The 216108-nt window shown below is 41.2% G+C and overlaps 3 protein-coding genes across 13 annotated transcripts; 2 read left to right on the forward strand and 1 right to left on the reverse strand.

The window, feature by feature from the left end:
- Nucleotides 1–255: 255 nt before the first annotated feature.
- On the forward strand, nt 256–126428 carry KIAA2012. 4 transcript variants are annotated; one of them, XM_082466983.1, is made up of 23 exons: nt 256–7830; nt 9020–9304; nt 22807–22966; nt 25035–25190; nt 29281–29423; nt 30633–30816; nt 31423–31565; nt 34060–34228; nt 37468–37614; nt 41058–41228; nt 43616–43726; nt 55096–55164; nt 68017–68093; nt 81240–81377; nt 90003–90075; nt 107606–107696; nt 110360–110525; nt 115674–115788; nt 117290–117627; nt 119512–119693; nt 120328–120500; nt 121327–121546; nt 123423–126428. In XM_082466983.1, exons 1-23 carry the CDS (start codon nt 7747–7749, stop codon nt 123559–123561), a joined length of 3534 nt encoding a protein of 1177 aa, XP_082323109.1. In that variant the 5' UTR covers nt 256–7746; the 3' UTR covers nt 123562–126428. The 4 variants fall into 4 exon arrangements, with proteins under 4 accessions (XP_082323109.1, XP_082323110.1, XP_082323111.1 ...); XM_082466984.1 differs by having other exon boundaries at nt 31423–31550; XM_082466985.1 differs by lacking the exon at nt 43616–43726.
- On the reverse strand, nt 126270–153854 carry SUMO1 (small ubiquitin like modifier 1). 3 transcript variants are annotated; one of them, XM_082467369.1, is made up of 6 exons: nt 146356–146400; nt 144880–144927; nt 139193–139267; nt 134648–134725; nt 132288–132359; nt 126270–127105 (listed from the first exon to the last, which is right to left on the reverse strand). In XM_082467369.1, the coding sequence occupies exons 1-6, from the start codon at nt 146383–146385 to the stop codon at nt 127037–127039; spliced, it is 372 nt and encodes a 123-aa protein (XP_082323495.1). In that variant the 5' UTR covers nt 146386–146400; the 3' UTR covers nt 126270–127036. The 3 variants fall into 3 exon arrangements, with proteins under 3 accessions (XP_082323495.1, XP_082323497.1, XP_082323496.1); XM_082467371.1 differs by lacking the exons at nt 144880–144927; nt 146356–146400 and adding an exon at nt 153695–153854; XM_082467370.1 differs by lacking the exon at nt 132288–132359.
- A 27799-nt stretch (nt 153855–181653) lies between these two features.
- NOP58 (NOP58 ribonucleoprotein) lies at nt 181654–207205 on the forward strand. Of its 6 annotated transcripts, none has more exons than XM_082467162.1 (15): nt 181654–181924; nt 187031–187107; nt 188903–188955; nt 192108–192229; nt 194105–194241; nt 195829–195893; nt 196862–196996; nt 198163–198308; nt 198938–199064; nt 200675–200838; nt 201713–201847; nt 202098–202159; nt 203860–203993; nt 206361–206521; nt 206912–207205. In XM_082467162.1, exons 1-15 carry the CDS (start codon nt 181880–181882, stop codon nt 206960–206962), a joined length of 1614 nt encoding a protein of 537 aa, XP_082323288.1. In that variant the 5' UTR covers nt 181654–181879; the 3' UTR covers nt 206963–207205. The 6 variants fall into 6 exon arrangements, with proteins under 6 accessions (XP_082323288.1, XP_082323289.1, XP_082323291.1 ...); XM_082467165.1 differs by lacking the exon at nt 181654–181924 and adding an exon at nt 189097–189279 and having other exon boundaries at nt 187025–187107; XM_082467164.1 differs by lacking the exon at nt 181654–181924 and adding an exon at nt 189159–189279 and having other exon boundaries at nt 187025–187107.
- The last annotated feature ends 8903 nt before the right edge of the window (nt 207206–216108 follow it).

Genomic DNA, 216108 nt, shown 5'->3' on the forward strand with positions numbered 1-216108 from the left:
CAGGGAACCAGATGCCATGAACAGGCCACTCCAGCAGCGTAAGAATACAAGCCGGGAGTGCTGGACTGAGCATTAAGTGTACTTGGCAGCCGAGTCCTACGAGACCTGTTAACCCTTTGTGCACCTAACTACGTCTAGACAGCGAACCAAGAGGAGGATTATGGTAAAATCTGAAAAGCTACCCCTGCTATCAGCCTATCTCATTGGAATGTACCCTTTCAAAGATGGGTACACTGAAACAGGCTTTGACCTGCTTGACTAATAACTGGCCCCGGACACCTGCTGTAGAGCAGGTTGGCATCAGAGGTGGGCATGAACAAGGGCTGGCTAGGAGCATGAGGTTCTGCAAAGGGCACTGCCCATATCTGATCACACTTGTTATAACAATAGGAGTAGAGTTATATCTGGTCTTTGGCCTCTGAGAAGGGGCTCTGCTGCCCCAGGTGGGTCTGCTCTGCGAGATTAGAAGGAAATGCTCCCCTCCTTCCTTAAACATATACTTACAGAACTTCCTGGGGCCAGCCCGAGGTTAGCAACCTCTGCCCCATTTTGAGATTGTTGCCTGGAGGAGCATGGGCACAGGCTGGCTGTCTGGGAAAATGGGGAAATGGGCAAAGCCGCTGTGGACGGGCCTTCTGACCTACATGCCAAGGGAAACCATCCTCCGTCTTGCCCCACCTCTTCCTCTCCCTCATTTCTCCCCCATCAATCCCAAACCCAGGGATCGATCCACTCTGGGTCCCCTTCCTGCACAGCATGGTTAATTCAATCTCTGCAGAGGGACTTGCATCTTAACTCAGTTCTCGGGAAGATGTGAACACTTTCCCAGAGGAAACTATAAAGGCTGAGTAACAGGCAATCAGTTTACCTGTGGGCTAGGGGCTCCTGGGTTCACAAAGTGACCTCTAGCAATGGGGGCCTTGAGGGGGAGTTCTCCCAGAACCCAGGCTTCCTGATGCCCCTTCCTCTTCCTCAGATTGTCAACTCCAGCTCCCTGGCTGCTCCCCTCCTAGGCTGAGAGTGAGGACTTTGATTTGTTCATCAAAACCTCACTAATGTGGGCAAATAGTGGGGAGGTATTTGTGTACCTTGCGTTATGCAATACAATGTCCCTGAAAAGACACATGTTATCAAATTAACATCTCTAAAATGATTAGCAGACAGCTCACAATTTTTACTCTGTAGTAGTAAGTGTAAAAACCATTCTCATCATAGAGTTTAGAGTGAACTGGAAGCCAGATGGCAAAGAAGTATCTAGTTGTACAACCCAGCGACTTACTGTCTACTACACATGAGATTCCCTAGTGTGAGAAAATGGCTTTCAGAGCATCATTTTGCACAACAAAACTTCACTACTGTGTGCTAATAGCAGGGAGAGAATCCATGTGTATTTTCAATTGTGTGATGCAATTATGTCTGTCATACAGAGTTACGTAAGTCAGAAAGAAAAAAACAAATATATATTAATGCATATATGTGGAATCTAGAAAAATGGTACAGATGAACCTATTTGCAGGGCAAGAATAGAGACGCAGACGTAGAGAACAGACATGTGGACACAGCGGGGAAGGGGAGGGTGGGACGAATTGGGAGGTCCAAGAGGGAGGGGACATATGTATACATAGAGCTGATTCACTTCACGGTACAGCAGAAACTAGCACTACATTGTAAAGCAGTTATACGCCAATAAAAAAACATATATATATATATATATATTTTTTATTTATTGAGTACATACTATGGGCCAGGCACTACACTCAGTGCCTTACATAAATCATCTTATTTGTTAATTAAATAAGCATCACTGTACCAATATTTAACAAAAATCAAAAGAAAACATTTACCCACCACCATACTAACCTCATAAGTAAAGCATTTTACCTTCTTACGCTAATAGTCAATGGTTCTAAGTTATCAGAATCCGTGTACTTTTGATGAATGGCATCTGCTCTGAGATTCTCCACTTAGAACTGAAATTGCCACTGCTTTCATCACCCTTCACAAGTTGGTTCCTATGAAGGTCTGTTACATTTGCCCCTAGTGACTGAGCCGCTAGCCAAAATAATGATTGATTTCCCCCATGTTACGAAAGAACGAAGAATGTGTGATTTTTATTTCTTCTCTAAACTTACTATCTCTCCACCATAAATTTAAAAGCTTGGAATTACTGTGAGCACTCCTACTAATAAAATGAAGTCCTGAGCAAAAGCATAACTAAATACTTTAGACTCCCAAAGCAAACTCTTCAGAAAGATCTAAAGTAAATAGATCCCCAGCCCTCTCACTACTCAACTAGGCGGACCACGTGGTCATAATTTTTCCATAAGGAGAGGAAGGGAGCAGAGCCACCGCTGACACTTTCTCCCCTGCTATGATTCTAGAGTATTCCTGATTGCCTTTTGCATTTTATTCTTTCAAACCTGACCTGGGCTACATGAGAAATTAACCCTAGCCTCTGAACAAGCCAAGGAACTTATCCTCAGCAAGTCTGTGCTCCTTCCAACAAGTTGAGAGCTCTGTGTCTTCCACACTGATTCTCTTGGTGCCCTTCAGTCTCTAAATACCAAGTTTTCGTTGGTCAGTGTCTCTGACCTACGACTCTGAGCTTTGTACTACAGGCAAACTACTAATCACTGAAACAGGCTTTGACCTAATTCTCTTCTTTTCATATATCTCTCATACTGGCTCAAGATCATTGCACATCTCGCTGCACATGTTAAAAGCAAGCAACAAATATTTATTCAGTTGTTACTATATGTAAGGGGTGCTATGGGAAGTATTAAGAATTATAAGATGTGGCCCCTTCTTTGCAAGGACTTACAGTCTAGTTGGGAGTATAAAACACAAGCAAATGGAAAGAGCTTTAATAATGCAAGGCCATGCTGACTGTCATATACACAGCCCATATTTTTAAAAATCCTTTGTTTGGACTTTTTCATACAACTCGCCTTTGGTGCTTATGGCAGATAACCGCAGACGGCTCTACCAACCTTCATTAGACCTTCCCTCCAGTGTAGGAGGCTGGAAAGCTTAAAATGTGATTTCCTAGATTCCCCTGCAACTAGATTTGCAAACTAAAGTGAGGAGAAACAAGGTTAGGGAGATATGAGTGTTTTGAGGTGGTCACAGTAGCTGGACACAGATCCAGGGTCCAGTCACCAGCTTCATGGCGGAAGAGGGCGCTGTGATGGCCTCAGTCAGCAGCTTCCTGAGGGGTGGATATTAGCCATGATGTAATGTAGCTACTTATGAATAGCTGCTGCTCTGTTGCAGAAGTGGGATGAACAATAGGCTGGGATTAGGACCAAATTTGGACAAGGTCTCATTTCGCCTCTGGTTCATCCGTGGCTTTGTGCAAATCATTTAATTTCTCTGTGCCCTGGTCCTTCCTCCTGGAGTAACAAGGACCACAGCAACAATTCCTCTTGTAGGCTGCCCGTGCAGGTGACTACAATTCCTAGACCACACTCTCACACTGCCCTTTAAAGGGAGATGAGGACCCTGGCACCATCCCACAGGCTACTTCCCCAGCGTGGCATGCATTTACCCCAAAGCACTTTGGAGCAAGGGACAAATTCCTGGATGCTCTGGGGACATGGCCATTGAATAACATCTCTTTTCTTTGTTTCATGTGGTTTCTATTTATTTACAGAGCACCATGGTTATTCGTGATGCTTTACAAACCGTAAAAACAAGGTCTCCACCCTACAGAATTTACAGAGTAATTTAAACAGACATGCTGCATGGGCTGACAGGTCAGGCATGCCAGGAGATGGTGTTGGTGTTATATAACATGGGTGTGGAGGGTTTCTTCTTGAGTTATAAATACTTTCCAGTTACAAGGGCCTTTCATCTGGGATCCCCTACCACTTTAGAATAGCAATAACTTCGATTGCTTTCTAAATGCACTTTCCATAAACTGCTGTGGGGATGGAGTAAATGCTTTTAAATGTCTATTAATTGATCTGTACATCTGTTCATTGTCCATATTAAACAGCATGGATGTAAACACGACAGTTTAGGAGAGGCCCACTTCGGGCTCTGGTCTGGCTGCTCCCAGACTGCAACCCCAGAGGGGCCTAGCAGCCTTGCTATACAGCATTGGGAGGGCCAGATGGGCACCTGGCTATGTTCCCAGGTGAGATGCTCCTTCAACCTAGACTCAGAAAGATCACTTCCTGGGGACCTACTTCACCATTTATAGGTGAGTTAACATTTCCAAGCCAGGTGAGCTCAGAGGAAGAATTTCCGATGGAAAAACTTGGAGTTATTCCTTGGATGACAACAATGGCTCTCATTCCGGTCCCAGGCACTCCGTCACTTTTCTCTTATGCTACCTTACTTCTCTTCCCTGAGCAATGGCATTTTCAAAATGGCAACGTTTATATTTCATTGCAGTTGGTATGGAGTTTCCTCTTCTATGTCTCTCTCAAAGGCCATTTAGCAAGTGACTATTCCTGGCCTATTTGACAAATTCATTCCCACCCAAGGGAAGGTTGGCCTGGGATGCAAGGTCCTAAAAGTTCACCTTTATGAAATAAGCTAACATCCCTCATTCTATCCATCCTTTATACTGTTCTCAGAGTTATCTTTCTAAAATCCAGGTAGAAACACATCACCCCCCATTTTAAAAACCATGCCTGAAGAATAAAGTCCAAGGTGCCTTCGCAAGGACATGTGGCCTTCATGGCCTTGGCCAGCTGGCCTGTCTCTCCAGCTTCATCTCTGTCCATGGGACCCGAGGCTGTGGCTACACCAAAGAAGTTGTCCCTTCCCCAGAGATCTTAGACTTCCCTTTCCATGCCTCCTGCAATATGCTCTCTCATCTTCCCTCCTCACCATCCACTACTGTCCATTAAAGCCCACCTCTAATATCCCTCATCTTCGTGACCTTCTACAAGGCCCACCACCATGCATCATCCCACCACCACCCCCTCTTCTTTCCTAGGGCACCTACTCATTTCCACCTCCATATCACCTTGTCACATCATCTTTCAGATACGGGCTCACACGCACCTGTCTTCTCACCCTGCTGGGAGCTTCTTGAGGGCAGAGACCACATCTCACATATAGTAATCTCCCAGTAGAGCTCTGTTGAAGGGTCCTTTTGGCACTTTGAAGGGATGGAGAAGGGGATGGGAGAGAGCAGCTGTAGCTTAAGACCTGGGAAACTATTTGGAACCCGCATTTTGTAGAATTTTGTCTCATCTGCTGTGAGGAGTTCACTCTACAATTATGCTGATCAATTGGCTTTCACATTATAAAGTACTAAATTCAGTTTTTGTTTTCTTTGCTCTACATTTTTTTTAGATTTTAACTCAAAATCTAAAATATGCATAACATAAAATTTATCATTTTAATAATTTTAAAATGTACCATTCATTGGCATTAAGTACTTTTACATTGTTGTACAATTATCACCACCACCGATCTCCAGAAATTTTTCATCTTCCAAAACTGAAACTCTGTACCCATTCAACACTAACTTTCCATTCCCTTTTACCACATCCCCTGGGAAACACCATTCTGCTTTCTGTCTCTATGAATTCGACTACTCAAAAGTACCTCATATAATTGGAATCATACAATATCAATATTTGTCCCTTTGTGACTGGCTTATTTCATTCAGCATAATGTCTTCAAGGTTCATCCATATTGCAGCATGTATCCAAATTCTTTCCATTTCAAGGCTGAATAATATTCCATTGTATATGTTTGTTACATTTTGTTTTTCCATTCATCTATCATCTGTCAGGTGGACACCTGGGCACTTCCCCTGAAGGTCCAGTGGTTAAGACTCCGTGCTTCCACTGTGGGGGGCTCGGGTTGGATCCCTGGTTGGGGAACTAAGAGCCCACGTGCCATGCGGCATGGCAAAAAAAAAAAAAAAAATGTGGACACCTGAACTTTTTCCACATTTTGGCCATTGTGAATAACGGAGCTATAAACGTGGGTGCTCAAATATCTGTTTGAGTCCTTGCTTTCACTTCTTTGGGGTCATATACCCAAAAGCGGAATCGCTGGATCATATGGTAATTCTATGTTTAATTTTTTGCGGATCTGCCATACTGGTTCTTGTTGTCCTTGTTGTTGTTGTTCTAGGCTGGGCCACGCAGCTTATGGGATGTTAGTTCCCCTACCAGGGATTGAACCCGGGCCCTTGGCAATGAAAGCTCAGAGTCCTAACCACTGGACTGCCAGGGAGTTCCTGCCATACACTATTTTCCATAGCTGTTGCACCATTTGATATTCCCACTAACAGTGCACAAGGATCCCAATTTCTCCACGTCTTCAGCAACAGTTGTTATTTTCTGGGCTTTTTGTGCTTGTTTTTATTATTATTATTTTTTTTAACAGGCAATTCTAATGGGTGTTGAAGTGGTATCCATTTGGATTTTGACTAAATTCTGTTTTGAACCTCTGCATTCACTGACTTGATTCCCCATGATAAGCCCGATCTAATTATACACGATGACCTCTATTTCTTCCTCATGAGACTTGAGCCTGCCTCCGAGAAAAGTGACAGCCACAGAGGGAGATCTAAAGGTAAGTGGGCCTGGGGCCAGCTGCACTTCCTCATCCAGGTCAGCAGGCGGCGCTCCCACGGGACTGCCCTGAAGGCTCTGATGACAGATGACAAGGCAGGTCGCTTTTCCAGACCAAAGCAGAGTCCTAGATAAGCAAAAAGGTCTCTTTGTTCCCTGACCCTCTTCCCTCAGTTTTGTCCTCCTCACAGTGTCAGTATCAAGGAGAACCAAGCAGCCTAGGCCACAGCAGTGGTTCTCAAAGAGGATGCCATTGACATTCGGAGTGAGACTATTCTTCATTATGCAGGACAGTGGACAGTCATTGTGACAACAAAAATGTCCCCACCCGCATCTCCCAAGTACCCCCTCCCTCTAGAGATGGGAGGTGCCCAAGTGAGATCCAGGTATGCAAAGGAATCTGGAGATTCCCAGTGTCCACTCACTGGGCAGCTTCTCCCACTCACTCCTGCAAAGCAGCGACCACCAGCAAGAGGACTGTTGTCCAGTTGAGGAGACCCTGGAACTCAGCCAAGGAAAACGTCACAGGTCGCTTTAGGTGACCTAGACGACTCCTCTGAGTCTGTTAATAATCACTTGACAGTGAAAGGCTCGCATATCAGGAGAAGGGGGAGACGCTCTCTAAAAGCAAGATGAATACTATAACAGAAGAAATATCCCAACATACCCACCGCCCCCCCAATCCCGAAATCAGGACTTGAAATCTGAACCTGGTCCCTTCGATGTCCATTTGACCCTCCCTCCCCGCAGTCCCTGCCTTGCCTAGTCCGGCTTAAGGGACTTCACTTCCCTGTGCTGCCATAGCAACCAGGAAACAACCTCCGCTCACAGTGAGAAGGATGGTTCTATGGCCCAGATCTGCCGAGGCGCAAGGCCGGTAACAGAGCAACAGGACCAGGGGACAACAAGGGCACAGGCGAAGGGGAGAGAGAGGTTGCCCAGAGAGTAGACAATCCAGGGCTTGAGGAGTCTGGGTTTGCGGTTTATTTTTTCTCCCGACAAAGACACACACTGTCTAAACTGTGTGACTGGTTGTTATTAAGAAGCTGCTGTATGAGGGGAAAATGTATTTAATAAAAGGCCCAGTGTTTGTGGTCTTCTTGGGCTCACTGCTGAGGTCAGGAAATCTTGAGGTGTGACCAGTTTTCAGCCTTCAAAACCAAGATGAACTGCCCTTGAGAAGGGTGGTCAGAGGGAAAATATGTTCACCCTCTCTCTCCTGAGCCGGGGACACGGGAAGTTGGTCCAGAACAAACAGAAGTTAGAAGTCTATTTTGAACCAGAGGTGAGTCTTACAGCTGAATAAAAGCATATTTTGGGGGTGGAGGAGGAATGTTCTATTTTTTCATTTGGGGCTGAGCCCTGTGTGTTTTGGTTTGTTTTGTTGGTCCAGTGGTGGGGGTCACTGGGAGATTGTCCCTCCTCCTTTCCTTAAATTCAAGAAAATAAGATAGCTTGCTTGACACACAGAGATTGCCACTGGGGCCCTCTTCCTCCCCCCTCACACACTGACTTACAGCCTCATTTGCTTTAGACTGGAGGAGATTCCAAATTGTCTAGAATTTGGGCGGTTTGGTACGAGACCAGAATTTCCACCTGTGTTCTAGGCAAGCTGATGGCTGTTTGGTTTTTAGACATCATGCTCTGTGGTTGAAATGCTGAAATGTTCGTGCCAATTCAATGGCTTCCTTGAACCTTCTGGAATTCAACCCCCAGGACTCACATTTAATATAGGCAAACTTTTTTTTCATTTTAGAAGATTTTAAAGAGGTAGCAAAATTCCCTTGTTGTACTGGAATTTTATTTCATTGAATCCTGCCAGGAATAAGAAATCCACTGGGGGTACTTTGAAAATTTTTGGATCACACAGAGATTTCCATTGTTGTTGTAGTTTGTCATGATATTTGACTTTCACTGTATTAAAAGACATATAAATTTTCAAAGGACCTCTGTGGCCAATGGCATTTACTTACTTACAAGATATGTAACTACTTTATAGGCTCTTAAACAGCCAAATTAGGTAATGTTACATAGCATCTAGAATGTATAGAAATTCTCCCTGTGTACAGCTGAAGTGATGGGCTGGAATGGTTTTCTCCTATTTAAACTGCCAGCTGGTCCAGGTCTAATTTCAAAGGTATCTGCTGCCCTTGGTAATCCTGACTACTTATTTGCATACCAGGAAATTTTAACTGGCCTGGAAGCTACACTCTACCCTATTTAAGCCTCCAGGCATAAATGGCTCTCCTGAAAGTTATATAGGGTAAAATAGAATCGTGACCTAGGTTCTACTAACTCGGAGAGGCAGAGAACAAAAACAGTTGCCAAGAAGCGTGAATGTATTCTGTGACACCATGTGAGCAATTCAGAGAAAACCAGTCACTAAAAACACGTCAAAACACCTGCCCAAGCAGTATTTGCTATAAAAGAGCCTTCCACTGTGGACCAATCAAGGAGGTTTCTTTCCATTGCAGGATTACTTGAACTGGAAGTCCCCAGAAGATTATATCCTGGTCAGCAAACCGCAGGATGAGGGCAATGCCGACCAGCACATGTGGAGCCTCCTTCTTCCTAAAACATTCAGCACTAGAAAGGGTGCCCTGATCCTCTACTCGGAAGGCTTAGCCATATCAGCATGGACCCCCAAAGAGAGGAGAAAAGGCTCCTACTGCCCCAAAGGCCACAGGAAGAGGCTGGATCTTGAACTGTGCACACTTCAGGACCTCAAAGAAGCCATCCTGGCATACGGAAGGAGACAGGTAGGCAGAGCACTGTCCAGGGTTCAGGGAAGGCCCCGGTCTGTGTCTCTAGAAATCCAGTTGCAGCTTTGGATATAACCTCTTCGCAGACCCTAGGAAGGTATGAAACCCTCAGACGTCCATTTCTTCATCTCTAAAATGGGATTGTACTCACGGTACACAATTGTCATGAGGCTTAAATGAAATAATCTATGTGAAAGGGCTCTGAAAAGCATAAAGGGCTATATTATTATCATTTTGTGTTTTCCTTTCCATTAGAATGACACAAAGTCCTTTCCAGCATTCAGACAGATCTGGGCTGGCACACATTTTATCAGAATCCTTGAAGTTCTGTCTCATAGCCACAAGCATCACGATCACACCTCTGATGCTCTTGGCTTTGTGGAAATGAGGAGAACATTTTAAATATTTACCTTGAGCCCTTCAGCATCTGCAGGATAAGTTAATGACTTTCTCCACTCTGAATTTAATATTAAGGGGAAACCCCTGTGCTCATTTTTCTGATTGATACTCTCTAATGTCTTATGAGATGTATACGTGGCCCCTGCTTTATATAATGACACGCATCAGCCCTATGGTTGAGGCCATGAGAGAGGCTGGGACAATGTGTCACTTCGTGAAATTCTAGCTTATAGATGGTGGGTGACTCCCTAGTTTAAAAGTCTCTGCTGGCTTCTCATTCCCCACAGGATAAAGTCGTTAACTTCTTGTACCAAGCGCTTCAAGCACTGGCTTTCTCTTCCATTCCTAGCCGTATCTGCAACTTGTTCTAACCACCGCCATGACTATGGACCCCTCAAGGCCCCACCCATGTGAAGAGCTCACCATTCCACTAACATCCCATGCCCTTTTGTGACTCTACACTTTTGCACATGCTTCTACAGCTGGAAAACTCCTATTCATCCTTCAAAACACAACTCCAATGTCATCGCCCACTGAAGCTTCTCCCACTTCCCTAGACAGAGCTATCCCATCGCTCCCTCCTCTGTGAGCATTCCCATACCATCATACATTGCAGTTCATCTCTTTGTCCAACGGTTACCATCTCCTTGAGGGCAGGAACCACATCTAAATCTTAGTTTCCAGAAAAAAGTGAGTACCCATAAATGTTTGTGAAATGAATGAATCGATCATGCACGATACCGTCAATGTTTTTTAGATCATCCCCCGGTATCATTATTGAGCAATTTATCACCTACCCCACCAAGGCAGAGTTTCCAAAAGGAAAGTTCCTCTGCTCCTTTTCCTCTTTCAAAACACAAAGAAGCTTAATGACCTTGACCAAATGCCCAATTGCCCTTTGTATTAAAAATCATAAATTCTTGGATGAAAGGAAACCAATTGTTGTTGAATGCTTAGTATTATATTACAGCTATTATTTCATTAAATCTTCACAATGACTTGTGAGATATGGTTTTTCTTGCCCCCTTTTGTAGATGAGGAAAATGAGGCTCGGAGGAGTTAAGTGACTTGGCCAAGATCTCAGAGCTAGTTAATGACAGAGCCAGGATTCAAACCCAAGGCTGCCTACTCTCCAGGGCCAGCATGCTTTGCACTTCACCCTATTGTCCGTGGACTTGGAAGGCCTCCAGGAGTCTCTGTGCCAGGCCTTGGCGTGTTTGCCCTCACATCCACTCCTCACCCTTACCTTACTCTACTCTGCATCACAGTGGGGTTGACCACAGGCTGCGTATAATTCCACAAACATCTGTGTCAACCAGCTTCTAATTGAATTTGCCATTGGAAGACACTGGAAGGAGATTGGAGAGGGAGAAGAAAAAAGCCCGGGTATTTCTCCCCTCCCATTCTACCTGTAGTGGTGAGAAGCACCCGCATCACCTCTGTGGCCCAGCTCCCAACAGACAAGCAGGGCCGCTGTAGCTCCAGGTTCCTCCAGGTGACCCTGCCAGCTCCTTCCTCTGCCCTTTCGCCTAGGGGTCAGACTGGCTTCCTGATGTTACTAATCTCAGTGTTGCCTCAACATCTTTTTGGCTTCTGAGCTCTCTATTCACTTGTGTAACCGATTACCTGAATTAAATTCCTTCTATGCTTAAATATTTAGAGTAGTTTCTGTTTTCCTGGCTGGACACTGATATGTAGGCTGACTTACTGCCCAGAGCAAGAATACCCTCCACAGCTTTCAGATGCTTGTCTATAGGGCTTAAATATTCCAGGCAACAGTGATCTTATTACTTTATAAAGTAGATGAGTCTGTTTGGGGATGGCTTCAATTTTAGTCAGACTTGGGCTCCATGAAAAAAAAGTGTCTGTCTTCCTGAGGTATCCATCTACCGGACTTACAACATGTAACTGTACAAACAGGACACTGTAGTCTCACTCCAAATGAATAGAAGGGAAATGGTGTGAGGACATGAGAAAGGAAAGAAAAAGTTTGGAATAGTAATAAGGCAGGAATTTAAGATTAGAGGACATGGTACATTAAAATAGGAGGAAAAAAACCCAAGAGGGATTTGGAATTAAATACAATGAACACGGGCTTCCCTGGTGGCACAGTGGTTAAGAATCCGCCTGCCAATGCAGGGGACATGGGTTCAAGCCCTGGTCTGGGAAGATCCCACATGCCGCAGAGCAGCTAAGCCCATGCGCCACAACTACTGAGCCTGCGCTCTAGAGCCCGCAAGCCACAACTACTGAGCCTGCGTGCCACAACTACTGAAGTCCACGAGCCTAGAGCCCGTGCTCCACAACAAGAGAAGCCACTGCAATGAGAAGCCGGTGCACCGCAACAGAGTAGCCCCCGCTCGCCGCAACTAGAAAAAGCCCGCGCGCAGCAACGAAAACCCAACACAGCCAAAAATAATAAATAAATTAAATAAATAAATTTATTAAAAAAAAAGACAATGAACACCTCAGAAGAGGAGAGCTTTGGAAGCTACAGAGCACCATCTGATTATGAAAACTATAGCCTGGCAAGAAACTTTTAAACATAATATCCAGTGCTGGGAAGGCTATGGGGAAATGAGATGTCTCATACATTAGGAGTACAAATTCACATGACATTTCTGGAGGGCATTTTGGCAAAAACCTAAAAAGGGCTAATACTCTTTGATTTAGCATTCTACTTTTAGGAAGTTGCCTTAGGAAATAATCAGAGATGTGGCCAAAGATTTACACACAAGAATGTTTACTACAGGGTTATTTATTACCATACAAAACATTGAAAATAATAAATGTCCAACAATGGGATAGTGATTAAATAAAGTACAGTCATACAATGGATTTGGGGTCAGGCAATAAAATCATGTATTATTCATGAATAACATGAGAAAATACAGTGTATTTTTTGCAAGCAGGTTATAAAATAGTATTCATATTAAAAATAGCAAAGTTCATTAACGTTTTTTGAGTATTTACTATGTTCCTGCCACTGTTATAAGTGCTTTCCATTGCATAACTCAATATGCTTTCTATCAATTGTAGGGGTAGGTACTATTATTATTCCATTTTAAAGGTAAGGAAATTAAAGCACAGAGAGTTCAAGTAATTCACTCAAGATTTATACAGCCACATAGATAATTACACCAGCATTCGAAACTAGACAGTGTACAAAACATCACCTCTCGAATATAATCCCAATTTTTAAAAATTAGTTATACAAGAAGGAGGATACACATCAAAATTTAACCATGGGTGGTGGGACTATACGTCATATTTTTATTCATACATATCCTTTCACCAAACATTATTTTCTTTAAGTCATGGAATTTTTAAAGTAAAAAATTTGTCTAAGTGACATACCCACCAGCGCCATGACAGTTCTGAGGCTGACCATCAAAGATCAAAAAGTGGGTGGTGGCCCCAATCCTGGAAATCTCCGCCCCTTCCCCAAAATATTGATAGTTGGAGTAATCCTTCCCCTCATTAGCCTATGAAATTACCCAGCCCATAAAAACTAACCATGCCATATTTCCGTGCCTCTCGCCTTCTGAGATGGCCCACACTCTGTCTATGGAGTGTTTCTCTCTAAGTAAATCCACTTCTTACCTATCCAGAAAAAAACAAAAAACAAAACAAAACTATGACTTTGAAGGAGGTAGACAATGAAAGGGAAGGCCAGGTTAACCCTAGAGAGCCAGGTGGGAAACAGAATAGAAACAGTGCTGTAAACTGAGCCCCGCAATAACCACACCATCTGTTCCTCGGGATCAGTATTTCTTCATCCAAATAGTATACTCCAAGAGTTAAAAACACCACACTCAAAGTAAAAGAGCCAAAGTGGGGAGGGAAATAAAAGGGAGGATGGGTAACCAATAGAGTAGCGCTGCTCACAGAAGGATCTCTCCTGGCTAAACTGTGAATCAGGAAACCTACACAACGCAGGATCCACTCAGACCTGTGAGAATCAAGGCTGTCGCAGGAAGGTGAATTAAATTTTTAAAGCATCTCACACCATCTCCAGTTCTACATATGGATCTAATGACATGCATGTGGCAATCCATCTGGGTTTCATTTTATAGCTCAACACACACCTACTCTTTAACTTTCTTGATGGCCCAACTTCCTAATGAGCAAAGATAAATGCGCTAAATCGAGAGATTAGGTGTCAGAGTTCTTACACTTCTAGATACACACAGATGTGTTGCTTGTTTGGTTTTTTTTAAAACAGAAGGAAATACGGTTCAAACATTCCCAAAACTAAAACCATTCTTCCTGAGGCCTCTAATTCGTCCAGCTTCCCATCACATATTTAAAAATCAAATAGCTATGAAATCTAAATAACCATAATTTGGGGTAGTATCTAAATGATACTCATAATGATGCTTTTGAAGCATAGCAGAAACCTCAAGTACCTCTCAAATCATTGGAAATTTTAAACAATTCTCACATTGTTTTCATATTTCTTATTCTTATATTTTTAAAATTTTGCAAATCCGGTGATATTTTTTACATGTCCACCATGGTACATTGATTAAATAATGTATTAGAAATAATCTGTTTTAAAAATTCAGTTCACAGAGCATCCCATTTCTTTTTTTTTTTTTTTTAATATATATGCTAGGTATTATTTTTTTTAATTTTATTTATTCATGGTTGTGTTGGGTCTTCGTTTCTGTGTGAGGGCTTTCTCTAGTTGTGGCAAGCGGGGGCCACTCCTCATCGCGGTGCGCGGGCCTCTCACTATCGCAGCCTCTCTTGTTGCGGAGCACAGGCTCAGTAATTGTGGCTCACGGGCCCAGCCGCTCCGCGGCATGTGGGATCCTCCCAGACCAGGGCTCGAACCCGTGTCCCCTGCATTGGCAGGCTGATTCTCAACCACTGCGCCACCAGGGAAGCCCCCCCATTTCTTTATCCCATTGAAGCATGAACAGGATTCAGTTTACTGTAGCTGGTTTCAACCGAGATTGTATTGCGTCTGCCATCTCCCTTATAAGTGTGATTACATTTAAGAGTATTGTCAACCTTGTTCCGCTGGTTGCATACGGCCTAATCTCTCCCCACATCTCAGTACTCAAGGTGCTTAACTCTTTAGTTGGTGTTTTCAGTCAATATACAACCCATGAAGGCACTTTCAGACTACTATTTTATCAAGTACTATTGTGATAAGTTATACTTTTTGAATAAAGTTTATTTTTCCACTCTAATCATAACATCAGCTCATTATACAAAATAGAAAGATACAGAAAAATAGGAAGAATAATAAATTATCCTTTCAGCCAAAGATCAGGAAGACAAAGTTCCCTTTGCAAGTCCTAATCAATTACCTGCTACTGGTTTGATGGTGTCCCTAAGAAGTGCTCTGATGGCTGTCAGCAAGGTTCTAGGAGGTACCAAAGCAGCAAGCGGAGAAAGAGTGGCTTGACTGCACTCATTCTGCCAAGTGCACTCCATTTGAGCAGCTCCTGAGCAGTTGTACTTACAGCCTTTGATAAACCTAGAAGTAGGAAAGACCAGGAGAGAATCATGGGTCATCCGTAATGATGAGGTCAAAGGTATTGTCAGTAATAGCTAACACTTGTCGAGTGCTTGGTGTAGGCCAGGCATTTAATCTCTATAACCACACCCAATCTGCACAAGCTAATGAGCTGGGTGCCGCCATTAGTTCCATTTTGTAGTAGGAAAAATGGGGGTTTGAAATTAATTAACTTCCCCCAAATTATACATCTAAGTGGTGGAGCTAGAATTGGAGCCTGGACAATTGAGTCCAAAGCCCCACTTTTAGTCCCTAGAGGGCCTAATTTTGAAGATTCCACATGCTCCAGGGAAAAGAAACATCTCTCCTGCTTTAACAGTATTTTTTTTTAATGTTTTTTTTTTTAAACGCATTGTTTACTTTGTTTATTTACTTATTTATTTTTGGCTGTGTTGGGTCTTCGTCTCTGTGCGAGGGCTTTCTCTAGCTGTGGCAAGCGGGGGCCACTCTTCATCGCAGTGCGCGGGCCTCTCACTATCGCGGCCTCTCCTGCCGCGGAGCACAGGCTCCAGACGCGCAGGCTCAGCAATTGTGGCTCACGGGCCCAGCTGCTCCGCGGCATGTGGGATCTTCCCAGACCAGGGCTCGAACCCGTGTCCCCTGCATTGGCAGGCAGACTCTCAACCACTGCGCCACCAAGGAAGCCCAACAGTATTTTTTTTTTTAAAGGGATCTTGGTCTTCCAACACATCCCTTAAAATCCTTTATTACACAAATCAGAACATAAATCAGATTTTCATTAAAACCAATCTGGGTCGTCAGGTAACATGTTCAAGTAAGCCATATATATGATCCAGTAGGCTTGGCTTTATGTATTTCATCCATTGGTTCCCTTGTATAACCACTAGATAGAGAATATTTATAATAACGGCTAACACTTAAGTAATAGGCTAACACTTAAGTAATACTATTGTACCCATCACCATTCTAAGCACTTTATACTTATTATCTCATTTAATCCTCACAACAACATTGTGTGTACTTTTTATTGTTGTAAAATATACATAAAATTTACCATTTTAATCCATTTTAAGTATACAGTTGAGTGGCAGTAAGTACATTCACATTGTTATACAACCATTACCACCATCCATCTCCCAAACTTTTTTATCTAGCAAAACTAAAACTCTCTACACATTAAACAGTAATTCCCTATTTTCCATCATTCTACTTTTTGTGTCCATGAATTTGACCACTGTAAGTACCTCATATGAGTGAAATAATATATAGTTATCCTTTCAGTATTTTGTGATTGGTTTATTTCATTTAGCATAATGTCTTCAAGGTTCGTTCATATTGCAGCATGTATCAGAATTTCCTTTCTTTTCAAAGCTGAAAAATGATTCACTACGTGTATATACCACATTTTGTTTATTCATTCATCAGTCTATGGACACAAATTGCTTCCACGTTTTGGCTATTGTGAATAATGCTGCTATAAACCTGGATGTACAAATACCTGTCGATGTCCTTGCTTTTAATTCTTTTGAGTATATACCCGGAAGTAGAATTGCTGTATCATATGTAATTCTATTTTTTGTTTTTTGAGGAACCGCCATACTGTTTTCCATAGTCGCTGCATCGTTTTACATTCCCATTAGCAATGCCCAAGGGTTTCAATTTCTCCAAGTCTTCAACAACACTTGTTATTTTCTGTGGTTTTTTTAAATAATAGCTATCTCAATGGGTGTGAAGCGGTATCTCATTGTGGTTTTGATTTGCATACCTTAGTAACAAGTAATATTTAGCATCTTTTCATGTGCTTATTGGCCATTTGTGTCTCTTCTTTGGAAAATTGTCTACCCAAGTCCTTTGCCCATTTTTTTTTTTCTTTTTTTTTTAAATTTATTTATTTATTATTTATGGCTGTGTTGGGTCTTCGTTTCTGTGCAAGGGCTTTCTCTAGTTGTGGCAAGCGGGGGCCACCCTTCATCGCGGTGCGCGGGCCTCTCACTATCGCGGCCTCTCCTGCCGCGGAACACAGGCTCCAGACACGCAGGCTCAGCAATTGTGGCTCACGGGCCCAGCTGCTCCGCGGCATATGGGATCCTCCCAGACGAGGGCTCGAACCCGTGTCCCCTGCATTGGCAGGCAGATTCTCAACCACTGCGCCACCAGGGAGCCCTGCCCATTTTAAAATCAGGTTGTTTGTTTTTTTGTTTTTGAGTTGTAAGGGTTCTTTACACATTCTGCATATTAATCCCTTATCAGATATATATGATTTGCAAATAATTTCTCCCATTCTGTGGGTTACCTTTTCACTCCTGCTAGTGTAAAACTTTTGATGCACAAAAGTTTTACATTTTCTTTCTTTCTTTTTTTTTTTTTTTTTTTTGGCCACGTGGTATGCAGGATCTTACTTCCCCCACCAGGGATTGAATCCGTGCCCCCTGCAGTGGAAGCACGGAGTCTTAACCACTGACTGCCAGGGAAGTCCCAAGCTTTATATTTTCATGAAGTCCAACTTATCTATTTTTTCTTCTGTTGCCTGTTCTTTTGGTGTCATATCCAAGAAATCATCACCAAATCCAATGTTGTGAAGCTTTTCCCCTACATTTTCTTCTAAGAGTTTTATAGTTTTAGCTCTTAAGTTTATTCTACTTTGAGTTAATTTTTGTATATGATGCAAGGTAAGGATCCAACTTCATTTATTTTTGCATGCAGGGTATGTACTTTTATCATCCTTATTTGACAGATAAAGAAACTGAGGCACAGATGGGTTAAGTAATTTCCCCAAAGCCACACAGCTAGTAAATAATGGAGCCAGGATTCAGACTGAAGCAAACTGAGCTCTTAAAGAAACTGAAGCTTAATTTTTTCTGTTTTCATTTCTAGTTGTTGTATCTTCTTTGCTTTTGTGACATATGGCTGGTCAAATCTTTGATGCTAAACGGTCTGGTTGAGAATCAAACCCTGTTACAACATTGTAACTATGGGAAAATTCAGACCACTTTATGATTCTCTTCTTAATGGCTTGATACTCAGGAACATATGGCCACCAAAGATATGTGGGAGAGACAGTATCATTTGTACAGACCCTCAGAAATTAAACCTGCAGAGCAAAGAGCTAGCTGAAAGTGGCAGTGTTTACACGAGGCTGATTAAAGTCAGGCTGGGGCTGAGAAGACTTTTCAGGCACAGCTGCAAGTGGACACACATCTCTCCCCTCCCACCTCACCCTCACCTCAACTCTGGTTGCACTCACCTGGCAGCCCCAAGTCTGGCTCCAGGCACACCTGCACAGGTGCAACAACAATGGTGGTTACCCTCTGTTCTAATAAGGCTTGGCCTTTGCCAGGGCACACTAACTCCGGCAAGCCTGACCAAGGGGCAGGAGACACCAGCTGTGCTCCTCCGGAGAGGAGGACTTCTGACTGGAGTGGGCAGCTCGAGGTACAGGTGGTCAGCAGGAAAGTACAGACATTTGGGGGATTTCTATTCCATTGAGCTAACATCTTGAATAGTTATTAAATAGTGCCTTGAACATTGCCTGACACATGGCAAATTCTCAACAGATAGTTGTTAGATGAACATATTAGTTGCCAGGATGTGGCAGTGGGAGGTCATAACCTCTACCCAGCAGGGCTGGGTGTACAATGTGGTCAGGTAGGCAGATTTGTGCTCCTGTGATACCTGATACAAGGCAGCCCATGAGAGGAACTAGGCTATAATTTATTAATATGCTGTCAAAGTATAAAGATGGTAGAGACTGAGATTGCTTCCTACTAGGAAAATCGAGAGTGGCATCTTGGAGGAGGTAGAATCTGAGCTGAGTCTTGTGGTAAAAAATAAATGGACAGCGACCCTCTAGGCATAGATCAATGAAAGCCCAGAGGAGAGAGTGGGCAAAGTCAGAGTAATTAGACAGGTGTGGCTCTTACCTGGAGAAGTGGGTGGGGTCAAACTACAGAGGGCTTTGCCTGCCAGCCCTGGGAGAGCTGGATTTCTCTCTTTACCTCTCTGTTGACTCCTGCACACAAAGGCTGCCCACCCTCTGTGGTACAATGACAGCTGGCGATCTGGGCATTTCTTGTCTTCCTGGGGACACTGGCACCCTGCCACCGCATATCTGCTGGGCAAGAGCACTGCACACATGGGCTCCTTCCATCTTCTGAAAACCCTTGCCTGCCAGGACCGAGGTGGGGTGGCCATGACAGCCAGCGTGGGGCTGCGGACAGATGCAAGGGCGCCCCTTTGCCCCTCTGCACATGGAGGCCGGGGGAGCACCAGGAAGTTGGCGGGCCAGAGCAAGTCCCTCGTTAGAGGAAGCACTCCCAGTGGAGTGTGGATAAGAGACCCCTCTCTGCTCACTAATTACTCATTTCAGAAGAACCAAAAGCTGGGGTTGATTAGCAAAGCCAAGGCAGGCCTGAGAAGTCTGGAAACATCGGCAGCCAGCCTCCTGCTATCGTTTATTTCCCTGTTCCAGAAACTCCCTTCCTGGCTCCCTTCTGCCTCCTTTTATGTTTTAGAGTAATTTTGGTGGTTAGAGGTTCAGGATAATGTTGGAGAAGGAATAGAAAAATATGGAGAATGTATGCAAGGGCGGAGGGTGCAATAAAATACATTAATTTTTAACGTGTTTTCCATTTATAATATAATCTATTTTACTGAAATTTTGATTCCATAAAAAAAGAGAGAAGAAAAAACTATCTGTAATCTTATGCCCAACACCCTAATACTGTTATTAGAATTTTAATGTATTTTCTTCCAGTCTTACCATCATGATTATACATTTATAAAATAAACTTTTATGGGATTGTAGTTGTACTATACATGCTCTCTAATACCTTGCTTTTTTCCGCTTAACTTATTATTCTACATGTTGGAAATGAGTGAATAGATTTAACCCTGAGTGAGCTTTTTGGTAACCTAAGCAGGCCTGCGGCCTCCCGCAGTACTTCAGTTAATCCAATGAGATGTGAAATTTATGAACCAACTTCACAGGCATAATTTGAGAAATTACGAACAGGAACCAGAAAACTAGAAAAAAAAACTTAAAGAAGCTGTGGTAGGCAGAATAATGGCCCCCCAAAGATGTCTACAACCTAATTGCTGGAACTTATGAATATATTAGGTTATATGGCAAAGGGAAATTACGGTTGCAGATGGAATTAAGATTACTAACCAGATGGCCTTAAAACAAGGCGGTTATCCTGGATTATCAGGGCAGGCCCAGTATAATCACAGGGATCCTTAAAAGCGGAAGAAGGAATCAAAAGAGAGAACCAGAGAGATGGCAGCATGAGAAGGACTCAGCCCAATGTTGCTGGCTTTGAAGATGGAGGAAGGGGTCACAGGCCGAGGAATGCAGGCAGCCTCTAGAAACCGGAAAAAACAAAGGAACAGATTCTTCCCTAGAGTCTCCAGAAAGCCCTGTAATACCTTGATTTTAGCCCCGTGAGACCCATTTCAAACTTCTGACCTCCAGCACTGTAAAATAACAAATTTGTATCATTTAAAGCCACTAAGGGCACTTCCCTGGTGGCGCAGTGGTTAAGAATCCGCCTGCCAATGCAGGGGACATGGGTTCGAGCCCCAGTCTGGGAAGATCCCACACGCCGCGGAGCAACAAAACCCGTGCACCACAACTACTGAGCCTGCACTCTAGAGCCCACAAGCCACAACTACTGAAGCCCGCGTGCCTGGAGCCTGTGCTTTGCAAAAAGAGAAGCCACCGCAATGCGAAGCCCGCACACCGCAACGAAGAGCAGCCCCCCCTTGCTGCAACAAGAGAAAGCCAGTGCACGGCAACGAAGACCCAATGCAGCCAAAAATAAATAAGTAAATAAATAAATTTATTAAAAAAAAAAATCCACTAAGCGGGGAATTCCCTGGTGGTCCAGTGGTTAGGACTCAGCGCTTTCACTCCAGGGGCCCAGGTTCAATCCCTGGTCAGGGAACTAAGATCCCGCAAGCTACACAGCGCGGCCGAAAAATAATAATAATAATAAAAAGCCACTAAGTGTATGGTAATCTGTTAAACAGCAGTAAGAAACTAATACAGAGGCCAAGATCAGCTTTCAAACTCAAGGCAAAAATGTACCTAGATGTGCCAAATTCCAGGATAAGGGACTCCCTAATTCTTCTCGGCAACTCCCTGCCACATCGAGCAAGTGGCCGAGTAAAGCTACAGAACCAAGCAGGTGCTTCAGAAATGCCCCCTACTGAAAAACAAGGGACTCTTATCCAGATCAGACAGGGCGTCATGCCATCTGCACCAGGGCTACAGCATCTCAGAGGAGGCTTGGTTTTATCACATTTAGAGGGAAGTCATTGGAAGCAAAGATTTACAGGAGGAAATGAAGTTCCAATTCATCCAGAAAAAGCCTTGGATCTAATGGCTCCATAGACCAGGGCTTAACACAGTGCCTGGCACGTAGAAGGTGCTCAGCAAATTTTTACTGCATGACCAAATGAAAAAATGGAGTGAGTGAAAGAACTTAAGTCATTTTGTGTCCACTGCCCTCCCTACGACTCCCTCTCTCATGTCCTCTGGAAAAAGCCTCAAGATTTATGTGGGGCTGAGTTTTTCAGGCTCTTTTTGTACTTGAAGTACTTGCCACATAAACTGTCCAGACATCAAGGGCCAGGTGATGCTCCGTGCTTGGATTCCAAGCATTCATTTAATTAACAAATTCTGAGAGAGTAGAGCCAATTGAATAATAAGCCATGCTTTTTTTTTTTTTTCACCTTTAGTCAATTTATATATTAGTTATCAATCTGCCTTATTTGTCGCTTTTTCTCCAGAGAAAAAGCAGACTCAGATCACAATCGGTTCTTCAGTCAAGAGTGCTGTGATTGATTGGTGATGTCTGCCATGGACAACAGGGATGAGGAGAGATGTCAACACAAGGACCACGTGTTTGCTATTCTTGTGCTTAACTGATTACCCTTAGAGAGTTTCTGCCTCATTTAGGTGGTTATGATATTAACTTGTCCACCTTAAAGGATTATAATGAGGTGAAAATTATTTGTATAAGATAAAGCCCTAGCCAAGTGTAAGATGTTATTATTCACATTTATTTCCCATGATGTCTTGCATAGTGACTTTGGCAGGTAGGTTCCCAGAAACTTCTCCCTGGCTGAAACGAAATGCAGCAGAGCCAGATATTTTCAAAATGCCATGCTCCTCGTGGACACAGACAGAGTTTGTCTGTCCCATTATTCATATTGCAAACATTGAATGTTGATGCTGATTTGTCGACCTGGCTTTCTCATTGCCATACGGGGCCACTTTTTAAGATACTAAAACGATTTCCACAGGCTGAACTAAATGATGTGTTTTCTTTTGAGGCTCTTTATCCTTTTCTGGTGTTCTATCTCAAGATGGGATCTGGTATTTCTCATTTCTCCTTCTCCTTCCAACTGCAAATCCACAGGGGCCTTTCAGAGTTTTGCTTGGTGGGCTCTTGGTTTATGTCTGTTGGCCGAGGCATCTGTTTCTGGTGCCTTCCAGCACCTTCCGGGAGTCTCCCGGATTACTGATGAGGATTGTGCTAGCCCGCCTGTATCACTGCGAGGCTCCCAGCTCAGCAGCCATGCTGTTTCCTGACTGGTGTCCCCACAGAGAGAGCAGGACAGAGCCTGGCAGCCGAACCTCCACTTACAGAGCCAACCAGAGAGCCAGGGCCTACGGCGGATCCAGCCTGGGTATTCAGCCAAGAGATACCTCCGCGGCCTCCTGCGGACGTGGCCTCCTGACACCATGTACAGGCTCCAATGTGCAGGTCAGTGGGGACATGGGAGGAGGTGCACCTTGAGCCGCCCCGCCTCGTATTCTGGTGTGAGAGTGTGTTTTCCATCAAGGTCTGAAACAGCAGAATTTCAGGCCCAATTCTGTGTTAGTTGTGCCATCGCACCTTTCGCCCGTCAGCTTCCCCCACGTGTGCGGAGGGAGTGCAGCCTGAAGTCTTGCCTTCCCTCTACTGCCTCTCAACAGTCTCACGCTCTGCATCCCAAGCAGAACGTGCTTCCCAAGCTTCCCCATGCAGAGACTCCAGATGCTCCAGTGCCATCCAATCTTTTACAAGAGAAGGAAAAAGAGGCCCAGAGGGGCAAAGTAATTTGTCCAAGGTCATTCAGCCAAAAGCAAAGCTGAGACCGGAAGCCAGATCCTCCCCACACCCCAGGGGCCACCCTCTTCCCAACATCCCCTACTTCCCCTTCAGAGGGACCTCAGATCCCCCAGGACGTAGAAATGTTAGGCCTTCTCCTCAAAGAAGGTGGCTCTCCAGCACAACCCACCCAGGAGTGAGACGGACACCCCGCTGCTGAACAGAGACCCCAAACACACTCTGTAATGGCTTAAAAATAAAAACAGGCAATGGTTGGGAATTAGAGTTGCCAGATTTAGCACCTACACACGTACACATACACACAGAGGCACGCACAAAGAAGTTACACTTGTAATATTTGGTACATATTCCTACTAAAAAAGTGTTGTTTATCTGAAATTCAATTTTAACTGGGCATCCCGTATTTTATTTGGCAAACCTATTGGGGAAGAGAGGCGTGGGCAGTAGGATTTGCCAATGCCTACTCAGCTAGTTGCCATCTCTTCAGCACCAACAAACAGACGGGACCAGAGGAAAACTGACTTTCTTCTTGCTTTATAGGTTTACTTCGGGAAAGGAGAGAAAACAACTCTCTCCCCAATAAGTGATGACTTGAAGGAAAATGAGAGATGTGGGTTTGTCCAGTAATTGGTTTACCCTTCACGGCCGACCCACGGTTCCAGGCAGTTCCATTTATCTAACACTTGTGAGAAAGAGCCCCTTAACCAGAGATATGTTTATTGTTGGGTGGGGCGGAGGGCAGAGCAGGCCACCGCCCCATGGCCCAAGCCCAACGTCTTCAAGGAGGAGAGCCCCTCTTAACATCAAAAAATGTCTCAGACCCTTCTATGAAAGTCATGTAGCTACAATGTGTGGTTTAAGGAAAGGTCCATGTGTACGTGCATTCTTGGGCCTCTTGCCATAATTCCTCACCAAAGGCCTTCTTGAGGGTGCGACTCTCAAGCTGGAGGAGCAAAGACAATACTGGGATATGAGATCATTGGCCCAGTGGACTCTGCCACCCCCTTCCTTCCAATCTCAGAGCTCACCACCTTTGTGATGCTGGTATGTTCTCTGGTCCCATCTTTCCACTCCTATGATAAATCCTCACCACCCTTCAGGCACACGTCTTCTACAAAGGCTTCTCTGACAAATCCAGCCAATGTTGAGCTCCTCATTTTCTGGCCTTATATAACACTGACACTTGGGACCACACACGTAGAGCACAGGAGAGCTTTGTCTCTCCAACAGACTATTAGTGCCTTTAAAAAGGACCCATGTCTGGTTTTTCTGTATCCACCCTACTGCCCAGCAGAGAGGTGGGACCATTGATAAGGCCTCAATAAATACTTATAGAATGGACTGAAAATCATGGGGGTTGCAGAAGCAAGCAGGGTATATCCAGGAGAAACCTTTAGATTTCCTCCCGAGGCAGGAGGTGCCTTTTACCCAACCCCAAAGAAGCAGCCATGTTTCTTCCATGAGGGGGACCCAATTCCTGGGAATGGTGGAGCGGAAGAAGTATATATGTGGCACAGGACCAGAGGCACCCAAGACACTAGACAGAGAACCCTCTACGGCTTCTATCTGATTTTTTAATCTCTCGCATCTTCTAGTTGTCTTCCTTAATGGGCAATGTCCAAAGCTAAGACTAATCCAAGTGGGGAACCTTGTAGTTATCAGCAAGACCTCTAGGCTGGCAACCATTATTTCTACCAATAACTCCTGACCTACTCTTCAGGATACATCAAGGATTCTGTGCTGCTCCAGGAAAGTCAACTTAATGTACCAAGGAATCTCAGGCCACAACAGGATCTTTCAGGTGTACCCCCCAAATACCATCTCCTGCCTGTCTTCCCTCCATTTTGGATTCAACCAGGAAAATCTTTGGAACAAGGTACATGTTGATTTTATCAAACCAGACCTCAAATACTTGGATTTTTAACAGCTTAAAATGAAGTTTTCCAAAATAAGGTCTAGGAATTCTGGGTTTCATTGTCCTCATCTGTAAAATGAGGGAGTTAGTCTAGACCAGCACCATCCAATAGTACTTTCTGCAATGATGGAATGTTTTATACATATATATATATTTTTATACATATATATGTATATATATACATGTATGTATATATATGTATATATATATATTTTATATATATATATATATATATATATATATGCTGTCCAATTCCAATATAGTAGCCATCAGCCACATGTGGCTATTGAGCACTTGAAATGTAGGTAGTGTGACTGTGAAAATGAGTTTTAAAATTTTATTTACTTTTTTTTTTTTAATTTTTATTTATTATTTATTTATTATGTTTATTTTTGGCTGTGTGGGGTCTTCGTTTCTGTGTGAGGGCTTTCTCCAGTTGTGGCAAGTGGGGGCCACTCTTCATCGCGGTGCGCAGGCCTCTCACTATCGCGGCCTCTCTTGTTGCGGAGCACAGGCTCCAGACGCGCAGGCTCAGTAGTTGTGGCTCACGGGCCCAGTTGCTCCGCGGCATGTGGGATCTTCCCAGACCAGGGCTCGAACTCGTGTCCCCTGCATTGGCAGGCAGACTCTCAACCACTGCGCCACCAGGGAAGCCCTAAAATTTTATTTACTTTTAATTAATTTACATCTAAATAGCCACATGTGGCTAGTGGCTGCTGTATTGGACAATGCATATCTAGAGTCTAGATTTTAGATGATTTCTTACACCTTTTTCACTCTAACACTCTTTAACCTGTGGTTTTGTGGCAATATCATAAGAAAAAAGACAGGCTTTGGAGCGAGAAATCTGGCTGTTCTGCAATGGCTGTTCTTTCTCTTACTAGATGTAAGATCTTGAGCAAATCACTCAACCTCTTTGAGCTTGTTTGCTTATCTCTGTAATGGACATAATAAGGCCTACCTCGTTACTGCACAGAAAATTATTGTGAGCTGTCTGTAAGCTGTTCAGTACTATGGAGGTTCTACCTGTCAATATTATTCTTGGGAACTTGAAGCATTAAAAGAGCCAGATTTGCTTTGCTAAGGGAGATGGGGAAAGATGACTGGATAAAGATGACTGGGCAAAGAATAGGGTCTTGATTAGTACCAGAGTTTTTGAGAAACGAGAAGGAAAGGACAAGAGCCTAACATAATATAAAGTTAATTTTTCTGAAATGAAAAAGGAATTTTCCAGAAACAATAGTTGTGCCTAACCAAGCCCTGTACTTGCAAAAGGATCTAGTCAGGATAAGTAGAGAATCTGATCTATCAAATGGAGTGGAGAAGAACATGGCAGGTTCTCAGAGCCTGGTGCCATAAACATGCCCACCATATACCTCCCTTGAGTCTAGACTCCATTATCAAGGAATTTTGGTCATAACCTTGTCCAATAGTTCATCTATGGGAAACATGCTGGTCAGGCAATTGTATTTCTCTTTGTAATTATACCCCGGTCTATACATCAGTCTCTATGCACTTTGCTAATGTGGGTCAGCATCCCGGAGACCATTTGATTCTGAGGCACTGATGAGATCAAGTTTCTGGGCCATCCATGTCCTAAGAGCAGTGAACTCACCCAGTAATCCTCCTGTGCTGGAACCTTCTGCCCTTCCCCAGGTGGCACCCCACCTCGCCATTGTCTAATGCCTTCTTGCTTCAAAAATTCTACTGTCTCCAGTTAATATCCTTAGACTTTGATGCCCTAAGATCTAAAAATACTGGACTGTGGACTACAGTACTTCCATTTGAGGGTGGAGCAACACTGCATACCTAAGGAATCAAGTGACTTCCCTAATTGATGCCATATATGGAGGAGTTGTCACAATCAGGCAGAAACAGAGAGGCAATATTAAATAGTGATTAAACACGTGGCCATTAGCACCAGATTCTAAGCCATGTGACCTCTCTGGGCCTCAGTTTCCTCATTTATAAAATGAAGATGACCATACCCACCTATACCTCACAGGATTGGATGTGGGACTTAAACGGGATAATGCAGTATCTGGCTCATAGCAAGTGCTCAATAAATGTTAGTTATAGACCTCCCTACTTTGTGTTTTTTAAGCATAATTGTAATGCCCAATTGCCCATGATCACAGGGACCAAAAATCAACTTGTAAAGAAGGAAAAATAGCTCAGAGACTATAGCTTGAACCCTGACTGATGGTTTATTTGTTTTAACTTTATCTCCCCTTGGCCTCCCTCTCCTTGCCAGACACTGTATTGGAGAAAGTAGCAAAAGTCCTGGCTGCAAATCTCAGATCCCCCAACAATGTGATGTTGGCTAAGTCACTTATGCTTTGTGCATCCTTAGTTTGCTCATCTGTAAAATGGGAGTAGTGGTGTCTGCGTTCCACTCTCTCTGGGTTGTTGTAAAAAACCATAGGAGAAGACACCGGTAAAAAAGCTCTCTAAGAGCTCTAAATTACTACCCCCATGCACACTATTTGGGTAATCTGAACCCATATTTGAGATAGAAAGAGACCAAGTTGCATGGTCTCCTTTCAACAACTGAAACTTCCAATACCTTGCTTGCAAACCTGTTTCTGTTAAGCATAGATAAATGAGCCAGAGATGATGTTTACTGAGAAGAATCTTGGTTTCCCTCACATAGATTGAGTCATATATTCAATATCACCTGGGATACAGCTAAAGGGAAGAATGCCTCTCTATATCCTCCCACCCCAGAGCACCCTGCCCCAACTTAGCTAGTCTGCCATATAATACCATTCAGCAGGTGAGTGGCCATTTGGCCAGAGTTTCACTTCCTCTACCCTCAGAAATGCATTTGGCTCCCTGGTGAATCTGACCAGGAAGGATGGCTCTGAAGTCCAGCTTGACCCCAAAGGATCATTCTAGAACACACAGAAAGGTCTTTAGTGCTACATCCTATATGAAGTTGAGGCTTTCTTGGGAGCAGGCCTAACGTGGCCCTGGACCACCCCAGATTCAAGGGTTCCCTGGGTCACTAAAACCTGAGCAGTCCCCCTGAACCTACGCCTGAGTCTGTACCTGCCCCACCAACACTCTCAGCATCAGCTCAGACCCAAAGTAGCCTTCAGGAGCCAATGGGCAGAGGAAAGGGAGCTGCAGGGAGGGAGTAGTCCCACAGATAAGCTCTTGGCTCTTGACCCAATGACACCAAGGATGAGAATGATGTAAGGAATGACAAGGGTTGGGGAGTATGGGGGACAGTGGGGCTGGCTGGGAGCCTCCAGAAGCCCAGTGCTCCAACATACACAGAGTCCCTGAGGGCTTCCAGTGCCTCTGGTTGAAAGACAGCCCCGCATTGTTCCACGGAGCTGCAAGCAGAGAGTGGAGGTGTTGCTAAAGCGGCTCCAAACAAGGAAAGTTTGCCAGACTGTTTCAGCAATAAATCTACCTTGAGTAAGTGATGAAAATAGCTGCAGGACCCTTTAACCATCGATGAAAGATTTGTTAACTATGCTGGAGTCATCTGTTGACTCAGATCCTTCCTGAGGGTTACACAGACAGGGTAAGTGCAGATTGCTAAGCAGTGCATTTGTCTGAGTTTTTCTACAAGTAAATGAACAGCAGACATCCCAGGAAATCAAGTGCTTCAGACTGAGCATCTCAGTGGCAACAGAGCAGGGCTGCAGGTCACCCCACCATCATCACACCTCTGTTATCCCCTAGTCCCTCACAGTTTACAAAGGGGTGTCATATTCATGATCTTATTTGAGCCCCAGACGACTCTGCAAGGAAGCGAGAGCAAGAAATCAGTATCCCCATTTTACAGATGAGGAAACTGAGTCTGTGAAACAGACTCAACCTTGAGCCTCGTGACTCTTAAAGCAGTTCTGTTCCACTGACCTGGCTGCCACTTCCATGGAGGCACTAGCAGAAATACAGTAATAAGGAGGGAGGAAGAACAAGGGCCTTGATCGACACTTTTGCTCAGTAAAGCAAGAAGGAAGGCAGTTTGGAAGCAGCTAACAGCATCATACCCATCTCTGGGCTTGTGAAGTTGACCCACTGTTCACCTTTGCAGGTCACCAGGGCCTGGATGAAGGGGAAGCTGGGGCTGGTGGACACGTGGACCAGGGCTCTGTAGCCAAGAACCACGGCAGCCAGGGGACTCGCTTGCCACCACTCAGGAAGCAGCCCTGGCAGGAAGATGAAACCCAGGCAGAGGTACCATTTCTAATGGGGTCCCCTCTGTCACTGTTCTTCTTGACTTTAGAGGTAATGCTCCCTCCCTTCACCATTTCTTGGGGTCCTCCAGAGAAGAGAAGAGTACTTTGAGCCTACTGACCCCTGTTTCCCAAAGTGTCACCTGTGGAACCCTAGCATCGCCAGATGCTCCATGCAAAAAAAGGGTTTCTTGGCCAAATACATTTGGGAAATGCAGCACACCATGTCCTCCTCCCAGAGGGTCACAGTGCACATTTGACCATGGACCATAGGTAGTTCTATAGGTAAAGTGGCTGGTTTAGCTTTAACTCATGGTTTTCCAATCTTACTTAACCACAGATCCTCCCTACACTCTTCACCCCATCTAGGCAGCTCTAGTCTTCTCTAGAAAAAAGAGCTTTTTTGGCCTTAGAGCTGGAAAAGCCTTGTTTTGAGTCCTGCATCTTGCTAGCTGTGGTGACTAACTTACTAACTTTGAACCTGAATTACCTCTTCTGTAAAATGGAGCTGTTATCATACACACCTCCCAAGGTTGCTATGAGGATTAAATAAGTTAAAAAGTAAAAATGCTTTCTAAACTCTAAGGCCCGTGTGTGTGTGTGTGTGTGTGTGTGTGTGTGTGTGTGTGTGTACAAGGTGACAGTGGTTCAGAGAAATGTAGACAACACGTGCTCCTATCTTGAATAAACATGTATGACTTACAAGCAGGTCATACGCCAATGAAACAGGAAAGGGGGAGAAGAGAAGTACCACCTAGTGGGAGAGAAGAGACATTTTATGATGGATAAAGACAATGATACTAGCGTGAATATACTTAATGCAGAACTATACACTTAAAAATGGTTAAAATGATAAATTTTATGTTATGTATATTTTACTACAATAAAAAAAAGTTTGCCAAAAAGAAAAGACAGTGGTACTAATGCTCGATTTTTAATTTTTTGATTTTGATTCTTAATTTTTTTGCAGGAAAGCACTATATGTCAGGCATGGTTAAATGTCATTCTCTCTATCACCAATAATAAAATGTTTTATTATAATAAACATCATGAAATATCTTGCCATTATAACCATGTTTTTCTTCCCAGGCTGCTAAGGAGATTTCATCCTTGGAACCACCAGTCTAGCCACAAGGTCTGACTGTTATAGGAACCTGCTCTGTTCCTTTACAAAACCTGTTTTCAGGAATGCGTATCTGTCGTTCCCTAGGACACGTCAAAAGGGAATCACCATTGTATCCACGCTTCAAAGGAAAGCCACCATGAAAAAACACAGCAAACTTCCAGGAGGGCCCTTGGGCATGCCCGCATCGATCATTCTTGGCTCCTGCGTGACAAATCCCACACGACATTCTATGGAGTCGCCTTCCCCAACAGGAAGGCAGATCTCAGCGGTAAGAAGCCAAATGTCTTGCTTGTTGATCTCGGTAAACCTGATCCTGCAGAGAGCACTAAGGCAGGCTGAGTGTCACTTCCTCATGCCACTCACCTTAGAAAATAACTGCCAAAGTCCAGCTGGAGGTAGGAATGAGACCAGTCCTCGACCGCACACATTCCGCAGTCAGACTGCCTGCGCTCAAATTACCCCCACTTACTAACTGTGACCTTGGGCAAGTTATTTAATCTGACCGAGGCTCCGTTTCCTCATCTGTAGAATGGGAATAATAATAATACCTCCATAAGGCTATTATGGGGATTCAGTTAATGCATATAAAATACTTTGCATGATTCTTGTCCCATAGTTAACACTTAACACATAGTAACTATTATTATGATCGTTATTATTCTCCCCATCACTTGACTCAACCAGCAAGAACCCAACCCAAATAATGAGATTAGGGCTCCCTGAAGCTGCCTCAGCCAAAGCCATGGCTGTCTGAGTGCCTCGGCACTCTCTTTGCCTCTCTTCCCATTAACCCAAAAGTGATAAAAGTTGAAAGTCAACTGTCCATCCCCACACCAGCAACTAATAAGTTCTTGTTCCCGTCCCGTTTCTGCAGACAAACAAGGGCATATGAAACTCTACCAGGGCAGAAGCAGCCACTTGTTCCAGGAGCCTCCTGCTGAAAGATGTCTTTTCCCTCCTGTAGCATCTGCCACTGGCTCAGAAAAAAACACATCTGGAGAAGTGAGGAGGAAAAAGGTTGTGTGTGTGTGCTTTTAAGCATGCGCGTGCTTGAAAGATTAATCTCAATCTAGGAATGAGGTGACTCAAAGGGATGTCTCAGAGAACAGGCCTTACTTGCTTCTGAGCTCACCGGGTGGAGCTGGACTAAAGCTGTAGTAATTTACTAAATGTTGAAAATAGTGAAGTACAGGAAATTTCAGCTGCCCCTGATTAAAGCAATATGGTGTTAACCAAACTTTCTGGTGCCAGCAGAATCCTTTTTTCTGTTAAGGGGCTGAGGTTTATCTGTAAGCATGTAAGGACAGAATTTGAGTTTGTAAGCAGCTGACCCACTTCAAACTCAAAATGCTGGAACCCAGAAATGGTTTTGCTTAATTGAGGGTCTGTCACCTTTGAAAATGTAGGATAAATTTTGCAGGTTTATCAACCCCCTTCAGAAGTCAGGTATACCTTCCTTAAAGATGTCCTTTGCTGTCTCTGGCCTGGTCCTGCCTTGAAATTCTGTGTGGCTCTTCAGTTTGGTTGGGAGGCACCTGTGCTGAGTGGGAATGAGCAGGGACTCTGGAATGTTCTGCCCGTGGCAGCTGTGTTACTTGAGCCAGTGGCTCACCACTTTGAGCTACAGTGACCTCCTCTGTGCACACAGATAATAATGCCAGCCTCACAGGGCTGATGGAAGGATGAAAGGAGATGAAGCATTTATGTGAAAGTATCTTGTGTCCATCTGGAAACAACAGCAATGTTAGTTCATGGTGGGGATTCGTGCCATCTGAAGTGGCCCTGAGGAGCCATGGGCATACCAGGTGGTCCTGGTGCCAGTGAGGGAGGTCGTTTTCAGTCTGTTCAGGATTTTCTCAGATTTCCCATGTCTAAGCTGATCTAAACCTTTCCATTCATACCAGAAGGGCATCTGTCTTCCCAGGTTCCTTGGAACCAGGAGTAAACAGCAGGCCTGACCTGCCAGGGTCACTCAGGCCTAAGGAAAGCCCTCAATCTCACACCCAGTTCAGCCCAGAACCGAGCCAGGCTCAGAGGACAGGAATCCCTTCCCTCAACCCATGTATATGATTTAGTAAGGAAAGCAATATTTTCCACTATATTAAAACTCTGTAAATTTTTAATTACAATAGAGAAATTAAGGCTTGGCTTATCAGCCATACCTCACACAAACCATTTGAGTTTCCACATAGATTTCCCAATGCAAACCTTGTCAAACAAAATACACAAGGTCAGTATTCAGAAGAGGGCAGTCGGTGGGCAGCTGGGCACCTGGACAGTGGAGGTCTCCAGGGACAAAAAGACGCTATGTGCATGTGTTGGGTTAATCATTTTCTTAACGTCTCATAATTATACATATTACCCTGAATATAGTTGGGTGAATTTCCTTCCTCATTCAACTCTAAACACGTTAGGATACTTGTGTGTGTTTCTGATCTTTTTTTCTTTTTGAACACTAAAAAGGTGAGAGACGTTTTTATTTTTCCTCCTGTGAAATTGAAGTCCGTGAAACCCCGCACACATATACATTTCATAGAGCCAAGTTCGTATGTTAAAAGCTGCAAACTAAAAGGAGAAATTTTCAGCAACTTCTGAATAATTGGAAACAGGAGACTCTAAGTACTACCCGTAGCTCCTTTCTCTCTCTCTCTCTCTCTCTCTCTCTCTCTCCATATACATATACACATACACCACACACACACATATGTTTTGGGGTTTTTTGGACATAAAAAAACTGGGTTACAGTTGTGGCTGATTCTGACACACAGTGATTTTTTTTCTATCTATGTTCATATTACAGATGTGTGGAGACACCTAGGTATTCTGCTAGTGGCAAGATTAGGTATTAAACCCTAATGAAAGAAGAGTCTTCTCTCAAAGAAATATCATAGAAAAAAGCCTAGTTCCAAACACTGTTGTAACTACATATAATTAGCTCATTTAATCCTAATGGCAACTTATGAGGTGGGCAGTATGATTACCCCCATTTTACAGAGGAAGAAATTGAGGCTTAGAGAGATGACATGAGGAAAGCAAACACAAATGTGTATTCCTATTTTCTGCCCTTTCTTACCTACAAGTTTGCACAGTCCACAATCTGAGCCATACTTTTTTCTGTTAACGACACAAGCCAAGATTTCTCCTTCTCCGGACATGGAAATCTCAGCTCTATCATTTTAATCTGGCTCAGTTTCCCGACTGCAAGAGAAAGACTGTATTTCCTCACAAAGGCTCTTGAGTTTACCACATTTATACTTCTCAGAGCAATCAGAGGCTGGGTTAACGGTTGCATAACCAAATTCCCATGAAGCAAAGCAGCCCTACTCTAGTGAGTTGACCGGTTTCCAGGTCTGTCAGCTTTATCTCCCAGCCCTGGGTACAGAAGCGACATTACACTCAGCAGCTTCTGATGCTGGAGATTCAATAAGATACAATGTCATTTATCCCTTGCAGGCAGCAGGATTTAGATACCTGCCATATGGGGGTGTGTTTGTTTTTACATTTTCTCCAGGCACCAATGGCTTTGAAATCACCTCCTATCTCAGAGGAATCACCCAGAGTCCTGGACCCCCTGAGGAGTCAACTTAAAGCCAATAAGCCCCCAGCAGAGCTCTTCATCTTCCCCGTGGAGAGTCATTTCCATACCCAACACCTCCCAAAAGGAAAGGCACGAAGAAGAGGTAGGTCCCTGTGACTGGGTCTCCTGAGGGAACCAGGCCGGCCAGGAAGGATTGGGGTGTGGGTCCCACTAACGCAGCCCTCTCCTAAATCATGGCTGACACTCTTCAGGGTCACCCCCTTGAGAGAACATTTTTTTAAAGAAAGAAAAACGATAAGTCTACAAGTAGTTCTCTTCTGGTCATATTTAACTCAATTTTTAAAATATTTATTGAGTCCTCATCAAGCAGAGCATTTTGCTAAACTGTGGAAGAAAATGGAAGTCAGACACACACATAAATTAAGTCCAATGCACCATAGATGTTATAAAGGTGCAAGAATTTTCAGGCAGCTTACAACAAATAAATGCAATATATTAAAAAGGACAACTAAAATTGAAATTGAAAAAATAAAACACCTGGTTAAGAAGAGTAGAGAAATAGATGTTATCAGACATCTGGGATGAATTCATTGCTTTTGGTAAGCACTGGATTTAGATGAGTTACCTGGCAGCCAAGATAAAAAGGATATTTGGATCTTTGGACCTTTGCTTTATAAAAGAAAGATAAAAGTTTGTCTTAAGAGCCATTTTCCTGATTTTTTGTAATTTATTTTATTGAGGTATAGTTGATTTACATTGTTGTGTTAATTTCTACTGTACAGCAAAGTGATTCAGTTATACATATATATACATTCTTTTTCATATTCTTTTCCATTATGGTTTATCACAGGATATTGACTATAGTTCCCTGTGCTGTACAGTAGGATCTTGTTGTTTATCCATCCTATATATCATAGTTTACACCTGCTAGTTCCAAACTCCCAGTTCTTCCTTTCCCCACTGCCCTCCCCCTTGGCAACCACAAGTCTGTTCTCTATGTCTGTGAGTCTGTTCCATTTTCCTGATTTTGAATTAGGTACCATTATTATGTAACGTTAGATGATTTCTACAATCCTTGTCAGGGAAGAGATTTTGAGCTTCTAAGCAAAGTGCTAAGAGAGTACAGGTAAGGGAGAGAGCAATTCCAACTGGGACTTAGAAAGGCTTTTTGAAAGAGGCTTCTGAGTGACCGCTCAGCTCACCCTGCACCACAAGGAGAAATTCTTTCTGACCTTCCCAAGCCATTCCACATTCTTGCCCCTGGGACTTTTCTGGGCAAGCTGAGGCAAAAGGCAACTCTCTAAACAGCTGACTCCGATTTTGAAGAAGTCCTAGTTCTGAGCTTTCTAGAAACTTCAGCAAAAACGGCCACTGATTTCTCAGTTTTTGCTCTACGGCTGTTTGGAATTCTCACTATGAAGAAGCATGTCTGTTAATCTTAAAAGACCAGTCAATGGAAGGGGTCATAAGGGAACTTTCTGAAGTGATGAAAATGTTCTAAATCTTGGTTGGTTGCATGGATATATACATTTGTCAAAACTCACTGAACTGTACACTTAAGATCTGTACATTTCACTCCGTAGATTTTAACTTTCAAAAAAAATTACTTAGCTCCTTAAAAAAAACACATAGTATTACAGTATTTTTAAATGTAGGTTTTTCTTATTATTCAGGTATGATGAGGCCAATAGAGATCAGGAGACAACTGCCAGTGAAAAGATAGTCTGTTACTCACAGTTTGCAAGAGGAGAGGGCATGCCATACCCCTTGAGGCCACATGGAGAAGAACCAGGGTCAGCTAGGAAGCAGAAGGGCTGGCGGGGCGGGGGGAGCATGTGGGATGGGCAAGAGTCTTTACTGCATTTTTGGCAGGAAGGAATGGGCGAGGCAGGGCAAGCAGGCTAAGCCGGTTTGGGATTGGCTAGTTTGAAAAGTTTGGGCAGGCTCTGTGCATCAGGGCTGTCCCTGGTTGTCTGGTACCTGGCTCTGGGGTCATTAAGGCAGGGGGATAGTGGCCTGGAAGTGTTAAGGAGGTCATGGCTGGGGAGAGAGGGGAGGGGCTCTAGAATGGTTGGTTTCCATATGAAATGTGCACTTGCAGGTGGTCCTTTACTGTCTCTAGGAACTGGCTAGCCCTGGGAGGGACAGCCTCCCCAGGGTGAGTAAGGTCCCAGATGTCAAAACACTAGAATAAAAAGATATGCTTACTGATTCACTTTGCTGTACACCTGAAACTAACACAACGTTGTAAATCAACTATACTCCAATTTAAAAAAAAAAGACATGCTTAATATATGCAAAGATAGGACTATTTGCAAGATTTGGTTAAATCCTGATTATCTCCCATGATGACCCTGGAAGGAAGGTCACCAGGCCATCATGGACCAGATTCTTAAACCTATTAGATCCACTGAGCTTGCCAACGCACTGACAAATGAAAAATAGGAATAAAATATACAGAAAGTGAATCCATTGAGTTCTTCCTTCTTTTGTAGGTCAGTGAGGACTCCTTCAGTAACAAAAGAAATGTATTCACTCATGTAATTGGATAGTGCAAGGACCAGCCAACCCCAGGCTCAGCTGGATCCAGGCCTCAGAAAATGTCCTCTGGGCACTATTTGTCTGGGTCTCTCAGCTCTGTTAGCCTTTCCTCTCAAGCACGTTGTCCCCATGTGGTGGTAAAGGTGGCCTCCTGCAATTCCATGACAACTTGTTAACCCCGGTAGAAAGGATATGCCTCTTGGACTTCCCTGTTGGCTCAGTGGTTAAGAATCCACCTGCCAATGCAGAGGACACGGGTTCGATCCCTGGTCTGGGAAGATCCCACATGCCGCGGAGCAACCAAGCCCGTGTGCCACAACTACTGAGCCTGCGCTCTAGAGCCCGCGAGACACAACTACTGAGCCCACGCACCACAACTACTGAAGCCCCCGCACCTAGAGCCCATGCTCCGCAACAAGAGAAGCCACGGCAATAAGAAGCCCACGCACCGCAAGGAAAGTAGCCCCCACTTGCTGCAACTAGAGAAAGCCTGTACTCAGCAACAAAGACCCAGCGCAGCCAAAAATAAATAAATGAATAAATAAATTTATTTAAAAAAAGAAAGGATATGCCTCTTAAAAGCTCTGGCAAAAAGTACCAAAACTGCCTGTGATTGGCCAGGCTTGGGCTATGTGCCCACCCCGGACCCAGTCACCGTGGCTAAAGCAATGAGGTGCTCTCGTTAGCCAGGCTTCAGTCACTTGCCCATCCCTGGAGTCAGGGAACGGACCACCGAAACCACATGGTCTGAGTGAGAGAAAGATGGGTCCCCAAAAAGAAGAGACAGCTGGCAAAAACGACAGATGTCTACTACAACTCGGCTTTCTCTTTGTCTCCTAGGTGCTCCACACCTTGAGTCAGCACCAGAAACAGAAGAGTCCAGGCCTTTATGGAGGCCTCCCCTGAAGCAGGTGCCCCTGAAAAGGCCAAGGGAATTAAGAGTACATCTCCCAGTGGACACAGGGAGGAACACACTCTCGCCTCAAGGTAGCTATTCCTTCCCTCCAGCATCCCACAGGGATCTCACTCCAAAGGAGAGCAAGGCAAGACACATCAGGGTCCTCAGCCATAAAAAGGAGGCTAGAGGGACTTCCCTGGTGAAGCAGTGGTTAAGAATCCGCCTGCCAATGCAGGGGACACGAGTTCGAGCCCTGATCTAGGAAGATCCCACAAGCCGCGGAGCAACTAGGCCCGTGCACCACAACTACTGAGCCTGTGCTGTACAGCCCATGAGCCACAACTGTGGAGCCCGCGCTCCTAGAGCCCGTGCTCCGCAACAAGAGAAGCCACTGCAATGAGAAGCCCATGCACCACAACTCACCGCAACTAGAGGAAGCCCGCGCTCAGCAACGAAGACCCAACGCAGCCAAAGATTAATTAATTAATTAATTAATTTTTTTTAAAAAAGAGGCTAGAAGGGAGGCCACTCCTCCCCGGCCACTTGAAGATGGCTTCTGCTCAGGCAGCAGCTGCCTTAACCAAAGTGCTGCAGTGAAACCAACTTCCTGTCTAGCTCACAAGTTACTCACTCACTAAATCAAACCCCCTACGAATATTTCCTGGTTGCAGATGTAAAACAGCACCAAACTTACTATGTATTTGCTGCACGCTCTATAGTTTCTCCCATGTTTTTAACCAATGGAATTTCATTTCTAATCTATTTGGGACCATTCATGAGAAGTTCATAATATCAACAAAAGGCATCACTCCAATTTTTCAAAACATCACGTAGACATCTGAAATTATACATATGAGTGCATCAAAGTGTATATTTTTATGTGTTGATAGGTTGGAAACAATGGGCCATATTTAGAAAGCTCTACGTTTTCACAAAACTGAAGCTCCTTCCCCAAGGGCAAGATGACAGTATGACAAATGCTAGGTGATCTCTGAGTGGTGGTAATCAGAAGAAGTAGAAGGATGAACGTTCACATTTAAGGAGTTCTTCCTCAGTGCCAGGCACTGGCCTCAGGTTTTAACACATCTTATCTCATTTACTTCTCACAACAGTCCTACCCTCAGTTCACAGATCAGAAATCTGAAGCCCTGGGAGATGAGTGACTTGTTTGAGGTCACACAATTATAAGTGGCCTCGCTGGGCTTGGAGCTGAGGCCTTCCAGTGCCAGAATCTGTGCTCTTATTCATTATACTGCACTGCCTCTGAGAATAAAAAAAAATGAACCCAGGTCAGGATGTTCTTGAGACATTTCCGTTTTGAGAACGTCCTTTGATTATTGAGGCAGGGGCTTGTTTACCATATCTCTTAAGTGAGAGTTAATCATCCTAAAGACTTCGAAGTTTTTTTTAAAAATCCACATATGGGGACTTCCCTGGTGGTCCATTGGTTAAGAATCCGCCTTCCAACGCAGGTGACGCGGGTTAGATCCCTGGTCAGGGGACTAAGATCCCACATGCTGCGGGGCAACTAAGCCTGCGCGCTCTAAAGCCCGCGTGCCACGACTAGAGAGAAGCCCGTGCCGCAGTGAAGATCCCGTGTGCTGCAACTAAGACCCAATGCAACCAAATAAATAATAAATAAATAATTTTTTTTTTTAAATCCTCATATGGCAAGGGTCACTCTGTGTGCAGACAGGTGAGAAAGCAGCTTTGCCCCTGTGCACCATAATGTCAGGGGCACAGCCTGAGCCACCAGGAGGGATGGGCAACACCAGGGAATTTCATCTTTGGTGCTGCACACCTCACACTGCCCTCCACTTGTTTTGAGCTGCCATGTCCACTGGGGACCCAGTATCTAGAGCTTGTCCATCCTCTGCTACCCTGCCAGGAGGAAGCTGGGCTAAGAAGTCCCTGGTACCTTGGTTAGTTCAGTATGTTAGTTCAGTGTGTGACTCAACTGGATAGTAGATGCATTAAAAAAAAAAAAAAAAAAAAAGTCTAAACAGGCAAGATTTTCATGGCAATCTTTCTCACACAGGGGTCCCTGGAGCAAGGGTGTTTAGAACTAGTAAGTGGGACTCTCATTGCCCCAGAGGTTGCACAGACCCATTTACGTGCTTAGCCCTGGATTGTTTCACTTCTCATATCATAAAAATGAAGCCAGATTTTTTTATACGCACACACACACATACATATTTTATTTTATTGCTGAACCATCCGAGACTAAACTGCAGACTTTGTACATTTCATCCCTTATCAGCACGTATCTCCCAAGAGCAAGGATATTCTCCTTGTAACCACAGTACAATTATCACATTCAAGAAAATTAACATTGATGTAATACTATTTTCTAATATATAGTCCACATTCAAATTTCTCTAATTACACCAGTAATATTCCTTACAGTTGTTTTTTTTCCCCCAATCAATCCAGGATTCCACTCAGAATCATACACTGTATTTAATGGTCACATCTCTTTAGAATCTTTTCATCTAGAACACTTCCCCAGTCTCATTTTTCATGACACTGATATTTTTGAAGAGTTTAGGCTAGTTGCTTTACAGAATTATCCTCAATTTAGGTTTGTTTCCTCATGATTAGATTCAGATCAAACATTTTTGGCAAGAATGGCATGTTGGTGATGTGTGCTTCTCGGTACATTACATCAAGGGACACAAAATATCCCTGTATATTAATTCCATTTGTTATAAGTTGTTCCATTATAAGTGATGTTAAATTTCATTATTTGGTTAAAGAGATGTCTTTGTCCATCGTAAAGACACCTCTTCCCTTTGTAAATAAGTAGCTTGTGATACTTGGAGACTGTGTGTGAAGCCAGCCTTTAAACACAAACGCCAAGAGTGTGTTGAACATGAAATAGAGACCACTCTCTCTGAGATTAAGACAAGGTCCCAATCACTTTTAGATTACTGGGTTTTGCCCTCCCTAGAGCAGCCCCTACAGCAGAGCCAGTTCTGGGAAAGAGTGAGAGAAAGAACAGAGATGGAGGCCAAGACATGTTTTGTGGAGTTTATCATCCATTCCGTTACCCTCTAACTACCATCTAGAAGGGGCTACTTTGTACTTTATGACCTGGAGGAGCCATGAGATCACTGGTTCTGCTTAGAAAAATTGCTTTGTGGTTGGAACTCTGTAGCCAACAGTCCCATGCGCTTTAACGCTGGGGTCTCCCCAGTTAGGGAAGGACCTTGCAGCCTCCCTAGTCTTTCTCCTATCTCAGGAGCCCACCAATAGGATGAGAATAACAACAATCACTGTTCAGTTCCTCCCAGTTCTTGGAGGTTCCCCAACAGAAGGGCCGCTATTCTAGCCAAGAGTAATCCCACCTTGGCTGTGGGAGATACCTGGCCTCTGCTCCCTAGCAGGGCTGGAAAAGAGAGACAAACTTGAGAATGAGGGGAATAAGTGATCCTAGACACTAGGAGCCATCAACAGAATTAGAAAAGAGGTTCCTTCTCCTTCTTGCTGATCCAAATTCTCACTCATGCTTTTTCTCCTTTTGCTTTTGAAGAGGACGCTGCTCCATCCCAGGATGGCACGCCACCACTGTCCCTGACGGAAGGAAGAAAAGGTCCAGAGAGCCAGAGGGGCCTGGACAGCCCCAGGACGTCAGGCCACAGCAGCGCCATGGGCCCCCCACGTGTGAGACGCGCCGGCGGGGCACTCCCAGCAGAAGGACAAGGTAATCACTCCCGGGGTGCACAGATGCACCCTCTTGGCTTGTCTGTGGCTCTGGGCTCATTTTAATCATCTTCCGGGGCCACACATAAGCTGTCTGAAAGCCACCCCATTGAAAAAGGGAAAGCAGCAGTGTTTCCAATGCTGTCAGTGGGATTAACGGTCACTATGCATATTCCTCAAGAGTCAGTACATGTTTTAAGGGTTTTCTGCACCAACATGCACTGCCAAGCTGTTCTGTGCTTTCCTTGCTCCTGGCAGCAGCGTGTGATGACACAGCTCCCTGCGCTCATCAGGGAGACTCGCTACTGTGTTTACCAGGCATTCTCAACACCGAGCCATAACCCTGCACAGGGCAAGGGAGCCTGGGGACCCTGCCAACAGGAAGAGTCCCCGGGGAGGAGTCACCCTCCGGCCCAGGGCAGAGCCTGAGGCCTGGGCACAGAGAGAAAAGGACTCTGGATTTCTACTGAAGGATGAGGCAGGCAGGGCCACACCCTCTATGACTTAGCCCCACTCAGAGTTCTTATCCTTAAGAGCCAACCGTCCAGGAGGAAACTAAGACAGTGCAATAACAGCTTCCATGGGGGCTTTATTCTAAATGCAGCACATAAAGCAAAAGTTGCTTAGGGTCCAAATTACCCCTGAAAATCCCTTAGGGAGGGGCCATGCTGGAGACCAAAAAACCATTTTCTAGGAAGTGCAGCCCAATCAGCTGTTCCTCCCTCATCGGAGGATGGGCGGCTTTCTCTGATTGAGCCCCAGATGAAGGAGATGGTGTGTGTTTGGGTGCCAGACAATGTGAACAAAGTATCTCTGTTAACAGCAGAATCACACTCAGGGCCTAGAGAAGCTCACATTCGAGAGGAACGTGGCAACTGAGAGCCACCAAGAAGACAACAGGTACCACAGCTTTCGCCCCATCCCAGGCTCGCTCAGACACAGACGCCTCACTATGTAAATCCTGCTCGCTCGCGCTCCCCCTGCCTCGACCCAAGCACTTATTTATATTTGAAGCCTTGTAAGCATAAATTCAATACATGGATCAATAATTCCATGATGGGCTTGCAGCTCCTCTGTTTAAGGCTGGAATGGTCGAAGTCAAATTCTCTCTCTCTCTCTCTCACCAAAGAAACTTACAAACTATTTCCAAATGGAACCTTTCTCTTACAACCTCCTCCCTTTTCTATTTGCATGGCAATGATGCTCTCTTAATTTTGAGCTAATGAGCTGAACTTTAGGTACAGTAGCGTCACCACCAAGGGTATTCCTAGGAGGCTGCATTGCCTGGAACAAATCACACCAAACACACACACACACACACACACACACCCTGAATTAGACACCGTTACAAAAGGAGAACCTGATTAGAACGAATGCCAGGGCTGTGACTATGACGAGTGCAGTCTGAAGCCTCAAGTGTGTAGGCTGAGTGTGTATAAATGAATGTGTGTGTGGGGGGGCACATGTGTGTCTTAGGGTATGTGTGTGCTTATATAGCTATGGGAGTACATGTGTATACTTGTGTGCTCATGTATGTACGTGTGATTATGCAGGCCTGCCTGAGAACAAGTACGCATGTGTTGCTGTGTGTCCTTGTACGATACATGTGTGTCCTTGCAGGCACACCTGCATATGTGTGCGTGCCTTGTGAGTGTGTATATATGTACGTGTGAGTGCACACCTTGGTGTAAGTATGTGTGAGTGTGTTTCCGTGTGTGTGTGTGATGCCTCTGTGTACGTGTGCGTTTACACACTTATAAGCGTCCACTGTGGCTGATGGCCAGCTCTACTCCTGACCCTTTTGCCTCGGAAATGGGGAAGGTAAAGTTATAGGAACACCCTCAATCTTTCTAAGCAACTGAGAGAAATAGAGCTTCCTTCTTCTCCTTGGCCTGAGCCCCGTGGAGTCACTAAGCAGTCCCAGCATTTGATCCACAGGACGCAGCTGTGCCGCTGAGTACTGCACAAAGGCATGTGACAGAGCAGGAAGCAGAGGCTGGAACCACCGAGCCCTGTGCCCAGGAGCTGGGCTGCACACACTTGGAGGATGGGGCTCCCTTTCCTTCACACAAGGTGGCCCCTCCAGGCTCACCTTGTCCCTGGAGGGCCGCCTGAAACCAGAGGATTCCCCCTTTTCTAGACCTTCACAGAAGGCACGACGTAGGCTATGGCAGCCCCGCCCTGTTCATCCCACACTGACTCCAGATGATGGGGCGTGAACGCTGGCCCTGTTCTGCCGAATCCCGGGAGTGGGGCTGGCCCTGCACCCTGGCAAGCACCTGAGCACACCGGCATCTGCCCGCTGGGGATTCAGGGAGCACGGTCCAGGTTCAGCCTCCCTCCCCTGCACTGGTGCTAACACTGCCCATGCTTGTGCTTATTCTCAAGAAAAATCCAGAGACCCCACACTGGGACACTTCTTGCTGGGTCCAGATGGAGAAAACATCTGCCTGTCCCTCCCAAGGCCTACCCAAACCGAGGAGCTTCTGTCAGGTGAAGGTAAGATGAGACATCCCAGGTCATCCTCGCTTTCCTGGGGGAAGATTTTACCTGCAGCTTCCAAAACTCCCCAGCAGCAGAGACATCATTAGAAACAGACACAAGTCAGCCAGTTTCTCCCCTCTCGCTGAACACAGGGATGCTTCTGTAGCTCAGACACAATAACCCAATGTCTGCATAACAAGTTTGCTCTTGCTGGAGCATCTGGAGAGAGACGTTCCCATGGAATGGCTTGGAGGAGGCCTAATGTGCCGTGCTGATGCCTTGATGAGGATGACAAAGCCCTCTTGGTATTTGCCCAAACTAAACACTGCCTTTTCTCTTCTTTCCAACCACCCTCCAGAGGTGGAGGTGGCTAATTGGTAATCCAATCAGGGGTATCCTTGTTATGTGCATTGGTTCATTGCTGCGAATCATCTGGCTCCTGACAGATATCAAGGCAGTTTCCAAAAACCCTTCTGGCATGTTCACTTTTTGGAAAAGGGATGCTGGCTCTGGGCAATAACCATCTTGCAAAGGAAAAAAAAAAAAATGAAGTCAGAGGGTGATGAGTGTCAGCCACCCAGGAACCATCATGATGTGCATGCGTGAGCCGTACCGCCAGCAGGGCTCTTAACGCGGGAGATTAAAATCTTCACTCGTTCGGTGGGTGATGTCATGACTGCCTCAACAAAAAGAGCATGGGATCAGAGCCAGGAGATTTGAGTAGCCCTGGCTTGTCCTCTCCGTTGTCAGATGACTTTGGGTCAACCCTTCCTTGTGTCCAAGGTTCCTCCTCTCATTCGAAATAAGGGGATCGACTCCACCAGCAGCAGCTGCTGACTATTGCTGCGTTTTACGTGTTGTGTCTGTTGCTGTGGAAGTAGCCACTTAGTATATGGATTTCCAGAAAACAGAATGCATTCGGTTCCAAATCCAGCATTAAAGAACTTCCATCACCACTTGGGCTGTCCCATGATATGAGTATAAAAATAACTTGGTTCTCAACTGGCGGAAGCAGGAGTGAGACAGGTGGAGGCCACTGTCACTGTGACACAGCTGGTACAACAGCTGGAACGCAGACACGATTCTGTTCACCTGCTGCACATTTGTCCACTCTCTTCCAAGAGAAATAGCTCCCCTTCGGGCAAAGCAAAAGCCAGAAGCAGAAAAGGAAATATTTAAGTTACATGTTTAAGTTTGTTGTCATCTCATCAGTATCATGTTTCGGTCATTTTGGCATCCTCAGCACTTAGCACAGTCCCTGACGCAAACATAGCAGGATCACAGTAAATGTTCATTGAAAGTCTTTCAATAATTTCCACACAAAAGAAAGAAAGAGAGAAATGAAATTTATGCTGAATAAATCGAGACTTGCCTGCCATCTTGTCTTAGTCCCATGAACAATGTATTTAAACCTACTTGCCTCTCAAACCTAAAGGCATTCACTGTGAGCTTGTTGAATAAATGAACAAATGATTCATCTGTCAATCAGTCAGTCAGTCAATGCCCTCTCTCTAGCCTGTCCTCCATATACAGCTGGTGGACCTCCAGCCTCGACGGTGACTGCATAGGGCCCTGGGAGGCAGGCAGAACCTTAACCCACATCTCCCTACAAGCGCCCATAGAACAGGCCCAGCTTTCTAAGAGTCTCTGTTAATGGGAAAGCCCTGTTTTGTTTTGCTTTGGGAAGCAGGATACTGAAAAACATTTTCAACTCCTGCAAAGGATTTGCTCCACCCACACCAAATTCTTTGCAGCTGCTTGTTCAAATTCATCTTGATCACCATCCCCACCCTACTCTTCCAGTCTCACCTCCCACTATATTCATGCCCACCCTTTTCTCATCTGTCTGATGGCCCACACATCCAGTCTTCCTTCTCTTATCTCCCAGCCTTTGCCCAAGTTGCCCTCAAATATTTAGAATCATTTTAAGTTCCAAGGGAAGGTTCATCTTTTCTGGGATATTTTCCTCAATAAATCCACTTCATCTCACTGAACTGCTACAATGTAGCTTTCACCCATTTCTCTCTCTCAATCCCACTTCTGTGATTACTGTATTTATATGCATCCGTTTGTTGTTTAGCTCCCAAATATATTAGAAGAGTCCTAGAGAACCTCTTATCTTTATCATATGTCCAAGAAATGTGTGGATAGAATACCCCAGGTGCCATAAAGGAAAGTTTGGGGGGGATCATAGTTGTTGTTCTTTAATTTTAAAAAATCTTGGGTTAAAGCGGAAATATGATCTGTCTGATCATTCTGAGACTTTCAGACTCTGCCAACATCTACTTGGAAATGAATTCTTAAGCAATTAGATCATGATATCTTGCTTTCAGATAGCATAGAAGAATGAGTATAAACCTTCAGAAGAAAAATAAAGATGTGAAGACTTGAGCTGGAATTCGACTCTCTTGGTCATGTTGGGATATTGCAACACTTAGAAAATTCAAAGGCTTAAGAAAGGAAACTTTAACTTGGAAGGATACAAGTCAAAACATTGGAACATTGGAGTTGCTTATCCTTGATTCAAATCCTTCATCTATTCTCCTAGTCACAGTGGCAGCAATAGAAGTTTTCTTTCAGAAGTTCTTTTATTCAGAAGTTCTTTATTGCAAGAAGCTCAAGAATGTCTGTGCCAGTGGTTCAGTCTGGGACTCCAGGTCCCATGCAAATTTAAATTCTTCATCTCTTTCAGAGTTTCCAGTTGACACCTGCTCTTGTCCTAAAAGGATTTTTACCCCCAAAACTTGCCTTGTTTTTTGGTCATTTAATTAGCATCCTTCTCTCTTGCAACTCTTTCTTGGTATGGTGGTTTTAAAATATGTCTACAAATTCTTTGACACTTGTTCTTTCAAAAGGGGGAGCCCAATTCCCCTCCCCTTGAGTGTGCGCTGGACATAGTGGCTCACTTCTGATAAATATAGAATATGACAGAAGTGACAGTGTGTGACCTCTGAGATGGTCCAGCCCCAGGGAAATCTCCAGATGACTGCATCCCTGATTGGCATCGTGACTGCAGCCTCACAAGAGACTGCACCAGAATCACCGGCCTAAGCCCCTCCCAGATTCCCATAGAAACTATGTGAGATATAGTAAAGGTTTATTGTTTTAAGTCACTAGATTTGGGAGTAATTTGTTTTCATAATAGATAATATACTGGTGTCATTTCCTGATGGTCTGCGATTTGGTAAACAGAAAAATGAAGGGTCCAAGAATATCCCAGCTAGTCTCAAAACACTGATTATTTGGGGGCAAACATATGCTAAGTAGTTGACTTTCTCTGTGTTCTCCCCATTTGTCATTTGTGATAATGTTGGTTGTGGGGACTCATGGGTAAAAGGATCCTTCCATGTTGGTGGGATATTTGACAAAGTATGATTTTCCTTGAGTAGCCTTTCTCTTAGCAGCTGTTGCTTTAGTGAAGATGCCTGGAGATTTAAAAGTGAAGAAGTCCAGGGCTTCCCTCGTGGTGCAGTGATTAAGAATCCGCCTGCCAATGCAGGGGACAGGGGTTCGAGGCCTGGTCCGGGAAGATCCCACATGCCGTGGAGCAACTAAGCCCATGAGCCACAACTACTGAGCCCATGTGCCACAACTACTGAAGCCCACGCGCCTAGAGGCCATACTCTGCAACAAGAGAAGCCACCGCAATGAGAAGCATGTGCACCGCAACGAAGAGTAGCCCCCGCTCACCGCAACTAGAGAAAGCCCGCGTGCAGCAACGAAGACCCAACGCAGCCAAAAATAAAATAAATTAAATAAAATAAATTAATTAAAAAAGAAAGTGAAGAAGTCCATTAGATGAGACAGTGTGAGGAAGAAGAAAGAACTTTGGACTAAATATCCAAAGTCTTGGGTTTTATTCTCAGCTCTATCACCCTGATTTCTGTGATCATTGGCAAATAAATCTACTGCTTTGGAGCTCAGCTTCTCCATATGGAGAAAGAGGAACTGGGATTAGATCCAATCCTCCCAGTGTATATCCCGTAGAACTCCAAGTCCTCAGAAGGTTACCAGGCATTCTGTTAAAAAAAAAAAAAAAAAAAAAAAGTTCTGAAGCCAAATAAGTTGGAAACCAGTAGGCTAAAGCGAAGCAGATTCCTTACTGCAGGAGCCTCTACTGTGTTAATGCGGATTGTGGTTCCTCAAGATGAGGATATGCGATGTTTCCCAAACTTATTTGACCACTGAATTCTTTCTTGTTTTTTAGTAAAGCATCATGTGCATCTAACTAGTTTTTGGAACACACTTTGGAAAATACTAAACATTATTTCTAAGGTTCTTTCCAGCTGTAATGCTGTATGTTACTAAATAACCCCCTTTCCCAAGGAGACTCTCTCCGTAGAGCAGTTCTGTTGTCTAAGTCCTGAGGCAGGATCTCAGTCATTCAATAATTCATGACTGTTCTTGTTTTCATTTTCCAAACATCAGTTCTGAATCACTGAGTCCACAATCCCTCCATCTCCAGGTAAAAAGAAGTAGAGGAAGGTAGGAGGAAGCCTGGGTGGTAATAAGGCCCTTTTGCCCAATCAGTGTTTGTTAATAATCCATAAGCAATCATGTTGGTGGATTTACCAGTTCTCAGATGTTGAAATAAAGAAAAACATGGCTGGATATGGTCGCTTGGTACCCAGCATTTCCTTCCACTGCCCTCCTGTACTGCAAAGGCTGGAAGGCTAAAAACCACATTTCCCAGGTAACCTTTGCAGTTAGGAGGCGGGATGCAGACACGGTTCTGCCAAATAGATGCACTTGCATGAGATTTGAAGGGCAGAGTGAGGCAGAGGCACTTTGGCTACTTACAAAGGCAAGCGAGCTCGTGAACACTGTCAAGAGGCAGTTGCTGCAGCAACTTTGTAAGCACTAAGTTCTCTATAGTAGCTCCATTTCTTCTTAAAATACCTTGGTGGTTTCTGTTCTCCACTGAGTCCTGACCCAAATACTCTCCTCCCCTTGCAGAAGTTATGGGGGATTCCCACGAGGCTCGGCATGGGGCTAATTTGGGTCTGTCACATGGACCACAGGGCAGTGATAGCTGTGTTTGTCAGGACTTCAGAGGGAAGCGGGGTTCTTTGCCTCACCTCAGTGAACCCAGCACCGCATCAGCAGCCCACACTGGAAGGTGTTCTGATGGCCACCTGCAGAGAGCCACTAAAAACCACTGGGGAGTCTTCTTTCCTTTGACAGAAACCTCTCATGATTCCTATAAGTACAAAGACTCCCCTCCCTTGTATTTGGCTGAAAATGTCATATTATCACCACTTTATGCCTTCCAAAGAAGAAAAACGTCAAAAATAATAGTTCTCTTTGAATCTGCTGAAAATTCTTTTTTTTAAGAAAAAAGTCAATATGAAGTGTTGAAGAATATTTAATTCCTCTTTATTTTTTGCATATGTACTTATATTGTTTCTTACAGAGCCTGTAAAGCTGTAAATTCTACCTCCCTCGCATTTTTTCTGTTTCAGAGAACCTTAGAGTTGAGATGGAATGTAGGCATCACCTTCATCAGCATTTAAGCAGGGGAAGCATTTTATCAAACAGACTTTCTGAGGACACCTATGGATAAAATGGATAAAAGCAGAGCTGCCTGGTTAAAGTAGGGATGGTCTGACTGTGTCCCCCAACAACTTCTTCAGAGCCCAGCTAATTCTTTCCTTCCTGAAATGATTCCTGGCTGTGGGGTCTATGCAGAGTCACTAGAACTATGAGACCACAGTTTGAAAACTCTCATTTTATGGATAAGGAAACTGAGGCCCAGAGAGGTACGGTGACTTGCTCAAAGTCACACAGCTTCTATGCGGCAAATCTAAGGCTCAAACCGAGATCTTCCTGCACCTACTTAGGCCAAAGCTCTTCTCACTAGAACTTACTGCCTCTAGGCCCTCTTGTTCAGGTTTCTAGGCTTCAAGGACTAGCTGAAGTCCCACCTTCATTGTACCACCTCACCTGACCACCTCAGCCCACATTGATTGTTGCTATCTTAGGTCAGCAGTAGTTCTTACTACCTGGGTCTCTCACCAGGCACTCCCTTACTTCCTCTATCTTTTTTTACTCTTTTTCTTCATCCTCTTCCAAGATCTCCTAAGGATAGATCCCCCTCTTCTACTTCTGAATATCCCAGAGAACATCATAGGTACTCCCAGAACGTTGCCCATAAATATTGATTGAAACTGTCAGTAGCAAAGACTTACTTGTTCCCCAATATCCATTTTTCCATTACTCCTGTTATTAACAGAATCCCCTACCCTGAAGTTTAGTTGAACACATGGTTACTTGGCTAGAAATTATATTTCCCAGCCTTCCTTGCAGCCAGGTATGGTCATATAACTGATGTGGCTGATGAAATGTGAACAGAAGTAACTTGTACGACTTCCAGGTCATTTCCTTAAAAGGAAATCACTGGGGACTTCCTTGGTGGCGCAGTGGATAAGAATCTGCCTGCCAATGCAGGGGACACAGGTTCGATCCCTGGTCCGGGAAGATCGCACATGCCGTGGAGCAACTAAGCCCGGGAAGATCCCACATGCCACAACTACTGAGCCTGCATGCCAGGCTCCGCAACAAGAGAAGCCACTGCAAGGAGAAGCCCACGCACCACACCGAAGAGTAGCCCCCGCTCGCCACAACTGCAAGGAGAAAGCCCGCACGCAGCAATGAAGACCCAACGCAGCCAAAAAAAAAAAAAATTTTTTTTTAATTTTAAAAAAAGGAAACCATTGCCTTCCTCCTCCCTTTTCCCATTGGACTTGGTTGTAGTGGTGAAGTAGCTTCAACCACGTGGAAGAGGGCAATACTCTAGGGGATGATGAAACCATAAGATATAAGGAAGCACAGTGCCCAGATAACTTCAGGGAGCAGAGCTACCCTGGGCTACACCCCTCCCTCTAGACTCTTACCTGAAACAGAAATACATGTTTATCTTTCTGAGTCTCTTTGTTACAGCATATAATGCAACTATATATTCTTTCTTAATCTGGACAAAGCAAACCTAACAGATTTTTCTGGTGAGCATTTTTATGAATCCTCCATTGTGCTCCGTTCTATCACACGTGCATTTTTCATGTTAAACTGCAATTACTTAAACTCTTCCCCTAACATTCTAAATTAATTTTCCAAAGTTGGAGTGTAGTCTTTTCTCCCTTAGGCTATGCATTAATTGAGGCTTTCTTTTCACCATACTTTGTAATGTCTAGTGTACAGTATTTCTACTTCCCACATCTTTGCTCTGCACAGTCACCTTGCCCTTCCTCCTACCACCTAAGAAGAAAAGATGGTCAGACTAACAGGTGAAGTCTACAAGGTGTCTGTGTGTTCCGTGTAGCTTCAGAGTTAGATTGAAATTGCCAGGCACAGATTTAGTCTTGTCATTTTGTTTACACATTGGGGAAAAAGAATTCAGTTTATTAAACGTTTCACGTAACTGCACCCAAGTTTTGCCAAGCTGGGAACTTGGACCTTTTCTGTGTAGTGACATTTTAATTCTAGTTTTCATAACCTGGAGATCAGACTGTTGCTTTTGCATGATGTACATAGTGTCTCGTGACTAGAGTTTGCTTTGTTTTATAGTAACTGTACTCGTATTTTTCAAGGGCTATTTTGTAAACAGATGATGTATTTCTCCCTTGAAAACACAATAAAGAGAAAAAAGCACCAAAAAAAAAATATGCATCTATAATAATACCTGCCATCCTAGATTGCATTGCTTTATGACAACCAAACCCAATCATACTTGCAGTATACCATAAAGTATTAAGTAAAATTCCAATGTAAAATATCACCGGACCTAAAAGAGAGAAGACCCATAATATTGTGTCCGACTCTTTTGATCAAATGGACAGAATGCCTACCATGTTCAAGGGAAAGAGAAGGATGTTGATATCAAGAGCAAACATGCTCAGGCACATATGTCATCTCATTCTATCATCCAATAATCCTTTGAACGGAGTATTTTCATTCACATACCACAGGTGAGGAAACTGAAACACAAGGAGGGTAACCCCCTTGTGCACATTGATCACACCTGGTGAGCAGCTGAGCTTATTCATTCCCAGGCCCGTCTATCCCAGAGACTGTGCTCTTTCCTTCCCACTTCCCAGGGCTCAACCCTGGGCCCTGTGGCTGCTGCCCCCAAGGACCTCACAGCCTCTGTGAGAAAAAATTCACAAGCAGCTGACTCTTCTGCAAGGCAGAATGAGATGAGTGCTGTAACAGAAGTCTCAACAACACGATGCGGGGCTTCCAAGGAAGGAGCAATGAATTCTAACCTGCGGGACAAGGAAGGATTTTTGCAGGGGAATCTCTATTTGTACTGACTTTAAAGAAGCTGGTAGGGAATTCCCTGGTGGTCCAGTGGTTAGGACTTGGTGCTTTCACTGCTGGGGCCTGGGTTCGATCCCTGGTTGGGGAACTAAGATCCCAAAAGCCTCGAGGTGCAGCCAAAATTTTTAAAAAAATAAATATAAACAAAATTCTATTTAAAAAAAAAAAAAAGAAAGAAAGAGGGGGCTTCCCTGGTGGCTTAGTGGTTAAGAATCCACCTGCCAATTCAGGGGACACGGGTTCGAGCCCTGGTCCAGGAAGATCCCACATGCCGCGGAGCAACTAAGCCCGTGCATCACAACTACTGAAGCCCACGTGCCTAGAGCCCATGCTCCACAACAAGAGAAGCCACCGCAATGAGAAGCCTGCGCACTGCAATGAAGAGTAGCCCCCGCTCGCCACAACTAGAGAAAGCCCGCACGCAGCAATGAAGACCCAACGCAGCCAAAAGTAGATAAATAAAATAAATTAATTTAAAAAAAGAAAAAGAAAAAAAAAAAGAGGGACTTCCCTGGGGGTCCAGTGGGTAAGACTCCGTGTTCCCAATGCAGGGGGCCTGGGTTCGATCCCTGGTTGGGGAACTAGATCCCGCATGCATGGTGCAACTAAGAAATCGCATGCTGCAACTAAAAGATCCCACATGCCGCAACTAAGACCCGGTGCAGCCAAAAGTAAAAAATAAATAAAAAATAAAAACAAGAAGGAAACTGGTAGAAGTGGATAAACAGAGAAGAGAGAAAGACATGACCAGCTGAGGGACCAGCATGAACAAAGGCAAAGAGATAAGAAAGCAGAGTCCATGTGGGAAATGATGAGTAGTCTGTAAGAATGCCTTGTGGAGGGGCTTCACAGGGGGAGATGGGGCTGAAAGGCAGGCCAGGACCAGGCCAGGGAAGGCCTTGTGTGCCAGGATAGAGCTGAAATGCCGCTTTTTAGGCAACAAGAAATCACAGGTGCTTCAGGAAGGATGTCATGCAACCCACCCTGTGTGCCAGGAATAGGCAAGAGAAAAGGCCGAGCGCTCAGGCTACTGTAGAATCATCCAGACAGCAGCTGACCAGGGCCTGGATGGAAGGCAGTGGGCAGACGCAGGAGACGCGGCAGAGGGATAATCCCCAGGGCCGCCGACTGGATGTGGAGAGCCCACCCAGCATTCTGAGCAGCCAGTGACAAACCTGTTTGTAGTGTCTCTTTACAAAATTGGCTACAATTCTCATCTCCAATTTTCTACTCAAACTATCATTTTTCTGTTTTCACTTTCAGCTAAGAGGATGACTTTCTGGGTGTCTTGTGTACAGTAATTAAGATAAAACAACAATCAAGGCCTTGGAGCCCGAGTCACCCCACGGCGGCACACACAGGACCACAGCCCTCTCCCATGTGGCACTCAGCTCGAGTACCTCCTTTTATTTAAAGTCAAACTCCCACCGACACATAAAAAATAAATTCCAGTGCTGAGCGCCTCTCAGCTTGTCATGCACTGTGGCTGTTTTCAGGCTTATGTGCTCTTGGGGAAGTGGCTGAGCTTCCCAGCGGTATTTACCCACAACTGTGGTAAATAATACGAGTTCTAAGGAAAACCCTGATAGCAAATTCCTTGGGAGCTGTGAGTAAGGAAGAGGCAAAGCAGTAAGCAGTGATGGAGAGTGTTTGTGTAACCCTCCTGCACCCTCTCACCCTGACACACATTGAGCTTTCTCTTTCATGATTGTTTTAGCCTCTTTTTCCCTTCCAACCACCGACCACTCAATTCTTTGAGGGAAAATTAACATTCATTATGCAATTTCTCTCTCTCTTTTTAATCCGGAGTGTCTGTCTCCAAGGTCCCTACTCAATAATTAATGTTTGTTCTCGTTTCCCATTCTCCAGAGCATCTATTCTTGAACTGTAAGGTCAACAATTAACACTAATTATGGCTTTTTCTCTCTCCAGTGTTGGTTCTCAGGATCCCAAGTTGCCCTGCTCAGCCTAAGTTACGTGTGTGCACGCGGCTGCGTGCGCGCACACGAAGGTGGGAAAGCACCAAGGAGCAGGCTTCTCCAAGCCCCCCACTTTAGCAAATCAGTAAAACCAAACATTCTTTTTCGGCAATGTCTCTAGTATATGTATTATCAGTAATGAGACGCTGAAGCATAAATATATACACATACATACATACATGTATTTGGAAATGAGCTTGGGAGGGGGTAGTTAGACAGATCTCAAAATCTTTTTCAGATATATTTGATTCCCTCTGACCTTTTTCCTCCCTATTTCTATCTCCTTGATCTCTCATACCTCTGTCTCTCTGACATACACACACAAACACACACGCACACACACACCCCCCAAATTTCTCATTAAAAGCCATTCCTCCATTTCAGATTCACTCAGCTGATCTCCTTGCTATCTATTACCTCTCCCCTAACTACCTTTCTCTGGTCTGTCAGCCTAATTCTCCTCAGCCATTAAAACAGCATTATTTTAACTAGTGTTCCTTTTGACAGACAAGGACAGCTAGGAGAATGATTCTCATCTAAAGTGACTCTAAGAGATTGCAAAAAAAAAATTCATCAGGGCTGTGCAAAAGCCTATCTTTCTGGCTAGAATCAGATGGGCTAGAATCCCTCCTGTCTCCCTGGTCCAACCCTTGAATTTGCGCTACAGCTGGAAGCAGGGGTTCCTCACGCTTGTCTGTCATCCCCCCCATCGCTGCACGCACTGGGGTCCCGCAGCACATCTGCTGTTCAAATCTGGACATCTCTTCACAGCGGGTGTCAGGCATTAACTCTTTCATGCTCTTGTTCTGTCAAAAGTTCTCCTCTCAGAACTTAAGCATCACAGTATCTGCAGGGTTTCACCCTTAAACATATTATAATAAATTAAAATATTATCTTCTTCAATGTTTTTTAAATCCTAGATCAACCTTCCCTCCATGATAGCATCTAAGGGTTTTCAAAACTATCTAATTCATTATGAGGCTTAGGCATCAAGCCATCCACTTTGTTTTCCCCTGTCTTGGGGTAAGAAAAATAGCTCTTTTTCAAGACTTTTCCACACTCTCACGTAAAACCCTTATTGTTTTTCAGCCTGTGAATCTGTCAATTCAAATATCAGCCGTGGAGAGGAGGAGTCTAGTATTCAACATCTTCTGAAAGGTAAGATTCTCCCCAACAGAGTCACCTCTACTTCTCCTCTATGTTATTTGACTCACATACATATTATTTCATACCCAGACCTCCAGAAACACACAATTTCTCCCCAAATATACTAATAAGTAGGAAAAAAGATTCATTTCTTGGAGAGCCTGAGAAATGGAGTATCCTCAAGAGTTACTCATGGGCAGCCCTGTGTGCTGTGGTCTGAGAGAGAAGAAAAGTCGACCCAAATGCCTGTGCTGAGCTGGCCCCGGAAGGAGAACTTGCAGAGATGTCCTGTGGGTTTTGCAGATCATACGGTGCATAACTCACATTGTAATGAGGTGGGCATTGCCTCCCAGAGTTGTGTACAGTTCAAACTGCACATCCACAAACTAGAAAGCTATCTGGAAAAGACTCTCGGGCTTGTATTCTAAATGGAGGACTGAGGCCAGTTCTGCCTCGTCCAAGCTTCCTTTGCTATTTCATTTCCCCCGTGGAGAAATCAGCAAAAACTGAGTGTAGCTCATCCTCTACCCACTGCCACTGCTGCTTCTGCTTCAAACCAGGGGTAAAGGACGAATTATGTAAAGACTTTCTCTCACTCCTAAAAATAGTCTTTGATTAATAGAGAAGTGTGTGTGGTCTTCCTCACTGCTTATTTTGGGGCAGGCAATGATGAATCCTGCATGAGAGACCTGCTATAGCAACAGGAAACAAGGTCACAGATCGAGGGCTGGAGCCAGAGCTGGGTGGAGGGCACTGGTTTTGCTAGAGACTGCAAAACTAGAAGGAGAAAGGGCACCATCAAATGCTTGCCCATCTCAAAATCTGTAAGCAGAGAAATACTGGGGAGCCCAGCATTCTGCGTTACCCCTCTCATCATTCTCCTTGGGTGGACATCCTGACCGTGGTGCGAAGAGTTTCAGGGTCAGTTCTGTTCATTCTCACTTGTTGGCTGGAACTGGGCCAGAGCAGCTCTTAATAGGAGCCCACCAGCGGAGGATATGACGATGATGATGAAGATGATAACTATCATTGCTATCTATCTTTATGCCAAACATTGTGCTGAGTGTTTTACATTCATTAATTCACTTCATCCTCATTGCAATGATATGAGCTAAATTCTATTATTATCCTCACTTTTCATCTAGGACAGTGTGGCTCAGAGAGGTTAAGGAACTAGCCCAAGGTCACACAACTAAGTGGTGAAGCTGGGATTTGAACCGTAGAAACCTACATTTTTACTACTATGCATGGTGACATCAATCTAAACAGGGACGTTTCCCAGACTCACAGATACAGAGAACAGACCTGTGGTTGCCAAGGGACAGCAGGATTGGGGGTGGAGGATTGGGAGTTTGGGGTTAGCAGATGCAAACTATTATATATAGGATGGATAAACAACAAGGTCCAACTGTATAGCACAGAGAACTATATTCGATTTCCTGTGATAAACCATAATGGAAAAGAATATGAAAAAGAATATATATATATATAACCGAATCACTTTCCTGTACAGCAGAAATTAACACAACATTGTAAATCAACTATATTTCAATAAAATTTAAAAAATAATAAGATAAACAGGCACATTTCCATCTGACAATATGTGAGAGTTTAGGAAGTTCCTGATTTCATAATGACTCATACTCATAAATGACTTCTGTTGCGCATCCTTTTTTCCCTCCAATTCCCCTTACTTATTATCAGACACCATTTTGTGGGTAACACTGAAAATGATTTGCAACTTTTAGCGATATGGGGAGAAGCTGAAACACAGTAGGAACAGTTTGGAAGAACCAAACTCCTAAGACAGATTATCAAGCCAGATAGGCCTGTTTACAGGGTAGCTCTCCAGACCAAAAATATCCTTCCTAATATGGCTGAAAATGTTACAATTTCACTTCATTCTCCTATTAAAGTCTCACTAATAATAGATTCACTTTGAATTCTGAAGTAGTCTCTTAAAAAGCTGATACTTCTGAGAAGCTAACAATCATTCACACTTCAGTAAAAATGTAATCAGATGGCTGTCCTCTTGCAACCTAGTGAGAACAGCTGCTCTGAGGGACTAAAAATTCTGATGGGATGGGAACAGAGGTGGATAATTTGGGAGTAAGTAGAGTCTTAAGGGTTGAAACATACCTGCCTGTTGGGGTACCCTGGAGGGCTTGTATGAACAGAAGATTATTAGCTATATGGAAAAAGAGGCACACAGAGAAAAGAACATAAAGGGAAATGGTAAAGTGACAAAGACAAACTTGAGCTATTTCAGAATTGCCCCATGGCAAGCTTTATATCCAGGAAAGGGAAAGAAAACTTTTACTCCTTGTCTTCTCTACTCCTAGTAACTAAAAGACCTTAGGCTAATGCAAATCTCTTTCTCATTTCCAAGCTTTTGAACACACAGTTCCCTTTGCCTGGAGCATAATTTCTCATCTCCTCCTATCCCCTAACATTTTATTTTAATTGTGGTAAAATACACATAACATAAAATTTGCCATCTTAACAATGTTTAAGTGTATGGTTCAGTAGTGTCCAGTAGATTCATGTTGTTGTGTAACCAGTCTCCAGAACTCTTTCATCTGGTAAAACTGAAAATCTATATCCGTTAAATAACTCCCCATTGCAATGGGACTACGCATATAAGCGCAGAATACCTGCTTCAGGGCTTAGAATAGAGGAAACTTATCTGTTCCCTTGATTTGCTCAAAGACCTTAACAAAAAATTCTTACATCTCTTTGAGCTTAACACTCCCCATTTGTTTGTAAGAAAATGGATATAACACTACATTGAAAATACCAGATACCCCCTGGAATGGAGTTCGAAGAGCAATTTATTTTATTTTATTTTTTTTAATTTAGATATTTAGAAGACATTCAAACAACCACATGCACACAAACACACACACACACACACACAACAGAGAGAATAGGAGAGAGAGATTCTTTCAACAGTCTTCCAGGGGATCACAACTCAACACCTCTCTACACTTCACTTTCCCCTTGGATTTTTTTTTTTTTTATTTTTTGAATTTTATTTTATTTGTTTTTTTATATAGCAGGTTCTTATTAGTCATCAGTTTTATACACATCAGTGTGTACATGTCAATCCCAATCGCCCAATTCATCACACCACCACCCCCCCAACGCTTTCCCCCCTTGGTGTCCATACGTTTGTTCTCTACATCTGTGTCTCAATTTCTGCCCTGCAACCCGGTTCATCTGTACCATTTTTCTAGGTTCCACATATATGTGTTAATATACAATATTTGTTATTCTCTTTCTGACTTACTTCACTCTGTATGACAGTCTCTAGATCCATCCACGTCTCAACAAATGACCCAATTTTGTTCCTTTTTATGGCTGAGTAATATTCCATTGTATATATGTACCATATCTTCTTTATCCATTTTTCTGTCGATGAGGATTTAGGTTGCTTCCATGACCTGGCTATTGTAAACAGTGCTGCAATGAACATTGGGGTGCATGTCTTTTTGAATTATGGTTTTCTCTGGGTATATGCCCAGTAGTGAGATTGTTGGGTCATATGGTAATTCTATTTTTAGTTTTTTAAGGAACCTCCATACTGTTCTCCATAGTGGCTGTATCAATTTGCATTCCCACCAACAGTGCAAGAGGGTACCCTTTTCTCCACACCCTCTCCAGAATTTGTTCTTTGTAGATTTTCTGATGATGCCCATTCTAACTGGTGTGAGGTGATACCTCATTGTAGTTTTGATTTGCAATTCTCTAATAATTAGTGATGTTGAACAGCTTTTCGTGTGCTTCTTGGCCATCTGTGTGTCTTCTTTGGAGAAATGTCTATTTAGGTCTTCTGCCCATTTTTGGATTGGGTTCTTTGTTTTTTTAATATTGAGCTGCATGAGCTGTTTATATATTTTGGAGATTAATCCTTTCTCCATTGATTCCTTTGCAAATATTTTCAACCATTCTGAGAGTTGTCTTTTCATCTTGTTTATGGTTTCCTTTACTGTGAAAAGCTTTTAAGTTTCATTAGGTCCTCCTTGTCTCGTTCCTGATCTTAGAGGAAATGCTTTCAGTTTTTCAGCATTCAAAATGATGTTTGCTGTGGGTTTGTCATATATGGCCTTTATTATGTTGAGGTAGGTTCCCTCTATGCCCACTTTCTCGAAAGTTTTTATCATAAATGGGTGTGGAATTTTGTCAAAAGCTTTTTCTGCATCTATTGAGATGATTATATGGTTTTTCTTCTTCGATTTGTTAATATGGTGTATCACATTGATTGATTTGCATATATTGAAGAATCCTTGCATCCCTGGGATAAATCCCACTTGATCATGGTGTATGATCCTTTTAATGTGTTGTTGGATTCTGTTTGCTAGTATTTTGTTGAGGATTTTTGCATCTATATTCATCAGTGATATTGGTCTGTAATTTTCTTTTTTTGTGGTATCTTTGTCTGGTTTTGGTATCAGGGTGATGGTGGCCTCATAGAATGAGTTTGGGAGTGTTCCTTCCTCTGCAATTTTTTGGAAGAGTTTGAGAAGGATGGGTGTTAGCTCTTCTCTAAATGTTTGATAGAATTCACCTGTGAAGCCATCTGGTCCTGGACTTTTGTTTGTTGGGAGATTTTTAATCACAGTTTCAATTTCATTACTTGTGATTGGTCTATTCATATTTTCTATTTCTTCCTGGTTCAGTCTTGGAAGGTTATACCTTTCTAAGAATTTGTACATTTCTTCCAGTTTGTCCATTTTATTGGCATAGAGTTGCTTGTAGTAGTCTCTTAGGATGCTTTGTATTTCTGCGGTGTCTGTTGTAACTTCTTTTTCATTTCTAATTTTATTGATGTGAGTCCTCTTCCTCTTTTTCTTGATGAGTCTGGCTAATGGCTTGTCAATTTTGTTTATCTTCTCAAAGAACCAGCTTTTAGTTTTATTGATCTTTGCTATTGTTTTCTTTGTTTCTATTTCATTTATTTCTGCTCTGATCTTTATGATTTCTTTCCTTCTGCTAACTTTGGATTTTGTTTGTTCTTCTTTCTCTAGTTCCTTTAGGTGTAAGGTTAGATTGTTTATTTGAGATTTTTCTTGTTTCTTGAGGTTGGCTTGTATAGCTATAAAGTTCCCTCTTAGAACTGCTTCTAGGTTTTGGATCGTCGTGTTTTCATTGTCATTTGTCTCTAGGTATTTTTTGATTTCCTCTTTGATTTCTTCAGTGATCTCTTGGTTATTTAGTAACGTACTGTTTAGCCTGCATGTGTTTGTGTTTTTTACGTTTTTTTCCCTGTAATTGAGTTCTAATCTCATAGCATTGTGGTCAGAAAAGATGCTTGATATGATTTCAATTTTCTTAAATTTACTGAGGCTTGATTTGTGACCCAAGATGTGATCTATCCTGGAGAATGTTCCGTGTGCACTTGAGAAGAAAGTGTAATCTGCTGTTTTTGGATGGAATGTCCTACAATTATCAATTAAATCGATCTGGTCTATTGTGTCATTTAAAGCTTCTGTTTCCCTATTTATTTTCATTTTGGATGATCTGTCCACTGGTGTAAGTGAGGTGTTAAAGTCCCCCACTATTATTGTGTTACTGTCGATTTCCTCTTTTATAGCTGTTAGCAGTTGCCTTATGTATTGAGGTGCTCCTATGTTGGGTGCATATATATCTATAATTGTTATACCTTCTTCTTGGATTGATCCGTTGATCATTATGTAGTGTCCTTCCTTGTCTCTTGTAACATTCTTTATTTTAAAGTCTATTTTATCTGACATGAGTATTGCTACTCCAGCTTTCTTTTGATTTCCATTTGCATGGAATATCTTTTTCCATCCCCTCACTTTCAGTCTGTGTGTGTCCCTAGGTCTGAAGTGGGTCTCTTGGAGACAGCATATACATGGGTCTTGTTTTTGTATCCATTCAGCAAGCCTGTGTCTTTTGGTTGGAGCATTTAATCCATTCATGTTTAAGGTAATTATCCATATGTATGTTCCTATGACCATCTTCTTAATTGTTTTGGGTTTACTTTTGTAGGTCCTTTTCTTCTCTTGTGTTTCCCACTTAGAGAAGTTCCTTTAGCATTTGTTGTAGGGCTGGTTTGGTGGTGCTGAATTCTCTTAGCTTTTGCTTGTCTGTAAAGCTTTTGATTTCTCCATCGAATCTGAATGAGATCCTTGCAGGGTAGAGTAATCTTGGTTGTAGGTTCTTCCCTTTCATCACTTTCAGTATATCATGCCACTCCCTTCTGGCTTGTAGAATTTCTGCTGAGAAATCAGCTGTTAACCTTATGGGAGTTACCTTGTATGTTATTTGTCATTTTTCCCTTGTTGCTTTCAATAATTTTTCTTTGTCTTTAATTTTTGCCAATTAGATTATTATGTGTCTCGGCGTGTTTCTCCTTTGGTTTAACCTGTATGGGACTCTCTGCACTTCCTGGACTTGGGTGGCTATTTCCTTTCCCATGTTAGGGAAGTTTTCGACTATAATCTCTTCAGATATTTTCTCGGGTCCTTTCTCTCTCTCTTCTCCTTCTGGGACCCCTATATGGGAATGTTGTTGCGTTTAGTGTTGTCCCAGAGGTCTCTTAGGCTGTCTTCATTTCTTTTCATTCTTTTTTCTTTATTCTGTTCTGCAGCAGTGAATTCCACCATTCTGTCTTCCAGGTTACTTATCCGTTCTTCTGCCTCAGTTATTCTGCTATTGATTCCTTCGAGTGTAGTTTTCACTTCAGTTATTGTATTGTTCATCTCTGTTTGTTTGTTCTTGAATTCTTCTAGGTCTTTGTTAATCATTTCTTGCATCTTCTCAATCTTTGCCTCCATTCTTTTTCCGAGGTCCTGGATCATCTTCACTATCATTATTCTGAATTCTTTTTCTAGAAGGTTGCCTATCTCCACTTCATTTAGTTGTTTTTCTGGGGTTTTATCTTGTTCCTTCATCTGGTACATAGCCCTCTGCCTTTTCATCTTGTCTATCTTTCTGTGAATATGGTTTTTGTTCTACAGGCTGCAGGATTGTAGTTCTTCTTCAAAGAGCAATTTAAAACATCTCTTCATTGGAATCTATAGAGCTTTTACAACTTTTTGTTTTCTTTTTGGTCTTTTGGTCTTAAGGAATATTTTCAGTAGGTAGTCTGTGAGAATTGTTTCACATTAGATGTATTTTTGATGTACTTGTGGGAGGAGGTAAGCTCCACGTCCTTCTATTCTGCCATCTTGATCTCTGCCCCAAGGAATATTTTCAGATAAAAATGATAGAATTTTTAAAAATTATATAGATGGCAGACTTTGGGTATTTGTGGACTTGAAAGCCAGTTTTGACTATTGGCAAATGACTTCAGAAGTCAGGGACACATACAATTTGTCATTTTACGGAGGCAGGAAGTCAAATCATAGATATGGCGAGGCTGGGAGACAGAAGACCATCACTAAGCTAGTGAATACACCCAGCCAACCTCAGCGTTGTGGTCTGTATTCACTGTAACATGTGCAAGAGCTCTTGTGAAGTTATTTTTTAAAAAGAAGAACATTGATTTTTAAAAATTCTTTTATTGGAGTATAGTTGATTTACAATGTTGTGTTAGTTTCAGGTATACAGCAAAGTGAATCAGTTATACATATACATATATCCACTCTTTTTTTCGATTATTTTCCCATGTAGGCCATTACAAAGTATTGAGTAGAGTTCCCTGTACTATACAGTAGGTTCTTATTAGTTATCTATTTTACATATAGTAGTGTATTTATGTCAATCCCAATCTCCCAATTTATCTCTTCCCCCCCATGTCCTGGTAACCATTAAGTTTGTTTCCACATCTATGACTCTACTTCTGTTTTTGTTTTTTTTAAGATTCTTTTCCCATGTAGGCCATTATAGAGTACTGAGTAGAGTTCCCTGTGCTATAGAGCAGGTTATTGTTAGTTATCTATTTTATATATAGTAGTATGTATATGTCAGCCCCAATCTCACAACTTATCCCTCCTCCCCACCCCCATCCCCTGATTCTTTCTTTAATGGCCCTATAAAGTAGGCCAATTGCTGGGACTGGTGATGGAATTAAGAGAAAATGAAGTTGTCTAACAATTTGATGATTCTCTGCCAAAAAATAGTTTTATAAATCACTCTAATCCTTTATCTATCAACTCATTAAGAGTCTGAAGAACTCCCCCTCCTTTTTCATTTCTACTTTAGTTTTACTGGTCACATGAATACACGCTAGGGGTATTCACAAATCTAAGGACTCTTGAAACTCTCAGGATGTGTCCCTCCTAAAGCCAGGATCCACTGTCCATTTAGTGTATGATATGCATGAGGGATCAGGACCTTGCTCAAGCAGTGAAGTCGTGCTTAGCACAATGCATTTTAAAGCTGGTATGGATTTCAAGATGTCTGTGTGTGTATATATCAGCTATATTTCTCAACTATAATAAAGTTGAGAATATTAAGTTTTGTTCTGTCAGAGTGATCAAAAAATAACTTTTATTAACTAGTAATCCATAAATACTGTCTTCTGTTTCATCACTCTTCAGACATTTGTGGTATCTTCTCATCAAAAAGACCATAAAGAAGCATGAGGCTTTTCTTAAGGAAATTTTTCCTCCTGCTTTCTCTCTTGCTTCTTTCACACATCTCCCTGTGGCCTAAGGATTTACATTTGCTGTTGTCTTCATTCCTAGCAATTACTCATTTGAAAATTAATGAAGACACCAGCATCAGAACATGTCCAATAGAAAGAATTAGTGTGTCTGTTTTACAGAGCACATAAAGATTGTTCATTCATTCATTCAGCAAACACTAGTTGACCATCTACTAATGCCAAATAATGTGCTGGGCATAAGGATACAGTTGAGAGATAAAGTCCATGCCTTAAAGTCATCCACAGTAGTGGAACGTGCTGAGAGCTATGGATGAGCACAGGCTAACTCAGCCTGGAGTTTAGGAAGGCTTTTGGAAGGAGAGGACACCTAAGCTGAGTTTCTAAGGATATATGTAGGAACTAGCCAAGTAGAAAAGAGGAAAGAATGCTCCAGGGAAAAGGACCATATGAAGGTTAGAGAACATGGTGGCATGGGAGAAATGTAAGCAGCCTGTAATGCCTGGACCCCAAGGTACATGTAGGGGAGGAAGTAGTGAGAAATACAGCTGGTGGGGTAGGCAGTAGCCAGATCATGAAGGCCCATAAGCAGCAACTAAGGAATTTATCCTAAAGATTGTGAGATCCTGTTTACACAGAAATTGACATAACCAGATTTTTATTTTAGAGAAATGACTCTCCCGGCTATGTAGAGAATGGATTGAAGGGGGTAAGACCAGAGGCTGGGAGACCAGATATCTACACTTGTTTGAGAGCAAGTGACCAAGAACAATATTTTCTGCAGAATATTGAATTGAATTGATTGGCTGCTTTGTATGTAGCTCTACCTTCAGCCTCTTTTTTGAATTCCCTTCTTCCATACCATCTTCCACCACAGGCATCCTTATTAATCCTATGATGTATATCGATTGGAGGTTTTCTCGTGTAGCTGATATTTTATTGCTACACAACTCGAATTTCATTTCCATCATCTAGCTTTCCTTCCATTTGGGGCTTGGTAAGCTGCCATGTACCTTTGGACCTCTCCATAAAAAATAATTTACGAACTTTTGAGAGAAGATGGTGTTCCCAAAGCTAGACTCTTGAGACTGAGCAAGCCTTGGTCTAAGAAGATATAAGTAAGTAAAAGAAGTTATTCCAAATTAGAAGAAAAATATTGTCCTTGCATTTACTAGGCATTTCCATATTTAAATTCAGACTGACTCATATCTTCTAGATCTACTTGGCTCCTTTAATAGAGCTCCCTGGGGTATGTCTTTAGGCTGGAGACTTTCTCAGGTCTTAAGCAACTGTTTGATATGCCCATCTCACCCTCCTTCTTAACCAGGAAGATTTAAAGTGAAAATGTGTAGCATAAACAAGGTCTTAAATCTTGTTCCAAGAATTTGATGATGACAATACCAAAAGGCCATCTTGGGTCTTGATCTCCTGCATTAAACAAACAGGCTCAAGATTTATTATAACACGATGAAAGCTCTACAGGTCATAGGCATCTTGAGTCTTATTATATAAAGTAAAGAAGGAAAGATCAGCAGGGCTATGTAAAGGGACCAGAATTATCCTTCCTTTTATGGTTATTTTCTACTGGGAAGAATTTTTTTTTAACAACCTGGAATTTGTATTTTCCATTTTTGACCAAAAATACAAAACCATGAAGGTACAGAGGCTGACTCTGAGGCCTCCTCCCATTGGCTTCTGCTGCAAGTCCACATGCAAAGCTGTGAGAAGGCAAAGGTACTTTCTGAGATCTGTTTGGCAATGGATACATCCCCTCCTCAATGATGAACTACTGCAAGTTATGGGGGGGGAGTTCCATGAGTACACACTAGTGGTCAAAAGGTACTCATGGCTCAGAAATGGTATGTGTGGAAAAAGACCCTACACATAATGTAGAGGCTCCTGCCAGCACTTTCGATAGCTCCTGCCCTTGTACCTACCAAATGTTTGGCCACTTTGGAGCCTGCAGGTCTGATGTTCTCTCACAAGCCCTGACACGCATCTAGGAAGGAATCAGGTGGTCCACTGTGCCTGATAAGGTGACTTTCTGGAGTTCAGTCTCTATTTTGATACCAGATGAGCATCCTATACCAAGGGAAATAAATATTCTGAAACAATGGGAATAAATAGGACTATGTTTCATTTTTATTTAAAACAATAAACAACTTGGGAATTGAACATGGCCAACATAGGCTGAAATAGAAGGAAATTTTAAGGCACCCATATTCCATGCTAGCATCAGATGCTCTTTCCTGCTTTTCAAGTTTTGAGTGTTTGCTGAAGGATCCCATGATTTGAAGAAGGCAGAAGAGGTTTGGGATGAGACCCCATCTAGTAAGGGTCATCTCTGAAACTGCCTGATTATCTGGTGGGAATGCTATCTCCTTGCTAAAAGCCTGTGGCTAGATTAATGCTAGCGTTTGAAAATCTACTCAGGCCTGATGGTGGGCGGCCAGGGAAAGAATGTGTTTTCTGTTTATCTCTTTCGTGGCAGAAATGTTCATCACAGAAAGACTCTGAGCTCCCAGTTTCAGGCAGGCCTGGAAGTTGTGTTGTCTGTAGTCTGTGAATGTACACACCAGCTCCGGAATAATGGGAAAGAACTAGGCCTGTGTTCACAGCCAGTTGCCTGCGTTTGTTGATGGGTCAGTTTCTTCAACTTGATAAGAGGGGTAGATTCTGCCACATGGTTCAGGGAGAAAGTTTTACCACCCCCCTTGCTTTATCTCCCAGGAATGCAGTTTGAGTTGTGTCTCCTCCTTGACAGCTCGGACCTCAGTAAATTACCAGGGTCTTGACCCAAGAAATGGAGAAGTCTTAAGCAATTTTTCAGTCTCCTATCTAAAAATGTGTTTACATTTCTTGAACTCTGGCTGACTGATTCATTCTCCTGGTGTTGCAAGAACTTTCCTTATGCATTAGAATTTATAAGTTTCATTTCTAAGAGACCCATGGTTCCTTCCAAGCCACAGTGAAGTGAACCTCATCGCAACACAATTCTGTTGGGCTGGATTTGTGCAGAGGACGGATCCGGGCCAAGCAGCTGTGGTGTGGCAAGACCAAGTGAGGTTAACAGGAGGCAGTGTGAGGTAGAGGGGAGAGTAGGAGACGCTAAGTCAGGAGGTCTGGGTTCAGGTTCTGGGCTTGTGCTCTTTCAAGGTATGGTCTTGAGTCAGTCACGGGAAGTCACTCTCTGGGCCTCAGTTTCCCCAGCTGTCTTAAATAAGAAATGTTTTAAATCTGTGCAGAAGCCATTTTCAAACAAGATAGATGAGAACAGCTGAGAAACAACAGAAAAGGGGAGGTCAGCCCACAAGGAATGAGTAGAGGCTTTAGGTCAAAGAGGCAAAGATGCAGAATCACATATGGCCAGACTCTTAACAGAGCTACTTAGGAGTAGCAAGTATGTAAAGAACGTTTTGTTGGACACTGGTCCCACACAAGAGACTAAAATCCTTGTCAGGGGAGCCATGCACTTAGCTAAATCTGTCCCTCAAATAAACATTCCTTTATAAACATTTAATTTACTTTCTTAGGGGAAAAAAAGGAAAACAAAATCAATCCTATCCCTTTGCAGCATGAGGTTTGAGTGAGGCAGTCTTGGACTCAAATCCTTACTCAAAACCTCATTCTTGGGTGGGTTACTTTACCTTTCGAGCCTCAGCTTCCACACCTATAGAGAGTATGATAACACAACCATGGAGGAGAGTCGTGCAGATTACACGCCAACCACATATCGGTGCCTGCGTAGTGCCTGCTTCAGGGTGAGCGCCATGATTTCCATTAGTCCCCTCCCATCAGCCCCTTTTTGGCCTCTGCCTTTGTTTGCTTCATGTTTCACTTCTCATGTTGCCCTTCCACAGCATGAGGGAAAAGGGAAGTCTCTGATCTCTCTGTCTGGAAGGTTGCAGAAGCATTTTCCTACCTCAGTGAAGCAGGATCATACAAAATTTATATTCAGCAGGATCAGCAGATTTTTTTCCATCAATATTTCCTTCTTAGTTTCAGCTTTATCTGAATTTTAGTAGCACAAAGAATTTACTTTTGTTCTTTTAAAGAGCAACCAAAACAAGAAATTTGAATACAAAGTCTCAACACTGTATTTAACGTGGCATTTAGACTGTGCCTGTAGAAGTTACATGTGTTATTTGGTGAGTAAATATGAATGCCACAGGCATGTGTGTGTTTCCAATCTTACACATATGAGCTAGGTGTGTATGGGTATGGTATATATAAAAATTCATGAGACCTAGGTCTGACAACCTTGACCCTTTTCTCTCTGATTTTCATCATAGCAAACACTGAATCCAGAACTGATCTTCACATGAATCTTAATGAAACCTCACCTTTGACCCAAAAGCCAGAGAAGCAGGTACAGTACTGACTCTGCATGAGCATGATACTGGACTTTGGGGTTGTTGTCCCTACTTGCTGTGTGACCTTGGGTGAGATTCTTCACCTCTCTGGGCCTCATTTGCCTCATCAATTAAATGAGACAAGTAGACTATAAAATCACAAATGTTCCTTAACTCATAGACTTGGAATGTCTTAACTCAACTTGGACTGTTTTGTCTGGCTCTTCGTGTGCGCAAATAAGCTGAATAGGCCTTTCCCTGACTTCTGCAAAGTCAAAAAGGGAACAAGGAAACACAGAAAGGCATCCTCCATCGAGGCAGTAGGCACTAAGACTTTGTGCCAATGGGCCCATTTTTCTACTCCAATTCTCATTCCTAATAGGGAGGAAAAAATTGCAATCAAGAAAAAAATGCAAGGATACTGTGAAGAAAGGGGAAAAATGCTTTATCTGAATAGATTAAGAATATCTATTAGTGGTTCAAGGACGTATGTTCGCAAATACTTATAAATTTGTTCCTTCAGTTGAAGTTTTGAGGCTGGCACTGTCTTCAGATTCACTCTAGAGAGACAACTCGGGGGAATTCCTAGAGCTTCGCGGGTCTCGGAGAAGCTGGGCCAGAAGCCCCACAGCCCAGGGCTCTCTCAGGTCTCCCCCAGCCGGGCGACAGCGGGGTGGCAGGACTGGGGGTGGCACCGGCAAGGTCTCTGTTCCTCCCTTACCTCCAACTTCCTGACTTTCTCCTCTTCCCTCACACTCATTAAAAAAACAGTAATAATAAAGGTAGCTTTGTTTTCCTGTGTGTGCCTAGCCGGTTCTGAGGAAGAACCTGAACTCTCCCTGTTAGGACCCTGGGCCTGGGTCAGGCCTCCCCTGCGCTCAAACACAGCCCAGTCGACCCTTACTGCTACTGAGGAACCACAGAACCAACATTTGCATGTTTTTTTTTTTTTTTACGTGCCTGCTTTGTAGACACCCTTTCTAAGGGATCTAGAAGGTTTTCTTTTTCAAGAGAGTCTGTGACTGAGGAAAATGTGCTGTCGTTCGATAATTCCACAACTCCGAAGGCCTTGCAAATATCTCATATGCCCTAAACTCTCCAAATTCACACAGCCCCGTGGCTGTATTCCAGGAGACCTCATATCACCTGCAATAAATGAGTGGCTCAGTCCTGTCAAATCAAGTCCTAGACTGAATTATGAACCTTGCAGTCAGAAAGAGGAACAGCAGACTGAGGGTCTTCAGCTCTAATCCTGGCTTTCCCCTGCGCGGCCATGGCAAACCAGCGCCCTCGGGGCATTGCCTGTGCCTCCCTCGCGAAAGGAGGGGGGCTGTTCCCACCAGTTGGTTTATTCAAGTCGCAGTAGTCTTATTTCCTTTAGAAGTAGCCCCCAAAGCAAAGCCATCTGAGGAAAAGTCTAGGAAGCCCCACCAGCCCCCAAACACAGAGAAAGGGGGGTGGGGTCGGGGAGGGGGAGGTGTCCCCCCTGCCTCCCCCTCCCCCTTACTACTTGAGGCTAATAGCTCTTCATTAGATTAATCACTGACTTCAGTTTTCCCTACTTCCTCAACCTACTCCGTGTAAATGACTAATTTCATGTTTACTATAAATCATCTGGAAGGATTTGGAAACAAATTTCTGCCCAGCAGATTTCAGTTACGTACCCTGATGGGCCACTGGCACACTCAGTGGATTCCTTCCACTGTCGCCCTCCCACTCTGAAGCAGGCCAGGACATCACACAAAATTGATCTTTATCAGCATCAGCAGTTTCTACTCTTCTTTCCTTTCCATTAATGCCCCCCCCCGCCCCCCGACTCACCCCCTCCCTCCCTTCACCGGGGTCTGACCATATTAGGAGTTCGTTCACACAAAATACCTTTACTTTTTTATCAGTGTGCTAGCTGCGAGGGAAAAAAACCAAACCAAAACAAAAAAACCCAAAGGTGGGATATGTTGGTATCAACCGTGCTTTAACGAGAAGTCACATACCTCGATGTGGAAACCCATTTCTGACGGGCGGGTGAGAGAGAAAGCCAGACAGCGCTTTGCAGACCTGACTGGGTTCCTGGATTTACCGGGTTCTGGAGGCCGCCTCTGGTGCCCCCTACTGGTTGGATTTTTAAAACCTCCGCTGTGCGTTTCCGAAGCGGAGGTCGGCCTGCGGACGTGAGCAGGGAGGAGGAGGAGGAGGAGGAGGAGGAGGGCTCCCGCCCACTCCACCCCCGCCCCACCCCCCGCCCCGACACAGGATGGCAGATTGTGGGACTCGCTCCTGAGGCACCTCTTCCGCACCCGGCCGAGAATCAGGGCCTCGGCGGTAAATCCATAAATAGAAATGCGTAGCCACTGACATCAACAACTTCCTAGGAGTTGGAGGAGGGGGTTAGTTGGGGAAAGAGGGGGAAGAAACCTACGAGGGGAAATGTGGAGATGAAAAGAGAAATAAAAAAAGAAAAAGGAGACAAGCAGACATGTCTCAACTCCAAGCTCCCATTTTCTCTTTCAAATGAAGTGCCTCCCCACTGTGAACAGAATCAAGTATTTATGAAGGCATTTTTTGCATATTAATAGCATGTGGAGCATTGCCAGTTCTGAACTCCTAAAGGTACGGTGCCCTTTTTTTAATGCAGGTCCTTCAAACTCCTCACAGAATTTGGTATTCTCCTTCACATATATTTTCTTTTCTGCCTTGTGGCTCCTCTTAAGGAGTTTCATTTGATTAAGGGAAATTAGTTCCTGGGATACAGTCAGAGACCGAGCACTGCTCTTAACCTCGGTGGCTGACATCAATCACTAGAGAAGCCTTTCCTTTTCCCCAGGCCTCTCTATGTAGATAGAGGTGAAAGGCTGGGTGAAGTGACCAGCACCTAAAAAGAGTATTAAAATTGTAAATGAAAATTCTAGCAGGAAGTGTTAACATATCTATCCTGAGCGGGGGAGGGGGGAGGTAAAACTTTAAAAAAAAAAAAAAAGTAAGAAAAATAATTATAATTGCATTAACTACAGCAGCATTTCTATCTATACTTGGTAAAGATCCCATTCAATTTTAAAAGAAAAACATTGAAACCAGTTAGAAAAATAAGCAAAAGACATAAACAATTCACATCAAAAATAATAGTAATAGAAAACAAATGTGGAAACAATATTCATCCTGAGTAGCAATTTAAATTCAAATTGAGGCGAACTGGAGGTACCATTTTATATTTGACATGTGTGCCTCCTCTCACCTTTTTTTCATGGTAACACCCAGAACTGATGAGTTTTTGGTAAAACTGGTACACTTATACACTTCTGGTGGGTTGTAATTTGGTTCAATCCACTTGTAAAGCAATATGGCAATATGACTGGCAAAACATGAAAAAATATTCATACCCATTGATTCAGTATTTCTGACTTCTGGGAATTTATCCTAAGGAAATAATTCAGCAGAAAAAAAGTGAGTGAAGATGTCCATTGCAGCAGTATCTATAATAGAGAAAAATTGGAAACAGCCAGAGAAATGACTAAATTGTGAGGGGTTTAATTCAGGCATTAAAAACTGATGCTTGTTCATCCTAGAAACTGTGATTTAATACAAAAGGTTTAACACATGGTTTCTCACCTTCAGCACCATTGCCGTTTTGAGCCAGATAGTCTTTGTTGTGGGGAGCTTTCCTGTGCATTGTATCAATAGAATGTTGAGCAGCGTCCCTAGCCCCTACCCACTAGACGCCAGTAGCACAACCCCCCGATTGGTGACAGTCAAAAATGTCTCCAGTCCTTGCCAAACGTCCCCTGGAAGGCGAAAATCACACACACCCCAGCCCCAAACCCACATTGCAATCTACCGATTTCATTTTAAATGTAGAAATCAAAGTGATGTCAATTATGACTGCAACTATGTACAAAAAATACTGTGTCTATAAAGACTTGCAAATAAGTGCAGTTATGCTCGTTTGAAATTATGACTATGTTGGGTTGAGTCTTTTGTTTTTATTTTGTTTTCCTGGTTTTTCATTGTTTTTCTTTTTTTTTTTTTTTCCAAAATTCTCCCTGTAAGGAGGAAAAATAGATCATGAAGAGAGTTGGTTTTATTCAAGTCTAGCTTAAAATGATGAGGAGTCACGGTAAACAGCAAGTATACAGCAAGCGAAGCAAGGGTCAACACCATAGTGCCATTATTTTTTAACTACTGATAGTGAAATTACTTAACATTAATTAGGTTTTTATTAGACTATTGGGTAAGACCATCAGAATGCTCCTCCTAAGGATCTCAACCCCTTTTCAGCATTTTATCCCTCTGATCCTAGACTTTGGTGGGGGTGGGAGGCAACAAATTCACCTGTTTTTCTGAAAAGTCTGGACCTCAAAGTATGAAACTCTCTAATCCATTCAGATCCATCTATGTAAGCTTGGGACAAGACGGGCCCTGAGCCCACTGGTTCATGGAGCTGTCAGGGCAGAGAGGTTGTCAGTAAAGGGTATCAAAGTAGAAGCTCACACTTCAATTAGATTCCCCAAGAATCATTGCGTCTCTTTGTTTAAAATAAGAAACCATCTCACGGAGTTTTGACATTGTCGGTTTTCTCCCTTTGTTAGGGAAAGCAAACATCCTTTCTCACTTGCTTTATCTTGGGTTTTGTTTTTTTGCTTTGTGGGGATTAGAACTTTGGTAGTGTCCTAAAAATCCTGTTAAACAAAAATTATGTCCCCTTTTCCCATTTCACAAAGCCACGTCTCTTTCGACCTATACTGTCTCTTGAGTTCAGGTTTCATGAGTTTACGACAGTATAAATTCATATTTGATCTTATGTGTCCTAAATTTACCTCTTTTGGATTTCAAAGAGTAGCCTGTAATTCTAGCGCACTAAGGATTTAGGTTGAATAAAGCTGTGTTTACCCCATCTGTTTCTTTGGTGGTTTCACAGATGGTGTTCATCTCCCCTTTCAGCCTTCCTCTTTCAGGAGAAAAATAGAACACCTGTAGACACACTAAGTTTTTGTGCAAGGTACAAAGGTAGCCTTTTGTTTCAGTGTCCTTCTGAACCATACCTTGCCTTTTGTTGAACTTTTTAGCTGTTATCTAAGAGAGCAAGTTACTACTCTTTAAAGACAGACTTTTTTTTTCTTATTCTGCATTATTCACCCTAGCATCTCACATGTTTAGGACAGTTCTTGGCACATGGTAACTCCTCAAAAAAAGAAAAATTGACAAATAAATCTCTTATTGACATTAAGGTCCATGTCCTGGATGGAAAAAAACCTCCAAGTAGGATTTGGAGATTGCACTTCTTTTCTTTCCAGGGAAATGATACAAGAGTTCAGCTGCCGTTTCTCTAACACCTCACACCATCTCAGAATACTTCCTGCTGTTGGTTGCCATGATCTGGTGTTTCAGTCTCTGAGAAGCTTTGGGTCTTGTGCAGATTGGATGTGTCACTAGGCATCCTTCTTGGAGATCTTTTTGGAGGCTGGGCCTAGCAGGGATGCCTGGGAGAATTAACCATCTGCATGTCCTCACCTGGAGAAGTTCCCTTTCCTCCCCACCTTCTATCCTCCTGTTTCTCATTTCTAAAGGCATGGCACTGCATTTCCCCAGCTCCTTGCTCTTCCCCCCTCAGCCCGCCCCCTCCATCGCCCCGCCCACGGCTCTCCCTGGTTTTGTAAATAGCTTTGGTTGGGGAACTTGATTCAAAAGTTTTTTTGAAGATCTAAGCAAACTTCATCTTCTGGCTCAATCTTACCCACGGGATTACTTTGTCAAACCAAAAACTCCATTGACAATTTAAGGATAATTTACTGAGAGGGACTTGTTTTTAATTACAAAATCGAGACTTTTATTTGTTGAATTTTCACTGCAACTATTATTTATTCCAGTAAGTCTGTATTTATTGATCTGTTGGCTACTAGGTCCAACCAGACACATGATATGTGCCTGATTTTCTTTTTTATTTTTATTATGGAAAATTTCAAATACTTGCAAAAGTAGAGAGAATAGTATAATGAACCTCCATGTACCTATCATAAGCTTCAATAATTATCCCTCCATTATCAAGAGGGTCTTTTTAAATGGTCATAACAGCCAATGTTTTTGAGGTTTACTATGTGCAGGATTTAGAATTATCCCCCTTAATCCTTAAAACAGCCCTATGAGGTAGGTACAGTTATTGTCATTTACAGATGAGGAAACAGATGTCATGACAGACAGGGCCCCATTTAACATGCGACCTGCACTTGCCAAAAGGCCTACTGGTTTGGGAATCCCACAAAGTTGCTTTTAGATCCCACCTTCTTCCATACTGACTGTGTGGGTTCAGGCAGGTTATTTAACCTCTCTGAGGCTCAATTTCCTCCCCTACAAAGGACAATGATGTTTTCCTCATGGGGTCGTGACAATGATTAGATGAAACAACATATGGAAAAGGATTAGCACAATGTTGTCACTAGGCAATCCTGATAAATTACAACAGGAATTATTATTCTATTCCCTCGCCCTCTGCTTGAAAGCTATTATAAAACAGAACTCGGGGCTTGTATGCAATCTAAGGGTGCAGATGTAGAAAAGGAGAAGCTTGAATGGCAGGAATAACTTAAAGGGCTACGAGTCAATCTACCTACCGTTTCTCCCCTCCTCCACTCCACCCACCCTCAACCCCCAAGCCCAGACACCTCAAATATCCTCCATGCTGTCTGGAATTTTGTTTCACTACTTTATGTAATTCTACCTATTGCAGATTCCTTTGGGTTTCTCGTATCTCATCGTGGATTGTTTTTTAATTGTTCTCCTCCCTACCCCTAAGGGAGCATAGCTGAAGGCCGAGGGGAGGGGGAGGGGCGGGGGGTGAATTTTGTAGTGGGGACGCCGTATCCAGCAGCGCCCCAACTCCCCCAGCACATGGCTGCCCAGGAACAGTGAGAGGTCAGAGGACAGGCGGGCAATGGAAGGGAAGGGGGCAGAAAAGAAAAGAAAAGGGTATCTTTCTTTCTCTTCTTCCAGCCCTCTGCTATTCCAGCATTACCAGGACTAGTTCAGCTCCTTTAGCCCAGCTAAATTATGGGTTAGATAAGTTTTTATGGGCCCATGTGGGAATCAAAGCACCACAGGTAACATTTCTTTTTCTAGTGAAAATTTTATCTTTTTACAATGAAATCAGTTTGCAAGTTGAGATTCCCTGTCTCTCAGTTGTCAGATTAGAAAAGTCACACCAGAGCCAACATAACAAGGAAGTCACACAGTTTGGGGTTAGAAGGAGCTGGGGACTTGTTCAGATTTCCCACCCTGCACCCCACCACCTCCCATCTCCCCATCTAAGTCTAAAATAGGATGTGTCATCTCTCAAATACAGGCAGATTTCCGGCCTGAATATAGCCAGACACCCCCTCACAGAAAAAAGCTCATTTCTATCTCCCCTGGGGCAGAAGAGGTCACTTTCTGGCTTAAATCTTTTCTCCTCCAGCTCCTGCTAAGCCAGATAAACAATGATTCTGTTGTGTCAACAAAGCACTTAATTAAACTGAGGACAATGTCAGTTAGAACAATGTCAATTAGATAAGATTTACTTCCAGATAGTTGAAGCCTTGGAATTAAAGTCTCCTGGGTTTCATTATTCAAAAGGTCCTTGAGGAAAAACACTGAGGTAGAGAAACTGAGGCACAGAAAGCTTAACGAGTTGACAAAAGTCACCACATGAGTCTCTCATAGAAGTTAAGACTAGAGATTGCTGTGTTTCTCTTCCTGGTCCACTGTTTGCTGGCTCTTGGGCTAATTTGTAAATGCTTAGGAGGATGTAAAAATCTCCTTCCATAGAGTTGAGGATGAAGTGGATGAAGACTAAAATTCGTGACAGGAGGGGAACAAGAAAGCTCTTCTCTGGTTTCCAACAAAACTGTGCCTCCACCTCGCCTCCTTGTGGAGCCCTCCTAAAACTGTCCACTCGGCCCATTTCACCAGCACCAAATTGCCTTGAGAACATAAAAAGTGGGCCAGGATGTCAGGTGGCCAAGATGAGCAGGATGAACGCAGGAGACGGGCACATGGACCGCTGGGCAGACTTGCGGTGGATGGAACCACGCTGTGCTTTGGGGTCCCGTCTGCTCCTCAGAAAGAGGCCGTGCAGGCAGACCAATTGTTGAATTGAGACGCTCATGTTCCCTCTGGCCTTCTGAAGACTAAAGTTCTCCTGCTTCTCCAGGCCAGGGAAACCTAAACAGAGAGAAGGTCTCAGAGCGGGACTGGGGGTGGCCAGGTGGCTGGCCTTGCACAGGCTGGGTCCCCTCCATGTCAGCCTGAGCTGAGAGTGTATACAGAGCCCCTGGCCCACTCAGATCCCTCCCCAGGAAGCCCAGTTGCAGGGAGTCCAGCAGAGTTCCATGCCCCACTCAGCCCCACCTATGTCCCCATTCCTACTGCCCACTTTTAGTTCCACAGGCTGCCAAGAGCAAGAAATAACAGGGCCTGGGAAGGCCAAGCGCAGGGGAACTTGCCAGACCCCTGAGGTCCTAGCTCCAGGCAGGAGTGACCTTCTCCAGGATTTGGTCCCCACCCTCGGTGACTTCTCCATCCCCACCGGGATTCAGAGCCACCCGGACCCTCACCTTCCAGGAAAGTGGAAGGACAGACTCTCAGCCAAGGAGGGAGGCCCGGTGGTCCAAAGACGTGTCTGACTCTTTTCCTTTTGTTTGCTCACAGGAGGGGACAAATGCCCTGTGTGCACAGAGGTTTGATGTGACAACTTGATGGACCACATAAGGGTTTCAGCAAAGGCCTCCCGACCCCACTCTCCATGCATTAAGATAATGGTGGGGTGTGTAGCGTAGTTCAGGTCTTGGCTACAGAGGCCCTCCTTCCTTCTGTTTTCTTCCTCCAGCTCAGCTTGCCCACAGGTTCCCAGAGACTCTTGGCAGTTTGCTCTCAGGCAGAATGAAGCTGTGAGCTGTGTGGGAGACAGTTAGACAGCGAGAGTGTTGCAGCCTCCTTAATGAGGGACCATAGCTCTTCTTGGAACCACGAAGCCGCAGCTACCGGGATGGGGAACTCCAATTAGAAAGGAGTGGGAGAAGTAAAGAGCTGCCTGCGACAGATCCGTGTCTGTGGTGGCTCTGTGGGACCCGTAGGTGGAGATCTAGCTGGTTGGGTTTAGAATCTCCCTTCCTTCTTAAGGTAAGACATTCCAGTGACTGCAGAGCCAACCCATGCTGGTGACCCTTCAAAATACACAACTTGAAAGGCGGAGGAAAAATTATTGGAGAGAGGGTTTCTCCTTGAGTTTGTAGCTCAGATAGTATAATCCAAGAATAAGAAAGGAAATGATATGTATTTTGTTTAATGGACATCCTCTGTTAGTTTTACTACGTTATATATGTGTGCAAATGGATATTAGTAAACAGCCGGTAGCTCTCTTTTGTTCTGGCTTTCAAGTGAATCACATTATGTTTACAGCAAGATAGTAAACCTGGATTTTCCATGGCTCAGTCTGTCGGAGCATAAGATTAGCTCTTGAATTCATTAACAGTCATCGCCTTTTAAATGTCAGATAACTTTTTAAATGCCAAGCACTTACACAACGGCTTCTGTGCAATTCAAATCAGATTTACCAAATTAACTCATTAATCTTTATTGTTTCATTTCCTCAAGGGAAAGGCTTCCAGGTGTTTTTAGCAGAACATAATAATATTTAAGTATTTACAATACAATATAAGTGAAGGAATGGGTTTTGATTTTCTGCTAAGCATTTCACCCTTCCATCAGTTTTGTAATCATTCCCACTGAAGCGTACACAGAAAAAAACGAAAAAGCTTCAGACATCTCCAGTTTCTTCTACTTGCCCTGTTTTCCTTCCCTTTCTTTGTGTTTTCTTCTCCCCTCTACTCCCTGAGGCCTTAACTCCCTTTTACTATTTATTCTGCCATCTTAAAGAGCTACAAGCGTCGATTATGATGGCTCTACCACCCAGAAAACAGAGGGGTGCCTCACAGGGTCCGGGATGGAGTCAGAAGACTGGGGCAGAACAGGTCTAGATATCAGGAATTCTACTTTCCTTTTCAAAGAACCCCTCCGAATAATCAGATACAGGCTACGCTGACTGCTAAAGATAGATCCTTCCAGGACTGGCTCTTTCTTGTCACCCAGCTCTCTGCTCAAATGTCACTTCCCTAGAGAGGTCTTCCCTGATCACCCAAAGGCAAACCCCATCCCTCCCCCCACCAAACTCCATCCTATCACCATTTCATTGTCTTCATAGATTTATCACCATCTAAAATCATTCTGCTTATTCATGTGTTTGTTTGTATGACACACACAGTAGCACTCAATAAATATCACTTAAATGAATAAAGTGAAATGAAAAACCACCCCAATGCATAGCTTTCTTTCCTGCTTTCAAATTTCTTTCCTTCCTCTTACCACTACCTCCCAGAAACCTCTTTAAGTATTTAATCTTCTTTCCTCCCATCTCCCAAACCCCCTTTCACTATCATTTGTTTGTTAGAATACTTGATCATAATAAGCAAAAACAGTACTGCACATTCCAATGACTATAGAGCCTTCACTGGAAACATTCCATCAAACCAGAATTGATGGCCCCTAAACGTTAGGGAGATGAGCCATATAGTCAAGAGAATTGTTTTATCAAACGATTTATAGGTCAAGTGATTTGGAGAGACTTTTCTCAAAGCCTCTCAACTCCCCACTCTTTAATCTGAGCCCCACATAAGGAGTTAAAGTAATTCCAGCCATTGGAACTAGTCTTGGCTGTGCCTTTTGTCCTCCGACCTAACACAGAATCTTCTCTTAGAGATAATAGAGAAATTTCCCTCAAATCAGTATTGTCTGATTTCTGTTACTCCACCCAGTGATTCATGCATGGTTTCGGAAGCTAGAAAGCTTGAAATACTTTGTCTGATTCTTGTTTGAACCAAACGCTTTCATTTGATCCAGAAACAGGGAGGGGAGGTCTCACTCCGAGAAGCGAATCAGATACGTAGCTGAGATGACAAAAAATTGGATATGTATTTGTCCAGAAGAATCTTTGTCTCTAGCCACATTTCAAAACAAAGGAAAAGGGTGTGGGTGTTCTTCAGAATGATGGCTGCGTGTGGGGACCCACGAACTGTTCATTCATCATTAACACTTAAAAGTAATATAAATGTGATGGGAAGGAGAGTTATGCCCAGAGAGACAGCCATCCGTGAGTTAGTCTCCTAGAAAATATGGCAATGATCAAATCCACACCCAGGGTGATCTCATGGCACACTAATGTATGTGACCCCAGGAAATCAGCCCTGAAAAATAACAAGTAACTTTCCTCTTTGGGAATGAGGAGCCAGTGCTACGCAGAGGGCAGGCCTCTGGAGGTCGGCACATGCTTCCTGGAAGGCTGTCTTTCTTGCCCTCCTTATTTTTTTTTTAATTTTTTTTCTATTTCCTTTTTTTTGTCTTTTATTAGTTAGTTAGTTACTTAGTTAGTTAGTTAGTTAGTTAGTTAGTTAGTTAGTTGGCTGTGCCAGGTCTTAGTTGCGGCACACGGGATCTTCCTTGCCGCGTGCGGAATCTTGCCCTCCCTATTTTAACTAAGTTGGGCCATAACATGCTGCTTGCCAGTAATGTCATCATTCCTCTTGTTCTGAAAGTATGTATCAAGTGTGTATTCATTTCCAGACTCTGTGCCGGGCACTGCAGCCACTTGGAAACAGGATAGTAGTGGTTCCTGCCCTCATGGAGCTTACAGTCTAGTGCGGAGGAGAGGTGGCTGTACAAGCATGAGCGTCACTCTGGGCAACGGTGGGAAGGGCTCAGTTCTCTGGGTTGTCATGCGAAGCACAGGTGAGCCAGACCTGAAGGATACAGAGGAGTTAGAAGGGAGGGGTGCGTTTCCCGGGGAGGGAAGGGCACGCGGGCAGCCTTGCTCCAGGAACTGAAGCAAGGGTCAGTGTTGACAGCAGCCCTCTGAACTTGCTATTCTCACAGTGAGGTCAAAACTTCCTGCAGAGAGCCCCACAGAAACTTCCCTCGCCTTCTTGCGGGCTTTGCGCTAACACTGCTCTCTTGCCAGGGCAGGTGGGAAGAGGGGCCCTTGACTGCTTAAAATTGCCGCCTCCACCCACCCTCGCCAGCTACTCCTCACTCCCCTCTCTGCTTTGTTTTTCTCTACATCACGAATCACCTTCAGACATTACTTATGTTCCACCCGTTCGCTTATTATCTCTTCCCCCTCAGTGGGATGTATGTGCAGTTTTCCTGAGAGTGAAGACTTCTGTCTGCTTCTTACACTGCCATATCCTCTCTCCTGGGCATAGAACAAGCATTCAATAAATATTTGTTGAATGACGGAATGAGATAGGAAAGATAGTCCAGGGCCAGGCAGGAAGGGTCTTATAAGCCTTTTAAGCAGGTCGGCCTTCATCCTGAGGGTAAGGACCTTTGAAGAATGATGTGGTCCACTTTGCATCCAGAAAAATCACCTAGGTTGCAGTATGGGGCATGGGCTGGAAAGCAAGTTCAGATTATACTTTGTTGTGCTCTGAGGCATGACACCATTTGCATGTTGTGGCAACAAGAGATGGGAGAGCCCCCAGGGCCTCCCAGACTCCTCCAACGGCCCATTCTTCCTTCCCTCTCTGCTAGATTTGTTCAAGTCACTCTTTCTAACACATCAAATACATTTTAAATTTGGAAATGAACTGGAATCTTGATATAACTTTATTTGCTGCAAGGCATGTTTGATAACTGTTCATGGAAGCTGTAGATGTATCAGAAAAGACCTCATTAAAAAAGGAGTTTTAGGCAGTCCATGATTTCGGCTCTACCGTTTAACAGCTGTATGGCTTTGGGCAAGTGACTTAACCTCCCAGAGCCTCCAGTTCCTCATCTGCAAAATGGGAATAACAATACGTGCCTCACAGGGTTGTTGTGAGGATTAAATAAAATGAGTACTACACTCAAACATAATAAGGTCCCTTTTCCCACTTTCCCATTACGCCGACCCCAGGTATGAATTATTAACCAAACTCGGGTTATTCTCTATACATATGGATCCCCTGTGTCTTCCATGGTAAAAATAGGTGTTACAATTAGTGTTCCAACGATGAAGAGTTGCTTTCTATAAATATTTGGGGATTCGGACTAGCTCTTGTCACACTGTGTATCATTCCTATGAAAGTTGGGCTTTCTGCTTCTCTTCACAGGGATCCCAGCAGTCCTTGGAGGCAGCAGCTCAGAAGACAGGAGAGCCTCAAAGTTGTATAAATAAAGGGCTGATATGTTCAAACAGAAAAGAATTTTACACGCGTAAGCTGCACATCGACATGACGCCGTTCCTGAAGGTGATCTCACACTGAGAAGACTAGGGGTTTTATAGACACACACACAGGAATTCCAGTTAATGCACTTCTGCATGGTACAAAAACAGCTTCAGAAGTCCCTCAGAGATCTTGCTTTATCAGAAGGGACAGAAAATAGGCAGTTTGTAGCAGATGAAGAGAGAACAAATTAGGACAGTAATCGCAGGCAGCCATCAGGGACAAATCAGTTGGGTGTCTGGTTCGGTTGGGGGAGGACAGGGAACAGAGAGGAGAAAGGATAACCTTGAACCACTCATAAAACAGGCAAATATAATTCATTTTATCTTGACAGTAGCTAAAATAATTGTTACTGTTTTACCACCGTCACTTGGTAGAGCTGATATTCCTACTGCAAGGAAGACTAATTCTTGAGTTAACCATTTAGAAGGCAACTGCCAATCCTCTTCTGGATGTCTGACCCTGTTTTCTGCTCTCTAGGAGTTCATTACTCTCCCAAGCTCAGCTTTGTATCGAGCTTAGGGTACTGAGAGTTCCTGTGGTAGGGATGGCATTTGTCCATCTTTGCAGTATGCCTTCCTGCCCCAGCATCTAACAGCGCCTGGCACATGGAAGACGCTTCCTAAATGATCCATAAATTGACCCCCTTTTCATCCCATAGCCCTCTGGCTTAAAACCTTCTTCCTCCCCATTCTTTGCCCCCTCGGAGGTGAATGAACAGGAAATAAATGACCTTGGAATATATGAAACTGATCAGGAACAAAGCGAGTCTTGGCATGGAAGGATCTCAGATCCTTCATCCTACCCTCGAGGACAACATCCCAGGCCCTTGATAAGAAGTGACTAAGAAAGACAGAAACAGAGGAGAAGAAACCAAATACTCATGGGGTTCTTGGTGGTGGCACTATCCAGTGCTATCGACTGGCAGGGACTTCCAAAGTCGTGAGGGTCACCCTCCTAAACTCACTGATCCAAAGTTCTTAGGTTACATCTTCTTTGGACGACCCCAATCCCAGCTCTGCAAGGTGGGGCTTTGATTAAGAGTCATGTATTTGCCCCAAATCTGTCTCTCTCCATGGCTGGGCTCTGCTTTCCTGTTTCCTCTTAGATAGGCTCTTTCCCCATGGTTGCAAGATAGCCATGAGCTTCTGTTTTCTAAATCATTGGCCCAGCTTGGGTCACATGCCCATATGCAAATGAATCACCATGGCCAGGGGAATGGAATACTCTGATTTTCCCAGCCTGGAGCCACAGGAACTCATAGGAGGGAGAGGAGGAGTGTCTCAAAAAGGAAAAAAAGAAAACCTAAAAGTTGAATAAGAGAATGATTCTGGGGAGCAAAACAAAAGATTTTTGCTACAAGTATTCAAAATAATTACCTTGATTCATTACTCATTGTATTAGCTTGCTAGGGTCACCACAACAGTGTACCACAGACTGGATGGCTTAAACCACAGAAATTTAGTTTCTCACAATTCTGGAGGCTAGAAGTCCAAGCTCAAGGTGTCAGCAGAGTTGAATTCTTCCGAGGCCTTTCTCATTGCTTGTGTCAATAGGTAGCCACCTTCTCCATGTGTCTTCACATGGTCCTCCCTCTACATGCAGTCTGTGTCCTAATCTCCTCTTCTTATAAGGACACCAGTCATTTTGGACTACAGCCCACCCTAACGACCTCATTTTACCTCTTTAAAGATCCTGTCTCCAAACACGGTCACATTCTGGGGTACTGAGGGTGGACTTCAACATATGAATTTTGGAGAAACACAGTTCATCCCAAACCACTTATATTAATGAAACTATCCTTTTCATTTACTTAGCAACAGTTTAGTTCTTCCCTCAGGACTTGAAGAATTATGGTTGTTACTTCCTGGGATGAGATATCCTCATTACCACTATTCACTCATTCAACCCATAATGAGCATCTACCAGCTAACATGTGTCTGGCGCTTTCTGGGCATTTGAGATACAACAGCAACCAAAACAGATAAATCCTTGTCCTGCTCCAGGCAACATATATAGTAAATTGATAATTGCTATGGAAATAAGATAAGAACATATTTATGGAGCCTCTAGAAGCTGCAAGTGAGGAATTTTACAATAATTTTTTGTGTATTTAGTGTCCACAATGCTTTTGTATTACACTTTTTCGTCCAGCAATTTTGGCATCCTTTTCCTTATAGAAGGAAAGGCATTGTTATCCCTAAGGCCCGCTTTCCAGTTCACCCTTTTCAAGACTCACAGAAATTGTAACTTAGCCTGCTTCTACATGAGACTCACGGGGACACGCTAGACTTTCTGACTCCCAGACCAGTCCTTGCCCCAAAGACTATATCTTTTCTTGCAAATGTTCAGTGTTAACAGCTCCCCCTAGATAGACCTTCTCCTTGTTGACACGCTAGCTCCCAGATTCTTAGGGAGTGCCTTGTAGAAAGACACAAATCTCAGGATTGTACAAAGGATGGAGAGTTCAAATCAAGAAAGGCATACAGGCTGTCCAATTCAGTCTACACATTTCATTTGTGCATTTCCTGCCTAGTCACAGGACATTTCATTCATTTTTGCCTGGTGCATGTTGGAAGCAGTACACATTTCAGGGGATGAGGGTAAGAAATAAAAATATTGAGGCAGAAAAGGAAAATGGAAAGAGATGTAAATAATCACAATTGCTAACATAAATGAACACTTACTCCGTGCCAGGCTTTGTTCTAAGTTTTACATGCAAGAACTCATTTAACTCAAAAAACTAATCAAAGTAGTAGGTAGCGTTATCCGATTTTACAGATGAGAAAATTAAGGTCTTGAGAGCTGAAGTAACTTCTCAAATGAAATACAGTTGGAATATGGCAGAAACAAGATTCAAAGTCAGGCAGCCCTGCTCCAGATCGCATGTTTTCAACCCTGCAGACCCCAACTGAGTCCTATCCAATCAAAAGCACTGCCTACCACATTAGCTAAGCATCCATCACAGCTCCTTCTAGAAAATTCCATCCCTGTGCACTCATCCAGTCTGCTGCAGGAATATTTTCTGACTCTCCAGGACTCTGCCCTTCCCCTCACTCCCACCTGCATTCTGTGGACCCAACATAAAGCTTTCTCTCCCAATGATCATCCACTTTCCTTCAGACAACATATATTAAGCATTCATTGTATATCAGACACTGTGCTAGGCACTGAGAATACAGAGATGAATCATCTCCATCCCTGGCCTTCCAAGGAGCCTATAATCTAAGAGGAAGATAAACAAAGAAGCAGATAATATCAGCACAGTGTTGTGGCAGAGGCAGGCGCAGGTTGCTATAGGAGAGACTCATTCATTTCTCAGTTATTACACGTGAAATCCTCCTCAAATTTAAAAACCTCTTGATAACACTGAAGGCAATGCTATTAGCCCATTTTATAGGATAATCCGTATCAGGCTTAGACTTGGGGAAACACGATTGATCCAGAGTACATCTGGGTTCACGTAAAAATTGAACCATGTTTTTTAAAAATCTATTTTTGAAAAAGAAATGGTAATTGATGAATAAATTAAGGTAGAGATTTTTTTTTCCCCAGGAATTTTAATAAATGATCAGGGTTAGGTCGTGGTAGTGGGGAAGAAAATAGCAATAATGCCAATTAATGCTAGATACAGAATTGAATATGCTTATACTCAACATTGACATCAAAGAGTATGTATGTTATGCCCAGAAGACGTGAAGAATGAGAAATAAGTTCCACCTCACAGCATTCACACAGGCAGTTATCACTTGGTACCCTCAAATCAAGACAGAGGAACCTGCCTGAAATCAGGTACTTTGAGCAGTCCCCTGCCCCTGGTTTGGGGCCAGCCCTGCGTTTTACTTATGCAGGCAGGTGTGGGCACATCCCACCAAGCAGAGGATGGCTGTCACTGCCACTGAATCCTGTGGTCATGTGGGGAAAGGACAGCATGGATTTCAGTGAGAAGAAGTAACGGCAAAACAATGTTGGGCTCAAGACGTTGTCCTAAGATGGAGCAGGCCCCTCAGGAGGGAAGTTCTAGTGCCTAGAGTCCTTGAAACCAGCTTTGTTGACCACCAGCAGGAGAGCTGCAAAGGGGTCACAAGCTGGTTTCGAGATGCAATGATTCAAGGGCACTTGAATAATAATTTCGCCAGGAAAAATTTTCAGGGCATTGAGTCTGTTACAGTTCCCAAAGAAAGAAGCCCAGGATTAAGTAGACTATTATCAGTATTAAAGTATCTGACCAGCAGTTGGGAAGCCCTGGGTTTTCTCTGACTCTGAGTAACCTTGTAATGCATCTGGGATTCCGCTGCCTCTTTAGTAAAATGGAGATAATAATGCTGGGACCTCCATACCTGCCTCTCAGCAGTGAGGTGAGAATTACATGAAATAATAATTTTCAAAGAATGTTCACATCTATAGAGGGTTCAGGTCACAAAGAGAAAGAAGGAAACATTCACTGGTCCCTGCCAAGAGCCAGGCCTCTCACATATTAAACCTTATTTAATTTCCCCAACCCCCTTCCTGTTAAGTGTGCAGTTCGCCACCGTGCAAATGAGGAAACTGAGGATTGGCGAGATGAGAGGACCAAGGGTGACGTGGCTGGCAGCAGAGGGAACTAGGATTCAAAGCCACTAAACCCACAATTCCTGATATTGATGAGGCCTATCTATTCTGTTCCTGAGAAGAATTTAATTGTACTTCTTTGTTCTGGCTTCAGAACCTGAGAGAGGAGAAGTGACAATATTTTAATAACACAAGATACCTTATGACTTTCATAAATCCGTTTTCTTTATTAAAGAATAGGTGTGGGATCTTTTTAATACACAAGAAAAGTTGTACGACCTTAAAGTTGACACTCACAAATGAGATACTGATTTCCTTCCAGCATTAAGAAGGCATTGAAATTAGTCATTTAGATGCATGTGTTACATATGTTACACAGAATGTCCAAATGTATTTTCCTAATTTAGCTTTTCAAGAACTCGTACAAAATTTATCATTACCCCCATTTCACAGATGGAGAGGCTGAGGTTCAATGATAGGTCATACAGCACACGGCCCCCTGGAGCCCCGCCTCTGGCTCCTGCATTCCCTCCTCCCCAATCCTCCCAGCAGTTCCTTCCCGAAGCCTGCTGTGAACCTAGAAGTACCATGCTCAGTTAGGGCACTGTGTGTTATGGGAGAGGGCAGGACCAATGGAAGGTTCTCCAAGGACAGATGAGAACTTCAGGCCACGTGGCCCAGCCCCTGTCAGTTGAAGAAACTGAGGTTCAGGGATTAAGTACCTCGCATGACCTGTAAGGCATGAAGTACAGGATCAGGGCTTCAGTGCAGGCTGTCTGACTCCAGGATCTGCACCACAACCATTCAGGCAACTGTCTCTCTTGTCTGGTTTCAGTGCTACAGTTTGTGTTTACAAAGTGTTTGTTACTATCCCCACGCACCCCACCCCGCCCCAGACCTATAACACCACCCTGTTGCCAGCGCTCTTTCTAAATACAGCTCAGTCATCCCACTGGTTTGCTTCAAATTCCCTACCACGTCCCCGTTGGCCTTCCGGTTAATTCTGGCATCAAAAATGTATTTCTTTTATAAATAGAAAAATAGAACAAATGAATATCTTTTTAAAACTCCAGACTGCGACTTGCAAGATCTGGCCCGTGTCTGATTCCCACTGTCTGGGCCCTGCAGCCACGCCAGAATGCGCCCCCCCAGCCAGTACATGCTCCTTGCTCTGCGGGAACTGCCCTAACCTCCCCTTCTCTGCAAAACTTAGCACCATGTCCACTGGTAGACCAACCTTCCCAGCCTAACTTAGCTTCACCTCCCGTGAGGTCCTGCAGAAACCTGTCATAATCTGTCACAGCATTTCTCACACTGCATGGCGACAGTGAGAATTCTGGTTTCTCTACAAGTCACTGAGCTTCTTACAAACAGATCTTTCAGCTTTGTGCCCCCGGCGCCCGGCACAGTACCTGGCACACAACAGACACCCCATAAATATTCATAAGCCAGATGCACAGATGAAGAGCAAATGACTTGGCCAGAATAACAGAGCTGGGATTTGAATTTTCAGTCCTTCAGTTTGTTTTGCTCACTCTCCAAGTATTATTGCCTGTGTTTCAGTCATTACCTCTGTAACTCATTAAGTGACAGACAGCATTTTATTTAGTTTTAGTTTTTTCAATTCAAATCTTGAATCCGAAATATACTCAGGAAGTTTAAACAATTTAAGTATAAAAGGGTATGTCTCGCAGCTGGGTTCCCTGCCTCTTGGACACCACTGTTGCTAGTCTCCTGTGTACCCTTCCTGAGTGGTAGTATGCATATACAGGCCAATACAGGTAGAAAAATAGACAGAGACATATTTTATACATGTTTTTATATATTATACACATTGCTCACAGTCTTACTTTTTTTTTACTTAATATATCTTGGAGTTCTGTTAATTCATTAAGAGATGCTTCTTAATGGTTGCATTGTACTCCATTGTGTAAATTACCATAATTTATTTAACACATCCCCCATTAATGGGTTATGTAGGTTGTGTTGCAACCCATTGCAATGAATGACCTTAGGTATAAGTCTTTTCACATATGTGCTTGTCTATGTAAAAAATATAGCTTTTTGACACTTTTCTAAGCAACAGGCAGAATGGGTTTTTTTTTGAGACCTCGCAGCGTGGTTTGTGGGATCTTAGTTCCCTGACCAGGGATTGAACCCAGGTCCCCGGCAGTGGAAGCGCGGAGCCCTAACCACTGGACCACCAGGGAATTCCCCAGACTTTCAAATTAAGACTACTGTATTTCTTTTCCTAACAGGGACTCACTGAAAGATTCTTTCCAAATCCCCAACTCTCTCTGCCTCCGTCTCCCCATCTGTGAAATGCGAAGAATATTTCTTGTCCCTGAAGGCTCATAGCTGCATGTTGTTAAGACTGAAGTTTTATTCTTCTGAGCTTTGAAATTCTTCCAAAAGAGGAAGCTTGTTTCTCCCTTTTAATCCAATTTCCTGTTAGACTAAAAGGATTTATAAACAGAATTTTTTAAAATTTATCTCTTTTCTAGTCTTCTAACTTTGCAGTTTACTGGACTGAGGCAGGTTTTTCCTGCAATCATTTTTTTAAAACCTTTCCATTTATTCAGAGATGATTTTTTTTTTTTTTTTTACTGCATCAGGCCAAATGTGCTTTGTCTCCAAAAAGATAAATGCAAAAGAAAGAAAATTACTTAGCTGCTTTAGCTTTTTTTACGTCAGAATATCTCATCAGCTGCAAACACTAAGCTAACAAGTGAGAAACACATGGGGTAAAAAGCCATCAAGCAAGAAGAGAATGTCAAACAAATGAGCAGATAACTGTGTCTTTCCAAAGCAGCTGGGGTATTTGATAATAAAGAGGAAAACTGTCAACTAAAGGGTGAGGAACTTTAGTCCCAGGAGAGGCTTCTAGGGCCCTCAGATTCCTTCTCCACAGCTGAAATGAAGCTGTGGGTTAAGCAGAGATCCAGGTGACAGAGGCCAAGAGCTGGCCTCATCAAACACTGAGGGCTTTACTTGAGTCACTGACTCTACCTGCCACGTTTCCTTGGCAACTGAAGAGCGGTTCTTCCGACCCTCTAGAGAAGACCCATGGTTCTCAATCCTGGCTGCATGACGGAAGCACCCAAGAAGCCTTTAAAATGCCCCAGCTCCAGAAAGTCTGATTTTAACATTTGGGGTTAGGTCCTAGGAATCTTTTTTTTTTTTTTTTTTTTTTTAAGCTTCACAAATAATTCTAAGATGCAGCCAGGGTTGAAGACCATCATTATAGAGATTTCTGGGTGGTGGGATTGCAAGCAGCTTGTGTGACTCAGAGAAAGAAGGAAGAGGGGATTCCATGTGATAAGAAACCTAATCCGGGGACTTCCCTGGTTGGCACAGTGGTTTAGAATCCGCCTGCCAATGCAGGGGACACGGGTTCGACCCCTGCTCTGGGAAGATCCCACATGCCACGGAGCAGCTAAGCCCCTGCGCCACAACTACTGACCCCATGTGCCACAACTACTGAAGCCTGCACACAGCAACGAAGACCCACCACAGCCAAAAGTAAATAAATAAGTTTATTTTTAAAAAAAAGAAACCTTATCTGTGGTAATCCTGGAAACCCTACAAATGGCCAGTCTGATCCTTTTGCTGCCCTGCTTTAAACCCTCAGTGCCTTCCATTTGTTTTCAAGGTAAAGGTCAAAATCCTTAAACTACCTCCAAGGCCCTGAGAGTCTGAGTCCTCCCCACCCTTCCCACTTCACCCCATCTCTGCTCTGGTCACACTGGACCTCCCTCAAGTCCCTAGAGGTACCCTGTTGCCTTCTGCCAGTTGGCCTTTGCCTGTGACATTCTTTTTCCCACATATGCCAGGCATGGAGCACTGCTCTGATGGATGGGACAAGCCTCCCACAGAGGAGGACAGATAAGGACAGTGCTCAAGGCCACTGCTAAGCCCACCTGGCTCTTCAGGGCCCTTCACGCTGGCAGCAGACTTCTTGGACACTTGTTAAAACAGATAGACAAAGAAGAAGAGACAACTAAGAAAACTGGATCCCCTTTTACCAAAGGGCATGGGCCCTAGGAGTGCTGGCACTTATTTTGTCTTATGTATTTTTTGTTGTTGTTAACCTAACAGGAAAGTGGAGATGAACTGGACTATCATGACGAACCTGGAGGACCTCTCAGAGAAAATCATCCAGACCCTCAAGGTAGAAACAGCTGGGTTGGGTTTTATAGTCTGATTGCAATAATTGTGGGATGAACCTTGCACTGTTCAAAGATGTTAATGAGGAATGACCCTTCCATTTCCTCTCAGGTCATGGGTTGGAGGTCAGAATACAGACTCTGATGTGCTCTTAATGTATCACAAGCCAGCTGATAATGACATGCTTTTATGTCCTTGGACTTATTGAAAGATTTATTTCCTGCCAGCAGCTGCAGATTGATAGAAGAGAGTGGAGACTTTGGGGCATTACAAAAAGATCCCACAGGCACCTCTACTTCTGGCTTCTCCTGCTTTCATAGGCTCTTGGATATGCAAGTGAGGGAGCTGAGTTTCTCTGCCTAGAGGGTTAACATTCCACAGAGGGGGGACCAGCATCTTTAGAGTCCCAGCCCGTGTCACCCACAGCTCTGGGTGGCCAGAGCTGCTTGAGTGTGACTTCCTCCAAAAATGATGCTGCATTTGATAATGAGGATGATTCTTGGAAAGACTGGGCCCACAACTGGGCTTTTTGGCATAGTTCATATTTTGATACCCTGAACTAGACTCTAAGCTCTTGTCTGGGGGCACCTGGGCATGCTACATGATGCTGCAGTTAGCTAGTCCCAGGTAGCAGAGCTGGTCTTTGTCCTCATTGCTTCTTGCAGGAGTGGAAACAGATGTGTGAGAGATGTATTCTCAAGGAGTGGATGCAGGGCCTGCCAGCCAGAGTTGCGCTTGTCGTTCGCTGTACAAAGGCCGCCAGCAGAGGGAGCAAGAGGGGGCTGAAATCCAGCCTGTGCTGCGCTCCCTGAGCCACGCACTCCAGCACTGGGTGCATCCACCCAAAGGAGGCTCCTTTTCCTACTTCGCCCTTCTACTGGAATGCCTTTCTCTAAGTCATATAAGGTGCTCTATATAGGCTAGCAGCAGCAGATCTGGGCAGCTGAGTAGAGAGCATGGGCTCTGGAATAGGACTACCTCTGCCTTCACATCCCTGCCTCAGTGTCCTCAACTGAGGCTGAAAACAGTACTGCCCTCATAACGTTGCATGAGGAATAAATGAAGTAATTCATGCACCACAGCCCTTTAATGCATGTTAATCTGAGCTTGGCTATCACAATGAATAAGAATCTACCCTCTCATGGTCACAGTTTACCAGTCTATGAAATGACACTATGATTCTTCCTATCTCATCTGGACCCCCATGGGGTGACAGAGACCATAGAGCTCACTGGAGATAAATGTGCAAAGTCATGGATTGGGGATTTCACCCTAACTTGATCTTTTTCTGTTTATATCTTTTACTATCTCTTTCAGTTGACACTCCAAAAAAATTAATTTTTATAATCATTACAATTAATTTTTACACTCATTTTAAAAGATTTCACTGTTTCTGGATATCAGACAATAAAATATTATGGTAGCTTGATCCCTGTGTTCGGTCAAACTTTTAAGCAAGGTTTCTGCTGACATAAGTCTCTTGCCACCTCCATTTTCAAAGCTGAGTGACAATAGCCAGGGAAATGTGTTCCAGCCTTCAGATCTTCCATATCGTAAATCACATATCTAGATTGTGAACACCGAAAAGGCCCCAAGGTCTTCGCCAAGTGCAGTGGAGGTTTTAGGCAGCATAGAACACGGCCAAATCTAAGCAATGACCAAGTCAGTCAAAACAGATTTCCTGTCTCCTGACAGAGAGAGAGGCCCAGCTGAGTTCCATAAAGGTTATTCAGACAGTCTTTAACGCAGTGAAATATCACCACAGAAAATTAAAGAAGGCATTTGCCTGTCCCGAATGATAAATGCTAATGTTTAAAAAGAATTTCAAATCTTTGAAGGGAAAGAAAAGAGGGAGTGCCAAGGAATTTTTTTTTTAACTATTTAAGGATCAATTTTCCCATCATAGATCTTACGACTAATTGTCAGGATTTTTTTCCTACTCTAAATTAAGTAGTGATCTATAAGATTAATTATAAGCAGTGAGCCGGGGCCATGTCCAATGAGAAAAGCATGAGTCTTGGACTTGGTGAGAATACAGCATGCAAGTTTTCACAAGATAGGTCAAATGAGCAACCTCCAAATAAGAGAGGGTTTGGGAAATTGCTCTTGTTTTAAATACAAAACTTTTCTTTCTGCCTCTCTTTCCCATCCCCAAAGTCCAAGGAAAGAACATAATTTCCATTCTTGTTTCAGTTCTTGTTTATTTACTAGGCCAACGGTTCTCAAACTTCGGCGTGCCTCAGAACCACCTGGAAGGCTTATAAAAATAAAGATGTCTGGGCCCTGCCTCCAGAGTTTCTGATTCACTAGATCTGGGCTGAGGTCATAGAATTTGCAATATTATTAAGTTCCTCAGTGATTCTGAGGCTAGTGGTCCAGGGACCACACTTTGAGAACCACTGCCCTGGGCCTTGCTTCCAGAATTTAGTTCTCTGAATTTGGCAGTGACTCAATTTAATCTGTTCTTTTAAATGTAATGGGAGTAGGAGGATTGGAGGACACTGTTTAGGCAGCATCACAGTGATCAAGAGCATCTGTTATCTAGTCTGAGTCCCTGGGTTCAAATCCTGGTTCCACCACTTACTAACTGTGTGGCCTTGAGTAAGTTACCAAACTTCTCTGGGCATCTTTTTTCTACATCTGTAAAATGGGAATACTAATAGTATTTATCTTGTGGGATGGTTATGACATAAAGGAGTTAATACATGAAATGTGCTTATAAGAATGCCTGGCACACAGTAAGTGCTCACTAAAGATTAGGTATTAGTCTGTTTCTTAAAAACCTTAATTTTAGTAGCCTTATCAGAAGAGACTTGTTCTAAGTTGATAACATGATGTAACATGATGCTTTATTTACTTTCCAAAGCAGTCTCAATTGCAGGGAGTGGAGGTGGGATTGCTTGCTCTTGGGGAACTGACTGAGTCCTCTGCGTAAGTCTTCCTCTTACTTAAGTCCAGGGGTGGGCAACAGACCCAATCTGAACGAGGTTATGTTGCGGTAGTGACATAACCCCTTGGAATGTGGCAGAACTTAAGATATTATCAGTAGCTTTGAGAGATTTGGGGAGCCCTGCATGAGTGCAGGGGGTCCCTAGTGAGTAGCCTGAAACAATGGGGGGTGGGGGACAAAAGGCAAGTCTCACAGAAAACCTTAGAAACCAATGAGCCATTTCTATTCTACCAGGAAAAAAAAGGCTCAGAGAGTCATTGCTTTATTCAAGAGACAGATACGTAGTAGTTAGGACGTTGGTTCTAACAAAGACCAAAAGAAAGTGACTTCAAACAAGATGGAAGTTTTACTTCTGTCTCATGGAAGAGTCCAAGCTGGCAGGCAGGCGGTAGGACAGCTCCGCTCCACAGGGCTGTCCAGGGACCCAGGCTCTTTCTCTCTTATCATCTCTCTGCCACCCCCTTTGCTATCACCCTTGTCCGCATGGTCAAAGCTGGCTCAGCTTTTCCCTCACCCTGCAGGGCAGGAGAGGAAAAGGCACAGCTGCCTTTTAAGGGCCTAATTCTGGACTTCCACCTCTTCCACCTCTGCTCATATCCGCTGGCCTCCTGCAAGCGAGGCTGGGGAATAAAGTCTCTTGCTGGGTGTTCACGTGCCGAGCTAAACCTTGAGGGGAATGGACATTCGGTGGCAGTTAGCATCTCTGCCACGTGTCGGTAGATGGCTCTGTCTTGCAGATGCTACCACTTTGCTACCTCGTGGACTCAGAGTCACCATGGTGGGTCATTTCTCTGTTTGCTGCAGACACCAGGCATGTTTTAGGCGCCCCCTCTGTGACTCGCCTGAGAAGAGGAGCTAGAGCATCCCTGTTTCCTCCATCGGTCTTTACAGCGTCAAAGGGAGAGCTAAAAATTATAATGCATTTGTGAATTTGCCTGATAACTTTTAAAAGTGCAGAGACTTCTGTCTCTGTGAGGCTTCGGTGCTGTCATTTCCGCTGACCCCAGTGGGAACTGCCTAAGGAACGAGACACTCTTCTTTGAAAACAAGCCCCTTATTAGGAAGTGGCCAATACCAGCTGCTCTCCACTGCCCTCTCTTATCACTTGACGAAACTGCCACTTCCCCCAGAGCACCGAAGCGTAATTCAATTTCACACATGCTTATTGGGCAACCACTAAGTACCACTTTATAGCCCATGTGTTATGTATGTTTCTTGAAGACAAGGACTGCGCCTTAGTTAGCCAGGCCTAGCAATGTTCCATAGACGAATGAATCCAATGAATGGAGGAATGAATGTCTAAGTATTCAGGAGATTCAGAGATGACAAAACCAAGGTTCCTACCCTCAAGAGCTTGCAGTGAAGACTCAGCTTTGGGCCTGGCACACTCCCTGTGAAGAAACAGTGCCTGCAAGTGTTAGTAAGGTCCAAGTCCTCCAGAAGGGGTGCACTCACAGACCCAGAGCCACCAGCCAGGACCTGCATCTCCACCAGCCAGGACCTGCATCTCCAGCCAGGACCTGCATCTCCACCAATGACACAGAAGCAGCCAGCAGGGGTCGTGAATGAATAACGCTGATGGGGAAGGACAAGCAGATGAGGAGGGTGCTGGCCCCACTGACTTCTAGGTGAAGGGCCCACTAGCTGCCATGCCTTCGTTAACAAGACTGGTCTACATTAACAAGACTGGTCTAATCAGTGGCTAGTGCACTAAGTAGTTACATCATAGTAGAGCTAGAAGGTGAGAATCACTGGTCTAGACCCTTTCTAGCTAGAACCTGGGGGTTTGTTAGAAATGTAGAATCTGGGGTCTCACCCAGACCTACCTGTGCTTTAACAAGACCTTCAAGTGACTCGTGTGTCCATTATTATTTGGGAAACCCTGGAATAGACTCATTGAGGACCCTGGGTTTCAGATTCGACAGATATCAGTTCAGTTACCAGCTCTGCCTTTGATTAGGCCCATAGTCTAGGACACATAACTTCTCTGGGCTGTGGATTCCTTTTCCATAAACCAAGGCGGTGGGTTGGATAATCTCTCAGTCCCCATCCCACGCTCATGCTCTTTGCATGTATGACTCACCAGGGTTGCACAGTGATAAGCGATAAGCAGCAGAGCCAGGACTGGGGCTGGGCCTCCTTCCCGAGCTCCTTCCACTGCACCCGCTCCCAGGGAAAGCCAGCAGCCATTTCAGTGTGTCGCACATAAAGCTCTGCCACCCCAGTCACCCTTGGTTGGGCCCTGACCAAGAGAGTCTGGGAAGAGACCAGCAGTCCCCATGCTGCATGGGGGCCCAGGCTCAGCCTCAGCGGCCAGCGAGTGAGAGCCCAGTGGGTCAAGAATGAGAACACAGTCTTCACCACGGTCCTCCTGTACGGGCATGAGGCCGCAAGAGACCTGCTGGCCTCTCTAGGCTTCCACTTCCTCATCGGAAAATAACAAAACTGATCTTCCAATCTCTACGTCTCATTTCCTATGACTCACTGACCTTGGGATTGTTTCTGTTAAGGGGAAGAGTGGAAGTCTCAGTGTTAGCGCTGAGACAGCTCCAGGGTTCAGACCCCAGGTTCGGGCCTTCTTAGGTCTTTAACCACTCGCTGCATGAATGGAAATTGCCTTCATTTACTTAGGGACCATTTGCTGATCCCCTACTGAGTGCCAGGCCCTCTGTGGTTGGATGAGACACACTCCTTATGAAGCTCCCACTCTAATAGAGGCGCCAGACCTGGGCAGGCATGGTTAGAACCATCTCTGTATTCAATGTGTTTAGTGCTCCCAGAGAACACAGGAAGGACAACTGATCCAGACCAGCATGGGAGAGACAGGGAAAAGTCAGGGAGGGCTCCCTGGAGGAGGTGATGCTGGACATGATGGAAGGAGTTTAGTGAACCCAGAGTGCATTTGCAATGAAGCCATTAAGACAGGGGTAGCAGTTCACACTCACTGTGTGCCAGGCATCAGGCTAAGCATTTTCTGTAAATTGTTTCATTTAACTTTTATAACAATCCTGTAAAGAAGGAGCTCTTATTATCTCCATTTGCCAGATGAGAACACTGAGGCACAGTGAGGTTAAGGAACATGTCCTTGGTCACAGAGCTGGGCAGAGGCGAGGCTCCAGATCTGACTGACCTCCCAGACTCCATCTGTAGAGATCAAGTCTAGCTGTTAACAGTTACCAAAAGGAGCGTTTGCGGATCCTGAAGTGCTGGTAGGTAAAGTGCGAGAAAGCACAAAGGTCAAGGGGAAATAGAGAAGAAATGCTTCACACACATATAAAGTGGAGAAATCGGAATGAAGAGAATCTTCAGGCAGGTTTTTCAAAAAGACAAAAAAAGTGTGGCAAATCGGGGGAGCGAGGGGAGGACGAAAGGTCCCAGCAGGCGGCGGCGGGGCGCGCCTTCCATCGTCTCCCGCCCCCCACCGGCGGCTCCAGGGGCCGGCGGCGCCCGCTCTCTCTCCGGTGCCCGCCCGGCGCCGCCGCTCCGCCAGCGCGAGGCCGTCTCCACCTGTCGCCTCTGACCTCCTTGCAAACGGAGCGCCTTGCAGCGAGCTCGGGACTCCAGGCTCGGCTTGCCCCAAAGGGTTGGCTCTCCGGGCCGCATCTGTTAGTCTTTTCTTCTTCTCTCTGCAGTAGCTTGTGATGTCGCTACCCGCTGGCACCTCCTGCGGATCCCAGGCCTGGGTGGAGACTCACAGAGCTAGACAGTCTCAAAATCTGCCAAACTGGCCGACTTAGACTCTAGGGAGAAGGTGGGAGGCAGGCAAACGGGAAACAGCCTGAAGTGCCAGACAAACAATTTAAACTTTTAAATTTATAAAGCTTATCTTTTGGCTAGTTTTCCACACATCGTCACTTGGGTGGAGAAAAGGGAAGGAATTTTTGGCACTTACTCTGCAGAAAGACTTTGCTAGGTGCTTTCTTTTTTGTACTTTTATCTCATTTTATCCTCACCACAACCTTATGAGATAAAGTACATTATCCATATTTCACGGATGAGGCAAATGAGGCTCAGAGAGGTTAGGTAAATAGCCCAAGGTCACACAGCCAGTAAGTGAAGGAGCTGAGATATGAACCCAGGTTTCTATGACTCCAAGCCCCTGGTTCTTCAAGAGTTGTAAAGCCATCCATGTGTTTCTGATTAGGAAATAGTTACAAGGTTGAAGAAATACCACAAAATTATGGCAGCATTTTTTGAAAGCCAGCATGAAACTTGGAGATTATTTAGAATCTCCAGAAGTTCTTTTAGATTGTAGATAAAGGAAACTGAGGTCTAGAAGCCAGGAGAATTATGCAAAATCGTGGCTAATTATTAAAACCAAGGTAACCCAAGTCTCTCTCAGCTCAGTGTCTGTAGGTGTTTAGTTTAGTTCAATTTAGTTTGGTTTTGAAAGCGTTTCCTCAGGGGCAGTTCCTGACTCTAGGAATAAACAGTTCCAAATGGAGCAAGTGGGGACTTCCCTGGTTGTCCAGTGGTTAAGAATCCACCTTCCAGGGGACATGGGTTCTATCCCTGGTCAGGGAACTAAGATCCCACATGCTGATGAGCAACTAAGCCCACTCATCACAACTACTGAGCACGGGAGCCACAGCTAGAGAGCCCGAGTGCCACAAATACTGAGCCTGCATGCCACAACTAGAGAGAAGCCCACACACCATAATGAAGAGCCCGTGGGCCACAATGAAAGATCCTGCATGCCGCACCGAAGATCCCACAGGCCGCAACAAAGACCCAACACAGTCAAAAATAAATAAATTTTTTTTTTTTTTAAAAAGGAGCAAGTATAATGACTGCCCACTCTGTGCCAAGAAGTGAAGCAGCCAGTGATGCAAAACTTTCTCTTAACGCTGAGGAGAAAATAGGAAGACAAGAAATATGTGCCCAGGAGTTGTGGCACTGCCATTACACCAGAATCCACAGCCTGGAAGATGGTACCACTGCAAAGGGCCACCTCACAACATGGGTTGGGGCTCCTCGCTTCCTCTCTGCGTGAGGCCTGCACAGTCACCCTACACTGCCAGGCTCTGCTATCTGGAGCCCTGGTACTGGCTTCAGCATAGTCTGCTAGTTCTTAGCAGCCTAGACCAGGGGTCCCCAACCCCCGGGCCACGGACCAGTAGCGGTCCGTGGCCTGTTAGGAACTGAGCGGCACAGCACGAGGTGAGTGGCAGGTGAGGGAGCCCGAAGCTTCATCTGTATTTACAGCCGCTCCCCATCACTTGCATTACCGCCTGAGCTCCTCCTCCTGTCAGATCAGCGGTGGCATTAGACTCTCACAGGAGTGTGAACCCTACTGTGAACTGCACATGTGAGGGATCTAGGTTGCGCACTCCTTATGAGAATCTAATGCCTGATGATCTGAGGTGGAGCTGAGGCAGTGAAGCTAGCGCTGGGGAGCAGCTGCAAATACAGATTATCATTAGCAGAGAGGTTTGACTGCACAGAGACCATAATAAAGCAATTGCTTGCAGATTCATATCAAAACCCTATCAGTGAGTGGCAAGTGAAAACAAGCTCAGGGCTCCCACTGATTCTGCATTATGGTGAGTTGTATAATTATTTCATTATATATTACAGTGTAATAATAATAGAAATAAAGTGCACAATAAATGTAATGAGCTTGAATCATCCTGAAACCATCCCTGCCCCCCATCCGTGGAAAAATTGTCTTCCACGAAACCGATTCCTGGTGCCAAAAAGGTTGGGGACCGCTGGCCTAGATGACCTACATCCTCTATTATTACTCCTTTATTTCTCCTTCTGGAAAGTATTTTCAAAGTTCTCCTCTATAGTGGGAAATGACACATCCTTAAGACTGTTTCTGGCTCACTCCACTCAGCCCAGGATGGAAACCCCAGGGAAGACCGCAGAATCCCAGAATACAGCTGTTGCCCCTTGATCCTGAAAATTCTCTTCACCTTCCAGGAAGTAAAGCTCATTTCTAACTTGAGACCTAGATTCGTCAAAACCAAAAAGCAGTTGAAACTAGAGACAAGAACAGCATAAGAAGAAAATTTATAGACCAATCTCACTTATGATCAAAGATGCAAAACTCCTAAATGAAATATTAGCCAATCAAATCCTTATACACACACACACACATACATATCTATATACCATGACTGAATTCAGTTTACCGCAGAATTAAAAATGGTCTAACATTCGAAAATCTGTTTCTGTACTTAGGGTCATCTCAATATATGCAAAAGGAAAACTCAATTTATAAAATTCACCCATTCATGATTTAAAATTATCAAACTAAGAATCGAAGAGGACTTCCTGATTTTGATAAAGAGTACCTACCAAGGGACTTCCCTGGTGGCGCAGTGGTTAAGAATCCGCCTGCCAACGCAGGGGACACGGGTTCGAGTCCTGGTCCGGGAAGATCCCACATGCCGTGGAGCAACGAAGCATGTGCACCACAACTACTGAGCCTGCGCTCTAGAGCCCGTGCGCCACAACTACTGAGCCCGTGCGCCTAGAGCCTGTGCTGCACAACAAGAGAAGCCACCGCAATGAGAAGCCCGTGCACCGCAACAAAGAGTAGCCCCCGCTTGCCGCAACTAGAGAAAGGCCACGCACAGCAACGAAGACCCAACGCAGCCAAAAATTAATTAATTAATTATTTTTTTTAAAAAAGAGTACCTACCAAAACCTGCAGTAAACATCACACTTCAATGGTAGAACTTCAGAAGCAGTCTCTTTAGAGGCAGGACTAGGATAAGGACGCCCTCTATCATTGCTTCTTATTCAACATTGTACCAGTACAGTAGGAAAAGCAAAATAAAGGAAAAGGAAGAGGATAGAAAGGAGGAAATGACACTGTCATTATTCTCAGACAATAGTATTACCTATGTGAAAAATCCGAGGGCCTCTATAGACAAGCTATTAAAAGACAAGCCATTAAAAGACAAACAAAAAAATCAGCAAGATTACTAAATACATCAATAACAAAAATCATTTGTGGAAAAAAATAGTATTTGCAAACATAAAGTACAATTTATAATGCAATTTTAAAATAATTCTTATTATGGAAAACCCCAGACATACACAAGGGTGGACAGAACAGCACCAATGAGTTTCACGTACCCATCTCCTGGCCAACATTGTTCACCTATATCCCCAATTCCTTCCTGCCTTCCATAGTATTTTGAAACAAATTCCAGGCTCATATCATTTTACCCATATACACTTGAGTATATATCTTTAAAAGACAAGAAAAGACTCTTTTGACATAACCGTAATACCACTATTGTACCTAAAAATTAGAACTATTATTTAATATAATTGAATATCCAATCAGTTTTTTCAACATTCTAATTGTCTCAAAATTATTATAATTGTTTTAGAGTTTGTTTGCAATTGGTTGATACGGCTTTTTTTTTTTTTTTTAATTTATTTTTGGCTGCGTTGGGTGTCCATTGCTCCGCCCGGGCTTTCTCTAGGTGCGGCGAGCGGGGGCTACCCTTCATTGCGGTATGTGGGCTTCTCATTGCGACGGGCTCTAGAGCGCAGGCTCAGTGGTCGAGAGGCACGGGCTTAGTTGCTCCGCAGCATGTGGGATCTTCCCAGACCAGGGCTCGAACCCAGTTCCCTCCTTTGGCAGGCGGATTCTTAACCACTGCGCCACCAGGGAAGTCTCAACACATGCCTTTTAAGGGTCCTTTAATTTATCGAGTTTTCTCATTTCTGCTTTCTTTCCCCTCAGTTTATTTTCAGGAAACTGGGTGACTTTTACTGTAGAGTTTCCCACAATCTAGATTTTGCTGATTGTATCCTCAAGGTATAGTTTAACATGTTTCTCTGTCTTCTGTATTTTCTGTAAGTTAGTACTTGGATCTAGAGACTTGATCAGATTCAGGATTGGCTTTCACAAGACCACTTCATGGAGGGCATTGTGTTCTTCCATCGGGAGATGTTAATGTTTGCCGGTCTCTTCACGATGCCACCAGCTACAGATCCATTCATTCATTTAAGGTTATGAATTACTTGGGAAACTCCTACCAAAAAAATTCTTTTTTCTCTTCTTCTATTTAGTTATCTAGTGGTACACATTATATAGGAAGGCAGAATAAATGTAATTTTAAAACCTATATATATCAATAAATTTTAAAAGCAATAAATCAATAAATCTAAAAAAAGATGTGTTAGACGTTCATGAAAAAATTATAAAATCTTATTAAATTAACTAAAAGTAGGCCTGAATAAATATAACATTCTATATAGTGCTATATATAATGTTCAAAGATTTGAAGGTGACAGTTCTCCCTAAATTAATGTATAAATTCAATGCAACTCTATTTTTAAAAATCCCCAGTAGGGTGTTTGGTGGAACGTGATAAGTTGATCGTAAAATGCATAAAGAAGTGTCAAAAATAGCCAATACAATTTTTTTTTTTAAGTATGGGGGCCCCACCAATGAATGGGTCTCCCTGGAGTATTTAGTTAGTCAGTTAGTTAGTTAGTTAGTTAGTTATTTTGGCTGCGCCGGGTCTTAGTTGCAGCATGTGGACTTCTCAGTTGTGGCATGTGAACTCCTAGTTTCAGCCTGCATGTGGGATCTAGTTCCCTGACGAGGGATAGAACCCAGGACCCCTACATTGGGGGGACCACCCACTGGACCACCAGGGAAGTCCTGCCAATACAATTTTGAAGAAAAACAAAGAGGAAGAGTTTACCCAGGCTCATATCAAAAATTACTTTAAGGCTATGATATTGACTTAGGGACAGACAGAAGGGAGAATCCAGAAATAATTGCACCCATATACAGAAATGAAATGTGACAAAAGTGGTGTTAGAAAACAGTGGGGAGAGAATGAGCTATTATTCCCTATATAATTTTCAGATAACTGGTTATCCAATTTTTAAATCCTTACCTCACAAAATAACGGATGTATTCAGGATCTAAATGTGAAAAAGCAAAATTCTTAATCTTTTAGAAGAAAATATACAAGAATATCTTTATGAATTTGAGAAAGGGAAAATTTTCTTACCCATGATTCAAAACACAAACCATAAAGAAAATTATTGACAAACCCAACTATATTAGAATTAAAGTTTTTGTTATGTTAAACAGAGTTAAAAGACAAATGCAGATTAGAAGACAATATCTGTAGTGCATATAACCAACAAAGTATTAGTACCCCAAATGCACCAAAAACTGCTACAAATAGAGAAGGCAAGAGACAATCAACACCCAGCTTCCCTGGTGGTGCAGTGGTTGGGAGTCTGCCTGCCCATGCAGGGGACACGGGTTCGAGTCCTAGTCGGGGAAGATTCCACATGACACGAGGCAACTAAACCCACGTGCCACAACTACTGAGCCTGTGCTCAGGAGCCCGCAAGCCACAACTACTGAGCCCGCGTGCCACAACTACTGAAGCCCACACACCTAGAGCCTGTGCTCTGCAACAAGAGAAGCCACCGCAATGAGAAGCCCGTGCACCTCAACGAAGAGTAGCCCCCACTCGCCGCAACTAGAGAAAGCCCGCGTGCAGCAACGAAGACCCAACACAGCCAAAAATTAATTAATTAATTAATTTTTTAAAAAGAGACAATCCACCCAAATGAAAAATGGGTGAAAGATATTAATAGGTAATTAACAGAAGAGGAAACCTAAATAAATGACCATTTATTTCTTAGTCAAATTTGCTAATCAGGAAAATTCAAATTAAAAGAAAAAGAGATATTTCATATATACCAGATTAGCAAACAATTTTGTCTGTAAATACTCATTATTAATGAGGATATGGAGTTTTAGAAACTCAGAGCAATTTGGAAATACCCAATAAATTGAAGATGCATATACCCTCCAACCCAACAAGTTCATTCCCAGGTATACCTTAGAGAAACTCTTTCATCTATGGACAGTGACTCACTCAAGAAGGTTCACTGCAGCATTGTTTGTAATCACAAAAAACTGGAAATAAAAAAGCCATCAATAGCAAAATGGATAAATAAATTGTGGTAAGTTTATACAACGGAATAAGATACAAGAGATTAAAATAAGTGAATGGAAACTATATGCATTAACAGGGGTTAATCTCAAAAACAAGATATTAAGCAAAATAAAGCAAGTTGCAAAAGTGACATAAATGATATTACTGGTATGAAGTTTTAATATGTAAAATAATATTATATGTTGCTTAGAGGTGCTTTATATGTGATAAAGATATAAAAATATATGTGAGGACAGTGTAGGAGGGAAAAAACTTATCTTCTGCTCTCTTAGAGGCCCTGCCTGGGCCAGAAAAGTAAACTGACAAAGACAGACTAACAGGAGAAAAGCACACAAATGTATTTAATATAAGCTTTATGTGATGCAGGAGGATTCATAAGGAAGTAGTTAAGCCTGAGCATCTTTATACTTGGTTTGATGAAGAGTGGACAATGTGATAGTACAAAAGGTAAGTGCAGAGGGTAATAAACTGGGGGAAACAGAGCAAGGCCTGTTTGTTTGGGTTCCTCTCAGAGTCTCTCTGTCTTCAGGGATAAGGGTGCCCCTTTCCTCCAAGTAGAACCTACCTCTCACATGAGTAGCCATCTCATAACCTACATTGCCCTTTCTCAAATTCCTTCAGCTTAAAATACTCAGTATGCCAAGGTGCCATGCATGTTTGGGGGTAGCATATTCTGAACCTAGTCGATTGATAAATACCAAATTTAAGAGAACGGTTACCTCTGGGGAGAGAGTGAGGGAAATAGGATTATATGTGATACAATAAAGTCTTAGACTATATCTTAAATGTTTCATTTCTTTAGAAAAAAAATGTGAATCAAATATGGCAAAATGTTAAGATTTCACAAAGGTAGGTGGTAAGTACATGGGTAATCATTATACGGTCGTTTTTCTATACTCTGTATTCCTAAAATATTTTACAGATTTTTTTTAAGGCAGTTAAAAGTTGTAGGTTATTATTCAAAGTACTGACTTAGTTTATTCCAATACTTCCTAAATATAAGGTTATTTTACTAGAGAAGCAAAACAAAACACCCTGCTATGGTCCATGTCCCAGCGACAGGATTTCAATTCTAATCAAAGTGGTGAAATCACACCAATTGTAGAACCTCATCTTTTGGTCAATACAAACGCGCCCTCTGCTGGTCATATGGTGCCCTGTCCCAAAGTTCAAAATAGTGGTGAAGAGCAGTGAAACTCGCTCAGTGAGACAGCTTTTACCAAGCCAGCCAAGTTAGGGAAAGAAACTCTCACAGAATTCCTCTCAATCACAAAAATACTTAAATCAGCTCCCACTCTCTATTAATATTACATATGATCCAAGACAAAATAAATTCCAGGGTACCACCGCAATCAACCTTTCCAGTTCCCTCAGCCACCATGTACATTAACAGTTCTGTCCCTACTCCAAAGTCTGGAGGTTGATGTATGAGACAGTAGACGCCACCCTTAACATTTGGGAACGGCAAAAAGAACCCAAGTTCCTCTGGGTGGTGGTGCGGACACCATTGAACACTGAAAAAATGGATAAACTAGTATTAAGGGAATAATGCTGGTGGGATGACAGGTAAATTTTTTCTTTTCAAATCTTTCTTTAAAGTTATAATACCTTTAAACAAAATTGAGGAAAAATCAATTAATTCATGCAAGAATCTACTGCTCAAAGAGAGAGAGAAGTGAGGATTGAATATTAAGAGTCTTCCTTTCAAAAAACATTTTTTTAATTTATTTCGTTTTGCTTTGCTTTGTGCTAATATCCATCTTCCCCACTAAAATTTAAGCTTCCTGTGTGACCAATGTGTGAATCTGTCCTACTCACCACTGTATTCCCAGCACCTAACACAACGACCATCATGTAGTAGGTATCTAATAAACATGTGATAGGTAAAGGAATGAATGACCATTTCCTTGGAATGTAAATTGGTACAAATTTTCTGGGGAGCAATTCAGCAGCAGACCTTGTGCCTTTAAGACTGTACATTCTTCAGTAATCATAGATGCGGACAACGAGTAAGTCCTTTAATAATCAGAAACATTCCTTTCAAGGATATGCTATGCAAAGTTCATTTTAGTTATTAAAAAAATTCAAAACAACTTGAATTTTAAAAGTTACATGTTTGGTTAAGTCTATTATGGTATATCCGTATGATGAAATGCTATGCTGTTATTAAAATCATTTTAAGAATATTTAATGATATGGGAAATTCTAATAACATAAAAATAGATTAAAATTATATATACATTATTTTATCAACTCTATTAAAATATGAGTATATATTTACTATATATGCATGAAAGTATACACACCAAAGTATTTTACTGTGGTTGTATGTGAGTAGAGGGATCATGAGTCAGGGGTTTTTTGTTTGTTTGTTTGGTTTTGGTTCTTGTTTTTAACATGTGCCAGCACTGTTTTAGACACTTCATTTGTATTAATATATCTTTAAGTTTTTTAAGCAGCTTTATCAAGAGATAATTGCCTTATAATAAATTATACCTATTTAAATTGTACAATTAGATAAGTTTTCTTTAAGTGTTAAATATTACTTTTTCTATAAAGATTTTAATGCAATCAACTTCACTTTTCCTTAGATTTTAATTATGTATAATTATTTGGTAGAATATAAAATTATTCAACCAACAATTTTCTTCTATTGAAACATTAAATATTATTATGATTTGTAGGGGGAGGTTCTAGTTTTCTTGAGATTAATTGATATATAACGTTGTATTCGTTTAAGGTGTACAACATAATGACTTTATATTGCAAAATGGTTACCACAATAAGCTTAGTTAACGTCAAACAGCACACATAGTTACAATTTTTTTTCTTGTGATGAGAACTTTTAAAATCTACTAGGTAAGTTCTGATACTGTATATGTCGACACCCATGAAACTATCACCACAATCAAGATAAAACATTTCAGGGGACTTCCCTGTTGGTCCAGTGTCTAAGAAACAGCGCTCCCAATGCAGGGGTTCCGGGTTCGATCCCTGGTCAGGCAACTAGATCCCACATGCCACAGCTAAGACTTCACATGCTGCAACTAAGAGTTCACATGCTGCAACTAAAGATCCTGCATGCCACAACTAAAAGGTCCCACATGCTGCAACAAAGATCGAAGATCCCTCGTGCTGCAACTAAGACCTGGTGCAGCCAAATAAATAAATTTTTTTTTTTAAATTTCATCTTTCCCAAACGTTTCCTCATGCCTCCCCCAACTCCAGTCTCTATCATTTCCAGACAAACACCGATCTGCTTTCTGTCACTATAGACTGGTTTGCACTTTCTAGAATTTTATATAAATGGAAGCATACCATATATACCGTTTCTTTGGTTGCTTTTACTCCCCATAATTCTTTTGAGATTCATCCATGTTGTTGAGTGTATCAGTACTTCATTTCTACTTACTACTGAATAGTATTGCATTGTATGTATATACTAGCCTGTTTATCCATTCACCTGTGGATGGGCATTTCGGCTGTTTCAAGTTTTTGACTATTGCAAATAAATCTGCTATGACCATTTGCGTATACGTCCTTTTATGGACATATGCTTTCATTCCTCTTGTGTAAAACACCTAGGAGAATAATGGTTGGATGCTATGGTACATCTAATATTTAATTTTTTAAGAAATTGTCAAGCTATTTTCCTAAGTGGTTGTACCATTTTACATTCTAACCAGCAGTGAATGAGAGTCCCAGTTCCCCCGCATCTGTGTCAACTCTTCATATAGTCAGTCTTTTTAGTCATTCTAATAATTATATGTTGATTGGCAGGGAGGGTTATTCTTTATGCTTGTGTTTTCCAAATTTTCTGCAATGAAATATATGTTTCATAATTTAAAATTGCTTACAGTATCTAAAATAAAAAGTAGCCTAGTCTAACATGAAGTCAGTCTGGAGACTCTTCTCATTCTGAAAACTACCCAATATGGTCTTCAGGGCACCCAGCAATAGCTGTGTAGCCTGCATAAGCCTTCCTCAGAATATGACATTTGTTTTTTTTAAATCAGTTTTCTTTTCAATGATATAACCACACTGGGGTTTTAAGAAAAAATTTAAACACATAAACCTCTTTATCTAACATGTTATTTCCTTTTTCTGTTTTCTCTTCCAGCTTTTACAGTTTTAATACACAATTCTATAGTTTACTATTTTTACTTGTCATTATATCCTATTTTCCATGCTGATTTATCTTTTCAACCATAATTTTAACTGTCAAATGAATGCATCATAAATTTCCCATTGTTTGGCTGTTTCTAATTTTTTATTATTAATGATAATGTTGTAATAAATAACTTTGTACAAAAAGCTTGTTTCTTCTTTTAAATTATTTCCTTATGATAATACACAGGAGTGAGATTCCTGATCAAAGACAAGAACGTTTTTCTAGGTCTTGATATGTACCGTCACATCGCTTTCCCAAAGGGGCTTACTGACTTTAACGTCACTTGCCATGTGTCAGCACAAGTTTCTGCAGCATTTGCCGGTTTCCTAGGTATAACATACCTTGTTGTGCTCATTTGCATGCCGTTGACTGCTCCCCAGGGTAGACGTTTTCTCACGTGTGGGATCGCTGTCTGCTGTCCTCTGCTAATTAAGGATGCTCTTTGTCTTCACAGACCCAGAGCGGAGGAATATGACCCTTGACCCTCTTAGTGCTTCCCTGGCTGAGCACATCCAGACCCCTGAGGCAGATACTGTCCAAAAGGTGTAAGTATTCAAAGTCATAATGACACGGACTTCTCTACTTTTGTTTTTCTTTCTTTTTAACTAATTTCGTTTCCGTTTTTTCCTAAGAGGCATGAAGATTCTCAGCTAACCAGCCCCATGCTCTGCCAGCCAGAATTAAATTATTGTCTAAGAAACAAAGATTCTTGGGGAGGATTATACTGTGATGTGTTTCCTACGTAAACATATTCTTTGGCTGGGTGGGTGCAGAGCGAAGTTGAACTCGTAACTACGTGGAAGCAGCCTTCTCCATTTTTCCACATATCTGAGCTCTGCAGACATGCCTCGAAAGCAGAGGTCTGTCAGCTCAACCTTGGTTTCTCCTCTCAGCATTCACTCAGCTCTGGGTAAAATCAATAATACCAGTAATACTAATACAAATTGCTAACGTGTATTAAGTGATTCCTGTGTGCTCACCATGTACTTACTATGAGCTCGTCAGACAGCAGCTCGGCCGGTCAGGCCCAGTCACTTTACCCAAGCCCCGGTTGGCAGTGGCAAGCTGGACCGATCGCCTCTGTGACCTCCCATGAGCCTTGGTGACTTTAGAACCTGCCCTCACCTGCCTCATGGTATAAGGATTCCCTCCTGGGTCAGAAAGCCTGGGTGCTCTCTAGGAACAAAAAAGGGAACGGGCACTTGAGTATTGAGGCAGCTATCTGAAGAACTCCACGTTTTAACTTTTGTATCTCATCTTCTCCAAAATCGATTTAAACTGCTTACAATAACAACCCCCTATCCACCAAAAAAGAAAGATGAGATAATCAAAAAGGACTTATTTTTAATCTGGAGGAAAAGAAAAAAGAACACCAACACTCCCCAAAAGTCATTATAGTCATTGTGACTAAAGTTCAGACTTTCAGACTGAATGTGAAAGCAAAAAAAAAAAAAAGGGGGGCAGGGGAGCAACACGGTCAGGTTTTGTGGTTCTCATTTGCAGCATGCCGGTTCCTCAGGGGAAATAAAGGTTTTCCTAGCACTAAATTCTAAAGTATACTTCTATAGGTTTTATAGAGTGACATTGAATGATTTAAAGACTCATATATTTACAGGAAATTCCATTTACCTCATTTGATAAATATTTCTCAAGTTTCTATAGTAAGGCCCTGTGCTAGCCCAACTCAGTAAATATAATACTGATTTAGCTAAAAAATAAAATATCCAGGACCAGGCCTGGCACACAGTAGCTGCTGCTGCAGCTGTTACTCAATCCATATGGCTCTTTCTTAGTGACCTTTTTACCCAGAGAACATAAGTCAGTTATCCTCCAGACACATGGTCAGTGACAGCAGTTCTACAAGGGATCACACAAACACAGTACATGACATTTTGGTATCTGAATTTGATCAAGAATAGAATTCAGAGGGCATAAAGAAATGGATATATAGGCGCATGTTTCTGTGACAATCTTTCTTAAAGGTCACTTTTTTTTCAGCTAAGCCTTCGATAGAAGAAATTTCAGTTAGGTAATCCTATTTCATTTTGTTAAAGTCATAAATATGCAACCTCAGAGAGGCAAACTATTCCTTCTTCGAGGGTGTGGAGAAAAGGGAACCCTCTTGCACTGTTGGTAGGAATGTAAACTGATACAGCCACTATGGAGAACAGTATGGAGGTTCCTTAAAAAACTAAAAATAGAATTACCATATGACCCAGCAATCTCACTACTGGGCATATACCCAGAGAAAACCATAATTCAAAAAGACACATGTACCCCAGTGGTCATTGCAGCACTATTTACAATAGCTAGGTCATGGAAGCAACCTAAATGCCCATTGACAGACAAATGGATAAAGAAGTGGTACATATATACAATGGAGTATTCCTCAGCCATAAAAAGGAACGAAATTGGGTCATTTGTAGAGACAGGGATGGACCTAGAGACTGTCATACAGAGTGAAGTAAGTCAGAAAGAGAAAAACAAATATTGTATATTAACGTATATATGTGGAATCTAGAAAAATGGTACAGATGAACCAGTTTGCAAGGCAGAAGTAGAGACACAGATGTAGAGAACAAGCGTATGGACACCAACGGGGGAAAGCGGGGGGTGGGGGGTGTGGGATGAATTGGGAGATTGGGATTGACATGTATACACTAATATGTATAAAATAGATAACTAATAAGAACCTGCTGTATAAAAAATAAATAAAATTAAATTAAAAAAAACAAACTATTTCTCCTTCTCCCTAAGGTTTAGAACTTAGCCTGAGAGAACCCCAAAAGTGAAGACTAACTTTCTAATTTCCTTTATTCAGGGATGTGTTGAGAAAAAGAGGGATGACCAAGTGTGTAAAATGCCCACCACAGTGCAGTTCCTGGCAGAAAACAGATGCTCAATTAATGTTTGTTCATTTTCCCTCTTGCGTGTCCACCAGTTTTTCTTTTTTCTTTTTTTTTCTCTTTTTATTTGAAGTATAGTTGATTTACAATATTGTGTTTCAGGTGTACTGCAAAGTGATTCAGTTATATAATACATATCTTTTTTTTTTTCCGGTTCTTTTCCATTATAGGCTATTACAAGATACTGAATATAGTTCCTTGTGCTATACAGCAAATCCTTCTTGTTTATCTGTTTTACATATAGTGGTGTATACATCAGAGTTTTTCTTTAGTTTGGTCCTGTTGTTTTGCTTTTTTCAAAGGGGCAGAGATTATAATGTGCACCGTCAACACAGAGGACTCCCAGGACATGGGCCTGACTCCCCAGAGGGGTTGGATCCTATAGACACATCTCTTCTTCCAAGAGGAAAAGAAGGGAAGACTGAACCAAGACTGTTCAACCAGCAGACACCAACCAACATCAGTCATGTGAGTGTAAACTCATAGGTAGGAGCTTGGTCCAGAACCCTACCTGGAAGGTGCTCCCGTCAGGGCTGCCATGTACAGTTGTATAGATTGCTTACTATACAAGGGCACCTGCAAAGGGGGAAAGTGGGAGCTGAAATCCACTCTGTGGTCCACTCACCATGCCCTGCACCCCAGTATTGGGTTGCATTCTTCTGAAGGATGGGGTACCCATTTCTAATTTCTACTAAGGTACTAAAAGGAAACTCAGTTTTCCTACACTCACATCACTTCTGACACCTCATGTGTGAAGGTTTTTCCCACATCAACCAATTCTCCAGCTCTCTAGACACCAACCGGGTGTCCTACAATTCAACTCTGACACTAACTACCCAGAGTTAGCACAGACCCCACAGGTTAAGGGCTCCGTCCCACATGCCTGCTCCACTTAAGACACCAATCACAAGTCCCAGGTTGTCACCTGTACTTCTGACCAACAATCTATAAAATAAGGGGTTCCTAAGACCCATCCTCATGTTCAATAATTTGCTAGAACAGCTCACAAAACTCAGGAAACGTTTACTTACTAGTTTTAGATTTATTACGAAGGATATTTTAAAGGATACATATGAACAGCCAGATGAAGAGGTACACAGGGCAAGGCCCAGAAGGGTCCCAAGCACAGGAGTTCCTGTCCCCATGGAGTTTGGGGTGTGCCACCCTCCTACCACATAGATGTGTTCACCAACCCTGAAGCAATCTGCACTCCTTGGTTAGGGTTTTTATGGAGGCTTCATTACATACGTATGATTGATTAAATCACTGGCAAATGGTGATTAATGCAACTTCTAGCCCTTCTCCCCTCCTCTGAGGTGGCGGGAGGGTCAGGGGGCTGAAAGGTCCAACCCTCTAATCCCTCGGTTGGTTCCCCCTCCTTAGGGGCTTTCCAAAATAACCCCGTTAACATAAGCTCAGGTGTGGTTGAAAGGGGCTTGTTAATGAATAACAAAAGACACTCCTTTCCTGTTTATGCTCCAGAAATTAGAGGCATACCTCTCATTTTATTATGTTTCACTTTATTGCGCTTCACAGATAAATGTGTTTTTACAAATTGAAGGTCTGTGGCAACCTGCTTCAAGCAAGTCTATCGGCACCATTTTTCCAACAGCATTGGCTCACTTTGTGCCTCTGTGTCACATTTTGGTAATTCTCGCAACATTTCAAGTTTTTTCATTATTATTATACTTGTTATGGTGATCTGTGATCAGTGATCTTTGATGTTACCATTTTAATTGTTTTGGAGCACCATGAATCATGCCCATATGAGATGGTGAACTTAATCAATAAATATGTGTTCTGGCTGCTCTAGGGTTCAGCCATTCCCTCTCTTCCTTTCCTCAAGCCTCCCTATTCCCTGAGACACAACAATATTGAAATCAGGCCAGTTAGTAACCCTACAATGGCCTCTAAGTGTTCAAGTAAAAGGAAATGTTTCACGTCTCTCACTTTAAATCAAAAACTAGAAATGATTAAGCTTAGTGAGGAAGGCACAAGGAAAGCTGAGAGAGGCTGAAAAGCTAGGCCTTTTGCACCAAACAGTTAGCCAGGTTGTGAATGCAAAGGAAAGGTTTTTGAAGGAAATTAAAACTGCTACTCCAGTGAACACATCAATGGTTAAGAAAACAAAACAGCCTTATTGCTGATATGGAGAAAGTTTGAGTAGTCTTGATGGAAGATCAAACCAGCCACAACATTCCCTTAAGCCAAAACCTAATCCAGAGCAAGGCCCTAACTCTCTTCAATTCTATGAAGGCTGAGAGAGGTGAGGAAGCTGCAGAAGAATTTGAAGCGAGCAAAGGTTAGTTGATGAGGTTTAAGGCATGAAGCCATCTCCATAACAAAAGTGCAAGGGGAAGCAGCAGGTGCTGAGGCAGAAGCCTGCAGCAAGTTATCCAGAAGATCTAGCTAAGATAATTAACCGAGGTGGCCACACTAAACAACAGATTTTCAATGTAGATGAAATAGCCTTATGCTGAAAGAAGATGTCATCTAGGACTTTCAGAGCTAGAGCGAAGTCAATGCCTGGCTTCAAAGCTTCAAAAGACAGGCTGAATGTTACGGGCTAATGCAGCTGGTGACTTGAAGTTGAGGCCAATGCTCATTTACCATTCCGAAAATCCTAGGGCCCTTAAGAATTATGCTAAATCTATTCTGCCTGTGCTCTGTATATGGAACAACAAAGCCTGGATGACAGCATATCTGTTAACAACATGGTTTACTGAGTATTTTAAGCCCACTGTTGAGATCTACTGCTCAGAAAAGAAGATTCCTTTCAAAATATTACTGCTCATTGACAATGCACCTGGTCACCCAAGAGCTCTGATGGAGATGTACAAGATTAATGTTGTTTTCATGTCTGCTAACACAACATTCTGCAGCCCACATGTCAAGGAGTCATTTCAACTTTCAAGTGGTATTTTTTAAGAAATACATCTCGTAAGACTCTAGCTGCCATACCTAGTGATTCCTCTGATGGATCTGGGCAAAATCGAGAACCATCCGGAAAGGATTCACCATTCTAGATGCCATTAAGAACATTTGTGGGGAATTCTCTGATGGTCCAGTGGTTAGGACTCAGCGCTTTCACTGCCGCGGTCCAGGTTCAATCCCTGGTTGGGGAACTAAGAACCTGCAAGCTGCAAGGCACAGCCAAAAAAAAAAGGAACATTTGTGAGTCATGGAAAGAAGTCAAAACATCAATATTAACAGGAGCTTGGAAGAAGCTGATTGCAACCCTCATAGGTGACTTTAAGGGGTTCAAGACTTCAGTGGAGGAAGTAACTGCAGATGTGGTCAAAATAGCAAGAGAACTAGAATTAGAAGTAGAGCCTGAAGATGTGACTGAATTGCTGCAATCTCATGATAGAACTTGAATGGATGAGGAGTTGCTTCTTATGGAGGAACAAAAAAACTGGTTTCTTGAGATGAAATCTACTCCTGGTGAAGATGCTGTGAAGATTGTTGAAATGACAAAGGATTTAGAATATTACGTAACTAAGTTGATAAAGCAGCAGCAGGGTTTGAGAGGATTGACTCCAATTTTGAACGTTCTACTGTGGGTAAAATTCTATCAAACAGCATTGCATGCTACAGAGAAATCGTTCATGAAAGGAAATGTCAATCAATGCGGCAAACATCATTGTTGTCTTATTTTAAGAAATTTCTGCAGCCACTGCAACCTTCAGCAACCACCATCGTGATCAGTCAGCGGCCATCAAGGCAAGACCCTCCACCATAAAAAGATTACGACCCATTGAAGGCTCAGATGATGGTTAGCATTTTTTTAACAGTAAAGTATTTTTTAATTCAGGTATGTACATTGTTTTTTTAGACATAACACTATTGCACACTTTAGACTACATAAGTAAACAAAACTTTCATAGGCCCTGGGAAACAAAAATATTCATGTGACTTGCTATATTCCAGTATTCACATTTATTGGAGTTGTCTGCAACCAAACCCACAATATCTCTGAGGTATGCCTGTACAAGAATTTTAGGAGTTCTGTGTCAGAGGCTAGCGACGAAGACCAAATATATATTTCTTATTATGTCACAACATCACAGGTACTGAGTGGGTAGTCGTGGCCATCCTCTCTTTGGAAGAAACTCTATATTGTTCCAGCCCATGGGGAAAGTTGAAGACTGACATGGCTGTGGTCATATGCTTGAAGTTTCCCAAAAGTTAGGAAATGATGCAGCAGTGAATAGAGCTGGCTTTGATTTGATTTAAACTAGTTAACCATTAATTGTGGCAACAGCAATCTATCAAAGGTGAAAACTGCTTCACTTTGATCCAGCTCTGTAGATGATGGTTTAGCATCAAAAAAGGGAGCAGGGAATTCCCTGGTGGTCCAGTGGTTAAGATTCGGGCCTTCACTGCCGTGGACCTGGGTTCAATCCCTGGTCAGGGAACTAAGATCCCACAAGCTGTGCGGTGCAGCCAAAAAAGAAAAAAGAAAAGAAAAAAGGGGGCAGATCATAAAGTATATTCTATTTCTCTTTCTTTTTATGAAATTATAACTGAAATTATATCAAAGGCTGAACCTTAGGATCTCCCTACAAGCGCCACACTCTCTAAATATCACTCTTGGGACTTCCCTGGTGGCACAGTGGTTAAGAATCCACCTGCCAATGCAGGGACACGGGTTCGAGCCCTGGTCCGGGAAGATCCCACATGCCGCGGAGCAACTAAGCCCATGCGCCACAACTACTGAGCCTGTGTTCTAGAGCCCATGTGCCACAACTACTGAGCCCGTGCGCCTAGAGCCCGTGCTCCACAACAAGAGAAACCACCACAATGAGAAGCCTGCTCCCGCTCACTGCAACTAGAGAAAGCCCGCGTGCAGCAAAGAAGACCCAATACAGACAAAAATATATACATAATAAATAATTAATTAATTAATTAAATAATTAAATAAATAAATAAAATTTTTAAAAAATAAATAAATATCACTCTTCTGCTTCATATGGAACCCACGTGAATTCCATTCTAAGCCATTCTGTCTTGTTCAACATAATCTCCCTTTTGTTTTTTGTTTCTGTTTGTTTTATAAATTATTTATTTATTTATTTATTTATTTTTGGCTGTGTTGGGTCTTCATTGCTGAGCGTGGACTTTTCTCTAGTTGCGGCGAGTGGGGGCTACTCTTTGTTGCAGTACACGGGTTTCTCATTGCTGTGCCTTCTCTTGTTGCAGAGCACGGGCTCTAGGCGCACAGGCTTCAATAGTTTTGGCACATGGGCTCAGTAGTTGTGGCTTGTGGGCTCTAGAACGCAGGTTCAGTAGTTGTGGCACACGGGCTTAGTTGCTCCACGGTATGTGGGATCTTCCCAGCCCGGGGATCGAACCCGTGTCCCCTGCATTGGCAGGCGGATTCTTAACCACTGCGCCACCAGGGAAGTCCTGTTTGTTTGGTTTTTGGCCATGCCACAGGGCTTGAGGGAACTTAGTTCCCCGACCAGGGATTGAACCCAGGCCCCGGCAGTGAAAATGCCGAGCCCTAACCACTAGACCGCCAGGGAACTCCCAACATAATCTCCCTTTGATGGTTTTTTTTTTCCTTGCTTTCTACATATATCATGTTCCTTTTCCTTATTTTTTCACCTTTAGGAGATGGAGTTGATTGACAAAGCCAAGAGAAAGAGAAGAACCAAGACAGATAAGTCCAAGGCACCCAAGAGGGAGAGAGAAGGAAAGCTCGGTGGGGAAGCAGAGGCTGCTGTTGGTAAGGGACCATCCAGGAGAACACACCTAATGGTAGCCAGGAGGTGCCATGGAGAATCAGCATGGATCCTATGGGACAAACTATCTGTGTTGAGTCTCCTTGACTACCACAGCTAAGATGGTGTTGCAGCCTTACTTCATGTCAATATCTTGGGAGATAAGGATAGAGGAAACCAGGGGACCCTAGAGACCTGTAATCAGCAACAGAGAAAATTACAGTAATAACACTAACACCTATTAAAGGAATACCCACTGAATTAGGAGCTCTGCATTTATGACATCATGAAATCCCCACAACAGCTCCATAAAGTAAGCGCTATTATTATATCATGTGGAGAGGTTGGGTGACTTGCGTAACATCAAACAGATCAAACGGTAAAGTGGTGGACCCAGGGTCTGGACCTGTCATTTGATTCCAAACTCGTAACTCTCAAACACTGCCTCTGTGAATAATAAATATGTCATAATCTGAGAATTGGTCCGTGAGAGCATTTGGGAAGGGGAAGGTTGTAACATGCTCTGAATGGTTACTCCAGCTGTCATTTTTCTTCTTGGTTCCTTGTGTTGCACCTCACAAGGAATTCAGGTTCCTATGCTTCTGGGGACTTTCTTTTCTTTTTTTTTTTTTATTAATTTTTATTGGAGTAGAGTTGATTTACAATGTTGTGTCCTGAGGACCTTCTTTAACATAAAACCTACACTCATTCTTTCTCGGCCATATGAAGACCCTCGAAACAAATCAAAGGCTGTCAAAAAGGATGACGTTGGATAGTTTCCTGGGTCAGATCTTTTTTTTTTTTTAAATCAAAGTGTAGTTGATTTACAATGCTGTGCCAATCTCTGCTGTACAGCAAAGTGACTCAGTTCTACACATACATTCTTTTTTTATATTCTTTTCCATTATGGTTTACCCCAGGATGTTGAATATAGTTCCCCATGCTCTACAGTAGGACCTTGTTGTTCATCCAGATCTATTTTTGAGGTCTGCTTTTTAAAGTCTTGCTGAATTTACATGGTTGTAGCCCATAACTTGGGTAGCATTGGCAGGACTGGGAAAGGAAATACTTGTGGCCCCAGAGGAGAACTGAGGAAGAGGCCTTAGAGTATGGAAGGTTTAAACTTTACCAGGTTACACAGTTGCAACCTTAAGCTAGACTCCTGAGGCATGACTTTCCAGCTGTACCTATAGCTTCCCTCCAGAGAGTCTTACCCCCACCATAGGTCAGGGTAAATCAGAACTTCTTTAGTAGTAAGACTGCTGAATTACAGTTGATCCAAGTAGGATAAGGCAGTTTCTCAAAGGGTAGTCTATGGACTACCCTTCTCAAAACGCTTGGAGTGGTTGTTAAAATGCAGATTCCTACAGGATCAGACTCTAGGGGTGTGGCTCAGGAATCCGCACCCAGGTGATTCCATTGCACACGGAAGTTTTAAAGTTACTGAAAAGGATGCAGCGATCACGTTTATTAGCTATGTCTCTATCCCCCATTGTTCTCTCCCAGGAAAGTCAAAGGAATCAAAGGCTGAAAAGAAATCAGAGCTAATTCCCAAAGAAAAAAAACCTGGAGTCAAAAGGAAAAAGACACAGAAGGAAAGGAATCTGGAAATAGTAGCAGAGCTGGGTGGGCCTGATGCCATGAACTCTAAGAAAACTAAAGACACCTCAGATGGAGGTTTCTTTCCTTCAGGCTCTGTTGTAGAGGACCCTTGGCTTTCTTCCGAATTGGATGCCCCTGAGAGCCAAGTTTCTATAGATGGAAGGTCATCGCCTACCCAGACTGCACCTGTCCCTGGAAACATGGAATCTGAAGAAGAGGGAAGCCATAAGGACCCTTCCAAGGTAGGGTCCAATATTCTCACCTTGGCCAGAGGGGTTTCAGTCCTCACTGGTGCAACTGCAGAGGTGGGAAAAACTGCCCTGAATTACATTGCAGTTACTGAAACAGCTCTACTACATAGTGGCTTTATTTGTTCTACTTTGGTACCTTCTGACCCTTTAAGGAGCCAGATCTGATCAAAGACACAGGGTGGCAAAGCCCCTCTGAAATGATGTATTCTGTGAGGCTCTCAGACTACTAGGGCAGGTACCCACCCTTAAAGAGCAGAAAGTTGGCACAGCACCCATTTGTGAGAGGTACAGGCCTCACAGTTACAGGGAAAGGTGAATTCAGGCCTCAGAGCCAAGCACATATTCTTGACTTGGCCTGGAGATCATGTACTGCTTGCCTCTCAAAAGCTGCAGAAATTCCTCCATTCCTAATCTGCTTTTCTGCGGCACACATCTGGGCCATGGGTAACTTATACACACACATCTATCTCCCTTTTCTTTAAACACTGCAAACGAACCCACAGCTAAACCACTATGGTTAAACTCGCGTAAGTTACATGCAAATATGGTACAACTCTGCTGAATTTCATTTAATCTTTACAGCCACACTTGTGACCCAGGTATGATTCGTCCCATTTTACAGACTTAGAAGCTGAGGCTTAAAAGAGTTAGATGTTTGTTGCCAGAAGTTACACAACCATCAAGTGGTAGAGCCGAGACTTAGATGTTTCGACTCCAAAATCAGAGCTCTTGTCACTATTTTAAATTATTATGTATTTATTTATTTTACAGCCTGTGGTCTTCCAAAAAGGATTTCAGAAAGATTTTTCCTTTCTAGTTCTCAATCTTCCCAGCTGCCTAGACTATAGCATTCTGCTTTATACAGCAGATGAAAATTTTAAGCTGTGGGCAGAACTTTTCTGAGCCTGCTATAGACTCAGAATGTCTAGATTTATTGTCAATCCACAGTACCATGCTCAGCAAAGGCTAAAAAGCAAGGAAGTATCCACCCCAAGTTGGATACACAGAGTGCCCATGGAAGCGTTGCCATTCAAGGTTCCCCTCAGGAGGATACTTCTGACTGAGGAGGAGGCATCAGGAAGAAAAAGAAAGCTAAGACACTCTTCACAGAAACTAAGAGAACGTTTCATTGAAAAGGTGGATTTGCATAGGATTAAATATGAGTCTGACACATCTACACCTAAGTCTGCCCCTAAAACAGCCTTTTTCTAGAACCTGTGGTTCTGAGCCCTGGCTTCACGTTAGAATCACCGGAATATGCTTTTTTAAACCACCAAGAAAAAAGTTTATTTAAAAAAAAAAAAAAAAGGAGTTCCCTAGCGGTCCAGTGGTTAGGACTCCAAGCTTTTACTGCCGGGCCTGGGTTCGATCCCTGGTGGGTGAACTAAGATCCCACAAGCCCTGTGGCATGGCCAAAACTATTAAATTAAATTTTTGAAAACCCACCAAGGCCTCCCACCTAGGTATTCTCATTTAATTGGTCTGGGTGGGGCTTTTGGCCTCAAGTACTTTTTAAAAACTCCTTGGGTGATTATAACGTGCGTCTAGACAAACGATGTACCAGACATTATGTTGGCTCTTTCACTATTTCAGTTAATTCTGGTAACAGCCAGCTAAAAGGAAGACAATATCCAAGAAATTAAGTTGTTATCCCCAAATTCTGAAGCAAGTAAGAGAGAGACTTAGATCCAAGTCGATCAGATCCCAGAGCCCAGCCCAGTGGTGGCAGAGTTTATACGGCTGTGGTCAGAGTGTGGAAACCACCTAATCTCTAATTAGAGGCAACATCCCGTGGGTGGAGGACGGCTCGCTGCCGAGACAAGGTCCCCGTGACTACCGTACGTCCCTTGCACTAAGAACACTCTGGTTCCTTAGGTCCTCCTCGCTAAGAGGGAGCCGGAGAAAGCTTCCCGGGCCAGGCTGCGAGCAGAGAGGGCCGAGATGAGACGGCTGGAGGTGGAGAGGAAGAGAAGGCAGCGGGAGGAGGAGAGGCAGCTTCAACAGGAGCAGCTGGAGAGGACAGAGAAGATGAAGGAGGAGCTGGAGCTGGAGATCCGGTGGGTAGGGCAGCCACGGCGGCCACGGCCACGATAGGAAGCAGAAGATAAGGCAGGGGTTGACTTCCACGAGGGGTAAAGCTGGTTCTGAGGCTCATGCCCTGAAGTAAAACAGCACGTCTCGTTTTTCACTATCCTGGTTATCCTAGGAACAATCTGGACCAAAGATAAGATGTGGTGTCTTCAACCATTAGGGTTACTCCAGATAGATGTTCACGGGATCCTCCCGGGAGGGCTTTGAGATCCGGTCCAGCAAACATTTGTTGCGCCTCTTGCCACGTTGTCTGCATTGTGTTAGGCTCTTCCATAGGCCTCTGGGCTCATTTAATCTTCACAACAACGCTGTGAGACAGGAATTTCAAAATCCATTTGATAAGAATGGAAAATGAGGCTCTGGGAACTTAGGCCCCCGCGCCAGAGCACAGAGCTGTGTAGAAACTTCCAGGCTTCTAGTTCCAGGCCTGTTGTGTTCTTGCTTCTGCTCTTCAGTTAGGCTTCCCTTAGAAAACGAGTCTCTTCTGAATGGGACGCTCCGTGTGGCCTGCAGCCAGCAAAGCCTCCATCAGAGGCACGGCTTGTCCTACAAGGACAGTGTTTCCTGCCGTTTCTCTGACCAATTTGTGGGTTTTCTCAGCTTGAGGAAACAGAAACTCGAGGAAGAACAGCAGAGGCAGGAGAAGGAGGAGAGAAAGCAGTGGCTCCGGTTGCAAATGGTCCAAGAGAGAGCTCGGCAGCAACAGGAGGCGTTCCGGAGGAAACTGCAGGAACTGCAGAGAAAGCAGCAGCAGGAGGAAGCCAAGAAGGCTGGTGAGGGGGAGTCAGCTCTCGGCAACGCCCATCTATCTGGGACAGAAGTATATTTATCCCACTGTGGGTGTTCATTTGACTCTCCCCAGAGTTATTCCTATCCTAGGTCTCAGTGTGAAGCACTCTAAATGGATAAGCTGATTTTTTTCAAAGTGATTAATATGTGTGACTCTAGTGAGTTGAGATATCAGATCAAAATAAGAAAGACTCGTTTGTGGAAATGACTTTTGGGTCCCACTCCCAATTCAGTCATCTCCTGAAGTGGGACCCTGCCCCTCTCATTGCCCTTCCAGCATTGCTCAGAAGCTGCCTAAATTGGAGACATAGCCCTGCTCCTTGCTTCCTTCCCTAGCAGATGGAAACAGTCAAACATCTGGATAGCTTCAGGGCAGCCTTTCAGGTGATGTGTGGAATCTCTACAGCCTCACGTTTGAGGAATAGGAAAGCACTTTAGCAGATGACACCCTGTAGACTGGTCAGTCCAGCTGAGTAAGCACCAAGTTTCTCCAGACCCTGCTGTGACACCTGTCCCCAACCCATCTGCATACCACCCATGAATGTACCAGGCTCTGGAAACTTCTTCCCCAAGGTTTTGTATTCATTGCACACAGTGCACTGCACATAGTAGGTGCTTGATAAAGGACTCTTAAGTTAGTAAGTTAACCCAAGGTAATCCCCACAGAGGATCTGGCAACCTGCTGTCAGGTAAGCTACAGAATATCTCACTGGGAGTCCCTGGGAATCACAAACTTGAGAGTCAGATCAGAGAGCTGTATTCCCCAATAATGAGACCCCTGCTGAGCCTACCTGCCTTTCTGTTCTGCAGAGGCAGAGAAGCAAAGACAGAAGGAACTGGAAATGCAGTTAGCAGAAGAACAAAAGCGCCTGATGGAAATGGCTGAAGAAGAACGGCTGGAGTATCAGCAGTGGAAACAGGAAGCAGAAGAGAAGGCTCGGCTGGAAGCAGAGGACAGAGGGCGAAAGGAAGAGGAAGCAGCAAGGCTGGCTCTGGAGGAAGCCATGAAACAAGCCCAGGAACAAGCCAGGTATTTGCTATTTGGGCAACAGTTGCAGTAGTGGAATTGTTCAAAGGCTTGACTGCCTGCCACTAGTACTAGCTTTGCACTGCCTTTGGGCACATGAAGTTTTCCCACTTCCCATAGCATGGTTTGGAAAAACTAAAAAATAGAGATTCTCCTGCTGCAAAGGTCACAGAATTTCTTGATGGCTTAAAGAATTCGTATTGAAGCTAGAAGGGAGTTTACAGATCATCTATCTCAGCCCTCTGGTTCACAGGTGAGAAAACCAAGTCCCAGAGAGAAGGATCTTGATTAGGGCTAACAGTGACTTAGGGGCAGTACCAGGACCAGATCTAAGACCCCCTGGTCCTGAACCAGTACCTTTCTCAGTAAGTATTTATTGGGTACCTATTATGTGCCAAACACTATTCTGGACACTGGGAATTCAGGAGTAAACAAGACAGATGTCTCTTCTCCAACGGCATTTACATTCTAGGGGTGGGGGTGGGGAGACAGACTCTAAACAAAGATTTTTTTAAGCTGGCAATAAATGCTATTCAGAAATTCTTTAAAGATGTGATAGGATTGCAGGAGGTTTAGTTCAGACGGATCGGCCAGGGTAACACCTTAGAAGAGGTGATACATAAGGTGAAACCTGAATTACAACGAGTTAGCCACATAAACATCTGGAAGAAAAATATTCCAGTAGGTAAACAGCAAGTGCAAAAGTTCAAAGAAAGGAATGAGGCTGGCATGGTGGAAGAATAAAAGAAAGCGTGGCTGGAATGACGTGAACAAGGCACAAAGAATACTTCCAGATGAGGTCAGAGAGGTAGGCCTTGTTAGGAGAAATAGCCCAGAATCAGCCATCAGGGGCCAACAGCATTTCCCCCTTTGTTCTCTTGCAATAGTTATGATCACTGCATCTTTCTGCTAATAGAATCTCTTGAGTAAAGTGGTTTCAACTGACTCTTTAAAAACCAGGTCCTCCGTAGTGGCTGTATCATAAATTTCCCCTCTTAGTGAAGGCAACAAACAGTCATCCCCCTTTAGAACCATTAAAAGTGAAGGGTAAAGAAGCCCAACACAGAAAACCACAATTCCAACTTAACTGTAATCAATTTACCCCTTGGAAGTTATTTTCTACAACTTAAGCTTAATCTAAGCTAATAAATACTCTTTAGGGGACCAGAAAAAGAAGGAAGCCACAACAACTCTATTTCAAGGTTTTCCACCTAACCTTGAGTTGTTCCTCTCCTGAAACATTGCTCAGCTGTTACGCGAATTACAGAACAGATCATTAGGGAAGTCTTGATTCAATTCCAAAATTATGTGTTCCATGTATCATAGCAGTAGGGTTGGGTTCATAAGTATTGAAACCAAAAGCAAGCTATTGGAGTTGCAGTTTTCCACAAAAAGAAAACTGGCGAATAGTACGAGGGGAAGTTGAGCAACTTTGCAACACTAATCCAAGTAGCTGAAAGCAAAAAACCAAGTAATTAAAGGGATATGTGAGGGGTGTTAAAGAGCCTCATTCCAGCAAGGGTTAGGAGAACTTGATGCTAGCTAGCTTGATTTCGTCTTCACTTGTGTGACATTGGCCCAGGTAGAGTTAACTTCTTTGGCCTGTTTCTTCATCTCCAAAACAAGGGAGTCCCTTCCAGCAATACAAATTTAAGAACTGTTACACCTTTCACTTTCCTAGTAGGAGGATCATGATACTCTAAACCTCATATGTTAAGTCACTAAATGAACAGAGTATGAACTTCCACTAAAATGCAAGATCAGTAGCCCCAAGTCTAACTGATGATGACTGAAATCCAAAATTTTTCCACGAGCTTATAAGGACAATTTCTAGGATGCTTAATCAGTATTGTGATTGCGGGTGGGGTTGTTTCCTCAGGCAAAAAGCTGCTTTGAAGAAAGATCTTCATTTCCACCAAGAACTCCGTAAGGAAGCCAATGGCCTACAGTGGACACAGAACATTTCCAGACCATGGGTCTACTCTTACTTCCAGTTCCTACAAATACCAAGACCTTAAGACTAGAAGAAAACTAAAAAGTTAGGAGGTGGTGACAGAAAACGAGTAACTTCCTTCTGTAATGAAGTTCCGTCCTGAGCAGTTAGCTCCGTTTCATCTGGTTCACCTCACCTCACCCCACACTTCACTTCACTCTAGGCCCTCCCTCCCCACCACCCAAACCTTACTCAACCCAGTCAAACTTGTCACACACCTAAATCCTTTATGTTCTCTGGAACCACGTAAATCCAGAAGCTTTGGTGCCTAAAATTAGCCAATGATTTCATAATTTGTTTGAATTTCAGTAAATTTCGGCTTAATTTCAGTGAGTAAGACATTAACATAATCTTAGGGTAGCTGAAGTATTTCATTTCAGTGTCTCTGAAAGAGCTGTAGGTAAATGGAAATTCTATAATGCAATAACTCTGAATTAGCAAAGAGGAGCTAATTCATGTATTTACATATTAAGAATTTTATTATAATTTATAAAGCAAAACCACATCCATTTCCTCCTAAGAATCTAAAGTTTAATTTCTATTTGAAACAAGTTAATCACTTGATAAATGTTCATTTGAGCAAAATGAACTGTTCTGAGGGCATTCTCACAACCTCAAAGTACAGATTAAGAGCTGCACTATCCAAATAAGTAGCCACATGTAGCTATTTAAATATAAGTTAAAACATTCAGTTCTCCAGTCACACTAGCCACATTTCAGGTGCTCAATAACCAGATGTGGCTACTGGCTATTGTAATAGAACATTTTCATCCTCACAGAAAGTTCTATCGGACAACATTGTATTCGAGAGCCCGGAAAATTAACCGATCTTGAGGTTTTGCTCCTGTGTCTTGAAAAACCAGCCACTCACATAATTTCCCCATTTTTAAAATCACACTGAACCTATAAGCATCTTGATTAGATAATCTGTCTTTAACATCTCCTTAATATCAGTTAAGTATCTGATAAGTATCATAGATTGATCATTAAAGGGGATGAAGGACCTTTAGCAAATAAGATATGTAAAAAGATGTTAAAGCAAGCAGTATCTGAACCTGAATTTTCCCATGAATTTCCTTTGGCCCTATTCTATACTTCACTGTCTACAGCTAAAAAAACTTACTATTTGCAGATGATTCCCTCAAATCTCCCACTAATGCTTGTAAGGTGCTTTCTACAGGAACTGCGCTTCCACAATCCAGAAGTCAAGCTTAATTTTGAGTCTGTATTGCTGTGTTATTGGACTTGTTTAGATTTGATGCTTATTTTCAAACACTTGCTTTATATAAAATAGAAGTAAAATGGCCAAAACACTGGCTATCACAGTGAATTTAAATATGCCACTTAAAACTTTTTCTCAAACTTGTCGATCCTACTTTCACATTCATTCATTCATTCAATTCATTCAATAATACTTAGGTGAGAAAGGAGCATCTCAAATAATTCAACCGAAAAGAAAGAACACTCAAGGAAAACATCCTTGCGGGGGAAATTACCATTACTGATTTTATTTTCTCCCTTCTTTTACAAATTTAGGATGTTGCAGTCAAGCACCAGGTAGAGAGGCTACACTAAATGTTATTCGAGGTCCCTTCCAAATCTGATATTCTATTAAATTGTTGCTGTGAAAAGCCTATTTTATCAGCAGTACTCACCAGATAAGCACATTTTTCAGTCAACCACAGCACACTGCAAAACATTTAGAAGAATCCAATAAACTAAAATCAAGAAAATTATATCCCCAAATTATATTATAGTTAAGCTCCACCACCTAAATGCTGAGAGCCCTCAGAAAGAGATGCAAACAAAGCTGAGATACCAAACTACATATTCACGCCTTCTGGATAGCTCAGATAGCCTATGAGGTTTGCTACTCAGGCCTGACAGAAATATGCAACTCAATGAGGACTTTCTAGAACTGGGCCTGACTCCTAGTTACTATTTAATACAATGATAAATGCCAGGTAATGGTCTAAAAGCTCTAATTTACCTAGACTATATATGTACAATACAAATAATTTTTCAGTTAGGGTCAAATATAAGAATTTATAAGGCGAGCCAATTATTTTTCAATAGGGGACTTGAGAAGGGATTCAAACTATAACAGTTTAAAAAATGCATTAGAGAGAGGTCTTATTCGCTCTTCTAATGTAGTTAGATGACATTCTATTTGGAATAATATGAAATAGGATTACATATATGCACAGATATACTGAATTCTGTGATTCACTAAGGATTTAAAAGAAAAAGTTAAGCCCTCTAATTAAGGAACTAATTTGGTATTTTAATTTTACACAGTTTAAAGAGAGGATATAAAGAAATAAAAGAAAATATAAACAAAATATACCAAACCTTAACTAAGCAGAGAACATTTTGTAAATTGTTATGGGAAAAACTGAAATTATCAATATCAATTAAGAATTTTTGGTGTGCCCATTTATTCAACATATTGGGTAACTGTATCATATATATGCACCACACAGGAATATCAAGTTTTTAAAATAAACAACACTGGGTATTTAAAAGGTATTGTGGCCTTAATTAAATCCTTAATTCAGAAGGCACTTCAGTAACTTTCAGGGCTTCAAAGTCATGATCGTCATCACTGCACAGTACTAAAGAAAACATGTTTACCATGTACAAACAATAATTTCCAGTATTATGCAAGAAAACCTTATGTTTTAAGCATTTTTTTTCTTCTTTCTGTACAATTAAAAATAAAATGAACATTGGTACAGTTTTTACAAATATTTTGTTTATTTTAATGAAGCTGGTACAGACAATGTCCATTTAAAACCCATATCCCAGGCCAAAAAGTACAAATAAAGTCAAAAAGAGCAGCGTTCTGCTGTATACACTTCTGCATGAATAACTTTAACTGCTAATGAAAATTAGAACTTTTCTGGGATCTTCTGACAAGATTTTTCTTTCATCTTAAAATGCTTTCTCTTCAGTGAAGCCATCTTTGGAGTTAGTCATTATTTTCACCACCTCTGTCACCTTGACTCCAACCTGATACTCCTCTTCTTTTGGTCCAGACCCTCAGATTTTAAAAGTAGCTTCAAGTTAAGGAAAGGGCATTTTCCCACAGTTCAGTTCTCTGAAAAACTTCCATCTCCCACTGAGAGTCACAGTCCAGGAGCGAAGCGATCACATGCTAGAACTTCGGGGCCAACTGGAAAGTCATTATGAACACTCGCATTAGTCAATCTTATTTATCACAAGCCTGTAAATGCACAGTCCTGGAAAAGGTGGCCTCTCTGTGCACACACATAATTTTTAAAAAGGAGAGGGCGATATGAACGGGGCTGAGGTTTGATCACCAAAAATCAGCACAATGAAAACAAACAATAATGAATAATGGGCACTAGAATTCAAATTACCAGATGTTCTAAAGAGATGGGGTGCCAGTTTTCAATTCTGTTTTGAACACCACATTACAAAAGAACTATTTTTAAAAATAAAAAAGGATTAAGGGAAAAGAAAAAAAATAAAAATATCTAAATTGTTGAACGACCCCCTGTTTGTTCCTGATAAACTTCAATCACATCTTCTTCCTCCATTCCCAGCTGTAAGAGAAAAGAAAAGTGTTGGTAGTAGAATATAAAAGTACTATTTTTTAACTGGCTGCAATTATGTGGCCACTGTTTTAAAGTGCAAAAAGATACAAAAGTAATCCATAGTTATCCTGTTCTAAAATTAAGAATACTGTTTCCGGGCTTCCCTGGTGGTACAGTGGTTAAGAATCTGCCTGCCAATGCAGGGGACACGGGTTTGAGCCCTGGTCCGGGAAAAACCCACATGCCGTGGAGCAACTAAGCCCATGCGCCATGACTACTGAGCCTGTGCTCTAGAGGCCGTGAGCCACAACTACTGAGCCCACGCGCCACAACTACTGAAGCCTGCACGCCTAGAGCCCATGCTCCGCAACAAGAGAAGCCACCACAATGAGAAGCCTGTGCACCGCAATGAACCCACTCGTCCCAACTAGAGAAAGCCCACACACAGCAACGAAGACCCAACACAACCATAAATAAATAAATGAATTTATTAAAAAAATAATAATAATAATACTGTTTCCTTTAATCTAAAGAACAGAGAGGGGGACTTCCCTGGTGGTCCAGTGGTTAAGACTCTGTGCTTCCAATGAAGGGGCATGGGTTCAATCCCTTGTCAGGGAACTAAGATCCCATATGCCACATGGCGCAGCCAAAACAAAACAAAACAAACAAACAAACAACCAAGTTTTAAAGAACAGAGAGGTATATCTTTTCCTCTGATACTATGTCTATGAAGTCATTCATATTACTTTGCTGAGCCAACTTCACGTCCCAGTTTATTCACCATATAAAATTTAAGTGTTTCTGAAAAGTACCTTAAAGGAGTTTTAAACCTAATGAAACATGTATATAATAGTTTAAATAATAGTTTGATGGCATATTTTCTAAAATGCATTTTACTTCTAGATGTAATTACTTGATAGAATCTCTTTCAAGAAACCGATCTCACTTTGAAATATATGTGGTTTTAGTTAGAAAAACACTGCCTAAGGATTCATTTCTAAGTGGTTTGCTTTGTCATCTACAATTCCTTCTGGCATGTAACTATTATTTTCTTTGATAGTAACCACTCAGTGAAGAAACCTTATTTAACTTCTACTCTTATTTGACACCTCCAATTGTATAAGCTAGATTTTTCAGACCAACCCTTCTCAACTCTTACAGAAAAGGAAAAGAAGAAGAAGAAAAAAGACCCTTTAAAATGCCTTATACAGAACATTAAGCAAAGTATAGGCAATTAAGTTGTTTTTTTTTTTTTTTTTAATTTATTTTTGGCTTCATTGGGTCTTCGTTGTGCACGGGCTTTCTCTAGTCGCGGTGAGCGGGGGCCACTCTTCGTTGCGGTGTGTGGGCTTCTCATTGCGGTGGCTTCTCTTGTTGTGGAGCATGGGCTCCAGGCACACGGGCTTCAGTAGCTGTGGTGCACGGGCTTAGCCGCTCCGCAGCACGTGGGAGCCTCCCGGACCAGGGCTCGAACCCGTGTCCCCTGCACTGGCAGGCGAATTCTCAACCACTGTACCACCAGGGAAGTCCCTAAGTTTTTTTTTTTTTTTTTTTAATGTGCTTTATATGCATTGAAATATTCTGGAATTTTTTTCTAAAAGACATTATTAATAATGGTTGCCTCTGAGAAATGGGAATGCAGAGATATCTAAAGTGTATTTTCCATTTTATATACTTTGGTAGTTTGGTTTTCTAATACTTTTATTTATTTTTAACACAAGTATTCTTTATTTAAAAAATAAAAGAGTACATAAGGGGGCTTGGTGTCGCATAGAAACCCAGGTGTAACACTCAGTGAGGCTTGTAAAGAACTGTAAATCTGTTGATTCTGATGTGCAGACAGGGTTAAGGAGCACTGTAATAGGCAGACTGAAAACAAAAACTATCACTGTTTCCACTGAACTATAGTGGATCACAGAAAGAAAGGAAAAATAACATTTCAAAGGAAAGTCCAAGATCAGTATTTTATAGGTGACAATTTTGTGCTGAATTACAAAATGTGAAAATTAAAATATGCTAAGAAATCTAAAAATAAAACATAGACTTAAGTGGATTTAGAACTTTTTTAAAAGTGATTAATTGGCTCTAGTATTATGGATATCTTGATTGTGATAGACATATGAATATTAAAATAATTATTAATTAAAGAGGTTATTAAAATTTAATTTTAATTGCACATATAGCCTGGTAAATACTGCAGGGACTAAAATTCCAAACATTACAAGGAACCTTTAAATCAGGAAGGCAGCACATGTCCTCAAACTATGGAGAATATGAAGCCATCAGCTTTAAGGAGCACATTAGCAGAGGGACTTACCTGGTGGCACAGTGGTTAGGAATCTGCCTGCCAATGCAGAGGACATGGGTTCAATCCCTGGTCCGGGAAGATCCCACATGCTGCGGAGCAACTAAGCCCGTGCGCCACAACTACTGAGCCTGTGCTCTAAAGCCCGCGAGCCACAACTACTGAGCCTGCGTGCCACAACTACCGAAGCCTGCACGCCTAGAGCCCATGCTCCACAACAAAGAGGAGCCTCCGCAATGAGAAACCCACGCACCGCAACGAAGAGCAGCCCCCGCTCGCCGCAACTAAAGACCGCGCGCAGCAACGAAGACCCAACACAGCCAAAAATAAATAAATAAAGTAAAAAAAAAAAAAAAAGTAGTACATTAGCAGAGATGAGTAAACAAGAGTACAAAGAGGTCACTCCCTAAATACCTACTCTCTCCCACTGCCCCATTATTATTCTTCTAAGAAGATAAATCTCTTAATGATAGTGAGGGAGGTATCACTAAAATGTATGAAATATCTTCTGTGTTGCAGAGATTATGCCAAGCTAAGACAGGGAAAATACAACATAAGTTTGGAATATCTTGTGCCAGACAGTAAGGAAGTACTTAAGAAAGTGGGTAGATACTAAACCTACAGGGAAAAGTTTGATGAGAAAAAGGATAGTCACATAGTTTCAAAGTATGTGCCCACAAATTACTCCATTAAAACAGGAAAAATAGTAACTACATAGTAAAGGAAAAAGACAACTGTTAAACTCAATAAGGGACTTCAGATACTCCAGATATTACACCCTGAGAAAGACACATCACCATTTATATAGTATTACAGCCAAAAATACATAATCCGAATCTAGTCATGAGGAAACAGAACAGCCCAAATTGAGAGACTTTTTGGAAAATACCTGGTTTGTATTCTTCAAAAATTTAAGTGTCATGAAGACAAAGATAGGCTGAAAAACTGTTCCAAATTAAAGATAATTAAAGAGACCCCTAAATAAAATATGTTGATACTGAACTGGATCCTGTGACGAGGGAGAAAATTTATTATAAAAGGCATAATTGGGACAGATGACAAAATTAGGTTGAAGACTAAAGTTTTCTAACAGTGTTAAGTGTTCTGAATTTTATTAACAGTACTGTGGTTATGTAAAAGAATATACTTATTCTTAAGAAATACACACTAAAATATTTAGTAAATGGCATGGTGTATGCAACCTACTCCCAAGTGGTTTGGATGATATACATATATATACACGCATATATTATATATGGGGGGAGGGGAATAATAAAGCATAGGTAGCAAAATGTTAAAAACTGGTAAATCTAAGTGGAAGAGAGTACAGTTTTTTGTACTATTCTTGCAACTTTTCTGTAAATTGAAAATTATTTCAAAATAAAAACTTTCTAAAAAGATGGAGAGGTGTCAAAAAGAAAAGACGCCAAATTGAAGGGGTCCCCACTGGCCAATATCTAAAGAACGTCATTATTCACACAGTTTCAAAGTATCTCCCCACAAATTACTTATTAATTACAAAAGAAAATGATAAGTTTACAATGGATAAAAAATCTGGCAGTTACCATCTTAACTACGTGACCAAAGTTAATATTATCCATAGCAGGACAAATGGAGATCATATAACTCCTGATATGATGCACTCGGAATTTCACAGCTTCACCCTGTGCTACTCCTACCAAAAATGCAAAACTGAATCTAATCATGAGGAAACAACAGACAAACCCAAACTGAAGGACATTCTAAAATACAGCTGGCCTGAATTCTTTTTAAAAATGTCAGTGTGATGAAAAACGAAGACTGAGTAACTGTTCCACATTAAAGCTAAGGGGCATGATAACTAGTTAGAATGCATATCCTGGATGAGATCCCAGGTCAAGTTAAAAAAAAAAAAAAAAAAAGGGAGGGAGCTATAAAAGGACCTTACTGAGACAGATGGCAAAATCAGACTATTTTGATTGTATATTCAATTACAGTATTGTATCAAGGTTAAATCACTTAAATTAGATAATTTAACTGTGGCTCTTAGGAGAACAATAACACTGAAATATTTAGGGGTAAAGGGCCAGTATCAAATGGCCCACCAATAATGATAATCTGTATATACAGACAGAACAAAAAAGCAAACATAGCACAATGTTAATAACTGGTGCATCCAGGAAAAAGGTTATACAGGAGAATATTATACTAGTCTCATAATTCTGTAAGTTTGAAATGTTTTTAAACCAAAAAACTAATAATAACCATACACTGTTCCCACTATCAGAAATATCAAAAATGTTATTTTGTATTTGGAGGGGGGAATCTGCATAAATATAAATACACACATTCTCTCTCTCACACTTTATTACTTTCAGATGCCTGGGGGGTGGCGGTGGGGATGGGAATAGAGAGGGTGGAATATATAAACAGAGAAAACAGTCCATACATACAATAAAACAAATAAAGGCACAGAAGCATTAAAAGACATAAACCAAGATGACAGAGCCAAATATATTAATATACACTAAGCTTCTACATTAAGTTCTCAAAATGGGTCAAAAGTCAAAACTGAACCGTGAAGGTCACCATCACCATGAAAATGTACCAGAAATCTGCCAAATTTGAGGACCATCTGTCCATCCTCAAAAAGACGTAGTATGTGTGTGCCTTATGACAATTTCAGTACTCATTTTCTACTTTCCACCTCTCTTTTTACAGGCACTTTTTGAAGGCAATACAAGGGAAGTTCAACCCAAAAGATTATTTTTATCTCTGACAAATGATATACCAGTTAAATCAGAGAATATTCAAGAAAAGGACAGTTTAATGGTACCAGTGAAAACAAATCATTCAATGCAGAATTAAAAATATGCCTTGAATCAGAGAAGAAATTATACTCACTTCTTTTGGAGTGTGATTATCAGCAATTCTCTGACCTTCAAAGAGAAACCTGAGTGAATTCATGGGAACTCCCTAAAAAGGCAGAAAACATACAAATATACAAATCTTAGAAGACATAACAGGAACTTTGATGCACAAAAAGCAAATATGAAAGCTTCAACAGAATATGTAGAACATAAAACTAGACAGCTAATTCTATCATAATTATCATTTACTGAGTACCAACTATTTGCTAGGCACTCCCTGTACCAAGTATTTTATATACATAATCATAAATTTTCATCACAACAGCCCTGGAAGGTAGGTATTATCACATTATCTTCATTTTACAGCTAGGGAATCTAAGGTATGGAGAGGTCACACAAGCTAGCCAAGAACTGAAGGCTAAATCTGCTCCTAAGCCTGTGCATTCTTAACCACTATTCTATATAGTTTCCTCTCAAATCTGTAAGCTAACATAAAGATAAAATCAGATATTGGATGAGCAGCCTCACTAGCTTCCAACTGTACAAGCAAAATTGGTTTTTAAACAGATTAAATCATAGAAAATCGGTAAAGCACAGTAGCAAGCCAGATAAACTACAGTACACCTGTGATGCCATTTACAGCACTATAAATATCACAAAAGGTATTAAAATATATTTTTCTAATCATTTATTCCACAAAAATAGCTAAAAGAGAATAGATGGCTCATTTAAAGAGAAATAACTTCACTAATAAGTACAAATCAAGAATCATTTAGTCCAAAAGTATTAGAAAGTTCTGCTCAATAACTAATGTGTTAAGATTTTCACTGTTTAAATACAATACTATCCCAAAAACATCCAAAAAAATTCAAACTATCTTCCATTATGTACTATACATAAATATATGGACCTTGCAAACTTACCCTGTATTTGGTTTTAAACTATTTTTTGTGATTTTTTTGGCCATGCTTCCGGGATCTTAGTTCCCCGACCAGGGATTGAACCTGGGAGCAGTGAAAGTGCCAAGTCGTAACCACTGGACCGCCAGGAAATACCCTGGTTTTAAATTATTTCCAGGGTTGGGACTTCCCTGGTGGCACAGTGGTTAAGAATCCACCTGCCAATGCAGGGGACACGGGTTCAATCCCTGGTCCGGGAAGATCCCACATGACATGGAACAACTAAGCCCATGCGCCACAACTACTGAGCCTGCACTCCAGAGCCCACAGGCCACAACTACTGAAGCTTGCAAGCCTACAGCCTGTGCTCCACAACAAGAGAAGCCACTGCAAAGAGAAGCCTGCGCACCGCAACAAAGAGTAGCCCCTGCTCGCCACAACTAGAAAAAGCCCACATGCAGCATCGAAGACCCAACACAGCCATAAATAAATAAATAAATAGATAGATAGATAGATAAATAGATAGACAGATAGATAGATAGATAAACAAACAAACAAAAATTATTTCCAGGGTTATATTAAAAATAAACATGACTGACAAGGGTGGAATATTCTTTGATTTTAATTATAGTATCTTTCAAAAAAGAAATATCTTATGTTGGAGTCAAAAAAGTTTCTATAGAAACCAGTCTATAAAATCAAAATGGAAAGATGATTCAGTCTCTCTCTATTGGGTAAGTATTCCATACTTTAGATATACTGAGTGTACCATTCCTCGTATATCAGCAAATATAAGAAAAAAATTATCAAGCCTCTGTGAACTGAGTATAGAAACTTCTAAAGACTGTAGACTCTGAAGCATAAAAAAGAAAGCTAGAAATTATACTAACTTGATGTTATATTATCTCCCCAAACCTAGCACCTTCAATTCTGGATCAGTTTAGTTTTCACTTTTGCACTGTTTTTTCTCAATAATCAACTCCCTCATTTATAGATGAGGTAAAAAGACCATATGATTTTCTTCTGAGTTGTTGTCAACAGTAAATGACAATGTATCCAAGTACCTACGAGCATACTGCACTTAATACATGTTCGTTTCCAATTTTAGCTCCCATCATTATTACAAATGTGAGCTAGTTGAGCCCCAATTAAAAGACTTTACTGAGCATAACAATATCAAAAACAGAAACAGGGAATTCCCTGGCAGTCCAGTGGTTAGGACTCCGCGCTTTCACTGCCAAGGGCGCGGGTTCGATCCCTGGTCGGAGAACTAGGATCCCACAGTCCACGCAGCGTGGCCAAAAAAAAAAAAAAAAAAACCAGAAACAAATGTTTATTGTTTTACTTATCCTAACACCTAGGTGATCTCTTTTTCTTCTTGCAAAGTCCTAACCACTAGACCACCAGAGAAGTCCCAAAGGATTACTTTTCTTTTGACAAGAAAGAAAAATTAATGATATATAAAGCACTGAATTTAATATTATAACATACAAACCTGTCTTTGACAGTACGATTCTTTGAGTTTCTTGAGATGTGTTGTCATTTTCACTTTGAAGTGAATCTCACTGCTATCCTATGGAGATATGAGGGAAAAAAGTCACTCTCTGTGTAAGCTATTTGCTTCGCTTGAAACAAATTATTTAATTACACATATACTACAAATAGAAATATATACCTTGTCTCCTATATTTTCCCACCAAAATATTCTTTTTAGCATTCCTAACAGGTTTATTAAAACACTCTAACCATCCTCAAAGTTGCTATATACCCATTTCAAAATAAATTTAATAAAACGAACATAAAGATAATCTGTTTGGGGTGTTATAATTAGCAGCATAAGTAAAAGTATGTATGTGAAAGAATGCATTCCTTCAGAACTGCATGCCTATTCTGTTTTCAAAATGAAAATGTGAACTGTCACAAACTCCCAAAGGCAACTCAAAACAAAATGTACCCCCACAACTGAAGTGTCACTGAAGACGGTCAAACCTACGAATGGGACGTAGACCACAAAATAACAGACACTTACTCCTGCCATAAAAAGTCACCACACAGAGTCTGGCTTCTCTTGCATGAGTAAAATGAGTCAGTCAAACTGATAAACCGGATCACAGGTAATTTTTTTCTACCCAGACTGTCAAGTAAACTACCAGGCAACCATCAGAAAAAAATACTGGCACTTGCATACTGTAAAAATTTCAAAGCCAATCCTAATGATTACATATCACATTCACAAATACGTGTTAGTGGAAGCTGCATGTTTTGTTTGTAACTATAAATTTTTTTAATTATTTATTTATTTGTTTGTTTATTTTTGACTGTGTTGGGTCTTTGTTGCTGCGCGCGGGCTTCCTCTAGTTGTGGCAAGCGGGGGCTACTCTTCGTTGCGGTGCACGGGCTTCTCATTGCGGTGGCTTCTCTTATTGTGGAGCAAGGGCTCTAGGCGCGCGGGCTTCAGTAGTCGTGACACGCAGGCTCAGTAGTTGTGGCTCGTGGGCTCTAGAGCACAGGCTCAGTAGTTGTGGCACACAGGCTTAGTTGCTCTGTGGCATGTGGGATCTTCCCGGACCAGGGCTTGAACCCGTGTCCCCCTGGATTGGCAGGCGAATTCTTATCCACTGCACCACCAGGGAAGCCTTGTAACTATAATTATTAAAAAAAAAAAAAAACCAGGGAATTCCCTAGCAGTCCAGTGGTTAGGACTCAGCGCTTTCAGTGCAGGGGCTGGGTTCAATCCCTGGTCGGGGAACTAAGATCCCGTATGCTGTGAGGTGTGGCCCAATTTTTTTTTTAATTTATAAATAAATAAATACAAATTCTTGTCCTATGTATAATTTCACAAACAGACAAAATTTCTAGAGCAATACCTCACACCATAAGCTAAAATCAGTTCCAGATGAATTAAAGAGCCAATATTAAAAAAAAATTTTAATATTTTCTGTTCTTCTTAGGGAGAGACTTTTTCCCTAATCTTGACACTGGGAAATCCTTATTTTAAAGCAAGATTTTAACTCAGAAACCACTAAAAAAAAAAAAAGATTGATAAATCTGACTTAATAAAAACATAAATCATCTATACAGTAAGAAGCACCACAAAAGTTAAGAGACCCTGAAGAAAATATTCACAACATATATAACAGACAAGAAAAATCAAGAAAATATGAAGCATTCCTACAAATCAGTAATTGTTAAAAAGGTAATCCATGGCATAGAACAAACATACACAGGCGTATCTCATTTTTATTGCACTCTGCTTTATTGCGTTTTGCAGATACTGTGTTTTTTACAAACTGAAGCTTTGTGACAAACCTGAGTTGAGCAGGTCTACTGGCACCATTTTTCCAATAGCATTTGCTCATTTCAGGTCTCTGTGTCACATTTTGGTAATTCTCTAAATATTTCAAACCCTAACCCTGCAAAAAAAAGGCTCACTGAAGGCTCAGATGATGGTTAGCACTTTTCAGCAATAAAGCATTTTTTAACTAAGGTATGTACATTGGTTTTTTTAGACAAAATGCTATTGCACACTTAAACTACATTATAGTGTAAATATAACTTTCACATGCACTGGGAAACGAAAAATCCATGTGATTCGCTTTATTGCAGTGGTTTGGAACCAAACCCGCATGTCTCAGAGGTATGCCTGTAAATCAGTGGAATAAAATTGACAGCCCAGAAATAAACCCATATATATCTATGGTCAATTGATTTTGACAAAGATGTCAAGCAATTCAATGCGAAAAGGACAGACTTTTCAATCAATGGTCTGGGACAAATAGCCACATGCAAAAGAAAGAAGTTAGACTCTCCTTCAAACGCATACAAAAATCATTCAAAAAGTACTCAAGGGGCTTCCCTGGTGGCGCAGTGGTTGAGAATCTGCCTGCCAGTGCAGGGGACACGGGTTCAAGCCCTGGTCTGGGAAGATCCCACATGCCGCGGAGCGACTGGGCCTGTGAGCCGCAATTGCTGAGCCTGCGCATCTGGAGCCTGTGCTCCGTCCGCAACAAGAGAGGCCACGATAGTGAGAGGCCCGCGCACCGCGATGAAGAGTGGCCCCCACTTGCCGCAACTGGGGAAAGCCCTCGCACAGAGACGAAGACCCAACACAGTCATAAATAAATAAATAAAATTAAAAAAAAAAAAAAAAGCAATGCCTAGATTATTTGCATCTAAAAAAAAAAAAAAAAAAAACAAAAAGTACTCAAAATGATCAAAAACTCAATGTAAGAGCTAAAACCATAAAAACCTTAGAAGAATCTATAGGTATAAATTTTTGTGACCCTGGATTAGGTAATAGTTTCTTAGATATGACACTAAAATCATAGCAACAAAAGAAAAAATAAATTCAATTCATCGAAATTAAAAACTGTTTCTGCAAAGGACACAACCCAGAAAGTGAAAAGACAACCCAAAGATGGGAGAAAACATTTGCAAACCATCTATCTGATAAGGATCTAATATCTTAAATATATATGACAAGTTATTACAACTCAAAAATAAAGACAAGTAATCCAACCTAAAAATGGACAAAAGATCGGAACAGACATTTCTCCAAAGATGTATACAAATGGGCAATAAGAACAGGAAAAGATGCTCATCATTAACCATCAGGGAAATGCAAATCAAAAACACAAGATACCACTTCACTCTCACTAGGATGACTATAAAAAAAAGACAACAGCAAATATTAACTAGAATGTAAAATAACAAACCTTCATACATTGTTGGTGGGAATGTAAAATGGTGCGGCCACCACTAAAAACAGTTTGGAGGCTCCTCAAAAAGTTTTAAAAAGTTACTACTATATTAGACCCAACAATTCCACTCTTAGATATATAGAGAACTGAAAACATATCCACACAAAACTTACAATGAATGTTAATAGCAATATTATTCATAATAGCCAAAATATGAAAATAACCCAAATGTCCATTAACTGATGAATGGATAACAAACTCGGTATATCATACAATGAAATGTTATTCAGCCATAAGAAGGAATGGAATACTGAAACATGCTACAATTTGGATGAACCTTGAAAATATTATGCTAAATAAAAGAAGCCAGACACAAAAAGGTCACAAATCGTGTAATTCCATTTACATGAAATGTCCAAAATAGGCAAATCCATAAACGCAGAAAGTAAAGTAGATTAGCGGTTACTAGAGGCTGGGGGAAAAGGAAGATGGGGAATTACTGCTAATGAACACACCGTGCCTTTTTTCGGGTGATGAAAATGTTCTGGAATCAAATAATGGTAATGGTTGTACAGCCTTGTGAATATACTAAAGCACCTAAATTATACATTTTAAATGATGAATTTTATGGTATCTGAATTATATCTTAATAAAAATTTTCAAAATAAGATGATCACAGAAAATAGGAAAAGGGTATGAACACACGATTAATATAAACGTAAAAGACAAAAAATTATACCTCATTGATAATCAGAGAAATGCAAAATAAAATGTCTAGCTATTACACTGGCCCAAAATTGAAAGACTGGTAATATCCCATGTTTCAGAGAATGTGGGGAAATGGTACTCTCATACTTTCATGGTGAGTGTCTACTAGTTCTTTCTTTTGTCCCTTAAAAAAAAAAACTATGAAGATGCATTCCTCCAATAATTTTCAGCTAACCTTAATTATCTGTTAACATCTCAAAAAGGGTCAATAAGATACAGGCCAGAGTCTGTAGAAATAAGGTGCCAAGAAAGAGAAAGGGGTCAAGAAAAGGCCTGAGAGGCCCTTTGGTTTAAGGGCCCTAGCATTATCACTCAAGAGTAGTCGCTGTATTTGCCACCGAAGCATGCTAACCAAGAAAAAAAAAAGTTTTATTAGAAGAAATTAAGGTGATCTAAATCTGCCTAGAAGAGCAATTAAGAAAACAGTATCACCCTCTTCTGCCTCCAACAGATGCATATGTAGTAAATGAATCGCCATTTTTAAATAACTTGCCTTAGTTAAATCATTTTCTCTGTGTGTCAGAAATCATCCACACATTCCAGAGTCAAAGGAGAAAAATAATGAAACTCACCTGTCCGATGACTTTGAGTTTAATATATTCTCCTTCCTTCTTATCCCCCAAGTCCTCGGTTGAAGGTTTTGCCTCCTGAAAGAAAAGTACATATAAAGATATAAGTTCCTATCTGCTATTTTAATTATTCACCCATTACTTTGACTTAAGGTACAAAATTTGCACCTGAAAATACAGCGGGCATTTCTTTGCTCTGCCAGCCAATTAAGCAAAAAAGGTCCTAAGTCAATTACTCTCTCAAACACCAGTTCTAAAGATCACTAAAAATCAAGAAAGAAGTCTCTTTTATTATAATAATCCTATAGTAATGGTTCTAAAACTTCACTGAGCATCAGAATCACCTAAAGTACTTGTTAAAAGACTGCTGGGCCTCACACCAAGTTTTTTATTCAGTAGGTCTGGGGTAGGGCTGTAATATACATTTCTAACTAATTACCAGGTGGTGCTATTGCTGCTACACAAAGGAACAACCTGGAAACCATTATCTTCAGTCAACTCCTATTAGTCAAAGGAAGCTCATCTCCAAGAATCCTTAACCAAACATTCTGAATCCAAGATTATTTTCTCACAACCTACTGGGAGAAGTTAACTACTCCAATTACAAAACTGTACTAAGAAACATAAATTAATCGTATTAACATAAGCAAAGTCTATTTAGAAAGGAAAATCAAATAGCAAAGTATTGGCCTAATGTAGTCTTGAGTCAAAACAAATCAGTTTTATATCAGCTATTATTTTAGACTATCTGAAGCAGTATATCCAATTTTAAAAGATTAGGCTTGGCTGAAAAAAAAAAATTAGGAGACTTAAACTGGAATAAGAAAAAAGCCCAGAGTAAGTAGTAAAAGGAAAGAGGAGACAAAATTGGAAGACAGAAGAAAAGAGTATAACCCTCTTATAAATTATACCATAATAAATAAGATAGTTTCAAATGAAGGCATACTGAAAAGAAAACGAAGTTAGAATAAACTAGTTGAAACAACTTTGCCATGAAGTATCTAAGAAAAGTAAGCCATTTTTAGTAAAGGTGTAGCTTGGTAAATTTCAGTCAATGGTGTGATAAAAGTAGCTTTCCCGGGACTTCCCTGGTGGCGCAGTGGTTAAGAATCCACCTGTCAACACAGGGGACACGGGTTCGAGCCCCGGTCCGGGAAGATCTCACATGCCGCGGAGCAACTAAGCCCATGCGCCACAACTACTGAGCCTGTGCTCTAGATCCCGCGAGCCAGAACTATTGAGCCCAAGTGCCACAACAACTGAAGCCCACGCACCTAGAACCCATGCTCCACAACAAGAGAAGCCACTGCAATGAGAAGCCCGTGCACCACAACGAAGAGTAGTCCTCGCTCGCCGCAACTAGAGAAAGCCCATGCGCAGCAATGAAGACCCAACGCAGCCAAAAATTAATTAATTAATTAAAAACAACAACAAAAAGTAGCTTTCCAATGCACTTTACCTTAGTTTTGCCACCATATTAGTCACTTCTTTAAATATATGCTTTTTTATGATTCACAGCAATTTCAAGCTGTTAATCAATGCTTGATAAGAATATAACCAACTATACTGTACTGTATTTCAGAAGTAACAAGGCCATTACCTGTTTATCTCATGCCAGTAAGTGAAAACTAACAAAACTAACATTCAAAATTTATTGAATATATTAAACTAGAAGTAGCTTTTAAATTGAAGATACAGGCTAGAGTCCAGGGAAATGCTTAGATAACAGAACTGACTTCATTAGTGTGAAACCTTGCCTGTTTATCATTCTGCAGTACTTTCAACATTTGCTGACTACCGCATATTATGGCAGCAGGCCAAATTAACCTTCTTTAGTGAGACAGTATTTCACCTGAAAACTAGAAGACTGTCTTCAAACATAGTCTTCACAACCACATTTCTATGAATTTATATTCAGAGTAAACAGTTCCTTCTTCCTTTACATATCTAGAGAGGACAAGGACAGCTTATTCCACGCAGTGAAGGGCAACAAAGAGCAAAGAAGCCCTGAGTCCCCTTTAACTAAGAGAAGGCGTGTTAAGAAGCTTATAGGAGTTACCACAAGGAGAAGAACATCCCCCTGCAACCGGAGCAGCAATACATCAGCACAATGGGAGTGATTTTGCTCCAGTGTTTCCTAGACAGGGTAGCTACAGAGGCTACTCAGAACAAAAGAGTTCTTCCCCCTTCTCCAATCCATTGTCCACACTGCTTCAGAACTCCTTCTAAAGCACAGCTTCTCTGACTGTATAACTACCCCTAACAAAAAGTGCTTTAAGGCCAAGAACCAAACTCTGCAGCACCTCGTTCAGTTCCTCCACTACCAAGCTCAATTCTCATTTTTCTCTCTCCACTTCCTTTACAAACCATGAATTTGGTTAAATTGGACTATCTGCTATTCCCTGAATATGTCTATAAACATTCTTCCACCTTCAGCCCTTTGCTGTTCCTGTTTCCTTTACCTGTAATACATATCCTCTCTCAACCTCTCTTGAAATCATCTCACAAAAATCCATCCCACACATCACCTGAAGTCCAGTATTTAAAAAAACTCTTCCAGGAACCACGGCACCCCTCAACCTTCCAACTGGGATTAATATTTTCCTTTAATGCTCCCATTGGCACTTTATTCATATCCTTCATGGCATTTATTCTCAATTTAAAAACACTCCCCCTTTACTGTCTTCTCGAGGAGTCAGCCTCATCTTTTTCTTCGAACTTCTTATGAGAGTACTCAGCATTTGCTGTTTCCACTTTTACTCTCAACCCACTGTACTCTGGTTTATACCCCACCATTCCACTTGACATTTCTCTCACCAAGGTTACCAGTTCAACTCCTTATTGCTAAACCCAATGGACAATTTCAAGTCTCATCTTCAACCAGCAGACACTTATGACTTCTTCCTTGAAAACTCTCTACCTTTGGCCTCCAAGATTCCATTGTTTCCTCATCTTGACCACTTCCTTAAATGCTGGTGCTCCTCTAGGTTCCATGTCTTTAATCCTCTTTTTCTTCTTCTTCCTGGGTGACCCATAACTCCAACTACCTCTCAGATACTAATGACTCACAACCATCCTCACCAACCTGACAACTTTTCTGAGTTTCACTCATTTTTTCAAGGGCTTGAACATCTATCTCCACTTTGGATGTCCCCATGGGTACCTCAATTTAAGTGTCCAAAACTGAATGCATTATCTCTAACTCCTCTGTTAGCTTTAACTCCTCTTTCTGAAAACCAAAATCCAAAAAAACTACAATTCCTCCTGGATTCCCAATTACAATAAATGGTTACCATACACTCAGCTGCCCACAACAGAAATTTAGTAGTCATCTTTGGCTACTCTCCCTCTCTTAAATCTCACAATCATTCATCATTCTGACAATTATATCTCTTAGTGACTCTCATTCTCTCCATTCCACTGCCTTAGTTCAGGCACTCACTGTTGCTCATTAGCATTACTGCAATAGCATAACAAATGCCCCAAGTCTAGCTCCCTTCAATTAATTCTTCCCAACTACAACCAGAGCCACTTCTCTAAAATGCAATCTAATCTGCCAAGAATCTTCAGGATTAAGTTCAAACCCCTTAGCCAACATACACTGGTCCTCCATAGGCTGGTTCCTGCCTAGCAATCCAGCCTTGTTCTCCTACTTCTCCTGCTAATAGTATCTTTTGCTCCAGCCACACTGATGTACAGTTCCTTAAACAGGGCACCCTCTACCTTATCTCCACTATCTCTGTACATGTTAATCACCTCTGCTTGGTATGCCCTTTCCTACCCTATTCGCCTTTCAAGACCACTCAAGCATCGCTTCCTACAAAATGATTTCCCTCATCACCCTCTTAAATGTTCCCATACTGTTTACTTTAATCTTATTATAACATGTTTGCATATCTGTGTCTCCCACCAGATTGAGTTCCTTATTGGCATGCCTTACTCTTCTCTGTATTTCTGGTCAAGCACAGTGTCTAGTATGTATTTTGAAGATACTCAGTATGCTTGTTAAATTAACATTTTCTGTGACAGTTTTGTATGTCTTGACTTCCCTACAAGTTTACAAGGAGAGGGTCCAAGTTTTTCATCTTTATAATCTCTGTAGTGTCATGCAAATACCAGGCAATTATTTAATGCTGGCTGAATTAAGTTGACAGCACTATTTTCTGTATCATACCACAAAATCTTACTAACGCTTCATTACTTCTACTGTACACAATAGTCAATACAAACAAAATCCCTTCAGCGTTTTATATTCACAGTTGGAAATAAGAGATAATTCACACAGGGAGATCAGCTCGGTGCTTTGTGACCACCTAGAGGGGTGGGATAGGGAGGGTGGGAGGGAGTGAGATGCAAGAGGGAAGAGATATGGGAACATATGTATATGTATAACTGATTCACTTTGTTATAAAGCAGAAACTAACACACCATTGTAAAGCAATTATACTCCAATCAAGATGTTAAAAAAAAAAAAGAGGGGGCTTCCCTGGTGGTGCAGTGGTTAAGAATCCGCCTGCCAACGCAGGGGACACAGGTTCGAGCCCTGCTCCAGGAAAATCCTACATGCCGCGGAGCAACTAAGCCCGTGTGCCACAACTGCTGAGCCCGTGCGCCACAACTACTGAAGCCCTCGCGCCTAGAGCCTGTGCTCCACAACAGGAGGAGCCACCGCAATGAGAAGCCCACGCACCACAACAAAGAGTAGCCCCCAGAGTGGCTGCAACTAGAGAAAGCCCACGTGCAGCAACAAAGACCCAACGCGGCCAAAAATAAATAAATAAAATAAATAAATTAAAAAAAAAAAAAAGAGAGATAATTCACTTCAATTTCATAAAAACATGTGAATACTAGGATTTGAAATTTCCAAAAATAAACTGCCACTTTCCCTAGTCACTCCATTTTGGTGATCTCTTCCCAACTCTGAAGCACTAGAGCAATGTCATCTACACCCACTTGTTTAATAGCCTCAGGCTTGCCTAATGCAGTCATCCAACTTTTCATGTGCTATCTTTTTTTTCTTTTCCTTTCACAAACTAGTCTGGAAAATGAGAAGATCTTGGACAAAAAAAGGCCAAAGTTTGTCTCCAGTGATCTTTTGTACGCCTTCTTTCCTTCTGTCCCCTGTAAAAAAGCAGCCAATACAGAATGGTATGGCACACTAGTCACAAAACAGTGAAAGCATTCAGCACTGGGTGTGGGACAGTAGGTCATCAGAGAAAAGAGAATCCCGGAGAGGGCTGGTTGATTTGGCTGGAAAGGTTACACAGCCCCAGAGCAGAAGAAACTGGTAATGTAAAGAAAAGTAAATGTATGTACAAGATCAAAGACAGGAACTGGAAACCTCTAAATTCTCAGGTCTGTGTCATCTAGAGATTAAATCATGGTAACTGGAACAGTAAAAGGAATTTATCAGACACCAGGCACTACCAACTCTTCTTTCCAAGATATAAATTAAACAGCTTAGAAACAGAAGATAGCTGGATCTGAAAAGAAGAACTAGACAAGAAAGGACAGAGAACACAACCATCCTCATTTACAAATGTACAGAATTCAACAGAAGGATTTTACTGTGCCATTTCAAAGTCAAAAGAACAAGAACTTTGCTAAAAATCACTATGGCAATCAGTATGTCGACAATTTAATCACAGGAAAACAGCACCACACTTAACTACTCCCAATCTCTCACTGACCCTTCCAGTTGTACAAGGATTGTTCATTCTTCTGAAAGAGGGGGGATTCTGGGGGAAACCAAAAATAAAGAATACATTTACTCTTATTTGATGACATTAACAAACCTGTTCAATTTTAAAGGTGGGACAACAGTATCCTGGTTTTGTTAAAAGAAAAAGTCCTTCTCTTTTAGAGATACATATTAAAATATTTGCAGATGAAAAGACACAATGTCTGGGTTGGTTTCAAAATAATGTTATGAAGTGGAGTGGGGTCATGCAAATGAAATAAGATAGGCCAAGAGATGGGTATATGCGTACAATTATATATACATTAAATTTTTCCATAATAAAACATTTCATTAAAAATACATTCAAAGTTTCCAAAAATTCTCTTAACCATAGTTCTTACTGTACATCAGTTTATTTCATTTTATTTCCTAATGAATAAAGCTCAACAAGGATTAAATTGGATGATTCTAATAACTGTACCCATTATTTAAAGAAACAAACCCCCAAATTACATACAATAAAGTCATCTCCCTCATACTTCAATGGGTTTACCACAATTCTAAAAATACACACACACACATATTTTTTCAGTGCATGCTGCCTATGTTCAAATTTAATGAGACAGTACTAGACATCTGGAATAAAACTGACCAGACTTAGCTCCATAACTTGAAGGTTTAAGTCAAGCTGTGAAGACACTGGGACTTCCGTAAATTTGCATTCAACCCTAGAATTGCAGTTAAACACTAGATAAATAAAGACAACTTCTCAGGAACTAAAAATTATAATTGAAAATCCCACTGGTTGGACTTCCCTGGTGGTGCAGTGGTTAAGAATCTGCCTGCCAATGCAGGGGACTGGGGTTCAATCCCTGGTCGGGTAAGATCCCACATGCCGCGGAGCAACTAAGCCGTGCACCACAACTACTGAGCCTGCGCTCTAGAGCCTGTGAGCCACAATGCCTGAGCCCACGTGCCACAACTACTGAAGCCCGTGTGCCTAGAGCCCATGCTCTGCAACCAGAGAAGCCACTGCAATGAGAAGCCTTCACACAATGAAGAGTAGCCCCCACTCACCGCAACTAGAGAAAGCCCACGCACAGCAACAAAGACCCAACACAGACAAAAATAAATAATTTTTTTAAGTTAAAAAATATATATATATTTATATTAAAAAAAAAAGAAAAGGAAATCCTACTGGTTATATAAACCATACTCTCTGCAGCTAGACTATGGACCTATGCAAAGCCTAGAACAAACTGGCTTCACTGTATCCAAAAGTACTAGCAGGCAGATTTAGAGGTAAGGCAGACATTGTTAATTACCTATCCAATATCCATTTTCCCCTTCTTCCTTACAAAGGGAAGCCTAAATTTGCCAGCCAAAGAAAAAGAAAGAAAAAAAAAATTCTAATCTTCTCTTACGGCCACATGATGCAGTGCTGGCCATGCAGATAGAAGGTGATATACTTTTTGCTGGTACATACTTTTTGGCATACTTTTATCCTTTGCTCCATCCCTTTCTCCTGCCTGGAACAAGACATAAAGTTACCTTGCCGGCAAGGAGACAAGCATCAGAGTGAAGACACCTGCTAAGGACAGAGGGGAAAGAAGTATGAAGGCATGGTGGAGCTGCCTTACCATCCCTGAACTACTTATGTCTGAACTTCTTGCTTCATTAGAAAAATAAACTGCAAACTTGTTTAACCTACTATATATCAGATTTTCTGTTATTTAGTCCAAAAGCAATCTAAATTGACAGAGGAGGTGCTCTAAATAGGTAGCATTTGGCTTATATTAAAAAACAGCTCCTCGAAAACCCACTCAGTGTGCATCAAAAGCAGAATAGATAAGTAAAGTGTGGTATAGTTGTACAATGGAATGCAGTGTAGCAATGGGATTTAACAACATACAACTATACACAATAATACAGACAAATTTCCAAACAATGCTGAGCAAAAGAAGCCATACACTGAAATACATACATACTGCATGATTCCACTTATAAAAAATTATAATATATAACAGCAGGCAAAACTAATCTATGTTAGTAGTCAGGACAGTCTTTTTTTTTATAAATTTACTTATTTTTTAATTATTATTATTATTATTTTTGGCTGTGTTGGGTCTTCATCGCTGCGTGCAGGCTTTCTCTAGTCGCAGTGAGCGGGGGCTACTCTTCGTTGCGGTGCACGGGCTTCTCACTGCAGTGGCTTCTCTTGTTGCAGAGCATGGGCTCTAGGTGCACAGGCTTCAGTAGTTGTGGCACGTGGGCTCAGTAGCTGTGGCGCGCAGGCTCCGTAGTTGTGGTGCACGGGCTTAGTTGCTCTGCAGCATGTGGGATCTTCCCGGACCAGGGCTCGAATCTGTGTCCCCTGCATTGGCAGGTGGATTCTTAACCACTGCGCCACCAGGGAAGCCCTGGACAGTTGTTCTTAATCTGGGTGCTGGCTGCATGGATGTGACCAGTTTGTGAAAATTCAGCAAACTGTACATTTATGTACACTTTTTCATATATATATTTATCTTCAGTAAAACCTTTAAAAATATCTGACCCTGGCTATTGAGAACAGCGGGTCCAGCAAACAGAACTCCACCCTTCCTTCCTTCAGGTCTTTTCCTTCAGATTCTCAATAGCTCAGTAAAAGCAATCAAATGCAAAAAGAATGGTCAAAATATAGAAGTATAACAAATACAACATATCTTTAAATAAACTTAAGTCATGTTGCAGGAATTCCAAATTTTAAACCGTAAGACTAAGGTACTCAATAATAGGATCTGTGTGGCCTTACCCACATGACTTTTTTAAAGTAGACTATCAGAGAATAATCTACAAAAAAAACACACACAATTTTAATATATTCCAAAATAGGATACCAAACATGACTTAGAGAAAATGGGAATTCCCTGGTGGTCCAGTGGTTAGGACTCGGTGCTTTCACTGCCTGGGCCCAGGTTCAGTCCCTGGTCGGGGAACTGAACTAAGATCCCACAAGCAGCGCAGGATTATTATTATCCATAACAATGGATAATATCCCAATGTCCTGGAAGAAGCAAATGATTCAATTTTGGAGATAAAGTTACTTAGGTCTATTGCTAATAGAACTAAAGATCGAGAAGGTATGCAAACACATCGTAAAAGGAAAACTACTGCATGACAACCAACCCTTCCTCAATAACAAAAAACATCATGGGAATTGAACGAGGAGGAGAAAGATACCTGCTGTTTCACGTTTTTGAGGCAACCTTTCAATTCTAGGACCTAGAATGCTGCCTGGAACATACTGACATTCAATAAATACTTGTTAAATGAATGAATCTGACCACTCATTCCTTTAAAAACTTTTACTAAGTATTCAGTCACTCTGCTAGGCACTTCAGAAAAAAAGGGTGAATAAAGCCTGATTCCTGACCCTGGAAAGCAAACAGTAAAATGGAGAAAGGCACTTAAATAAATAATTACAACACTAAATATATAACCTATAATAGAAACGTTCTAAGTGGTATGAGGGGCTAATGAGTGTCAATAGATATTTGACAACTGCTTTACAGTTTTGAAATCTGAACTACTCCACTAACCCTCATGAGTACTATTTTTTTTTTAAATTTATTTATTTTTGGCCACGTTGGGTCTTCATTGCTGCGCGCGGGCTTTCTCTAGTTGTGGCGAGCGGGGGCTACTCTTCGTTGCGGTGCGCAGGCTTCTCATTGTGGTGGCTTCTCTTGTTGCGGAGAATGGGCTCTAGGCGCCCGTGCTCTGCAACAAGTAGTTGTAGCACACGGGCTCAGTTATTGTGGCGTGCAGGCTCTAGAGCACAGGCTTGGTAGTTGTGGCACATGGGCTTAGTTGCTCCACGGCATGTGGGATCTTCCCGGACCAGGGCTCAAACCTGTGTCCCCTGCATTGGCAGGTGGATTCTTAACCACTGTGCCACCAGGGAAGCCCCCCTCATGAGTACTCTAACATAATAATCATACTCAGTTTTTAAAATACTATTAAATAATGTTCAGGTAACATTTTATTTGAAATGTTTTATTATAATCAATATGTTTGCAACATTTACTAGCAGCACTTCATATATCTGTCAGAGAGAAGACAGAATACATCATTCCTCTCCTGGGGCATGGAATGTTTAATGTATGTATCACTAACTAAATGCTCAAGTCGTAGCTACAGTATGCAGCTATGTTTGTTAATACTTATTCTTAACACACTTATAAGTATGTTAATACTTATTCTATGACATAAATAGTATACATAATTATGAACTTTAATATACACCTAGTTTATCATATTCTCCTGCTATCTCAAGCTAACAGAAAGATCAGCAAACATCAACAACAGAGAGATATAAAGAATGCTGCAGGGAATAACGCTATCCTAACAAAAGAAATACAATTAATGTGGTAGATTAAAGATAGCTGCAAATTCTTTGTTACTCTTCCTATTAAGAAATGGAGTCTAGATGCCTTTCCCTTGGTGACTATAGTTAATAATACTGTATTGTATATTTGAAAGTTGCTGACAGTAGACCTTAAAAGTTCTTATCACAAGAAAAATTTGTAACTGGGAGATTGGGATTGACATATATACACTAATATGTATAAAATGGATAACTAATAAGAACCTGCTGTATAAAAAATTAAATTCAAAAAAAAAAAAAAGAACATTTGTAACCATGTGCGGTGATGGATGTTAACTAGACCTATTGTGGTGATCATTTCACAATATATACAAATACTGAATCATTATGTTGTACACCTGAAACTAATATGTTATATGTCAAGTATATCTCAATAAAAATAAATGCCTTTCCCCTGAATTTGGGCTGGACTTAGTGATTTGCCTGACCAACAGAATGCAGAAGTGACTTCCAAAGTTAGGTTCTAGGAGGCTTGGGGTTTCCACCCAAGGTTCTCTAGAACACTCTCTTGTGAGCCCTGAGCTGCCATAAGTCTGAATATTCTGGGGTCCCCATGCTCAAGAGAATACATGACGAGAGCACTCACAGAGGCCTTGAGACTATATGAAGAACCCATCCGTTACAGCCCACAGTCATGTGAGTAATCCCAGCAGAGGCCCCACACATCAAGGAGCAGTGATGAGCCCAACCCACAGAGCCCTGCCCAAATTGCAGATTTATGGGCAAAACAAGACTGTTGCTTTAAGCCATTACATTTTGAAGTAGTCTGTCAGGTACCAACAGATAACCAGAATTACATAATGCTTCAAAATCCTTGACTAAAGATAAAAGGAGATCATTCAATCAATCTCTCTCTCTCTCTCCCTCTCGCCCTCTCTCTGAGGTGGGGATGGACAGAGTAAAACTGCTACAACAGATTCAGTCAGCATTTGAAGCAAATCAGTCATCCAATTATTACAAATTAACAGACCTGAATTGAAGAGCTGAAGTCCATGCTGCCTTTCATGATTCTGATATGAAAAAGAAACACTATAAATGTGAATGTAAGGAAGGAGGAAGGAAAAATATTTGTACAAATTACCCTTACCAGTTTGATATTAAACTTCTTGTTCTACATAAGTGCTCAGTTTTGCTGCAACGTGAAATTAGGCTAAAAGTGAGCACCCAATCACGTCTCTATTATTGGTTAAAGGCTAGTCCTTCACCTTTTTGAGGGATCACGTACCCCTTATGAAAGCTATGGATCCTTTCTCCCTAAAGAAATACACATGCACAAATATAACTTCATACAATTTCCATACAATTTCAGTGGATTTTCAGCCCTTAGGATTTATGATGCTCAGGTTTAGAACCTGTATTAGAGGATTATTCAATAATGGTACACTGGATAATGATGGCATTGTTAGAATTACGAGAATTTCATTCAAATTCCAAAAATAATCATTTTTCATTAGTCAATGGAGAACCCAGCAATTCAAGTCTTGTGTGACTTTAATGTCCACCTATTTTAACTTGAAATGATTACTCAATTCCAATATCTTAGCACAGACAATAACCTTCTGAGAGGTGCCTCAGAAAATACATCGTTCTAAAACAACCTGGTTTATATTGTCTTTTGGGGACAGTGGTTCAGTCTCATGCTGCTGATATGGCACAGTAGTAACTTGGGATTCTTACTCTCACTCATAAGCCTCAACAGGGTAAGAGTTCAGCTTCATACCTCTTTAAATCCTTAGCATCCCAACACTAAAACTGTACTGGGTCCCAATTATTATTAACAACAATGTTGGTCAATCAGCCTAGAGCAACAGTGGTCATACTCTATGGTCACAGGACTCTTTTACACTCTTAAAAATTAATTAGAACCCCATAAAGCTTTTGTTAGGTTGGTTATATCTACTGAGGTTTGCAGTATTAGACACTGAAACTGAGAAATGTTTTATATACATATTAATTCGTCTTAAGATAATAAACCCAATATATATTAGCAAATAGTGTATTTTTATTAAAAATATTTTTCATGTTGCTATTTATGAAAAAAAAATTTTTTTTTTGGGCTGCGTTTCGTCTTCATTGCTGCGCATGGGCTTTCTCTAGTTGCGGCGAGCAGAGCTTACTCTTGGTTGCGGTGCACGGGCTTCTCATTGCAGTGGCTTCTCTTGTGGCGGAGCATGGGCTCCAGGCACACGGGCTTCAGTAGTTGTGGCACACAGGCTCAGGAGTTGTGGCTTGCGAGCTCTAGAGCACAGGCTCAGTAGTTGTGGCGCACGGGCTTAGTTGCTCCGTGGCACGTGGGATCTTTCCAGACCAGGGATTGAACCCATGTCCCCTGCACTGTCAGGCAGATTCTCAACCACTGCACCACCAGGGAAGTCCCGAAAAATATTTTAATAATAGCAATATAAAACACTGGTAAGGATATGATGATACCCTCATTAAATGGTACTGTGTATATAAATTACAATTTTTTGAAAGTAGCAATGAAGCATCAATCTTAAAAAATATATATTTTTCAAAACAAAACTAGTAAGAAAAGTGGCACTGTTTGCATTTTTGCAAATCTCTTCAATGTCTGGCTTAATAGCAGCTGGATTTCCACATCTGCTTCTACTGATACATTTCAATCTGTTGTGATATACCAGGTCATGTCAATCTCTAGAAAACTCCACTGAACACTCATGAAAGAATGACAGTGGGAAAGACAATGTCCTAGTATTATCATGAAAATTGTTTTGGCCTCAAGGACCCCCTGAAAAGAATCTAAAGAACCTCTGGCCTAGAGGCACCTGTTAGTGTCCTAGGTGCTTTATTTGTTCCTTCAAGTCTCTTTTAAATGACTGGAATTCAAACTGGAGCAATAAATTCTACAATTTACTGTATAGTCCCTTCTGTACACTGCTCTTTCATCAGACTATAGTAAATTTCAACAGGCTTCCTAGCCACTTCTGAGCATCAAAATAAAAGGCTGATGAAATTAAGCATTTACACCTGTTCTTTCCTCCCTGGTAACCAAGTAAACAACTACCTAGGGAGACAGTTATAATGCCATTCCCATACCAATTTGGGAATTAATCTAGACTGTTAGTAAGACGATCCACCCAAAACTAATCTAGATTATGGTTTAACCTTAAAAATATAAATGTACATTTTGCGCAACAGTACAAATCCACAAAAGCCTCACTTGCTCTCACCAAGTGGTACAAAACTGAACTGGGTTAAAAGCCAAGGGAATAAGTGTGTTAAATTTAAAAGTTCAAGTACATTATGGGGTTGAATGAGAAACAGTTTTCTAGATAACTATCACTAAACAAGCAAAAGGTCCAAAAATACTTTAAAAAGTCAAAGTCGTCTGAGCAAACAAAACAAAGTCCAGACAAAAAACCTATGAAGTAAAAACTAGCCATAAACATGGTTAACTAGAAAAGGATGAGGAAGAAAAACTTACCACGTAAAATCGAACACTCCTGATTGAGTGCAAATCCCAAGCAAATTCTTGATATTAACATTCAGATGGAGCACTCTGCTATAACAGGAAGCTTTCTGCAAATGTTCTGCAACTGCTCTACATACACGAAGTGTTCCTATCCTTTTCCTCAAAGGTATCAGTCATCTTCATGTTAACGCCCAGATGAAACGCTTTCTGTTGCTCTAGCAGTTTTGTTCTACTTTGTTTCTTGATTATTCTGAGTTCTCTCTTACAACTGGAGAGCTACTGAACCAATCCCGAGTAAGAAATGGGAAAGTACAAGAAAGAGGCGACAGCTCTGCACACCCACACGGAAAAAGACTCAGAGCAGAGCAGAGGCAGCCCGGCCCCAGCTGCAATCCGAACGGAAGGCAGAGCTTTCTAGGTTCCCAGCAACACCAGACAATGTCTCCCTACCCCCCGCCCCCACGTCCCCACTCCAAGACTATCTAAAGACTAAGAACCCAAAAGTGGAGTCCACCCGCTTTTCAGGGCCACGGAGGCTCCGGGGCAGGTATTCTCTCCCGTTACATAACTGGGGCCTAGGGCCCTGCTTCTGCAATGAGTCCTCTGAAGAGGCAGGCACGCGGGTTCCCCACGGACCCTCTCGGGAAAGTGGGAGCTGGGCTCTGCACCTGGTCGGCCCCGGAGAAAGAAGGGAGACGACTTGAGGCCGCGACCAGAGGCGCTGGGGCACAGGGGGTGATGAGCCAGCCAGGAGAGGGGCAGGGCGGCTCCCGAAGGCCCGCGGCAGGCCCGGGCGTCTCCGGTCCTACTCCACTCCCCTCCCGCGCTAGCCCAGTCCCCACCGGCCGCCCCCTCCCCCATTCCGCCCTCCCCTCCCCCGCGCCTCCATCCCCGGCCCCAGCCGAGCGGCTGGCGGACCTGCGGAGTAAGGCCTCGGCCACCGCTATCGAATGGCTCCCAGACCGGTACCTGGTCAGACATGGTGACGGTGGTTTCCCCCGGGGTCTCCGCACAGCAGCGGCCTCGGGTAGGCAGAACCTCGCTCCGGGGTTTACTAATCCGTCTCTCTTCCCCACAGCACAACACCGCGGCTGGAGGGACTTCCGCTACGCCTGGCGTCACTTCCGCTACGCGCTAAGAGGACGGAGAAGGAAGCGAGGAAAGGCGAGGCGGGAAAACCAGTGGGGGGGCCGCCCGGAGGCGGGAGGGCCGAGCGGCTTTAGTGGTGGTCGCGCGAGTGAATAAACGACAGTCCCCTCAGCTGCACCTAGACTAGGCCTTGTGCCTGGGTCCCAAGCCCATCCCCCTGGGGAAAAGTTCCGGGTGCCCAGTCTCGACGTTTGGAAGCGTACTGACAGCACAGACCCCTCCCTCCGATACCTTGCGCGTTTCTGAAGGCTGAGCCAAGATACTTCTATTGTCTCCTCCTGGCCTTGCTCATCGATCTCCCTGAATAAATTGGACTGTATACCTAGTGTATACAGTAGTGTATACTGTATACCTAGCACTCTAGTGCTTCTTACCCTAGAGCTAGCACTTTTGGTTAACCAACCCTGGCCAAACACATGAACTTAATTAAAACAAAACAAAACATGATCCCATTGGGCAGGATTTTGATGGCTACTGATGAAAAAGATGCTCCTGAAAGTTCTAAACTGGTGGCGAGAAGAAGCTGATTCCGACCCTTGACTTCATTGCTTTGAATTAAAGAATGGTCCTTCTGTGAGTTCTTTAAAATATAGTGGCCCTACTGACAAAAGCATAGAGCATAAGGATATGGACAAATGGAACAGAATTGAGATTCCAGAATAAATGAGTAAATCCTCACACATCAATTAATTTTGGACAAAGATGCCAAGACAATTCAATGGTGAAAGAAGTCTTTCAACAAAACTTACTGGGACAACTGGATATCCATATGCAAAAGAATGAATTTGGATCACTACCTCACAATATTTGAAAAATTAACTTAAAGTGGATCAAAGGCCTGAATGTAAGAGCTAAAACTATAAAACTCTTAGGAGAAAACATAGATATAAATCTTCTTGACCTTGGATTAGGCAATGGTTTCTTAGATATGACACCAAAATCACAAGTAACCAAAGAAAAATAAATAATATAGACTTCATCAAAATTAAAACTTTTGTCTTTTATGTTGGAAAGACAACCTAAGAAATAGGAGAAAATATTTGCAAATAATATATCTGATATAGGTCTAATATTCAGAATACATGAACTATTATAATTCAACAATTAAAAGACAAATAATCCAATTTAAAGTGGACAAAATATCTGAATAGAAATTTCTCCAAAGAAGATATACAAATGGACATGAAAAGATGCTCAACATCATTAGCTATCAAGGAAATGCAAATTAAAGTCACTATGAGATACCATTTCAGACCCATTAGGATATTGTCTATAAATGAAAAGAAAAATAATAAGTACTGAAAAAGATATGGAGAAATTGGAACCCTCATACTCTACTTAGTGGGAACATAAAATGCTTTGGAAAACACTGCATTTGAAAAACATTCTGGCAGTTCCTCAAACTGTTAAACATAAAGTTACCATGACCCAGGAATTCTACTCCTAGGTATACACCCAAGAGAACTGATGATGTATGTTCACACAAAAACATGTACACAGATGTTCACAGCAGCCATATTCATAATAGCAAAAAAAAAAAGGAAACAACCCAAATGTCCATCAACTGACTAATGGATAAAGAAAGTGGTATAGCCATACAAAGGAACATTATTAAGCCATAAAAAGGAATGAAGTCTTCATATGATGTGGATGAAACTTGAAAACATTATGCTAAGTGAAAGGAGCCAGTCGCAAAGTATGATTCTGTTTATATGACATACACAGAATAGGCAAGTCTATAGAAACAGAAAATAGATTAGTGGGCTACTGCTCCAGCATTCTACTGGGGCTGGAGGATTAGTGGGGAAATGGGGAGTAACAAAGAGCAGAGTTTCTTTGAGGGGTGATGAAAATGCTTTAAAATTGCTTGAGTGATGACTGTACAGCTCTGTAAATACACTGAAAAACTAAAAATTGTACACTTTAAATAGGTGAGCTCACAGGGAATTACATTCCAGATTTAAAGAAATGAATGGAAAGGATACAAAACATTAAAGTGTAGAAGGTTATTGTTCATACTTGTAAAGCACCTTGTATCATTGAGAAAATAAAGAACAGCGCCCTAAAAGACAGACTGAAAGGTGGACTGTAACTTACAATGTTGGTGATTTGTTCTTTCACATTAATGAAGGGAAAGGTTGGTCTGAGGATGTAACTGTGGTTGTGAGCAGTAGTAAACCTGCTTTTAGATACCGTACTGTTAGTATTTAATTGAAAACTTACCTACTTTATTTCAAGCCTGAGTAACTTAAAGGATGTTATACAAAGTCAAAAGCCTTCATTTATTGAATCTCCCAACATTTTGCTTATGGCTGTTAAAAAGTATAGAGATAAAGTTGATTTAATTATATTTTCCTTTGTACTTCAAAAAATTATCCTAACACTGTTGTACCTTAAAAGGATTTCCACAAAGCTTTCTGGAAAAGTAACTTCTGTAAGGCAAGAAAGAAAGAAGTTGTTTTAGAATCATTTATTAACTCTTTAAATGAGACAATCATTTTAAGTTTTGAGACAGCAAACGTGAGCAGTATAATTTCAGAAAAAATTTTAGTTGATCAGATTACTGTAGATTTTTAATGATGATTGCCCTGGATAAACAGGTTGTACTTTTTCTTTCTCCTTTTCCATCCTTTCTTCTTCTCAGTTTCAATTGCTGTAGTATAATAAGCATGCATACTTTTATTTCTTTAGCTTCCTTATGAAGCACTAGTTTTTTCAGGTTTAGAGGGATACTTCTTCCCTGCCTTTGACACATTGGATTAGTTCAGAGGCTTAAATCAGTTTAAAATGAGGTTTTGCTTTTCTAGGTCATTAAGGTTTTTTGTTTTAGTTTCTTTAGCCTATAGTGGCTGTGTTCAGCACTTGGTTTTCAATATTTTATAGTAAGAAGTGACAAGTTGCTTTGGTCCATTTCATAAGCCAAAATTCCTTACATTTAGATAATTAAAGGTTCTTAAAATGAAGATTTACTGTTTCTTCTTTACTTGCTGGTACAGCTAAAGTTTGTCTTACTTGCGCATTGGTACATATACCTAATGTTTTCAGGTGCCTTAATTGTTTAAAATCTCTGGCTTCAAAGATTTTTGGGGAAAGGTAGGCTTACCTCACATTTTTGTTTCCCTCAGTAGTAATATTTTAGGTACCCCACAAAAAATTTTATTATGGTGCCATGGCTATTAGTTTTTAGTGAGTGCTTTAAGATACAAGATTCAGTTGAAAATATACAGAATTTCCATTCTCCCAAAGTGGTAAAAATTAGCTACAATGGTATAATTGTCATTTACCTAGATAGGAATACCTTGCCACACATTAATGTTAACACTATAGCTATTTTTGTGAAAATATAGCTGATGAAGCCTCTCATCTTCTGTAATTTTGAATACTGCTCTAACAGAATCATAATATGGAATTAGATTTTACAAAAAGAGCTCTTACAACAGAACTCACAGGCTTTTCCCCTCTTCCTTTAGCAGTTTAGTATCTTGGGCCATTAATAATTTTGGGGTTCTTTTTTTGGGGGTTCTTTTTAATCCAGAAGGTATATAGAAACCTTTTCAGATTTTTCATCTGATTTGTTCATGCAGATTGTAGTTCTATTAAAATCCCTTATTTTACCTTACAGATATTTGTTGCACAGACACTGCTGTATTTAGAAATTTCTATTTCATTTCATTAAAAACTGCAAAACCAATCTGTATCATGTACCAAACTGATTTAAAATAAATCTACATGTTTGTTGGATTAAAAAATAATAATAATTAATAAATAAATAAATAGGTGAGCTGTATGATGTTAATTATGTCTCAATAAAACTATTGTTATATAAAACAAAAACAAAAATATAATGCTAATAAATGTAGAGCTGCTAATAAGTGAAGTACAGTGTATTATTAAGGGAGTATATAGGACCTTCACATCCAACCAGGATGGTCATGAAAAACATGCAAAAAAATAAATAAAATCTAAATTGAAATCCAAAGGGGAAGTTGAAATAAGCTAGAGCAGCAGTTTCAAAACATTTCGGTCACAGGACTCCTTTAAACTTTTAAATTTATTGAAGACCCCAAAGAGCTTTTGTTTATGTGTGTTATATCTGTTGATATTTACCATATTAAAAATTAAAACAGAAAATTTTAAAGTATGTATTAACTCACTGAAAAATAATAATGTCTTTTTTTTTACAAGCCCACATTTTTATTATTAGATTCAGCAAATGTAAGATTACATTTCAATAATATAATTGGAAAAAACACAATAAAGATGACCAAAACTACACATTGTTCATTGAAATTACGGATATAGGTGATTAATAAGAGCATTGCACTTGTACCTTTTTATCCTTTTGCAATTTTAATTAAATAAAACATTATTAATGAAATAGTGATTCCCCATTTTCAAAATCCCTACATACACTTTGAACATACACTGTGGATATCTATGTATATCTTTTTTTTTTTTACCAAAAAACTTCCCACCATTTTACTGACATCATGAAATCTCATATGTAATCTTTTTTTTCTTTAACATCTTTATGGGAGTATAATTGCTTTACAATGGTGTGTTAGTTTCTGCTTAACAGAAACAGTGCAGGCTCAGTAGTTGTGGCGCACAGGCCCAGTTGCTCCACGGCATGTGGGATCTTCCTGCACCAGGGATCGAACCTGTTTCCCCTGCATTGGCAGGTGGATTCTTTTTTTTTTTTATCATTTAAATTTTATTTTATTTATTTTTTTATACAGCAGGTTCTTATTAGTTATCTATTTTATACATATTAGTGTATATAAGTCAATCCCAATTTCCCAATTCATCCCACCACCACCACCACCCTCCCTGCCACTTTCCCCCCTTGGTGTCCATACGTTTGTTCTCTACATCTGTGTCTCTATTTCTGCTCTGCAAACCGGTTCATCTGTACCATTTTTCTAGGTTCCACATATATGCGTGAATATATGATATTTGTTTTTCTCTTTCTGACTTACTTCACTCTGTATGACAGTCTCTAGATCCAACCACGTCTCTACAAATGACCCAATTTCGTTCCTTTTTATGGCTGAGTAATAGTCCATTGTATATATGTATCACATCTTCTTTATCCATTCGTCTGTCGATGGGCATTTAGGTTGCTTCCATGACTTGGCTATTGTAAATAGTGCTGCAATGAACATTGGGGTGCATGTGTCTTTTTGAATTATGGTTTTCTCTGGGTATATGCCCAGTAGTGGGATTGCTGGGTTATATGGTAGTTCTATTTTTAGTTTTTTAAGGAACCTCCATACTGTTCTCCATAGTGGCTGTAACAATTTACATTCCCACCAACAGTGCAAGAGGGTTCCCTTTTCTCCACAGCCTCTCCAGCATTTGTTGTTTGTAGATTTTCTGATGATGCCCATTCTAAGTGGTGTGAGGTGATACCTCATTGTAGTTTAGATTTGCATTTCTCTAATAATTAGTGATGTTGAGCAGCTTTTCATGTGCTTCTTGGCCATCTGTATGTCTTTTTTGGAGAAATGTCTATTTAGGTCTTCTGGCAGGCAGATTCTTATCCACTGCACCACCAGGGAAGTCCCAAGATAGCAATCTTATGGAGAAGAAATGACTGCTTTTCTTCACATAGAATATTTTTTAAATGTTACTCAAGCATTAAAACTTAGCAAAATTAGTGTTTTAGTTTCCTATTGCTGCTATAACAAATTACCACAAACTTCATGGCTTACAACAACACAAATTTATTATCTTACAGTTCTGGAAGTCAGAAATCCTAAAATCAAGATGTTGCTGGGCCAAGTTGCTTCTGGAGGCTCTAGGGGAGATTTTTTTTTTTTTTTTTTTTTTGCCAGGCTGCACTGCTTGTGGGATCTTATTTCCCCCACCAGGGATCGAACCCGTGCCCCCTGCAATGGAAGCTCAGAATCCTAACTGCTGGACCACCAGAGAATTACTGGGGAGAATTTATTTTCTTACTTCTCCAGCTTCTAGAGACCACCTCATTCTTTGTTTCATGGCCCCTTCCTCCATCATCAGGGCCTGCTGGATCTTTCATAACTCCCTTCCTCCCCTCCCACCTTCCCTCTCTCCCTTTCTCCCTCTCCGTCTCCTTAGCTTCTATGGTCACATCTCCTCTGACTCTGACCCTTCTGTGTCCCTCTTATAAGAACTCTTGTGATTACATTGAACCACCCAGATAATCCAGGATAACCACCGCACCTCAAAATCCTTAACTTAAATCACATTAGCAGGAGGGAGTCAAGATGGCGGAGTAGGCAGACGCAGAGTTCGCATCTCCTCACAACTAGGGCACCTACCAGGCACTGGTGGGGGACCTAGGACACCTAAGGGGATGAGAGGAACCCCCGTGCGACTGGGTAGGACGTGGGGGGGAGCGAGGGGGGGAGGAGAAGTGGAGGCGGGACGAGACTGGTGCCCCTGAGGGGCAGCTGCGGGGAGGGGAGGGGAGGGGTTCCCACGCTCAGGAGGGGCCCACCCACTGTGAGGGGATCAGCAGGGATGGGGAGGGACCCTCGGAGGGCCGAGGATCGGAAGGGACATGTGGACACGGGGGAGGGGGAAGGGGAGGGTGGGATGAATTGTGAGATTAGGATTAACAAATATACACTACCATGGGTAAAACTGATAGCTAGTGGGAACCTGCTGTATAGCACAGGGAGCTCAGCTCGGTGCTCTGTGATGACCTAGACGGGTGGGATGGTGGGGGAGAGGTCCATGAGGGAGGGGATATATGTATACATATAGCTGATTCACTTCGTTGTGCAGCAGAAACTGACACAACATTGTAAAGCAATTATACTCCAATTAAAAAAAAAATCACATTAGCAAAATCCTTTTTGCCAAGTGAAGTAACATATTCACAGGTTTCAGGGATTAGGAAGTGGACATCTTTGGGAGGCCATTAATTAGCCTACCATAATTAATTTTTTACTGTTTCATCAAGGACATTCTCAGGTGAAACTTTTTTTTCAAGTGCATCACAGTATGGAATACAATGAATACTAGTACACTTGGTGTCACTCTCTTGATTCATGCTAAAAATGCCAGCAGTTTTACAAACCATTGGTTTTGCACTATCAGTGCCAATGTCCACATAGTGAAAAAAAACAAATAATGTCTTAATATTATTATGAAAATAGTCTTGAACTTGCAGACCCCCTGAAAAAGTCCCAGGTCCTCTAGTAGTCCAAAGACCATATTTTGAGGTAGAGGAAGGGAAGTAAAAGCTTTTCCTGGCCTAGACAATTGACAAGAGGTAAAGAAGCAAGCATGACAAGCTCTGTATAGTAGGAGCATGGTTTGGAAAATAGGAGCTAGAAGAAATCGCCAGAAAGGAAAGTAAGGGCCCATTCACAGAAAGCCTAGTAAACCATATTAAGAAATTTGGACTTAATCCTGAAAGGCATAAGGATGGCAGTGAAGGGGTGTAGGAGGCATAAAGCGTTTCTAATCAGGGGAAGTGATAATACCAGCTTGCAGTGTGAAGAAGCAAGACAAAAAAAGAGGGAAATAAGTTAAGAGGCTGCAACAGTAGTCCAGAAGAAAAAAGAGAATGACAGGAAATTAGATCAATGGTAGTAGAGATGGAAATGGAGATGATACAATCAACAGGTTTTGGAAACTGATTAGATTCTGACGGGTAACTTGACGTGATGTTATCATTTTAAGATTTGATAGAAAACCTTGGAGAAGAGGAACAGATTTGCAAAGAAAAAAAAGGATAAGATTTAGATGTAAGTATGCAGTGCCCAGAGTCACCCAGGGAAACATGTCCAGCAGGCAGTTGATGTGATTTGGAGCACTGAGAAATCCAGGCTGAAGATAAGAGATTTGGAAATCATTGGCATATAAATGTTGTTGATGAGGATCATTCTTAACATTTATTGAGCTGCAGACCCTCTTCCAAGTACTGTACATTTATTATTTCACTTGATCCTATAAAGTATGAATAAGTGATAATGCTATCCTCACAGGTGCAAAAACAGAGGCAAGAGAGATTGAACTCACCCAAATAAATGATAGAGTCAGTATATGAACCCATGAGATCTTTACTGCAGTTCCTTCAGTGATTTATAACAGGTAGAGAAGGCAGGAGAAATGCTACCTGTAGAACGCTCATCAAAATCACCCGTGAGGGTTTTCAAATTAAGCAAACCTCTGAGATTCAGATGAATGCTCTTAGGAGTTCATTCCGTTCTTCCTCACTCCTCACCTTGAGAATCACAGTCAAGGTAAACCACAATTATTGCGGGAGGTCTTACATTCCTCAGGTGTGTTATGGCAATAAGAGTGTGGCTTGAATTTAAGATTTCAGAGGTGAGAAATTCTTGGTGATAACACGGGGTAGGGTGAGGGCTCTGAAGTGAGTGGCTAAAGTGTCCTGAGAAATGAGGAGATAGAGGAATATAAGATTAGGGTGTTGGATGGGTTATAACATAAAAATTGAAGTTACTCTAGATGACAGTGTAGCTTGGGAGTGTAGGGAAGCCAGTGAACCAGTGAATGAGTTTAGTGTATGGCAGTAAAGAGGAAGAACAAGTTTTTAAACTAAACAGAAGAATGCTGGTCTGAAAGTAATATTGGAGAGGCTGGGAAACAAGAAGAACTTTGACCAGTCCTCTAGTGTTTCTCAAACAAAATTCTGGGAGAAATTAAACATTACCTGCAAATCTGTTCTGCCTCCATGCCCTGGGCCATTCTTTTGTCATCAGCTCTTTGTCTCTTCTCTCTTTCCCTTCCCCAAAAAAGAATCACAACAGTTTTTTCCTACACTAGCAGGACACTATGGGTGAAGCAGAATTCCACAGCTGTGTTAATTAATGGACAAACGAGCCAAGAATAAATTCCTGAGTTGAGGGATAAACAACTTCTTTGCCATCTGAGGGAGTTAAGCCCTGTCTGTGGAAGCCATCGGTAGTTGGAACATTCTTAAGGGCTGGAAAAGGCATAAAACGTAAAAGTAAGGAATGGTGGAAAAATGGTAGAGAGTTGCCTTTGTTAGGATGTGGTACCTTTTGCCTCAGGTGCAAAAGCAAAGTAACAAAAAGTGGAAGCATTTCCCATCCATTGGCAGATCATCCAACAGGCTTAGAAGAACTTCAACTATTCCTATTTTTCTAATAATTTCCCTATTATAATATCAGTAGCTCTGAAGAAGAGGCCTTTTCAATAAGACTACATGTGCAATCAACATATTGTCTTCTATGAATAGAAACAGTGCATAAAATTAGAAACTGGTGAAGCCTGCAATTCCCACACTCATATTTTCTCATTGGGGAAAGAAAAGAAGTCAGAAGATAGAGAAGTTTTTAACCAAAAAAAAAAAAAAAAAAAAAAGGAAGAAAAAAAAAGAAAAATTGAGTCAAAGGGGAAAATACAAAGAATGAAAAATTTGACTTCTTTCCCACTTGATTTTTAGGGTCAAAATATGACTTAGTTGCTCTTTGGAATGGTTTTGGAACGTAATCTATTTTTTGTTTCTGATTTCAACATTTTAAGTATATTGTATTTATTTCAACAAATCCATTTTTAAAAAACTGTATTAAATATTGACTAACATCAGAGTAATTTTTTTTGGAAATCAAAAGGAAATAGCCCACTCAGATAAAAAGAACAGATGAACTTAATAGGAAACATTACTAAACAAAATATTTTACCTAAGTCACCATATCTCATAAAAATTACAAAGTTGGGACATAGTGAGAGTAACATATCTTGTTTTTTCCTCTTTAAAAAAAACCAGTTCAGGGCTTCCCTGGTGACACAGTGGTTAAGAATCCTCCTGCCAATGCAGGGGGCACAGGTTCGAGCCCTGGTCCAGGAAGATCCCACATGCCGTGGAGCACCTAAGCCCGTGCACCACAACTACTGAGCCTGTGCTCTAGAGCCCACGAGCCACAACTACTGAGCCCGCATGCCACAACTACTGAAGCCCACATGCTCTAGAGCCTGTGCTCGGCAACAAGAGAAGCCCATGCACCGCAGCGAAGAGTAGCCCCTGCTCACTGCAACTAGAGAGAGACTGCGCACAGCAACAAAGACCCAAGACAGCCAAAAATAATAAATAAAAATAAATTTATATTAAAAAAAAAAACAGTTCAGGGGGACTTCCCTGGTGGCACAATGGATAAGACTCTGCGCTCCCAATTCAGGGGGCCCAGGTTTGACCCCTGGTCAGGGAACTAGATCCCACATGCATGCCGCAACTAAGGAGCCCACGTGCCACAACTAAGGAGCCGGCGAGCCGCAACTAAGGGGCCCTGGAGCTGCAACTAAGGAGCCTGTGAGCCACAACTAAGACTCAGCGCAACCAAATAAATAAATAAATAAATAAAACAAAACCAGTTCAACCCAAAGTGTGTATGAAATTAATGATCTAACCATTAGTGAAGAATTATTTCAAGGGCAGTAATTTGATTGTACATAGCAAACGGGATATATTCTAGGAACAAAAAGAACAGATTTTTTTTTTTAAAAAAAGCACAAATCTTGGGGCTTCCCTGGTGGCGCAGTGGTTAAGAATCCGCCTGCCGGGCTTCCCTGGTGGCGCAGTGGTTGAGAATCTGCCTGCCAATTCAGGGGACACGGGTTCGAGCCCTGGTCTGGGAAGATCCCACATGCCGCGGAGCAACTAGGCCCGTGAGCCACAATTGCTGAGCCTGCGCGTCTGGAGCCTGTGCTCCACAACGGGAGAGGCCGCGACAGTGACAGGCCCGCGCACCGCGATGAAGAGCGCCCCCGCTTGCCGCAACTAGAGAAAGCCCTTGCACAGAAACGAAGACCCAACACAGCCAAAACTAAAAAAATAAATAAATAAATAAATAAATAAATAAATAAATAAATAAATAAATAAAATAAAAGGAATTCCTTAAAAAAAAAAAAAAAAGAATCCGCCTGCCAATGCAGGGGACACAGGTTCGAGCCCTAGTCAGGGAAGATCCCATATGCCACGGAGCAACTAAGCCTGTGCGCCATAGCTACTGAGCCTGTGCCCTAGAGCCTGTGAGCCACAACTACTGAGCCTGCGTGCCACAACTACAGAAGTCCACGCACTTAGGGCCCGTGATCCGCAACAAAAGAAGCCACCGCAATGAGAAGACCTCACGCAGCAACGAAGACCCAACGCAACCAAAAATAAATAAATTTTTTTTTAAAAAAGCACAAATCTTAAATGAGTTAATATTAATAACAATGTTAGCAGTGTTATTCTGAAACTTTATATATCACGTATGAAGTATATAAATATTTTGCTATCTTTTTAATGTCTGTAGAATCAGAAGATGCCCCCCTTTTTATTCCTGATATTGCTTGTTTATACCTTCTCTATTTTTTCTTGAACAGTCTCATTAGAGTTGTATTCATTTTATCAGTCATTTCAGAAAATAACTTTTGGCTTTCTTGGTTCTCTATATTGTAGGTTTATTGCTATTTTATTTCTGCTTTTATCCTATTTCCTTCCTTCTTCTTTCTTTGGGTTTAATTTGCTCTTCTTTTTCTAGCTTCTTGAAATTAATACTGAGGTCACTGATTTTTAACTTCTTCTTCTTTACCATCTATACATGGTAAGTATTTCATTGTAGATGCAGCTTCAGCTTCCTCCCACAAAATTTGACGTATAGTGTTGATATTTTCATTACTATTTAACTCAAAATATTTTATAATGTTCACTGTAATTTCTTCTTTAACTCATGGATTATTTAGAAGTGTATTCCTTAATTTCAAAATGTATAGGAATTTTCTACATGTCTTGTTGTTATTAATATCTAGCTTAATTTCACTGTGGTCAGAGAATATACCGTATACAACTTCAGTGCTTTGCAATTTGTTGAGACTTGCTTTAAGGCCTAGCGTATGGTTAGTTTTGGTAAGTGATACACATGTGCTTGGAAAAAAATGTGTATTATTCAACTGAACTCCAGTTTTTGTGCCCCCTGCTCCAAAGCTCTTTTTAGTTTCTCCATCTCAGCCACTGCTTTCTGTTCAGTTTCTCATTCCCCTAGTCATCACCTTTGGGTTAGCAAATTCCACAAAGTGAGAAGTGGCACCAAAGTAGGGGCTCACTTCTCTGGACTTCTCTCTTCTCTGACATCTTTTCCTTGAAAATCCTCACTGCCTTGGTAAGCCTCAGATACCTTCAAATAAGTGTATATTTTTCTTTTTCTTTCTTTTTTCTTTTCTTCTTTTTTTTTTATTGCTTTGGTGTCAGCTGAAAATTAAGTTAACTGATAAGTATCACACTATCTGATATCTTGAAATCAGATAGTGTTAAGTCCTTGAACTTTGTTCTTCATTTCATTTTTTTATTATTTTTTAAAAATAATTTTTATTGGAGTATAGTTGATTTACAATGTTGTGTTAGTTTCAGGTGTACAGCAAAGTGAATCAGATATACATATACATACATCAACCTTTTTTTAGACTATTTTCCCATATAGGCCATTACAGAGTATTGAGTAGAGTTCCCTGTGGTATACAGTAGGTCCTTATTAGTTATCTATTTTATATATAGAAGTGTGTATATGTCAATCCCAATCTCCCAATTTATCCTCCACCTCTAGAGTCTTAAAATAAACCTTGGGGCCCCAACATTTTGTGAGCAGAAAGTAGACTGGCAAAGTAGAGCAAACTCCCCCCCAAATACATGCAATATCCACTTCACATATGACCAAGGAGACTAACAAAAAGAACCTCCCAGAATGAAGCAGCAAGAGGCCTGGAGAACAATGGACAAGGGCGTCCCTCCCAAGGACAGAATTAAGGCCACATTCCCCACCACAAGGATCAGGGGTCCTTGGACAAATGACTGCTGTGTATCTCCCATCCTTCCCCACTTTCCAAATGGGAAATTTATTATAGTTACCCTGTCCCTGTTCTACCTTGGCATTCTGAGTAAGTGGGTACAGATATCTTGCCCCTTTAGTTCATTAGTCTCTTGATCAAAAGAGACCCACATGTGAGCATACTAAAGAGATATCCCCACAGCTTCCATGATGTAGAGACTACTGTGTATGACCCAGAAACCCTGGGCTGTGAGCTTGATGCTGTGACTGGATGGCATTTTTGGTTTGTCTCCTTAGAGGGATGACAAGTGTATTTTACCTGCAGGAAGGAGAGTGAGCCAAGTATATTATGACCAGAGGGCAGACTTTGGTATTTGTGGATGCCATTCACCAAATATTTGGGACTCTCAACTGTTCAGGCACATGATAGGACTACTGGCTCTCCCGTGGTTGAGTGAGGTCATGTGACTAGTATTGGCCAGTGGGTTGTGATTGGAAGTGACAGATGTAATTTATTGGAGAACATGTAACAGATGTGTGATTGACAGTGTGAAACAGCCCCAAACCCTATTTTCCTCTGGAAGAGAATTCAGCACCTTCGGAGATGATGGCTGCTCCGTTAGCCTATGATGAGTAGAGCCCTTTCCCTTGCCAACACAAAATAGACATGTAGTGTGAGCAAGAAATAAACTACTATTGTTTTAATCCACTGACATGTTGGAGTTGTTAGTTACCACAACATGATCTGGCCTATCCTGACCAATACAGAGTCTTAATGAAATCATGAGTTCCTACTAATATATCCTAATTATAAGCAATGATTGCTCACTCACCCTGCATTCATACAAAAGTGCTGCTCATGTGATTCGTTGCAGGAGAAAGGAATTGTTTTAACAAATTAAAAGAGCAAATCAAAATCACAGTGAAATACCACTTCATACCTCACAGTTGGTTATAATTTTAAAAATGGAAAGCAACAAGTATTGTCATGGATGTGGAGACATTGTCAAGGGTGTGCAGAACCCTCACACATAGCTGCTAGGAATGTGAAAAGGTGCAGCTGCTGTGGAAAACAGTTTCACAGCTCCTCAAAATGTTAAACGTAGAATTAACATATCACACAGCAATCCCACTCCTAGGCATGTATCCAAAAGAAATGAAAACATACCTCTATACAAAAACGTATACATGAATGTTTATAGCAGCATAATTCATAACAGCCAAAAGGTGGGACAATTCAAATGTCCATCAAAAAATTAATGTAATGTAATTGCAAGATCAGGAATTTGCAATTTTCTAAGCTCCCTGTATGAGATGTATGATAGTGATTTGAACATCATTGATTTGATAAGTTATTTTTCATGGTGATACCTCGGGATAAAGCAAAACTATCATTTAAAATACACTGTATTAGAGGAATGAATGTTAGCTTTTTGCTATGGTACAAGGGTTGATAATCTTTCCTAAGTACCAGTTGTGTCTTCGTTGGTTCACCTGCTCAAAAACTGAAGGAATTGTGGGCTTTCATTGTTCTCAGTAAGTTTAACCAAGTGTGATGAAAAGACAGCTGATTCTTTTTATCCTAATGCCCATCCCTATAAAAAGGTCAACATCTGTAATAATAAAAGAAATGCACATTAAAATGAGATACAATCTTTCACCTACCTGTTTTGCAAAGATTAAAATGATAGATAATGCCTAGTATTGATGAGGGTTGGAAAATGAATACTTTCAATCATGGATGGTGGAAGTCTAAATGATATTTTTTTTTTTATTTTTTATTTTTTTTTAATTTATTTATGGCTGTGTTGGGTCTCTGTTTCTGTGCGAGGGCTTTCTCTAGTTGTGGCAAGTGGGGACCACTCTTCATCACGGTGCGCAGGCCTCTCACTATCGCGGCCTCTCTTGTTGCGGAGCACAGGCTCCAGACGCGCAGGCTCAGTAATTGTGGCTCACGGGCCTAGTTGCTCCGCGGCATGTGGGATCTTCCCAGACCAGGGCTCGAACCCATGTCCCCTGCATTGGCAGGCAGACTCTCAACCACTGCGCCACCAGGGAAGCCCTGATATTTTTATTGGAGGGCAAATTGATGATGTCTACCCATATTTTATACATACATAACTTTGACATGGCAATTTCTATTCTAGGAATTTATCCTTTGATAATACTGACATGATTGTTTACAGCATATATATTCAAGGTTGTTCTTTGTAACATTGTTGGTGATAGCTAAAAACTGTATACAATTCTATGTTGATCAATGCGGAATGAGATTAAAAAATTGCTACTTCCTTTTTTTAAAAATATTTATTTATTTAGTTAGTTAATTATTTGGTTGTGCCGGGTCTTAGTTGTGGCAGGCGGGCTCCTTAGTTGTGGCACGTGGGCTCCTTAGTTGTGGCTCCAGGGCTCCTTAGTTGTAGCATGAGAACTCTTAGTTGCGGCATGCATGTGGGATCTAATTCCCTGACCAGAGATCGAACCCAGGCCCCCTGCGTTGGGAGCTCGGCATCTTATCCACTGCGCCACCAGGGAAGTCCCTATGCTACATCCTTAGAATAGAATTATATGCCATCATTTTTAAAAATGAGATTAATCTATAGAGACTGACATGGGAAAGATATCCAAGCTATACTTACTGTAAAAAAACAAACAAAACAACAACAACAACAAAAACCCCATGTATGTTTATTATGATTTCCATTTCTGTGAAGGAAAAGAAACTGTTACAAAAGTAGTATTATTACTAATAACAGCAAACACTTACCGTTTGTAAGACACTGCCCTAAGCAAAGTATAAATTATTTCATTTAATCTTCAGAATGACCCTATGAGATAACACTATTTCCAGATGAGCAAAATGGGGAAGAAATAGGTTATGTAACTTGCCCAAGATCTCATAGACAAAAAACTGGAATTTGAACCCAGGCAGTCTGGCTCTGGAGTCCATCGTCTTAACCCACTATACCAAGTCACCTAATGTATGTATGTAAGCATATACACACACAGTTTACAATAACATACATCAAACTCTTAACAATGGTTCTTTATCAAGGAGGGATTACAGGAACTTTCAAATTCTGTTACTCTTTTGGGATAGTAGTTCGATTGTTTGTCACACCACGAATATACTACTTTTGTAAACGAATAATTATTTAGCTCCTGCCATGAGCCAGATACTGGGGAGAGCAGTATTTTAGTAACAAAGTAACTAGCTACTAACAAATAACTCAAAGATCTCAATGTCTTAACAAAATTAAGCTTTATTTTTCATTCACATCACAGCCTGAATTGGGTGTTCAGCTGGCAGCCTTTTATATTTTGATTCAGGGATTCTGTCTCCAATCAACTTGTGGTGGCACCATCTTCTCAAGCAGAGATCTGCAAATATTTTCTATTAAGGGACAGATAGCAAATATTTTAAGTTTTGTGGAACATATTGTCACAACTACTCAGTGCTACCATTGTGGCATGAAAGCAGCCCTAGACAATATGTAAATAAATGGGCATAGGTATGTTCCAATAAACCTTTATTTACAAAAACATTTGGTGGGCTAGATTTGACCCATGGGCCATAGTTTACCAATCCCTGTTCCAGGATCTTCTCAGAGTCCTGAATTGGATCCTCTCTGCATTCAAGTGGTCAAGAGGAAGAATGAGGCAGGCCTAGAAATGGGACATGACTTCAACCATATCCTATTGGCCAGAATCTAGTCACATGGCCTCAACCAGATGAGTGTAGGATATGTACCTTTCTTGTGACTCAATGAAAGGAAAAGACATTGCTGACCTGCTGCCAGGCTGTGGCACAGTCAGCTCTTTTTGTCACCGTGTATTGTTTACTCTTTTTCCTTTGTATAGATAATGTTTTCTCCATCACCAAGGGGACGGCCCAAAGTTCCACCCAGTAAATACATCCAGCTCAAAGTCCAGGCTCTCCAGGTAATGTCCAGTTTTCTTCATCAGGCTCAGATATGACTCTTTATGGTCTGGTGACCTAGGAACTAAAAAGACTAGTAATCTGCCAAGACACAGCCACACCCATTGGTAATGCAAGGAAGACTGCAAAAAACATTCTTATTCAGAACAAGGAAGAACTGAAGACACACAGTATTCACTGGGCCAGAGCAGTTCTGAAATCCCACTGGTAAATACTGTGAAGGTCTCTTTTTCTGGGAGTAGGTCAACCCCTTTGGTGTTCTGATACCTCACACCAGCCTGCTACCCCACAGGGATGCCCTCACTCCACTCAAGCTCTAATATCCTGGGGGCTTCCCTGGTGGCGCAGTGGTTAAGAATCCGCCTGCCAATGCAGGGGACACGGGTTCGAGCCCTGGTCCGGGAAGATCCCACATGCCGCGGAGCAACTAAGCCCGTGCGCCACAACTACTGAGCCTGCACTCTAGAGCCCGCGAGCCACAACTACTGAAGCCCATGTGCCACAACTACTGAAGCCCGCGTGCCTAGAGCCTGTGCTCTGCAACAAGAGAAGCCACCACAATGAGAAGCCTGAGCCCCGCAACAAAGAGTAGCCCCCGCTCACTGCAACTAGAGAAAGCCCACGTGCAGCAGCGAAGACCCAATGCAGCCAAAAATTAAATAAATGAATAAATAAATAAATTTAAAAAAAAAAAGCTTTAAAAAAAAAAAAAAAGCTCTAATATCCTGTGCTGGACAGCCATCCACATGAACGTCTCCCTCCCCCGCCCAAGTTCTGACACCCCTTGCTAAGCCTCCCCTCCACAGGACACCCTTCTCACCCCAGGCTGTTCACTCCTATTCAGGTGACACCAGGTCATTAGTTAATGACTCTACTTAATGACTTAGGGTGGAATAATTCAGGAAGGAAAAGAGAGAAAAAAGAAGAGAAAATGAAGGGAAAAGAACTGAAGAGGAAAAGAAAAAGCTCAAAGACTATTTTATCTCTTACTATTGAGGTCTAGAAGCAGCCAGAGTTTTTACCTGCAAGGCCCCAAATTTTAGACTCTATTCCCTTCTATTTCTTACAATCCCATGAGGGAATTCTTTCCTGATCTCATCTCTTTCTTATAATATGTTGCCACACACTGCTAAAAATAACCTCTGTTAAGTTTCTATTTTCTATTCCAGTCCCCTGGGCACTCAGTAGATACATGGTCTGCTGCTCAAGTAATCTCAAGCAACAATTTTGCCAAATGTTTTGCCACTGCATCTCATGGCTAACCGTCTTTTCAGCCACTAATACTAGGTTCATTGCAGCCCACCACCCACCTGCTCTGTAAATGCCACACAGGTTATTTTTTTACAGTAGTGTTCCACTTCAAGCAGTGAACAAAACAAATAAAGTGTCTACTCTCCTTCAGCTTACATTCTATAGTATTCTTCTAACTCCTGATATGCTTTTATTTTGGGAGGGGCATGCTTGTTCTAAAATGTGCTCAGGGAATTCCCTGGTGGTCCAATTGTTAAGACTTCGTGCTCCCAACGCAGGGGGCACGGATTTGATCCCTGGTCTGGGAACTAAGATCCTGCATGCCCCCCACCCAAAAAAAACAATAAAATGTGCTCAGGATTTGTTTTAATCAAGTATGATAAGACATGCAGATATGGAAATGACTGTCATAAAGGAAAAAGTTTTTATATTCACAGATCTCTGGAAGCAGGAGGCATGGCACACCACACAGGACCACACGCGGAAGCGCCGCGAGGCACAGGGAGTGAGAGGAAAGCATGGTTAAAATCCTTTATTGTGGTTTTCACAGGAAGGAAAGGATGAGGCAGAGTAAGCAAGCTGAGCAGGTTTAGGATTCAACAGTTTGATTTTAGTGGAGAGCTGTAGGGTTGGTCCCTAGATATCCAGTGTCTGGCCCTGGGGCTATTTTAGGGTAGAAGGATTGCATCCTGAAGTACAACAGCCTGGTAAAAGGAGGTGGGTGGGGTGTGGACTCAGGATTGTTGGGCTTGCCTGTTCCCAGGCGAGTCCTTTACTATCTCTGGGAATTAACAGGGAGGGACAGTCCCTCCCTAGGTCCTTAAGGTCATCATAAAATATGGAACATTTTAAAAACTTATTAATACAATACTGCTCTCTCTGACTAGAAGAGAATCCTATCCCCTTCCTAGTTCACTTCACTCAGATCATTCCTATCTATTTAGTAGAACTCAAAGAGTATCTCCATTAGCCAACTTTTCTCTTGCCCAAACATCCAGATTCAAAAATCATTAAGATTTGGCACAGTTCCTGCCCCTCTCTCACCATCTCTCTCTCTCTCCCGAGTTCTCTTAAGGCAACCCAGACATGTCATTTCACCCCTACATACTTCAGAATGCATTGCTCAAAAAATAAATATTTTCTTAAATTACATATTATTTCTAGATACCTAGAAATAAAATCACTCTTCTTTTAAAAAAGAGTAACCAATCTGTTGACAGTTCTGATGTCTGTCTGTGGTAGGCAGAATAATGCCCCCCTCCCAAATGTCCATTTCTAACCCCCAGAACCTGTGACTATGTCACCAAACAGAGCAAAAGGGACTTAGCAGATTCAATTAAGTTAAGAACCTTGAGATTGGGAAGTTATCTTGAATTTTCCAGGCGGGTCCAATACTATCACAACAATCCTTGTAAATAAAAGAGGGAGGCAAGAGAGTCAGAGTCTGAGAGGAGATGTGAAAACTGCAGTAGGGCCATGAATGTGGGAAACCTTTAAAAGCTGGAAAAGGCAAGGAAACAGATTCTTCCCTGGAGTCTCCAAACTCTAGATGCCCTACTGAGACACTGATTTTAGCCCATTTTGGACTTCTGATATCTAGAACTATGAGAAATAAATTTGCGTTGGTGTTGTTTTTGGTTTTAATTTATTTATTTGGTTGCACCGGGTCTTAGTTGCAGCAGGCAGACTCCTTAGTTGCAGCACATGGGCTCCTTAGTTGTGGCTCGTGGGCTCCCTAGTTGTGGCATGAGAACTCTTAGTTGCGGCATGCATGTGGGATCTGGTTCCCTGACCAGGGATGGAACCCAGGCCCCTGCATTGGGAGCACGGAGTCTTATCCACTGTGCCACCAGGGAAGTCCCAAGCTTGTGTTGTTTTAAGCCACTAAATTTGTGGTAATTTGTTACGGCAACAATAGGAAACTAATACAGTTTCTTCATACGTGAACATGAGTGTGTTTCTAGCCAACCTGAAAAGTACACAATTACTGAAACATACTCATATCAATAATTGATATCATTTTGATTCTATATAATTAACTTATAGAAGTTGAGTTTTCTTTTTTATTTAGCAGTTCTCAAATTTTGAGCTTGAGAAACAAGAGAACTTTCATAGTAGTGTTGAAATAATTAAATATCCAGAGAATGCCAAGCATATTTAATTATAATCAGCATCATCTCCTTTGTATCAGGTGAAAGAGAACTTCCTTGTTGTTGTCTACTGCTGTCTAGGAAACTCCAAATAAAGTTTAGGTGTAAAAGTAATCTGGACAGTTTTATTATTTTCAATTTGGGGTTTGAATTGCAGAAGGACTGTAATTAAAAGACTTATCAGAAGGAGACAAGATATGAACATAAGTGACATAAGTAGCTATTAATCTCTATAAGCCAAACAAAATAGGAGCTCTGTTAAACTTAAGATAATTTTTAGGGAATTCCCTGGTGGTCCAGTGGTTAGGACTCAGCACTTTCACTGGCCCAGGTTCAGTCCCTGGCCAGGAAGCTATCAATAAGGTCCTGAAATCTGCATGGCGAGGACAAAAAAAAATATATATATATATAGGGTTTTCTGAATAATTTTCTTTCTTTTTTTAATTAATTAATTTATTTATTTTTGGCTGCGTTGGGTCTTCGTTGCTACACGCAGGCTTTCTCTAGTTGCAGCGAGCGGGGGCTACTCTTCCTTGTGGTGCGTGTGCTTCTGATGGCGGTGGCTTCTGTTGTTGTGGAGCACGGGCTCTAGGCGCTCAGGCTTCAGTAGTTGTGGCTCGTGGTCTCAGTAGTTGTGGCTCGCAGGCTCTAGAGCGCAGGCTCGGTAGTTGTGGCACACGGGCTTAGTTGCTCCACGGCATGTGGGATCTTCCTGGACCCATGTCCCCTGCATTGGCAGGCGGATTCTTAACCATTGCACCACCAGGGAAGTTGCTTCTGAAGAATTTTCTAATTGGAACTCTCCCTGAGCCATCATGCACTGTGTTGTGTAATATTTGTTCAGTCAGATTATGAATTAATCTAGGGGCACAACTTTAGGATTTGTTAATATTGAGTTGGCCAAAAAGTTCGTTCGGGTTCTTCTGTGAGATATTACAGAAAAACTTGAATGCACGTTTTGGCCAACCCAATACTTTGTTTATACATGGAGCTTTCTGTCACACCTTGACTTAGTTCATTTGTATATTTCTGTGGGACTTTTCTATGTCCCTTTAAGAAAGGGGAGAGAAAAAGTCATGCCTCCAGAACCCTTTAGATTTCTTAGGAGATTATGAAGGTCCAGACAAGTCATAAACAGTAAGTCCTACTTTATTTAGAGTTCCATTCTATCACACATTCAGGCTCATTCATATAGTTGTTATATAAAACAAGTGAATCCATTTTAAAGTTCTCTTTTCTTTGTTCTAAATCCATATGCCTGGAGTTAGCCAAACTGAAGAGTTTAGAGCCATCTGTCCTGTTTAGAGAACACACAAGTCTTCCACAAGACTGCCCTCACCTTGGACACTAACTGCAAGTTGAGAGGGTTCCCAAAACCACTCTCAGGTTAGACAATTCACTAGAAGGACTCACAGGATTTACTGAAAGCTGTTATACTCCTGGTTACAGTTTATTACAGGGAAAGGATACAGGCCAAAATCAGCCAATGTAAGAAGCACACAGGGAAAAATCTGGGAGAGTTCCAAACACAAAGTTTCCAGAGTTCTCTCCCACAGAATTAGGGTGCTGTTATCCTCCAGCATCCATGTGTGACAATATTCAGGGGTATCACGAACCCGGGAAGCTCACTTGAGGTTTCAGGTCCCGAATTTTTATTGAGGCTTCATCATACAGGCATGATTGATTGATTGATTGATAGATGATCCATATGGTTGAACTCAGTCTCCAGGTTGGTCACATGGTTGGCCTTTCTGGCATGGCAAAGGCCAACCCCCACTTTAAAGGAACACACTCCTATCAGGTGTGACACAGATTACCTCCCAGAAGCTAAGGGCAAAGGCCAGACCTCTCTTTGAGCAAGGTCAAATTACTTACCATACATCATATGAAAAGATTTCCAATTTTTTCTTTTCTTTTTTAAAATATTATTATTATTTTTTTTTTGGCCATGCCGCGTGTCTTGCGGCATCTTAGTTCCCTGACCGGGGATCGAACCCTCGCCCTCATCAGTGAAAGTGCAGAGTCCTAACCAGTGGACTGCGAAGGAATTCCCCCATTTTTTTCTTTCATTGTATACATTTTCTCCCCTTTGATGGTGATTTTTCTGATTGCATACAAATGACAGATTTTTACGACCAATTAATCTCTAATAGTTTTCAGAGAGAGGGTAGATAGCTAAAGTTACAGAAATATAAATTAACCATTATTAAGGCTAGCTACCTTTCTTTTGCAGGGAAGGAAAAGGCTTTTTTTCATTCATACACAAACAGCAAACCAGTAGCCATAGTTCTCCAACTTCAGCCAAGGGTTGAAAGGAAACACAGAACATAATACTCACCAGTTGGTTATAGCAGTTCCAGACCTCAAAAAGCTGTTTTCTGTTCACAGACACATAAAATATTTTTAGTTCTTTAACTCATAATGACCTACAGACAAGACAAACAACATAGACTGCCAGGCCAAACAAACAGAAAGACAAACCAACAAAAAAATTTAAAAAACAAACATAGAAAGACAGATTCTCTGACTTCTGCTACCCAGTCATGACCAGATTCCCTCTGTCTGCCATCTGGCATAGACAAAAAGGTCACATCATAAACAAACAAACAAATAAATGCCGGATTCCATGTTTCTGCCACCAGCAGTTGTGCACAAATCAAAACCAGAACTGTATCCAGACTTGTCCATTAACTTGAAACATAGAACCAGAAACCCAGAAAGAGATTTAGTCAGAGTAAAACTCTATTGCCACATGAGAGTGAACTCAGGAATCAGCAAGATTATGTCCAGGTGAAAATAGACCACTGGTTGCCTTCTCTGGCAATGGAGTGTACTCAGATCTGATAGGGAAAATCCACATGGAATTCTCAGTGGAATCTGAAACTGCCAAAAGAAGACTAAGGAGGCCAATAAATTAAGAAGGCCAGTATTTAAAAGGCTTGCTCACCACAAAGCAAAGCAGAATAACTGAACAAGCATCTTCTAAAAGGAAAATACCCACAAAGTACCAAGATTATCAAATTAACAGTCTGTTAATAAAGGACAAAGAGCAATTTTCTCACATGATTATCTTATCTATAAAACTTCCCCCCATATCTTCAGATATTAGCATGGCAAAAGTCAGAAACTGAATTGTTTTTGGTTGAGAGTCAGTAATTTACAGGAAGGCCCAGGCTTCATTTAATTTGGGATCCAGAACTAGACCCTGGTTTTGTGGTGTTTTGTTTTGGTTTTTTCAGTGTGCAAAGTGTTGTGCGTGCGTGTTTGTTTCCTACCTGTGGGATGTGATAGGTATGCTTATCCTTCGTAGAAGCAGGCAGTGTCGATTTTGTTCCACATTTCTTTAGTTTCCTTCTTGATATCTCCCTCCCCTAGTCTATTTGAATTATTGTTTTAGTTTAATTTAATTGCATGGTAACAAAGGCCACTTACTGAGCACTTAAGTTATGTCAAACAAAAATATTATCTTACTTAACAGTCACAATAACTATGAGGTAAATGTTACTCTTATTTTGCACACACACAAACACACACAAAAATGCCAGAGAAGCTAAATCATTTATCCAAGGACCCAAAGATGCATAAGTAGTAAGAGGAGAAACTGAGGTTTGGACTCCTGCTTACTTCCATTGTACTGTTGTCGTGTTGTGCTAGTTTGCTTTCTCCACCAATCATAGGCTCCTTGACAGCAGGGATTATGTATTGCATCTCTGAATGACCAAAACAAAATATATGGTGTAGTATGTAGTAGGCATATAAACAAATTAGCTATCCTTTAGAATTTTATAATTGTCTAACATGGATAGATCTAATTTTTTATATATATATATATATATATATATATATATATATATATATATATAAATTTCTTTATTTTTTGGCTGCGTTGGGTTTTCGTTGCTGGGCACGGGCTTTCTCTAATTGCGGCGATTGGGGGCTACTCTTCATTGCGGTGCTTGGGCTTCTCATTGCGGTGGTTTCTCTTGTTGCGGAGCACAGGCTCTAGGTGCACAGGCTTCAGTAGTTGTGGCACACGGGCTCAGTAGTTGTGGCTCGTGGGCTCTAGAGTGCAGGCTCAGTAGTTGTGGCACACAGGCTTCAGTAGTTGTGGCACACGGGCTCAGTAGTTGTGGCTCGAGGGCTCTAGAGTGCAGGCTCAGTAGTTGTGGCGCACAGGCTTAGTTGCTCTGTGGCATGTGGGATCTTCCCAGACCAGGGCTCGAACCCGTGTCCCCTGCATTGGCAGGCGGATTCTTAACCACTGCACCAACAGAGAAGTCCTAGATCTTATTTTCGAAAAACATATTAAGCTTCCTGCAGGCAAGGAATGTTGAAGTTAAAGCAGAGACGATAATGTCAAAGGTAGATGCCAGCTAATGGTCTGCCTGGGCCCATACTATGATGTAGTTCAGGATATGGACCTCAGCTTTACAAGTAAGAAACTCAGTTTGGGGGAATTCCCTGGCAGTCCAGTGGTTAGGACTCTGCGCTTCCACTGCAGGGGGCCCGGGTTCGATCAAACTAAGATCCCGCATGCCGTGTGGCCAAAAAAATAAAAGAAACTCAATTTTGACCACGTATCCATAGTTGATTAGTTTACAGGGAATACTCATTTTGTCCAAGCTCACAAGAAAGTGATGAATGGGCATAACTGTATTTTATCTGGTCAGAGATTAGACTTTCTTGGACAGGTTTCTCACTAAAACATAGATCACCTTTGTGTTCTCTGGATAGACTAGCCTCCAAAGTTTTACGTTTCAATGTTCAGGAAACTCTAAAATGAGCATAGGAACTCAACTGAAACAAATGCTTTTGATTCACATAGGGCCCACAGGGTAAGATAAGGGAAAAACTTGGGTTACTTAACTTCTCTGAGAAGGAAAATGAGGGTAACAATAAGAGTACCTACTGCCAAAGTTTCTTATGAACACTGAAAACCAACAAATATACTAGTTGTTACACTGATAAAATTGTAACTCCTTTTTTTTTTTTTAATTTATTTATTTTTGGCTGTGTTGGGTCTTCATTGCGGTACGTGGGTTTCTCATTGCGGTGGCTTCTCTTGTTGCAGAGCACGGGCTCTAGGCGCGTGGGCTTCAGTAGTTGTGGCGCACAGGCTTTGTTGCTCTGCGGCATGTGGGATCTTCCCGGACCAGGGATTGAAGCCATGTCCCCTGCAATGGCAGGCGGTTTCTTAACCACTGCGCCCCCAGGGAAGTCCCTAAAATTGTAATTCTTTTTTTGTCTGTTTTTTTTGCTTTTTTGTTTTTGTTTTTGTTTTTGTTTTTTTGGCTGCAAGGCTTGTGGGATCTTAGTTCCTGACCATGGGCCCTCAGCTGTGAAAGCTCAGAGTCCTAACCACTGGACCGCCAGGGAATTCCCTGTAATTCATTATTTTAAAATGGAGGTCATTTATAGTGACTCCAATACTGGTCCCACTGTTCTGAGAACGTACCAGGCTCCCTCCTGCCATGGTGTCTTTGAATACGGTGTTCTCTTTGCCTCTTTTCCTCTGTGTTATTTATTTATTTATTTATGGCCGTGGGATCCTAGTTCCCCGACCAGGGATCAAACCCATGTCCCCTGCTGTGGAAGTGCAGAGTCTTAACCACTGGACCACCAGGGAAGTCCCTCTTTTCCTCTATATATCTTCATCTATTCAAATGTCATCTCCTCAATCAGGCCTTTCCTGATTATCCTAAAACACCTTATTTTTCTCTCCTGCTTTACTTTTCTCTGTAGCATCTATATAATCTAATACACTAGGTGTGTTTGTGTTTTCTGTTTCCCCTTACTAGAATATAAGTTCCATTAAGTATGGAGGTTTTTCCATGTTGTGTTCACTGCTATGTTCTTAGTACCTGTAAGAATGCCTGGCAGAGAGTAGACACTCAAATATTTGTTGACTACATGAAAGATGTTCACTACATGAGCTACGTGAAAGATCCAGAACATCTCCTTCCTGTTACAAGGCACACGGGAGGTCTCTGGGCAAAAGATATCTTTTGCTAATATCAGTAGGTCTCAGAAAGTACCTGGAAACCTCCATTAGCACCTTGATATAATTGGATCCCATCATTCATTAATTCCAGTCATTCATTTACCCATTCACTATTCATACTCATGCAGTTCTTACTATGTGCCAGATACTAGCTTAGTACTGGGGGTCCAACAATGAATTTTCATGGAACTTATTCTAGCTGGGAAAAAGACGTGGTTGGGGATGGGGAGAGAACAGAAGAACCATGTTTATTTTTGTCACCTTGCTAAGCCACTAGTTAATTATAAGCCCCTTTTTTGGGATATCTATGCTCTCCCATATTCTCCTCCTCATACTTTGTGCTGTTTGCCCTTGACCTAGAAGTTTGTTTAATGAAGCATGGAATCTCTTGCTTTTCTCTAGTAACAGAGAATTTTCAGGCAATTACTGTATTTGGTCAAGATCCAACTCGAAAATTAGAGGCAGCTCTGAACCCCTGACTAACGCATCACTAGCTGATTATATAAATGGTAATGTGCAAAGACAACTTCTCGAAGATGCCACAGTAAAGATGTTTCTCGTTAATAAGTGGTTTCATTTCTCTTTGGGTAAAGGATGCAAGCTTTGGATGTAAGGAAAATAATTTTACTTCCTGCAAACATTCACTCATTTAATGTTTAAGAATTACTTAATGAGATCTTACTTCATGCATAGCACAATATGATGCTCTATACGGGTACAATAAGTGTAAGATATAGACTGCGCTCTCTAGCAGATGGCACTTCCATTAAGGAGACCAGACACAGACATAGTGTTTCCACTTCATCCACCCACCCACTCCCTCTCCCCATCAAGCCATTGTGGTTTCTCTTGCTTCCCTGACCACATGGTATACTGTGGCTATACTCTTGTCTGTATCCTAGATTCTCTCATGCCTTGACTTTTCCCCACTTTCACCTTTTCTGTTACTCAGTTCAAGATTTTCATTCCTTTTGATCCCAGTTTGCAGAGCTGCTCGAGAAAATCAAGTAACTTAGTATTACATAACTTTCACCAGGTTGCAACTGAATGTTTACAAGCAATCTGCATACAGGGTCTGGGAAGTGGGGAAGGAAATTTTACTCCTATTGGAAGCCAGACTTGTGGAATAATTGAGGTATTTAAATCAGTCATTGAGACTGAAAGGACCCAAATTACACTAAACAAGGAAACAAAGTCTAAATGCAGACGAGAGTCCTTGAAGCAAAAACGGGAAAGGTCTACATATATTTGGACGACATTTATGGCAAAAATCAGTTTGGCCAGAGAGAAGAGAACGGCTACGAGTGTTCGCAAAAAAAGTGACAGTCATGGTGAGGTCATTCTGATGACTTCAAAGCAGGGCGATCGGGGGAGTAAAGTCTAGCGGCTAGCATTTCCCAAATTCCAAATGCTTAAGGCAAACAGACGAGACAGCTTCGCATTTCTCTCAAGGTAAAATACATCATATATGGGAGTTTAAAAAACAATTTAAAAAGCGCAAACGTTTTCGCTTTCAGATTTCCGTGAGCCTAACCGTGTAAAACCCTCATTTTGTTCCCTAAGAAATCTCGCGATATTTTCGTGGTCCTCTGTGGCGGGAACAAAACGGAAGCCAAGGCGCACTATGCGGCACGTCATCTGGCGGAAGTGAGGTCATATGCCAGAAGCCTTGGAGAAGGAGAAGCGCGTTCACGCGTTCTGCTTGTAGTGGAGTGTGGAACGTTTAGGCAACGTGATCTGGTTCTTCGCGGGAAGGTGGGCGCCCTGGTGCTTGGCTAGCCGCGGCGTTGCGGGCCTTTGGGGGCCGCAGATTTGGTCTTTCTTCACTGATATAAGAGCTCGGCGGCGGGCCGCGCAGCGCCCTGACCCGTCCTCACCATGTTGGTGCTGTTTGAAACGTCCGTCGGCTACGCCATCTTTAAGGTAGGTGGGAGATTGAGCCGTTGGAGGGGGAAGGCAGGTGTTGGGCAGGAGAGGAGACGGAAAGACGTAAGGAGAGGACGACGGTGCTCAGGATCCCGTGGGTGCCTTTTCTGTCCCCCTGCTCTGAAAGGAAGGGGGAGGCTTTGGGCCTGGGAGGCGCATGTTTCGGTGAACACGTGGCCGCGCCGTTTGGGGCGCTGGGTTCAGTAAGAGGATTTGGCCCAGTTAGAGAGGTGGACAGGAGCTGTATTCGAATTTTACAGGTTATGATAAGGAGTATGGGTTTTGTTCTGAGAGTTTTGAGGAATGATTGGAAGGTTTTAACAGAGGAATGACCTCATCTAACTTTGTCTTTTAATGCAGTTGTTTTGCTCTGTGCAGAATAGAGATGGGGTGCAAGAACGGAAGAAGGATATTTTTGCATTAATCTAGACGAGATGAAGTTGCTTGGGTTAAGGCTGGCTTGGAGGGAAAGAAATATCAGGAGAAAATTAGAAGGTAGAACTGACGGGATTGGCTGGTTGAATGCGAGGTTTGGGTTTAAGTAAGTGGGTTTGTGGTGGTAGGGAAGGGAAGAGAAGGTATCTGTTAGACATGGAAATACAGTGGTCATTTCAAATTTGAAGCCCAGGGGGTAAATCTGAGCTGGATATAACCAACCTGAGTTTTGGTTTTTTTAATAGGGAAAGTTTGAAACTAAATTCAAGTTCATCAGCAAGGAAATAATTGAGCAATGGGACATTCGTGTAATAGGGTGCTGCTGAGATGTTAGGAAGCATGAGGTAGATTGAGTTCTATCTACATGTCAGACTCTTGCGTTCAACGAATATAGCAACGAAAAACAAATTTTTCATATGTACTGACAAGTCAAAAAATGCTAGGTTAACTATATATAGTGTGATTCTAGTTATAAATCAAAAACCTGTGTGGTACGGGTGCAGAGAGTCTGGAAGGGTACATCCCAAAATGTTTATTTGGGAAAGTTTTTCATTTTATTTTCCAAGTTTCTCTTTGACATTTGGAAATATATTTCTATTTGCATGTTACATTAAATACTTGTTGTTTTTAAGAAAACCAATGAGATAATTAAAAACCGAAAGCTGATTTTGCTTCTTTTTCCTCTCATTAGAGTTGTCTGAGACTGTAGTATTAGCAATTTTAAGGGACTAAAAGGCTTTGGAGCCCGGGAACGGGTCTATTAGACTTTCCCCAGCTTTTTGCAGTCTTTTCTAAATTATTATTATTTTTTTTAATATTTATTTATTTATTTGGTTGCAGCGGGTCTTAGTTACAGCAGGCACGCTCCTTAGTTGCGGCTCTCAGGCTCCTTAGTTGTGGCATGCGAACTCTTGGTTGCGGAATGCATGTGGGATCTAGTTCCCTGACCAGGGATTGGACCCCGGCCCCCTGCATTGGGAGTGCAGAGCCTTAACCACTCCGCCACCAGGAAGGTCCCTCTAAATTCTTAGAGTTCTGCACATGCCCCCAAATTCTCTTAGCCAGCGTAGTCTGTCATATGTTGAATCAGCGTCTGTGGATGAATTTCATCCAAATTGATGTTATGTATACTGTCCTGACCTGGACACTAAGAGGGGAGGGGTAACTTTGCACTGTCCAGTGGTTGCTTCTAACAGTGGGGAGGAGTTGGTTTAGCAATGGTATGGTTTCTAGACTTGGGTCATAAAGTATAAAGTCATATGATTTATTGATTTCTACTAATAAAGAGTATTCTCCATAAAAATAAGTCTTGAGTATTCTGTTGCAGTTTTTAATGTTGTTTATCTGCAAGTTACTGTTCAACATTGTTAAAAATTGTGGTTTATGTTTTATGTAACTTAATATTAGAGAAATAACTAAAGGCTCAAATATATTGAAATATTGCTTCATTTATAAGTATTTGGAGTTAGTAGCTGTTACTGATTCTTTCTGAATAAAATAGGCATACAGAGTACTCCGGAATTAGTGCTGGTTGCACAATTTTGTGAAAATTACTAAAAAGTAAATTGTACACCTTAAAGAGGTGAATATCATGGTACGTGAAATATCTGTGTGTGTGGAGATATGCAATACAAGGTTATTAGCTCCCTTTCCCATAATCTTTCAAAATGCTGGGGTATAAAATTACCTTGGTTGCATAAAATCCATGCTTGAATGAGAATGCTTTAAGAAAGTTTTTCAAACTTTTATTTAATCTCATTTCACAGTAAGGGATACATTTTATATCATGACCCAGTATATGCATATCCATATATACACAGTGATTCAAAGAGCATTTAAAACTTTCCCAAAAATGTTGCTTGTTAATAAAGTTATATATAAATGCAGAGACAATACCTAAAAGCACTATTATTATTATTATTATAAGACTAGACATTTTTCAGTCTTACTCATCCCAGACCTTTTGTAGCTGTGCTTCCCAGTATGGTAGCCACTAGCCACATACAGCTATTTAGCACTTGAAATGTAGCTAGTAAAGCTGTGGAGATGAATTTTAATTTTTATTCATTTAAATTCTTAGTAGTCACATTGTACAATGCTGCTGTGTAGCATAGTGTTGTGTGTTCCTTTATTTCTCAGGGGCTCGAGGAAGAGCTTTTTATGTGACTACCGAAGTTCCTATATAACATGATTACTAAGCAATATGTTTTTCCAGCTTTGTTGGGTATAACTTACATACTATATAACTCACTTTTTGTAAATGTAAATAGGTACATATAGTATCTATTATAGTAAAACTAGCAAACAGTATAACAACAGTGCTAAAGATTTTAGTGGTGACAATAGCTAAATTATTCATTCCATCTTAATCCAAAATGATAAAACTTAAAATGGATTTTGCATATTAATGTTTCAGATTTCCTTGTCTGAAAATGAATGATTAAAAATTTGAGATAGATGTATAACAGAAAATGAAGCAATTATTTCTAATTCTGTTTTTGTTCAGACTTTATTAGTAATGTTCTTTTCAGTATGTTGTGCACAAATGGGAACATAAAGTAGCCAAGGTTTTGTTTGCCATAACAAAGTCCTTGGAGACCTTTCAGTGGTCATGAATTAACATGATTTCATTACATTTCCTTTGTTGCTTTAACTTGAAATAATATCTCTTTAATATGCCAATTTTGTTATCCAAATGTTATCTTCAAATATACTTGCTTTTCAACTAGAAAAAAATGTGAATTTTACTCATGAGTCATATCCCCTATTTGGTACATATCCTGTCAACAATCATTGAACTTTAAGTATGGTTAACCACATACTGAGTAAACTACTAAAAATCACTACTATTCTGTGAATTTCCTTTAACAAAAAAATAACTTTGAATTAAAGTTTCAGTGCATTCATGAGATTTGATGGAATGTCTTTGTATTCTAAAGTTTTCATGACATACAAAATAGAACTGTTAGTGGTTTGTAATTTTTTAATACAAAACCGTGTGCTTTGCAATTGTTTACTGCTTCATTACTCTGATACCCGGTTTTCCAGTTCTGTAAATATGTTTGATTCAGCTGTGTGTGGGATTAAATTTAAACAACACAAAAAATCCTTAAAGTCATCTTGCCACTCTCGTCTGGCAGAAAATAAAGGTGTTGTGCAATATCGTATTTCTTAATGTTTCATCATGGAAATATGTACTAGGCTATAACTGGGTAATAAGTCTTACTCTGTAAATATTCGGCGGTACTGTGGATTTGGTGAAATGTGGCTTGTCGGTAAAGTATAATTTTTAGTTGATCAACAGCCTTTTTCCATAAGATATGTATAATATCTATAATATTGTATTTCATCACCATTATTTTACACTGCTAGTTAAACTGACCTGCCATCAATTGTAAGACATCCCAGTTTCAAGGATGTTAAATATGGGGGGAAATGCATTTTAGGATTGATCCTACCCTAGCTTATACTTGGGCAGCTGACTTATCACACAGTATTGGTGAGGGTGTAGGAAAATAAGAACTTGTATTCACTCTTGATTTAAGTGAAAGTAATAGAAGCTTTTGAAGGCATTTTGATAATACATCTGTCAACATGCGTTTCTTACATGATCATTTAACTCCACTTCCAATAATTTGTCCTAAGAAATACAACCTGTATACATACAAAACTATGTATATTGATCAATAAGGGCATAAATGATGGTATATTCATACAATGCAATTCTTGTTAAAACCTAGAATTATGTCCACAACATGTTAAGTGTTAACTGTATAGCACGATTCCTAAAAGTACGCATTAATAAAATGCAGCATAGACAGTCAAAAAGTCTTGAAGAATATATACCTAAATGTTAATGGCTGTGTTTCATAGATAAAAGTACCCCTTTTTTCCCTTTGCATGTTAAAATTTCTTACATAAGGATGTGTCTTAGAACTACTGGTATCTTAGTTTTAGAGAAATCCATAATACTTGTCAGGATGTTCATAGCAATAAATAACAATTTTTTTTTAAAAAAAATTTATTTATTTATTTTTGGCTACATGGGGTCTTCGTTGCTGTGCACAGGCTTTCTTTAGTTGCGGTGAGCGGGAGCTACTCTTCATTGCGGTGTGCGGGCTTCTCATTGCAGTGGCTTCTCGTTGTGTAGCACGGGCTCTAGGCACGTGGGCTTCGGTAGTTGTGGCTCGTGGGCTTTAGAGCACAAGCTCAGTAGTTGTGGTGCATGGGCTTAGTTGCTCTGTGGCATGTGGGATCTTCCCGGACCAGGGCTTGAACCTGTGTCCCCTGTATTGGCAGGCGGATTCTTAACCACTGCGCCACCAGGGAAGTCCCTAAAGAACAAATTTTATTCCGTAGAAAGTAGGCAAATAAATTCTTTTGATCTGTGAATATGACAGGCTTTGTGAAGGAGTTAGGGAGCTCCTTAAAAATACAAAGTTTTAAACAAATACCCAGCTAGATCTAAATTCCATCCAGTTACTCATTGGGCTACTTGATTTATTAGTTTGACCAAAAATTTATGCTGGGTAAGAAAACTGGTTATTTCAGAGAGAAATATAGCTCCCACCACCCTCATTTTGCATGGACAATTGTACTTGAAGAGTATGGCTATATATGCCTAAGCTGTGCGATTTAAATAAAATTATTTTAAATATTTATTTACAGGTTTTGAATGAAAAGAAACTTCAAGAGGTTGATAGTTTGTGGAAAGAATTTGAAACTCCAGAGAAAGCAAATAAAATGTAAGTCATCTTGAAACTAAGAACTTAGCAGTTAACATTTAGAGGTTTTTGTTTTTGTTTTGTTTTGTGTGTTTGTGCCCCCCCTTCATGTAATATATCCATAACTTTTTGTTTTGAACTCTATTTCAGGAATAATATTGGTTTGAGCCCAATTATTAGATTCCTTATTTGGAGCATAGGCCATCTCAGCTAATTTGTATTAATTGCAGATGAGGTTAGACAGCACCCAAAAAACCACTATTTTTGTAAGATATTTGAAAGCGTAAATTGATTGTGAATTAAGTATAAATTTCTGTTTAAAGTAATAACTGTCAAAAGCATGGGCTGCTAATTGATTTAACTTATAATTTCTCTAAGTTAGTGATATTCAGGTGTTTTTTAACTTAATTCATAGTTTATTTATTCTTTATGACTAGTATTTCCTAACTCCCTCTGGCGTAGTAAAATAACTAGCTAGTAAATACTGGAAAGGCATACCTTTGTTCTCCAAGGTCTCTGGACAGGAAAATAGAATATAACCTTGATGCCCATCCTAAGAAAGGAGTGGTGGGAGAGAGAGCTGGCTTTTCCTCAAGGTAGAGTCAAGAAGGCTATTTCACCATCTGTGAATCACCCTGTGAAATATCCCATTTGGTGAGTGTGGTCCTAGGAAGGAACCGACTGATCTCTTGATTATGTCCTTGGATGCCAAAGGGCATTTCATAATTCATCTGCTAGTGCTAATAAAAACTCACTAGAATAGAAGGAAACTTACTCAAGCTTGCTAAAGAGTGCTGAACCCAAAGAGATGTCATACTAAATAATTAGAGAAACATGGTGTACTGGAAAACCATGCTTCAGAGTAATTTGTATAACGTGATTGCATTTTGCAGGTGTTGTTGTACACCTATATATGCATTTATGCAAATATACAGAGATATGAACAAATGCCACTTCAGATGAGTGGAAATGGGGTTAGGTGGAATAAGGTGAAATAATTGCTTTTTTCTTACCTCTTTCTATTGTTAAGTGTGCATTTAAGGTACCACCAGGGTGTTCCCTGATGAGGTGAGAAAACCTTGCTTAAGATAACATTATTTTAGACACAGTGGAAGACTAGTTTTCCTTTTTAAAGGGCTATATGCTTTAGTTGTCTGAGTTAACTTGATTCATTGTTGTCGATGATGTATTCTTTTTGGACCTGAATTTACGTGATCTAACTCAAATATTCGTCACTACCACTGAGACAACAATGGATTAACTGTATGTATTTGTTTTGATGTAAAATAATGTTGCCCTGCACATAAGTGAGTAGGGAGGAAGGGGGTAAAGTAAGGGTAACAGGAATTAGATCTAACAATTAGTTATTTTTTAATGGAACCTGTACTCGATGCACAAATCAATGTCATGAGATTTCTGACGTAAGAGGGACCCTTACACCTTTTCTTAAGCCACTTCTGTGCTGTATAGTAAAAGGCATTTGTGTCTAACTTTAAGCAGCAGAGGTTATGTTGAAGCTTCAACATCTTTCCTGTGGTTTAGATGTGGTAGCAAACCTCTTTTCTGTTGTTGCAAGTTTCCTTCAAAACCTACAACCTCTATAATAGTTCAGACATTACTAGCCTAACATTTAGAGAAATTGGTCATTTTATTGGTCATTTTAGAAGAATATCTCACTTTACACCAATACCCAATGGTAGGAAAGTTTTTTATTGGTGTATGCTTTGGAAACAGTCCAACACCTCTTCTCCTAAATATGTGGCTTTTGCACAATCAGTGTGCCCCCATAACATTTTTTTTTTTTCCTTAATTCTAGAGTAAAGCTGAAACATTTTGAGAAATTTCAGGATACAGCAGAGGCATTGGCAGGTAAAGTCAAAGACTAGCTTTTTTTTGTTTTTTAGATATTGGTGATTTGTCATCCTCATTAAAAGATTGTTTGCTTCAGTTGCCTAAGTTAACCCTATTCAATGTTGTCAATGATGCATTCTTTTTGGAACTGAATTTAAGTGATCTAACTCAAATTCGTCACTACCACTGAGACAACATTGAGTTAGCTTTTTTCACTATAGGGCTGGTTTTTCCCCTACATGTGATGAGAGGTGAGAAGTGGTTAAGTTGATCTCCCTGTGGAAACCAACAGCATAATGCATAAAGCACAATTCAGTAAAAGCTGTTCTACAAGGGATCAAGGTAATGTGGTCAAGTACACTGCTCTCTGATCATTTTAATCCAAGGGTAAAGTTGAGAATAGCCAGGATTTAGAGTTGGAATAATAATAAAGCAGCTCTCCAGGTATATACATTTTTAGTTTTAAAAAGCACAGTATTATTAAAAGATTTAAGAAAACTAATAGAGGGGTGTGTGTGTGTGTGTGTGTGTGGTGTTTTTTTTGTTTTGTTTAATACACAAACTACAGAAATGCATAAGAGTTTACCTGAAAGGGGCATGATTTTTTTATGATTTAGAAGAATGGATGACTGTTATATCCTTCAGCTAGTCCTAGGGATGAGACAACAGACATGAGTAGGGTTTACTAACTAGGCTTGGCTTCAGTAGGCACTTGGTCTCATAATGTTCTTTTAATGCTAGGGAAAACAAGATCAGATATAAAACTCTAACATGAATTTTCAGTTGCTTAAATTCTGTATCTCAGATCAGCCAACTACTTAGTGGTATAATTTGAAAATGAAGGACCATAACGAAGAGTATGGCTTAAAATTAAGCCATAAAATTCATTTGACTGAACCAAGTAATTTTGTTCACCAGCCACAGGAGAAAGGGTATAGTTCTCTTATATAGTGAAAATTAAGAGTCTTATTAAATATGTTGGAATATTAATGGGCCACCCCAACCTTGGCAGAGGGGTGAGCTGAAGGAGGAGCCAATGAGGCCAATTTTCAAATTTTTAAAAATAGTTCTCGGGCTGCATACATCCAGTATTTAAAGTCTTATAGAGCCATAAAGCGTAAATATGGTAATTTTTGCCTGGAAAATTTTTAAAAGATAGTTCTGTTCATCACAGCTTTAAAAATAAATATGGGTAGAATTTTGGTAATATCCCAGGCAAGATTGTGTTAGCTATTCTCCACCTCTGGGGAGCATTATTCATATAGATTGATTTGAGTAGCTCCTCTTGGAGTTGTAAAGTGCTGCAGCTCTGATCTCAAGTGGCCCTTTTTTGGGGGGCGGGTATTCCTTAAAATAATGTAAGATAAATGGAGAAAATAGCATGCTGGGTAAGAACTTAAAGTCAACCCCACACACTCAATCTAAATTCCATTAGGGTGGAGACTGTGTTGTTCACCATCAAATCCCTAGCACAAAAATATTTTTGGGTAAATGAATGAAGGTAGTGAGCTCTGTCAGGAATCTAGTCATAGAAATCTACAATGCCTTTTCCCATCAGTTTTCACCAGAAAGTTGAACATCATCTTATTATTATTAAAAGAACAGAGTCCTTCCTGGGAATTAACTTCCCTCTCCCAGTTATAAGGCAGTTTTGACATGACAGAACTAGAACTAAGTGGTTGTAGATGTCAGGGAATACATTTAAAACCTGTAGCCTAAGAATGAGTCCAGAGTGTGTCAACTTATAGTGGTCTCAGCAGCTAAAATGTGCCATTTGCATAGCAAGGTTTATTTTTACTCTTGGTTAGACTTGTAAGTTTCACATCTTACAAACAGCCACAGCAAAGTTTGGAGCCAGCCTAAATTTGGACGAAGGGGGAAGACTGCTGAGGGGTGCTGAATAGTGGCTAATAGAGAAGAGGAAAGATTCAGCTTCCCCTTACCCTTGTCACCATCTCTGTATACCATCTTTTTAAAATACATATAACGAAGAGTGACTAACAGGGAAGTTAAATGTTTGTGAACGTTAGAGTGGATCTAGAGTAGAAATTTTTTTACTTTTAAGAAATCTTAAAGGAGAACACTAGGTTAAAGTGTGAGAGTAAATGATAGGAAAGATTGAGAGCTAGAAGCAGGACATTGAATAAAATCTTTTAATTAGAAAAGATTAAACACTTGTAAGGAAAGTACAATTATTAGAGAAATGTATATCAGAAAGGAGTCAATGTTTTACAATATGTAAATTGTTAGAACTCAACAATAGTAGCTTGAATCTTAGCTTCTTAGAGTGTAGAGACCTCTGTAAGATCTGTGTGGTTTTTGTCCTCACCTTTCATCTTCCAGATAGCAGATGAAATGCACTTGAAATTCAAATGATTGGGAATTTGAATTCCCAAGGAGGAAAGAGCAAGTACCTGGCTGATTAAGCACAAACTGCTGCCTGACCTTAGAAATTGTGACAGACTTCCTGCCAGGCATACTTTAAGTTCAGCCAAAACCCAGACAACTAGAAGAGGTATTAGTATTAATTAGTCCATGTGGGTCTAAAGGATCTAAGTATAGGTCTAAAGAAGGGTGAGAGTTATAAAGTAGCACATTTAGAGCTTGCCAAAAATGAAAACAGCCTCCAACTCAAATTGGCTGCCTTCAGTAGTAAGTTCTCAATCGCTGGAGGTTTATAAGTAGAGGCCTGTTGACACATCTGGATCAAGGATTAGCAAAAGTAAGACATCCACTTGGACATACTTAAACTGTGGCATAACCTTCAAAGTGAATACACTCCTTTTTACCGGTCTTGACAGGTTTTTTATGGTATTTCACAATCAGGCCAGTCGGTCTGTAGTGACATAGGAGGGTGAATCAATTTATCATTCCAAAACAGTTTGTTTCTAACAACTTTACGATTCTGAGTTCAGAAGGATTGTGTGACATAGAGAAAGGAATGCTGGATCTGGTTTAACTCCTGGTTCTGGAGTGGAAATGAGGGTGGGAAGATCATATGAGATTGTGAAATGTGTAACGTTTATCATTTCACTTCAGAAGTAATATTAAATTCAGCTCTTCTGAAAAGAAGTGGGGTTCTTTTTTTCTTTATTTATAAAATTTAAATAAAATCTTAAGCTCTTACAGTTAAAATTTTGAGTTAACTCTTGTTTTTCTTCCTAAAAAAGCATTCACAGCTCTGATGGAGGGCAAAATCAATAAGCAGCTGAAGAAAGTTCTGAAGAAAATAGTTAAAGAAGCCCATGAACCCCTGGCTGTAGCTGATGCTAAACTAGGAGGCGTCATAAAGGTAGAGTTATAATTTTCTTTTATGCCTGCTGATCAGAGCTCACCATACAGCATAAAGACTACAAAGCCTAGCCTTTGCAATGAGTTGTTTATCATAAGTTCTCAGATTTGAATACTTGATCTTTTTCCCCTACACTACGTAATAATTGGTTTCCAGTATGATTATCAAAACTAAGGTTATATAAGTGATGCCCCAAATGATAACACTTTATGTATATCCTGGCATATTTTTGTTTAGTGACATTTTTTTCCCTTTCAACATAAATCACATTTCTTTTTTATTGTATGTGTTTATTAGAAAACTTTAGTAGGGAGTAGAATTGCTAAGGTTAACCATAAAGTGAGAATGGAAAGAAAGGCTGGATATGTAGGCTCCCAAACATGCAAAGCAGAAAATTTTAGAGGCCAGTTGCGATACTTTGTATGTATGTCTGTATGTATGTATGTATTTATTTTTGGCTGCATTGGGTCTTTGTTGCTGCGAGCGGGGGCTACTCTTCGTTGCAGTGCGTGGGCTTCTCGTTGCGGTGGCTTCTCTTGTTGAGGAACACGGGCTCTAGGCACGTGGGCTTTAGTAGTTGGAGCACGCAGGCTCAGTAGTTGCGGTGCGCGGGCTTAGTTGCTCTGTGGCATGTGGGATCTTCCCGGACCAGGGCTCGAACCCGTGTCCCCTGCTTTGGCAGGCAGATTCTTAACCACTGCACCACCAGGGAAATGCCAGTTGGCGATACTTTGATTTTCAATAGTTACAGTAGGTATTATAGTGCAAGTTCATGAACATACCTCTCATTCTTTTTATTTTTTCTTTTTTTTTTTTTAATTGAAGTATAGTTGATTTACAGTCCTCTCATTCTTGAAGTAAGGATCAATTCTAGGTGTTTGGAGGTAGGAAAGTGCTGAAGAGATTAGAGGTTTTTTTTTTTGAGGTAGGATTGTGAATTAAGTAAGTTCATTTGGATAGATTATTTCTGATACCATCAGGTAATGAAGTTTTCAATGATACCAATTTCTATCTTCATCCTTTGAAGTGCCCACAAGTCTTAGTTTATATTTTTCTGTTAACGTTAAATTTTAGCATAATAAACATACAGAAAGGTACATGGGACAGCAAATTGCTGGCTGGTGGGATTATGAATATCTTTAATTTTTTCTTCTCAGTTTCTCCATTTGTAAAACTTAAACACTCGTTGTCTCTTGTATGCATACTAAATATTTGTTTCTTTAAAATGTGATGCAACATACACAATTTTGCATGCTTGTCACTTGCATTTGATGCAATAGAACTCTAAATTTGTATGGAGTTAGCAAATACACTGCAAAGTGAAAAAAATGAAGGCGTCCAGAACAGATTCATCCTGTTTGCCTGGGGTGTGTAAAAACTTTTAAATTTTATAAAGATTTATGTATATGTGTACACATATACATTAACATTAGTATAGATTTGGAAGTACTTCAGGGATCCTAACAGTAGGGAAAGGGCCTAAGGCCCAGAACTTGTGTTTTTCATTCAGTTCCCTTCTCTATATTACTATTGATTAAAATCTTCTGTGTGTATTACCTTTATAATTTTTATAAGAGGCTAAATAATGTAAGGTAGTAAAAGATCCCTCAAACCAACAAAAAGAACAAAACTACTAGGTTAAATTGTGTTTATCTATTTATGGCTTTGATTCACGTCGACAGGCTGCCTTCCTGGAAGCTTATACCAATTTTGACCTCTACCAATAGTATATTCAAGTGTTCTTCCCACAAACATGAGAAACTGCTTTTATGAAACTGAGAAATGTATATATTTAAATCAATACTATTTTAGTATTTAAATAATTTTAGGAAACGTTTAGTTCTTTATTTGATACAAATGTTCTTGTTCTTATAGGAAAAGCTGAATCTCAGTTGTATCCATAGTCCTCTTGTTAATGAACTTATGAGAGGAATCCGTTCACAGATGGATGGATTAATCCCTGGGGTAGAACCACGTGAAATGGCAGCCATGTGTCTTGGGTTGGCACACAGGTGAGATTTACTGGAAAATAGTCTTATTATTTTTATTTAATAACAGTTATATAGCACAGTTCAAGGTATGTTACAAATACTATCTTAATCCTCAAGAATCTTATGAGGAAGGTAGTAATAGTATCCTCATTTAACAAATGAGGGAATTGATGGCCAAAGTCAGTACAGCTGGTAAGTGATGAAGCCATAATTTGAACCCAGGCAGTTTGGCTCCATTGTCTGGGCTCTAAACCTGATGATAAGCATTCTCTAACTCTCTAGTATTAGATGCCACAATTCTTGGGCTTTCTTTTCTCTTTTACATCTCCTAAATCGTTTGCTACTATTCCATCTACTTGCCATCTCCCTGAATTTTCTCATCTGCTAATGATCTCCTCTTCTGCTTTGTGTGTGTGGCTTGATTTATTGAGTTTTTTCTTGAGTTTTTATGAGGCAAAGAAAAACATAAACCTGTCATGTTTAACCAGAGGTCCATTAGACCAGGAATTTCTGCCATACTGTGATATATATAATCCTGAAAAGCTTGGCATTCTTTGAAATTGCACTGCAATAATAGGGTTTGTGAAATAAAAATAGGATTAAGGGTAAACCACTCAAAACCTAAGTAACTTTGTAACCCTAACAAAATTAACAGTTAAAAAGACATGTTAGGGACTTCGCTGGTGGTCCAGTGGTAAAGAATCTGTCCTGCAATGCAGGGGACTCGGGTTTGATCTGTGGTCAGGGAACTAAGATCCCACATGCCGTAGGGCAACTAAGCCCAGTGTGCCGCAACTAAGACCTGGCGCAGCCAAAAAATAAAGGACATGTTAAATTTATATTACAGAAATACTACAGTAAACAAAGGTCTGGACCTTTGAACAAATAAAATGAGCATAGATTAATGAAAGGGTTAAAGCTGAGTTACAGAAACGAGCAAAATGCACAAAAGTCAGGAGAAACTTTGTAATAAACTTTTCTAAGAGAGAACAAATAGCTAAACTGAGTTAGGGTCCAAATTTAAGATTAATTGGCATTGTGCACAGCAGTAGTTCTCAATCAAGGGCAATCAGATACCCCTCAGAAGACATTTGGCAATTGGGGTTGAGGCCAGGGATGTTGCTACACATCCGACAGTGCACAGAATAGACCCCACAACAAAGAATAATCAGGCCCACAGTGTTAATAGTGCCAAGATTAAGAAACCCTTATTACAATATTGTTCCTACATGGCTTTCTTCTTTTCAGGTGTTACAGTGCTGTACTTTTTTTTTTCCAGTGGCATAAAGCATTAAATATGCTGCAAAAATCATATGTGAACCAGTATGGTTTGAGCTACGCAGCATTATCCTGTTTATCATTCATAAATTAATTCATGTTTCAGAAATGTAGGTTATAGCAGGACAGATGTACTGTTTTCTTTTTAAATGTGTATTTTTAGATCTTAAATATTGTATTCTTATTTAGCTGATGTTTCCCATGCAGGAAAAAGGTAAACAGTGTAGCTCTAGGACAGGGATTCTGGTAAAAGTTTTTTTAAGATGTTAATTAAATGCTTTTCCTAAATGCTTTTTTTTAGTGATTTATATTTTTCCCCCTTCTCCCCAGCTTATCCCGATACAGATTGAAATTTAGTGCTGATAAAGTGGATACAATGATTGTTCAGGCAATTTGTAAGTATAGTACATGTGAGGACTAATCTGTTTGTCTCTTCCTTGTGGTTTTTTCCTACTATTAAAATTGTATCTTTTATAATTGTTGAGGAAGAAAAGGGAGATCAGCTAGAACTTTTAGTAAGTAAAGTAAATTGAAAAATGCAGAATAGAAGAAAGGAAAAACTAACTATAATTTGACTAGTTGGATAATATGGATTACACTATTAATGTAAACTGATTTCTCTTTTTCCATGAAAAGTGATAAAACCATAAGTGGGATCTGTGTTGTGTTTTATTTTGCTTTTTTCACTTGTAGTTGTATATAATAGGTCATTCTCCCAAGTCATTGGGTGATTTTTGGACGTCAAAGTCCTAACGATTTCCAATTTTAAAAATCCCTTTAAACAGCGATTGTATTTGTAGGTATATATACCCAAAGAACTGAAAGCAGGTAGTCAGATACTTATGCAGCTATGTTCATGGTAGCATTATTCACAGTAGCCAAAAGGTGGAAACAACCCAAATACCCATTAACAGATGAATGGATAAACGAAATGTGGTATATACATACAGTGGAATATTATTCGTCCTTAAGAAGTTCTAATACATGCTACAACATAGATGAATTTTAAACATTATGCTAGGTGAAATAAGCCACAGGCAAGAAGACAAATATTGTGTGATTCCACTTATGAGGTACTTAGAATAGGCAAATTCATAGAGACAGAGAGTAGAGGAGATAGATTACCAGGGGCTGGGGAGGTGGGGATGAGGAGTTATTATTTCATGGGTACAGAGTTTCAGTTTGGGTTGATGGAAGAGTTCTGTAAATGGATACTGGTGGTGGTTGCACAGCATTCTGAATGAATTTGAGTCACTGAAATGTACACTTGACAATGGTTAAAATTGTAAATTTATATTTCATCACAAGTTTTTTAAAAATCCTTTTAAGTTCCTATTTTATTTTTCATTTTAATCTACTGCAGCCCTGTTAGATGACTTAGATAAAGAACTAAACAACTACATTATGCGGTGTAGAGAATGGTATGGCTGGCATTTCCCCGAATTAGGAAAAATTATTTCGGATAATTTGACATACTGCAAGTGTTTACAGAAAGTTGGTAAGTAACTTGATCCTTTAAGGCATTGAAAATAGCAATTTATTTTTATTTATTTATTTCACTGTAACTCATTTAAAACATGAGTTACAGTGGGTTTTTTTCTTTTTCTTAAACTTCCAGGAGATTTTTATGTCTTGCAGGTTTGGGGAGTGTAGCCATGTTAATATCTGTTAGAGTTCAGGAACAAAATTAACTTTGATTTCGATGGCCTGTGCAGCAGAGACCATGGTTCTCTAATTTGGTTTTTCTTTTTAAAAAAAAAAAAAAAAAATTATTATTTATTTATTTATTTTTGGCTGTGTTGGGTCCTTGTTGCTGCGCACAGGCTTTCTTTTAGTTGCTCTGAGTGGGGGCTACTCTTTGTTGCGGTACGCCGGCTTCTCATTTAGGTGGCTTCTCTTGTTGCAAGCACGGGCTCTAGGCACATGGGCTTCAGTAGTTGTGGCACTCGGGCTCAGTAGTTGTGGCTTGCGGGCTCTAGAGTGCAGGCTCAGTAGTTGTGGCACACAGGCTTAGTTGCACCAAGGCATGTGGGATCTTCCCGGACCAGGGCTCGAATCCGTGTCCCCTGCATTGGCAGGCAGACTCCTAACCACTGCACCACCAGGGAGCCCCTAATTTGGTTTTTCTGGAAATGGCTTTTTATGGTTAATGTGTCTCAGTGAAATTACCATTAATAAGGACAACTGTGGACTGGGAGTATCCTGAAATAGATTAATAATAATTAATATTAAAAATAGTATTGCTATCTATACTGTTAGTGTTAAATTGTATACTATTAGTACAGTAATATTAGTAGAAGAATGTGAGGATTGTTAATAAATATGAGTTACTTGGCTCATATTATATTATCATATTACTACCCCTAAGAATTCATGGCCCTAGCTTCAGTATAACCTTAGCTACAAATTGTCTATCACAGTATTGTAAGTCCTGTTTCATGGTGTATTTTGGTTTTTTTGTTATCTGTATTTTTTTGGAGGGAGGTGGTGGGGAGAGAAATCAAGCCTTTATATGAGGAAAGTTACGTCAAACTTGTTCGCTTTTTGTTTTGTTTAGGCATCCTTTTCATTGGCTTATCTCTACTTTTTTTTTTGACTGTTTGGTGGATTTTATATAATTTGTTGAAGAGTGATTCTCCCTCATCCTCTGCAAACATTCCATAGGCGATAGGAAGAATTATGCCTCGGCCACACTTTCTGAATTACTGCCAGAAGAGGTTGAAGCAGAAGTGAAAGCAGCTGCAGAGATATCTATGGGAACAGAGGTTTCAGAAGAAGATATTTGCAACATTCTGCATCTCTGCACTCAGGTAAACTATACACATAGAGAAACTAGTTGTGGTGGTACCAGCTCTGTAATTTCTGATGGCAATGATGATTTTTAAATGTATTGTTCACCTGATAAATAAATATGAGGGTGTTCAGTCACTACCTCATCTGATGCCATCTTGATTTATACTTAGAGGGGGAGATATATACTAAAATGAAGTTAAAAGAGTACTGTCTAATTTATTTATATTGTTAGCATTATCTGAATAATAAATCCATTAAAAAGGCAGAGAAATACAGCTTCAATTATTTAATTCTAACTTTTATGTTTGTAGCCGGTATTTTTTCTCCTTCTCATTTGAAGATAGCTATATGAGAATCACAGAAATGTGATGACAGAAAAGTCTATCTAGCCCTTGGAGTTTTTTAAAATAACAGTAATATTGATTAACATTATTTTTAGGCAGTGTATTAGCTTGTTTCCATACATTATCTAGTAAGATCTTCACAACAGCCCTTTTATAGGAAACTGAGGTAAGAAATGGTTAATTTTCCCAGGGTTGTACAACTGCTCTATGATAATTTGGGACTCCGATGTTTTAGACCTGTGAATTTTATACAGTTTTTACTCTTGTCATTTATGACTTATGCATTTTGTTCCCTACACTAGGTGATTGAAATCTCCGAATATAGAACCCAGCTCTATGAATATCTGCAAAATAGAATGATGGCCATTGCACCCAACGTTACAGTCATGGTTGGTGAATTAGTTGGAGCACGGCTTATTGCTCATGCAGGTGATGATTTTAATGTAATTTGTAAACATGGGTATTGAGAGTTGAGTTGTTTTAAGTAATTCTAGGTAATAAATAGAAGTAAATGGTATATTTGTGAGGACTAAGGCCCAGGTGTTCAATGATGATTTTTATTTGTATGCCTGATTTCCTTTCGGATAATGAAGGCATCTTTAGTCACTGCCTCTTCTGAGACACTTGTGGTCCCTTGTCAAAAGTTTGTTATGGTTAATTAGAACAATCAGATGAATGCAGGAGGATGAAATCAGTTAGTATAGGCTTGCCTCGTTTTATTGCACTTCACAAATACTGCTTTTTTAAAAAATTCAAAGTTTGTGGCAGCCCTGTGTAGAGCAAGTCCGTCGGCATCATTTTTCCAACACCATTTGCTCACTTCATGTCTGTGTGCCACATATTAGTGATTCCCACAATAATTCAAACTTTTCCATTCTTAAATTTGTTAACGTTGATCTTTGGTCAGTGATCTTTGATGTTACTACTACAACTTCCTGAAGGCGAGTGTATGTATGTTGAATTTTAAACATGTATCTAGTGGTTGAGCAACTGCATTAATATTGATGTTTTCTGGGGAAATCCTTGGCGGTCCAGTCGTTAGGACGCCACACTTCCACTGCTGGGAGCCCGGGTTCAATCCCTGGTCGGGGGACTAAGATCCCACAAGCCGCGTGGCCAGGCCAAAAAAAAAGAGAAAGATTTTTTTTTTTAATTGATGTTTTCTGACAGAAAATCAGTGCAGCACATCTAACAAAGCATCAACTTTAATACCTAATTATTGTGCTTATATCTCCTCATCCATATCTTTTTTTTTTTTTTTTTTTTGGCTGCATTGGGTCTTTGTTGCTGCCCACAGGCTTTCTCTAGTTGCAGCGAGTGGGGCTACTCTGTTGCGGTGCGTGGGCTTCTCATTGCGGTGGCTTCTGTTGCGGAGCACAGGCTCTAGGCGTGCGGGCTTCGGTAGTTGTGGCGCACGGGCTTTGTTGCTCCGCGGCATGTGGGATCTTCCCGGACCAGGGCTCGAACCCGTGTCCCCTGCCTTGGCAGGTGGATTGTTAACCACTGTGCCACGAGGGAAGTCCTCCTCATCCATATCTTAAACGAGGGGTAAATAAAGCGTAAGAAGTTTATCACATAGATCTACTGAGATGTCCTAATACTAAATTTTCACTTTATTTATCTGTATGTTTTTTCATATCTATAGTAGTAGGATATCTGATGTCTAGAATAAATCTCAGAAAAATAGGGGCTAGATTGGGTGGTGTCTGTGAATACATGTGTTTTTATCTCTCCCATCGTATGCTAATGAAATGTGAAATAGTAATACCATCTCTTCAGGCAAATAAGTAAAATTGAACAAGTAACCTTCAATTTGTCATAGACATTCATCACAGACCTCTGCTTCTGGTGTTAATGGATGAATCACAAATGCTGAGGTATCAGGAATTTGGGGTAATTCCAGACTATAGAATCCTGTATTATATCAGATTTTTATTTACTCTGGTGGCTATAATATTAAGACTATAGGTCTTTTTAATACATGGAACTTTCAAATACTTGCAAGTACATTCCTGGTAACTACTTCTTTTCTTTTGAAGGTTCTCTTTTGAATTTGGCCAAACATGCAGCTTCTACAGTTCAGATTCTTGGAGCAGAAAAGGCACTCTTCAGAGCCCTCAAGTCTAGACGAGATACCCCTAAGTATGGTCTCATTTATCATGCTTCACTTGTCGGCCAGACAAGTCCCAAACACAAAGGAAAGGTCAGTTACAGTTTTCCTGGAGTAGGCCTTTTTTTCCTCCAAACCATTTTCCTCCTACTGTTTCTTTTTCATCAAATAGAGAATGGTGAATTCTTTAAATAAACACTTATGTACACTGAAAGAAAAGGTTAGAAGAAAGTGTTATTGCTTGCTGTTACTATTTTTCTAGACTCCACCCATTGGTGGGGACAGGGATGGCACATCAGAAGTTTTCTGTGTGGCAGGAAACCAATGTAACATCAATATTTATGACCTATAAAAAATAATAGCACATACACTGTGCTAACACTTGATAGGACTTTAGTGAATCCTCTTAATAGCCCTATGAGTTGTAGGTGTCTGTTTTACAGAGGAGGAAACTGAGGCTTAAAGTACTTTCAAGCTTTTTACAGGATACATAGTTTAACAGGAATTGAAATGTTATAAAATTCAGAGCAGAGTGATGAGAGAGAGAAAGGTTTCAGTAAAATAAAATGTTAGTTAGCTTGTGAGGGCTGGGGGCTATACTTAATCTGGATGATCTCATGGTGTAGGACTAATGTCACATAGTAGAAACTAAAGGAAGGTGGAAGAATGGTTTGAGCTAGTTATAGACATAAGTTCCTACAATATCTTTTCATCCAACAAAATAATGGTGGTTGTGTATATAACCAGTTAGCCATCATACTGTGGCAAAGATTCAAATAGAAGATAAGTGGCTTGAGTTGTATGGTTTACAATACTTTTGTAATTCCTGATTTTTAAAAAATCCTGGAGTGAATTGTAGAGTCAATGATTCATCTGTAGTGTTCTCGTGAATGAATTATTGAGAGAATTTTTTACATCTCATCTTGGAGTATAGTTTGAATGCCTCTGACTTCAAGTTCTCTATTAGATTTCTCGGATGCTGGCAGCCAAAACTGTTTTGGCCATCCGGTATGATGCTTTTGGTGAAGATTCCAGTTCTGCGATGGGAGTTGAGAACAGAGCCAAATTAGAGGCCAGGTTGAGAACCTTGGAAGATAGAGGGGTAAGAATCACATCCTGCATATTGCAGAAGTGTTACCTGTCAAAAGTTAATAAACCACGGGTAGTTTATGTACTTTTTCATTTCATTTGCTAACCAGTTTTACTTTTATGATACATTTTAGTATGTCTAATATGTTGTTTTTGTGCCTGCTGTTAAGTTTACCTAATATATACTAAGAATTGACATACTAGCATATATATTATAAAGAGATTATGCCTTAGAAAACTATTAATAATTTTTCTTTTCTTAGATACGGAAAATAAGTGGAACAGGAAAGGCATTAGCAAAAGCAGAAAAATATGAACATAAAAGGTGAGTGAGTACATTTGGGAGAGCATGAATGAACAATTTTTGCTTATTTAAATGTTAATTGTTGACAGTTTTTTTGTTGTTGTTTACAACAACTAAGTATCCCCCTAATTTATTTCTTTGCCATTTACAGTTTTCCATATTCACGTCTAGTTTTTAATCATATACACATTTTTACGTTGTTGCAATAAATACACACAGTATATTTGTTTTGGCCTTTTTCCTTAATATTTAATTTACTCATTTCCAGATATTGATAATAAATATTTTTCATTCATAGTTCCTATATAGTATAACATTTATCAAAACCAAAGTCCATTCAGAGCTAAGCCACAGGGAAACCTGTTTTTTTAAAAAAAGAGTCAAAAGACAAAGGAAAAGTCTAAAAGTGGCTAAGAGGCATGATAAGTATTCAGACCTCACTATGAAATTACAAAAGGTATTTGTGGGGAGAGGTGTTTTTGTTACTATTTGAGATAATGTTCAATATTGATGAGGTTGCGATGATAGAAATAGAATGTGGAAAACAGATTGACAGTATGTGTCAAGAGCCTTAAAAACATTTCTAGTCATTAATCCATAAACTGTGCTTTTAAGACTTCTTACAGTCCTTTAGTAAAATCTTATAAGTGGGCAGGGAAAGCAATATAGTAACATCTCATTATAAATATGTATTTAGATACATGTTTTAGTATACACATTCATAAAAATTGTTTTCCTTTATTCTGGAAAGAAACCAAATGTATTCAGTTACGGGCATTAATTAACATTTACTTTTATATTGTGAATTTTCTAAGATCTCTACAATGACCATGTATTTTGTAATTTTTAAAACCTAATTTGTTGTGTTTAGTTGAAAAAAATGTGGATCTTTGTTTTTGGGCTTTGTTTTTGTTTTTCTTTCTCTTTTTTTTTTACAGAAAGTCAAAGTTTAATAACACATATATCTGGGAGAGACCCGGGAGAACCTAGTCACTACTTTGTTTCTTAAATTATAAATGTTTTTAACCTATAAAAGTTAACAACCGTGAGCCTGCAAGATAGCTTAATAAAATATTCCTTAGCTTGTTTTGAACAATTTTTTAATGTTCCCATGCCATTATGCTTATGACTTTAAACACATGTGCTTAAAGCACCAATTATGAGGTTTAGTTCACATTTTTGGCACGCAGTACTTTAATTTTTCTTTCTACTTTGTTAGAACAAAACAAACATTTGGGTTTCAAGTAATCTTTATCCATATATATCCCTTCTTGTTCCTCTGCCGCTTGGAATCTTGTGATGGAGTATTCTGTATTAAATTTGATTTAGGGTTTTTGTTTTGTTTTTCATTGAATTGCCCAGTGTTCTAAAACTCGAATTGGTTCAGTTTTTACTTTCTAGTGTAATCATTTGGTATAAAGAGATTTCCTCCATTTTTTCCCCTATGCTGATTGACTATTTTTCTATACTATAGTCACTACATTGATTACTAAATCAATTCATTTAGCTCACCACTTCTCTTGAAGTGTGAAGTGTGACCTACTGTTGACACCTCTTTACCTTTTGGAGACTTTTTCATAAACTGCCCTAAAGCCACTAAAATGAAACAGCATTGTATGCTTGTGTAAGTATTACCTAATGACGTTTCCTTTTAAATCTCTTTAGAATTATTTGATTACTGATATTTGTAGGGATTTTCTAAAATTCTATGGCTCTTTCAGTGAGGTGAAGACTTACGATCCTTCCGGTGACTCCACACTGCCAACCTGTTCTAAAAAACGCAAGATTGAACAGGTAGACAAAGAGGATGAAGTGGTTGAAAAGAAGGCCAAAAAAGCCAAGGTTAAAATTAAAGGTTAGTTTGAATTTTTTTTTAATGCCATTTATACTCTTATTCCTTAAGACGTACAGACTTCATAAATCTTGGGAAAGTACATACCATTGAACTTTATTGTGAAACCATCCATATTGAAAGTTAATGGTGTTTTAATAAACCATCATGTTCTCTGGGAGTAGTTAGGATATTGTTAAATTTATCATGTTTCATAGAAGAATGTGAGAAGTGCCTCTGAATATGTAGGATTATACTAAGTGTACTAAAACTTTAGTTTCTACCATGTGAACTATTTTGAGAATCAGCTTAAAATAGAAGAAAAAAGGTATGTGGTTTCTAAATTGGTTGCTGAAATATTTCTGTTATAGTAGAGCATAGAATTGATGCAGCACTACTTTTCATCATTGTTTCTGTTACATGGAAAGGACTGGAGTAATAACTGGATAGCCTGCCAACAGAGTGATAATATTTTAATAGGTGCTCACCAGTGAACTAGGCTCTTTTGCAAAGTTGATAAGTGAGCTCCCCCATTTATTAGCTGCACCTGTGTTGAGTGCCTACCAGCTGGTCTAGCAAGAAAGGCATTAAAGCAATGACTGATATAATTTTGGGTTTCTAAATAGCTTAGTGGTCAAAAGTACTATCAGCAAATGTGGACTCCTGCTCTAGGTGAAGAAAACATAAGTTATTTATTTAAGTGTTTCTATTTCCTTTTTGAACAATAAGGAGATCCCTAAACCCATCAGTAACATTTGAAACACCCAACTCCAGATTTGTATCTTTACTCATATATTCATTAAGCTTTTCACACTTAACATTCCTGGACCCTTACCACTCCCAGTCTGTGGCTCCATAATATTCTCCATCTTATAAATGGCAATTCTAGTTGCTTTGGCCTTTAACACTGACTCTTTTTATAACCCAAGTCTATTCTGGCAACAACTCCTCTTAATTCTACTTTTTTTTTAAAAAAAGAAAAAAATTTATTTGGTTGCCCCAGGTCTTAGTTGCGGCAGGTGGGCTCCTTAGTTGTGGCATGCGAACTCTTAGTTGTGGCACACATGTGGAATCTAGTTCCCCAACCAGGGATCAAACCCAAGCCCCCCTGCATTGGGAGCGCAGAGTCTTAACAACTGTGCCACCAGGGAAGTCCCTTAATTCTACTTTGAAAGTGTATCTAGAACTGAACCACTTATACCCATCTCTGCTCTTCTTAATGTAGTAGCTACAGTGGCACCCCCATTAGCTCTCTGATCTAATTCTACTCCTTGCTCACTCTGCTCCAGCCACACTGGATTCCTTGCTATTCATGAACCTGCCAACCCCCCTTCTCTCCTAAAATAACCTTAGCATTTGCTCTTCTCTTTACCTGAATATTTTCCCTCAATATAGGTGCATAATTCACTCCCTTCCCTCTTTTATTTTATTTTATTTCTTTTTAATTCCTTGGCCATACGGCATGTGGGATCCTAGTTCCTCCACCAGGGTTCGAACCCACGCCCCCTGTGGTGGAAGCGTGGAGTCTTAACCACTGGACCGCCAGGGAAGTCCCCTCCCTTCCCTCTTTTAGGTATCTGCCTGACTATCCTGTCTAAAATGTCCACATGTATTGCCCTCCTCAGTGTTCCTCTTCTTTATCCTTAGGACTGTTTACTATGTAAAATATTTTATAGCATATCTTTTTTTCTTTTTTTGGTCTCTCCATTCTCCTACTAAAGTAAAAGATTCATAAAAGCAGGAATTTTTTTGTCTGTGTTGTACCTTGCTGTATCTCTAGTTGTCTAGAACAAGCCCTGGCCTATAGTAGGTACTAAGTAAGTATTTGATCAATGAATTTCTAATGATAGCAACCCATTATTAAGTCCTCATTCTAATGTGCCAAGCATTCATGCTAAGCATTTTGCATAAATTTTCATGTGTTAAATCGTTAAATCCTAGAAATTGTCTAGTGAGATAGACATTACTAAATTTTATAAGGATGAGGAAGTTGAGTTTGTAAAGGTTATTAAATGACTTACTCAGGGTTTCAGCGGTTTGGATAAACCCAAGTCTCCTAACTCCAAACTCTTATTAATCATTTCTAGTATAATTGACTAGTCTCCCCAAAAAAGTGGGTTTGGTAATCAGATGATTTGTTTTAATCCTGATCTCTCTATATAGCTACATGATCATGAGAAATTTACTTCTCTGAGCTTTATATCATTTGTAAAGTTAGTAGTAGTACACTAGGTAGATATTTGAAGGACCTTTGCAATTATAAAATTATGTAATAAACATTGGATAGTTGACCCGAATGACAGGAAAAAACTAAGACTCTCAAAGGGGTTTTGAGGGAGAGAAGTCTGATACAATGTTAATTGTAGTATCTTTACACTTAACCTTATTCAGTTGAAGAAGAGGAGGAAGTAGTAGAAGTAGAAGAAGATGTAGTAGAAGTGGTGGAAGAACAGGAGACATCTGTGAAGAAAAAGAAGAAAAAGGACAAAAAGAAACACATTAAAGAAGAACCACTTTCTGAAGAAGAACCATGCACCAGCACAGCAATTGCTGTATGTTTGTTTTTAATTACCAATACTTTATTGACATGGGCAGGGTTTCTATATTTTATTCTACTCTGTATATTACAAATGAACAGGTAGTTTTTTAAAAATGGTTTCACTGATGAGGAAGTAAAACAACATTGTTGTGTTTATATTATAAAGGGCCATTTCCTAAACCTAGAACCTTCTTGCAAAATGGGTTTTGTTTAAGGATGGAAGAGAATATCATTTGGTACAGATGATAAAGGTGGTTTTATATTTTTAGATTTTAGTCTTTGCTCCAAACTTGTTTTCCAGGGAAATAGAATAGACCTACTTTGCTTTTTATGAGGAAAAGTTATTTTTAATCACTCATACATTTACAGGTCTTTCAAAAGCATTCTTGTTGGTTATTTTCAGAGTCCAGAGAAAAAGAAGAAAAAGAAAAAAAAAAGAGTTAATGAGGACTAATGGAAGGAACCGTTCTTTCAAAGATTTCTTAATTGAATCACCTGGATACATCATGCTGAAGATTCAGCCAGAAGTACACCAGAGATGCTCTCTAAAATAATGGGAGGTTGGATGAAACAACATGATTAATCATCAGTAGCATTTCATACCTGTTTGTGTCTCAACATCACATCAGCTCTGTTAATTTTATTATATCATCATTTCTTAGAATATTTGTTATACAAATAAAAATATTTTCTTTGTATTTTAAGGCAGTTCTGTGGTTTCTCTGTTTTACGTAGAGAATTTTTGGCCATTTCTGTATGTTATTTAGCATTTGATGATTAGTATTTTGATAATTATACCTGAAAAGTGAGAGTTGTGAACCATTAATTTGAAACGTAGCCTTCTGGAAGGTAGCAATTAGATGGACCAATTTAAGAATCCCACTCTAATATGTTTCTCTTGCCTTTTTGGACTGTCTTTCATTTTTCTCCTGTCTTTAAGTAAAGCTGTCTTTTGTGTTGAAGGTTTTAAAATTAGGTGAGCAAAACTTTTCGGTGTCTCTTCAGGAAGAAAAAAATTGTTCCTAACTTAATTTGTTTGCATTTCTGAAAGGTGCAAGAAAATCATTATTAATCTAGACACTGATTTATTTTTAAAGTAATCTAAAGTGACTTTATAAAGGATAATACAAGATTATTTATAGTAAAGAATGGGGGGGTTATAAAGGGAAAACAAGATGAGCAAAAATAAAATGTCAGTAGTAGTGAGGTGTAAACCAGGACATAGAACACCAAAGAGAAATCTTTGTTTCTAAAAGATGGTGTATAATGAATGGCAGCCATATAGTCATGACAGCTACAAGTTTCATGGACTTTTATGTCTTGCATCTTTGGGTATGCCACAGGCATGGTACTAAAAAACCCAATTTAACAAAAGCATTCAGCAGTGGAGGAGCTATAATAACTGTAAGCTTTTGAGTTCCACCTCTGCTTTTCGTGTAACCTTGGGCAAGTCAAGTCAACAGCTCGTAACTTTAATTCCTCATTTGCAAATCAGAGATAATGGTCAACTTTCCTCCTAACAATGGTTTGTAGAAAATGAAATAGTACAAATTTTCAGAGATGGAAATACGTTTCTGATGTAGATGTTTTGATTGAAGGAAATGCTACATGAAGTACATGTAGCCATCTCTAGAAAATTTTATATAATAAAACTGGTTATTTTGCCTCCAGGAGAATATTGTCATTTTGGACCACCTACTCCAGACACATCCTTGATTTGGGACATAACAGACTTATTTTTAACAAATTTTGTTGAAAGGGGTCTGTTGATGTGTTAGGGGCTGTATAGTCCAGAAGCTTTATATCTGAAACAAGATAGACCTTGAGAATACTAATTAATAAGCTTCTACTCATTGAGTGGTCTCCTATAGGCCTGGAGGAAACCTAGATGAATCACAGACCTATCCACTTTCTTAAGTGCTAAAGCCCTAACTATTTAAAACACTAACCAAGGGAATTCCCTGGCAAGTGGTTAGGACTCAGCGCTTTCACTGCCCAGGCTGTGTTCAATCCCTGGTCAGGGAATGAAGATCCTGCAAGCCTCTCGGTGCGTCCAAAAGAAAAAGAAGAAAAAAACACTAACCGAAAGGTAGGTTGTGGTTCTTTGTGCTAAAATAAAGCACTTGTCCTATTGAAAAGCCTTGGGAACTTAGGCTGAAATGGGAAGCTCAAGTGAATTGTATGTACCTAATTTTGATTAGCAAATTTGAAGAATTTCTATGACAAGGCCACATAAAATAATCCATGCTTAAAAAGTTACTGATTCTCCATTGTCCTCCATCCCCTTCCCTTCAAAAATGCAAATTTATATCTTCTGGTTTAAACTACTTCTGTATCTCTCCAGTGTCTGCTGGGTCCTCAGTATGCTTACTTATCAAGACCTTGGCTGAGCTCTGTCCTCTCTCCAGAACTCCAACCTCAGAACACTTTCTCCGGTTCTCTGTCCTTGAGTTCTCTTCAATCCATTTGTTGCCTTTCTAAGGTAATCTTTTAAAACTTCGTTCTGGGGACTTGCCTGGTGGTCCAGTGGTTAAGAATCCACCTTCCAATGGTAGGGGACTTGGGTTCCATCCCTGGTTGGGGAACTAAGCTCCCACATGCCGTGGGGCAACTAAGCCTGCATACCACAACCAGAGAGAAGCCCATGCACTGCAACGAAGACCCAGTGCAGCCAAATGGCTGCATATTTCTCAGTCTTAACTTTGGTTGACTATCAATTTAACATGCTAAATCAGTGTTCATACCAGCCTCACCATTTTTTCATATCAAAGTGTTTACTATTTAGTATTTTTCTTTCAAGTATTTAGAGTTTTTGTTTTTGCTTGTTCCTTTTGCTGGTTATTACAAAGCTGCAGTGAATGTTTTTGTACATTTATCTTCATGTACTCGTGTTCCTGTAGGATAAATTTCTAGATGTAAAATTACTGCATCAAAGGGATCAAGTGTAAAATAGTGTCAGTTTGCCTCCAAAATATTGTAATTTATATGCCAACTGATAGTGGTAAGAGAAAGCTCCTGTTTCAGGAACTGTCCTACTTCTCTTTTTATTAGCATCTACCCCAGCCTCTTGTTAACACAGTTTTGCACATGGTAGTTAAGATTTTTTTAGTACTAACTTGAATTAATTGGTTTTAAATTTGATAATTTTCCCTTTCTACTTTTTGAAATTCTGTAGTCAAGATGTACAAGAGGATTCCAGTTTATCAGTACAGAACTGAATCATATTCAAGATTATACACTCCCACCCAACCCTGTGCTACTACTCCAAAGAGGGAATTTGAGTAGAAAAAGATAACTTTTCTTCAACACACTATACCACTAGGTGCTGGAAAATACAGATCAATGACTCCCACCCCAGGTTTGTGCAGAGAACAACTTGCACAGTTGTAAGCACGGCGCTGCACCTCTGTGGTTCTTAATTATGGTCTACTATCATTTATTGGAAAATATGAAGTAGTAAGCCTAAAATGATAATTAACATTTATTGAGCACTTATGACGTGTCAGGTGCTGTTAACTTTTAGTCAAAAACCCTTTCTAACAAATACTATTATGCCCACTTTATATGTGAGATGCACGGAGAGGTTAAGGAACTTAGTCAATGCCATTCCAATCATTAGGAATGCCTTTAATGCTAATGCTTTATGATTCTGAAAAGTGCAAGCTACTCTATGTTGAAACATTTTCTTTTTTTTTTTTTTTCCCCCTAGCTTATGTATTTATTTATTTTTATATTTATTTTTGACTGTATTGGGTCTTCGTTTCTGTGCGAGGGCTTTCTCTAGTTGCGGCAAGTGGGGGCCACTCTTCATCGCGGTGCACGGGCCTCTCACTATCGCAGCCTCTCTTGTTGCGGAGCACAGGCTCCAGACGCGCAGGCTCAGTAATTGTGGCTCACGGGCCTAGTTGCTCCGCAGCATGTGGGATCTTCCCAGACCAGGGCTCGAACCCGTGTCCCCTGCATTAGCAGGCAGATTCTCAACCACTGCGCCACCAGGAAAGCCGGAAACATTTTCTTAATAGCCTGAAGATAATTCAAATCTTGTTGAAATATGTGGTGGTGGATATGTGGATGTTCATCGTATTTTTTTCTGTATGCTTGAAAATAATCGTAATTAAAAGGTTTATTTTTTTAAAGCAATAGCATGCTATTTATTTTGCTTTAATTCTGTGTTCTTTATCTCTGAAAACTTCTAAGATCGTTACAACATTGTTGATCAACAAGCATTCGGGGAAACCCACTATGGGCACTTGTTAGATGGCCAGGAGAACTCAAGGGAACAGAAGATCCAGCAGCAGCTGCCCTCAGGAAGTTTACAAAGTGAACTTCAAACCTCACACCCTCCTGGGATGAAGGTCTTTTTCTCTTTTAAGTCTCTTTTGAGGAAGGGGAAATTCAGGGAAGCGCTAGTAGAGATCTCAATAGAAGATGAGAAATATGGAAATTATGAAGACAAAAGCTGCAAAGTGGAATTTGAATTTATGGAAGAGAAATCATCCCCCTCCCTTCTGAAGGAAGCAGAGAACAGCAGAAATAACAGCAGCAGAGACCTACCCCTTGGTAGGTAATAGAGTTGTTAGTACAGCTGCATCCCGTTGTACCCTGTATCCTCATCCTAAAACTGCTCTCCAACAGCCTTTGAACCTTGGCAATTTTTTTTTCTTTTTAATAGCAGTTATTACCATCTGGTGATCACAGCAATCACCAGTGTTTAGGTGTTTTGTTTTGGCTGCGTTGGGTCTTTGTTGCTGCGCATGGGCTTTCTGTAGTTGCGGCGAGCGGGGGCTACTCACTGCGGTGGCTTCTCTTGTTGCGGAGCATGGGCTCTAGGTGCGCGGGCTTCAGTAGTTGTGGCTCATGGGCTCTAGAGCGCAGGCTCAGTAGTTATGGCACACGGGCTTAGTTGCTCCACAGCATGTGGGATCTTCCTGGACCAGGGATTGAACCCGTGTCCCCTGCATTGGCAGGCGGAATCTCAGCCACTGGGCCACCCCTGAGCCTTGGCAATTTGATACTCACTTGGAGCCTTGCTGTGTCATAGAAGTGTGGGGAAGCCATCTTGTGAGTTCTTGGGGCCTCAAAACTCCTGCCTTCTTAACCTGAGCCGAGAAGCAGAGAAGCCCTTGGTTTCATAGCAAGAGTGAATGTTAAATGTGCCTGACTCCAGGGGAAAAGAAATTGGTCAGACAACAAATGCATCTATTTATATCCTATAATCTGCTGGGCCAGCAACATGCTAATAACCAGCTGGGCATGATGGAGAGGCCACAAGCCGACTGTCAGAATGGGAAGATCCCTACACTAGTGGTCAGTGAAAATAATCTGCATGAAAGTGCTGCATAAGCCAAAAAATACTGTATAAAGTATCCTTCCTGTTAGTATGAGCTGGTTTCACCACTTACTAGTTCATGTCCCTGGACAAGTAAACCTGTGCCCTCTTGGAGCCTCAGTTTCTGCATCTATAAAATGGAAATAATAGTTCTCTGTTTATCTTAGGGCTCTTGGAAACTCAGGTGAGATCATTTATGCAAAAATTCCTTGTAAACTGGACAAATGTAAAGTATTATTACTCAAAATCTGTTGTAGTTAAAAACAGTAAGACTTGAGAATTATGTATGCCAGGGAGAAATCAGTGGGAGGGATTGGGGAACCTTGTGTGGCAGCCACTAGCAAGCCATTTACCATTTATCCCTTTCTGGGCACACGGCTTGACCATATTCCTCAGCTTTCCTTGCAGTTAGATGTGGCCATGTAACTGAGTTCCAGCCAATGGAATGATAGTGATGTACACCACTTGGAGGCCTGGTCCATAAAATCCCCCACTGTACTCCTCAATGCCCTGGCACCCTGCTGTTGGCTTGATGCAGACAAACACAGTAACCTTAGAAGCCAGTGTTAAGATAGAAAAGCTACAAGGTAAAAGACACCTGGGGCTCTGAATCACCACCAGTGGCTTGGAGAAGAGCTACCCACTGATCTAGAACTTGCATTTTGGACTTTATAGAGGAAGAAATAAATTTTTGCTACACTTGGGCCATTATATTAGCTTGAACCATATGAAACTGCCAATATTTGACTTTTCTACCTATAAAAATGATAATTTCGGGCTTCCCTGGTGGCGCAGTGGTTGAGAATCTGCCTGCCAATGCAGGGCACACGGGTTCGAGCCGTGGTCTGGGAAGATCCCACATGCCGCGGAGCAACTGGGCCCGTGAGCCACAATTACTGAATCTGCGCGTCTGGAGCCTGTACTCTGCAACAAGAGAGGCCGCGATAGTGAGAGGCCCACGCACCGCGATGAAGAGTGGCCCCCGCTTGCCACAACTAGAGAAAGCCCTCGCACAGAAACAAAGACCCAACACAGCCATAAATAAATAAAAATAAATAAATTTTTTTAAAAAAATGATAATTTCATATGATTTAACCTATTAGATATTGTTTCAGCAACGAGTGCACCCTTAATAACACCATCTTAGATAAGGTCAACCTTTTCTATTTTATTTTACTTTTTAAATAATTATTATTTTTAAAAATATTTATTTGGCTGCACCAGGTCTTAGTTGCGGCATGCAGGATCTTTGTTGTGGAGTGTGGGATCTTTGTTGCAGCGTTCGAACTCTTAGTTGTGGCACATGGGATCTAGTTCCCTGACCAGGGATCGAACCTGGGCCCTCTGCGTCGGGAGCCCGGATTTTTAGCCACTGGATCACCAGAGAAGTCCTTTAACCTTTTTTAAAAATTGAAGTATAGTCAATTACAATGTTGTGTTAGTTTCAGGTGTACAGTAAAGTGATACATTTATATATGTATTCTTTATATATATGTTCTTTTTCAGATTCTTTTCCATTTTAAGTTATTACAAGAGACAATGTAGTTCCCTGTGCTCTGCAGTTGGTCCTTGTTGTTTGAGGAAGTCTTTTAAAAACCATGTTCTCGGGCTTCCCTGGTGGCGCAGTGGTTGAGAATCTGCCTGCCAATGCAGGGGACACGGGTTCGAGCCCTGGTCTGGGAAGATCCCACATGCCGCGGAGCAACTAGGCCCGTGAGCCACAACTACTGAGCCTGCGCGTCTGGAGCCTGTGCTCCGCAACAAGAGAGGCCGCGATAGTGAGAGGCCTGCGCACCGCGATGAAGAGTGGCCCCCGCTTGCCACAACTAGAGAAACCCCCGCAGAGAAACGAAGACCCAACACAGCCATAAATAAATAAATAAATAAATAAACCTAAAGTTTAAAAAACAAAACAAACAAACAAAAAAACATGTTCTCAGAGGTGCGACGGAAATTGGGATTGTTGAGCCCGTGGATAGTAAACAACTGCCTGCTTTTGGTTCAGATTCTGATGTAAAGATACTTGATGTGCTCCACAGAATGCTGGCCCACATAGTTTTAATTCATTGTCGAATTGAAAAAGTTGAATTCATTGCTGAATCAAAAATAACTGATTGTCATGCAGTCAAAATATTTTTCTTTTTCATTTGTTTTTTGACCTTTTAAGAATCAACATAGCAAAGAAAAAACCTAAAACCAAGCTAAACAAGGCCAAAAGAACAGAACCTCTTTAATAGATAAATAATTAAGCTGTTTAGGTCTTGAAAGAGACAGAAATTTATAATTATGCAGGGAGGAGTTCTTTCTAAAATACAGGAAATTCAGAAAATGGGAAAAGGTTGATAAAATTGACCACATAAAAACTTGTATGGAGGGCTTCCCTGGCGGCGCAGTGGTTGAGAGTCTGCCTGCCAATGCAGGGGACACGGGTTCGAGCCCTGGTCTGGGAAGATCCCACATGCCGCGGAGCAACTACGCCCGTGAGTCACAACTACTGAGCCTGCGTGTCTGGAGCCTGTGCTCCCAACAAGAGAGGCCGCGATAGTGAGAGGCCCGCGCACCGCGATGAAGAGTGGCCCCCGCTTGCCGCAACTAGAGAAAGCCCTCGCACAGAAACGAAGACCCAACACAGCCAAAAATAAATAAATAAATTAAAAAAAAAAAAAAAAAAAAAAAAAAAAAAACTTGTATGGCAAAAATAGTGTAAAATAGTCAAAATATGACAAGGAAATGGTTTAATATGTAAAGAGGTTAAATTAAAAATAAAAAGATAAAAAAATACAAATAACAGGTAATCCTAGAAAGAGTATACAAATGATCAATAAACGTAAGAGGAGTTATACCCAATCAAATTACCCTTATATAATAATAATACCCAGCGTTGACCAGATTGTCAGAAAACAGACATACATTATAGGTAAGAGTATAAACTGGTAGAAGCTTTTTGGAGGGCATTTGCTAACATCTATTAAAAGGGCTAATCAAGCAATGATATTGCTAGTTTAATGTACAAATATAGTCATAAACATCACTAAGATGTAGGTACTAGGATATATATTATAGCATTGTTCATATAGTAAAACAAACCAGAAACACCCCCAATAACCCGTAAATAAGGGCCAGTAAATAATCATATGTCCAAAAACTGCAACCATTAAAATACAGAAAAATCTCCCAGGTACCTATTTAGTAGAAAAAACAAAGTGCAAAACAGTGTGAAACCATTTGTGTAAAATCTTTGAAAGGATATGTATGTAATTCTTTTCTTTTTTTCCACTGGACCCATCTACAAGAAACTATTAACAGTTGCCACCTTTGGAGAGAGCAATTGGAGATTTGGGGATCAGAGGATAGGGAGACAGATTTTTGCTTTCCATTCCTTTCTGTATTGTTTCATTTTATAAAAACCATGTGCTTATGTTATTTTTCACATGTATTATTTTTATTTTTTTAATATAAAATAAACAAAGCCATAGTCCAAAGCTACCACAATGTACGTTTTATCTAAAGCTATGATACCGGCTATTTGTTTTGTTGTTTATTGGTTTAATTTTTTCCCTGCAGAGGGCAGGAGGGCTATATATTTTTTGTTAGCTTTGTGGTTTCACCAGTGTAATCACCAAGGCTTTTCAAATAAAGAACAAAGTGGGGAGTGTAAAGTAGGAATGAACAAATTATTTGAGATTCATCAGTTCTCCACATATTCCCTCCCTTAGTCCCCAATTACTAGTCTTTATACTTTAAGCTGAGAAATCACCCTATGGTTTTTAAGGTATTAAGGTCTCATCCCCATTTTATTATTTATTTATTTATTTATTTATTTATTTATTTATTTATTTATTTATTTATTTTCTGGCTGCACTGTGGGGCACGCGGGGGATTGAACCCACACCCCCTGTAGTGGAAGCAGTCTTCACCGCTGGACTGCTAGGGAAGTCCCTCATCCCCATTTTATAGCAGAAGAACTAGAATCACAGAAGAGTTATGGTGACAGAATTGTAAGTCCAGCTTCCACCTGTTTAATATAATGGGAGAAACCTAATGTTTATGAAATGCTAGACTGGGGACCTAAGGGTTGTAGTAAGTGTAAATTAAGGAAGATGATCTGATTTGATCTTAAATGATCTGTAATAATTTGAAAGAAAGCATAAATAGTTATTAAGATTTTGTTATTCATTCTTTACTTGTTCTAGATGTGCTTTTCTTTCTCATGGTCTTACTTAGAGCTTTCCTCCATCTCTCGTCAATTCTTAGAATTGGGTTTTCTTTCC

Source organism: Balaenoptera physalus (genome assembly GCF_965194825.1).
Source record: "Balaenoptera physalus genome assembly, chromosome: 6".
NCBI classification, from domain to species: Eukaryota; Metazoa; Chordata; class Mammalia; order Artiodactyla; family Balaenopteridae; genus Balaenoptera; species Balaenoptera physalus.

What these genes read in the sequence shown, in the direction of transcription:
- KIAA2012 (XM_082466983.1), top strand. Translation starts at nt 7,747, where the DNA reads ATGTTCACCCTCTCTCTCCTGAGCCGGGGACACGGGAAGTTGGTCCAG. An exon ending in ACTCCCAGCAGAAGGACAAG is followed by an intron (nt 41,229 to 43,615) that starts GTAATCACTCCC and finishes CTTATTCTCAAG; the next exon opens with AAAAATCCAGAGACCCCACA. An exon ending in GGAGCTTCTGTCAGGTGAAG is followed by an intron (nt 43,727 to 55,095) that starts GTAAGATGAGAC and finishes ATTGTTTTTCAG; the next exon opens with CCTGTGAATCTGTCAATTCA.
- SUMO1 (XM_082467369.1), bottom strand. Translation starts at nt 146,385, where the DNA reads ATGGAGCAAAGGATAAAAGTATGCCAAAAA. An exon ending in ATCCTTGTACAACTGGAAGG is followed by an intron (nt 139,268 to 144,879) that starts GTCAGTGAGAGA and finishes CTTTTCTTTCAG; the next exon opens with GAGGCAAAACCTTCAACCGA. An exon ending in AATCGTACTGTCAAAGACAG is followed by an intron (nt 132,360 to 134,647) that starts GTTTGTATGTTA and finishes CTGCCTTTTTAG; the next exon opens with GGAGTTCCCATGAATTCACT.
- NOP58 (XM_082467162.1), top strand. Translation starts at nt 181,880, where the DNA reads ATGTTGGTGCTGTTTGAAACGTCCGTCGGCTACGCCATCTTTAAG. An exon ending in AATGATTGTTCAGGCAATTT is followed by an intron (nt 195,894 to 196,861) that starts GTAAGTATAGTA and finishes AATCTACTGCAG; the next exon opens with CCCTGTTAGATGACTTAGAT. An exon ending in GAACCTTGGAAGATAGAGGG is followed by an intron (nt 201,848 to 202,097) that starts GTAAGAATCACA and finishes TTCTTTTCTTAG; the next exon opens with ATACGGAAAATAAGTGGAAC.